This window comes from Haliotis rubra, unplaced genomic scaffold, assembly GCF_003918875.1.
Source record: "Haliotis rubra isolate DU_JTF1 unplaced genomic scaffold, ASM391887v1 Scf191, whole genome shotgun sequence".
In the NCBI taxonomy this organism is placed as follows: domain Eukaryota; kingdom Metazoa; phylum Mollusca; class Gastropoda; order Lepetellida; family Haliotidae; genus Haliotis; species Haliotis rubra.
The window spans coordinates 370,907-659,264 of record NW_025765903.1 but is presented as its reverse complement, the minus strand read 5'-3'; the positions used below and the strand labels follow the sequence as shown (position 1 = coordinate 659,264).

Below are 288,358 nucleotides of genomic sequence, written 5' to 3'. Positions count from 1 at the left end.
TACATATTATCCATCTCGACCTTAACTAGGTTTTTAAAAAAAATAATTTTTTTTTTTTTTTTTTGGGGGGGGTATATTTTTTATATCTGGTTGTATTGTTTTGTTGCTTTTTGGTTTTGTTTTGTTTTGTTTTTAATTTGTTTGAGGAGAAGGGAAGCTGTCCTGTTCTGTTGTATAGTGTTGTCTCGTAATATATATACTGACGTGTAGTATTTCATGCACTGCTGTGTTTTATAGTGCATGCATTCGTTTTCTATTGTATTCACAGTTATGATGTATTGTGTATACTGTCGCCTTGTAGAAATTGAGTTATGATATATATTTTCGTGTAGTACTGTAAATACTGTCTCGTAGTACTGAAACGTGAATGTATTTAGTTTCATTGGGAGTAGGGGCGGTGGGGTAGCCTAGTGGTTAAAGCGTTGGCTCGTCATGCCGAAAACCCGGGTTCGAATCCCCACATGGGTACAATGTGTGAAGCCCATTTCTGGTGTCCACCGCCGTGATGTTGTTTGAATATTGCTAAAAGCGGCGTAAAACCAAACTCAGTCAGTCAGTCAGTCAGTCATTGGGAGTACTGATTTCTGAGGCTGATCAGTGTGTATTCACTCTTACATAATGGAGTGAGTGGTCTTGTTTGTACTTGAGCCATCACTACATGCCGATGGTTTGTACACAGTGCTGTTCTCAGCGTTAAAGTGACGCCTGTACGTGACCAGCAATAGCTTACACAACTAATCTCTCAAATCGTCTACACCGACCGTCTGGTAGCATACGCCCAGCTATAAGCGCTGTATTTCATCTAAAGATAGTATTTTTGTTTGTTGTTCAACAACGACGGTAATGGACGGCGGTCTGTAAATAACCGAGTCTGGACTAGACAACCAGGTGATTAATAAAATGAACAACGATACATAGTGGTGTATTTACAGGTACTATTTCACGTCATCGAGATGGCGGTGGGGTAGCCTAGTGGTCAAAGCGTTAGGACGTTACGCCGAAGACCCGAAGACGTGCAATATGTGAAGCCCATTTCTGTTGTACCCTGCCGTGATTTTGCTGGAATATTGCTAAAAGCGGCGTAAAACTAAACTCGCTCACTCAAGTCATCGAGCCTGACCATTCGATCCATTCAATCCCCGCTTACGACTAGAGTTTGCTTGGGTCAAATACTGGAACCCAAATTCCCCAAGGGGGAGGATATACTGATGATCTAGACAAGGCGTCGCCATCAGTGTGTCTAGCGGACTGTGATCCGGAATGGTTCTATCAGGGCGCTAGAGGTCTGTCTAGTCAGATGTAGATTTGAGGTATTTCTTACACTGGTTGTATTGTACACATTCCTAAGCAGCAGTGTGTGTTGGGTCGGATTCCATTGAAATGGTATCTTTGTACGTTGTGTTATGTTGGTTTGTATTGTGTTATGTCGGTTTGTGTTGTGTTGTGTCATATGTTGGTTTGTGTTGTGTTGTGTTATCGTGTTTGATCGGAATGTAGTGATGTGATCCTGGTCTGGCATCGATGTGTGTCAGGGAGATAGCACTCTGCACAGGAAATGGTGTACATGGTTGTCAATGGGTGGAAGGTTCCGGATCCAACGCCTTCTTTGAATATGTGGCATATATAATGGTTTGGTGAATAAAACAACGCCCTCTTGTAACGAAATATTGTCGGAATCTGCCGAGAAAGCACCCCAAATACAGGCGGGGTATTTTGTAGCGAGCTGTGTGATGAAGGGGAGCTAACCGCGGGTGGCTGGGCGAATGTGGCCGACATGCGTATGGGACGAAATTGATGAGAAGGATGTCCGCCACACCTGACGAGTCCAGCAGCCACAGAAGGGTGTGGTGGGCTCCCTTCTTCATCACTGTCATCTCAACAAATACTATATACAATATACACAAATGTACGTGTAGATACGGGACGGTAAACACGCTCGCTTTCCAACACTGCCGGTCTAAGCTGGCAGTGAGACACGGTGGGATGGCTCCGTAGTGACGGGCTGGCCTCATCAAATCCCCCTACTCCCAGAGATTCCTCGCATCCCCGCGGAACCCGCATACCCTCCCAACCACCCTGAACACCCAGTCACCTACCTTTTCACCGGGTGTGGCCGTGCTGGGTTCTCCATGGCGGGTTGTCGAGTCTCGTCCATTATGACATTGCCCACTGACAAGCTGCCTCAGCCCCCGGTTACCATAGCAATGTGCAATATTTATGATAATCTATGGGCTAGGTCAATAGCGGCGCGCGTGAGTCAGGTGCCACACTCTCGATTGCTTGTCAGAATCGGCTCGGTCTACATGGACACTATCTTGGTGGATGTTCACGTTGATGACGAAATCGTGTCCAGGTGGAGATGAAGGTCCGAGGGGCAGATGATTCCCCGAGGATGCGCCCGTCTCTACTGATACATTAGGCGACGACCAGAATAGTACACGGTTTGTTTGCGCAGCACAACGAGAGGCTCGCTCCAAGCGAGGAGACTATTTGCGGATCCACTGGTATAAGTGTGCGCGCTTGGTAGGGTCCAGCTAGGCGAGGAGAGACCTGCATGTAGGTTCACCATCTCCGTGCTAATATTGATCAGCCCTGAACAGCCGCCTGTTGAGCACACAAGCATCTTCAGCAAGAGGAGCGTCATCCACAAGCCTCATAAAATCTAATGACGTGGCAGTTTGATTGAACAATACAGATTGCTGCAAGTGGGCGATCAAAATCTTTCTTTATTAGCGATACTCATTAAGCACATCCAACCCACGAACGGCCAGTGGAACCATATTTCGTGATTAACGAGAGATGCATGTTCACAAAATCTATAATCATCAAAGAAATGCGACCCAGTGTAGTAAACGTAAATTGTAACTGAGGCTTGCCTCGCATAAGCGTAGTAAACTGCACATCAATCGATGTTCTTTGTATCCCTAACCCCGTCATATAAAGATACAATCTCTCTGCACCTCTTTACTTCTGTACCTCTGTATCTCGCCACACATACATGTAGGTCAAGAATAATATACATCAACCAGAACAAATCGCCATCATTAAAACAATACCTGCACGTGTGCGCCTATGTGTGTATATATGAATATCAATTTATTCATATTGAGAGAAATAGTCCGTCTCACATGTATTTCCCTTTCACCAAGCTAATATCTCCCCAAAGCCCTAAATGAAGTAAGTCTAGATTTTCATCAGTGTAAATGGGGATATATTCTAATTAAATGGACTTTTATCCCCCACCACAATAACAAAATTTAAATGAAGATATATTAAAAAGTACATACATTCATAGACTAAGTGTAGGCCTGAGAGAGAGAGAGAGAGAGAGAGAGAGAGAGAGAGAGAGAGAGAGAGAGAGAGAGAGAGAGAGAGAGAGAGAGAGAGAGAGATATTTTGCCACATGTACGTATATATAGTTGTTTTCGTAGTACTATACTGCAGTAAAGATATTGATTTCTTTACGCCTAATCATTATGATATGTTACAATCAGGTCTTGACACAGAGTGGCAGCCAAGCTGTCGCCGGTCGTTAAATAGTAAATAAGTGTTAAAATGTGCTCCAAAAACCAGTCACTGTGCAACATATGGACACGTATGTCTAGCTCTGGAACATGTACAACTAGTTGTCAGATGACTTTTACGATATAGTCCCAGCTTTCACTCCAAGGCACGGATAGAGTCAATCTCACTATCCTTACAAGGCAAGGGTGGGGCTGCGGATCCTGAATTAAAGGTCGGTGTTGGTATTAGACATGCCGGTTCAACGAGGACAGAGAGTATACAGTGCGTGATGATCATTGACGGGAGAAGATTATATACAGTCACGTTCCTGTAGCGGAACATGTATACTGAAGGAAAAAAATAAAGGATCGCATCTATATTGTCTGACATATATATATACACACAAAAAGGACACGATTGGAAGTATGACCAGACGTTGCCAGACAGCTGCGAGAGCACGTTTGGGACACACTCGATACTGACTTTCTTCATTTAAACTGAAATTAATGACTCAAGTCTGAAATTTTATGCAATCCCTTATTTCTTTCTCTCAGTATATATATTATTATGCAATACATGTGTATGATGTCTGATGTGTATGTTTTTTACAGGCGCCTGTGCATTTATTTTAAGAAAGGATTTACACCTTTTCTATTCTCATTCCCGTCTTGCAATATATGTTCATTTTCAGCCAGGAGACTTGAGAGTGCTTGATGGGATGTCATTTAGAGCCAGAAATATAACATGGTTACATCTGAATATAATTCAAAAGTGAGTGAGATGAGTTTTGCGCCGCTTTTAGCAATTTTCAAGCAATATCATAGCGGGTACACCAGAAATGGGCTTTACACATTGTACCCATGTATGGAATCGCACCCGGGCCTTCAAAGCATTAACCACTAGGCTACCCCACCGCCCCTCTAATAATCCAAGGGGCGGTGGGATAGCCTAGTGGTTAAAGCGTTCGCTCGTCACGCCGAAGACCCGGGTTTGATTCCCCACATGGGTACAATGTGCCAAGCCCATTTCTGATGTCCCCCGCCATGATATTGCTGGTATATTGCTAGAAGCGGCGTAAAACTAAGTTCACTCGCTCACTATAATAATCCAAAAGGAGAGCAAATCTTCATTTCAGGATGAGCAGAGACAGGGTAAACTTTCTAGACCAATCTAGGCTTGAGTTGGACTGCATCTGTTATTTATTCTCAAGGATCTGGTAGACCTACGTGGTGCGTCAATACTCATCGGTGTCCTTATATAATGATTTTTGTATTAAACTTTGTACACAACTTTATTTTCAGGGAGAGGTTCAATTACTGAGAATTATAACCAGGTAAGTGCTTGTTGAGGGGAGAATATTTCATGGATATGATCAATGCACGTCCAGTGATTAGAACTTGTAACAGAGCTTATACTGATCGTTTTGCTTTTGGTCGGATTAGCGCCAGAAATAAGCTTCGTGGAACTAAGTTTAAATTCTGGTTAAATCCGTACTCTGACCATTTACTTCTGTCAGTGTACTATGCATTCTTTACACTGAATTAATTCGTAGCAGGGGGTGTGGGTAGCCTAGAGGGTAAATCGTTCGCTCGTCACGCAGCAGACCAAGGTTCGATTCCCAGAAAGGTACAATGCGTGAGGTGAGGTGAAATTGGGTTTAACGTCGTGCTGGAGAATATTTCGCTCATATGACGACGTGCATGCGTGTGTATGTGTATGTTCGGCTGCTTGTACTAGCCCAGACTGAAGCTGGTTTTATAGTGCTAGCCCACTGAGATACCATGCCGCAGTGAAGCATGAATACCCCACTCAGACACATTATATTGACTCCGAGCCGACCAGTCCTTGTTGTACCCATTAATGCCGAGCGCCAGGCAGGGACCAACAAGTACCATATTTAAACGTCTTTTGGTATGACGCGGTCGGGGATCGAACCCGCGACCTGCCGCTCTCCGGGCGGACGCTCTAACCACTACACCACGGAGGCGGTCTGCGCAATTGGGAACCGATAACATGTGTCAACCAAGCGAGCGAGCCTGACCACCCGATCCCGTTAGTCGCCTCTTGCGACAGTTTGGAACTGTCTGTAAAGGAATGGCATTGATTTGTAGACAGGACGGTTGCCAAACAGCTGGTGTCTTCTCTGAATTTCAGTATTCCATTCGTAGAATTTTCAGCTATTTTGCCCTTTACACAGAATGGAATCTGTTCTGGAAATAGTCAAGATTGGGTATTTGTTTGCACTGACTTTATTGTGTTCAATTTCTTTATTCTCTCTATACGGCGTTTGGGTGTCGGGGTAGCCTCGTGGTTAAAGCGTTCACTCGTCACGCCGAAGTCCTGAGTTCGATTCCACATGGGTACAATATGTGAAGCCCATTTCTAGTGTCCACTGCCGTGATAATTCTGGAATATTGCTAAAAGCGGCTTAAAACTAAACTCACTCACACTTACTGTGGTATTTTGGTACAGGTGTGTTGTAACTTTACCCAGCACATGCTATTTACTTGTCTATAGCTCTGTTTGCGGATGGTTACCTCACATCACCAGTAGACTCTTTAGTAAGAACCGTTATGTTGCGTGCGACTTATGAGAATCGTCATGTTACATGGAAAATCCTTTTAAACCTTCAGCAATCCGCTGCCTGTATGCCTGGAATGTACATCAGTCTTCTAATGGCGGACGCTATATGTAACGCACGGTACGTTCCTCCCGCCCACCCCCAACTTCCTCCTGTGACCATGAGGAAACGATTAGCTGGAGCCGAAGTAACGCCATCGATGGAATATTACTTAAGGGAGGAAGTGTAATCTGTCGTTGGTTTCGTTAGGCAGGTAACTCAGGTGTGGGTAATATTGCTGTAACACATGGTACAGATGGAATCAGAGGTGGCCAGGTGATCGTTGACTGGAAGATTGTAACGTATGGCAATAATGGGAGTGTGTGTTGCTTAATGCCGCAGTCCACAACCCGCCAGCTGAATGTGTTACTGCAGCCCGTAAACAACTCGGACAAACAAGTGGTTGACAGCATGAGTGACGACCTATGAGGTATCACATCTCCTGTATCTCATATCTCCCATACCTCCATGAACTCACGACTGTATGAGCTGATTCTTGTATGAAGTCACGACTGTATGAGCTGATGGTTGTATGAAGTCACGACTGTATGAGCTGATGATTGTATGAAGTCACGACTGTATGAGCTGATGATTGTATGAAGTCATGACTGTATGAGGTGATGGTTGTATGAATGACTGTATGAGCTTGCTTGTATGAAGTCATGACATGTATGAGCTGATGGGTTGTATGAAGTCACGACTGTATGAGCTGATGGTTGTATGAAGTCGTGCCTGTATGACTGACTGTATGAGCTGATGGTTGTGTCAACTGAGCGTGCCTGTATGAGCTGATGATTGTATGAAGTCACGGCTGTATGAGCTGATGGTTGTATGAAGTCACGAGTGAACTCGTGCCTGTATGAGCTGATGGTTGTATGAAGTCACGACTGTATGAGCTGATGCTTGTATGAAGTCACATCTGTATGAGCTGATGGTTGTATGAACTCGTGCTTGTATGAACTGATGGTTGTATGAAGTCACATCTGTATGAACTGATGGTTGTATGAAGTCACGACTGTATGAGCTGATGCTTGTATGAAGTCACATCTGTATGAGCTGATGGTTGTATGAACTCGTGCTTGTATGAACTGATGGTTGTATGAAGTCACGACTGTATGAACTGATTGTTGTATGAAGTCACGACTGTATGAGCTGATGCTTGTATGAAGTCACATCTGTATGAGCTGATGGTTGTATGAAGTCAGGACTGTATGAGCTGATGGTTGTATGAAGTCAAGACTGTAAGAGCCGATAGCTGTATGAATTACGACTGTATGAACTGATTGTTGTATGAAGTCACGACTGTATGAGCTGATGGTTGTATAAACTTGTGACTGTATGAGCTGATGGTTGTATAAACTTGTGACTGTGTGAGCTTATGGTTGTATAAACTCGTGCCTGTATGAACTGTTGGTTGTGTGAACTCACGACTGTATGAGCTCATGGTTCTTAATTGATTACTCTATGTGCCATTCGCTGTATGAATGAATAGTTGTATTACCTAAAGACTCTGTGAGTTGATAGTTGTACGTGTTTATGGTTGAATGACACGATATCTATTTGAGTTGATGGCTATATGAACTGACGGTCGTTGGAAGTGATGCCTCCATGAGTTCATGGCTGTACTTGTTGACCGTGAGTGAGTGAGTTTAATTTTACGCCGCACTCAGCAATATTCCAGCTATATGGCGGCGGTATGTAAATAATCGAGTCTGGACCAGACAATCCAGTGATCAACAGCATGAGCTTCGATCTACGCAATTGGGATACGATGACATGTGTCAACCAAGTCAACGAGCCTGACCGCCCGATCCATGGCTTACTGAAGATCAATTCTGTTGATCGTGTACCACTGGGTGTTTTCATCAGTTGATGGTTGTATGAACTAACTCAGTGTGTATATACTGAATCACAAAGCTCTCTGGTTCTAACGTCGCTGGATGGACTTCTGGTTCTAACTGCTGGATGGATGGTATGAAGTGATGGCTTCATGTCTCCATATAGACATCAGGTATGCATAAATAGAAAACCATAGGAATAAAATCACACGTTTCGTCAAGAAAGTATGGTATGTAATGCATATTGACGTTTTGTGTAGTGTAGTTTCATGGCATGGCGTCCTCTGTATCTGCGTGCAGAGTGTATTCAAGAGTGCCCGCTAATCCTATAGGCAGACTGTGTCTGTATGTAGCGTATGCCTAGGTAGGCATATCTCTTTGTGTAGTGTGTCTTTGTGTGTAGGAAGTATGCATGGTAGTCGTATAGATAGATATGTCTCTGTGTGTATCGTAGCTATTTGTATAAGGAATATGCCTTCTACCCGTGTAGGTAGAATAATCTTTCTGTGTGTCGTATTTGCAGCATGCCCTCTAGTTCAGGAAGGCATGTCTCTGTGCGTAGTTGTTATTTGTAGAGGGAGTATGCACGCTAGACCTTTTGTAGTTGGTGTATGAGGACGGTATACGTTTGCGGGAAGCGCCTTGGCACCAGTCATACAGCTAGGAGCGGATATACACGTAAAATCACCCAAAGCATCCCTTTTTGTGAACAGAGCGTGCCTCCAGTCCGAACCGATGGCGTTTCTCTCTTTCTCTCCCGTGTAGACGGATAAGACGAAGGATTTGAAATGTTTTGATCACATAATGTCAGATAAATGTGTGCTGGTTGTTGTTGTTGTTGTTGTTGTTTTCCTTATTAACTTTATATTTATGTTGATTGTTTGCGTTTTTATTTGTTTTTTGGTATTTTTGTTGTCTATTTCAGTTTTGTTCTAAGGGCTAAGTTTCTGTGTGTGTCAATCTCTCTCTCTCTCTCTCTCTCTCTGTCTCTCTCTCTCTCTCTCTCTCTCTCTCTCTCTCTCTCTCTCTCTCTCTCTCTCTCTCTCTCTCTCTCTCTCTCTCTCTCTCTCTCTCTCTCTCTCTCTGTAGCGGTATAGGGAGTGTGTCAGGCGTAGCTATGTGTATAGGGAGCATACCTGCTAGTCCGTTTGGTCGATGTGTGCCTATGTTAAATGTAACTGTGCGTGTAGAGGTAGTCCTGGGAGGCGCCTTACCGCGCTTAATGGTCAATGCGCACGTAAAATCACTAAAATCGTGCCTTTAGCTAGCTCATAAATTTTCTATGCGAAATGTTAATGTAACTGTGTATGCATGAACATAGCGGACTCCTGTCCTGGGAAGCGCCTTACCGCGCTTAATGGCTGATGTGCACGTAAAATCTCTAAAATCGTGCCTACAGCAAATTTTCTATACGAAATGACGAAATTCTTGCTTTACATACAGGCAAATAAATACCTTGCATGTTCTGTCGTCCTTATGTCATTCATGCAGGTTATTGACAAGTACAGCCTGTTGATGCGTCATCTAATTAAAAGTATTTAACTGTATGACAGAATGTCTAATGAATCACATTCTGAAAAATATGGCAAGCATATGCCTAGATTAAATTTTATAACACGTTTCAAAATTTGATTAAATTACCCTTACGATGTGTTTTTTTTAAAGATTTAACCTGCTCCAATATAGGTTCAGCATGTCGCTACTATTTCCTTAAATTGTTGTTTAACGCCACACATGACAATAGTCCAGCTGTATGGCGGCGGTCTGTAAATAATCGAGTCTGGCCCAGACAACCCAGTGATCAACAGCATGAGCATCGGTCTACACTACTGTGATACGATGTGTCAACCAAGTCAGCGAACCTGACCACCTGATCCCGTTAGACGCCTATTACGACAAGCATGGGTTACTGGAGACCAATTCTAACCCGGATCTTCACAGGTATCCAGCAATATGTCAATTAGGGGTGGGTATCGCAGGGAATTTTCATATTGCGATATATTGCGATGCCAAAGCATATATTGCGATATGTATTGCAATATATTGCAAGAAGTTAATGCTTGACTTATAAAGCAAAACCACAACAAAATCACTATGCTTGATTAAGCTTTAATAAAAACACTTTACCATTGCATGTTTTACATACTGTGTTACTCTTTCTAATAGTTCCATCTACCGTGAACTTGTTAAACCCCAAATGCTGCCATACTGAAGCCTTTGCCCTTGTATTTGGCACCACAATAAATATTGTTTGTTGTTGGGGGTCGAGATTTTACAACAAATGCATGACTTCCTGTGTGAAAAACGGAAATATCCGAAATTTTCCGAGTGTTACGAAGTTTTCCGAATGCATCTCAAAATACCGGTTTTCGATCAACGTATCGCAATACGTATCGTTTTCATGTCTGAACCGGTATATACCGGTAAACCGGTTATATTGTGCAGCCCTAATGTCAATATTCGATGCATTTAAATTGATTATGAACAATTCCTTCGTCGACTCAGTGAGTTAACACAGTTTGACGTGTTTGATCTTCACGTGGGATCTCCTGTTCGATTGCCCATTCTGGGAAGCCAAATATTTGTATGTTATTTAATAATTAAACATCAAGAATTGTACAGAGATTGGAGATTCGGGCTTGTATTGTGGATGGACCTGCAAGGTGTGACATCCAGGTGGAAGGTGTGCCTGCAGTTGCTGTGGATGCTTATCATCTTCATCCTTCCTGGTGGAGGCTGTGACGGGAGCTCGTTGATTGGTTTGCAGAATCTGAATACTTGTTATACAGAAGGTTATCGTTAGGTGGGTTGGGTCTATGACTTTATGTTGCACAAGAGGTTAATTTTTGTACGGATTAGGGTTGTGCGTAGGCATATTAAGTCGCTTAAAAGTGAGTGAGTGAGTTTAGTTTTACGCTGCACTCAGCAATATTCCAGCTATATGGCGGCGGTCTGTAAATAATCAAGTCTGGGCCAGACAATCCAGTGATCAACAGCATGAGCATCGATCTGCGACATTGGGACCGATGACATGTGTCAACCAAGTCAGCGAGCCTGACCACCCGATCCCGTTAGTCGAACTCTTACGACAAGCATGGGTTACTGAAGATCAGTTCTCTAACCCTGACCTTCACTGGTCTAAAAACGGGTAAGAAGGGAAGACAATCAGAAGTTTTTAATATTAAGATATAAAAGTGTTAGGCCATAAGTGTTGTGAAGAAAAGACTGCACAAAACAAGAAGTTTTGGCCTACCTTTAGAATACAGCACCACAAACGTCATAATACTCTTTTACGTAATGTAATGTGATTTTGTTCGAAAGCACGTTCTCGAAACAATGCCCAATGACGCCTGCATGGCAACACGGTTGTCTGGCTCAGCGAGTGCGTAATAAGCTCCGCTCACTGGTGTTTCATCTCTACGAGCTATGTCATTGCATAAGCCCAACGATGTTGAGAGTTTCCAGTAGTTGTATACCGGCAGATGCGCAATATTTTGCAAGCACCAGTTTGAAATATTTTTCTTTTTTCACTAATACGCTCATATTTATTTGTATTACGGAGTGCTGAGGTGTTATGTTTTGTGTATTTTGTATTTTGTATTTTTTAAATTTACATGAAGTCTTCTATGTTACGCAATATCACATATTCCGCAATGGTTGATGTTACAACACATTCCATCAATGCCATTCGTTTAGGTTTTACAGAATCACAGACTGCTCGCTGTTGTTGAGGTCATTTATTAAGCTACTTTATGTCAAACATTTTACAGTATCTTCTACAAGCTTAATCTTGCAATACAGACATTTAGACACGTAGTTTCGTTCATATCGAAGAATACTACACACACTTTATATATTTCAGAATATTCAGATTATTGAAGATTCCAGTATTGTTTATATCATAAAACAGAACATCACACCCCCGTTATTGTTGGTGACGGTATTTCAGTGGAGAGATCATCACACCCCCGTTATTGTTGGTGACGGTATTTCAATGGAGAGAACATCACACCCCCGTTATTGTTGGTGACGGTATTTCAATGGAGAGATCATCACACCCCCGTTATTGTTGGTGACGGTACTTCAATGGAGAGATCATCACACCCCCGTTATTGTTGGTGACGGTATTTCAATGGAGAGATCATCACATCCCCGTTATTGTTGGTGACGGTATTTCAGTGGAGAGATCATCACACCCCCGTTATTGTTGGTGACGGTATTTCAGTGGAGAGATCATCACATCCCCGTTATTGTTGGTGACGGTATTTCAGTGGAGAGAACATCACACCCCCGTTATTGTTGGTGACGGTACTTCAATGGAGAGATCATCACACCCCTGTTATTGTTGGTGACGGTACTTCAATGGAGAGATCATCACACCCCCGTTATTGTTGGTGACGGTATTTTGATCATCACACCCCTGTTATTGTTGGTGACGGTATTTCAGTGGAGAGATCATCACATCCCCGTTATTGTTGGTGACGGTATTTCAGTGGAGAGATCATCACACCCCATTATTGTTGGTGACGGTTATTGTTGGTGACGGTATTTCAGTGGAGAGATCATCAACCCCCTGTTATTGTTGGTGACGGTATTTCAATGGAGAGATCACCCCCGTTATTGTTGGTGACGGTACTTCAATGGAGAGATCATCACACCCCCGTTATTGTTGGTGACGGTACTTCAATGGAGAGATCATCACACCCCCGTTATTGTTGGTGACGGTACTTCAATGGAGAGATCATCACACCCCGTTATTGTTGGTGACGGTACTTCAATGGAGATCATCACACCCCGTTATTGTTGGTGACGGTATTTCAATGGAGAGATCATCACATCCCCGTTATTGTTGGTGACGGTATTTCAATGGAGAGATCATCACACCCCTCGTTATTGTTGGTGACGGTACTTCAATGGAGAGATCATCACACCCCCGTTATTGTTGGTGACGGTATTTCAATGGAGAGATCATCACATCCCCGCTATTGTTGGTGACGGTATTTCAGTGAGAGATCATCACACCCCCGTTATTGTTGGTGACGGTATTTCAGTGGAGAGATCATCACATCCCCGTTATTGTTGGTGACGGTATTTCAGTGGAGAGAACATCACACCCCTGTTATTGTTGGTGACGGTACTTCAATGAGAGATCATCACACCCCCCGTTATTGTTGGTGACGGTATTTCAATGGAGAGATCATCACACCCCCTGTTATTGTTGGTGACGGTACTTCAATGGAGAGATCATCACACCCCTGTTATTGTTGGTGACGGTATTTCAATGGAGAGATCATCACATCCCCGCTATTGTTGGTGACGGTATTTCAGTGGAGAGATCATCACACCCCGTTATTGTTGGTGACGGTATTTCAATGAGAGATCATCACACCTGCTATTGTTGGTGACTTGCATTTCAATGGAGAGATCATCACACCCCCGTTATTGTTGGTGACGGTATTTCAATGGAGAGATCATCACACCCCGTTATTGTTGGTGACGGTATTTCAATGGAGAGATCATCACACCTGCTATTATTGTTGGTGACGGTACTTCTATTGTCCCCGTTATTGTTGGTGACGGTATTTCAATGGAGAGATCATCACACCCCGTTATTGTTGGTGACGGTATTTCAATGGAGAGATCATCACACCCCCGTTATTGTTGGTGACGGTACTTCAATGGAGAGATCATCACACCCCGTTATTGTTGGTGACGGTACTTCAATGGAGAGATCATCACACCCCCGTTATTGTTGGTGACGGTACTTCAATGGAGAGATCATCACACCCCCGTTATTGTTGGTGACGGTACTTCAATGGAGAGATCATCACATCCCCGTTATTGTTGGTGACGGTATTTCAGTGGAGAGATCATCACATCCCCGTTATTGTTGGTGACGGTATTTCAGTGGAGAGATCATCACACCCCCGTTATTGTTGGTGACGGTACTTCAATGGAGAGATCATCACACCCCCGTTATTGTTGGTGACGGTATTTCAGTGGAGAGATCATCACATCCCCGTTATTGTTGGTGACGGTATTTCAGTGGAGAGATCATCACATCCCCGTTATTGTTGGTGACGGTATTTCAGTGGAGAGATCATCACATCCCCGTTATTGTTGGTGACGGTATTTCAGTGGAGAGAACATCACACCCCCGTTATTGTTGGTGACGGTACTTCAATGGAGAGATCATCACACCCCCGTTATTGTTGGTGACGGTATTTCAGTGGAGAGATCATCACATCCCCGTTATTGTTGGTGACGGTACTTCAATGGAGAGATCATCACATCCCCGTTATTGTTGGTGACGGTATTTCAGTGGAGAGATCATCACATCCCCGTTATTGTTGGTGACGGTATTTCAGTGGAGAGAACATCACACCCCCGTTATTGTTGGTGACGGTACTTCAATGGAGAGATCATCACACCCCCGTTATTGTTGGTGACGGTACTTCAATGGAGAGATCATCACACCCCCGTTATTGTTGGTGACGGTATTTCAGTGGAGAGATCATCACACCCCCGTTATTGTTGGTGACGGTATTTCAGTGGAGAGATCATCACATCCCCGTTATTGTTGGTGACGGTATTTCAGTGGAGAGAACATCACACCCCGTTATTGTTGGTGACGGTACTTCAATGGAGAGATCATCACACCCCCATTATTGTTGGTGACGGTACTTCAATGGAGAGATCATCACACCCCCGTTATTGTTGGTGACGGTACTTCAATGGAGAGATCATCACACCCCCGTTATTGTTGGTGACGGTACTTCAATGGAGAGATCATCACACCCCCGTTATTGTTGGTGACGGTACTTCAATGGAGAGATCATCACATCCCCGTTATTGTTGGTGACGGTACTTCAATGGAGAGATCATCACACCCCCGTTATTGTTGGTGACGGTACTTCAATGGAGAGATCATCACACCCCCGTTATTGTTGGTGACGGTACTTCAATGGAGAGATCATCACAAAGTTCACAATCACTGGTTTCCTACATTTGTCATTATAGCCAATGTTGCAAATGCTAATACCGTTTATTCCATATAACAGTACAAATGGCATATTTAGGGTCGTTTACTTATATTTCAGAATGGAGAAAGTTTGCTACTGCAAATTTCATTTTTTTTGTTACTGCAAAACCACAGACATTCTCCTCTTTTTGATGTCATTCGTTTTAATACAGAATATTATTATCCGCTGTGGTCTGTTTTTCACTCTACGTTTAAATATATCCAACATTCCACTATTACAAGTTTCATCTCGTTCCTGTTATATACTGTACAGAACTTTCGGCTGTTATTTTATCAGGTCAGCAGGTGGCGACACTAGCAGGCTCATAACACTTCCCCTGTTTATTAGAGTCTTCCTGAGTCTGTCAAATAGACCCTGAAACAAATATATCAAAGAAAGCCCATGCAAATATAGCATATGTGGCAAGTCTGAAAGTGAAGAAGGTCTCTGGGCTCCTTTTCATTATATTTTATGATTATTTTTTATGAACAGTTTTTTTCTGTAAAATATGATCATTTTAGAGAGGAAATGTTAGTCTTCCTTAACAAACTGCCAAGTTAAGTAGTGGGAATTGTTTATGCTAAAGATAAGAGATACAATGCAACCAGACAGTTCATTTGCATCTTGTTTTGCATATTCTGTCTTATTATATTGTGTTTCAATGCAATTGTTGTTGTTTCTATTTGAAATATAAATTTGAAGAATTCACGTTTTCAAATGACAAATTGTTTTCCTTAATGCTCTACTATATGTTGTTTGAAAGAGCTGTGCCCAATTAAAACAGAGCGTTTTGTAAATGTAAATTATGTTATGTAATTTATCTTTTAAAACACAGCACTTATCCCGTGTGGGGTTTTTTTCAGAAGAAGACAACGGTTACATCTATGAACTAAACACAGCCTGCATACTTCTCTGTATACAATCACAAATTTTCGTTTATGTCATTTATCATTTCTATTATAAACTTAATGATTGTCCTCATGTAGCATGGTATGCTCTGATAGCTGTAATATATGATATATTTAAGGGAAATTAGGCAGAGCGGAATTTCTCAGTCAGCGAATGGTTAATTTCGACCGGGGTATAACTTCTAAAGTACACACATTCCCAGAGTGTTGACGATAACTACACGTCCCAGCTGCCACCAAACGGAAGTGACGTCATGCACACTGACTTCTACCTAGCTCCTACCATCCATCACACTGAAACAACACGCGTTATGGTTAATTATATGCTTCAGGGCTCGATATCGGGACGGTAGTTTAGTCTAATGACGTCATTGTCACCTTCCTCCTTACCTTTGCTTTATAAACGCTGCTTTTAACAACACTCAGGGTGAAGATTTCAAAGAAGAAAATTGAAAATGACCGCCGTGCACGTGGAAGGCATGCATGTAGTGATATGAAATCTGCTTCACAATTGTAGTAAATCTTATTATACACTACATTCTGCTTCATATTTCACATTCTATATCCGATTAACATGCCAAATGTATCTCCGATACGCCCAGTAAACTCTCTTCAGTATATCTGTACTACACCAAAATTACTTCAAATTTTCATTGACATAGTGATACACCCAGCAATCTGTTTCATGTTACGAAAAATGATCAAGCAATCTCAATCCCCTCCCAATCTGTGATTCATCCGGCAACACAATATTTCACGTGGCCAATATAAATGTTATCCACTCAGCGATCTGTCTCACGTCTACAGCACCTTGCAACATGTAGCATGTTTCCAGTAAAACTGTTTTACCTCTGCAATCTGGGTTTCCTTTTTTACTAAAAAAAGAATGTGCGATTCATGATGCAACCTGTTTCACATTTTCAGTGCAACCTGTTTGACATCTCTAATAAAACCGTGGTACACACGGCAACCTGTGTCACATCTCTAATAAAACCGTGGTACACACGGCAACCTGTGTCACATCTCTAATAAAACCGTGGTACACACGGCAACCTGTGTCACATCTCTAATAAAACCGTAATACACACGGCAACCTGTGGCACATCTCTAATAAAACCGTGGTACACACGGCAACCTGTTTCACATCTAATAAAACCGTGGGGCACGCAGCAACATGTGTGATATCTCTAATAAAACTGTGGTACTTACAGCTAATTGTGTCACATCTCTAATAACTTGAAACTGGTACACATTCAACCTGTGTCACATCTCTAATAAAACTGTGGTACACACGGCAACCCGTGTCACATCTCTAATAAAACTGTGGTACACACGGCAACCTGTGTGATATCTCTAATAAAACTGCGGTACACATGTAACTGATAGAGTTTGATTCAAATTGCAACATGTTTGAAAATCTACATTTAAATATTCACATTCTCAGTAAAACTCCGATACCTCAACCTATTTGCTTTACATTCTCACGGATGTATTGTGAAAGGGTGATATTGTATTTACAACTTCCATTATCAATGAATGTAATTCTTATTTTGCTGAGGGGCAAAGGAAAGTGTATCTGGTTTTCTCTTTACGTGACTGAAAATTGAAGGAATTGATGTTAAAATCTATTATGTCTAGTTAACCATCACTCCTTCATGCAACGGTTCGAGTCTGTGGTTGGTTAACATTGTGTGTAAATATATTGGCTCAATGTAGACTAGTATCGTAGGCACTTTTGAACAGTGTTTATCAGGGATATTTATGATATTCCTTGAGTTATGTAAATTGAATATCTCTCTAAGTAATGACCACGCTGTCAATAGAAATGAAATCAACACAGCTTGATCATTGTCATCATGGCCACCACCATAGAGTCATTAGCTGCCTATAATCAACGTTAGACAAAGGCTGGATGGCCACTGAAGCATGACATTGTGGATGAGGTGCGGGATACTGCAGGCTGGCCACACATCTGTTGTAAATACGACACGTGACAGTCTGATCAGGATTCGACCCTTAGGGATAAATTGAGAATGCTTTGTGTTAGTCGAGACTTGACCCTGAGACAGCGACTAGGCAGGTTGGCTGACCATCGCCTCCGACATGCCGCCTAGTCATTGTTTTAACTTCATGTATGTACACATATTGAATCCAGAATAAAGTGTTGTGGACCCACTGATGGACCTCTGTATTGGCAGACACAGTTATCCCCCTCTTAAACAACCCGGGATACTAGTGTAGGATTAGGGTATAGATTTCCAACAGCAGGGCCATTTCTGCCTATAATATTGACTGTGACCTGTTGCAAGCAGAAACAGGCTTTAAACTGTATTAAAGCATTAAGCTGAAACTCCCATTTAATCTATATTGAACTACTTTGGGCAACAACTGAGCACGTCTCTTGGATTCGGATTCCCATCCTTACCAAACAACGGTATAAATCACTGACTAATGTGAGTACATGCCCTGGGACGTGATAAACTTACCAATACCACCCTCATTATCTCAAATGTGGTATCTTAATTTGTTAACATTATCTTCTCCAACTATCCGACACGCCCCCTACTTCGACTCTTGTTGTAGAATCAACTACCAACGGTGCCAATGGTTTATACTTCAACTGACGGGGTGTCCCCCGTAACAGTGCCAATGGTGTACACTTAAAAAGACGGGGTGTCCTCGGCTACGCTGTCAATGGTTCATACTTCAACTGACGGAGTGTTCCCTGCTACGCTGTCAATGGTTCATACTCCAACTGACGGGGTGTCCTCTGCTACGTTGGCAATGGTTCATACTTCAACTGACGGGGTATGTCCCCTGCTACGGTGTCAATGGTTCATACTTCAACTGACGGGGTATGTCCCCTGCTACGGTGTCAATGGTTCATACTTCAACTGACGGTATGTCCCCTGCTACGGTGTCAATGGTTCATACTTCAACTGACGGGGTGTCCCTCTGCTACGGTGTCAATGGTTCATACTTCAACTGACGGTGTGTCCCCTGCTACGGTGCCAATGGTTCATACTTCAACTCACGGAGTGTCCTCTGCTACGGTGTCAATGGTTCATACTTCAACTGGCTGGGTATGTCCCCTGCTACGGTGCCAATGGTTCATACTTCAACTGGCGGGGTGTCCCCTGCTACTTTGTCAATGGTTCATACTTCAACTGACGGGGTATGTCCCCTGCTACGGTGCCAATGGTTCATACTTCAACTCACGGGGTGTTCCCTGCTACGTTGTCAATGGTTCATACTTCAACTCACGGGTTGTGTCCCCTGCTACGGTGCCAATTGTTCATACTTCAACTCACGGGGTGTTCCCTGCTACGTTGTCAATGGTTCATACTTCAACTCACGGGGTGTTCCCTGCTACGTTGCCAATGGTTCATACTTCAACACACGGGGTGTTCCCTGCTACGTTGTCAATGGTTCATACTTCAACTCACGGGGTGTTCCCTGCTACGTTGTCAATGGTTCATACTTCAACTCACGGGGTGTTCCCTGCAACGGTGCCAATATTTCAAATTTCACCAGGCTGAACATCCGCTGCTTCGACTCACTCAGAAGCGAACGACTTTGGACGCCTTCAAGAATCATGTCTGTTAATGGACAACTCTTTCTTTACAGTTTTAATCTTATTGCCTTTTTAAATAAAACAAAGAAAACTAATCTCATCTCCAAACATCTCCAAAACACACCCGTTGTACTCTTGATTGACAACACTAAAATAGAACGACTCCTTGATTTAGTGAGGCCCCGTGCGATACTCCACGCATCAATTCTACCACTCGACATAAGCACTAGGACTGAATTAGCACATACGCCCACTAACAACCGTTCTCTCTCTCCTTCCCTCCTCCCTTCTTCCCCATCGCCGTCTCCTTAGCGCTCCCTCTCGCAGAGGTAGCACATCCCTCAGGTTCCCTACAGCGCCCTCCCGCTGTGGGTGATTTGTTGGCAGTGTTCGGAGATTACCTCTGACACATTGTCGAGATAACACCGACTTGAGCCTGGATCACACACCGCCACACGTGGACGCGCGCGCAGTGGAAAGTTGGGAGGGTTAACAAATAAAATAAATAATCATTCATCTCATCAGTCAGTGGTTTTACAATTAGCAGATTCTGTAGGTACTTGGAGTGTTGAAAACAGGTAGAAGATCGAGGGCGGATAAAGTTGGGATAAATATAGCCGATGAGCTTTGTCTTATTTTAGAAATGCCGACGGGAGCTCTTAATATGAATGTCGGGATGTGCTGTTGTTGTATCCGTGTAGATTATACAATTGGTCGGCGATAACACAGACAACACTTCGACTGATATAACCATCTCTGATAAAACACAGGTAATGCAACTGGTCTTAAATAACAGATAATACGACTGGTTTGATATAACACATGATATACACTTGGTCTGATATAACAGATAATACGACTGGTCTGATATCACAGGTAATACAACTGGTCTGATATCACAGGTAATACAACTCTTCTGATATCAAAGGTTATACGACTGGTCCGATATCACAGGTAATACGACTGGTCTGATATCACAGGTAATACGACTGGTCTGATATAACAGATGATACGACTGGTCTTATACAACAGATGATACGACTGGTCTGATATCACAGGTAATACCACTGATCCGATAAAACAGATGATACGACTGGTCTGATATCACAAGTAATACGACTGGTCTGATATCACAGGCAATACAACTGGTCCGATATAACAGATAATACGACTGCTCTTATATAACAGATGATACGACTGGTCTGATATCACAGAAAATACGACTGGTCTGATACAACACATGATAGACACCCGATTACGTGGCAAGTCCAGATTTTCACTCTGAAAATAAAGAAAGTCTCAGGGCTCCTTTCAATTATATTCTATTTTTGTTATTAAGAACTGTTTTTTCTGTAAAATATGTTCATTTAAGGGACGAGTTGTTAGTCTAACACCTTGTCTGAAATAACAGGTGTAACGCCGCCATCCCAGGTGTGGGATACTGACTTAATGACAACAGATAAAGACGTTGTATACGTACCTTGGACAACACTTTATATACAACTGATCTGATATAACAGGTTATATAATGGTCGGATATAACACAGATGTACAAATCGTCAGTTATAACACAGATTATGCAATTGGCCTGTGATAACGGCCTATAAAACTGGTCTATTGTAACAGATGGAACTTTGGTCTGTTATAGCAGAAATAATACAAATGGTCTGTTGTAACAGATGGAACATTGGTCTGTTATAGCAGAAATAATACAAATGGTCTGTTGTAACAGATGGAACATTGGTCTGTTATACCAGAAATAATAAAAATAGTCTGCTGCAACACAGATGATGCAGTTGGTCTCCTATAACATAAAAGGTAGAACTCGTTATTGAAGTAGACTGGCAATAAGGCTCTGTTACAACAGGAATAGGGCTAGTCTTTTATTACGGTAGTGATATGGCATGTACACATGAAGGAAAGTATCGCAACACCTAGAGTTTTTATATATTGCAACCTGTCATTATTGTCATGATTTAACATGAGAGATTCCGACAATATTTTGAAGGGATGGTCTGCTAGTATATTTGTCTATTAGCAAGTTATATATGAAATAGTTGGTATTTTATACCACGATGACATTGTCTGTCCTTTCTCAAATCGACGACAGAACAGCCTGTAAAAACGAGAATGAATAGTTTGATGAGAATTGGTCTGTACTTATGTGAATGCATAGACTGGTAAGCCGTATGGTTGACTCGATCTCTTCTGACGTAAATGCTAGGATTAATATAATATGGAACGTAATACAGCACCGTTATATTTTCACGCTGATGATTCAGTTGATCTGTTGTGGAATGGCTTATTTGGTTAGCCTTGATGAGACGTGTGGTAGGTTTTGCCTGTTGTCAGCAGGATGCTAGGATTTGTATGTTGTGACACGGTTGATGTACGTCATCGTATCAGAGTCGCTTTGACCGATGCCCGTGATATAAGTCACCGGATTGCCTGGTCCATACTCCATGATTTACTCGGTCACAAACCTGGAACATTGCTGAGATATATACTTTGTATGTTACACCATAACCGATGCTATTAAACGCTAACTCATGTGTTCATATATATAGTACCGGCTCCATAGTACGAATCCTGACACTGCTAAGGTACATAACTGGCTTTACTATTAAATACATCGCTTCATGATACATTGATACGTCTAGGACTATTATTTAACGCTGTCCTAATGTACGTATGCCAAACATTAGGTCTTATCCAAGACACACTCGGCTCCGCTCGTCTTGTCTCGGCTTGACTCGGCTTGGCTCGCTGTGTTGGTACCTTGGACAGACCTGCAAGGAATCCATATTGGAACCAGTTTCGTGCACGTGACTATTACATGACACAACCTGACGGCAATCGTGAACACTATATAACAAATTGTTTCCGTTTTTTATATTTTCAAGTAAAATGATATACCTACTTTCACTAAAGCACAGAATAATCGTATTTCAAACATGACCTACACTATAAGAACTATTTGCGGAGGGATATGACGTAAAGCGGATTACAGTGATTTCATGCACTATCCCTACTCCACAGCTGCCCGATGTACATGCATTACACAACAGATAGCGTGATAGGGATAGGCCGAATGTATGCTGTGGGGATAGATCCCTTTGTAGATGACGGTATAAATGTGCCTCTGAAAATGATTTAAGGAAATTCTTTGAAACAAAGTTATGAATGTTATGATATGAGACAAGATACCGTAAATTAACGCGAGGCTTGTTGACAGTTGAACACGTGCATGCTGCGGCAGGAAGCTGGTTGAGTGTTTACAGCCAGTGACAGCTCGCTACCATCAGCCTTGTGATGGGTTCCATGCTGTGGCCAGGGTTATCGGGGGCTAGACCCCAGCCCCAGGCGATGACAGCATAAACCACAACCTACTGCTGGGGTTCCCACTTTCTTCTGAATAAGAGATAAGTTGCTCTCACGATGCCGAGCAGCAGCTATCCCGTCACACCGATCTGAAGTCTGACGCTTGACAATAATTACCTCCCAGAACAGAAGTACCTTCACGACAATGGTGCCTTTGTGATCGTTTTTGTTTGTAACTCTGGGAACTGCATTCTCTCCGAAGACCCAGTTCGATTCCAAACACAGACCGATTTCAGATGTCCCCCGTGGACTTGCTGGAATAGTGATAACAGGGATGCAGAACCAGCGATACTCGTTCAGTCGGAATACATACAGTTATTGGGTGTTTACATACAGTTAGTTAGTAGGGGTGGGTATTGCAGAGAATTTTCATATTGCGATATATTGCGATGCGAAAGCTTATATTGCGATATGCATTGCAATATATTGCAAGAAGGTTTTTTTAACAATAAACTACTAATGATCAGCTTAACGTTTTATTTATAAAGCAAAAACACAACAAAATCACTATGCTTCATTAAGCTTGAATAAAAACTTTTAATCATGACAAAATAAGAATATAGATAATATTTAAATGTAATTTTCACCACGATCATTACCACCACCATTACCACAGTTACCACGATCATCAAGGTTTCCGAGTGTTACGAAGTTTTCCGAATACAAGTCAAAATACCGGTTTTCTATCAGCGTATCGCAATACGTATCGTTTTCATGTCTGAACCGGTTAATACCGGTAAACCGGTTATATTGCGCAGCCCTATTAGTTAGTGAGTTAGTTTTTAAAACATGAATATATCACAGTGGGGACACTGAAATAAGGCTTCATATGTTTTATTAATGTATGGAATGGGACCGGGTAGCTGAGACGTACGATACATACGTAACACATACCTATACGTAGGAGCATCCATGGAAGACCAAGATCAAGGCAATTCCTAGTAGCGACTACAGTCCGTTTGAGTCAGAAACGGACCGATGAATTGCAAATTTTATCATTGTACAAAATTGCCACATAAATATAAATAGTACACATGTTTATCATTTACTAATACCCAACAGCTTCCTTATATTTGAAAATTTTCCGGACTCCACCAAAAAAGTTATTTAAGAAACTATCATTAAAAGTTTGACACAGTTCACTATTTGTTACGAGGGAGGAGTGCAGAGAAAGGGACAGCCAGAACATATGCAGACTCATTTGTACATAAAGGAGACAATTACAATTTCTTACATATGCAAAACCATAGGTACATAAAGCAGACCATTTATTAAACATTCAGAGCCATGGGCACATGTAGGAGACAATTTCTTAAATATGCAGAGCCACGGGCACATGTAGGAGACAATTTCTTAAATATGCAGAGCCATAGTTACATATAGGAGACAATTTCTTAAATATGCAGAAACATGGGCATATATAGGAGACCGTTTCTTAAATATGCAGAAACATGGGTACATATAGGAGAGAATTTCTTTAAAAAGGCAAATCCATGGCTACATATAACTGACAATTTCTTAATTATGCAGGGTGAAAGGTACATATAAGAGGCCATTCATTACACATGCAGATCCATGGGCACATAGAAGATCATTTCTTACATAAGCAGAACTATGACTGCATATAGGAGACCAGTTCTTACTTATGCAGAACCAAGGGTACATGTTGGAGACCATTTCTCATTTATGCAGCGCCATGGGTTCACACAGGAGACCATTTTTCTTGCACATATATAGCAATGCAAGCATGTTGGAGACCATTTCTTAAAATATGCAGAGCCATGTAAGAGACCATTTCTTGCAAATACAGATCCATGGGTACATATAGGAGACCATTTCCTGCACATACAGATCCATGGATACATATAGGAGACCATTTCTTGCATATACAGATCCATGGGTACATATAGGAGACCATTTCTTGCATATACAGATCCATGGATACATATAGGAGACCATTTCTTGCATATACAGATCCATGGGTACATATAGGAGACCAATTCTTGCATATACAGATCCATGGGTACATAAAGGAGACCATTTCATGCATATACAGATCCATGGATACATATAAGAGACCATTTCTTGCATATACAGATCCATGGATACATATAGGAGACCATTTCTTGCATATACAGATCCATGGATACATATAGGAGACCATTTCTTGCATATACAGATCCATGGATACATATAGGAGACCATTTCTTGCATATACAGATCCATGGATACATATAGGAGACCATTTCTTGCATATACAGATCCATATACAGATATGGATACATATAGGAGACCATTTCTTGCATATACAGATCCATGGATACATATAGGAGACCATTTCTATGCATATACAGACCCATGGGTACATATATAGGAGACCATTTCTTGCATATACAGATCCATGGATACATATAGGAGACCATTTCTTGCATATACAGATCCATGGGTACATATAGGAGACCATTTCTTGCATATACAGATCCATGGGTACATATAGGAGACCATTTCTTGCATATACAGATCCATGGGTACATATAGGAGACCATTTCTTGCATATACAGATCCATGGGTACATATAGGAGACCATTTCTTGCATATACAGATCCATGGATACATATAGGAGACCATTTCTTGCATATACAGATCCATGGGTACATATAGGAGACCATTTCTTGCATATACAGATCCATGGATACATATAGGAGACCATTTCTTGCATATACAGATCCATGGGTACATATAGGGAGACCATTTCTTGCATATACAGATCCATGGGTACATATATAAGAGACCATTTCTTGCATATACAGATCCATGGATACATATAGGAGACCATTTCTTGCATATAAAGATCCATGGGTACATATAGGAGACCATTTCTTGCATATACAGATCCATGGATACATATAGGAGACCATTTCTTGCATATACAGATCCATGGGTACATATAGGAGACCATTTCTTGCATATACAGATCCATGGGTACATATAGGAGACCATTTCTTGCATATACAGATCCATGGGTACATATAGGAGACCATTTCTTGCATATACAGATCCATGGATACATATAGGAGACCATTTCTTGCATATACAGATCCATGGGTACATATAGGAGACCATTTCTTGCATATACAGATCCATGGATACATATAGGAGACCATTTTTGCATCTACAGATCCATGGGTACATATAGGAGACCATTTCTTGCATATACAGATCCATGGGTACATATAGGAGACCATTTCTTAAATGTGCAAAGCGATGGTTACACATAGGAGACCATCTTTTACACACATAGACCCAAGGATACATGTTGGAGACTATGTTTTAGATACTAGTATACAGATCTATGGGTACACATTGGAAACCATTTCTTACGTAGGTTCAAGGGAGGTTATAGATCGAGACTCAAGTTCACCTATGGTTGTCTAGATATCAATTAGACCCAACAGACAAACAAAACAAATTGAAAATCGAAAATCGATACATTCACGTCATGAAAATGGTCACTTTAAATAACAATATGGAGAGGTAATCATCATGACAATGTCAGTTCTTAAATCCTGCTTTCGTTATAACAAGTATGTAAACGTATGGTAAAACGTCCATTGCTTGTGACCAGCCTGGCATTTGAGGTCAAATATATTTCCAAAGCCATTCCGGAATATATACCTTCCTATACTAAGATCTACAATTTATGTTAGAATATACATAGAAAGTGGATTCTGTACCGAAAATGTTAACTAGATGGTTTGAACGAACTGAAAGGGACCTCTAATTTAATAATTTTAGTTCATTATACGCATTTCGACTAAAAGTACAAAATACAAAGAATATCGTTATATCCGTCATTTCATTATAAACGTCGACTCTGCTTTTAGCGGAATTAACTTGTGGATGTGGAAGAGAGAAAGAGGTTTTAGGAAATCATCAGGCCCATTTACAAAACCATACACAGAGAGCAAGTGCAAACATACCATGCATACATACAAACACACTATGGCAATGTCAGTTCATCAAAACCTGGTTTCGTTATAAAATGAATGCAAAAAGTGATAAAATATTCTCATAAACGCTCATTGCGTGTGACCAAACTGGTATTTAAGTTATAATATATTTCCAAAGCAATTCCGAAATATATACCTTCCTGGATCTACACTTTATGTAAGAATATACATAGAAAGTGGAATTCGTCTTCTGTGCCGTAATTGCAAACTAGATGCATTCCTTGTGATCCATCAATTATCACATATCTCCCTTCACACAGGTTTTCAGTATAAAAAATACCCGCTCTAAATCTTAATTAAAAGCGACAAAACCCTCTCCCCGTTCAAAAGAGAATGTTTCTAAACTTTCTGTCAGATACGACTGGGAGATATATCTCTAGTTCTAATAGACTCTTAAATTCTATTTATAAAACAGAAATCTGAACTTAAATTAACAAGCGAGTGCCAGTTTAGGAAAAACATATTGATACATGTATCCTTAAATATGTAGAGAAAGGGGAGATGTTGGCCATCTGAGTTATCCAAACAAATTCAAAACTATGTGAAAAATGTTATAATGAAACGTATATTTAGACCATTGTATGGTGACAACTGTTATCTTTGTACACTAAAATGTTATAATCCTTTAAGGTAATCGTTAAGACTGACGTGTAGAAATAAAGACTTTTGATAGAAACAAATAACCCCATTACAAATGGACCCGTGAAGATCCGGGTTAGAATGAACCTTCAGTAACCCATGTTTGTCTCCCCGTGAAGATCCGGGTTAGAATGAACCTTCAGTAACCAATGCTTGTCGTATGAGGCGACTAACGGGATCGGGTGGTCAGGCTCGCTGGTTTGGTTGACACATGTCATCGGTTCCCAGTTGCGCAGATCAATGCTCATGTTGTTGATCACTGGATTGTCTGGTCCAGACTCGATTATTTACAGACCGCCGCCATATAGCTGGAATATTGCTGAGTGCTGTGTGAAACTAAACTCACTCACTCATCCTTAAAAATGGGAAGGAGCCCCGTCTCTAGACTTACTTCATTTCGAGTTCCTGCATTAGAAAAATGGCTGTTTGGAAAGGGGAAATAATATACTGTAGGGGTCGTGACACAGACTTCCAAACAGTTTTCATGCATATGAACTACTGAAGTCATTATTGTTCTCAGGAGAGAGTTTATATATAATGGACAAAAATAGTTAGGGATATATGTAAATTTTCAAATCATGAATAATTATCTATTTATTCATTGACACACTGATAAAATATCAATCATAAAAATACCAATATCCCTAACTTATTTTGTCCAGTATATATCCGAAAGCTACATGTTATTCCATATACTATAGCAATTTGGGTTTGTAATCCATCATTAAGAACCATTCTAAGACAACCAGATTGAGTTTTTCAAGTTTGTCATGTTGCTGGAATCCCAACAACTGGAACCATGTAATAGAGTTGGCCACAGTTGCGCTTCAAATATCTTTAAAAATAACGTATTCTAACCGTTTTCACTTGAAGTTATTATCATTTGTTCAAAGAGAGATCTTTTACACTTATGATTTTTTATTTGTATCCCGATGTCTTTGATTGAGTGACCTGTTGTGCAATCGTGTTATGAACATGTCCCAAGTGACTGTTTCAGCCATAAAAACAACAACAAATAATCCACACTAATCATTTGTGACTGTTTTCAGTTTTACATTAATCAAGAAAAATAGATTATGGATCACATGGAGTTTCACCGGCAGAGTTCTTGGCCTATATCAAACCCAGCGTCCTCCTGGCTGCTGTACATCAAACAATTTTACAATATATGACAAGCTTAGTGGCTTAATCTATTTGATTGGCATTTTATAAGTTGATGAATAATAAGAAAGGTATAATACTTCATGGCTAGTCTGTATCACGATCCCTGAACCACATTATTGTCCTTACTGCCTAGCACTCCCTGCAATGCTAAGGCCCTAAAGTAAGCAAGTCTAGATTCCCTCAGGTTCAGAATTTCCCATCTCACTGGGGTTCCTTTTCAATTTAAATGGGTTTAATCATTGCTATCAAAATTATATACATTCAGAGACTAAGCGTTAGTCTGCTTTGTGGATAACAACTATCTATAAAGTACCCTACCTTTCTTATTAATGTATTAATGTATGTATACTAGAAACAGTGGAGTTGTTAATATATTAAAAAATAGCAAATAGGAAAAACAAATACCATTTGTAATTTAAATGTCCTAATTCTTACCCACACGAAGCAATTTCTAAACGTCTTTACAGGCACAATTTCGAAGCAGATATGTTTTTATAGGAAAACTGCGCGTATGTTTCTAACTGTGCAAAATTTGATATAAAACATGGAAACCTTAGACATATGAACATGTTTACTTTTGTTTATTTTCATCAAGATGCATAATGCTTAACTGTGATGCTCTGTTTGTACAGTTTCTTTCTTAAATGAAGTATCAACTTTGCCGCTTCACTCGGTCTGATAAACAAGTGGTTTGACAAAAAAAAGAGAAAAAATCTTAACATCTTCTGATAGGGCATATGCCTGTGTCAAATTGTGACAAATATCCTTGAATCAGTACTGTTGGGCTTATGTTTGTATATCCACTGGCTAGGTATATGCATGTATATGTGTTTGTTAGGCATCAATTTGAAATGGACAGCCTTTTATCTCTACTGGCGAGGTTAGTCACTTGTACAGACCCTGAAATAAATATATTTATATCAGAAATCGCAAATCTGCAAAACTTTGGCAAGTTCAGATTTCATAAACATTGAGAGGGCTTCTTTTGGTTCTTTTCTATGGTATTTTAAAGACAGTTTAACAGGTACATAAATACAGTTTAGTATGTATGTATGTATGTATGTATGTATGTATGTATGTATGTATGTATGTATGTATGTATGTATGTATGTATGTATGTATGTATGTATGTATGTATGTATGTATGTATGTATGTATGTATGTATGTGTCTATGACTGTATGAGTGTATGTGTGCGTGTCTGTCTGCGTGTCTGTGTCCCGGTGTGTCTGTATGTGTGTGTTTGTGTCTGTGTGTGTGTGTGTATGTGTGTACACCCCTATTAGTCACATATAAACTTGTATATGCCAATAGACAAATGCTTACACCAACCAGCTAGATATATGGTTGTTACATACTTATCTACTTACACTACTTACATATAAGCTTGGGGGCGGTGGGGTAGCCTAGTGGTTAAAGCGTTCGCTCGTCACGCCGAAGGCCCGGGTTCGATTCCTCACATGGGTACAATTTGTGAAGCCCATTTCTGGTGTCCCCCGCCGTGATATTGCTGGAATATTGCTAAAAACGGCGTAAAACCATACTCAGTCAGTCAGTCAGTACATATAAGCTTGTATATGTCAATGAACATATGCTTTAATCAACTAGTGATATATATGCTTGTTATACACTTGTAAGGTATCTGCTTATATCTACAAGCTGGATATTTATATCTACTAATTACCCACACAGTTGTATCAACTAGTTAGGTGAACATCCACGTGCCTCTCTATTAACGGATAACTGAGTAACTGAGGAAAGTGAAACGAACGGTTTTACAGTTGGCCCTGAAGTCACACCTGCAAGTCTAGTCATCCTCCTGGATACAATGGCGGGATTACCATGCTGGAACATAATGGAAGCACGAAAGACTTCCCAGATATCGTTCTGCTTTCTCCTACAAGCACTTTGCTCCGTCTCGCCAGATAACTGTATCCGATACTCCAGTTTTACGCAATTTAAATTGGTGCTAGTGTCGTGTTATCTGAAGGCGATTCCCCCTGTATAAACATTCCCAAACCTCGCGATATGTACGTCACATGATACGGTCACGTGACTCCGCCTCTGAGAGATGTCGCTCCAACAGTACGCTGGAATGGTCAGGCTCATAAGACAGGCGTGCTACAGACAGACCGGCTGGTAACTGACGATCTTGAAAGTTGACCAACTTCCTGACACACGTCCCTTCGGACGGAGAAAGCTGCTGGAGGCGGGTTGAGTGGCCTTTCGCGGATTCAGGTATGCCTAGCTGGGTCGTCGTGCGCATCGTCGAATCCCAATAGGACGCTTGACACCTGTGGTAGGTCGAAGAAGATGAGGATGAGGACACGGCTTTGATCTTGTGGTGCAACATATATGTATTGGGCAGCCCGATGTGTTTTTTATAACACCTATATTGTTTGTGTAGGCCAGTATTACGATGATCTCTGTGATAATACATATGTGGTAATTCGGAGTCGACTTTGGTAATCTTCTCCCACGTGTGATATGTGACAGGGAAGAGGAGGTTGACAGACAATCAGTCGTCACCATGCCGAGGCGCAGGAAGGAGGATGTCACCTGTGACTCGAAGCATGCGAAAATGGGTAAACCCATCCAAAGAAACGCTGCCAATGCGCGAGAAAGAGCTCGTATGAGGGTGCTAAGTAAAGCTTTTTCCAAACTGAAAACCACCCTGCCATGGGTACCCGCGGACACTAAACTGTCAAAGTTGGACACTCTTCGTCTGGCGTCGAGCTATATCGCCCACCTACAGCAGATTCTGGACGCAGAGGATGTAGAGACTCAACAACAGCTCATCCACCCTCTTAATCTGGTAGGTCATTCATTCATCATCAACCATCTTAACCTTTGTCTCATCCACCCTCTTAATCTGGTAGGTCATTCATTCATCATCAACCATCTTAACCTTTGTCTCTTCATCCTTAGTCCACATCCTCTTAACGTAGCTGGTCATTCATTTTACCTCCATCCTTGTTCCTGACAAGACATTCATCCTTCTTCCACCCATGTAACCTGACACATCTCACTCCCACCCTCTTTACCTGACAAGACATTCATCCTTCCTCCAGCCTTGTAACCTGACATATCCTTCTTCCACCCTTGTAGCCTGACGCATCCTTCTTCCACCCTCTTAACCTGACACCTCCTTCTTCCACCCACTTAACCTGACAAGACATTCATCCTTCTTCCACCCTTGTAACCTGACACATCCTTCTTCCACCCTTGTAACCTGACGCATCCTTCTTCCACCCTCTTAACCTGACAAGACATTCATCCTTCTTCCACCCTTGTAACCTGAAACATCCTTCTTCCAACCTTGTAACCTGACGCATCCTTCTTCGATCCTTGTAACCCTACACATCCTTCTTCAATCCATGTAACCTGAGACATCCTTCTTCCATCCTTGTAACCTGACATATCCTTCTTCCATCCTTGTAACCTGATACATCCTTCTTCCACCCTTGTAACCTGACATATCCTTCTTCCACCCTTGTAACCTGATACATCCTTCTTCCACCCTTGTAACCTGACATATCCTTCTTCCTCCCTTGTAACCTGACACATCCTTCTTCCATCCTTGTAACCTGACGCATCCTTCTTCCACCCGTGTAACCTGATACATCCTTCTTTAATCCTTGTAACCTGACACATCCTTCTTCCATCCTTGTAACCTGACACATCCTTTTTCCATCCTTGTAACCTGACACATCCTTCTTCCACCCTTGTAACCTGACATATCCTTCTTCCACCCTTGTAACCTGACATATCCTTCTTCCACCCTTGTAACCTGACACATCCTTCTTCCACCCTTGTAACCTGACATATCCTTCTTCCTCCCTTGTAACCTGACACATCCTTCTTCCATCCTTGTAACCTGACGCATCCTTCTTCCACCCGTGTAACCTGACACATCCTTCTTCATCCTTGTAACCTGACACATCCTTCTTCCATCCTTGTAACCTGACACATCCTTTTTCCATCCTTGTAACCTGACACATCCTTCTTCCACCCTTGTAACCTGACACATCCTTCTTCCACCCTTGTAACCTGACATATCCTTCTTCCACCCTTGTAACCTGACACATCCTTCTTCCACCCTTTTACCTGACATATCCTTCTTCCACCCTTGTAACCTGACACATCCTTCTTCCACCCTTGTGACCTGACACACCCTTCTCCCACCATTGTTACCTGACTCATCTCACTCCCACCTTCTTAACCTGGCACGATATTCATCCTTCTTCCACCCTTGTAACCTGACTCATTCTTCTTCCATCCTTGTAACCTGACACATCCTTCTTCCACCCTTTTGACCTGACATATCCTTCTTCCATTCTTGTAACCTGACATATCCTTCTTCCACCCTTGTAACCTGACATATCCTTCTTCCACCCTTGTAACCTGACACATCCTTCTTCCACCCTTGTAACCTGACACATCCTTCTTCCACCCTTGTAACCTGACACATCCTTCTTCCATCCTTGTAATCTGACAGTTCATTCATCCTTCTTCCACCCTTGTCACCTGACACATCTTTCTTCCACTCTCTTCCACATTCCCCCTGTTTCCATCCATCGTCCATTCATCCTTCGTTCCACATCCTCTGAACCTGTTGGACATACATCCATTCTCCACCTTCTGAACCTTGTAGGCAATTCAATGATCATTCACACACCTCCAAACCATTCGCCATTCATACACCTCTAGTCACAATCGGTTGTTCATTCGCCCACCCCAAACAACTAATATGCCTCTCAGTACCCATCAGGAACTGTTTTAAGTCCCCCTATCATTTTGACAGATTATTGCTATACGTTTTCTCAAGAGTCAGTTTCCCCTGATATAGTGATAGGACATTCATTTACCTTCCCATACAATTTACCTATCATCTCCTTGTATCCCACATATAATCTCTATATATTTTTTACCGTTTCTGACAAATTGTTCTCTGACCTTCCCTTAAATTTTAATTATCATCTCCTTATATTCCATATATATCTTTTAATCAATTTTTACCCCATACCTTTCTGACAAATTGTTATCCCACTTAGGGAAGGTCCCACCATTTATTCTGCGTGTCGGTGTAGGAAGAGGGGTTTAACAATCTTTTCACAAGAGGAGGATGGGATTGGTAGATAAAACCCTCGTGGTTTACCTGGTTGTTAGTGTTAAGTTGTTTTTCACATTCTCAATCTGTACTTCATACCTTTTAAATCACCATTTCTCTTCATTTTGTGGTAGATTCTTTCTTTAAATATATTTTGTAATCTTTATGTTTTAACTACACCCTTAATGTCCAAAAGAAAATGTTAACATTTATTTATTGGCTTTTGATTTTATGATTGTTATCAGTGACTTTGATTTAACATATATCATTAATCAGTGGCGGATCCAGAGGGGGAGGTTCAGGGGGTTCGATCCCCCCCCCCCCCTTTAAAAATGACTGAAACCCGCACTACCCACCCACCACCCTTAGAAAATTTCTGGATCCGCCTATGATTAATCATTGTATGCTGAAGATTTTGCTGAGTACCTGTAACTCATCCTTTTAGAATTTACTCATATGTTTTAGTATTCCTAACTATTTTTCTGTGTAAAATTATTCCCTTTGCTGCTAGAAGTGTATTTTAATTTATTCAAATGCAAGTCTCTTTCATATGTGTTTATCTGAATCCTTTTTTTTTTTTTTGCCTATCGTCTCTTGTACTTAATGTTCCAATGTGATGTGTTGACTCTGGGCTTCAAATGGAATAGTTTTGTTGGTTCACATCCTTGTCCTTTGCTCTGTGTATCTTGTAAAGTAATATTTCTGTTTGGTTAAGCTTCTTGTCTCATGTCTATAATTCTATATATTTATGCTTTTTGTCTGCTCTTTGTTTATTAATTTTTAATAATGGATCTGGAAGTCTTTGTCTCGTTTCGAGCGTTCCTCCTTCCTTCGGTAGGCCTTGTGGTTGATATTTATATTTCTTTCCCCTGTATATTTCACTTTCTGCTTCCTATATCTATTTTGTTTAGCCATATGCCTAAGCAGATTATATTTGCAATTCCTGTTTCGATAAGCGCTATGTGTCATATAAGATTATTTTTCAAATTCCTGTTATGGTATGAGTCGTGTTTCCAACGGAAGGCCCAGTTTTACATGTGAATTATTCTGCATGGTTGTTTAGGATGAAACGTGTCATGCCTACATTTGGATTGATTCTTCCAGAGCATCGCACGTAATACACGTTGTCCGCCATTTACTTCCTTTAATATTCTCCACCACTCCTTTAATATTTAGGTAAAGTTTACACAGGCTCTACTGATGCTGTAAACATGGATATGACAGACTGAAGACTGAACTACAGCCGTCATTTAACCCGGATATACCACAATGTCACACACCATTTAACCCGGATATACCACAATGTCACACACCATTTAACCCGGATATATCACAATGTCACACACCATTTAACCCGGATATAATACAATGTCACACACCATTTAACCCGGATATACCACAATGTCACACACCATTTAACCCGGATATACCACAATGTCACACACCATTTAACCCGGATATACCACAGTGTCACACACCATTTAACCCGGATATACCACAATGTCACACGACATATAAACCAGGATATATATGTGTAACACATCATTTAACCCGGAATACGCCCCGATATCACACATCATACATCTTGGGATTCACCTCAATGTCGATCACACACCATTATATCTTGCGATATACCTCAATGCCACACACCATTTATCCTGGGATATACTTCAATGTCACACACCATTTATCCTGGGATATACCTCAATGTCACACACCATTTATCCTGGGATATACCTCAATGTCACACACCATTTATCCTGGGATATACCTCAATGTCACACACCATTTATCCTGGGATATACCTCAATGTCACACACCATTTATCCTGGGATATACCCCCAATGTCACACACCATTTAACCCGGGATGTATCTCAATGCCACACACCATTTATCCTGGGATATATTATCAATGTCACACACCATTTAACCCTGGATATATCTCAATGTCACCCACCATTTATCCTGTGATATACCCCCAATGTCACACACCATTTAACCCGGGATATACTTCATTGTCACACACCATTTATCCCTGGATACATCTCAATATCACACACCATTTATCCTGTGATATACCCCCAATGTCACACACCATTTAACCCGGGGTATATCTCAATGTCACACACCATTTATCCTGGGATATACTTCAATGCCACACACCATTTAACCCGGGATATATCTCAATGCCACACACCATTTAACTTCTAGTATATACAAGGTTCCAATACGACATTTTGCCCAGCTATACATGTACATCATACAGCAGTATATATAGTATTCAACATATCCATGTAGACAACCCGATAGTACCCGCGTGTAGCATACCCTTCAGGAGGACATCCGATTATGTATTGTTATGCAGTTCAATGATACATCATTACGTGTTTTCGTTAAATAGGTCTTGTTATAAAACATAGACACATTTGCATACCTTTCTAAAAACTATTACACCGTTCATGGATTCGAAGCATTTAAAGCTTAAATTCAATTTGATACGGTTTTGTCAGATAGACTTAAGGTTAAAGATTATATTACACAGCAGTCTACATAAAGCATACAAGCATATCACATACTGATTTAACCTACACCTTCAACCGCGTTTGTGGAATATATGAAGAGGAACACTTTTTATGGATAGACTTCTTTATTACAATAGATGCGACGTTTCGGTGTAGATCCTAACACCGTTATCAAGAAAATCTAAGGTAGAATACATGTATCATATGTAACCAAAACCATCCACTTTGGTCACTAATACGTCATATTTGAAAATGTCATTTTACATGTCTACTAAAAGCCATCTTGAAAGATCTGCTAAGACTTGAGTGCTATGGCTCTGGTGGCACAACTTCTGATCAAGGGTCATGTGAAGCTCTTTGGAATATCCGAAGGAAAAGCATGCTCGATTGTACCTGTAAATAAAAGAAATGTAGACCCAAAGCCTTGTGCTCCTGGAATATTGCTGGACATTGAAGAAACTCTGACAAGTGAAAAGTCATACCTCTTGTCTGACAATCTTCTAGACTGTAGTAAATACCAATCCCTTTGCATAGGGAATAAATATGAGACAGATGCGGACGTATCTCTGGTCTCTTCTTCTTCGACTACAGGTGGGGAAGTCAGTAGATAGCACGTGATGATTAAGACGGGGTATAACGGTATCTCACAAGACAGTCAGCCTGGGACACGCGAGCTTATTATATAGAGTAAACAAGATATAGATATGTGGGTTTTTTCTGAGAATAGCCATGGGATACACCAATGTATCCCCCCGCATCCCCAAACTGAGGTATACCCGTATATTCCGAGGACAACAAGGATCTAGAACAGTGTGTTCTATATGTGTATGTACATAAAAGCCATATGCACAGATCAATTCACAGAGACAGATGAGCATGTTAACTTTCAAGAACACTTCTTGACATAAGATCTCTTCACAAAATCAGCACAAATCCTCAAATACTCCTCTTTTACAAATTATGTACATATTAGGTAGATGTTTTTATCTTAAAGCAGTGGAATATGTGTATAGCAGTATAATAGTGGTATCATTCATTGCAATTGTGTAATTCCTTATAAAACATAAAGTAATCTATATTGACGAACTGTGCATATACGTACATTTGTAAATGGAACTAAACTGCTGTTCTTGTCACAGACATGGCTTACTTGATTCACAAACCCTTTAATGTCAGTCGTGTTGATTACAATCTCTTAATCTTTGTATACTGTTATTAATATATAGAATACATCACCGAGTTCGTGTGTGGTCCATGCAAGACTATGGCCGAAAGTAAACAATAATCTTTTTACATTGAATGCCCATGTTACACGATAACATTGAACTAAATATTTATATAAAAGGTAACATTACTTTAGATAACTGTTATTAAATAAATATATTGAACCAATATTAAATACATACCTAGGGTTAGTCAACATATATTCCGTACCTACCTGGTGCACAAAGTGCAGTAACATTTGAATCATGATTACCTTCACTTATTGCTTACTGACAACACGTACGATGAAACATTCGGCATAGTCGATTTTCGAATGTGCCCAGACTGCACGTGTTAAGCAATATTGGTTAAATGTGGTATCAAATTTCTGAAATAGAACAGATGGTGAAATATTTAACCTCGATTGTAACTGTTCTACAAGAACTAAAGCTTTATCAGCTTTGTGAACAAGAATATTAATTCCTTTAGACCAACACAGCCTGTTTGAGAATAGCAACGATTAAAAGTAAAAGTAGATGCTTGTACATGGTTATTCCATCCATCCATCCAATATCAGTGTTCCAGGTGTGTCGCCATCCTTGAAACATTGTATCATATAGCAGTTAACATGGGCGTGACAACAGGGTATACCAGGGTATTCTGTCTATTTCACAGCAGTTGACAAGGGTTAAACCTGTCATTTCACAGCAGTTGACAAGGGTTAAACCTGTCTATTTCACTGCAGTTAACAAGGGTTAAACCTGTCTATTTCACTGCAGTTAACAAGGGTTATACCTGTATATTTCACAGCAGTTAACAAGGGTTAAACCTGTCTATTTCACTGCAGTTAACATGGGTTAAACCTATTTCACAGCAGTTAGGATTATACCTGTATATTTCGCTGCAGTTGACAAGGGTTAAACCTGTCTATTTCACTGCAGTTAACAAGGGTTATACCTGTATATTTCACAGCAGTTAACAAGGGTTAAACCTGTCTATTTCACTGCAGTTAACAAGGGTTAAACCTGTCTATTTCACTGCAGTTAACAAGGGTTAATTTCACCTTATACAAGGGTTAAACCCTATTTCACTGCAGTTGACAAGGGTTATACCTGTATATTTCACAGCAGTTAACAAGGGTTAAACCTGTCTATTTCACTGCAGTTAACAAGGGTTATACCTGTATATTTCACAGCAGTTGACAAGGGTTAAACCTGTCTATTTCACTGCAGTTGACAAGGGTTAAACCTGTCTATTCCTGCAGTTAACAAGGGTTAAACCTGTCTATTTCACTGCAGTTGACAATTATACTGCAGTTAACAAGGGTTAAACCTATTTCACACAGCAGTTGACAAGGATTATACCTGTATATTTCGCTGCAGTTGACAAGGGTTAAACCTGTCTATTTCACTGCAGTTAACAAGGGTTAAACCTGTATATTTCACAGCAGTTGACAAGGGTTATACCTGTATATTTCGCTGCAGTTGACAAGGGTTAAACCTGTCTATTTCACTGCAGTTAACAAGGGTTAAACCTGTCTATTTCACTGCAGTTAACAAGGGTTATACCTGTATATTTCACTGCAGTTAACAAGGGTTATACCTGTATATTTCACAGCAGTTAACAAGGGTTAAACCTGTCTATTTCACTGCAGTTAACAAGGGTTAAACCTGTCTATTTCAGCAGCAGTTGACAAGGGTTTACCTGTCTAACCAGTTGACAAGGGTTAAACCTGTCTATTTACTCAGTTAACAGCAGTTAACAAGGGGTCACAGCAGTTAACAAGGGTTATACCTGTATATTTCACAGCAGTTAACAAGGGTTAACCTGTCTATTTCACTGCAGTTGACAAGGGTTAAACCTGTCTATTTCACTGCAGTTAACAAGGGTTAAACCTGTCTATTTCACAGCAGACAAGGGTTAACAAGGGTTAAACCTGTATATTTATATTGCAGTTAACAAGGGTTAAACCTGTCTATTTTTCACTGCAGTTAACAAGCAGGGTTAAACCTGTCTATTTCACAGCAGTTAACAAGGGTTATACCTGTATTTCCTGCAGTTAACAAGGGTTAAACCTGTCACTGCAGTTAACAAGGGTTAAACCTGTCTATTTCACTGCAGTTAACAAAGGGTTATTTCACAGCAGTTAACAAGGGTTACCTGTCTATTTCACTGCAGTTAACAAGGGTTAAACCTGTCTATTTCACTGCAGTTGACAAGGGTTAAACCTGTCTATTTCACTGCAGTTAACAAGGGTTATACCTGTATATTTCACAACAGTTAACAAGGGTTAAACCTGTCTATTTCACTGCAGTAAACATGGGTTAAACCTATTTCACAGCAGTTGACAAGGATTATACCTGTATATTTCGCTGCAGTTGACAAGGGTTAAACCTGTCTATTTCACTGCAGTTAACAAGGGTTATACCTGTATATTTCACAGCAGTTGACAAGGGTTATACCTGTATATTTCGCTGCAGTTGACAAGGGTTAAACCTGTCTATTTCACTGCAGTTAACAAGGGTTAAACCTGTCTATTTCACTGCAGTTGACAAGGGTTAAACCTGTCTATTTCACAGCAGTTAAAAAGGCCAATAGAAGTAGAAACGATGTATGCTTATTTATGAAACAGCAGTTAACAAGGACTATACCTGTTTGTATCTCGGGAGTTGATAAAGCCGGGTATGTAAGTGTATCTCACACGGAATATGTTTATTAATTTAACAAAGGTTAACACGGGGTATAGCTGTTTCACAGCAGCTCAGCAAGGGTATGTCATTATCACCCTTGTTACCAGTTAAGAAGGATTATACCTGTTAGTATCACAGGAGTTGATACGTGGTATGCCAGTTTATCACACAGCTGTTAACACAGGGCATATCTAATTATCACACAACAGTTGACTTGCGGGCATGCATGTTTATATCACAGCAGTCAACAAAGGGTATGCATTGTTATTACAATGCTGTTAACATGGGATATTCTAGTACTGAAGTAACTGGGTGTACAACATGTAATCACTGAGTTTTACCCGGGATAAACCAAGGTTGTATACGATTCAAGATATTTGTTATACAAAACATCATCAAGGGACAGGATACAAAATCTATCCTACAAACATAGCTTAACACTTAGTGTTGAATCCCGTTTCATAGAAATTGTTCTCTCGTAATGCAGCAGACAAACATGCATATGTGTATATGAATATAGTCGGAACTGCACAATCGACTCTGCATCGGAGATTTCTTTAATATGGACATCCTAAATATTCTAAATATTGAAAAGGTTTTGTAGTTTTTTTAATTTCATGCATATTGTTCTCCTTGAATGCATATGCTTGAAGCCTGCGCCAACTTCATAAGTTCTGAAACAATTAAATGTAGGGCTTGTTCTCACGGGCTAGATTCCTGGAACAAATTGTTGTGCTCAACTGCATGTATTTGTCACGGGGGTCTGTAAAGAATGATCCTATTCCAATTTCACCTGTGTTCAAATAGAGCCACTTGTCCCCGGCCCCCTTCCCCGACGGAGGCTCCGTGACATGAATGCGCTTCCCCCTGCTGCGCTGCTGTTATCAACCAAGGCAAAGAAAAATGAGTAAAAACGACGTAAATAATATGTGCACGTGCGTTATCAGTGCGGGTGTCGTTTATCTCCGCCGAGCTGCCGGGCCGATCGGGCCGTGTGTACATGGGAGTGAAAGAGAGGGATGGGGAGAGTGAGAGTGGTCTTTGAGGGGCGATGGAAGAGGCTGAGGCGGTACCTAGAGGGGTGGGAGAGGGTTGAGCGGAGGTTGGAAGGTGAGAGATGGGGTCTGGACGATTGGACCGCGGTCATGGATGTAAAAGAGATAAGGACAGGCGAGGGAGCTGACAGAGAGGAGAGGGAGCTGAAAGGGAGAGAGGAGAAGCATGGGGAAGGGGGTTTTACAGGGGTTTTAGAAAGGCTGAGGTAGTTGAAAGGGGCAGGGAAAGTGTCTTGTTGCCTAGGCCACCTACAGGGCAGCATAGAAGGATGAAGTAGAGAGAGTGGACCGGCAGGAGGTCGGAATTGGGATGAGAAAAGCTAATATGTTGTTTGGCAGGGTTGGGACAGGCAAAGGCAAAGTGGACCTTCTAAACAGAAGAAGAGAATAGAGGGCCCGAGGTCTGAAAAGGGTTTGGGATATTGGGATAGATGAGGGGAGGGTGATTGGAACTTTATGGCCAGGTGATGGGTCAGGCGATGAAGTAGGTACGACTGAAGTCCACACTTTTCCTTAACAATATACATTTTCCAAAACACAAACTATTATGAAGAAATCAACGGTTTTACAGATCAAGATTAACGATAAGCCAAATTTCTAGTATGCACGACAGAAAAATCAAACTTCATTGCAAAATGAAACATTATCATGAAATAGACTTACCTATCACTCAAACAAGCTAACCTTTAGGGTGAAACAGAGTATGCACGCATATTTGATACTAAGAAATGACTATTCAGTAATGATGTATCAGATACACAGTTATGTTTTGGACATTTAAGTTTACAGTATTTCAGTGACAGACCTGTAACGTTTTGATAACGTTTACAATTTTTTGGTCAAATCCAATTTTCAAGTGTATACTTTCTTTTCACCGACAATTCACAAGCCCACCTTTCAACGTAAACAAGTCAATCCAACGTTCAACAAATATAGAATTACGATTCAGCAGCCTTTGAGTAAACCTAAGATTCAATAATAAGCCTTCTTCGCGAGTAGTTCAAAAATTCAATGTCGGATAAAAATCTTAATAGGTTTGCAGGTTTTCCATCTTTTCCAAAATAAGCTTCTCCGAGGTTTTTCAGTTCAAGTCAATAAATAACAATCCCTAATCGTCACGTTTCTCCTCTGAAAATGAACAGCATCAGTATCGTGGGTAAAACGAGATGAAACACAAGAACGATCGTGCCTTTCAAAAACTTCCGTTGTGAGGCGGTGAAAGTGTTGCTCCACAACTGTGGCGGACTATTTTGAAATATACATTATATGCAGTGATACAATGGTTGTTTCTTTTTGAAAATATGTTTGAAGTCGTCACCATTTTCACAGTTGGGATTTCGGATATCAAAACATGGGATTAATTTTTTTCAACCACATCGGATTTTAGAATTTTTGAGACAAAAAAGTGTATGTTATGATACGCTGAGTGAAAACAATATATTCCATCTCGAACTGGGCCTGGAAAGGGGGGGGGGGGGGAAGGAGGGAAATGGGATGTCTTTGGAAGATGAAACTAGGATGGTAACAGGTATGGTGTCTGTTAAGAGTGCGCAATAAACCCTCATACGATTTCAAACATGGATTATGAAATCTGATGGTATGTAGCCTGTGGTGTAACATATGAAACGGTTATATATTCTGATCCTTCTTTTGCCTACGACATTACTTAACTATAATTGCAGCATTTTGGACAGTCTGCCATACAGACCCTGAAGCAAATAAATCTAAGAAATCCCACGCAAGTCTAGAAAATGTGGCGAGTCTAGATTTCCACAGGTTCAGGATCTGAAAATAAAGAAAGTCTCAGGGCTCCTTTTCATTATATTTCATTATTTTCACTATGAGTTTTTTTTCAGTAAAATATGTTAATTTCAGAGACTAGTTGTTAGTCTACCATTTGGACAACTCCTTGACGACGTCTTGGTTAGTGGAGCTTATTTATATGAATGTGATCTATACTTCAGTCACAATTTCGATTTATAATATAAAACATGGCCCAGATGACCGCCATTTTGAATGCACGTTGCGTACTCCTACATTACCCAGTTTTTTATGATAATGAAATATGCATGCCGTTTTATTTTAAAAGTGTTTACATATTCTTCTTTATCCATTTATAACGGCCTCAACCATCGAATGTTGTCTATTTCAAAAACCAACAAAGCTGAGCTGTGGGTCTAGTGTTCCTTACACATGTTCTGGCAAAATGTTGTTCTTTTTTTCCCTTTCGGAAAATACAGCAGTTTTAAGAGGCAGGAAAAGTTTATAAGTGATTTTCTTTTAAAGCCCAATAAATTGCTTTCCTGGTCTGTCTTGACAAGTAGTTCGTTATGTGGAAGGGTTGATTCTGTTAACATCACGTTCAGCCCTGTCCACATTTTTTCTTTCATTGCACTTATATTAATCAACATCTGCCCGTTCTTCTGTTTCAGACCTGGCCGTTCACCTTTTCCGGGAGGGTCATCGGCGGAGACAACAAGCCTCTAGACGCGCTGAAAATCTCAGCAAAGCAGGACACCTGCACTAAGTGCTGATTTCATGTTTATCAAATACAACGTTGTGATACGGGCACCCGTGTAGAACTCAGAATGGACTAATGTTTGATTACTGGCCGACTACTGGTAGACGCGCTTCCAATGGTATGTCTTAGGTATGAAGCATTAGCCTATGATATAACAATGAAAGGTAACTTGGCGTTAGAGTCAACCGTGCAACACGGGATATTGGGTGGCAAAAGATTTATCGTAGCGAAACAGGACGTCTTCTTGCATCGAGGATACAAGGAAGACCTAGCTTGGAACCACAATAAGATTTTACCTTCATCAATGTGACACAGGGAGACTTTACCTTTATCATTGTGACACAGGAAGATTTTACCTTTATCATTGTGACACAGGAAGATTTTACCTTTATCAATGTGACACAGGAAGACTTTACCTTTATCATTGTGACACAGGCAGATTTTACCTTTATCAATGTGACACAGGAAGATTTTACCTTTATCATTGTGACACAGGAAGATTTTACCTTTATCATTGTGACACAGGAAGATTTTACCTTAATCGATGTGACACAGGAAGATTTTAGCTTAATCGATGTGACACAGGAAGACTTTAGCTTAATCGATGTGACACAGGAAGACGCATTTTAGCGACACAGGAAGACGCATCCTCGCGAAGAACCACAGGCAGACTTTACTTATCACAGGTAGACTTAACTTATCACAGGCAGAGTTAACTTTTCAGAGGACGACCTATCCTAGAGACACATTGCCCGTGTCCATACTTATCCCAGCCATGTACAGACATCCTTGAGACTTATGTACACTTATCGTAGACACGTCATCATGACGCACGTGTCAGTATGGAGTGTCATAATGTGGAGTTAGTAGATGCGAGACGACGTTAGTAGATGCGAGACGACGTTAGTAGAAGAGACAGCGACGTCCCGTACAACGTGACGTTATGGGCCGTGTCGTGACACCGAGCTATGTTATAGTATCATATGTGTTTGTGAAGTGATGTTTGTCAAATTCAAGTAAAACTTGGTACATTCTTAAAACTGTTTTCTTTTTAAATGATACTGGTTACAAAGGTGGGTTTCATATATTTGAACATATGCTATATCACTGAGAGTGGTAATTTAGCTATACCTCATCTCGAATACAACTATATCACAAAACATATTACGTACATATATAACCTACATGACATATGACATGTCTATATTCCCTACATGACAAATATAAAGGAACATATCTATATCATTCAGATGACAAATATCAGGGAATATATCTATATCCCCTAGATGAAAAATATCAAAGAACATATCTATATCCCCTAGATGACAAATATCAGGGAATATATCTATATCTCCTAGATGACAAATATCAGGGAACATATCTATATTACATAGATGACTAATATTAGGGAACAAATCTATATCACCTAGATGACAAATATCGAGGAACATGTCCATAGCACCTATAGATGACAAATTTCAGGGAACATATCTATATCTCCTAGATGACAAATATCAGGGAACATATTTATATCCCTTAGATGACAAATATCAAGGAACACATCTATATCACCTCGACGACAATTTTCAGGGATCATAGCTATATCACCTAGATGACAAATTTCAGGGAACATGTCTATATCCCCCAAATGACAAATATGGAAAAACATGTCCATATCACCTAGATGACAGATTTCAGGGAACATGTCTATATCCCCTAGATGACAAATATGGAGGAACATGTCTATAGCACCTAGATGACAAATATCAGGGAACATGTTCATATCACCTAGATGACAAATTTCAGCGAACATATCTATATCCCCCAGATGACAAATATTTGAGGAACATGTCCATATCACCTCGATGACAATTTTCAGGGAACATATCTATATCACTTCGATGACAAATTTCAGGGAACATATCTATATCACCTCGATAACAAATTTCAGAGAGCATGTGTATATCCCCTAGATGACCAATATGGAGAAACATGTCCGTATCACCTACATGGCATATTTCAGGGAACATATTAATATCCCTTCGATGACAAATATTGAGGAACATATCTATATCACCTCGATGACAAATTTCAGGAAACATGTCTATATCTCCTGGATGACAATTTTCAGGGATCATAGCTATATCACTTCGATGACAAATTTCAGGGAACATGTCTATATCCCCTAGATGACAAATTTCAGGAAACATATCTATATCCCCTAGATGACAAATATCAGGGAACATGTCCATATCACCTAGATGACAAATATCAGGGAACATGTCTATATCACCTAGATGACAAATTTCAGGGAACATATCTATATCCCCCAGATGACAAATGTGGAGGAACATGTCTATAGCACCTAGATGACAAATATCGAGGAACATATCTATATCGCCCAGATGACAAATATCAGGGAACATATCTATATCGCCTAGATGACAAATATCAGGGAATATATCTATATCACCTAGATGACAAATATCAGGGAACATATCTATATCACCTAGATGACAAATATCAGGGAGCATATCTATATCGCCTAGATGACAAATATCGAGGAACATATCCATATCACCTCGATGACAAATATCAGGGAACATATCTATATCACCTAGATGACAAATTTCAGGGAACATAACTCCATATCGCCTCGATGATGACATAATATATCAGGAACAGGGAACATATCTATATCACCTAGATGACAAATATCAGGGAACATATCTATATCGCCCAGATGACAAATATCAGGGATTATATCCATATCACCTCGATGACAAATATCAGGGAACATATCTATATCACCTCGATGACAAATTTCAGGAAACATGTCTATATCTCCTAGATGACAATTTTCAGGGATCATAGCTATATCACTTCGATGACAAATTTCAGGGAACATGTCTATATCCCCAAGATGACAAATTTCAGGAAACATATCTATATCCCCTAGATGACAAATATCAGGGAACATGTCCATATCACCTAGATGACAAATATCAGGGAACATGTCTATATCACCTAGATGACAAATTTCAGGGAACATATCTATATCCCCCAGATGACAAATGTGGAGGAACATGTCTATAGCACCTAGATGACAAATATCGAGGAACATATCTATATCGCCCAGATGACAAATATCAGAGAACATATCTATATCCCTAGATGACAAATATCAGGGAATATATCTATATCACCTAGATGACAAATATCAGGAACATATCTATATCACCTAGATGACAAATATCAGGGAGCATATCTATATCGCCTAGATGACAAATATCGAGGAACATATCCATATCACCTCGATGACAAATATCAGGGAACTTATCTATATCACCTAGATGACAAATTTCAGGGAACATAACTATATCGCCTAGATGACAAATATCAGGGAACATAGCCATATCACCTAGATGACAAATATCAGGGAACATATCTATATCGCCCAGATGACAAATATCAGGGATTATATCCATATCACCTCGATGACAAATATCAGGGAACATATCTATATCACCTCGATGACAAATTTCAGGAAACATGTCTATATCTCCTAGATGACAATTTTCAGGGATCATAGCTATATCACTTCGATGACAAATTTCAGGGAACATGTCTATATCCCCAAGATGACAAATTTCAGGAAACATATCTATATCCCCTAGATGACAAATATCAGGGAACATGTCCATATCACCTAGATGACAAATATCAGGGAACATGTCTATATCACCTAGATGACAAATTTCAGGGAACATATCTATATCCCCCAGATGACAAATGTGGAGGAACATGTCTATAGCACCTAGATGCCAAATATCGAGGAACATATCTATATCGCCCAGATGACAAATATCAGAGAACATATCTATATCGCCTAGATGACAAATATCAGGGAATATATCTATATCACCTAGATGACAAATATCAGGGAACATATCTATATCACCTAGATGACAAATATCAGGGAGCATATCTATATCGCCTAGATGACAAATATCGAGGAACATATCCATATCACCTCGATGACAAATATCAGGGAACATATCTATATCACCTAGATGACAAATTTCAGGGAACATAACTATATCGCCTAGATGACAAATATCAGGGAACATAGTCATATCACCTCGATGACAAATATCAGGGAACATATCTATATCGCCTAGACGACAAATATCAGGGATTATATCCATATCACCTCGATGACAAATATCAGGGAACATATCTATATCACCTCGATGACAAATATCAGGGAACATATCTATATCGCCCAGATGACAAATATCAGGGAACATATCTATATCACCTCGATGACAAATATCAGGGAACATATCTATATCACCTAGATGACAAATATCAGGGAAACATATCTATATGACAAATATAGATGACAAATATCTAGAGGAACATATCCATATCACCTAGATGACAAATATCAGGGAACATATCTATATCACCTAGATGACAAATATCAGGGAACATATCTATATCACCTAGATGACAAATATCAGGGAACATATCTATATCACCTAGATGACAAATATCGAGGAACATATCTATATCACCTAGATGACAAATATCAGAGAACATATCTATATATCACCTAGATGACAAATATCAGGGAACATATCTATATCACTTAGATGACAAATATCGAGGAACATATCTATATCACCTAGATGACAAATATCAAGGGAACATATCTATATCGCCTAGATGACAAATATCGAGGAACATATCTATATCACCTCGATGACAAATATCAGGAACATATCTATATCACCTAGATGACAAATACTCAGGAACATAACTATATCGCCTAGATGACAAATATCAGGGAACATAGTCATATCACCTCGATGACAAATATCAGGGAACATATCTATATCGCCTAGATGACAAATATCAGGGAACATATCCATATCACCTCGATGACAAATATCAGGGAACATATCTATATCACCTCGATGACAAATATCAGGGAACATATCTATATCGCCCAGATGACAAATATACAGGGAACATATCTATATCACCTCGATGACAAATATCAGGGAACATATCTATATCACCTAGATGACAAATATCAGGGAACATAACTATATCGCCCAGATGACAAATATCGAGGAACATGTCCATGTCACCTAGATGATAAATATCAGGGAACATATCTATATCTCCCAGATGACAAATATCAGGGAACATATCTATATCGCCTAGATGACAAATATCAGGGAACATATCCATATCACCTCGATGACAAATATCAGGGAACATATCTATATCACCTAGATGACAAATATCAGGGAACATATCTATATTGCCCAGATGACAAATATCAGGGAACATATCTATATCACCTAGATGACAAATATCAGGGAACATATCTATATCGCCCAGATGACAAATATCGAGGAACATATCTATATCACCTAGATGACAAATATCAGGGAACATATCTATATCGCCTAGATGACAAATATCAGGGAACATATCTATATCACCTCGATGACAAATTTCAGGGAACATATCTATATCACCTAGATGACAAACATCAGGGAACATATCTATATCGATTAGATGACAAATATCGAGGAACATGTCCATATCACCTCGATGACCAATTTCAGGGAACATATCCATATCACCTAGATGACAAATTTCAGGGAACATATCTATATCTCCTAGATGACAAATATCAGGAACAGATCTATATCACCTAGATGACAAATATCAGGGAACATATCTATATCACCTAGATGACAAATATCAGGAACATATCTATATCGAGGCCCAGATGACAAATATCAGGGGAACATATCTATATCACCTAGATGACAAATATCGAGGAACATGTCCATATCACCTCGATGACAAATTCAGGGAACATATCTATATCTCCTAGATGACAGATATCATCAGGAACATATCTATATCACCTAGATGACAGAAATCAGGAAGATATCTATATCACCTAGATGACAAATATCGAGGAACATGTCCATATCACCTCGATGACAAATTTCAGGAACATATCTATATCTCCTAGATGACAGATATCAAGGAACATATCTATATCACCAGATGACAAATATCGAGGAACATGTCCATATCACCTCGATGACAAATTTCAGGAACATATCTATATCACCTAGATGACAAATATCAAGGAACATATCTATATCTCCTAGATGACAAATATCAAGGAACATATCCATATCACCTCGATGACAAATATCAGGAACATGTCCATATCACCTAGATGACAAATATCGAGGAACATATCTATATCACCTAGATGACAAATATCGAGGAACATATCTATATCTCCCTAGATGACAGATATTCAGGAACATATCTATATCACCTAGATGACAATTTTCAGGAACATATCTATATCCCTAGATGACAAATATCAGGGAACATATCTATATCACCTAGATGACAAATATCAGGGAACATATCTATATCACCTAGATGACAAATATCAAGGAACATATCTATATCATCTAGATGACAGATATCAAGGAACATATCTATATCTCCTAGATGACAGATATCAAGGAACATATCTATATCACCTCGATGACAAATTTCAGGGAACATATCTATATCGCCTAGATGACAAATATCAGGGAACATATCCATATCACCTCGATGACAAATATCAGGGAACATATCTATATCACCTAGATGACAAATATCAGGGAACATATCTATATTGCCCAGATGACAAATATCAGGGAACATATCTATATCACCTAGATGACAAATATCAGGGAACATATCTATATCACCCAGATGACAAATATCGAGGAACATATCTATATCACCTAGATGACAAATATCAGGGAACATATCTATATCGCCTAGATGACAAATATCAGGGAACATATCTATATCACCTCGATGACAAATTTCAGGGAACATATCTATATCACCTAGATGACAAATATCAGGGAACATATCTATATCGATTAGATGACAAATATCGAGGAACATGTCCATATCACCTCGATGACCAATTTCAGGGAACATATCCATATCACCTAGATGACAAATATCAGGGAACATATCTATATCGTCTAGATGACAAATATCAGGGAACATATCTATATCACCTAGATAACAAATATCAGGGAACATATCTATATCACCTCGATGACAAATATCAGGGAACATATCTATATCGCCCAGATGACAAATATCAGGGAACATATCCATATCACCCAGGTGACAAATATCGAGGAACATGTCCATATCACCTCGATGACAAATTTCAGGGAACATATCTATATCTCCTAGATGACAGATATCAAGGAACATATCTATATCACCCAGATGACAGAAATCAGGGAAGATATCTATATCACCCAGATGACAAATATCGAGGAACATGTCCTATATCACCTCGATGACAAATTTCAGGGAACATATCTATATCTCCTAGATGACAGATATCAAGGAACATATCTATATCACCCAGATGACAAATATCGAGGAACATGTCCATATCACCTCGATGACAAATTTCAGGGAACATATCTATATCACCTAGATGACAGATATCAAGGAACATATCTATATCTCCTAGATGACAGATATCAAGGAACATATCCATATCACCTCGATGACAAATATCAAGGAACATGTCCATATCACCTAGATGACAAATATCGAGGAACATGTCCATATCACCTAGATGACAGATATCAAGGAACATATCTATATCTCCTAGATGACAGATATCAAGGAACATATCTATATCACCTAGATGACAATTTTCAGGGAACATATCTATATCTCCTAGATGACAGATATCAAGGAACATATCTATATCACCTAGATGACAGATATCAAGGAACATATCCATATCACCTAGATGACAGATATCAAGGAACATATCTATATCATCTAGATGACAGATATCAAGGAACATATCTATATCTCCTAGATGACAGATATCAAGGAACATATATATCACCTCGATGACAAATTTCAGGAACATATCTATATCTCCTAGATGACAGATATCAAGGAACATATCTATATATCTCCTAGATGACAGATATCAAGGAACATATCCATATCACCTCGATGACAAATATCAAGGAACATGTCCATATCACCTAGATGACAAATATCGAGGAACATGTCCATATCACCTAGATGACAGATATCAAGGAACATATCTATATCTCCTAGATGACAGATATCAAGGAACATATCTATATCACCTAGATGACAATTTTCAGGGAACATATCTATATCTCCTAGATGACAGATATCAAGGAACATATCTATATCACCTAGATGACAGATATCAAGGAACATATCCATATCACCTAGATGACAGATATCAAGGAACATATCTATATCATCTAGATGACAGATATCAAGGAACATATCTATATCTCCTAGATGACAGATATCAAGGAACATATCTATATCACCTCGATGACAAATTTCAGGGAACATATCTATATCTCCTAGATGACAGATATCAAGGAACATATCTATATCTCCTAGATGACAGATATCAAGGAACATATCTATATCCTCAGATGACAGATATCAAGGAACATAACTATAGCCAAGTACTGTAACACCTTGAGGAGCTCTGTGTCCTGGCCGTGCCTTGAGAAATGTACGACATGTCCACGATTTACCAATGAGAGGTGTACGATGTGACTATGATCTTTATGTGACATTTGTGTCAATGTGATCGATAAAATTTACACTCTACATCAAGGAGTCTATATACGCAACAAACTCAAGACAGATATACCACATAAAACAATCCCTACTATCAGCAAAGACTCCATGTCACTAAAGCGTGGCAGATACTTTGCCCTTTATTGGCACAGTTTACCAGATACGCTCCTGAATCCAAGCAACCAACAAGTCTGATGTGCCCCCCGCCCTCCACTAGGGGCACTCGCACGCATCCTACATGCGCCATGTCCCTGCGCATCCTGGCCCGAGCTTGTCAAGGTGTCCGCTAGGGGGCGCTCGACACAGATACCCTGACCTTGTTATCTCAGCAAGCCCACGATTCCCAGACATTTGTCACGCCCCACGTGCACGGATGTGATATGCTCTCACTTCCTCCGCCAAGAAAGCCAATTTAGATAATATATTTGTTATTAATTTTATTTAATGAGACGTTTGCCCAGTCTGCCTGGGATACCAATCTATCCACATTAATATTAGCGATTCATAGTGCCGAGCAGAGAAGGGCACTTCTGAGGAGGAAGCGCTTGGACGAAAACCTTCTCCTGTAGAACAATGAAACAGAGAATGGTGGGGCAATGGGATACGTAGCTGAAAAACAACCACAAAAATTAAAAACAAAACAAACAAATAGGATTCCCCGTAGGATACATGGGTCATATTTTCCTTTGTAAATCAACCAGTGAGTTTCCTATTGCAGGCCCGGGCAAACGGCGCCCCGGTGTATGGAAGAGTTCAATGTGTGTATAATGTATTAGTCAGCGATGAATTGAGGAGTTGGTATATCATGGGCAGAAGGTCGTGTAGTTTAAAGTCTGGTAGAAGACCGTACAGGGTACTTGTAACAGGATTTAGGAGGTGGAGTTTAAGAAAAATAGCATGCCTGCTACCAGATCGTATATGGTACTAGATCGTTTTAGATGAGTTTTGGGTAGATGGCTGTATTGGTGACTGAAACGGTTTTACTAGAAAGCATTATATGAGGATCAGTTAACGCTACTGGTAGAAGGCTTTGGGGCAGAAAATATTTCTGGTAGACTGACTGACTGAGCTCGGTTTTACGCCGCTTTTAGCAATATTCCAGCAACATCACGGCGGGGGAACACCAGAAATGGGCTTCACACATTGTACCCATGTGGGGATTCGAACCCGGGTCTTCGGCGTGACGAGCTAACGCTTTAACCATTAGGCTACCCCACCGCGCCATTTCTGGTAGAGGACTGTGTAGGTTAGAGTTGACGCCATAGAAGGCCGTACAGAGTAAAGCTGAAATTTTGTAACAGGCGGACATACAGAGTAACGTTTAAAATGTCTGGTAGAATATCGTAGAGAATAGAGTTGATCATTTATGGTAGATCGTAGAGAGAAGAGTTGAACATTTCTGGTTGAAGATCGTAGAGCATAGAGGTGACCGTTTCTGGTTAGAAGGTCGCATAGGACATATTTCTTATAGAAGGCCGTGAGGGATAAGTTTAACATTTCTGGTAAAACGATATATGGGGTCGAGTTTAACATTGAAGCGAAATTAAAGCGAACTCAACAATGGTAGACAGAGGTATAGGGGAGAGTTGAACATGCAATGCAGAACGCCGTCTAGAGAAGAGCTGAAATATGTTTTATAAAGGCGTTGGGTGATCAAAACGGATCAAAAGTTGGTCCGAGGTAATGAAAAATGTCAGGAATTTTACAGCTAAACATTTATACAGAAGGCGGTGAACGATGCAGCTAAAATAGTTGGAGAGTCAGAAGATGTATGTGGTATTGACTGACCAACGGCAACTTGAACATATTTATAAAATAAATGCCAACCGTGGCTCATTCTTCATACTGCAATTATAGTGGTTCTATGGAATACATATCGACATTAAAGACAAATGATTCGTTACAACATACACTTAAGAGAAACACCCAGGTGAAATGGGGTTTAACGTCGTACTTAAGAATATTTCGCTCATATGACGAGTGAGTGAGTGAGCGAGTTTAGTTTTACGCCGCACACAGCAATATTCCAGCTATATGGCGGCGGTGTGTGAATAATCGAGTCTGGACCAGACAATCCAGTGATCAACAGCATGAGCATCGATCTGCGCAATTGGGAACCGATGACATGTGTCAACCAAGTCTGCGAGCCTGACCACCCGATCCCGTTAGTCGCCTCTTACGACAAGCAAGGGTTGCTGAAACTAACCCGGACCTTGACGGGTTCGCTCATATGACGACGTGCATGCGTGTGTATGTGTATGTGTGGCTGCTTGTACTAGCCCAGACTAAAGCTGGTTTAATAGTGCTAGTAAATACCCCACTCAGACACATCATACTGACTCAGAGCCGACCAGTCCTTGTACCCACTAATGCCGAGCGCTAGGCAGGTACATTTAACGTTTTCTGGTATGACGCAGCCGGGCATCGAACCCGAGACCTTCCGCTCTCCGGGCGGACTCTCTAACCACTAGACGACAGAGGCGGTCCTTTGATTAAGAAGTCTCTGAAATGAACATATGTTTCAGAAAAAAAAAAACGCTTCTTAAATTATCTCAAGAAATTATATAAAAAAGGATCGCAGAGACTTTACTTTCAGAAATCCGCGAAGGTCCGGGTTAGAATGGATCTTCAGTAACCCATGCTTGTCGTAAGAGGCGACTAATGGGATCGGGTGGTCAGGCTCGCTGACTTGGTTGACACATGTCATCGGTTCCCAGTTGCGCTGATCGATGCTCATGCAGTTGTTCACTGGATTGTCTAGTCCAGACTCGATTATTTACAGACCGCCGCCATATAGCTGGAATATTGCTGAGTGCGGCGTAAAACTAAACTCACTCACTCACTTTACTTTCAGAACATGCAGTAATATAGACTTGCTAAATATTTGAAACGTACATGGACGTATTTTTAAGGGACTGTGTGACAGACTACCGAGTCTCTGTATGAGTGAAAGGCTTAGTATTTAATTGTATAGGTATATGTATATACATATAAGAGTGCTATTTTGCCGATTCAGACCGGGTGTAGGGCGCAAGCTTTTTCTCAAGCTTCCACACATTACCATTCAGGAGTCCGTGATACAAAGAGTCCACTTGTAGCAAAACTATCACTGAGTTATTATCTGGTGATATATTTTCAAGAAAATCACATGGTTACTGAACACGAGTTCAAATCGCAAAATGCGCTCCTCCTCAGAAAGGTTGTATCAGCGCTTGAAGCGATCTCAACAATGTATTCCTGGTGACGATCGTAATCCAAAGTCTGGGAGGTAGTTTCATGTACGGCAAAGTGAAAGATGGGGTCGAGGACAGACCGGGGTAACGGTTCCTGTGTACATGGGCGTGCAAGGCGCCGACAGAAAAAGGTAAATATCCGAGTTATTTTCCGGGAAAGAAGCCGAGAGACTAATTCATGTTTTGTTGTGAGACTGAAACTTGAGCCAACTGTGTGCAACCCGACATGGGTATGGTGTAAGTATTGGTGGGGGATGGGCCCCCTCGTGCCGTGGGGGGTGAGGGACGATGGGTGGGGGAGTAGATGGAGTGTCCCGAGGGAAGGGCAGGGGAGAGATCGGAGAGAGAGATGGGCGCCTCGTTGTTGGTGCACGTGCGCTGATGAAGTCTCGACCTAGCGCGGAGTAAATATTTACTTCCGAACTCTTTGAGACTGATAAGCGCGGTGTAGCGATGCTTTTGGGAAGTACTCCGGTTTTGACAGTATTTGTTTTCCTGCACTTGCCTTTTGTACACTGTTGTCACACGTGGTCGTGTTGCTCCCTCTGGCGGCGGAGCTAGACACTACATCACGCTGAAGAAGTAAAACACCGCTTACAGAAAACAGGATAATGGTTCAGATATGGAAATGCCGAAGTTGAAGCGTACCATAATATTACATTCTTTTGATTTTCGCCGACTTTTATCTCAATATCGCCCTCGTAGAATTTGGAAATTTCAATAGATATTCATCAAAATGGCACGATGTCAGAATACAGTATAACTTTTCATAATAGCATAAGTGGACTTTTTCCGCCTCCTCTTGCACGTGTCTAACCCCACCAGTAGAACCGTGTACTGTGTGACTGACACTGTAGCCACTGGAACCCAGGACAACAGGGTCATGCAGTCATTGTTACCGTACACTTCATGATAAAGTCCATGATCACTGTTACCGTACACTTCATGATAAAGTCCATGATCACTGTTACCGTACACTTCATGATAAAGTCCACGATCAATGTTACCGTACACTTCATGATAAAGTCCATGATCAATGTTACGGTACACTTCATGATAAAGTCCATGATCACTGTTACCGTACACTGCATGATAAAGTCCATGATCAATGTTACCGTTCACTGCATGATAAAGTCCATGATCAATGTTACCGTACACTGCATGATAAAGTCCATGATCACTGTTACCGTACACTGCATGATAAAGTCCATGATCAATGTTACCGTACACTGCATGATAAAGTCCATGATCAATGTTACCGTACACTGCATGATAAAGTCCATGATCACTGTTACCGTACACTGCATGATAAAGTCCATGATCAATGTTACTGTTCACTGCATGATAAAGTCCATGACACAAAAAAGGTTCAGAGTCATTGTTAAAGAAAAATGTTTTCATAAATCATATTGCTATGTTACCGTAGACTGCATGATAAAGTCTATAGTTATAGTTTAAGTTTAGCTGTATTGTAACGCCTGCTGTCATTGTAACAGGAGATTACATCCGAAAGCCCCTGGACAATGTTTCAGACAGACAGAGACGATGGAGCACCCTTGCAGTTTGGGAATGCGTTAAGTCCATTGCTTGTGTCCCCTTCGTGTTATTGCTTGGATTAGTAAAGTGTCACTTACTCATTCATCATGGATATTGTCATGTTTACAGTAATAAAACCTGCAGTCGTTGTTTTGTTAGACAATATACTACAATCTACGATATTTATTACATTGTCCGTTCTAGTGAATTAGGGAATAATAGGTACTGCGTATCGGAATATTTCAATTGTTGGTGATACGTCAACTAAAGTCTTACGTGAACAGTGAGTTGCAATGTCTTGTTACGTACGAGTACGGTGGTGGCGTTACGTCTGCGTACAGCAGTGTTGTAACGGACGAGCAAAGCAGTGTTGTAACGGACGAGCATAGCACTGTTGTTACGGACGATGATATCAGTGTTGTTACGGACGATGATAGCAGTGTTGTTACGGACGAACACAGCAGTGTTGTTACGGACGAACACGGCAGTGTTGTTACGGACGAACATGGCAGTGTTGTTACGCACGAACATGGCAGTGTTGTTACGGACGAACACAGCAGTGTTGTTACGCACGAACATGGCAGTGTTGTTACGAACGAGCATAGCAGTGTTGTTACGGACGAACACAGCAGTGTTGTTACGGACAAACACAGCAGTGTTGTTACGGACAAGTATAGCAGTGTTGTTACGCACGAACATGGCAGTGTTGCTACGGACGAGCATAGCAGTGTTGTTACGGACGAACACAGCAGTGTTGTTACGGACAAGTATAGCAGTGTTGTTACGCACGAACATGGCAGTGTTGTTACGGACGAGCATAGCAGTGTTGTTACGGACGAACACAGCAGTGTTGTTACGGACAAGTATAGCAGTGTTGTTACGCACGAACATGGCAGTGTTGTTACGGACGAGCATAGCAGTGTTGTTACGGACGAACACAGCAGTGTTCTTACGGACGATGATAGCAGTGTTGTTACGCACGAACATGGCAGTGTTGTTACGGACGATGATAGCAGTGTTGTTACGGACGAGCATATCAGTGTTGTTACGGACGAGCATAGCAGTGTTGTAACGGACGAACACAGCAGTGTTCTTACGCACGAACATGGCAGTGTTGTTACGGACGAACATGGCAGTGTTGTTACGGACGAGCATAGCAGTGTTGTTACGGACGAACAAAGCAGTGTTGTTACGGACAAGTATAGCAGTGTTGTTACGCACGAACATGGCAGTGTTGTTACGGACGATGATAGCAGTGTTGTTACGGACGATGATAGCAGTGTTGTTACGGACGAGCATAGCAGTGTTGTAACGGACGAACACAGCAGTGTTGTTACGCACGAACATGGCAGTGTTGTTACGGACGAACATGGCAGTGTTGTTACGGACGAACACGGCAGTGTTGTTACGCACGAACATGGCAGTGTTGTTACGCACGAACATGGCAGTGTTGTTACGGACGAACACAGCAGTGTTGTTATGCACGAACATGGCAGTGTTGTTACGCACGAACATGGCAGTGTTGTTACGAACGAGCATAGCAGTGTTGTTACGGACGAACACAGCAGTGTTGTTACGGACAAGTATAGCAGTGTTGTTACGGACAAGTATAGCAGTGTTGTTACGCACGAACATGGCAGTGTTGTTACGGACAAGCATTGCAGTGTTGTTACGGACGAACACAGCAGTGTTGTTACGGACAAGTATAGCAGTGTTGTTACGCACGAACATGGCAGTGTTGTTACGGACGAGCATAGCAGTGTTAGTACGGACGAACACAGCAGTGTTGTTACGGACAAGTATAGCAGTGTTGTTACGCACGAACATGGCAGTGTTGTTACGGACGCGCATAGCAGTGTTGTTACGGACGAACACAGCAGTGTTGTTACGGACGAGCATAGCACTGTTGTTAAGAACGAGCTAGTCAGTGTTGTTACGGACGAACATGGCAGTGTTGTAACGAACGAGCATATCAGTGTTGTTACGGACGAGCATATCAGTGTTGTTACGGACAAGTATATCAGTGTTGTTACGCACGAACATGGCAGTGTTGTTACGGACAAGCATTGCAGTGTTGTTACGGACGAACACAGCAGTGTTGTTACGGACGAACACAGCAGTGTTGTTACGCACGAACATGGCAGTGTTGTTACTGACGAGCATAGCAGTGTTGTTACGGACGAACATGGCAGTGTTGTTACGGACAAGTATAGCAGTGTTGTTACGGACAAGTATAGCAGTGTTGTTACGCACGAACATGGCAGTGTTGTTACGGACGAGCATAGCAGTGTTATTACGGACGAACACAGCAGTGTTGTTACGGACAAGTATAGCAGTGTTGTTACGCACGAACATGGCAGTGTTGTTACGGACGCGCATAGCAGTGTTGTTACGGACGAACACAGCAGTGTTGTTACGGACGAGCATAGAAATGTTGTTACGAACGACCATATCAGTGTTGTTGCGGACGAACATGGCAGTGTTGTAACGAACGAGCATATCAGTGTTGTTACGGACGAGCATAGCACTGTTGTTACGGACAAGTATAGCAGTGTTGTTACGGACGAACATAGCAGTGTTGTTACGGACGAACCAGATTTATCGACGCTTTGTTCTATATATGGGTATGTTTCGGACATGCAGTTACACATGTGACGTTTCTTTGTTAAGTGTATATTAAGTAGAACAAAAACAGAAACTGAGTCTCTCCTTAACTGTGTACATTCGCAGCAATTTTCTACGAAAATGTAACAAAAAGTGTCTCTCAATTATTCCCACCGTGATCGCGTTACGTTACGTAGCTTTGGTCCTCTTCTGAAACAGTTACAATTTAAATGATTTAGCCAAACCTCGTGAAACAGTTACAACAATTTAAATGATTTAGCCAAACATCGTGAAACAGTTACAACAATTTAAATGATTAAGCCAAACATCGTGAAACAGTTACAACAATTTAAATGATTTAGCCAAACATCGTGAAACATATTCCTCAGTGTGAATTGCTGAAAATACTTTCATATAAGTGTTACTATGGCTAATGTATCAAGATCCCCAATATAATGTGTATATCAAAACAAGACATGAATATTAGTCCCCCGAGCAAGCCTCATATCCAAGTTACACAAACAAGCCATGTGTCAAAGTCCGTCAAACCAAGTCATGCATCACAATCCAGAAAACAAGTCATGCATCAAACTTTCCATACAAGCCATGTATCAAACTTTCCATACAAGAGATTTATCAAACTTTCCATACAAGAGATTTATCAAACTTTCCATATATGCCATGCATCAAACATCCATACGGGCCATCTATCAAACATTCAATACAAGCCATGTATCAAACATTCAATACAGGCCATGTATCAAACATTCCATACAGGCCATGTATCAAACATTCCATACAAGCCATGTATCAAACATTCCATACAAGCCATGTATCGAACTCTCCATACAAGCCATGTATCAAACATTCCATACAAGCCAAGTTTCAAACTTTCCATACAAGCCATGTATCAAACATTCCATACCAGCCATGTATCAAACATTCCATACAAACCATGTATCAAACATTCCATACGGGCTATGTATCAAACATTCCATACAAGCCATGTATCAAACTCTCCATACAAGAGATTTATCAAACTTCCCATATATGCCATGCATCAAACATTCCATACAAGCCATGTATCGAACTCTCCATACAAGCCATGTATCAAACATTCCATACAAGCCAAGTTTCAAACTTTCCATACAAGCCATGTATCAAACATTCCATACCAGCCATGTATCAAACATTCCATACAAGCCATGTATCAAACATTCCATACCAGCCATGTATCAAACATTCCATACAAACCATGTATCAAACATTCCATACGGGCTATGTATCAAACTCTCCATACAAGAGATTTATCAAACTTCCCATATATGCCATGTATCAAACATTCCATACAAGCCATGCATCAAACATTCCATACAAGCCATGTATCAAACATTCCATACAAGCCATGCATCAAACATTCCATACAAGCCATGTATCAAACATTCCATACAAGCCATGTATCAAACATTCCATACAAACCATGTATCAAACATTCCATACCAGCCATGTATCAAACATTCCATACAAACCATGTATCAAACATTCCATACGGGCTATGTATCAAACATTCCATACAAGCCATGTATCGAACTCTCCATACAAGAGATTTATCAAACTTCCCATATATGCCATGGATCAAACATTCCATACAAGCCATGCATCAAACATTCCATACAAGCCATGTATCAAACATTCCATACAAGCCATGTATCGAACATTCCATACCAGCCATGTATCAAACATTCCATACAAGAGATTTATCAAACTTCCCATATATGCCATGGATCAAATTTTCCATACAAGCCATGTATCGAACTCTCCATACAAGAGATTTATCAAACTTCCCATATATGCCATGGATCAAATTTTCCATACAAGCCATGTATCGAACTCTCCATACAAGCCATGTATCAAACATTCCATACAAGCCATGTATCAAACATTCCATACCAGCCATGTATCAAACATTCCATACAAACCATGTATCAAACATTCCATACAAACCATGTATCAAACATTCCATACAAACCATGTATCAAACATTCCATACGGGCTATGTATCAAACATTCCATACAAGCCATGTATCGAACTCTCCATACAAGAGATTTATCAAACTTCCCATATATGCCATGGATCAAATTTTCCATACAAGCCATGTATCGAACTCTCCATACAAGCCATGCATCAAACATTCCATACAAGCCATGTATCAAACATTCCATACCAGCCATGTATCAAACATTCCATACAAACCATGTATCAAACATTCCATACAAGCCATGTATCAAACATTCCATACAAACCATGTATCAAACATTCCATACGGGCTATGTATCAAACATTCCATACAAGCCATGTATCGAACATTCCATACGGGCTATGTATCAAACATTCCATACAAGCCATGTATCGAACTCTCCATACAAGAGATTTATCAAACTTCCCATATATGCCATGGATCAAATTTTCCATACAAGCCATGTATCGAACTCTCCATACAAGCCATGTATCAAACATTCCATACAAGCCATGTATCAAACATTCCATACAAGCCATGTATCAAACATTCCATACCAGCCATGTATCAAACATTCCATACAAACCATGTATCAAACATTCCATACCAGCCATGTATCAAACATTCCATACAAACCATGTATCAAACATTCCATACGGGCTATGTATCAAACATTCCATACAAGCCATGTATCGAACTCTCCATACAAGAGATTTATCAAACTTCCCATATATGCCATGGATCAAACATTCCATACAAGCCATGTATCAAACATTCCATACAAGCCATGTATCAAACATTCCATACAAGCCATGTATCGAACTCTCCATACAAGAGATTTATCAAACTTCCCATATATGCCATGTATCAAATTTTCCATACAAGCCATGTATCGAACTCTCCATACAAGAGATTTATCAAACTTCCCATATATGCCATGGATCAAACATTCCATACAAGCCATGCATCAAACATTCCATACAAGCCATGTATCAAACATTCCATACAAGCCATGTATCTAACTCTCCATACAAGCCATGTATCAAACATTCCATACAAGCCATGTATCAAACATTCCATACAAGCCATGTATCAAACATTCCATACCAGCCATGTATCAAACATTCCATACAAACCATGTATCAAACATTCCATACCAGCCATGTATCAAACATTCCATACAAACCATGTATCAAACATTCCATACGGGCTATGTATCAAACATTCCATACAAGCCATGTATCGAACTCTCCATACAAGAGATTTATCAAACTTCCCATATATGCCATGGATCAAACATTCCATACAAGCCATGCATCAAACATTCCATACAAGCCATGTATCAAACATTCCATACAAGCCATGTATCGAACATTCCATACCAGCCATGTATCAAACATCCCATACAAGAGATTTATCAAACTTCCCATATATGCCATGGATCAAACATTCCATACAAGCCATGCATCAAACATTCCATACAAGCCATGTATCAAACATTCCATACAAGCCATGTATCGAACTCTCCATACAAGAGATTTATCAAACTTCCCATATATGCCATGGATCAAATTTTCCATACAAGCCATGTATCGAACTGTCCATACAAGAGATTTATCAAACTTCCCATATATGCCATGGATCAAACATTCCATACAAGCCATGCATCAAACATTCCATACACGCCATGTATCAAACATTCCATACAAGCCATGTATCGAACTCTCCATACAAGCCATGTATCAAACATTCCATACAAGCCATGTATCAAACATTCCATACAAGCCATGTATCAAACATTCCATACAAACCATGTATCAAACATTCCATACCAGCCATGTATCAAACATTCCATACAAACCATGTATCAAACATTCCATACGGGCTATGTATCAAACATTCCATACAAGCCATGTATCGAACTCTCCATACAAGAGATTTATCAAACTTCCCATATATGCCATGGATCAAACATTCCATACAAGCCATGCATCAAACATTCCATACAAGCCATGTATCAAACATTCCATACAAGCCATGTATCGAACTCTCCATACAAGAGATTTATCAAACTTCCCATATATGCCATGGATCAAATTTTCCATACAAGCCATGTATCGAACTCTCCATACAAGAGATTTATCAAACTTCCCATATATGCCATGGATCAAACATTCCATACAAGCCATGCATCAAACATTCCATACAAGCCATGTATCAAACATTCCATACAAGCCATGTATCGAACTCTCCATACAAGAGATTTATCAAACTTCCCATATATGCCATGGATCAAACATTCCATACAAGCCATGCAGCAAAGTACCCGGATAGGTCAAACTCTGAGTCAAGGTTGTAGGGAATGTATCGGGCGGTCAGGCTCGGGGGGAAATTGCGTTGATCGATGCTGATGATGTTAATCGGTGGATTTTTCCGATCTAGACTAAATAAACAGCATACAGCCGTCTTGCCACTGGGATGTTGCTGAGGGCGGTGCTAAACAACAAACACCTAGAAGTCTCCCACACAAGTCACATGTCGAGGACTCGCACACGTATCATATATAACGGTATATCTCCACGGAGATCTTAGACCTACTGCTAAACAAACCCTGAAACATCCACGTGAACAACGATTGTTTTTAATCACAGTCTGTGACCCACGTGTTCAGGAAGAATCCATTTTAAGCGAAGGGGTGACTGGGCCAAAGTGTGACGCACTGCATGCACACGCGTAACTATTCACATACGTGATTCCGAATTCAATGTCGAAGTCTGTAAATGCTTAGATAAAAAAACATGGATCTGTGTGTCCCCTAGAAATCGTCTTCGGAAGTATCAGAAATGTCAAACTCTTAACTAGGAAAACCTTCCACCCCTGCCGTTGTTATGGACTACGCCGATTATGCAGATCGAGGGTTCAGTTGTGAGGTCGTGAGATTTCTGGAGTTGTTAAGCCGGAGTTCGGAACCTCTGCCGCCTCACAATTCTTCACGTCCTCGGCAAAGAAAGATGGGAGGTCTACCACCTCACAACTCTTCCCTGCTTACCAGACCAAGATACACCAGGCATGGAGCCAATGTAAAAGAAATGTACATGCATATATAAAATTGATCTTAGATAAGCGTATTTTTTAAGTCGACGACTTTTTCAACAATAAACAGTGAAATTTAAACTTGAATAAGTTAATTATCATACGAAAATGATCTCACAAAAGAGTTCAAGCGTGTCCAAGCAATTAACAGGTGTGAATTCTTTCTTTCACTCAGTATAGTATAATTCACACATAGGTAGACTATGAAATTCTTTTCAATATGGCATTTATAGAATGGACACTCTCTTAAACGGTTTGCCATAAGGGCGACCATCGTTAAAACTTATTTCTTTAAACTTAACGTTAATCCAAATATGGCACTTCAAAAATGGCATTTACAATTTCTGTAATTGACGAGTATAGACTATGAAATTCTTTTCAATATTGCACTTAAAGAATGAACACTCTCTTAAACGGTTTGCTATAAGGGCGACCATCGTTAAAACTTATTTCTTTAAACTTAACGTAAATCCAAAATGGGATTTACAATTTCTGTAATTGACGAGTATATAAGTATAATGGTTTTACAACTATACTACCAGGCAAAAGAAAGTTTACACCCATATTTGACGGTATCTGAAAACGAACGACAAATGGTTACGGTGATGTATTTGATAGGGTATTATATATTTTTAGACATAGCAACGTTTTGATCGCGTTTCCGTATTTTTTGGGTCAAATCCATTTTTCAAGTGCATACATTTCTAACATTTCTAGATTATATCTTGAACTATCGAATAAGAAACACGTTGATTTCTCTTTGCTGCAATTCTCTCAAAACATTAATTATATTGTAAACACATACATTTACTCATGTCCTGCAAGGTGGTAGGTTTACCACATCTGAACTCTCCAGCGTCGATGGGGAAATGTCTACCATCACATACCTACCTCACTCATCTACCACAGCATGCAGACAAACGGGAGCTCTACCACCTAACACATCGACCATTATAGACAGAGACGGGAGGTCTACCACCTCGCACGTCTACCAACGCATTCTGCGCTATGCAGGGAGACGGGATGTCTACCACCATTGCACATACAGAGTGACGGGAGGTCTACCATCTCATACATCTAACATCATAAGTTGTATTTCAGCACATGGGCTGAAATACACAATGCCATTTAGAAAGTGGTTAAATGTAACATATGTTATATTTGGGATTACACTTTCTTTGTAAAGTACAGATTCTAGTACTTTTGCTGGGTTGAGTCCCATCCGGGATTCGAACCAACACCCTCAGAGTCAGGCACCTTATCGTCAGCACACAAAGTCAGACGCCTAGACCGCTCAACCACCGCGGCTTTCCACAAAAATGGAAGTCTGACAACTGGTAGTCTAGACTGCGGACTTTGTATATCCCTCTGATAAGTGTTAATTGGCACGGCTCCCACGGCCGAAAGCTATGAAATACACAATGCCATTTAGAAAGTGGTCAAATGTAACATACGTTATATTTGGGTTTACACTTTCTTTGTAAAGTACAGATTCTAGTACGCTGTAGCACTTGGGCTGAAGGTCGTTGTTGTGCTGAAAGTCGTTGAAGCGTTGTAGGTCGTCGTTGTACACCGCTACAGCACCGTGTAACATCGTCCTCGTAGCACTATGGATAGAGGTCGTTGTTATATAAAAAATGGTTGTTGTTGTTTTCATCGTCGCTGTACCACTATGGTTTCAGATGGAGTGACATCACAGAGTAACATCGTCGCTGTAGCACTATGGTTTCAGATGGAGTGACATCACGGAGTAACATCGTCGCTGTAGCACTATGGTATCAGATGGAGTGACATCACGGAGTAACATCATCGCTGTAGCACTATGGTTTCAGATGGAGTGACATCACGGAGTAACATCATCGCTGTAGCACTATGGTCAGATCAGATGGAGTGACATCACGGAGTAACATCATCGCTGTAGCACTATGGTTTCAGATGGAGTGACATCACAGAGTAACATCGTCGCTGTAGCACTATGGTTTCAGATGGAGTGACATCACGGAGTAACATCGTCGCTGTAGCACTATGGTTTCAGATGGAGTGACATCACAGAGTAACATCGTCGCTGTAGCACTATGGTTTCAGATGGGAGTGACATCACAGAGTAACATCAGATGGAGTAACATCATCGCTGACATCGCTGTAGCACTATGGTTTCAGATGGAGTGACATCACGGAGTAACATCGTCGCTGTAGCACTATGGTTTCAGATGGAGTGACATCACGGAGTAACATCGTCGCTGTAGCACTATGGTTTCAGATGGAGTGACATCACGGAGTAACATCATCGCTGTAGCACTATGGTTTCAGATGGAGTGACATCACGGAGTAACATCATCGCTGTAGCACTATGGTTTCAGATGGAGTGACATCACGGAGTAACATCGTCGCTGTAGCACTATGGTTTCAGATGGAGTGTAACATCATAGCACTATGGAGTGGAACATCAGTAACGCTGCTGTACCACTATGGTTTCAGATGGAGTGACATCACGGAGTAACATCGTCGCTGTAGCACTATGGTTCAGATGGAGTGACATCACGGAGAGCACTATGGTATCAGTGACATCACTGTAGCACTATGGGAGTAACATCATCGCTGTAGCACTATGGTTTCAGATGGAGTGACATCACGGAGTAACATCATCGCTGTAGCACTATGGTTTCAGATGGAGTGACATCACAGATGGAGTAACATCGCGTCGCTGTAGCACTATGGTTTCAGATGGAGTGACATCACGGAGTAACATCATCGCTGTAGCACTATGGTTTCAGATGGAGTGACATCACGGAGTAACATCATCGCTGTAGCACTATGGTTTCAGATGGAGTGACATCACGGAGTAACATCGGAGTAACATCATCGCTGTAGCACTATGGTTTCAGATGGAGTGACATCACGGAGTAACATCGTCGCTGTAGCACTATGGTTTCAGATGGAGTGACATCACAGAGTAACATCGTCGCTGTAGCACTATGGTTTCAGATGGAGTGACATCACAGAGTAACATCGTCGCTGTAGCACTATGGTTTCAGATGGAGTGACATCACGGAGATCATAGCACTATGGTTTCAGATGGAGTGACATCACAGAGTAACATCGTCGCTGTAAGTAACATTTTAAGTTGAGATGGAGTAACAGAAGATGGAGTGACATCATCGCTGTAGCACTATGGCTGTAACATCGTCGCTGTAGCACTATGGTTTCCAGATCGAGTGACATCACTATGGTATCAGATGGAGTGACATCACGGAGTAACATCATCTGGTTTCAGATGGAGTGACATAGCACTATGGTTTCAGATGGAGTGACATCACGGAGTAACATCATCGCTGTAGCACTATGGTTTCAGATGGAGTGACATCACAGAGTAACATCGTCGCTGTAGCACTATGGTTTCAGATGGAGTGACATCACAGAGTAACATCGTCGCTGTAGCACTATGGTTTCAGATGGAGACATCATTGGACATCACGGAGTAACATCATCGCTGTAGCACTATGGTTTCAGATGGAGTGACATCACGGAGTAACATCATCGCTGTAGCACTATGGTTTCAGATGGAGTGACATCACGGAGTAACATCGTCGCTGTAGCACTATGGTTTCAGATGGAGTGACATCACGGAGTAACATCATCGCTGTAGCACTGGAGTGACATCACGGAGGTAGCACTATGGTTTCAGATGGAGTGACATCACGGAGTAACATCGTCGCTGTAGCATTATAAGTTGAGATGGAGCTCTGTAGGTCGTTGTTGTAGACAGAAGATTGGAGTAACAGCACGGAGTAACATCGTCGATGTAGCACTATAGGTTGAGATGGAGCTTTGTAGGTCGTTGTTATTGCCCTCGAGATCATCGTTACAGCTCGGGGCCTTTCATTCAATTCATACAGTGGAGCAGCCCCTGCCCGCACGTGCAGTTCCCGCCATAGTCCACTCGACAGCTAAGATCACTTTTACATGCCTGAAGGGTAGGTCACGTGACAGCCACTTGAGGGTGGGTATTGCGTTCCCGTAGCGGTTGTTGAAGTAGACGGCAGACAACACACGTGCCGTCATTCAGCATGTGTAGTCGCCGGCCACGAACCCATAACTCAGTCACCTTGCGGAGACTAAAACAGGAGAAGATAGACCAGCCATGCCAAGATACCTTCAGTGTCGGGTGTGGGTCTCTACGTCGCAACGCCAATGACGTTCTATGTCCCCATGGAAGATCCACCAGTAACGCAGCACGTGAACGTTCTCGCGTGAGGTTGTTGCGGACGGCGTTCCTCAACTTGCAGCTGTCTCTGCCCGCCGTCCCCCCTGACACCAAACTGTCCAAGCTGGATGTACTTTTACTGGCCACTGACTACATCGCGCATCTCAGGAACAGTCTACGACGTGGACAGAAGGGGGACGAGAGAGATGTCAGTGGGGGTGAGGATGGTGGGGAGGGGTTCCGCACCACTAGTTTGAGTACAAGAGGCCGTGGGACCACTCACGGGATGACAAGATTAAGGGTCCATCGTTGCACTCGGGTTACACCGTATGGGGTGGGGGTGACAGGAGCCAGGAATCGACAGAGGGAGGAGATGGCACCGACTGAAACTCATTGCAGATTCACCGAAGATCGTGTGATTAAGAATAGGTTCGAGAGACATCCAACCAAGGTAAGGAAGTCGCATTGATATGTTTCTCGTGTGTCGTGCGTGCGTGTGTGCGTGCGTGCGTGCGTGCGTGCGTGCGTGCGTGCGTGCGTGTGTGTGTGTGTGATATCAGAAACAGAAGTATCGTGGTGTTCGGTGGTCTGTGAGTTAACGACTCTGGGAGAGACAATCCACTCGATTTACAGGGTATGGGATCCGTGGCACAATCTGTCAAAAGTAGCAGGCAAGATCGCGTGACAAGTGGTGAGATCCTGTGTCGGAGTGTGTCCATGGTAGGGTAAATGTGCAAGATCGATGGTGATATCCCAGTGTTCCATAATTATTGCTGTCATGTTGGTCGAAGTGTTCCTAAATATTCAGATATATGACAGCGTTCGGTAGAATTCTAATGTCGTCTTATATCGGTTGGCAGTAATACTAACATGGATTTTCCCTTTCACAGAAATGGCCAATGCGAGCAAGACTATATGACGGGATTATCAACAGTGCAAGGGAGCCAAAACTGAGAGAGTCATATGCAGTGGACGATACATTGGAGGTGACGCACCAGTAGACGACTATTGGAGGTGACGCAGCAGTAGACGATATATTGAAGGAGACTCACCAGTAGACGACATATTGAAGGAGACTCAACAGCAGACGACATATTGGAGCAGAATCAGCAGCAGACGACATATTGGAGCAGACGCAACAGCAGACGACATATTGGAGCAAAATCAGGAGCAGATTCAACAGCAGACGACATATTGGAGCAGAATCAGCAGCAGACGACATATTGCAGGAGACACCAACAGACGACATATTGCAGGAGACTCACTAACAGACGACATATTGGAATAGAATCAGCAGCAGACGACATTTTGCAGGAGACTCACCGGCAGACGACAAATTGGAGCAGACTCACCAGTGAAACTTATGTTCCTGTCTACATCCTGACAGAACAAAGGTCGTTTCTGCAGTGTTGAGTGCCTGCCATGCCTTTGTACAATGTACTAATGCGTGACATCCTTTAGCACAGTTCTCGTGCGTGTTCTTAAATTTGGAAGAATTATAAAAACATACATCATGTCGGAAATATTACAGTGGTTTACCGTATGATATGATTTTCTACAGTGTCCTGAATAGTGTTTTAAAGCGCGAGAAGATCATACAGAAGAGTGATGTGCGATACGTTAGTTTACGACAGTCCAGTGCATTCCAAGCGATCCTACTGCGGTGTTAGGTAGTAACAATATACTGTGTGAAGCCAGTGATGCTCCGGTGTACCAATGTTAGACTATTTCCAAGGGACATCCAAAAACAATATCCACAAGGAGCCTAGAATAGTTCTTAACTCCTGAAGCTAAGTCGATCTAGACGTGTCCCATCTGAGTTGGACTCATAGTTTAATATATACTCTATGACCTTGGGGGACAGGCCATACCAATATGTACAATGCTATATGAACGGTCAAGACAGTCCACGTCAGGGTAGTCGAAAACTCAGTACAACGTTAAAATATCAATGCATACATGCAATGCAGGTAGGCGATTAATTTGTGCAATGCTAGACAGATGATCATTTAGTACCAGTAATTAATATGTATACAGTGTCAGATGAGCCATTGCTATCTTATATCATAGACAATGAGCAATGTAAGTTATGTGATTATAACAGCCAGTATTCACATGCTAAGTTGAGCGAGTTGGTGATGAACGATTACGTTGAGAAAAGCTTGATACGCTGTGCAGTGGTTGATTAACAGGGCTAAATATTGCCCTGAATTTGAACACAAAGACATTTCGAAGTTAGAAGAATATTATGCTTATGAAATAAATTCAATTAGACTCGAAATACGTTTCAATATATTTTACACGTTTAAAAAGGTATTAAATAAACGTGTTGACTTCTTTGACGGGCATTGTTTCGACATAGATTCTAATGTCGTTGTCAAGCAAGTGATGCTTGACAACATTTGTCGAAACGGCGCCTTTGACAGTATAAAGAAGTTGTATATCCATAAAATTATCATTTTTTAATGTATAATGGGATGAAAAATGGGTCTATGGTGGATACAAATACCCCTGAGACGACCTGATGTGCTGTATGCGGCGAAGGTGGCAGCCCACTTGACACCATAACCTTTACTCGTGGTACCTGGCCGCACGTGGGGTGTCGACCTTAGCTACAACAGTTTGAGAGACAGGCACTTATCTGTGTAACATCGCCCACGGCGGGCTTCTACCAGCCAAACGTCAACCGCCCCCTCTTTCCGCGGCCATTCTCTCCCTCCTGTAACCTATCTTACTATCCCTCAAGCGTAAACGCATTACCCGTGAAAATCCAGGTTAGAACTGGTTTCCAGCAACCCATGCTTGTGGTAAGTGGCGAGTAACGGGATCGGATGGTCTGGCGCGCTGGCTTGGTTGACACATGTCATCGTATCCCAGTTGTGTAGATCGATGTTCATGATGTTGATCACTGGAATATCTGAGTTCTGTGTAAACCTCCCCTCTCTTTCTCTATACCCGCCTCTGCGCCAATCTTCTCTCCCTCTTCCGTCTCTATGCCGGTCTTCTCTCTACCCTGTGTTCTCTCTCTCTGTGAAACTGGTTTGAAGCTCGGTGTGTTAATTGGGTGTGAAACTGGAGTGAAGCTCGGTGTGTGACTTGGGTGACACTGGTGGGACTAAGGTGTCAAGCTGGAGTGAAGCTCGGTTTGTGACTTGGGTGACACTGGTGGGACTAAGGTGTCAAGCTGGAGTGAAGCTCGGTGTGTGACTTGGGTGACACTGGTGGGACTAAGGTGTCAAGCTGGAGTGAAGCTCGGTGTGTGACTTGGGTGACACTGGTGGGACTAAGGCGTCAAGCTGGAGTGAAGCTCGGTGTGTGACTTGGGTGACACTGGTGGGACTAAGGTGTCAAGCTGGAGTGAAGCTCGGTGTGTGACTTGGGTGACACTGGTGGGACTAAGGTGTCAAGCTGGAGTGAAGCTCGGTGTGTGACTTGGGTGACACTGGTGGGACTAAGGTGTCAAGCTGGAGTGAAGCTCGGTGTGTGACTTGGGTGACACTGGTGGGACTAAGGTGTCAAGCTGGAGTGAAGCTCGGTGTGTGACTTGGGTGACACTGGTGGGACTAAGGTGTCAAGCTGGAGTGAAGCTCGGTGTGTGACTTGGGTGACACTGGTGGGACTAAGGTGTCAAGCTGGAGTGAAGCTCGGTGTGTGACTTGGGTGACACTGGTGGGACTAAGGTGTCAAGCTGGAGTGAAGCTCGGTGTGTGACTTGGGTGACACTGGTGGGACTAAGGTGTCAAGCTGGAGTGAAGCTCGGTGTGTGACTTGGGTGACACTGGTGGGACTAAGGTGTCAAGCTGGAGTGAAGCCTCGGTGTGTGACTTGGGTGACACTGGTGGGACTAAGGTGTCAAGCTGGAGTGAAGCTCGGTGTGTGACTTGGGTGACACTGGTGGGACTAAGGTGTCAAGCTGGAGTGAAGCTCGGTGTGTGACTTGGGTGACACTGGTGGGACTAAGGTGTCAAGCTGGAGTGAAGCTTGGTTTGTGACTTGTGTGTGAAACTGGAGTGAAGCTCGGTATGTGACGTGGGTGTGAAACTGGAGTGAAGCTCAGTGTGACATCGGTGTGAAGCTCAGTGTGTGACTTGTGTGTGAAACGGGAGTGAAGGTCTGTGTGTGAATTTGGTATGAAACTGGAGTGAAGTTTGGTATGCGACTTGGGTGTGAAACTGGTATGTCTTTGGTGTGAAACTTGGTGTGTGACTTTGGTGTGAAACTGGAGCTAAAGCTCAGTGTGTGAAACTGGAGTGAAGCTCGGTGCATGAATTGGGTGTGAAACTGGAGTGAATTTTGATATGCGACTTGGGTGTGAAACTGAAGTGAAGCTTGGTATGTGACTTGGGTGTGAAACTGGACTGAAGTTCGGTATGCGACTTGGGTGTGAAACTGAAGTGAAGTTTGGTATGCGACTTGGGTGTGAAACTGGTGTGTGACTTGGGTGTGAAACTGGTATGTCTTTGGTGTGAAACTTGGTGTGTGACTTTGGTGTGAAACTGGAGCTAAAGCTCAGTGTGTGAAACTGGAGTGAAGCTCGGTGCATGAATTGGGTGTGAAACTGGAGTGAATTTTGATATGCGACTTGGGTGTGAAACTGAAGTGAAGTTTGGTATGCGACTTGGGTGTGAAACTGGTGTGTGACTTGGGTGTGAAACTGGTATGTCTTTGGTGTGAAACTTGGTGTGTGACTTTGGTGTGAAACTGGAGCTAAAGCTCAGTGTGTGAAACTGGAGTGAAGCTCGGTGCATGAATTGGGTGTGAAACTGGAGTGAATTTTGATATGTGACTTGGGTGTGAAACTGAAGTGAAGTTTGGTATGCGACTTGGGTGTGAAACTGGTGTGTGACTTGGGTGTGAAGCTTGGTGTGTGACTTTGGTGTGAAACTGGAGTGAATCTCAGTGTGTGACGGGTGTGAAACTGGTGTGTGACTTGGGTGTGAAGCTGGAGTGAAGCTTGGTGTGTGACTTGGGTGTGACACAGGTGTGCAACTTTGGTATGCAACTATCATGTGACTGGAGTGAAGCTCGGTGTGTGTATTTGGTGTGAAACTGGAGCGAAGTTTGGTATGCAACTCGTGTGTGAAACTGGTGTGTGACATGGGGGTTAAGCTGGAGTGAAGCTCGGTGAGTGACTTGGGTGTGAAACTGGAGTGATGCTCAGTGTGTGACTTGGGTGTAAAACTGGTGTGTGACTTGGGTGTGAAGCTCAGTGTGCAACATGGGTGTGGAACTGGTGTGTGGCTGGAGTGAAGCTCTGTGTGTGACTTTGGTGTGAAACTGGAGTGAAGTTCGGTGTGTGATGTGGGTGTGAAACGTGTGTGGCTTGGGTGTGAAACTGGAGTGAAGTTCAGTGTGTGACTTGGATGTGAAAATGGTGTGTGACTCGAGTAAAGCTGGTGTGTGACTTGGGTGTTAAACTGGAGTGAATCTCAGTGTGTGACTTGGATGTGAAAATGGTGTGTGACTCGAGTCAAGCTGGTGTGTGACTTGGGTGTTAAACTGGTGTGAAGCTTGGTGTGTGACATGGCCATGAAACATGGAAGTGTGAAACTGGTTCGTGGCAACATTCCAAACAACAGCAGTGTTCAAAATACATTAAGAAATAATGATCAACAAAAACACAAATTTCCACCTGGTTTATAAAACACAAGTAACATGAAGACATGTATTTCAAAGCAATTTGAAAATATTCATTTCATCAGTGTCATCATGTTCATAACAGTTTGAAAACACATTTGTCATACCAGACAATTTGATTTAAACACTTTCACCAATACTTGATGAAGTACCATTATTGTTGACATGAGAGATGTCCCAGTCTACAATATAACCCACATGATTACATGACGACATGTCGTCGGTCACATCATATAAACACTTCATCCACTTATGGTGCTGTCCTCGGTCACATCATATAATCTCTTCATCAATCAATGATGCTGTCCTCGGTTACATCATATAACCTCTTCATCCATAAATGATGATGTTGGCAGCAACCTCTTCATCCTCAATGCATTGTCTTGAGCAACATTACATAATCTCTTCATCCATGAACAGTTGCTGTTCTGAACTCAAGGATCACATCTAGGAGCTTCATGCTCCATATTAACTATTGACCTAAACAGCCTGGCACCTGAACACACAGTCTCATATGGTGAACTAACTCGAACAAAGCCAAGCTTTTCAAAGAAGTAAGCTGCACCTAGTGCACTCTCCACTCTCACTGGTCGACTTGGCTCATGGGCAGCCATTTGTTTAAGGGCCGCCTGGATCAACTGTCGACCCACTCCTTTCCTCTGATGATCCGGTTTTACAAACAGGAATGTGATCATGTTGTAAAAGCTGCTGTCAAACATGGAACCTGCTTCAGCCATGGATGGATCAGCCAGGCTGAAAGACAAGGCACCACATGCTACTTGCAGTGTTCGACCACCTCCTGACCTTGACTTGTGCTGCGTGTGCTGCGTCTGCTCCATTATCTGTGAAGGGCCTCTGGTCTGGCGCTCAGGTTGGTAGGCAATGAGGACCTGATTGTCTTCTGGGACATCATACATCTCATGGGTGACCTCACGGGCCACCCTTCGGAATTCATATCGCACCTTATTGCTTCGATCTCGAAGCCGTATCTCCATCACCTGAAATACCAGTTAACAGTTTATTATTGTAAATTAATGCACATAAAATATGAAATTCTACAAGGAAGAAATAGAAAATTCCAGTTCTCTATTAATGCTGGTCCCACATCAGTTACATTATTAGGTCTACTTGTGATATCTTTTTATAGATCTGATTCAAACGACAACAATAAAATGATAAATATGACTATTTAATGTCATTTGATATCTATGGATTTTAGTTAAATCAAAACCAAAAGTATGCACGCCTCATATCTGGTCTACACTAAAACATATTGTTATCATCATGTTTCTATTCATTTGTTAACACACATTCAGGTGAGAAATCATGAAGCATGTTTACACTCCTTCGTTAAGTTTATTAGTGTTGTTAATAATAAATTGATGAAATATCACGAAATATTCATAAATATAAAAGCTGATCAACGGGAAGAGTCAAACTGAGGACTGATAACAAACAGGGAAAGCAGCACGATTTAGGACAAGTGCTGATTCCGCCTAGCACACTTACGTCTTTTAGCTCCAAAACAAAACACGAGGGTTTTCACACCGTCTCTTTTGTTTCAGTATGCCTTTGTGCGAACGGAATTACGAAACAATAAATGACCCCCAATTTCATTGAAGCAAAGTCTCACGTTGCGCAAGTTTGAAATGTACACCTGTCAAAATTGTTGACTGCGTCAACTCTCGCAAAGCATACATCCACAGGGAACAAAGCACAAAAGCACCGGTCGATACCGGTGACGCTACAAAACTGCACCGGTGAACAATATAAAAGGTCCCTATGGTAATAAATATTGGAAATGGTCGGAAAAGAGAGCACATCATACAAAGTCTGCCGACACAAGCCATGCATACTGATGATATGTCTCTGTGTTATAATAAGAAGGACATACCTTTTCATAACACGACGTTTTCTTTGTGGTCATATCTTTGTATTGTTCGTATCATAAGCTGATAGAACACGTATGGCCACATGTGTTTGTGTTCGTAAATACTACCATAAAGGTATATACCATAAAGGTATATGTCACTGCATTGTTTTTTGGTATTTTTGTTGTCTATTTCAGTTTTTGTTCTAAGGGTAAGATATAGCCAGAGGTCTGTGTCTGTGTGTGTACTGTGTGTGTGTGTGTCTCTCTCTCTGTGTTTGTGTGTGTGTGCGTGTGCGTGCGTGCGTGCGTGCGAGCGTGTGTGTGTGTTTCATTCTACATTAGACCGCCTCCGTGGTGTAGTGGTTAGAGCGTCCGCCCGGAGAGCGGAAGGTCCCGGGTTCGATCCCCGGCCGCGTCATACAAAAGACGTTAAAATATGGTACTTGTTGGTCCCTGTCTGGCGCTCGACATTAATGGGTACAACAAGGACTGGTCGGCTCGGAGTCAGTATAATGTGTCTGAGTGGGGTATTCATGCTTCACTGCGGCGTGGTATCTTAGTGGGCTAGCACTATAAAACCAGCTTAAGTCTGGGCTAGTACAAGCAGCCGCACATACACATACGCATGCACGTCGTCATATGAGCGAAATATTCTCAAGCACGACGTTAAACCCAATTTCACTTCACCTCACCTTTATCTACATTACTGCATTTTGTTTCGAAGCAAAGCCACTGGATCTAAATAATAAATAAATTTCAAGACCAATTGATCTTGATTTATTTGTTTGTATACAAAACGTTACACAATTAGCGAACAACATTATTTTTATTCATTTCTATTAATTATGTTCTGCGTCCACTCTGGCTGAGGTTGGAGAAGAGAAACACATACATGTAAAAACATAAAAACGGATGGCTTTAACTTTCATTCGTTTAGAGAGATATAAGGTTAGGTATTATAAGTTAATATTGATATGATGCACATGAAATCCAGCCAAGTCTGACTCTAACTACGTAAAATCAATAGAACACCGCTTCGTGTACAGTAATCTTTGGGATTCCGGGATACACAAACGCCACCACACACTCCACGAGATATGACTGTATCGAGGAGTTGGGCTTGGCCGCTGTGTCTCATCGTGCCGTGCGCCCCGTCTACATTATTTACGACTTGGCGTGGTCTATTTATAGCTGGGTGCGGCCTTAAAGAACATTTTGATTTTGTTTGAGGCCATACTGACTGACTGAGTATGGTTTTACGCCGCTTTTAGCAATATTCCAGCAACATCACGGCGGGGGACACCAGAAATGGGCTTCACACATTGTACCCATGTGGGGATTCGAACCCGGGTCTTCGGCGTGACGAGCCAACGCTTTAACCACTTGGCTACCCCACCGACCCTGTTTGAGGCCATACAATTTTCCAGTTATGTCACGGCGGTCTGTAAAGTATCGGGTCTGGAGCAAACAATCCAGTGATTCACATTGTGAGCATCGATCGACGCGACTGAACACGATGGCAAGCTTCAACCAAGGCCGCGGCCTGACCACCCAACCCCGTAAGTCGCCTTTTACGACAAGCATAGGTTACTGAAGAGCAATTCTAATCGTGTATGTAACACGTCTTGTTTACAGTTTCACGTTTGTAATGTCCGTATCAGTATTCGTGAATATCAAGTCATAACGGTAAATGTCCTTTGTTGGAAAGTCATACATGGGTCAGGAAGAAACAGCGATGTTTTTGTTGTAGCAATGAACACTCTTCCGGTGGAGACTTGTATATTCCCGCCCGGACCACGCAGCTTAGTGATTGATATCATGAGCAACTTCTCACGCCGCCGGGGTACGAGGACACACCATCCACCGAGTCTGACCACCACGTCGATTTAGTCTTTTAGTACGGGGGCTGTGGTCGTCACGCTTAAGACCCGGGTTCGATTCCCCACATGGGTACAATGTGTGAAGCCCATTTCTGGTGTCCCCCGCTATGATATTGATGGAATTCTGCTAAGAGCGGCGTAAAACAGCACTCACTCCTCGTACGACAAGCCTAGAGGTTGTGTCCTGGTGAGCTATATCCCAGGCCGGGATGCCCGCTGCACTGTCACATGGAGCATCATGGACCTATTCCATTCCATTTTTCCACACAAGAATTAAGACACTATGTTACCTTTTCTGAGGAAGCATTAATGCTGGGTAATGATGTGTTGTGTTCAGCTAAAGTGTATCCGAGTGCAGCCGCACCTGAATATAGTACTGGATCCGGTCTATATAGAGAGTTCCGTATATATACTACCCATCAAAAGTTTAGACTCACTTAAAGCACTCACTATATGTGTTATATATGGTTACATAGACGATGAATTTCTCCACTAACTTGGGGGAACCAACCGCAAACCTTATGCAGATGAATTGCATGTGGATCATGCATCAAATTGTTGCAGAGCGTGTGAAAATATCGTATATGTGAACAGCTGCGTTTTGGTGTAAGGTTTGTTAAGAATTCGCCAATTTTCATGGAGTTTCATCATTTATTGAACTCATGACAATAATCTTTTCAACGTTACGAATTTGTTTTACAATACATCAGTTCATGTGTAAACAGTACCTTTAAACAGTATGGAATATTTTTGCGAAATCTAGTTCAGAACAGTTGACTGAAGTAAGTGGCTACATTTACATTAGTGAGTCTAAACTTTTGATGGGTAGTATATATAAATCAACACGTTACCCACACATACTCGTCCTCTAAGGTGGGCGAGGAGCTATGGGGTTTCACAGCAACATACATGCACATGCACATGTGTGTGTGTGTGCGTGTGTTAATCTTTTACATATATATATATATATACTACTCAAAACAACTTAAAAAAGCGCGTGTTGCAATATCCACCCGCCATGCATGACATATTAAATAGAGTCATATATAAACGCGCGTGTTCTTTCATTACTTTTGTGTAGTATACAATGTATATCGAAAGCGGGGGCACTCTTGGCCTCGTCGTCTACGCCTCGGCAAGCCGGAAACTATGGGTTCGAATCCCAATTATGTTTCTAGGTTTGTTAACACTATACCTGAGCTCGCGAGTCTCAACAAAAGCGGTAAACGACATCACAGCCCCACATCATCTAATGTTTTCCTCAAACAATAACCTGCCACGCTGTGATAAACTAAATACTGTTAAAAGCGCCGTAAAACCAGACTCACTCACTCGTATCGAAAGCATGTACAATGTATACCCAAAGCCAAAATTTTACTATGGTTGGCCCACGCGGTGTGAGGCTCCGCGATTAGCTTTACGGAGTAGTCTCCCTTAGGTGTGCAAGAAACCTATGATCGTGGGTTTGCGGGCCAGATTCTCTAGGTTTGTATAGCGCCATTCCCGAGCTTGCTGGTCGCAAACCATGGACCTAAACATTATTCATCTTCGTGGTTTCACCAAAGTGATAAATACGAATAGTATATCCCCCAGGATCCAAAAATGGCAGCGTAAAGAAATTTCGAAAGGGGCATGAAATGACTTATGCAAGTGATATGTTTAGTTAATCATGCATATGATTCTTAAAGGCTCAAAGAGCACAGTTATTTCACTTAACGTGTGTATTTTCTTGTTTAACCAACCACTCACCTAGCTGTGATTTCGAGGATGGTGCAAGAGTAATCTTACCAAAAGTATGTGAAATATTAAAGAAAGGGACACGAACCATTGTCAGTGAAATTGACAGTTTATTACCACAAAATCGGAAATTAAGATAAACGCCATAACTCGCTTTAGAAAAATCAGCGTTGACATTTCAGTTATTTATATTTTCTCAACGCTTGGAATTTGTGTGTAAAATATATAACATGATCATGTTTAAATGTATAATCATTAATATTTATATGCACTTACAGAACTAAGAACTATTTGCATAGACTAGTCTAATTTCCATCTCGATCAACATTTGTATGTAGATATGTTACAGTAAATATGTAAAATCAGTCCGTGTCACTTTCCTCCCGTTCCCCCATCCCAAATAATATTTATAAATTAATATATACTAAAATTATTAACAAAACCTAACACAATAATTACTGGAGAACTCACAAAAATAACTAAAAGCCCCCAAATTAATTACAATATATAAGATCGAACCACCTAGCGTTACCTCTAGTGTTAATCTGCGAAAGAAAGAATATGGGGGAACGGAAGGAACTCTTTCCCAGTTATGATCAAAGAAAGAATATGGGGGAAACGGAAGGATCTCTTTCCCAATTTACAAAACGCAAAAATATTTCAGTCGTTTTACGTACATTTAGTTTATTATGATAACGAATTGTAAACATGTTTCATGAAAATGTTAGAAATACGGAAAACAATTAGTTACGTTTTTCTATTTTATATGTCAGAATGAAGTCTGTTAGGATGAAGTTCATGGAACATTTTAGTAAAAATGTAAAGGTTTAAGTCTTAATGTTATTTTTTTTTTAAATTTTAATTTTGTATGTGAATTGCATCTCACGCACCAGAGACCATATAATAGACTATTGTATGGTCTCTGCACGCACTGGTTTTACACATTGACTGCAACAACTATTTTTAGATGTCATAACATGAGATGGTTGTTCAGCCTACGTCAAATTAACTTACAAAGGATCATATCAATCAAGATACAAATTGAAGTACCGATCAAATATTTACAATCTTATCTGCCCCAGATGTTCTCCATCAATATTAATCAAGCGTGCGTGTGCCACTCCAAGATCCATGCCTCTCCCCAACTGTTTTGAGGTCGATCGAAAGGTCATTGCTATGGTAATGCACATAAATGCACATATTTTGATGACGAAACAAATTGTGTGCTGGACCTACTTACTTCACGTAGTATTACGTCGCCTGGAAAATTGCACATCTAAAGTAAGACAAACGTGCCTTCTTTAACATTACATCCAAGTTGATAGTATATACAGTGAATCATTTCTGAAGAGAAAACATTGTTTTATGCTTGTTTTGGTGCAGTAACTCAATGTTCTGAAGGGACTATTTGTTGTACCTTCACCCCTACTGTAATTTGTATCATGGCGACTTCCGGCATCCATGACTGTTGACGCTTCGACTTGGAATATTCGGAAATATGAATTCTGAAATAGAGCCTCACATCACAAAGAAGTATGAAATAAAGAAGAGGCTTGGAAAAGGGGTATGTAACGGAATAATGCCTTTAATTCTTATTATTGATAAATGATGCCTTATGTCTGATTTTCTGTGTGTTTTATTTGAAAAGAAGCGATGTGTTCGTACTTGTTGGTCTTTCGACGGATACCTCAACTTGAAACCCCTGACATTGATCAGATACAAAGTCTTGACATCATGTCAGATGCAACGTTTTTAAAGTCATTATGTCGTTTCGGTTTGTTATTCGTGTCAAAATAAACATGAAACATGTCTGCCGGAATTGGGCTTGCCCCAAGTTGAGGCATCCAACCGTGAGACAGCCCAGAAATCGATGGTCACTCAAATGACAATGTAGACTCACGGTATCCTTCATTTAGTTGTCATATCATGAGTTTTTGAGACATAAATGGGTGACGACAACCTTCAAATGCACTGTCAATATGTCTATCAGTGGTCATATGCGTTTTGTGATCTTGCCATTTGCCTTCTATGCTCGTTAATATTCTTCAAGGGCTTATGTAATTAATTGTAGGATTGGTGTGAACAATGTGCACTTGAGTAGTGGCCAAGAATACACATGGTGCTATCTGCTTATACTTGTAGTTAGGTAGTAAAATAAGTCTTTTTACATCCTAGATGCACAATAAATTACATAGCATTATAAAATAAGTAAATGAATGTGTGAAAGTGATGCCTGCTTTGTATAGTGGGACTCTCTATTATCGCGGCACGCGAAAACATCGGGAAAGCAGACACACCACGCCCCACATCGGCTGTTTACATATGCAAATTACGTAAATATATTCATCGCTCTTGAAAAAAGTCATTTATTTAATTGGAATGTCATGTCTAATCGTAGAAATATTAAAGCATTCATCTTTTCAGTAAGTTCTAGAACATTTTGAAACTAGTATGACCCCTACTGCCATTACATCTAGCATGAATCAAAACTTACCTTGTCAAGAGTAATCCTGTGACAACTATAAGGTCATTTGCATATTTTCCGTGCTAAAAATATAAGAGGAAGTGACGTATTATGCAACTTCACTCTACACACGGCAGCAACTTGTATGGTATGTTTTAAGGCGGAAAAACAATATTTTGCAACGTTATTGGTACCTTGTATCCAAATGGATAGAAGTTTCAGATGTTTGGGTTAAAAACATGATGTTATTGCTAATGTGAATGAAATACCAAAATATTTTTTAATGATCAAACTATTTAGATTCATTACTTGTCTTAGTAAACGTTTCATAGTGTCATCTGCTTGTACGGCGTGCCATAGTGAGAAAATAGCAATACCGCGATAATAGAGAGTTGCTTCAATTTCCGGGTTAAACGAGACAATCGGAATTGCCGCAATGGTATTAAACGAGTTGCGACTATGTGTCATATTATTTGTGAAAGAAATGAAGATTAAACATCAGTCAACTGAAAATATCTATAAAATGCTCAATGTCAGTAGCCGTTTATAATCCCGATGGCGACAACATTAACTACCGCGATAATAGAGGGGCTCATGATACATTTTTGTATTGCACTAGTAAAACAAATGTTCCTGAAGGACATCAAACCTTTTACAAAGTGAATGAGTTAAGATTTTACATCACATCAGCAATATTGCAGCCATATCGCTGTACAAACGGAATTTTATATTTAATGAGATGGTTATTGTTTTTATTATTAGGTCTCTATCAAATGGTGCCCATTCGCCTATTATACATATCGTTGTGTTATCACTAGGGGTGTCGCGATACGTGAATGTATCGATACATCGATACATTTTTACTGACGATACGATACGCGATACATGCTTGCGTGTATCGATTCCTATTTTAAAACTTTATCGATTCAAATTTTTATGCTATATCCATCTCCGTCAAAGTCTTGATAGTAAAATTATACCAGACCGCTCCGATAAATAGATGTAGCTAGCTTTACTTAAAAAATAGGTTGGAAACTAACAGCTTTTGTGATTGGCTAGACTATTTTGATGGACCAGTCAGCGAACGCGTACGTTGCCGGTAAGGTAATGCTATGAAAAGGCGCGATAATTATGTATCGCGATACGTATCGTATCGTGACCTTAAAATCGTGATACGTATCGTATCGTGAGATTGGTGTATCGTGACACCCCTAGTTATCACAGTCTTTTCACACTTTTCAAAAGTGAACTTGATGTTGACCCTTCTTGTTTATTGTGTTTATATCGTGTGTGTCAAAACACAATGGGGCAAAATATACTGACATTAGAATAAACGCTTCAAGATTATGGAGCGTATTAGAAGCATCTCACTGTACTAGCTATACTTCTTATCTATAACGATGTTAAACCAGTTGATGGTATCATTAGTCAATGACCAAGTATCAATATTGAACTTCCGGTCAAATACAGTCCTACTCAGACATATTCAAATAAGGCCACAATAAATTTTTATTAGGTTTCCATTCTTATATCAGGGCTCCAGATAAGGGCCGAATCGGCATATGTACGGATATAAAATATGCACGATACGGTAGGAAATAATTTAGAAAACGTAGCAGATACGCACCACAGCAATGCTGCATGGTCATAGAATCATTTACAGACATATTTATCTGAACAAATATTGTTTTATTGTTTATTGACCTTTTTACACAAGAGTAGCTATGTTGTGGTGCATATATGAAACGAAACACAAGATTACTGATCCGCCATTAAATTCCATTCAGTACTCAAAATGTACTCTTAAGGTTTTCCAGTACTCCTATATTGAAAAAATAAGCAGTACATACTCCTGATGTTGAAAAATTATCTGGAGCCCTGTTATATTTTACAAATCTAAGGCAGAGGGCATTTTAAAAATATCTGTATTATTACGTCTCTAAAAAAGAAACTATTCAAGGCATCCTCATAGGTTTACTGTTGATGGATACAAATTACCTAAAGAGTAAATATTGGGCAGCAAGACCTATATTGACATTGATGAAACAACAGAGGAGTGGAATGCACATCATGACTTTCTTGTCTTGAGGATGGTAATCTAATAAAATATTAATAATATATTAATAATTTCATACTGGGTCAATACTTCAGATTGTCAGGGGACCCAGGTTATCACAAGCCACTGGTATGGTGCCCATACTGGATTAATATTAATAATAATCAATTTCAATACAGAACATTGTCTGCAGTGTAAAGTAACATTCACTCTATCACTTGACCAATGTGTATTCAGATTAGACTTATAGTCTGTTTGCAGTGAAAACGTACCGATGAATTTCACTTTAAACAAAAAGGAAATCAAATAAAGTGAAATTAAGAGTGCGAATCCTCATAACTTTACCTTGCCAATTGAACATAAAAATCTCAGAATTTTATTCAACTGAGGATAAAAGTTGTTTAACAAACGATCATAGTTTCAAATCGCTATTATTGGAATGTAAACGATTGCTCCGTACATCGAAAACCGTCGCACACTGTCTTGTCGGTGTTTGCTGAACTGGCCTCAATTACAAGTTGCATTATAGGATATTCGTAAAGAGCTTTCCAAGGGACATAACACTATGGGGTTCGCTTGAAATAAAGTTCGGTCAGTAGAGGGCCCGAGAGTCGAGTTTATGCAATGTTGCATTAATTCATTTGAACTTTTAATTTCATACTGTAATCTTGATGCATATTTTTTTTCCGAATAAATTATATGGTAGCTTCGCTGGGGGCTGATAATTAGTATTAATGAGAGAAATGCAATATTCAAATATTGATTTTTAGAGAATGTGGCGTGGTACTGTCACACTGTGCCTTTAAAAGTGAATATGTCGTGCCATGAGGGATGAATAATAGTTGTATGATAAAAATTGTGTGTTCTTTAACATCTTTTGAGTAATATACCAGTGTAAATATAGGTACTTTGACACCCATAGTTCTACTGCTGTACATTTCACCAGTGTTATTTCCAATTCGGCAATACTTTTAAAAACAATTGTTTAATCATTTGAATGGTTTGCTGCCCTAAAAAGAAGAAATATGATTCAATTTAAAATGGTCATTCCTCAAGTACAGACTTGCCATGATAACATGCAGAAAAAGCACATAAAAAGTGCAAACTGTAACACTGCACTCCCAGTGCAAGATAACAAGGTAACAGTAGGTTGACGGCGTGATAAGCTTATCTAACTATGCATACCAAGTAACAAATTCAGATAACTTTTCAAAAGAAAATGAATGTGTTTTATATTGTACTTTGATGCTCATCAATCAACCGGGATATTTCAATTATAAAATCGGTAAACCCAAAAAAGAATCCAACTGGCTTGAAATCATGGACATGTGATGTGAATTTGTTTAGCAAATATACCTGGTCACAAAGTGATAGCAGTCAATATGTATACTGGCATATTTGATTAAATGAAATTGAGAATGATTTGTCACATCTGCCAAATGTTGGTCAGTATGATAATTTTGACTAGTCTGTAGTCAATGTATTATGACTATGAGGTGAGGTGAAATTGGGTTTAACGTCGTGCTTGAGAATATTTCGCTCATATGACGATGTTCATGCGTGTGTATTAGTGTTGGAAATTAGATAAAATCTCATAATTGATGATTGGTTCATTACAACCGATCAATCATCGAAAATAATTGGTCAGCATCATTTATCAAATTTTTCTGGTTATGTTTCTTACTGCACAAAAAAAACAAAAAAAAAAACCGTAGTTCTTATGAGTCTTTTTGCAAATTCCACAAAATGCATGTGCAAATTTAACATCTTTAAAGGATGACTAGTATGTTAGGAACATAAATTTCCTGGAGTCTTTAAGATAAATTCAATCCTGACTTGGGACGAGCTTGTAATGTTTATGAAATGTAACAGACAAAACCAACCTTGTGAAAAATATTGTTAATGCAAACAAGTGTTCCAGAATTGTTTGTGTTCGATTATGAGAATTATGATCGATTGCTTGGTCGTTTAGTCATTGCGACCAATCTTCGATTATTTCAATTAATCGGACCACCACTAGTGTGTATGTGTATGTGCGGCTGTTTGTACTAGCCCAGACTTAAACTTGTTTTATAGTGCTAACCCACTGAGATACCATGCCGCAGTGAAGCATGAATACCCCACTCAGACACATTATATTGACTCCTAGCCGACCAGTCCTTGTTGTACCCATTAATGCCGAGCGCCAGGCAGAGACCAACAAGTACCATATTTTAAAGTCGTTTATATGACGCGGTCGGGGATCGAACCTGTGACCTTCCGCTCTCTGGGCGGATGCTCTAACCACTACACCACCGAGGCGGTCCAGTCAATGTATTATGACTATATACACTAAAAAGAATTCCAAATTTGGAGTGATGTCTTTGATTCTCTAGTATTCATGGTATTTAAGAATCAAGTTTCATTTTTAAAATATTATATTCATGTATATTCTTCATCATTCCAGGCATATGGCATCGTATGGAAGGCAATTGACCGTCGCACCGGGGAGGTGGTGGCGGTCAAGAAGATTTTCGATGCTTTCAGGAACCAGACAGATGCCCAGGTACGCAGTGTATTAGTCTGTACAGGGATTTACATGGACTCCTGTATTTGAGGGTCACTGGGAGTGGGACTCATACTCTTAATATTCATGGGTCTTGGACAACAAAATAGGGGTCCCAGACACTTAAATATTATTATTAATATTGTTATTGTATTGTGTATCATGATCATCACATTGTTGCAGTAATTAAATTGCAAATAATACCATAACCCAGCTAGTAGCAAACTCAGTGATAACTTATTGTCACTTGGTTGGATTCTTTACGAAAAGGTATTTGGACTTTTCTGAATGACTTATAAATCTTGTTGCGTCCATTGTCAATTTTTATGAGTATAGGACGCAGGAATTTGCATCCTGTAAATCCCTTTCTGTGTCATTTCTTGATATACATACCAGGTGTATATAACACTGATGTAAATAATCTAAATATCAGTATGATGATACATGTGTGTATCACTATTGTAGATATCACTGTGTTGATACATGTATGTATCACTGATGTAAAACTTAATATCTGTCTGATGGTACATGTACATAGCACTGATGTCCACACACTGATACAGTGTTCCTATTAGTGTTGGGAATTGGTTAAATCTCATAATTGATGATTGGTTCATTATCACCGATCAATCATTGAAAATAATTGGTTAGCGTTATTTATGAAATTTGTTAATGCACAAAAAAATAAGGAAAAAAAACATGTAGTTATTTGGGGGGGTGTTGGCCAAATTTCACATCTTTAAAGGGCAAGTGTACACGAAAATTTACCTTTTTGTCTTGCACTTTTTCAGCATAAAAAGTGTTTATCAAGTCGTTTTATATCCAAACCCGTACATACATCAGAAGTAACTAATTTATTATTTGCGTTATATCAATTCATATTTTCAACATTTACCAAGAGTTCTATGTCCACAATAAACACACCATGGCTTATGTCCCTTGGAAATGACGTCATTGGTGCCCAAACGATAAACGAATGACGTCGTCAGACCTTATTAGACCCATTTCACGTGGTGCAGGTATACGTGTGGTTCTTGTGTCTCGATCGCGCAGGCTACTGTTTTAATCCCGTGTGTCTTGGCCGTCAGCTGACTATGTGGTAAGTTCTACACTGTGATGGCGTTGCAGTTTGCAAAAACGTATACATTGTACTCAAAGTGTTACCCGCGTAACCAAATTGTATAACATATTCAACCTGAGTCGATTCGCCTTTCCAACAGTATCTTTTTTCATGAAACCTAAAGCGTATATGCACTACATCTTGCTTGCCATCGGTGAATGTGCGGCATTCTACGTTTGTTACTAAAGTTCTTACATAAATAGTACGATATGTCAGCCTCTTCCACCTAATTCACTTTGATATTGATGGTACATACATCATGCAGATAAATGCAATTTGCAGTTTTGAACACTGTTTGAAATTCGTTTTTCTATGATATCATCCGCTCATAGTAGATACAATTTACTGAAAATTACATGCATCGTAAATCTAAGCCAGTTTTGACACATTACTAAATCACCATTCATTGCGTTTTCGCGTAATTTATGGTATGTCTTAATTCAAATGTCAAATTTTACTGGGAGAATATTAAATTTAAAAGAAAGGGCGTGATCATTGTGATCAGCGGTAGTTTTGTTGTTGTATGATCAAACCAATGCTCGTTCTGAAACATTATCAATGAACCGAGAATCGCTGAGAATGTTTTGGAAAATACATAAGCGATCAAAGTGAATTTTCAGCCATATTACATAGTGTTTATAAAATCACGTCACATGTATGTCGGTTATGTTTAGATCCATAAAATTCAACACCATCTTCCTTACATGAATCCCTGAATTCCTCATACAGTTCAAAATAAGCTGACAAATGGACTTTGTCACCAATACTGAGAAGTCTTTCAGTGAAATCTAACGAATATATCGATGATATGAGATGCCTGGCTGTGAAAGAATACTTGTTTGAAATGTATGCAAAGCCAATCTCAGATTTTACACTCTGTATCCGTTCGCCTACTTGTTGCATACAATTGCTCATTAGTTTTAGAACATGCATGGGGATGGTATCGTAGCAAGCGATAGTTAAATAAAACAGGTGTATTCCAATGATTTTCTAGATTCATCACAACATATTATAGTTTTTGAAAGCATGACGCCATAACTGACGCAAACTCACGCACAACGATGACGGTACTTTTCTTAATTTCCCTTGGTCACAATGAAAACAAAAAGAAAATAACAACCAGCAGACTGACAGAAGTTTGGGACTACATGCATGGCACAATTTATACGTTGCATATACGTTGCTTGAAACAACGAAAACTTCCTTCGAAAACTCCGTACTTTCGTGTCAGTGAACACGCGATTTTGAAAAAGTAAGCTTCCAGATAGTGATGTCATCTGAGCGTCAACATTGTTATACATATTTGGTATTTTCATTGGCGAGGTTATGAATGAAAATACACACGATCCTGCTGCTTACATTTTCTGTTCTTATGCTTCTTCGTATTTTCACAAACTTTTTTTTCACGTGATTAATATCAGTAGTATTATCTTTTGCTTTGGGACTAGACAGGAGACCAGTTTAAAATCAAGTGGCACCAATTACGTCATAATCAAAGGGCGGTAACTCTGGCCAATTTAGCTCGGCAAAGAAATACCTCATATTGGCATAACATTTCAGCACTTATTTTGAGGGTTATACTTACATTGTGAGAAAAATGAGTGTATATTTTCAAACATAGGTATTAACTAATTAAAACAGTTCACTTTGATTCGCATAAGAATAAATGTGATTTATTCGTGTACACTTCCCCTTTAAAGGATGATTATTATGTTAGGAACATAAATTTCTTGGTGTCTTTAAGATAAATTCAATCATGACTTGGAACGAGCTTGTAGTGCTTATGAAATGTAACAGACAAAACCGACCTTGCGAAAAATATTGTTGATGAAAACAAGTGTTCCAGAATTGTTTGTGTTCGATTATGAGAAAACATGATATCATTGCACTGATGTATTTACATAAAACTGACATAAATATCATTTTGTTGGTACATGTGTATGTTGTACATAACACTGGCATAAATATTGTGTTCATACATTTACATAAAATATTGTGTGGATGTTTGTACTTACCTCTGATTAACAGCAAGGGGTCAGAGAAAAGCCCAGTTTGTTGTATCTGTTTGTTTGTTATACCATATATTATACCCTGCATACTGCATACCACCAGCCACCCATCACAGGGGGTTGGCTTATGTAGGAAACATACCATTTTGGTACTGATTTTAAGGGTCAAGTTAGGGGGTCGGCTTATCTATGGGGTCGGCTTATCTACGGTAATATATGGTAAGCATGTTCATTATAAACATAGTAGTTACTCTGCAAACGTAACAACTGATCTGTATGATTGTGTTTGTCGTGAAATTGTCTGATATGCGTTACAGAGGACGTTCCGAGAGATCATGTTCCTCCAGGAGTTCGGGGACCATCCCAACATCATCAAGTTGCATAACGTCATCAAGGCAGAAAATGACAAAGACATCTATCTCGTCTTTGAGTTCATGGGTGAGTACATTTGATTGAAGTTACTTTCATGTGGTTGTCCGACATGTTTACAGCCTCCTGCGCTAATCAGTACATCTCAAACAGTTTGGATGTCTCTGGTCACTTTGCACCAAACAGAACATCTTAATCATGTTAAAGTATAGGGCCTGTAAGTCTAGTGAGGTGCTACTTCTAGTACTAAGCTGGTTCCCGGCTCCCTTTGTGTGTGCCAACTTGTGATATGCAAGATGGGGCCCAGCTTACTTCAGGTACCAGATTTCCGGTGACAAGCGTATATTCAAGAACCAGTCCTGGTTCCAAATTGCGTGACCACCAAATATGACCAGACCAAGTGTACTACCATACTTGGATGTCACAGCTGTTGACAGTCGTAATAGTTGGCTAATTTGGGGATGGTTAGATCGGAAATTTCTTATTCCTGCAAGGATTTTCGGTTCCTTACTGTCAACTGACAACCATGAGACCATTCAAAAGGTATGAAACATTGTTTGTCACTGGAAGTACTTGGTTAGAGTATTTGGTTGTAACTTGAATCCTACAACTTTGCATCAAGTTGAACATTTTCAAGTATTTGGTTGTTACTTGAATCCTACAACTTTGTATGAAGTAGAACATTTTCAAGTATTTGGTTGTAACTTGAATCCTACAACTTTGCATCAAGTTGAACATTTTCAAGTATTTGGTTGTAACTTGAATCCTACAACTTTGCATCAAGTTGAACATTTTCAAGTATTTGGTTGTAACTTGAATCCTACAACTTTGTATGAAGTAGAACATTTTCAAGTATTTGGTTGTAACTTGAATCCTACAACTTTGCATCAAGTTGAACATTTTCAAGTGTTTGGTTGTAACTTGAATCCTACAACTTTGCATCAAGTTGAACATTTTCAAGTATTTGGTTGTTACTTGAATCCTACAACTTTGTATGAAGTAGAACATTTTCAAGTATTTGGTTGTAACTTGAATCCTACAACTTTGCATCAAGTTGAACATTTTCAAGTATTTGGTTGTTACTTGAATCCTACAACTTTGTATGAAGTAGAACATTTTCAAGTATTTGGTTGTAACTTGAATCCTACAACTTTGTATCAAGTTGAACATTTTCAAGTATTTGGTTGTAACTTGAATCCTACAACTTTGCATCAAGTTGAACATTTTCAAGTATTTGGTTGTAACTTGAATCCTACAACTTTGTATGAAGTAGGACATTTTCAAGTATTTGGTTGTAACTTGAATCCTACAACTTTGCATCAAGTAGAACATTTTCAAGTATTTGGTTGTATATGTTTCCAGAAACTGACCTTCACAATGTGATCAAGAGAGGCAACATTCTGAAGGATGTACACAAACGATACATCATGTACCAGCTGTTCAAATCCACCAAGTATCTTCACTCTGGCAATGTGATCCATCGAGATCAGAAGGTAACTATAGTTCACATGTCTGTAACATGGTCATTGCCACAGAAGCTTCACATGTTCCAGAAAGTCTCCAGAACCAATGTTTGGACCCCAGCGGAATAGTCATTGTTCAGCTGTTAGTCAATCTCGTTTGCCTAATTATGCTTGATTATCTATGTGCCCAAGATGTGTTCGAGATATTTTTTACTGTGACATTAAAATGCTAGTTATGGTCTTACATTGGGTCATGACCTCTTAAATAACTTAGCAAATTTTCATATCTGTGCAAAAGGATCCCTGAAACATATTAAAAGTCCATCAGTTTCATTTAAAAAATTATTAATAATTGGGAGAGATTTTCTCAAAAACCCTTGTCATGCATTTCTTGACTTAATTCGCAGTATCTTTAATGGGGACAGATTTCTCAAAAAACGTTGTAGATGAATCAAATTTGATGGAATTGGGGACATGAATGCCGTGGTTAGCCGTGTTACAATTTGTTACAGAGTTATGGCACTTGTCGTGCGTTTAATGACTTCATTTGTGCTCGGTATCCCCAATGGGGACAGATTTTCTCAAAAAACGTTATATATAGGGAAATCAAATGTGGTATGTCTTTTCAGGACACATATGCCTTGATGGAATTCGAAAATGGAAACCATGTTACGATTCTTTACAGAGTTATGGCCCTTGTCATGCATTTCTTGACTTAGTGCGCATTATCCCCATTAGGGACAGATTTTTACAGAATCCTTTTCCCATTTAACAGCTTATGTATCACAATTTGTAGGAAGAAGGAATAGTTGTCAAAATAGGAACAGAACACTGTGGCGGGGGATATTGATGTCCATATTGATGTTATGATTATCATGATTATGTGTACGACATATAGGAGCGTGATGAGACTATTCTGTTCTCTTCCTCCAGCCATCCAACATCCTGCTGGACAGTGAATGTGTGGTCAAACTGTGTGACTTCGGTCTTGCACGGTCACTCACACAGATCGGCATGGACGAAACAGGTGACCCCAATCTGACAGAGTACGTGGCCACACGCTGGTACAGAGCCCCTGAAATCCTGCTTGCATCACACAGGTAAACCAACTGTTTTATCGCCATAGTAACAAAATGTACCTTTTGCGACATGCAAGGAGATTGTCCCATGTTTGTTGCTGGTATACGTGTCATCTCCAAAATGTCTCCTGTAATACCCCAATATTATGTGTAGAACCATGAAGGTCCGGGTTAGAAGATATCTTCAGCAACCCATGCTTGCCGTAAGAGGGGACTAATGGGATAGGGTTGTCAGGCTCGCTGACTTTGTTGACACAAGTCATCGGTTCTCCATTGCGCAGATCGATGCTCATGCTGTTGATTGTCTGGTCCAGACTCAATTATTTACTGACCGTTGTCATATAGCTGGAATATTCCTGAGTGCAGCATAAAATTAAACTCACTCAATATCATGTGTATACCTTCTGTAAAACCTGGGTATTTCAACTGTATTATCAATGTATGTATCCTGGTCTTTATACGTCTTCTGTATGACCCATATGTCTCCGTATGACCACTGTATGTCAATTGTATGTGCCCTTGAAGACGTCTGTATTTACCTGCCTGACCTCAGTATGTCTTTTTTAATACAAAATATGTCCTTGATGTTACCTGTATGCTTTTTTCATGTACTGTAAATGACGAAATTTTTGTGAGCATGATATTTTTGCAAAAAATTGCGAATGACTTGAGCTCGCAAAAATATCATGACGTAATTTGCTGGTCATACACAATAAACAATTGGTTTCTATTTATTATTCACCAGTTTATATAATCAACAACAGATCTAGACAATACATTAATTGAGCAATGACGACAACTTGGGGAAGAAGACTAATTACTAGCGTTACTAACTACTAGTACTCACATGTCACATGTCAAACAAGGGATACTGGAACAACAGTTACTCCATCAGTACGCCTGATAGTCCAGACTTTAGATACTGTTTGATAGGCCAACACCATTCCTCAAGCGTGGATAAGTTTCATCACACTTATCCGGTGATGAACAGCTTTGGTGATGTCATTGTCTATGCAGCGTGTGTTGTTATTACTATTAGGAAAACATCACTGATTGCATAAACACGGAAGTACTCTACTGAGCTCAGTTCTAGATTAGTGGCAACCTTTATTTATGTGATTGGATTTACTTTGGTACACCTTTCAGTTGCAATTTATTTTTGAAAATTAGGCAAGTCGCAGAAATATCATGCCGCAAAAATGTCTGTTGGTCGCCACTTGCAAAAATACTGTGACGCATAAAAATATGCGATTTACAGTATTTTGTTTCTTGTATGTATCCTGTGCATGTTTTGTGTATGTCACCTGTATGTCGCCTGTATGTCTCCTGTATGTTACAGATACACCAAGGGTGTGGACATGTGGAGTCTAGGCTGTATCCTGGGGGAGATGTTGATAAACAAGCCTCTGTTTCCAGGGTCATCCACCATCAACCAGATTGAGAGGATCATGGCCTCCATCCCAGCACCCTCCAGGGGAGGTAAGTCATCACTAAGTTGTGTTGTCAGTCATCCACAAATATTTAATTCCTACTTATTTCTGTACAGACATCAATTCTGAAGTCCAAAGTGAAAACTCGCTTCCTAATGGCTTGTGTCAGTAAGTGCTAAAATTAGTGAGGGAGACTATTTTAGTTCCACTTTCTTTGGTGCAAACAGGTATATTTCAATTGTCAAACCTCACCAATTCCTGTAACCACAGAGACTCCAGTGTGAATGAAGGAAATATGTCTCCTTGTGGCCATTTAGACAACTAGCTTCTGAAATAACATGCTCATGGTTGCACATTATTGACACATTAATGGTCCATCTGTGTTAGTCTCCTATATACCGAACATAGTTTCACATATAGAAGTTTACCGTATATGACCGACTATAAGTCGGATCTGACTATAAGTCGGGCCCCTTTCTCAACCCTCTAAATTCTTGCCAAAACCATCTAACTCAAATATAAGTCGACCCCTTTCCCCGTATGTATCGGTATTGGGTAGATCAACGTCGTGACTGTTCAACACTGTAACATGACAAACGTAAACACATGTTTGTTATCTTTTGTAAAAGCATGTTCAAGCATGTTCAATACCTGAAACTTGTTTATTCTGAGAGCAGATTTCTGATTGGTTAATGATAAAATGAAAGGCCAATCAACAGAAGCCTTACATAACCAAGAAGGGTTGTGTTTGTGTGAAATGTTTTTCGACTTTGTTTAAAAAGTGAGCGTATGTGTAAAGACCAACTATCATTGAAAACACATCATATAAATGTTACTAGATTCAAATATGTTTGATGCGGAAATTATGATGTGTAAATATTTCTGTAAACGTGCTTCAAAATGATATTTTTGTATCAAAAACTGTTCACTTGGGAACACGCATTGTGTGGGATGCATTTAGCGAACGCTACTGTACAACCGCGACTGATCGAGTGACACAGATATTTGACTTCGATGTAATTTCTTGATTAATATCATTTGTAGTATTTATTAAATTATTAAGAGGTATTTTTCAAAACCATCACACAAAACTGCCACAGAATACTAAGAAGTTTACTTTACGTGAAACTTTCTTTCAAGTCGTGTCACGTGGCCCAAATTTATCGATCGTTAACTAAGTAAGTAAATAGTTGTGATCAAAATATCTGATTAAATTTAATTTAACGTTTATATTATGAAACATATTTTACAAAAGACAAGCAACAAAATTTATAATTTTTCCTTATCCTGACTCATGCTCTTTTTGCTTGTCTTCTTCTTCTTGCGAACATAGTGGAACACTTGTATCTCCCTAATTGAAGCTCCCTTCAATTTAAAATCACTAATTAGTATTCACCACGAGTTACCTCCTTTCCACAAGCGCGGGAACGAGGGCGCCACCTCTACCCATGTGCCTCACTCTCTCCTTCTTCGCCCAGTGAGCTGGACGTGAGAGCGCCTGTGTCTCCCGACACACTATATCCTTTGAATTATATTTAGTTAGTTACCTCGTATAGACATCTATAGAGGTTTAGCTAGTATCCTTCAGCGATTATATATTGATATTTAGTCGTTTTCTACAGTTTAGTCACGGGGCGCCGTGTTTGTTTCAGTGGATTACGTTGATGAAAATTCTGTACTATTGCAGATTACGTTTTTATGCTGCTGCTGATCCGCCTTTAATATGATGTACGGCGCCATGTTTATTATATTCACATTGCAGTTGCGGTACTAATTTATCCAATTCTACCTTTTATTAATATTTACTTTGCGTTTGTACGCATTGCAGCAGATAGGTGGCTGTATGCAGAGTCTAGTATGACTGATACACGGAACCCCTCGCCAGTCTACTGCTGTTGGCCGACTCCCCTCCCGTGTGGTGTTCCGCTAGAGTGGTGGAGAGGTGTGGGGACGAGTCCGCCATCTCTAAGAAGCATCCTGCTTCCCCAGACATCCCATCGTCGCAGGCAGAAGACTAGAGGGTTTATCTACTACATCTCAACAACGAGACCGCTCCCATCGAAGTTTGGGCCTGTATGATGATCAGCCGGTCATCACACGGATGTACATCAAAGATTGACCGATGTCGGCACAGATCAGCATGCAGCCTGATGTACCAACGCAGATATGCTGATGATCGTTCTGAGGGTCCCATCATTACCAACACTCAACGCAGGCGCCGCACACCCAGGGCAGCGCCGACCTCTGAGGGAAAATCAACGAAGTCTACTAGGACTTTCTCAGCGAGATTGTTCCAGCCGATGACCTGGACCTCTACGATGATCAGCTGATCATCATCCCGGCGTACACCACAAGAAAGCGACCCGGTGACAGCTACAACGACATCAGCAGAGATCACCATGCAGCCTGATGCCTCTACACTGATGTCGATGACGATTTTCGGTGGACCCCTCCATTAACACCGCAGATAAAGCACCGGAATGACCTCGTCGCGAGACCATCCCAGAAGACATGATGCGACAAATTATGAACATCATGGAGGACCAATATCTGCGGTAGCAGGGTCCGAGTTTCGCGAAGGCTCCAGCGTAGACAGCACCCCAGAGGCACCCCGTCAACGTAGCAGCCAGGACGATGTCACCTTCGCGAAGGAAGTCACGGACCACCTTTGACGAAGGACCTAGATGTACAGCCTTCGAAGGCCTAAGCCTCAAGCGCGAAACTATTAACGTTCCCTCTCACAAGTCTCCGCTGGCAAGGCAGGAAGATCAACCCATAGACAAGTTGATCATCGATATCAAGTATAAGAACTACAATCGTGATATTGGTTCTGTTGAATCCATGACGAGACGTATGTTCGCTGGCCTAAATAGATCTAGAACGATCAATTAGACACTTATCACCAGACTTCGTCAACACGACAAGTTGATCTGAATATGATAAGATGATCCATGCGGCCCTGGCCTTAGGCTAGAAGATCGCACTTATCCCACATCCTGTTAAACACAGAGGCTGTTCACACGAAGCAAGCTCATATATATATTTATATATATATATATATACTAATCGGGCTTTGATTCGACACCTTCGCGATGGTCGCTAAGGCTAAGTGACTCCAAGTCTACTTCACCCAGAAGATCTAGAAGGGATACTTCGAGAACTTCGCTAAGTCTCCGGCGCTCACCGAGGAAGTCTCCTCCAAGGTTTCCATATACTCAGCCACTCGCCATATATAGCTACTCGTCCAGTCCGTTCAAGACGCCGTGCATAAGTTGATTATCAACTGTATGCCAGATGCCGCCTATAAGCCTATGCTAAGATAATTGCTCAGGCTATTTACAACACAGAACGCCGCTGTATTATTAGTCAACGACATTTCATAGATCTTCACAGAAATCAACTATTCCGTATAAATTGCTAATATACAATCCCGGACGACGATACGATTATCTACATGCGTGACCATTACGCATATCTGCAGACAATTCAATATCGAAATTGAACAGCAGCCTTGTTACAGCGTAGTATAACTCTTAATCGTCAAAGTTTCTGAGAAGAAATATGTACAAGTTCAACGTTAATTCTACAATTATGACGATACATTCATGTATACAGTCTACAAGCTCACAACTTGCAAGTTGTTTATACCCTTATATATAAGGAAGTCGGAATTATATTCAAAACTGAAATTATTTTCACGACAACCAGGAAAATAACCTACCCAGCATAAAATTACAGAGCCGAGATATTTTACCGGAGGTTTCAGCACGTTACCATTAACCTCGAAACACGTGGTCACTCGGATAACTTCGAAGCTACGGTGAAGACCGACGCTTATGCTAATATCAATCAGCTTTACAAGAATTTATTCAAGGTGGGTTTTTTCCGCTACACCGGTGACATCACAGCTGGTATTATACAGAATCAAAATGCCTTGTTCTGATTGGATCATGAGGGACAACGACCCACACAGAGGTCGCGATCTCTATTCACAGTTCAAGACTTACGTCACAAGTGACAACTATATATCAGTGAACGAGAGCAAGCCTCATTACAGTCCAGTTAACCTGAACATTCATGATTAGACTGCCTTTCTTCAGTTAGAGACCTCCCCTGTCAAGTTAAGACGAGGGATCGGCAGTCAGGCGATTTTACATAAAGTTCAACGAGGACAGACACACCTGGTTGTGCACCTACATCGTCAAGGACTTCGCGGTTTAATTACCTAGACGAAGATACAAGTGGATCTAAATCCACAGCGTTTCAGACTACAGCTGAATTTCATCAAGCGACTAACACAACTAGATGGTTAGTAAACCTACTAAACTTCTGTTTGGAGAATAAAACGGAAATTTCACGCCCAACCTGGGGATATGAATATAGTGCTCCAACACCTCACAAGTGAGGTTTATGAACACGCCTGGATGACATACTTGGACCCCATGATACGATGATTCTATCAAGATGGCCAGCAAGAGCACTGTAAATTTATCTCCACCAAACCAAACAGGAGGAAAAATGCAACAGATTATTTCCTCTATCATCAACTTACACGCAGAGTGAAGTCTCATGTACTATATCTCCATTTGGATCAGAACTGTCATACTACGTGCATATGCGGATGGACCTATTCCGACCCTCCATGAGCTTAATACTCATGATATTATAGCTTAACTTCTACAATTGTTCTACACAAATGTGATTGAAATAATGGAGGGTTTATTTCTGGAAACCGATATGGTGGTTGCAAACCATTATCTGAGAGATATCACCACCGAGGACGTCTCAGGTATACACCAACTGATCCCATGGTCCTCGCACAACAGCTGACAGTTCCTCGGAGAAGATAAGTCAATCTAACAGATTTTTACTTATCTTATAACAATACTAAATAGCTTCATGCTATATATAATTTACTTAAGTTCCTTTTATCATCACAGTACTATGATTATTACATCATACAATATATAAGTTAACAACTCTACAGAGTTTGTTATTATATATATTTACCTTAAGTTATTCATATCTTAAGAGTAATACTATGGTTACATGATAAATGCATTAGCTAACAAACTCTACAGAGTTTTTGGCTATTTTATACATAGCTTAAGTTAATTAAGCTAACAAACTCTGGAGTTTTACTATTATATAGGTAACTTAAGCTAATTATACCTTAAGCATAGTACTATACTCATATTATTAAAATATATTGGCTAACAAACTCTAAGGAGTTTTGCTATTATATAGGTAGCTTAAGCTTATTCATATCTTAAGCTTAGTACTATGTTTATATCATATAAGTAGATTAGCTAACAAACTCTAAAGAGTTTTTGCTATTTGGCTTAAGTATCATCATATTTCTAAGCAATATGGTTATATTATAACATGTATTAGCTAACAAACTCTACAGAGTTTTAGCTATTATATATGTAACTTAAGCTTATTCATATCTTAAAAGCAGTACTATGTTTATATCATATAGGTATATTAGCTATCAAAACTCTAAAAGAGGGTTTTGCTATTATATATTTAAGCTTAAGTTTCATCATATTTTAAGCTTTATGGTTACATTATAACATGTATTAGCTAACAAACTCTACGGAGTTCTTGCTATTATATATGTAGCTTAAGTTTTCCTTCATAAGCTCAATACTAGGTTTATATCATAGCTAACAAACTCTAAAGGGTTGTTTTGGCTATTATACAATTAGCTTAAGTTTTCATCATATCTTAAGCAGTATGTTTACATTATAAAGGTATTAGCTAACAAACCCCAATGGAGTTTTGTTATTATACATATATAGCTTAAGTTTCATCATAACTTAAGCTCAGTACTATGTTTTTAACATAAAAGTATATTAGTTAATAAACTCTAAGGAGTTTATTTTGCTATATACATTTAGCTTAAGTCTAATCTTATCTTAAGCTTAGTACTATGGTTACACTATAAACATATTAGCTAATAAACTCTACAGAGTTTTTTGGCTATTATATATGTAGCTTAAGTTAATAATATCTTAAGCACAATACTATACTCATATTGTAAAATATATTAGCTAACAAACTCACAGAGTTTTGCTATTATATATGTAGCTTAAGTTAATTATATCTTAAGCTCAGTACTATACTAATATTATAAATATATATTAGCTAACAAACTCTACAGAGTTTGGCTATTATATATGTAGCTTAAGTTAATTATAGCTTAAGCACAGTACTATACTCATATTATAAAAATATATTAGCTAACAAACTCTACAGAGTTTGGCTATTATATATGTAGCTTAAGTTAATTATAGCTTAAGCACAGTACTATACTCATATTATAAAAATATATTAGCTAACAAACTCTACAGAGTTTTTTTGCTATTATATATGTAGCTAAAGCTTATTCATATCTTAAGCTCAGCATTATATCTATATCATATAAGTATATTAACTAACAAACTCTAAAGAGTTTGCTATTATATAATTAGCTTAAGTTTAATCATATCTTAAGCTTAGTACTATGTTATATCTTAAAGTATTTTAGCTAACAAACTCTAAGGAGTTTATACTAGCATATTAACAAGCTTAAGTCTATTAGTCTTAAGCATTGTATTAATGTTATATATACTTTATCATAATAAGTACATGGTAATAACCTTTTATATGGCAGCTGATAAGTTAGCAGCAGGAATTCATCAGTTCAGTGCCTTTATGAAGTTCCCATAGGGTTATTACAATCATCACAGTTCAAATCACTAATTATTAAAAATCCAAAGTATTAGATATTCCCACCTCCGTTCCGTGGGATGCTACAAGCAAAAGAGCATGAGTCAGGATAAGGAAAAATATGTAATTTTGGAGTAAAATTGATATTTTATACTTATCCTGACTCATGAGGTCAGCCCTCCCATCCTCCCAAATAACACTTTGGATTTCCCTGTAAATTCAAATGTTGGGCTCAGTATATGAGGAGAGAGTGAGGCACATGGGTAGAGGTGAAGCCCTTGTTCAGCTTGTGGAAAGGAGGTAACTTCGTGGTGAATACTAATTAGTGATTTTAAATTGAAGGAGCTTCAATTAGGGAGATACAAGTGTTCCACTATGTTCAAGAAGAAGAAGAAGAAGAAGACAAGCAAATTTGCCCTCGAGAGCATGAGTCAGGATAAGTATAAAATATCAATTTTACTCTGAGTTTTTAAAAATTACATTATATAAGGTATATCTTAAATATATTCAAAAGACACTTGTATACAAAATTTTGAAAATATTGTTGCAAAATGGTGACTGTTAACAAAACACAAGGGTACCTCTCTCGAGTGATCATGGCTAGCATTGGCTATGAACTGCAGAGAATCTGTTAATCTCATTAAATCTCATCTTATGACACATGACAAGTTTTCATCGCCCTTGACTGCTGAATGTTTACATAAAAAGTTTGTCTCTGCCTACACTAGCTGCAAGAGGTCTATTTTCCAGAGAAGTGGCCAGTTGTTTTCTTGATGCATGTATGTGCGTGACACTGGTGGCCATGAGGCAGAAGTCCGTCCAGCAGGTGAGGTACACCTTCTGGTGTAGTAATGCTTCTCATGTTTTACTTGCAGACATTGAGAGCATCAAGTCAGCATACGGGTCATCTGTGTTGGAGAAAGCCGCTATGAGGTGAGACTACACCTAGTTCTGGTTGTAAAACAGTGTCTCAGATCATAAGCAACTTTCTGCTTTAACCCTCCTGTTTAGATTTTCTAACCTAGGTTATCTTCATTTGGATCAGATATGTAGATTCAGACAAATTATATTAAAGCATTGAGTAAATCCTTACTGGAGTCAGTCATCAGCTGTAATTTGTTCTGCAGAGTTATGTCCCTTTGGGACCGTCTCAAAAGTTCACTGTTGATCATAAGATTAAACTCTGCAGCTCATTGTCAGATTATGCTTTCTTGTATCCTAGACATGTAAATCTACAGTTCTGTATTCTGCAATTATATATTTCTGTGTTGCCATGGTTGCAGACCAAAACGAAGACTGGAAGACATGTTGCCAGAAAGTCCCCAGAGGCCATTGACCTTGTTCGCCTCTTGCACTTTAACCCCGACAAACGCATCACAGCCGATGAGGCAGTGCGGCACCCATATGTAGAAAGGTATTTGTACAGTTTGATAAATCTTGCCAAGTGGAACAACATAAACAATAATATTACAGAAACTAATCACCATGTCTTATAGTCAACATTTCCTAGGAATCTTGTCGAGGAGTATTCAACTCCAAAACATGTTTTTTCCAATGATTTCATAAACTATTCCAACTGCACATTATTTTTCCTTATCCTGACTCATGCTCTTTTGCTTGTCTTCTTCTTCTTGTAACATAGTGGAACACTTGTATCTCCCTAATTGAAGCTCCCTTCAATTTAAAATCACTAATTAGTATTCACCACGAAGTTACCTCCTTTCCACAAGCTGGAACGAGGGCTTCACCTCTACCCATGTGCCTCACTCTCCTCCTTCTTCTTCCAGTGAGCTGGACGTGAGAGCTCTGTGTCTCCCCGACACACTATATCCTTTGAATTATATTTAGTTAGTTACCTCGTGATAGACATCTATAGAGGTTTAGCTAGTATCCTTCAACGATTATATATTGATATTTAGTCGCTTTTCTACAGTTTATTCAATGGACGCCGTGGTTTGTTTCAGTGGATTACGCTGATGAAAATTCTGTACTATTGCAGATTACGCTTTTTATGCTGCTGCTGATCCGCCTTTAATATGATGTAACGGCCATGTTTATTATATTCACATTGCAGTTGCGTACTAATTTATCCAATTCTACCTTTTATTAATATTTACTTTGGCGCTTGGCACGCCACAGCAGATAGGTCGCGATGCAGAGTCTAGTATGACTGATACACCGAACCCTCGCCAGTCTACTGCTGTTGGTCAATTCTCCCGCGGTGGTGTTCCGCTAGAGTGGTGGAGAGGTGTGGACGAGTCCGCCATCTCCAAGAAGCATCCTGCTTCCCCAGACATCCCATCGCCGCAGCAGAAGACTAGAGGGTTTTTCTACTACATCTCAACAGCCGAGACCGCTCCCATCGCGAAGTTTGGGCCTGTATGATGATCAGCCGGTCATCATACCAGATGTACATCAAAGATTGACCGATGTCGGCACAGATCAGCATGCAGCCTGATGTACCAACGCGAGATATGCTATGATCGCCCTGAGGGTCCCATCATTACCAACACTCAACGCAGACGCCGCGACACCCAGGGCAGCGCCGACCTCTGAGGGAAAATCAACGAAGTCTACTAGGACTTTCTCAACCGAGATTGTTCCAGCCGATGACCTGGACCTCTACGATGATCAGCTGATCATCATCCCCGACGCACGCCACAAGAAACGACCGGTGATTAGCTACAACGACATCAGCAGAGATCACCATGCAGCCTGATGCCTCTACACTGATGTCGGACGATTTTCCGTGGACCCCTCCATTAACACCGCAGATAAAGCAATCGACGCACTTCGCCGCAGACCATCCCAGAAGACATGATGCGACAAATTATGAACATCATGGAGGACCACTATATCTGCGGTAGCAGGGTCCGAAGTTTTTCGAAGGCTCCAACGTAGACAGCACCCCAGAGGCACCCCCGCCAACGTAGCAGCCAGGACGATGTCACCTTCGCAAGGAAGTCACGGACCACCTTGACGAAGGACCTAGATGTACAGCCTTCGCGGAAGGCCTTCGCTCGGCGGAAAGGACCTAGATGTACAGCCTTCGCGGGCGGAAAGAACCTAGATGTACAGCCTTCGCGAAGGACTTCGCGAAGGCAGGATAGATCATCACCTTTGCGGTTTCATCCCTAGATGTGGACTCGACCATCAGACATCACGGAAGCCTTCGCGAAGGTCATATCGTCGTCTCCGGACCGACGCAGAGGAAGCTTCGCGAAGGCGCCAAGGACACCTGAATCCAGATCATCATCATCTAGAAGGACATCGAGGGACTATACAAGAGCTTCGCTAAACTATCAACGCTCCCCTCACAAGTCTCTCGAAGATCAACCCATAGACAAGTTGATCATCGATATCAAGTATAAGAACTACAATCGATATTGGTTCTGTTGAATCCATGACGAGACGATGTTCGCTGGCCTAAATAGATCTAGAACGATCAATTAGACACTTATCACCAGACTTCGTGAATACCACTTCTGAATATGATAAGATGATCCATGCGCTCCCTATTTTAGCAAGCGCCGCCGATCCCACATCCTGTTAAACACAGAGGCTGTTCACGAAGCAAAGCCATATATATATTTATATATATATATATATACTAATCGGCTTTGACTCGACACCTTCGCGATGGTCGCTAAGGCTAAGTGGCTCCAAGTCTACTTCACCCAGAAGATCTAGAAGGGATACTTCGAGAACTTCGCCAAGTCTCCGGCGCTCACCGAGGAAGTCTCCTCCAAGGTTTCCATATACTAGCCACTCGCCATATATAGCTACTCGTCAGTCCGTTTCAAGACGCCGTGATAAGTTGATTATCAACTGTATGCCAGATGCCGCCTATAAGCCTACGCTAAGATAATTGCTCAGGCTATTTACAACACAGAACGCCGCTGTATTATTAGTCAACGACATTTCATAGATCTTCACAGAAATCAACTATTCGTCAGATAAATTGCTAATATACAATCCCGACGACGATACGATTATCTACATGCGTGACCATTACGCGATATCTGCAGACAATTCAATATCGAAATTGAACAGCAGCCTTGTTACAGCGTAGTATAACTCTTAATCGCCAAAGTTTCTGAGAAGAAATATGTACAACAAGTTCAACGTTAATTCTACAATTATGACGATACATTCATGTATACAGTCTACAAGCTCACAACTTGCAAGTTGTTTATACCCTATATATAAGGAAGTCGGAATTATATTCAAAACTGAAATTACTTTCACGACAACCAGGAAAATAACCTACCCAGCATAAAATTACAGAGCGAGATATTTCATACCGGAGGTTTTCGCTACGATTACCATTAACCCTCAAACACGGTCACTCGGATAACTTCGAAGCTACGGTGAAGACCGACGCTTATGCTAATATCAACTAATTTTACAAGAATTTATTCAAGGTGGGTTTTTCCCGCTACACCGTGACATCACAGCTGGTATTATACAGAATCAAAATGCCTTGTTCTGATTGGACCGCTGAGGGACAACGACCTACACAGAGGTCGATCTCAATTCACAGTTCAAGACTTACGCCACAAGTGACAACTATATATCAGTGAACGAAAGCAAGCCTCATTACAGTCCAGTTAACCTGAACATTCATGATTAGACTGCCTTTCTTTCAGTTAGAGACCTCCCCTGTCAAGTTAAGACGAGGGATCGGCAGTCAGGCGATTTTACATAAAGTTCAACGAGGACAGACACACCTGGTTGTGCACCTACATCGCCAAGGACTTCAAGAGCTTAATTACCTAGACGAAAGATACAAGTGGATCTAAATCCACAGCGCTTCAGACTACAGCTGAATTTCATCTGTTTAACTAACACAACTAGATGGTTAGTAAACCTACTAAACTTCTGTTTGGAGAATAAACGGAAATTTCACACCAACCTGGGATATGAATATAGTGCTTCCAACACCTCACAAGTGAGGTTTATGAACACGCCTTGATGACATACTTGGACCCCATGATACGATGATTCTATCAAGATGGCCAGCAAGAGCACTGTAAATTTATCTCCACCAAACCAAACAGGAGGAAAAATGCAACAGATTATTTCCTCTATCATCAACTTATAGAGTGAAGTCTCATGTACTATATCTCCATTTGGATCAGAACTGTCATACTACGTGCATATGCGGATGGACCTATTCCGACCCTCCATGAGCTTAATACTCATGATATTATAGCTTAACTTCTACAATTGTTCTACACAAATGTGATTGAAATAATGGAGGGTTTATTTCTGAACCGATATGGTGGTTGCAAACCATTATCTGAGAGATATCACCACCGAGGACGCCTCAGGTATACACCAATTCGATCCCATGGTCCTCGTGACAACAGCTGACAGTTCTCGAGAAGATAAGTCAATCTAACAGATTTTTACTTATCTTATAACAATACTAAATAGCTTCATGCTATATATAATTTACTTAAGTTCCTTTTATCATCACAGTACTATGATTATTACATCATACAATATATAAGTTAACAACTCTACAGAGTTTGTTATTATATATATTTACCTTAAGTTATTCATATCTTAAGAGTAATACTATGGTTACATGATAAATGCATTAGCTAACAAACTCTACAGAGTTTTTTGGCTATTTTATACATAGCTTAAGTTAATTAAGCTAACAAACTCTAACGGAGTTTTACTATTATATAGGTAACTTAAGCTAATTATACCTTAAGCATAGTACTATACTCATATTATTAAAATATATTGGCTAACAAACTCTAAGGAGTTTTGCTATTATATAGGTAGCTTAAGCTTATTCATATCTTAAGCTTAGTACTATGTTTATATCATATAAGTAGATTAGCTAACAAACTCTAAAGAGTTTTTGCTATTTGGCTTAAGTATCATCATATTTCTAAGCAATATGGTTATATTATAACATGTATTAGCTAACAAACTCTACAGAGTTTTAGCTATTATATATGTAACTTAAGCTTATTCATATCTTAAGCGCAGTACTATGTTTATATCATATAGGTATATTAGCTATCAAAACTCTAAAAGAGGGTTTTGCTATTATATATTTCGCTTAAGTTTCATCATATTTTAAGCTTTATGGTTACATTATAACATGTATTAGCTAACAAACTCTACGGAGTTCTTGCTATTATATATGTAGCTTAAGTTTTCCTTCATAAGCTCAATACTAGGTTTATATCATAGCTAACAAACTCTAAAGGGTTGTTTTCGCCATTATACAATTAGCTTAAGTTTTCATCATATCTTAAGCAGTATGTTTACATTATAAAGGTATTAGCTAACAAAACCTAATGGAGTTTTGTTATTATATATATATAGCTTAAGTTTCATCATAACTTAAGCTCAGTACTATGTTTTTAACATAAAAGTATATTAGTTAATAAACTCTAAGGAGTTTATTTTGCTATATACATTTAGCTTAAGTCTAATCTTATCTTAAGCTTAGTACTATGGTTACACTATAAACATATTAGCTAATAAACTCTACAGAGTTTTTGGCTATTATATATGTAGCTTAAGTTAATAATATCTTAAGCACAATACTATACTCATATTGTAAAATATATTAGCTAACAAACTCTCACGGAGTTTTGCTATTATATATGTAGCTTAAGTTCATTATATCTTAAGCACACTACTATACTCATATTGTAAAATATATTAGCTAACAAACTCTACGGAGTTTTGCTATTATATATGTAGCTTAAGTTAATTATATCTTAAGCACACTACTATACTCATATTGTAAAATATATTAGCTAACAAAACCCTACAGAGTTTTGCTATATATATGTAGCTTAAGTTAATTATATCTTAAGCTCAGTACTATACTAATATTATAAATATATATTAGCTAACAAACTCTACAGAGTTTGGCTATTATATATGTAGCTTAAGTTAATTATAGCTTAAGCACAGTACTATACTCATATTATAAAAATATATTAGCTAACAAACTCTACAGAGTTTGGCTATTATATATGTAGCTTAAGTTAATTATAGCTTAAGCACAGTACTATACTCATATTATAAAATATATTAGCTAACAAACTCTACAGAGTTTTTGCTATTATATATGTAGCTAAAGCTTATTCATATCTTAAGCTCAGCATTATATCTATATCATATAAGTATATTAACTAACAAACTCTAAAGAGTTTGCTATTATATAATTAGCTTAAGTTTAATCATATCTTAAGCTTAGTACTATGTTATATCTTAAAGTATTTTAGCTAACAAACTCTAAGGAGTTTATACTAGCATATTAACAAGCTTAAGTCTATTAGTCTTAAGCATTGTATTAATGTTATATATACTTTATCATAATAAGTACATGGTAATAACCTTTATATGGCAGCTGATAAGTTAGCAGCAGGAATTCATCAGTTCAGTGCCTTTATGAAGTTCCCATAGGGTTATTACAATCATCACAGTTCAAATCACTAATTATTAAAAATCCAAAGTATTAGATATTCCCACCTCCGTTCCGTAGGATGCTACAAGCAAAAAGAGCATGAGTCAGGATAAGGAAAAATATGTAATTTTTGGAGTAAAATTGATATTTTATACTTATCCTGACTCATGAGGTCAGCCCTCCCATCCTCCCCAAATAACACTTTGGATTTCCCTGTAAATTCAAATGTTGGGCTCAGTATATGAGGAGAGAGTGAGGCACATGGGTAGAGGTGGCGCCCTCGTTCCCGCGCTTGTGGAAAGGAGGTAACTCGTGGTGAATACTAATTAGTGATTTTAAATTGAAGGGAGCTTCAATTAGGGAGATACAAGTGTTCCACTATGTTCGCAAGAAGAAGAAGACAAGCAAAAAGAGCATGAGTCAGGATAAGTATAAAATATCAATTTTACTCCAAAAATTACATTTTTTTTACATCTTTTTTTTTAGAAGTAAAGTACGAACTAATAACACATTTATTAATGTGTACTTGTTTCTTCAATCAAGCTTGCGGCCATCGACTTTCTCTATCAGAATGACCAATGTTCGTTGGTGCCGGGAAAAAACAATGGTATCTGAAAACTTATTTTATTCATACCTTTTAAAAAAAAAAGGGTCAGCACAGAATTCAAGGGTCGGTTGGGTAATCGGAACCACAACAAAAAATTTTTAGGCCTAAGGAGTAACATTGGACTCTTGAACCGACCAGTCTGTTGCTGGTGTTTTTAGCCTCTCCATAACCGATCAGTGTGGAAAATCTTAATATCAACCACTAAGACAATACTGGATTATTAGCAAGATTCCATTATATAGCTGCTGTATTACTGACTGTGGCTGAAGTCTTAGAATGACTGAACAATAAACAGTGTTTGGAGTCTGACATGGTCTAAGGAAGATGTTCACCTCATAGTTGAGACAAAATTAAGCCTAGTAGGTTGAAACAGAGATAAATGTCGAATTTAATTACAGAAATTTACTGTCTTCAACTAACTTACTTCAGAAATTAGATGAACATTTTTACTGTCACCAATTTGTCCTTACACCATGTCAACATACAAAATGGCACCATGTGCAGGAATTTTACAAGACCAACCTTCATATAGGAAAATATTGTGACGTAAGTTTGTTTTTGTTACAAATTTAGGGATCATGTATGCTCTGATGATGTACTTCATTCAGGATCGTGTTATAGATGGGGTATATAAATTAGCATTGATATTGAAGGCTAGTAGAGTGGTCAAGCGACAGGGGTCACACTATACGTAACTGTAATAATGTTAATGGCAGTGGTAAACCCAGTTCAGTTTCCAACAGAAGAAAGAGTGTAATGTGTTTTTTTTCCTGTATTGTTGTACGATTATGAGGCATCACCTCCTTGATCATTGTAGATGATCATGCAGAAGAAGGCAGAGCGGCGCCGGCGCCGAAGGGAAGAATCACGGAGTGCACAGCAAAGACAGCTGCAGCAGCAGCAACAGACATTGATGGCTGCCGGGGACTCCAGCAGCAACCTTTCCCCTCCACAACCAGACCCTGCCATGAAGGAGAACGTGTCCGGACCCTCCCCAAAGTCTGCATCCAGGGGAGGCCTTGTTGACAACCGACATCACTCCTCCTTCACAAGTAAATATATATCTCAGTCTTCACTGACCCTCTGATGGTGCCGATAGGAATTTTATGGATATCTTTCATCTGTACTACAATTATTATGCAGCATTTAAATAGTTGTATTGTTAATCTCTGTTTGTAAATGTCATTTATCTAAATTACCTTACAGATGTTGCATTTGGTCGAACAACCTCCCATGAAGCTCAGCAGAAGGCCCTGATGAGACAGCGTAGTCTGGACTATCTAAATGGGCAGCAACACTCTGTCGCCGCCAATGTAAGTCCTCCTTGTCTCAGCAGTAATTTAAGCACACCCAATTTTCTCTCTCAGTAGAATGTAGGTCACTGTCTTTTTACACATCCATGTAAGCCCTATCTCTTTCAAGATTCTTTATTCAGTATCAAAGGCCTCCAGCCCTGGGGTGGGGTGGGGTAGGGGTAGGGGTGTGTGTGTTTGTTTAAGTATAGTCAAGTCATTATAATAGAATAGAATGTAATACAGTGCTAAAGATTCTAACATTGTATGGTCCGTCGTAACTTTCTTGAATTTGTATACATTACATAAATAAGTTGCTTGTACAAACACTTGGTAAAAATTGTTTCTCGACTTGTCATAGAAATGACATGACGTGATAAAGCACACTTGTCTTAGACTGCAAGTACATTCAAATTCGAGTCACAATGCATATCATTAACAATTACAATGGTTAAGTTTCCCCATCTCTTTCAACATCCATGTAAGTCCTTAAGTCCGAGCCAGTGTAGGTCATTCCACCAATAGTTTAGGTCCTCTGTCCCAACCAGTGTAGGTCCTTTCACTCAGCAATAGTTCCTGGCGTATGAGTGTAGGTCCCCTGTCTCACTCACCAATAGTTTACATGCTTTCTTGTGACAAATTCCCAGGCGTTTTAAGCAATGTTCAAAACCATTGCCATCAGAGGGTAGGTAAGTCTTCACTAGCCATCTAGCAGGCCTCTTCTCTCCCAACTACCACCACTTCTTCTTAGACCCTTTAGACCCTGTACCATTAACTTTGTCCTCTGTTTAACAGATGTTGCTACTGGTAGTTGTTTGTAAACAATTCAGAAATAAACCATACTTGTTTAGAAACATGTGATGTGAGATGCGTGTTTTCCATCCAAGAAAGTTTTCCCTGTAGTTTGCACTTCAGGGCCTAGATTTTCAAAGAACTCTTAGCGCTAAGATAGTCGTAAGTCCCACACATTAACATTAACTTACAACTGTCTTCGCGTTAAGAGAGCTTAGAAAATCTAGGCCCTGGACAATAAATGACAGGTTAATCATACTTCAACTATGGAAGTGAATGGAATTACTATCGTTTGTGAAAGATTGCACCAGTTTAAGAATCACCCTTATTTTCTGTATTGGTGTAACATCAGAATTTGATGCAATAGCATATCTATTGGAAAAGAGTCAACATTTTCACAGTTACATGATCAAATATGTGTTATAAAAATGTTGAAGCCTCAGGAAAAGATTACTGTTAATTATAAACTTTTGTACAGGATGCATATCCTCCAATCCAGCAAAACCAGAAGAACCGTCAAGCATCAGCCCCAGCAGTGACTCGGGGTCAAGGTCGTCCAATATCTGGTGCCTTCAGAAACCCTGTGATAACCCGGGGTTGGGAGGAGCGACAGGGGGGTTGGGGGCTGACAGTCACAAGCTCACGAATGGTAAGCCTCTTTGAATGAATTCTGCCAAATGTAGGAAAGCAAATCATCAACTTGATAATTGAGATTATGTACGATGAACTGTGTAATCTGCAAGCTGTATAGTTTATGTTTTGTCTCTAACATATTTATGAACATTTTCACACACAGGAACCAACAATGAGTTGATTTTCATGTTAAGTTTCCTTGCTGATATGGCTTAAAGTGCACTAGATAAAGCGGTTTTAAAACCACCCTTTTCCGAGATAAAGCCTCAAAACTGAGAATCATCAAGAAGATATAGGTCATCTGGGCCCGCTGTGACAGTCAGCAAAACCATGTTGTGGTGTTCAAACATGTTCATATGATTCTTCAAGACAACAAATTCTTTTCCAAGTTCAATTTGGCTATCATCAGAATGTGTTGAAAGATCTCAATACTGACTGAACCACCCCTAAAATATTAGAAGGTCTGTGGTAAATGTTGCATACAGCTCCATATTTGTTATTGATTCTTATGATGATGGATTGAGGATGGCATAAATTTATCGAATTATTGCTCTGAAATTTTTCTCCCGCACTCTACTGAACTTATAGAATCAATTGACGTTCTTTGATTTGAAATAGAAAATAAGTGTATATTGATTTTTAGGAAAAATAATTATAAGGCATTATTGTTTGAATATTTTTGATTTATGAGGAAAAACCTTATTTATTAAAAACTGAAATGATTTTATGAAAAGGGAATCAGATAGTTATAAATCAATATTGTATTGAAATATATTTTAATAAATTAATGCCATTGCTAAGGAAACCTTTTAGAACCTAAATTATGATAAATTTCTCAAGGAATTAGAAGATAAAGGTACTCTGTTTTCAATTTTGCGGTCCTTTATCATTGATTTATGACCGCTAATTGTATTTAAAAACTGAACGCGACAGCGAGAGGTTTTAAATGAAACATTTAGCGGTCTTAAATCAACAATAAAGGACCGCAAAATTGAAAACAGAGTAGCTTTATCTTCATTCTAGCACGACTGATAAGCGTTTTAAAACCAAACTATTTGGTGTGCAAGAACACAAGGCGTGAAGGGGCCTTTTTCCTGAAAATCGCTTGGAATCGTCCCGTTGAGGGACTGGTTGTGTAATGAACAAAATAGGGTCAACGAGTTCAATGTATTCATATGTGGTGAATCGGTCAATTTAATTAGCAGTCTTAAACTGCCAATTTAAATACGGTTTTGATGAGCTCTCAGCCAATCAGAATCGAGTATCACACAATGTCGTGCTAGAATAAATATTCATGACATTCAACATGTTGGATAGCTTAGCCATGTTAGAGATAAGCATGATGGAGATTAAGCTGTGGTAGTAGAGATGGATTCAAGGTGTTGGATTGGAGACGTAATATACTGGAGTGTCAATGATGATTGCATGTTAGCTCCATGATGATACGTCATCAACCACACTAATCACTTGGATATTTCCCACTGTAATTATCCTTTTGTCATCATCACTTGATGCATATCTCCTCCCACTGTTATCAACCTTAATTGTTGTCAACTTAAGTGAGAGAGTTTATTTTTACACTACTTTTAGCAATATTAAAGTAATATCATTAGGGACACTAGAAATGGGTTTCACGCATTGTACCCCTATGGGGAATCAAACCCATGACAAATGAACACTTAACCACTAGGCTACCCCACCACCCCTCATCAGCTTAAGGTTTGTTTGACCAGATCACTTGGTTGACTAGATCACTTGGTTGACTGCATACCCTGTCCACTAACAGCTTTGTTGCTTAATAGTGTCTCTGGTTTGTATGGGGGCGGTGGGGTAGCCTAGTAGTTAAAGCGTTGGCTCGTCAAGCTGAAGACCCGGGTTTGAATCTCCACATGGGTACAATGTGTTAAGCCCATTTCTGGTGTCCCCCGCCGTGATGTTGCTTGAATATTGCTAAAAGCGGAGTAAAACCAAAACTCAGTCAGTCAGTCTGGTTTGTATGGCCAATTTAAATATTTTCGGTCACCGTCATATAGCTATGATCAAGATGATATTACACAGCAACATAAAAACCAAAAACAAACTTACCTCTCTGACTTGTACGCAGGTTCCAGGACAGCGGCCCTCCTCAGCATCCAACCCCCGTCCCAAGCCTGTGTATGGCCGCAAGCAGTTCAGCAATGCAGTCAACAACCCATCTACAGGAGCACACAAAGCTAGCTTCGGCAGCTACACACAGTCATTCGGAACCATCAGCGCGCCAGTGGGCTGGCGGCCATTCAGAGTAAAAAGACTTGAGTGTCTGAGATCTGTGTGTACATAGACGGAACTGGCAGGGAGAGGGAGCCACAAGGCAAAGGAGTCGAGTCAGACTGCAACCTTTGTACATATGAAGAGCATCATGTTGCACTGTGTGTTATTCAACAGAGCACCATCTGATCCTTAGTGATGCCACGGTGCCACTTGTATTTGTACATAACGTGGTGAAGCAAAGGGATATGTCATGTATGACTATTTTCACTGAAGGCTGAACCTCAATATCACATTCAACCTGGTTGAGATCTAAACTGGTTAGATTGCCAGGGAACCTTTTAAACGCATCATTCCATAAAATACATGTTTTTATTTCTTCACTGATTCATCTAGGGTTGAGTTGTGTATAGTTCATTAAGTTTTAATTAGTTTCATTGTTTTACAATAGCGACTTCCTGATTGGTGGATATGCATGAAGGTCGCCTGTCGCCAGTTTTTATCTACATGTGTTACCAACGGGGGTGGCACCAATTTCTGTCAGCAGATACAGTAACAACAGTTACACCATTGCCAGTCACTGTACATGTATGTTGCCAACAAGGCACCATGTCACCATCAGGCACCATGTCGCCATCAACTCCATGTGTTCTTCTGACTAATATGTGGCGCCATGTCTCTGGTAGACGGTTGAATTTGAGGTGTTAACTGACTCCAACTATATATTCCTGTGTGGCATTTACATCTGATTATGTTATATACATTCCTTGTGTCCAGAATCCGTGCCCTGGACGTGTCTGTGTGTTGAATGTGTTGGACCCACAAGCCAATAAGTTGTCATTGCTGGTGTAAGCAACAGTTTTGGAACAGTATTATTATATTGTCTTGAGTTTTATTTACATCTCTCCATGCCCAGTGGCTGAGGGAAGATTATATAGTGGCACATGCTCACAAAGATCTGTATATATAATGTATTTTGTAACAGGTGCCCAGTGTATGAATGTAAGGCATGTGCCCATAAAGCTGTATGTTTGTTTTGTACATGTCTGTATATATCTGTTAATTTAATGTCTGCCCCTAAAAGTACACAGCTAAAAGCCAAATGTTAAACAAGTGAGTAAACAGATGAGTATACGTGCATTGTGTATCCAGCTGGTTGTGCCTGCAAAACCTCTGCAACAATATAAGGGGCAGTGGGTTAGCCTAGTGGTTAATGCATTTGCTCATTATGCTGAAAACCCGGGTTCGATTCCCCACGTGGGTACAACCTGTGAAGACCATTTCTGGTGTCCCCCAATGCGATATTGCTTGACTATTGCTAAAAGCGGCGTAAAACTAAACTCACTCACTCACTCTGCGACCATATAAGGGCCAGGGCCCTTATTCTCGAAATGTTCGTAACCCTAAGAATTCTTAACTTTGATCGTAGCCAGTGTGTTAAGAATGGGCTTAAGAAGTTCTTAGATCTACGAATGTTTCGAGAATAGCTAGCCAGTTTCTAAGGCACTAGAATTACCTCTGCAGAGTTGTGTCCCTTTGTTGAAACAGCAACCTGTGATCTGAGTAGTTCTAGGTTTGTCAGCACCATGCTTGTTTGGTAATTGTCTGAGACTTGCATCACTTCTGGCCTCCTCCCACGTTAAGCTGACATGCTGTAATATAACTGGAATACTGTTAAAACAGTGTTAAACCCAACACACTCACTCACACTACAGGCGGTTGGGTAACCTGGTGGTTAAAGCGTTCGCTCGTCACGCTGAAGACCCGGGTTCGATTCCCCACATGGGTACAATGTGTTAAGCCCATTTCTGGTGTCCCCCGCCGTGATATTACTGGAATATTGCTAAAAGCGGCGTAAAACCAAACTCACTCACTCACTCACTTACTCACTCACTCTACAACCATGGCTGAATAGGCTGTTGGATATTTATATAGTCTCCAAATGATCTTGCAGGATAATTGGTCTGAAGCACAGAACATCAAAATCCGTCCAATGCAAAGAAGCAACCCTACTGATATATTATTTATTACCTAGCATATTTATTTTCGTGAGAACTGAAATGTACCACTTTTGATATATACTGTACGAACGTATCTGGCTATGATTGTATTGCTATATAGTATATGTGATGATATTCATTGTAGTGTCAGTCACAAGTTTCCAGTAGAACTTGGTTAGCTGCTAGGTCAGTTATCGAAATCCACACAGCATCAATGAAATAGAAATTCAATAGTTAATAGAAGTTATGAGCCTGAACATATTGATAAAGTTTGTTAGAAGCTGGTTAATGTGCCATGTGTCATGTGAAAAAAGCAAACGTTTTACTGGAAAAAAGTAAACGTATTGATGTATGGGATATTTATCTTCCATTAAATTGATGTAGCATAACGCTTGTCAATAGATAAGATAAAGAATATACTGAATGCATGCTACTAGACGTTGTTTGGCTGTGGAGACATTCACAAGATGTGACAGAAGAACAATTAGGGGAAACATTCCAAAGAGCAGTTGGAGCTGCAGATCATTTGCACAATTTGTTTGCATCAATGTGTGTTTTGTGTTCTGTGTGTGCGTCACCGTTACTTACATGTTTTGGCACTGGTGTGGGTGACCGGTGACTTTCTATCTTACTATGACCATTGATGTGGAAGTTGCTTTTGACTATTTGTATTGTTGCAGCAGTGACCAACAGCAACAATGTTGGTTGTGGCTGTTACCAATGAGGTCACTTGTCAAATGCATCAGTGACAGCATCACTGATGGCACTGTTATTGTTGATGTTTTAGCTGTTGTTACTGTTGATATCACTGCTATGTTGATACTTGTGTAGCAGAGGCCACCAACATTGATGATGTAGTTGCTGTTACCGTTGACACCAATGGTCTGTTTTGACCACAAACATCTACATCACCGTGGCCATCAATGTAGTATTTACTGTTGACATAGACTTCTCTGATGTGGCAATGACAGCCTATGTTGATGTAACTGTGACCGTCGTTGTGGTAGTTGCTGTTACCATTGACATCACTGGTCAACTGACACTGATGTTACAGTGACCGTCTTTGTGGTAGTTGCTGTTACCATTGACATCACCGGCCAACTGACACTGATGTTACAGTGACCACCGTTGTGGTAGTTGCTGTTACCATTGACATCACCGGTCAACTGACACTGGTGTTACAGTGACCATTGTTGTGGTAGTTGCTGTTACCATTAACATCACAGGTCAACTGACACTGATGTTACAGTAACCATCGTTGTGGTAGTTGCTGTTACCATTGACATCACCGGTCAACTGACACTGATGTTACAGTGACCATCGTTGTGGTAGTTGCTGTTACCATTGACATCACAGGTCAACTGACACTGATGTTACAGTGACCATCGTTGTGGTAGTTGCTGTTACCATTGACATCACCGGTCAACTGACACTAATGTTACAGTGACCATCGTTGTGGTAGTTGCTGTTACCATTGACATCACCGGTCAACTGACACTGGTGTTACAGTGACCGTCGTTGTGGTAGTTGCTGTTACCATTGACATCACTGGTCAACTGACACTGATGTTACAGTGACCGTCGTTGTGGTAGTTGCTGTTACCATTGACATCACTGGTCAACTGACACTGATGTTACAGTGACCGTCGTTGTGGTAGTTGCTGTTACCATTGACATCACTGGTCAACTGACACTGATGTTACAGTGACCGCCGTTGTGGTAGTTGCTGTTACCATTGACATCACTGGTCAACTGACACTGATGTTACAGTGACCGCCGTTGTGGTAGTTGCTGTTACCATTGACATCACTGGTCAACTGACACTGATGTTACAGTGACCGTCGCTGTGGTAGTTGCTGTTACCATTGACATCACTGGTCAACTGACACTGATGTTACAGTGACCGCCTCTTTGTGGTAGTTGCCATTACCATTGACATCACTGGTCAACTGACACTGATGTTACAGTGACCATCGTTGTGGTAGTTGCTGTTACCATTGACATCACCGGTCAACTGACACCCTGGTTACAGTGACCATCGTTGTGGTAGTTGCTGTTACCATTGACATCACCGGTCAACTGACACTGGTGTTACAGTGACCGTCGTTGTGGTAGTTGCTGTTACCATTGACATCACTGGTCAACTGACACTGATGTTACAGTGACCGTCGTTGTGGTAGTTGCTGTTACCATTGACATCACAGGTCAACTGACACTGATGTTACAGTGACCATCGTTGTGGTAGTTGCTGTTACCATTGACATCACCGGTCAACTGACACTAATGTTACAGTGACCATCGTTGTGGTAGTTGCTGTTACCATTGACATCACCGGTCAACTGACACTGGTGTTACAGTGACCGTCGTTGTGGTAGTTGCTGTTACCATTGACATCACTGGTCAACTGACACTGATGTTACAGTGACCGTCGTTGTGGTAGTTGCTGTTACCATTGACATCACTGGTCAACTGACACTGATGTTACAGTGACCGTCGTTGTGGTAGTTGCTGTTACCATTGACATCACTGGTCAACTGACACTGATGTTACAGTGACCGTCGTTGTGGTAGTTGCTGTTACCATTGACATCACTGGTCAACTGACACTGATGTTACAGTGACCGTCGTTGTGGTAGTTGCTGTTACCATTGACATCACTGGTCAACTGACACTGATGTTACAGTGACCGTCGTTGTGGTAGTTGCTGTTACCATTGACATCACTGGTCAACTGACACTGATGTTACAGTGACCGTCTTTGTGGTAGTTGCCATTACCATTGACATCACAGGTCAACTGACACTGATGTTACAGTGACCATCGTTGTGGTAGTTGCTGTTACCATTGACATCACCGGTCAACTGACACCCTGGTTACAGTGACCATCGTTGTGGTAGTTGCTGTTACCATTGACATCACCGGTCAACTGACACTGGTGTTACAGTGACCGTCGTTGTGGTAGTTGCTGTTACCATTGACATCACTGGTCAACTGACACTGATGTTACAGTGACCGTCGTTGTGGTAGTTGCTGTTACCATTGACATCACTGGTCAACTGACACTGATGTTACAGTGACCGTCGTTGTGGTAGTTGCTGTTACCATTGACATCACTGGTCAACTGACACTGATGTTACAGTGACCGTCGTTGTGGTAGTTGCTGTTACCATTGACATCACTGGTCAACTGACACTGATGTTACAGTGACCGTCTTTGTGGTAGTTGCCATTACCATTGACATCACTGGTCAACTGACACTGATGTTACAGTGACCGTCATTGTGGTAGTTGCTGTTACCATTGACATCACTGGTCAACTGACACTGGTGTTACAGTCACCGCCAACATTGATGCAGTTGCCATTGACATCACTTGTCAGTTGACAAATGGTCCCAATGAACACTGACAGTTTTTCACTGTGACCATTTACCTGGTGTTGTGGTGACCATTGACATTGATGTCTCTGTGACTAATGACAATGTTATAAATAGCACTAATAACCATGTATTCTCCGACTTGGTGTCAATATTTCTACTGGTGTCCTTCACTGTGTTTTCTGTGGATGCAGGTTGTCTGAACCATGTGTTTCTTTGTATGACTGTGATAGATACCGTCCACTTTACATCATATATAATATATACATTTTTTGTTCAACATTTTAGTTGCATAACATTGTAAGATTACAATTCACATTGACCATCGGTACATGTTATTTATGATCTGGTCTCATAAAGAAATAAAATAATCAAAGCTGAATGGTGTTTCCTTGTTTGCTTTTAAATAACGGAATGCATGCATTCATGTTCTCAATTTATTTCTCCATGGCAACAGACGTCAAAGCTGCTGCTCCAAGTCATGCCAATTGATAATAAAACTTTCAATTCCATCCTCTGCCTTTCCAACAGCCTTTGTGGGTGATCTGGCCAAACAGTGGGAGGTCAATGATCCAGTAGTACCCCCATCACACCAAACTCGTTCTCAGTACGTTCTTGAAAATGTTCACATCGGGCTCGAACTGTGTGCGAACGGACTGGACGTAGTGGCACCTGTTTACAGTCTGTTTAAGAACTGTATCAACTCGGTCGGACGAGGGACGGAAGGGTGCTCCAGAACGTTGAACATGTCCAACGTTCTACCCGTTCTAAAATGGGAGGAGTGACAACGTACTTAAAACGAGATTGCCGTACTACGAACGGAATTGCCGTAGTTCAATACTACTGGGGACGTGTGCGGACGTAGTGCAGTCGGGCATTAGTGAGGTGAGGTGAGGTGAGGTAAAATTGGGTTTAACGTCGTGCTTGAGAATATTTCGCTCATATGACGACGTACATGCGTGTGTATGTGTATGTGTATGTGCGGCTGCTTGTACTAGCCCAGACAGCTGGTTTTATAGTGCTAGCCCACTGAGATACCATGCCGCAGTGAAGCATGAATACCCCACTCAGACACATTATACTGACTCCCAGCCGACCAGTCCTTGTTGTACCCATTAATGTCGAGCGCCAGGCAGAGACCAACAAGTACCATATTTTAACGTCTTTTGGTATGACCCGCTACCTTCCGCTCTCCGGGCGGACGCTCTAACCACTACACCACGGAGGCGGTCCGGGCATAAGTACGTTTATGTAGTTCTTACGCAGTTCCTACGCCGTCAACACCGTGTGCCATACAATATGACAAGGTAGGGTATAAATACATGCGTTTTTACCACGTTCGTCATTTGGGATAGAGATTTCTCCCTGTGAAACATGAACAAGTTTGCAGCTGTCAACATGCTCACGCAGTTCTTACGACGTCAACACCGTGTGCCGTACGATATGACAAGTTAGGGTATAAATACATGCGTTTTTAACACGTTCGTCATTTGGGATAGAGATTTCTCCCTGTGAAACATGAACAAGTTTGCAGCTGTCAACATGCTCACGCAGTTCTTACGACGTCAACACCGTGTGCCGTACGATATGACAAGGTAGGGTATAAATACATGCGTTTTTACCACGTTCGTCATTTGGGATAGAGATTTCTCCCTGTGAAACATGAACAAGTTTGCAGCTGTCAACATGCTCACGCAGTTCTTACGACGTCAACACCGTGTGCCATACAATATGACAAGGTAGGGTATAAATACATGCGTTTTACCACGTTCGTCATTTGGGATAGAGATTTCTCCCTGTGAAACATGAACAAGTTTACAGCTGTCAACATGCTCACGCAGTTCTTACGACGTCAACACCGTGTGCCGTACGATATGACAAGGTAGGGTATAAATACATGCGTTTTTAACACGTTCGTCATTTGGGATAGAGATTTCTCCCTGTGAAACATGACCAAGTTTGCAGCTGTCAACATGCTGAATGCTGGTTTCCTGCAATTTTTGTGATGTCTCAGAGGACCGCACTATTACTATAGTTCTGACAGTACAACATATCAATAAATGCATTTCAATAATTAAGTGAAATAATACTGAGCGAGAGGGGTTAACTGCAGACCAAACAGATCGTTTTGGGATTACGAAAGAAATAAAAAAGTGAACACAACGGGTGTTCACAAAAAGGCAAGCATACCCCGCCCCACTGGTCACAAACTAATGTCTGTACAGTTTGGAGGAAAAGGAATATCGGGGAGCAGGACTGACTGATAATACGGTTGGAGGAGGGAATATAGATTGGCAAGATTGGCAGAAGTTAAGCAGTTTGGAAGAGGAATATAGGGGTAGCAGGACTGACTTAATACAGTTTGGAAAGAAGGAATATATAGCAGGACTGGTAGTTAGCACAGACTGGAGGAGAAGTTAATACAGGCAGGAGGAGAATAAATATAGGGAGCAGGACAGACTGATAATCTGACAGTTTGGAGGAGAAGGAAAATAGAGTAGCAGGACTGAGCCAATACAATCACAGAGAGAAGGAATATAGGGAAGTAAGACTGGCAGTTAATACAGTTTGGAGAAGAGAATATAAGGGTACTCAAGACTGGCAGTTAATACAGTTTGAGAGTTAGGGAATATAGGGTAGCAGGACTGGCAGTTAATACAGTTTGAGGAGAAATATAGGGGTAGCAGGACTGGTAGTTACACAGTTTGAGAAGAAGGGAATATAGGGCAGCAGGACTGGCTACCCCTATATTCCTCTTTCTCCAAACTGTATAAACAGTCAGTCCTGCTACCCCTATATTCCCTTCTCCTCCAAACTGTATTAACTGTCAGTCCTGCTACCCCTATATTCCCTCTTCTCCAAACTGTGTTAACTGTCAGACTTGCTACCCCTATATTCCCTCTTCTCCAAACTGTGTTAACTGTCAGTCTTGCTACCCCTATATTCCCTCTTCTCCAAACTGTGTTAACTGTCAGTCTTGCTACCCCTATATTCCCTCTTCTCCAAACTGTGTTAACTGTCAGACTTGCTACCCCTATATTCCCTCTTCTCCAAACTGTATTAACTGTCAGTCCTGCTACCCCTATATTCCCTCTTCTCCAAACTGTGTTAACTGTCAGTCTTGCTACCCCTATATTCCTTCTTCTCCAAACTGTATTAACTGCCAGTCCTGCTACCCCTATATTCCCTCTCCTCCAAACTGTATTAACTGCCAGTCTTGCTACCCCTATATTCCCTCTCCTCCAAACTGTATTAACTGCCAGTCTTGCTACCCCTATATTCCCTCTTCTCCAAACTGTATTAACTGCCAGTCTTGCTACCCCTATATTCCCTCTTCTCCAAACTGTATTAACTGTCAGTCCTGCTACCCCTATATTCCCTCTTCTCCAAACTGTGTTAACTGTCAGTCCTGCTACCCCTATATTCCCTCTTCTCCAAACTGTGTTAACTGTCAGTCTTGCTACCCCTATATTCCCTCTTCTCCAAACTGTGTTAACTGTCAGTCTTGCTACCCCTATATTCCCTCTTCTCCAAACTGTGTTAACTGTCAGTCTTGCTACCCCTATATTCCCTCTTCTCCAAACTGTATTAACTGTCAGTCTTGCTACCCCTATATTCCCTCTTCTCCAAACTGTGTTAACTGTCAGTCTTGCTACCCCTATATTCCCTCTATATTCCTCTCTATATTTCTCCAAACTGTGTTAACTGTCAGTCCTTGCTACCCCTATATTCCCTCTTTCTCCAAACTGTATTAACTGTCAGTCCTTACACCCCTATATTCCTCTTCTCCAAACTGTGTTAACCAGTCTATACCCCTATATTCCAAACCCTCTTCTACCCCTATATTCCTCTCCAAACTGTATTAACTGTCAGTCTTGCTACCCTATATTCCCTTTTCTCCAAACTGTATTAACTGTCAGACTTATACCCCTATATTCCCTATATTCCCTCTTCTCCAAACTGTGTTAATTCCCTCTCCTCCAAACAGTCCTTGCTACCCCTATATTCCTCTTCTCCAAACTGTGTTAACTGTCAGTCTTGCTACCCCTATATTCCCTCTTTCTCCAAACTGTGTTAACTGTCAGTCTTGCTACCCTATATTCCCTCTTTCTCCAAAGTTAACTAACTGTCAGTCCTGCTACCCCTATATTCCCTCTTCTCCAAACTGTATTAACTGTCAGTCCTGCTACCCCTATATTCCCTCTTCTCCAAACTGTATTAACTGTCAGTCTTGCTACCCCTATATTCCCTCTTCTCCAAACTGTATTAACTGCCAGTCCTGCTACCCCTATATTCCCTCTCTCTCCAAACTGTATTAACTGTCAGTCCTGCTACCCCTATATTCCCTCTTCTCCAAACTGTGTTAACTGTCAGTCTTGCTACCCCTATAGTCCCTCTTCTCCAAACTGTATTAACTGCCAGTCCTGCTACCCCTATATTCCCTCTCCTCCAAACTGTGTTAACTGTCAGACTTGCTACCCCTATATTCCCTCTTCTCCAAACTGTATTAACTGGCAGACTTGCTACCCCTATAGTCCCTCTTCTCCAAACTGTATCAACTGGCAGTCTTGCTACCCCTATAGTCCCTCTTCTCCAAACTGTATTAACTGACAGTCCTGCTACCCCTATATTCCCTCTTCTCCAAACCGTGTTAACTGTCAGTCCTGCTACCCCTTTATTCCCTCTTTTCCAAACTGTGTTAACTGTCAGTCCTGCTACCCCTATATTCCCTCTTCTCCAAACTGTGTTAACTGTCAGACTTGCTACCCCTATATTCCCTCTTTTCCAAACTGTGTTAACTGTCAGACTTGCTACCCCTATAGTCCCTCTTCTCCAAACTGTATTAACTGTCAGACTTGCTACCCCTATATTCCCTCTTCTCCAAACTGTGTTAACTGTCAGACTTGCTACCCCTATATTCCCTCTTCTCCAAACTGTGTTAACTGTCAGACTTGCTACCCCTATATTCCCTCTTCTCCAAACTGTGTTAACCGTCAGACTTGCTACCCCTATATTCTTCTCTTCTCCAAACTGTGTTAACTGTCAGTCTTGCTACCCCTATATTCCCTCTTCTCCAAACTGTGTTAACTGTCAGACTTGCTACCCCTATATTCCCTCTTCTCCAAACTGTATTAACTGTCAGTCCTGCTACCCCTATATTCCCTCTTCTCCAAACTGTGTTAACTGGCAGTCTTGCTACCCCTATATTCCCTCTTCTCCAAACTGTATTAACTGTCAGTCCTGCTACCCCATATTCCCTCTTCTCCAAACTGTGTTAACTGTCAGTCCCGCTACCCCTATATTCCCTCTTCTCCAAACTGTGTTAACCGTCAGTCTTGCTACCCCTATATTCCCTCTTCTCCAAACTGTGTTAACTGTCAGTCTTGCTACCCCTATATTCCCTCTTCTCCAAACTGTATTAACTGTCAGTCTTGCTACCCCTATATTCCCTTTTCTCCAAACTGTGTTAACTGTCAGACTTGCTACCCCTATATTCCCTCTTCTCCAAACTGTGTTAACCGTCAGACTTGCTACCCCTATATTCCCTCTTCTCCAAACTGTGTTAACTGTCAGACTTGCTACCCCTATATTCCCTCTTCTCCAAACTGTGTTAACTGTCAGACTTGCTACCCCTATATTCCCTCTTCTCCAAACTGTGTTAACTGTCAGTCTTGCTACCCCTATATTCCCTCTTCTCCTAACTGTGTTAACTGTCAGTCCTGCTACCCCTATATTCCCTCTTCTCCAAACTGTATTAACTGTCAGTCCTGCTACCCCTATATTCCCTCTTCTCCAAGCTGTATTAACTGTCAGTCTTGCTACCCCTATATTCCCTCTTCTCCAAACTGTATTAACTGCCAGTCCTGCTACCCCTATATTCCCTCTCCTCCAAACTGTGTTAACTGTCAGACTTGCTACCCACATATTCCTTTTGATTAGAACGTTTAACTAGCATACGATAAGCATTAACACTGATACCACATTTTATCTCCTAGTTGAACCGGGTACATGGACGTCATTTTCCTTTAATCTGTGAAATCATTTACTTAACAATTCATGGCGTTTAATAAAGCATTAAACATTTGCTTACGTTCATGAAAATCTATGGCATAATAACAATAATAATGGTGATGATGATGATTATGATGGAACCATCTTCAACTCAATTGAGCATTTTAGACATTATAAAAGGAGATTCGCTATAAATTATTTGCTTCAAAAGATCACTTTGGAAAACAGGATGATGATCACAATTACTGTTTCCTTTGAGTATGATCTGTCGTTTTTGTTAGCTCCCGTGTGCGTCCCCCGGAGTTGAGAGATGCTTTGTGAGGAACCCCCAAGTAGGTTACATAAACACGCACCTGTCTTCCCTCCACCATGACACCGCGATGATACTGTAATTACAGCCAACAACAATAACTAACAAGGTTCAATCTAAACACAAACGGACACCGGGGTTCAGGAGCAATTGTTGCTGAGGAAATGGGTAGAAATAAAAGCGAACATGACAGATTAATATCACGCCATTATCACGTAGAGTGTGGATGGTTTCCCAGTTGAGAACACGGTAAAAGACCATTGTGTAATATGATGTGTGGTTCACAGAGACTAGGATGAAATGCGATATGTCGTACATGGTCCTAGATGCCAGTGTAATATGCTGTATAATGCGTATTTATGAGAGACCAGTGTGTATGATGGTGTATGTAACATTGCCACAGTCACCAGGGGCAATGTAATGTATGTACTTAGTCATTAAGGCCTGAAAGTGTTACAATGTTACGTTTTCATACACTTGTAATATCATGCATGCTACAGCCATACAGACCAGGGTGTCATGGAATGCATGATACATAGTCATACAGACAGTGAGTAATATAAAGCATGCTACAGTCATACAGACCAGTGAGTAATATATAGCATGCTACAGTCATACAGACAGTGAGTAATATATAGCATGCTACAGTCATACAGACAGTGTGTAATATATAGCATGCTACAGTCATACAGACAGTGAGTAATATAAAGCATGCTACAGTCATACAGACAGTGAGTAATATATAGCATGCTACAGTCATACAGACAGTGAGTAATATATAGCATGCTACAGTCATACAGACAGTGTGTAATATATAGCATGCTACAGTCATACAGACAGTGAGTAATATAAAGCATGCTACAGTCATACAGACAGTGAGTAATATATAGCATGCTACAGTCATACAGACAGTGAGTAATATATAGCATGCTACAGTCATACAGACAGTGAGTAATATATAGCATGCTACAGTCATTCAGACAGTGAGTAATATATAGCATGCTACAGTCATACAGACAGTGTGTAATATAAAGCATGCTACAGTCATTCAGACCAGGATGTAATATATAGCATGCTACAGTCATACAGACAGTGTGTAATATATAGCATGCTACAGTCATTCAGACAGTGAGTAATATATAGCATGCTACAGTCATACAGACAGTGAGTAATATAAAGCATGCTACAGTCATTCAGACCAGGATGTAATATATAGCATGCTACAGTCATTCAGACAGTGAGTAATATATAGCATGCTACAGTCATACAGACAGTGAGTAATATATAGCATGCTACAGTCATACAGACAGTGAGTAATATATAGCATGCTACAGTCATACAGACAGTGAGTAATACTTAGCATGCTTCAGTCATTCAGACCAGGATGTAATATATAGCATGCTACAGTCATACAGACAGTGAGTAATATATAGCATGCTACAGTCATTCAGACCAGGATGTAATATATAGCATGCTACAGTCATACAGACAGTGAGTAATATTTAGCATGCTTCAGTCATACAGACAGTGTGTAATATATAGCATGCTACAGTCATTCAGACCAGGCCCCGATTTCTCGAAACAAACTTAAGTTTTTACTCAAATTTCAAACTGAGTTTGACAATTTGAAACAGCTGAATTTTTAACTCAACTGCATTTTTTAAATAAAAAAAGCCCAAACAACTTAAGTAATCTATCCACCAAACTCAAATTGTCTACTAAGTTTGAGTTTAACATTGATTTCAGTTTATTCTGGGAAATGCATTTTCCTGCGTTTTCTCAAATTTGACTAAAAACTCAGACTTAAGTCAAAACTCAGACTTAAGTTTGTTTCGAGAAATCGGGGCCAGGATGTAATATATAGCATGCTACAGTCATACAGACAGTGTGTAATATTTAACATGCTACAGTCATACAGACAGTGTGTAATATTTAGCATGCTACAGTCATACAGACAGTGTGTAATATATAGCATGCTACAGTCATACAGACAGTGTGAAATATTTAGCATGCTACAGTTAACAGACAGTGAGTAATATATAGCATGCTACAGTCACACAGACAGTGAGTAATATATAGCATGCTACAGTCATACAGACAGTGAGTAATATATAGTATGCTACAGTTATACAGACAGCGTGTAATATACTGCATGCTACAGTCATACAGACAGTGAGTAATATTTAGCATGCTACAGTCACACAGACAGTAAGAATATATAGCATGCTACAGTCATACAGACAGTGTGTAATATATAGTATGCTACAGTTATACAGACAGCGTGTAATATACTGCATGCTACAGTCATAAAGACAGTGAGTAATATATAGTATGCTACAGTTATACAGACAGTGAGTAATATATAGCATGCTACAGTCATAAAGACAGTGAGTAACATAATGCATGCTACAGTCATACAGACAGCGTGTAATATACTGCATGCTACAGTCATACAGACAGTGAGTAATATTTAGCATGCTACAGTCACACAGACAGTAAGAATATATAGCATGCTACAGTCATACAGACAGTGTGTAATATATAGTATGCTACAGTTATACAGACAGTGTGTAATATACTGCATGCTACAGTCATAAAGACAGTGAGTAATATATAGTATGCTACAGTTATACAGACAGTGAGTAATATATAGCATGCTACAGTCATAAAGACAGTGAGTAACATAATGCATGCTACAGTCATAAAGACAATGTGTAATATAATGCATGCTACAGTCATACAGACAGTGAGTAATATTTAGCATGCTACAGTCATACAGACAGCGTGTAATATACTGCATGCTACAGTCATACAGACAGTGAGTAATATATAGCATGCTACAGTCATACAGACAGTGAGTAATATATAGTATGCTACAGTTATACAGACAGCGTGTAATATACTGCATGCTACAGTCATACAGACAGTGAGTAATATTTAGCATGCTACAGTCACACAGACAGTAAGAATATATAGCATGCTACATAGTCATACAGACAGTGAGTAATATAAAGCATGCTACAGTCATACAGACAGTGAGTAATATATAGCATGCTACAGTCATACAAACAGTGAGTAATATACAGCATGCTACAGTCATACAGACAGTGAGTAATATAAAGCATGCTACAGTCATAAAGACAGTGAGTAATATATAGTATGCTACAGTTATACAGACAGCGTGTAATATACTGCATGCTACAGTCATACAGACAGTGAGTAATATTTAGCATGCTACAGTCATACAGACAGTGAGTAATATAAAGCATGCTACAGTCATACAGAAAGTGAGTAATATATAGCATGCTACAGTCATAAAGACAGTGAGTAATATATAGTATGCTACAGTTATACAGACAGCGTGTAATATACTGCATGCTACAGTCATACAGACAGTGAGTAATATTTAGCATGCTACAGTCACACAGACAGTAAGAATATATAGCATGCTACATAGTCATACAGACAGTGAGTAATATAAAGCATGCTACAGTCATACAGACAGTGAGTAATATACTGCATGCTACAGTCATACAAACAGTGAGTAATATACTGCATCCTACAGTCATACAGACAGTGAGTAATATAAAGCATTCTACAGTCATACAGAAAGTGAGTAATATATAGCATGCTACAGTCATAAAGACAGTGAGTAATATATAGTATGCTACAGTTATACAGACAGCGTGTAATATACTGCATGCTACAGTCATACAGACAGTGAGTAATATTTAGCATGCTACAGTCACACAGACAGTAAGAATATATAGCATGCTACATAGTCATACAGACAGTGAGTAATATAAAGCATGCTACAGTCATACAGACAGTGAGTAATATATAGCATGCTACAGTCATAAAGACAGTGAGTAACATAATGCATGCTACAGTCATACAGACAGTGTGAAATAAAATGCATGCTACATAGTCATAAAGACAATGTGTAATATAATGCATGCTACAGTCATACAGACAGTGAGTAATATTTAGCATGCTACAGTCATACAGACAGTGAGTAATATATAGCATGCTACAGTCATGCCGACAGTGAGTAATATATAGCATGCTACAGTTACACAGACAGTGAGTAATATATAGCATGCTACAGTCATACAGACAGTGTGTAATATATAGCATGCTACAGTCATACAGACAGTGAGTAATATAATGCATGCTACAGTCATACAGAAAGTGAGTAATATATAGCATGCTACAGTCATGCAGACACTGAGTAATATACAGCATGCTACAGTCACACAGACAGTGTGTAATATATAGCATGCTACAGTCACACAGAGAGTGAGTAATATAATGCATGCTACATAGTCATACAGACAGTGAGTAATATAATGCATGCTACAGTCATACATACAGTGTGAAATAAAATGCACGCTACATAGTCATAAAGACAGTGTGTAATATAATGCATGCTACAGTCATACAGACAGTGTGTAATATAATGCATGCTACAGTCATAAAGACAGTGAGTAATATTTAGCATGCTACAGTCATACAGACAGTGTGTAATATATAGCATGCTACAGTCATGCCGACAGTGAGTAATATATAGCATGCTACAGTTACACAGACAGTGAGTAATATATAGCATGCTACAGTCATACAGACAGTGTGTAATATATAGCATGCTACAGTCATACAGACAGTGTGTAATATATAGCATGCTACAGTCATACAGACAGTGAGTAATATAATGCATGCTAGAGTCATACAGAGAGTGAGTAATATAATGCATGCTACAGTCATACAGACAGTGAATAGTATAATGCATGCTACATAGTCATACAAACAGTGAGTAATATATAGCATGCTACATAGTCATACAGACAGTGAGTAATATATAGCATGCTACAGTCATACAGACAGTGAGTAAAATAATGCATGCTAGAGTCATACAGAGAGTGAGTAATATAATGCATGCTACAGTCTTACAGACAGTGAATAGTATAATGCATGCTACATAGTCATACAAACAGTGAGTAATATTATGCATGATACATAGTCATACAGACAGTGTGTAATATAATGCATGCTACATAGTCATACAAACAGTGAGTAATATACTGCATGCTACATAGTCATAAAGACAGTGAGTAATATACTGCATGATACATAGTCATACAGACAGTGAGTAATATAATGCATGCTACATAGTCATTCGGACGAAGTGTAATATAAAGCATGCTACAGTCATGCAGACCAGGGTGTAATATAATGCATGCTACACAGGCATACAGACGAGGGTGACATTTAGTGCATGCTACAGTCGTACAGGTCAGGGAGTCATATAATGCATGCTTCACTCCTAGCCACCACGATGTTACATCATGCGTGCTGAATACCCAGAGAAACCAGAGTGCAATATGATATATTCTATATAGCCACAAAGACCATGTTATTACATAATGTGTGCCACCCAGTCATAGAGATCGGGCTGTAATACTGCCGTGGTCACAGAGACTGGGATATAATATGTTGTATACCACATCCAACAAGACATTATAAGAAGATCCACGACTGACAGATTTAGCGCCATACTGCTAGGTGACAATGCGTTTGTCGGGACAAAGTACATTCCTATATCACAGAAACATTGACAATGAGGAACGTTTCGCCTCTTGGGTTCCAAAGTTTCTGATATCTATTAAAGAGCGCACTTTAAGAACAACATGTCTCGTGATAACCTTGTTCTGTTTGTAGCTGAGCCAGAAAGTTTTTTCAAAGGCCCATTCTATTGAACTGACTCGTCACAACGAAACAATTTGTGCAATCGACTCAAGATTTTGTGGATACGCATTTGTGGTATCAGCTTAGCAAAGATTATACTATTACGCAAGGTGTTGTTTGTACGGAACCGGACCAGAACCAATCAGTCAACCTTCATATCTTGTACTGCTTAGCAACAACACATTATACACAATGTATTGTGGTACATAACAGTTGAGACAAAGGTGTTATACTTTGTGCCATACAGTCACTGAGACAAATATGCTACCGTGTACTAGATGTACCACACAACCACTGAGACAAAGGTTTCGTTCCTTGTGATATTCTGTACACATCCACGGGGACGTAAGATGGTATACGTTGTATTCATATTAACAACTGATACTTAAGGTGTTATACTATGTTCATACCACTGAGACCTAAGGTGTTATACTATATCCATACCAGTGAGACTTAAGGTGTTATTCTATGTACATACCAGTGAGACTTAAGGTGTTATACTATGTACATGCCACTGATACTTAAGGTGTTACACTATGTACATACCAGTGAGACTTAAGGTGTTATACTATGTCCATACCAGTGAGACTTAAGGTGTTATACTATGTACATACCAGTGAGACTTAAGGTGTTATACTATGTACATACCACTGATACTTAAGGTGTTATACTATGCACATACCACTGATACTTAAAGTGTTATACTATGCACATACCACTATCAGTTAAAGTGTTATACTATGTACATACCACTGATACTTAAGGTGTTATACTATGCACATACCACTGATACTTAAGGTGTTATACTATGTTCATACCACTGATACTTAAAGTGTTATATTATGTACATACCACTGAGTCTTAAGGTGTTATATTATGTACATACCACTGATACTTAAGCTGTTATACTATGTTCATACCACTGATACTTAAGGTGTTTCACTATGTCCATACCACTGATACTTAAAGTGTTATACTATGTTCATACCACTGGTACTTAAGGTGTTATACTATGTTCATACCACTGATACTTAAGGTGTCATACTATGCACATACCACTGATACTTAAAGTGTTATACTATGTTCATACCACTGATACTTAAAGTGTTATAATATGTACATGCCAGTGAGACTTAAGGCGTTATACTATGTTTATGCCACTGATACTTAAAGTGTTATACTATGTACATACCACTGATACTTAAGGTGTTATACTATGCACATACCACTGATACTTAAGGTGTTTCACTATGTCCATACCACTGATACTTAAAGTGTTATACTATGTTCATACCACTGATACTTAAAGTCTTAAAGTGTTATACTATGTTCATACCACTGATACTTAAGGTGTTATACTATGTTCATACCACTGATACTTAAGGTGTCATACTATGCACATACCACTGATACTTAAAGTGTTATACTATGTTCATACCACTGATACTTAAAGTGTTATACTATGTACATGCCAGTGAGACTTAAGGCGTTATACTATGTTTATGCCACTGATACTTAAAGTGTTATACTATGTACATACCACTGATACTTAAAGTGTTATACTATGTTCATACCACTGATACTTAAAGTCTTAAAATGTTATACTATGTACATGCCAGTGAGACTTAAGGTGTTATACTATGTACACACCACTGATACTTAAGGTGTTATACTATGTTCATACCACTGATACTTAAGGTGTTATACTATGTTCATACCACTGATACCTAATGTGTTATACTATGTACATACCACTGATACTTAAGGTGTTTCACTATGTCCATACCACTGATACTTAAGGTGTTATACTATGTTCACACCACTGATACCTAATGTGTTATACTGTGTACATACCACTGATACTTAAGGTGTTACACTATGTACATACCACTGATACTGAAGGTGTTATACTATGTCCATACCAGTGAGACTTAAGGTGTTATACTATGTACATACCACGGACACATAAGGTGTTATACTATGTCCATACCACTGATACTTAAGGTGTTATACTATGTACACACCACTGATACCTAATGTGTTATACTATGTACATACCACTGATAGTTAAAGTGTTATACTATGTTCATACCACTGATACTTAAGGTGTTATACTTACCACTGATACTTAAGGTGTTATACTATGTCCATACCACTGATACTTAAGGTGTTATACTATGTCCATACCACTGATACTTAAGGTGTTATACTATGTCCATACCACTGATACTTAAGGTGTTATACTATGTACATACCACTGATACTTTATGTCCATACCACTGATGTTATGTTATACTATGTCCATACCACTGATACTTAAAGTGTTATACTATGTCCATACCACTGATACTTAAGGTGTTATACTATGTCCATACCACTGATACTTAAGGTGGTGTTATACTTATGTACATACCACTGATACTTTAAGTGTTATACTATGCACATACCACTGATACTTAAAGTGTTATACTATGTTCATACCACTGATACTTAAGGTGTTATACTATGCACATACCACTGATACTTAAGGTGTTATACTATGTTCATACCACTGATACTTAAGGTGTTATACTATGTCCATACCACTGATACTTAAAGTGTTATACTATGTACATACCACTGATACTGAAAGTGTTATACTATGCACATACCACTGATACTTAAGGTGTTATACTATGTACATACCACTGGTACTTAAGGTGTTATACTATGCACATACCACTGATACTTAAAGTGTTATACTATGCACATACCACTGATTCTTAAAGTAATTAGCGTACCTATTACGTGTACCTGAGACCCTAGAGTCTATACCTTGTACACAAGCACCGATATATAAGTTGTTCCATCTTCTGCACGCTATTCAGAGTTAAGATTGTAAGCCTTGTAGATATCAACTGAGACTAAAATCCAGTGTTGAATCAGTTTGTAATTGTCTCAAACGTATCTCCCAGATTGGTCGTGTTAGTCTCCCCGCCTGCTGCAGTGATCACTGTTTTCCCACTGGTTTATTTAATGACAGCGTGTATACCTGCCTGAGGGGTCGAGTGGGGGCTGGTAGAGAGGCGAGTCCTGAGACCACATCAGATAAGCGTGTTATTACCGCCCATCTACAACCTTCTGCCCGCGGCTAGTGAAGATATATACCAGCAACTCCGTGTGTAGATGCCGAATATAGAAAACAAAACATACCGTATAAGTACCCGTATCTGGATACCCTATAACGCAGCATACCCCGTATCTGGATACACTATAACGCAGCATACCCCTTATCTGGATACACTATAACGCAGCATACCCAGTATCTGGATACCCTATAACACATTATACCCAGTATCTGTAACTGATAAGACAGCATACCCGTGTAACTCATAACAACATACCCATATCTGTAACTTAAAACACAGCATGCCCCGTATCTGGATACCCTATAACACAACATACCCCTTATCTGGATACCCTATAACGCAGCATACCCCGTATCTGGATACCCTATAACACAGAATACCCAATATTTGGATACCGTATAACGCAGCATACCCCGTATCTGGATACCCTATAACACAACATACCCGTGTCTGTAACTTATAAGACAGCATACCCGTGTAACTCATAACAACATATCCATATCTGTAACTTAGAACACAGCATACGCTTATCTGGATACCCTGTAACACAGCATACCCAATATTTGGATACCGTATAACACAGCATACCCCTTATCTGGAAACCCTATAACGCAGCATACCCCATATTTGGATACCCTATAACACAGCATAACCCGTATCTGGATACCCTATAACACAACATACCCGTATCTCGATACCCAATGACACAACATACCCAATGTCCAGATATCCTGTAACACAATATACTCCGTATCTGAATCCCACATAACATAATCTGCCTAAATATTCTACAATACCCACCGCCCCTGGATACCCCATAACACAATTTACCCTGTATCTGGAAACATTATGTTCAACACAATAATTACCCTTGAATACAAGGAATATAAAAGCCCATATTTAGATACCCAGTAACACTATATTGTAAGCTACAGACCTTGGATCTGGATGCCCCAACCATTAGTCATAAACTGTATAAATTTATAAGCTCGTACCTGGAAACAAAAACACACACACACACACACACACACACACACACACACACACACAGACTTTTGATTTGACACACACCCATTAGTCATACACACACACAAATTTACACACACACACACACACACACACACACACACACACACACACGTTCAAAAAGGAGGAAGCATGTTTCTGACAGCGGAATTGTAACACAAGATATACACAACTAAACAGAACTTGAAGAACCCAAACTTCTTCCATATTACAGTTGTTAAATCTTTCAAATATATACTTCTCAAGAGAGGTTTAAGAATGCTCGATGACACGTTAGCTATAGAAATATGAACGAATCAGTGTTGTTTAAGTTCTCTCTGGCTGCCAAGAGGCCCACCACGATATACTTTGTACAAGTCGGCAGTGGAAGAGTGTGCAGCTAGAAGAGACCCTTGAGGATGATGAAGTTGTTGGCGTGTGCTCAGAGAACTGAATTAAGGCAATGGGGCCATTGTATCCTCTCAACTTTCAGAATCCAAACTTTTAAAACTGTTCAAATTTTCCCAACGCCTTCATAACCGAACCCCCCAAATATGCCTAAAGGGGAATTCCTATTCACGAACAACTTATGAACAATCCCAAATCCCGTTTACGTTTTATAAAGTTGGATCTACCTAACACCTCGCCTCACTTCAACACATCACTTCATCCCTAACATACCTTCATTCAGACTGCCTGTAACCAATTGTCTTACCTTTAGACACGGAACGGGGTTCGACTTATCCCATCTGCGATCGTGCATGAAAGATGTGTCGATTATAAATATGTCTTATGCGAAAAATGCTAAAAGCAAGAGTGACGACGTTAGTCGGGTATGCGGGCTGTCACAGTCAATCTGGTGTCCCGGCCTCACTCCTGGCACACTCAGAGCCGTGAAGCTGAGGGTGATTATGTGTACGACTGGAGTATCACTTCACACGCTACAGCTGATGTCATTACCGTCATGTGCCTAGCTTACCTGTTTGGAGTTTGAAGGAAGGTAAATGACCTGAGTGTTCGGTTCTACCCAAGGGGCTCGCGAGTGACCCTGGGGTCTCGTTATGCACTTACTGCTAGCTGTTGTGTGTGTACATCTGACCGTTCTGGGACAGACAGACACCTTGGGACGTCTGGTGGAGGAGGAACAGACAGACGCCTTGGGACGTCTGGTGGAGGTGGTGCAGGCAGACACCTTGGGACGTCTGGTGGAGGTGCTGCAGGCAGACACCTTGGGACGTCTGGTGGAGGTGCTGCAGGCAGACACCTTGGGACGTCTGGTGGAGGAGGTGCGGAGAGGCCCTATGGGACATCTGGCGGAGGAGGGACATACAGAACCACTGGGACAATTGGTGGAGGAGGGACAGACAGACCCACTGGGACAATTGGTTGAAATGGGACAGAGAGACCCACTGGGACAATTGGTGGAGGAGGGACAGACAGATCCACTGGGACAATTGGTGGAGGAGGGACAGACAGACCCACTGGGACAATTAGTTGAAGTGGGACAGAGAGACCCATTGGGACATCTGGTAGAGAAGGGACAGAAAGACCCACTGGGACATGTGGTGGAAGAGGGACAGAGAGACCCACTGGGACATCTGGTGGAGGGGGGTCAGACAGACGTACTTGGACATCGGGTGCAGGAGAGACAGACATTGGGACATCTAATGATCCATGACAAGGGTAAATCAAGTCAGTTGACCCGGGGGAAGAGGGATACATACATCGTCGACGACCACGACATTGTCACAAACATGATGGCAGACCCAGCTTGGATATCAACCTCTGGGTCCCAGACATGGAGACTTGGAGATCCGGGCCAGAGTACGAACATACTGAAGGTGGACACTCCTCAAGTAAGAACAAGGCGAAGTAAGTAAATATAGATCTCTTTCTCTCTCTATATATATATGTACATATATCGTTTGTCAGGTCAGTATATCTCTGTATATAATTATTGTTTGGTCCGATGACATCTATGCATATCTGTAGTGTTAATTCAAATGAAGGCAAGGCATATCTGTTGTGGCACATCTGATGAGGTCAGTTCATCTGAAGTCAGCGCATATCTGTTGTGTCACATCTGATGAAGTCAGTTCATCTCCGTAATGTCAGGTCATTCAAAAGAGTCCGTTTGTTTGTTGTTTTACGCCGCACCCAGCAATATTTCAGCTATGTGACGTCGATCTCTACCATGGGAACCAATGGTTAGTATTATGACAACGGTGATATACCATCAGCCAAGCTACAGGGGATGACCACTCGATACATTATATAACCTCTTACGAAAAGCATATGTTACCGGGTACCAGGTCTGACACTGAACCCCGAAAACAACTTCTTAATGTTGTTTCAGGTCCCATTGACCCCATACAACCTCTAAGTGTTGTAACAGGGGTGTTGTTGTGCTGAGGTTGTTGGTGTTAAATGTTGTTTCAGGTCCCATTGTGTCCATACAACTTCTAGTTGTTGTAACAGTGTCGTTGTTGTTGTTGTTGTTGTTGTTGTTGTTGTTGTTGTTGTTGTTGTTGTTTAAGAAGATACCAGAAAGAGATAGTTTTCCTTCAAGTGCTATAAAGGGTCTTAACAGTTCAACATCTCCAGTCTAAGGTTCAAGTTTTATAACCACTTAAGTGTGAACGCCAGCCGAGTGTTTCAATGATTACTTCAGACATGAGTCACGCCTGTAGTTTAGCCATGCCTCCAAGGCCCCTCGACTGTATGCGCACAAAAACAGTCTTCTTACTTGAAACAGGACCTGTTGGCTTCTCGGAATATTTGTGTCTTGTGATTGTAAATGGTTGCCGTGAAAGATCAAGGCCACTACTTTAGAAGCTTAAAGGTCACATGCAACGTAAAACACAACTTTGCAGATTCTGATACCTTTCGGTATGGACTTACCGAAACAAATCATCAAAAATGCAAATTCAACTTATAAAGTTGAAAAATAACGCGATGAAAAAAAACGCGCGAAATCGGAGTTCAAACGTTTCACTAATTTTCCCCCGACTTTTCTGGGGAAAACGGGTTTCAACAGCTGGGCTGCGCTTATAGCACGTGCGCAGTGAAGTAGGTTCGCGCAGCTTGGAAGCTGTTGTCCGGTGAATACTCGGTGAAGGCTTTGGTGTGAGCTATTTTTCTAATGTTTTGTTGATATCTCACAGGCGCGAGCTTTTTATATGTTATGACAGTAAATTAACTGTTTATATAATTTCATTTGTCTATTTCACCACACGTTCTTCTTATCGAGTCACTTTCTCAGTTCGATACTTAAAAGCAATGTCATTATTTAGCGTGGACAGAATTTCTAACTGTGATATAGATATGTCGTTGTCACAGACTAAACTCAAAGTCTTGTTTTATTGACACCTGTGTGTCTGCCTGCCTGTCTGCTAATGACAATATTCAATACACAGCTGCTATCACTGACCACATGCAATTTGAACTTAACACCAATCAGGCTATACACCATAAACAAAATGCATTGATTTATGGCCCGAGTTCGGTCTCTGTCACATTATGTAATTACACAGACAGGCAGGTGTGATACTTGAACACATGACATGTTATGATGTCTGCTGATTGCAAAATGTTATACACAAAAAATGAGCATGTATTTACAAAACCCAACATCTCTATATATACACACACAATGACCCGTGAGGGCATCTGCAAATGAACCAGCCGTTACACTTGAGTGCACACCCACCCGCTCTGACTGGGTTCGGTATCCCGGCTGCTTCGTTTCTTGGGAAGTAAACCGAAGTACACAATATTGCACTTAAGAACACATACCAATCGCAATATTTTCAACCAGTAAAACAAGACATTCACTTGGAATATAAAACAATATAAGACAGCTAAGCACATGGTCTTCAGTTAGAATGGCTGAATTGGAATTTTTATCCAGCTAGAGTGTGAGTCCCAAACTTTGTAAGATTTTGATATTTCCAAGTAGTATGGACAGTTAAATTCCCAATTTAACATTTGTAATAATTACCCATCACTCCTTTCCCCCATATCCCTGGGACTTCCGTCTGTCTACAGGTAACACAGGGGGTAAGCCCTGTCCATGCTCAACCGGAACTTGGTCGTCATCAACTACCATTTCCTCGATAGACAGTCGATCCCGATAGAGAGTGAGTCCCAAACTTTGTAAGATTTTGATATTTCCAAGTAGTAAATGTTTATGAAATCGACTTGTCTTATAACTGAATGGTCACGGATTATAACCTCTATATCATTTCGTCATGACACATTATATTGTGCTTACATTTTAAGCATGTCTTGACACGTCTTTCGGTGCGAATCGGAAAAGCCGAGAAATTGACCACTTTCGACGTCTTTACAACAAAATCAATTGAATTCATTTCACGTATTGAGCATTTTTAGGCTAAATGAGGTTATGTAGCCGCTGTGTCAAAATTTTAACTTCTGTCAAAACATACAAACTGAGGCATTAACGAAAACAATAACTGTACGCGCCGATGGTAGTTGCTCATGTAAACAAATCAACTGTACGGGTTGTTGAAAAGGTACTGTACGGGTAGTTGGTTTCGTGTTATTTATCAACTGAGGTAGGACCTTGGTTTGAAGCATGCAGCTTGTGTATTGAATGACATATTTGTCTTACGTTCTTTTTAACGTTAATAGTTGAAAAGTTTCTCCAGTGATGAAATTCACTTCAATGTTTATTCGTCAATTTGCATGTTGTTTTGGTCGCAGGTTTTCTGAAGTTGTAGCTGAACAGTAAAGAAAGAATCTGAAAGGTTTTGCAGAAAACTCTGTGACACCAAGTTATAAGAAACGTTGTTATTACGTTGTGAGGAGCCCTAAGCATAACGTTTCCTGAACGTAAATTTGCAACGTTATAAAAAGGCCAAATATGTACAAACGTTGTGACAACGTTGTGTCATGACGTTACCAATCTACAACCTGGGAAGGCGCCCCGATTCTTTCAATACTGAAATGACACCTGGAAGAGGTTCAGTGACCTCGGCGGGGCATCCTCCTCTGTATCAACAACTGTTTCGCAGCGACTGCTGGTGTTGCTGCGCGCAACGTCGTGGTCAGTGTTATTCTCATCAACCTTCTGTTTCTTTTTTGACGGGGGCCCTATATCTTCAACCCTCAAGGTCACTGTAAATGGGTGCCACAGTTTTGGATTTCTAAAGGAATTATTATATTTTAAAATGTTTTGGTTTAAAGATTTATTTTTTTACAGTCAATGTCAGACATCCTTTGGCAAAACTTGATGACATAATGTGGATGGTGGTTACACAAATGTTACAAAATTCTGATTTCTTCGCGCAATAATAACAATGGAAACTTCCCCCCATGATTGAAAGCAAACGAACAGATCATCTCAGTATAGCCTTTCGTTGTAATAGTGACCTACATTAGAGGGAAAGGGAACGAATCAGAATTCGATAGCTGTACCTACCAAGTCAGTTTTGAGGGTGAAGAAACCAACAACCCGTACAGTGATGAAGCAACTACCATCAGCGCGTACAGTTATTGTTTTCGTTAATATCTAAGATTGCATGTTTTAACAGAAGTTAAAATTTTGACACAGCGGCTACATAACGTCTTTTAGCCTAAAAATGCTCAATACGTGAAATGAATTCAATTGATAATGTTGTAAAGACATCGAAAGTGGTCGATTTCTCGGCTTTTCCGATTCGCGCCGAAAGAGCTGTCAAGAAATGCTTCAAATGTAAATAAAATATAATGTGTCATGACGAAATGATATAGAGGTTATAATCCATGACCATTCAGCTTATAAGACAAGTCGATTTCATAAACATTTACTACTTGGAAATATCAAAATCTTACAAAGTTTGGGACTCACTCTCTATCGGGATCGACTGTCTATCAAGGAAATGGTAGTTGATGACGACCAACTTCTGGTTGAGCATGGACATAACTCATAATTCCCGGTGTCATCAATATTTTCAATGATCCATTCATGTAATTCTAACTGCTAATTTGACCCTAACCCACAATAGAATCTGTTTAGGCGTATTATCGAGACTGGTTATTCTCTGGCATTGACGTTCTATATTTCTTTACAAAATTAATTAGCACTAAGGTATATTATGGCATGACAAATATGTTTAATATTAGAATATATGTGTTACAGTCCTTGTAGCTGTCCGCAATTCCAAACAAGCAAACGAGAATCAAAGGAATTCCACCATTTGAATAAAGGGGAATCGAAATAAAAACGTTTTGGTCCAAAAATAATCAATAAAAGAATCAATCACAAATGTTGTTTTTACATAGATCAAAGCCATTAATCACAGAAAAAGAAGCCTGATCCCGTCTTAAAGACATAATGCTAACTTCATTGAATATGCAATTGATTTCCCAGACCTTTTACTCATGGCTGAAATTGGGACCTGTTTGACTGTATTCAAAGTAAAGTGCGGAGGTATCATAAATAGTTGAAAAGAAGATGTATAGTGACGATGAAGGAGAAAGAATGTGGACTTGGGCGTACTTTAAAAAAAGTTGTCCGAATTCCATCGCGACGTGATCAAAAGGTTTGAAGCAGAATGGTTTTAAATGAAACATCGATTGAGAAGAGTTTAAGAGAAGTAACAGTCGGAACTGCTTCAAGGATTAACGATTGGGCGACAGACGAGAACCAAATATCCAAGGTCATATAGGTGTGCTGTGGAACAAACAATCAGGCTCGGTAACAACAAACAGCCGATCACAATCACATTTAGATCGTGTATTTTAAGTCAGGACGATCCTTTGAAGTTAGGGGCCATTTGCAATAAGTTCCCATGTTGCAAACCAGTAGTGTCCTGTTAATCATTCCTTCTATAGATGTTTTGACTATTTAAACGAGATTTTATTGCCGAAAACAGTTGCCATCGTGGAAATGGCTGGCCATCTTGAATATTTTAAATGGGTTTCTATTAAACCGTTGATAAGTAATGTGGGTGGCATGACCACATGTATTTCGAGCTTTTACCCACAAAACACAATTTGTCCATCAAACTGTTTGATTTAATCTGGGTTTGGAGTCCACGAACTCTGGTTTCATATCCAGTGTGTGGATTCGGGATTTAGGCCCTGAGCTACTTAGGTCCAACGTTCCCGACGGGGTAGAACGTTGGATGTTGGATTTGTATTTAAAAACTCACGTATCAGGGATATTGCAATAAAGTGAGTAAGAGAGTTGGGTTGATGCTGGTCTAAGACGTTTACCACTGTGACGAAGTCCACGAGTTATGTTGCTGACAAACCTAGAAACGTAATCAAGGCGAACTGCGGTCCGAACCATGATCATAGTTTCCTGCCGTGCCAAGGGACGCAACTCTGTGGGGGCACGTTATTGGGATCTCAGTGAGTAAAGGTTGAAACCTTGTGACATAACCTGATTACTGGTGTGTTTCAGCTGTGATCGGACGCTACCCTATGTGTCCTCGAGGCTGTACGTCATGTTCTGCTGTCAACGGCTGTTTGACGTGCGAGAGACGTTACTTCCTGTTCCTGTACCGCCGGAACATGCGCCAGACTGGCATGTGCACACCTAGCTGTCCCCCGGGCTACTTTGGCGTCCGTCAACACTTCCACAACAGATGCGTCAGTAAGTTGCTCGTGGAAGAATCGCCAGACACCTGCCTGGAAATAATATCTCAAAGTAACCTGTATCTACTTATACATGTACCTGTAAATCCACCTCTGACTTGTAGACCAACCTACATGTACCTGTAAATCCACCTCTGACTTGTAAACCAACCTACATGTACCTGTAAATCCACTTCTGTGACCTTGTGACCTGTAAACCTGTCAGGGGGTCCACCTGTATATATGTGAGACCCGTGAAGATCCGGGTTAGAATTGACCTTGAGTAGGTGAGGCGAGGTGAAATTGGGTTTAACGTCGCGCTGGAGAATATTTCGCTCATATGACGACGTGCATGCGTGTGTATGTGTATGTGCGGCTGCTTGTACTAGCCCAGACTGAAGCTGGTTTTATAGTGCTAGCCCACTGAGATACCATGCCGCAGTAAAGCATGAATACCCCACTCAGACACATTATACTGACTCCGAGCCGACCAGTCCTTGATGTAGCCATTAATGCCGAGCGCCAGGCAGGGACCAACAAGTACCAAATTTTAACGTCTTTTGGTATGACGCGACCGGGGATCGAACCCACGACCTTCCGCTCTCCGGGCGGACGCTCTAACCACTACACCACGGAGGCGGTCACCTTGAGTAGGCCAACACATAGTAGGCTAACCCATGCTTGTCGTATGTGGCGACTAACGGGATCAGGTGGTTGATTGATTGGCACATGTGATCGTATCCAATTTGCGTAGATCGATGCTCATGCCGTTGATCACTGGATTGTCTGATCCAAACTCGGTTATTTACAGACCGCCGCCATATAGCTGGAATATTGCTAAACTCACTCACTCACTCACACCAGCATGTATATTAAGACCCACCTGTATATATTATGTCTATCTGTATGTACGTCGAGGTTTACCTGCATGAGTTGTACAGGAATATAACTGGAGGTCTGCCTGTATGTAGCTGATTGTGAAGTCTACCATCTGAAGGTCCGCCTGTATGTATGTAATACTTATATACACCTGGAGGTCCACCTTGGTGTATGTTAAGGTGTATGTGCCTGTATGTGCCTCGACGTGAGGTCTACTTGTATGCACTTTGAGGCCTGTATCTATGTGAAGGTCTAACTGTATGTACCTGGTCGTTAGGTGTACCTGTATGTGCGATCTACCTGTATGTACCTGGATGCCTACCTTCATGTGTGCACCTGGGATCATAGTCTCAAGCTAGTGTGCCTCTATCTGTATGTTTATCGGTGTTAAGGCCGGTAGTACGTGTAAACGGCTGCCTTTCAGAATATTGACTTGATCTGGACATATTTAAATATGAAATTATTTTCCCAGAGTGTCAAGTAAATCACTGCCGATCCTGCTTTACGCGCCAGTACTGCACGCGATGTTACCGACCACGCATAGCACACAGGGGCGACTGCATCGACTCCTGCCCCACCGGCCTGCACCTCGCCAACTACTCGTCAGAGTGTAGAAGTAGAGGTTAGTATTTTCGTTTTTTCGTTTCTTCAAAGTTTGAGTGAGAATATCGGAGTGAAGTGTCGTGAGATATTTGTTGTTTCCCTGTCTCCGCATACCGTATTGATCCTTAGAAAGTCTGAATATCGGTAGTTCGTAAATGCGACTAAGAAGTCCTCGTGAAGATGTTCCCAATTGCGCACTTGTTGTTTCACTGGAATGCCTGGAGACTCGGCATTGACAGACGCCATATAGGATAAAAACTATAAGGTCTGAGTCAGGGTATACACAGTGTTTGAAACTCCTTAAAAATCCAGGCAGCCCACTGGGCTGATAACTAAAAAATGTTGCTGGTCGTGTTGACATGTAACAGGCCCTGTATTAAAAATAGGAAACTGAGATAAGGTGTTACAATTATATAATTAATGAACTACTTGTAGTGAGGTAAACTTAAACATGTGCAAAAGCAAATAGAGTTATTAAATGCAGAAGCATTTAAAGTTTGCAACGGCTTTTCCGCTACACTGCCCCCAGCCTTGGTAGATTTATCTTTGTTTCATTCAATGTCATTTTTGTGTCCTGAGCGTTGGTGATTACCAGGGCATCATGTCTCAGATTTGTGCTTCGAGATACATAACTACCGTTTGTGTTCTTACGAAATTTAAATGGTATTTGTTGTGTTGCTAATGGACCATACGCAGACCTGCAAACTTGACAATACATTTTGCCCTTGTTATCGTCAACTGTAAGCCAGTCAAACTCTACTTTCCACGATGGGACAATTATCCGTTCCCTCTTTGTCGCATCATACTCCTTGTTTTTTTGTTGTTTGTTGTCGACTTCTTGTGGGGGTTTTAGAGGTTCTGGGAGTAGGAGGAATTTACGTAGCATTATGACCTAAACACTCACAGACCTGACTATGGGCGCCGCCACATTTGATCATTCGCAACCTCTTCGGGTGATCTTGTTGTCCGTTGTTAACGGCGGACAATGTTGCTCACGGAAATATTCGAAGATGTGTGATTGTTACATACTATTAGAAAAGAACAACATAGTTCATTGGCTGATAGCATTCTCTAGACCAACCACATTTAGTGTTAGATAAATGGGTAGGATGAGTGATCTGTGGAAGTTATGGTTTGTTTGATCATGAACTATACATACGTCGTCTAGCTACCACAGTTGTAAATTATTTTCGAAATATTTCCCGTAGTCAATGACATGATCAAATATATACCCTTGGAAAATGTACTGCCCACAGGGCTGGCAATAAAATAAAGTTGTAAGCCCGCCAAACACTAACAGGCAGCGGACCGCCTGGCAAGCGCTATTTCCTGCACTGGTATAGATCTACAGAGTCTATGTTTGACTGCAGGATGGCGTCTCAGTGATCCTGGGTCCCGATCTACAAAACAGTCGTAGCGCTACGACATTTGTAAGCCTATGAAAAACTATAGAGTTACGACAGGTCGTAACATTACGAACGCTTTGTGAAAGGTAACCCTGCACTATAAAGAATGAGACAGATACACACACACACACTCTCTCTCTCTCTCTCTCTCTCTCTCTCTCTCTCTCTCTCTCTCTCTCTCTCTCTCTCTCTCTCTCTCTCTCTCTCTCTCTCTCTCTCTCTCTCTCTCTCTCTCTCACACACACACACACACACACACACAAACACACACGCACAGAGTAAGACACACTCAGTAACACTCACGCACTCTCATACTAACACACAGTCCATTATACTCCATGTTACTTCACCAAGTGGTTCTCACGTATGTACCCACATTTCCTGGCATATTCAGCCTTTGGCACGGCCCGGAGACTCGTGAACATGTTTGTATTGGTACCCTATATCACATTGTGTCCCGTCTTCCCACAGTGGACTGTCTCGTGGGGCCGTGGACAACGTGGAGCGCATGCCGACAACGGGGAAGAGGATGTGGCCAACGGCGGCGGTTTCGTGTACGGTCCAGGAGCATCCTGGAGTCTCCGTCACCCAATGGGGGAACTGCGTGTCCCCCTCTTCGAGAGCGACGCGGGTGTCAAGGTGCTCGCGGAGCTTGTAGAGGTAAGCCTCTTGTACGGTCAACACCGAGTCGAAGTTGAAAGGTCCCACGTACGTAAATACTTCGAGTTAGCTTAGGTACGACACAACCGGAAAAGGCTGAATAAAGAAGCATACAATCTTTTATTGCGAGACAACCGGAAGTTCGACCCATCTGAGTTCGACACAAAGATATTTGATTGTATTTCTATATACCACCGCGATGGGGATGTGAGTGAGTCGGTGTTGTTTTACGCCGCACTCAGCAATAGTCCAGCTATATGGCGGCGGTCTGTAAATAATCAAGTCTGGACCAGACAATCCGGTGATCAACAGCATGAACATCGATCTACGCTACTGGGATACGATAACGTGTCAACCAAGTCAGCGAGTCAGATCACCCGATCCCGTTAGTCGCCTCTTACGACAAGCATGGGTTGCTGAAGATCAGTTCTAACCCGGATCTTCACGGGTTTCGATGATGATGTAGTTATGCCGTCTGTACATAAAGAATAACTGAAGTAAATTTTTTAGAGAACGAATGTAAATAAAAGCCACAAAAACTTTTATATACTCAGGAAATCCAATATATGATTCCGACTAAAATATAAAGTGGATGTCCCGCTGGCTGTAGAAACGTGTTGATACGTTGATGTAGGTCAAGCCGATTGTGGACTGGAATCTAGTTCCGATACAGTGATGTAGGTCCCGCTAACCTAAAGTCCCACTGTTGCAGATTCCTGTCGGCGCCGGAAGAGGCATAAGCGGAAGTGGCGTGGAAAACGGCGGAAGGAGCGAGGAAGAAGGAGAGGCCACAGTCGGGGCTCTGATACCAGGAAGCGGCGCCGCTGTAGAAGCGGTCGTAAATCGTTACAACGATGTAGGCGCCGCAGACACTGCCGTGGCGGAGAAGGCTGACATCTTCAATGGACGTGTGTCCTGAAGCGTCATCAGACTCAACAGCTCTACCATCTGTTCCGACTGCCTGGAGGCGTAGTGCAGTGTTTGGACTACTTTCTTGTGTAATCGTCGGATGCCTCGCATCTCCAAGTGTCCAGAAATGTACGGTTATGTCTCCAATAAATCTGTAATTTTATATTGCTTTATACCACGAATCATGGTCGTGTGATGTTTAGGTTACCTCATATCTCAGATTTATACTAAAACTATCATCCGTTTCCTCAGCCTATGTGTATTCCACACAACCAGTCCCCCGTCTTCTAAACCAACCACCCGTCCTTACAACAAGCCTATGTCTCCACAACCAATCCTCAGCCTTCGCAACTCATCCTGGTGCGGTGGGGTAGCCTAATGGTTAAAGTATCCGCTCGTCAAGCCGAAGACCCAGGTTCGATTCCCCACATGGGTACAATGTGTGAAGCCCATTTCTGGTGTCCCCAGCCGTGATATTGCTGGAATATTTATAAAAACGGCGTAAAATTTAACTCTTACACTGATTCACAGCCCATCCCCGGTCTTTGCAACCCATCCTATATCTCCATAGCCAATCCTCAGCCTTCACAACCCATCCTACATTTCCATAACCAATCCTCAGCCTTCACAACCCATCCTACGTCTTTACAACCCATCATACGTCTATACAACCCATCATCCATCTTCACAACCCATCCCACTTCTTTACAACCCATCCTACATCTTTACAACTCATCCTTCGTTTTTACAATCCATCCTTCGTCTCCACAACCAATCCTTAGCCTTCACAGCCCATGCTACGTCTTTACAACCAATCCTCTGTCTCCACAACCCATCCTACGTCTATACAACCCATCCTACGTCTTTACAACCCATCCCACTTCTTTACAACCCCTCCTACATCTTTACAACCCATCCTACGTCTTTACAACCAATCCTTCGTCTGCACAACCAATCTTCAGCCTTCACAACCCATCCTACGTCTTTACAATCAATCCTCTGTCTCCACAACCCATCCTACATCTTTACAACCCATCCTACGTCTCTACAACCCATCCTACGTCTTTACAACCCATCCTCCGTCTTCTATCCCAAAAGCTTTCACTCATTCTCTCCACCCATCACCATCTCTCATGAGAACACATGTTCCAACGTCCCTAAAAGCCCTTCATCAGTTCTCAAGATCACCAAACATTACGTCTCCATTAAACCCAACGCCACTCATTAACCATCCCAACCAACCAACTTCCAGCAACCAAACAGAATTGACCATCCCCAGAACCCACATCCTAACCACCCTAAGAACCATCCTAAGTACCTCCCCATCCCCAACGCCTTCCCCTCCCCCCAGGTTAGGATACAAACACCTATTCCGCGCCACCCACGCAGCTTCTGTCCACGTTGCCACCGTGGTTGTGACACATGATGTCATTATACGGCCAGCTCGCAACCAAGACGCCACTGTGTGCATACCTCACCAAAATCTGACAGCTCCAGCATCCAAAGCTATCATTATTAACAACTATTTAATCGAACCACGTCAATTCTTCTCGCCTAATTGACATTGCAACCCATTCTTTAAACCCCTAGTCGTCAATTTTTGGACGACAACTTTGTCGTGAGTTTATTGGAATCGTACGGTCGATACGGTTGAGCCGGCGTCAGAGCAGGAGCAATATCGGGAGCTCCAATACGGAGCCGTGCAGCTGGCGACATCTCTTCGCCAAGACTGGCGGTAATTACTAGCACTGAGAGGAGCGCGGGGAGCCAGGGAGAGGGTGGTTCTACATCGATCTCGACTCCCTCCATCGCTGTCCGACAGTTTCTCAATCACATCTAGAGGTCACCACTCTTCATTGGCACTTGCTGGGGCATACGACACCACAGACTCTCAGGCGGACGGTCGGTCATCGCAAACTCCGGCTCAATCACGACGATGGCAGAGGCAGCTCTGTGATTCCCTTCACGGTAAGTCCAGATTTCCATAGCTAATGCTCGCATCCATTACACCTAGATCAGATTGACGTCAATTATCTCCCGATTCTAGATAGAGGTTCACCTTGCACCATAATCAGTCACGAACAGCTTCATCAGGATTTTCTTTACTCTCCGTCATGTACCTACTTCTTAATAATTCTTAAACAATCACTTTCTTTTATCGCCTTTCCCTAAATTTACCATTCTCTCATAACTTCTGGATGTAAGTTAAATCATTGTAAATATAATTGGTTGATGGCATTCTATAAGCTGGTGAGTCAATAATCAAGCATACGAATTTATGGATAACAGCTTCTTGTTTATTGCACAGAGCGACCTTTCGGTCAAGATTCTTACAATGTTATCAAAATGAATGTACACCGAAACGTCGCTCTGTGCAATAAACAAGTTGTTATCCATAAAGTAAATACTGTAAATTTACATAGCACTTGAAATAGATTTAGCAAGTTTTTAGCGAATTACTAACTGAATGCCTAACCTCTCACAAGAGTAAATAGGAAATGTGTTTTAGTTCGAAGCCAAAGATTCGTTCAACTGGTATATGTCCAATGGCCTCTTGGGTCAGGGGACATTCTATCAACCATCACACCATTAGGCAGAGTAAATATGTACGGTAAACTCTTGTCGTCCCCAAAGTACTGACCTGGTCTTTCCTTGACAGCCAACCAGAGAGCTTTCCAAGAATAGATTGTAATTAATAGTGTCCATCGTGAGAACCCATGGGGGACATAAAAAGATGGGATCTAGGTTCCAGACATTAACCATTTTGGTGGCACCCACAAGCAGGAGGTTTGGTGCTCATTCACAATCGTGAATCAAACTGGGATTCGAAGTTCACCAGAGCATATATGAAGTTGGGTTTTTATTGGATTGTTGTTTTTTTTCTTTAGTTTTTTATTAATCAGTTCATTCCACTCAATTTATCGGTGACCAAGTCGACTGTCATGTCATCCGTTGAGATGAATATAATTCCAATGCAGCTGTGACGCAAAGTTGTTGTTTTTGACAATAACTTGTTGAAGGCAGCAGTACGTATTTTGTGTTGAGCAAACAGACTTTGCCTCCGTTGTATAAAATGATCTCTATCGGACAGTTTCAATTTCGATCGTTTTCAGTTCATCTTGGAATGTCTGGATATCACAGTGGTTTTCTTCTATCATTTAGCTTGCTGCGAACACTAAATAAACGTTCCAGCCCAAAACAAGCTGCCATTTCATATCATATTACACCATATATTATATCACGCTATTATCTCAAATGACAGGTGTCTCTTTCATATTATTTTATTATGCATGAATTTTTATTCTAATGTATCATGTATCATGTGTCAGTCACACCATTTCATCACGTCTGTGTCTCTCATAATAATTTATCACGTGCCATTCACACTATTTATCACATCAGGTGTCTCTCATACTATTCATTCACATAATCCTTCTTGACATCACACTCCATAAATGACACATATCAGCTACACAATAGCTTCTCAAACACACCTACACAATAGCATCTCACACACACCTACACAATAGCATCTCAAACACACCTACACAATAGCTTCTCAAACACACCTACACAATAGCATCTCACACACACCTACACAATAGCTTCTCACACACCTACACAATAGCTTCTCTCACACATCTACACAATAGCTTCACACACACACACACCTACACAATAGCATCTCACACACACCTACACAATAGCTTCTCACACACCCACCTACACAATAGCTTCACACACACACCCTACACAATAGCTTCTCACACACACCTACACAATAGCTTCACACACCCACCTACACAATAGCTTCTCACACACACCTACACGACAGCTTCTCTCTCTCACACACCTACACAATAGCTTCACACACACACCTACACAATAGCTTCTCACACACACACCTACACAATAGCTTCTTACGCACACACCTAAACAATAGCTTCACACAGTCCTACACAATAGGTCCACACTCACATACACAATGGCTTCACACAAACACCTACACAATAGCTTCTCACACACTTACACAAAAGGTTCTTACGCACACACCTACACAATAGTTTCACACACACCTACACAATAGATTCTCACAAACACCTAACCGCCCCTGTCGAAGGTCGCGTGTTCGATCACCGGCCCCGTCATACCAAAAGGCGTTAAAATATGGTACTTGTTGGTCCCTAGCTGGCGCTCGGCATTAATGGGTAAAACAAGGACTGGTTGGATCGGAGTCAGTGTAATGTGTCCGAGTGGGGTATTCATGCTTAACTGCGGCGTGGTATCTCAGTGAGCTAGCACTATAAAACCAGCTTCAGTCTGGGCTAGTACAAGCAGCCACACATACACACGAATGCACATCGTCATATGAGCGAAATATTTTAAAGTACGACGTTAAACCCCATTTCACCTCGGCTCACAAACACCTACACAATTTGCTCCTGACACACAACACGACTTCGCACGCAACAGCCACAAACACAGCTTGAAACACATACCAGCTACACAATATCTTCTCACACAAACTGAAACACATACCAGCAACATAATAGCTTCTAACACAAAATGAAACACATACCAGCAACATAATAGCTTGTCACACAAAATGAAAGACATACCAGCAACATAATAGCTTCTCACACAAAATGAAACACATACAAGCAACATAATAGCTTCTAGCTTCCTCACCAGCAACATACATAATAGCTTCTCACACAAAATGAAACGCATACCAGCAACATAATAGCTTCTCACGCAAATTGAAGCACATACCAGCAACATATTACCTTCTCACACAAAATGAAACAAATACCAGCAACATAATAGCTTCTCACGCAAAATGAAACACATGCCAGTTACACAATAGCTTTTCACACAAAATGAAACATATCAGCTGCACAACAGCTTCTCACACAAAATAACACATACCAGTTACACAATAGCTTCTCACACAAAATAAAACACATACCAGTTACACAATAGATTCTTACACAAAATGAAATACATACCAGCAACACAATAGCTTCTCCTACAAAATGAAACACATGCCAGCTACACAATAGCTACTTACACAAAATAAAACACATGCCAGCTACACAATAGCTACACAATAGCTTCTCACACAAAATGAAACATATCAGCTGCACAACAGCTTCTCACACAAAATAAAACACATACCAGTTACACAATAGCTTCTCACACAAAATAAAACACATACCAGTTCCACAATAGCTTCTTACACAAAATAAAATACATACCAGCAACACAATAGCTTCTCATACAAAATGAAATACATACCAGTTACACAATAGCTTCTTACACAAAATAAAACACATGCCAGCTACACAATAGCTTCTCACAAAATGAAACACTTGCCAGCTACACAATAGCTTCTTACACAAAATGAAACACATATCAGCTACACAATAGCTTCTCACACAAAATGAAATACATACCAGTTACACAATAGCTTCTTACACAAAATAAAACACATGCCAGCTACACAATAGCGTCTTACACAAAATGAAACACATGCCAGCTACACAATAGCGTCTTACACAAAATGAAATACATGCCAGCTACACAATAGCTCCTCACACAAAATGAAATACATACCAGTTACACAATAGCTTCTTACACAAAATAAAACACATGCCAGCTACACAATAGCTTCTTACACAAAATAAAACACATGCCAGCTGCACAATAGTTTCCCATACAAAATGAAACACATACCAGATACACAATAGCTTCTTACACAAAACGAAACACATGCCAGCTACACAATAGCTTCTTACACAAAATAAAACACATACCAGCTACACAATACCTTCTCACACAAAATGGACCATATAAGCTACACAATAACTTCTCACACAAAATGAAACACATATCAGCTACACAATAGCTTCTTACACAAAATGAAATACATACCAGTTACACAATAGCTTCTCACACAAAATGAAACACATATTAGCTACACAATAGCTTCTCACAAAATGAAACACATACAAGCTACACAATAGCTTCTCACACATAATAAAACACATGCCAGCTACACAATAGCTTCTCATACAAAATGAAACACATACCAGATACACAATAGCTTCCTACACAAAACGAAACACATGCCAGTTACATAATAGCTTCTTACACAAAATAAAACACATACCAGCTACACAATAGCTTCTCACACAAAATGGACCATATAAGCTACACAATAGCTCTCACACAAAATGAAACGCAAAGCTACATATCAGCTACATAATACCAGTTACACAATAGCTTCTTACACAAAATGAAACACATGCCAGCTACACAATGGCGTCTTACACAAAATGAAACAATGCCAGCAATTCTTACACAAAATGAAATACATGCCAGCTACACAATAGCTTCTCACAACACAATAGCTTCTTAACAAAATAAAACACATGCCAGCTACACAACAGCTTCTGAAATACAAAATAAAACACATACCAGCTAGCTACATAATAGTCTCACAAAATGAAACACACCCCATAGCTTCTCACTCAAAAATAAAACGCATCAGCTATAAAAAAACTTCTCATATAAAATAAAATACACAGCTACACACTAGCATGAGAGACAATAGCTTCACGCCAAAATTTACACCATAGCTTCACCAACTATACGTAGACAGACACAATGAACACATTAAAGGGTGCACAAATTGCGCACATAGTTATACATACTCGTTGAGCATGAAGCCACCACACTTCATACCTTAATGCATACACAGAACCCAGATTGCGCAATAACTCCGCCTCTATAAAGAACATCCTTAATAAGCTTCCGCCGCACACTCACACTGCTTCCAGCTGAGCTGTAAAACAAATATTGATCAGTTGTAATCGTCTCAGGTATTCCACAAGAACCAGAAGGAACCTCCGTCGAAGTGTGTAGAGGTATTCAACCAGGGCACCTGGTGTGGACACAGTAGGCGGTGCCACTATATACCGTTATAGAGGGGTTCTACAGATGACGTGTTTGTTTCTCTGTGACACGGTGCTCAGTTCAAGCAGATATATGCATACGCAAGCACGCACGCACGCACACACGCACACAGGCGCATGCACGTCGCTCGGTAAGTTTAAAATTCCGGACGCGACGTTGAATACCATTCAGTATCAAGACTACATTTATAATTTGCAATATTTTTCACAAAATATATAAGGGTAACAGAAAATACAAGTCACACAGAATTCCCACAGTGTGTTCGATATAAGTAACACTGAAGATAAAATACAGGTCACACAGAATTCTCACAGTGTGTTCGATATAAGTAACACGGAAGATAATACAGGTCACACAGAATTCCCACAGTGTGTTCGATATAAGTAACACGGAAGATAATACAGGTCACACAGAATTCCCACAGTGTGTTCGATATAAGTAACACGGAAGATAATACAGGTCACACAGAATTCCCACAGTGTGTTCGATATAAGTAACACGGAAGATAAAACAGGTCACACAGAATTCTCACAGTGTGTTCGATATAAGTAACACAGAAGATAAAATAGGTCACACAGAATTCTCACAGTGTGTTCGATATAAGTAACACAGAAGATAAAATAGGTCACACAGAATTCTCACAGTGTGTTCGATATAAGTAACACGGAAGATAAAACAGGTCACACAGAATTCCCACGGTGTGTTCGATATAAGTAACACGGAAGATAAAACAGGTCACACAGAATTCCGACAGTGTGTTCGATATAAGTAACACGGAAGATAAAATAGGTCACACAGAATTCTCACAGTGTGTTCGATATAAGTAACACAGAAGATAAAATAGGTCACACAGAATTCTCACAGTGTGTTCGATATAAGTAACACAGAAGATAAAATAGGTCACACAGAATTCTCACCGTGTGTTCGATATAAGTAACACGGAAGATAAAACAGGTCACACAGAATTCCCACGGTGTGTTCGATATAAGTAACACGGAAGATAATACAAGTCACACAGAATTCCCATAGTGTGTTCGATATAAGTAACACGGAAGATAAAACAGGTCACACAGAATTCTCACAGTGTGTTCGATATAAGTAACACGGAAGATAAAATAGGTCACACAGAATTCCCACAGTGTGTTCGATATAAGTAACACGGAAGATAAAACAGGTCACACAGAATTCCCATAGTGTGTTCGATATAAGTAACACGGAAGATAATACAGGTCACACAGAATTCCCACAGTGTGTTCGATATAAGTAACACGGAAGATAATACAAGTCACACAGAATTCTCACAGTGTGTTCGATATAAGTAACACGGAAGATAATACAGGTCACACAGAATTCTCACAGTGTGTTCGATATAAGTAACACGGAAGATAAAACAGGTCACACAGAATTCCCACAGTGTGTTCGATATAAGTAACACGGAAGATAAAACAGGTCACACAGAATTCTCACAGTGTGTTCGATATAAGTAACACGGAAGATAAAACAGGTCACACAGAATTTCACAGTGTGTTCGATATAAGTAACACGGAAGATAATACAGGTCACACAGAATTCCCTCACAGTGTGTTCGATATAAGTAACACGGAAGATAATACAGGTCACACAGAATTCTCACAGTGTGTTCGATATAAGTAACACGGAAGATAAAACAGGTCACACAGAATTCCCACAGTGTGTTCGATATAAGTAACACGGAAGATAAAACAGGTCACACAGAATTCCATAGTGTGTTCGATATAAGTAACACGGAAGATAATAAGTAGGTCACACAGAATTCTTACAGTGTGTTCGATATAAGTAACACGGAAGATAATACAGGTCACACAGAATTCCCACAGTGTGTTCGATATAAGTAACACGGAAGATAATACAGGTCACACAGAATTCCCACAGTGTGTTCGATATAAGTAACACGGAAGATAATACAGGTCACACAGAATTCCCACAGTGTGTTCGATATAAGTAACACGGAAGATAATACAGGTCACACAGAATTCCCACGAAGTGTGTTCGATATAAGTAACACGGAAGATAATACAGGTCACACAGAATTCCCACAGTGTGTTCGATATAAGTAACACGGAAGATAATACAGGTCACACAGAATTCCCATAAGTGTGTTCGATATAAGTAACACAGGTCACACAGAATTCCCACAGTGTGTTCGATATAAGCAACACGGAAGATAATACAGGTCACACAGAATTCCCACAGTGTGTTCGATATAAGTAACACGGAAGATAATACAGGTCACACAGAATTCCCATAGTGTGTTCTCGATATAAGTAACACGGAAGATAATACAGGTCACACAGAATTCCCACAGTGTGTTCGATATAAGTAACACGGAAGATAATACAGGTCACACAGAATTCCCATAGTGTGTTCGATATAAGTAACACGGAAGATAATACAGGTCACACAGAATTCCCACAGTGTGTTCGATATAAGTAACACGGAAGATAATACAGGTCACACAGAATTCCCACAGTGTGTTCGATATAAGTAACACGGAAGATAATACAGGTCACACAGAATTCCCACAGTGTGTTCGATATAAGTAACACGGAAGATAATACAGGTCACACAGAATTCCCACAGTGTGTTCGATATAAGTAACACGGAAGATAATACAGGTCACACAGAATTCCCACAGTGTGTTCGATATAAGTAACACGGAAGATAATACAGGTCACACAGAATTCCCACAGTGTGTTCGATATAAGTAACACGGAAGATAATACAGGTCACACAGAATTCCCATAGTGTGTTCGATATAAGTAACACGGAAGATAATACAGGTCACACAGAATTCCCATAGTGTGTTCGATATAAGTAACACGGAAGATAATACAGGTCACACAGAATTCCCACAGTGTGTTCGATATAAGTAACACGGAAGATAATACAGGTCACACAGAATTCCCATAGTGTGTTCGATATAAGTAACACGGAAGATAATACAGGTCACACAGAATTCTCACAGTGTGTTCGATATAAGTAACACGGAAGATAATACAGGTCACACAGAATTCCCACAGTGTGTTCGATATAAGTAACACGGAAGATAATACAGGTCACACAGAATTCTCACAGTGTGTTCGATATAAGTAACACGGAAGATAATACAGGTCACACAGAATTCTCACAGTGTGTGTGTTCGATATAAGTAACACGGAAGATAAAACAGGTCACACAGAATTCTCACAGTGTGTTCGATATAAGTAACACAGAAGATAAAATAGGTCACACAGAATTCTTACAGTGTGTTCGATATAAGTAACACGGAAGATAAAACAGGTCACACAGAATTCCCACAGTGTGTTCGATATAAGTAACACGGAAGATAATACAAGTCACACAGAATTCTCACGGTGTGTTCGATATAAGTAACACGGAAGATAAAACAGGTCACACAGAATTCCCACAATGTGTTCGATATAAGTAACACGGAAGATAATAAAGGTCACACAGAATTCCCACAGTGTGTTCCAAATAAGTAACACTGAAGATAGTTTGGGCCGAGAGTATTCACACGATTTTAATCATTCGACGAAACGCGGCATATATCTCCCCTTTACAGATCTAACAGTGTCTCTATGAATCATCATTATTTGTGGTGGTGCGTGGTCCTGGACATAGAGCTCGTGTCAAATCAGTTGAAGCTGGTCAGGGAGAGTGCTTACAAGGGTACCGTGTTTGGCAGTTTGACCCCAGCTTGTGCCCTGCCTCACAAAGATGGGGCAAAATTGCCTATTTTTCCCCATCAGTGAATGGGTACCCGGTGAGATAAGATGGTCATATGTCTGTTCTTGTTCTAGCCTTTGGGTTAACTGGGATCAAATGTGTGCAGTTTGCGCATAATTTGTCCTTAACGCCAGAGATCAAGCTTGAGATGGATATTAGCCTCTCTTCAAAAGTATCATATCCTTATTCTGCACATCTGGTAGTATCGATAAAACAGGAGATTTTTTGTCACAGATTGACATAAAAGATTTCGGATTTGACAGTATTCTATTTCAAACACGTAAGGGACACTCGGAAATAGAGATATCGAGCAATGGGTATCTAGTAATACTGTATGATATAGATAACAACCGAATTTGGAACACAGTACAACCAGTAGAGTTGGATGACAGTAGGCGCAATGACCGCCAGCGACCTTGAAAGGGCTAGGTGTAAAAAGCTGCACTACTGAGGGTGTGCAATCATGATTCCTGCAAGGTGAACTCGACCGTTGGCGTCCTGAAAGACAAAAGGTCAACCAGCACGCCTTGCACATAGAACAAGAAGGGTGTCACCCGTGATGATCAGGGTTAGACCTGGTCTTCAGCAACCCATGCTTGTGAAAGACGACTAACGGGATCGGGTGGTCAGGCTCGCTGACTTGGTTGACACACGTCATCGTTTCCCAGCTGCGTAGGGGCGGTGGGGTAGCCTAGTGGTTAAAGCGTTGCCTCGTCACGCCGAAGACCCGGGTTCAATTTCCCCACACGGGTACAATGTGTGAAGCGGATTTCTGGTGTCCCCCACCGTGATATTTCTGGAATATAGCTAAAATCGGCGTAAAACTAAACTCAGTCAGACCGTCCCAGCTGCGTAGATCGATGCTGTTGATCACAGGATTGTCTGGTCCAGACTCGATTATTTACAGCCAACATGTACCTGGAATATTGCTGCGAGCGACGTTAAAGGAACAAACAAAAGATGTCATTATGTTGCGTGCACCAATGACGTCTGCTGCCAATGTGATGATTTGACGGAAAGGTGCAACGTCTAGCATAGAAGCGAGCTGTATGTAGACGATTTCTAATCGTTGATCCCGTAACTCGTTCTACGGCAGCCTGGTGAAAATTTGCAGCAATTTCATTCACCGTTTGAGCTCGATTTCGTAGAGTCGGTTTCGGATCGACCCTATACTCTTGACCTGGGACGCCCTGAACGGGGTCGATCGTCAACATTTTCAAGTTAGTTGGTACCCTTCCCAATGTCTGTTAATCATAGACTGCGAAATATTGAGCGTATGTCAGTGCACGCTGACGTCTGCTTGTCTCCATCATGCCCACAGCCTGTTCACGCTCTGCCTGCAGACGTCAAGCGCTAGTTCACACACAAAAAATAAATGAAGTCAAGTGTTGCGTGTTTGGCTATTGTATATGTACATATACCTCCCAAAAGAAGTACAAATTCATGGAATGAAATATTATCGGCTTTGAAAAATGACCGGCTGCGAGAACGGTTTCGGGGTCCAAAACCTAAAAGATCACTCATTGACAGGTTGTTAACGCGCTCACTTAATGATCGACAGTTGCCGTAAACTCTCTGTTCTTGCTTTAATGTAATACCTGGATCAGATTGGCATGGAGTCGTCTTCCCCTTATGAACGCCTACGCGATATGAGCTTGCTTCAAACCGGTAGAACTCAGTGAGAGGGACCTATATATTCAATATGTCTCAGTCTGTGAGGCGCAGACTTTGTAACAAACTTCTGCAGTCAGAAAGCGTTAGCTATGGGCCCTGCATAGGACGTCAAAGCCCAAGGTCGATTGATCAGAAACCAGGCGTTCAGAAATCCAGTCCAAACAGCTGTCTACTTGCGCCAAGCCACTGGAACTAAAGTTAATTAACAGACGAATAAAACTTGGCGACCACGCTACAGTCTCTGCTCGACGACCACGTTACAGTCTATGCTCGGTGACCATGTTACAGTCTATGCTCGGCGACCACGTTACAGCCTATGCTCGACGACCACGTTACAGTCTATGCACGGCGACTACGTTACAGTCCATGCTCGACGACCACATCACAGTCTATGCTCGGCAACCACGTTACAGTCTATGCTCGGCGATCACGTGTACAACGGTACCACCGTCAACAAATATATCCAGACGCCAATAGTGTGTAGAGACTGTATTGCCGATGATCTGGTGCCAGCTATGTCCAGATTTTCTCTAGACTATCTGAATTTGCGAGGACGTGTCTGGTAGCATTCATACAAACGTCTTGTGAACTTCAACTTCAGGCAGCATGACGTATTTGAGGGTTGATCTGTAATGATATGGGGAGGGGTCACGATGAATGGTCGCTTACTGGTACTACCCGTGAAGATCCGGGTTAAAATTGGTCTTCAGCAACCCATGCTTATCGTAAGAGAAGACTGACGGGATCGGGTGGTCAGACTCGCTGATTAGGTTGACAGACGTAATCGTATCCCAGTTGCGTAGATTGATGTTCATGCACTTGATCACTGGATTGTCTGGTCCAGACACGATTATTTACAGACCGCCGCCATATAGCTGGAATATTACTGAGTGCGGCGTTAAGCAACAAACAATGGGTGTCATTATGTTGCAACAAACAAACAAAGCTAAATAGTACTGTTCATAGAAGGTCACTGGACGGTACTACCGACATAACATACTAGTCTGTCTCACAGTCCCTCAAGCACATTATTTTCTCTTCCACCCAGTCATTTATGCAATGTTAAAGTCTTAAATGATGCAAGTCTTGATTTCATCAGGTTCAGAATCTGAATCTAAATTTTGAATCTACCATCTGAGATAGATCTAATACCATACTTGCGCCAGTAGTTGTGCTCTCTTGGCGCCATGATGGGAACTGTTTTGTCAACAACTAGTTTTGTCAAAAGGCACCAAAATCTAGCCCACCGTCCAGGTATACTAACTGCCTGTTTCCAGCAGCAAAACATCACCCGAGTACAATGGCCATCTATGAGTCATGCTGACCTTTCCGGCAGGGGCCACGTCTGGGATGTCATCGGGATAAGTGCAAGACACAGGCCACCCGCTACGGTAGCCGAACAGGGCTTGGCGATGCAAAAGAAGTGGTCAAAACTCTCTAAAACTATGGAAGATTGATTCGGACAACGCCATTCTGTATTAACAGATGTTTGACCAGTCCTAGAGGCAGGACATGTTATTGATCAAGTCATATCATACGTTCATTCTTTTACTACACAGACATGTCGTCTTTCTTGGTTGTCAGTACCTTTACAATACTCTGCCAATGTCATGTTACACCTGCTCCTTTCTTTTTCTTATCAATTTCTGTATCAGCTATTATCTTTTGTAGTACCCGTTTTTGGGGAGAGTTACAAAATTTGTCACAAGACATTGATAAGCATATGAAAAACGGGGTGGGGGGTTAGGGTGGCGAATGGTGAAAGCCACCGCTCGTCACGCTGAAGACCCGGGTTCGATTCGAGTACAATGTGTGAAGCCCATTTCTGGTGTTCCCCGCCGTGATATCGATGGAATATTGTTAAAGGGGCATAAAACCATAAAGCATGAAAAAACAAACACCTTGCTAAGGAACATACAGTAAAATGTTAAACAATTTCTTTCTTATTCTTTTATGTTTAAATTTATCTTTAAACTTCTTGCAGTAGAGTGAAAAGGTCAATAGACTGTTCATCTTCCCCTTTGTTTCTTTGCTGTTTAAACTGTTATCTGAGAGTTTGTCAAGTGTGCTGTGATATTCGAGTCCCTTTCGTCGTATATAAATCTATTGCAACACATATTCTTGCATTGAATCTATTGTTAACAGAAAACAGATATATAGCTGTCTCACAGACTACAGGCACGTTTAATTATGTAAAACGACACTTACATTAAATAAACCAACGACGAATTTTGTAATACGTGAAATGATGCTCTCGATAGAAATAACATCATTAACGAATGAAAATAACATGCAGATAACACCATCGTGAATTCTGTTATTCCATTTATGCCGCACACATCCTACTTATAAAGCAAGTATGTCGTAAATGTTGGCTTGTCAGTCAGCCTGACAGCCTCCTGGCCGGATGCCCGTGATCTCTCAACAAATATCCAGCTTGAGTAGTCAGTTGGCATCATGATGTATGGTGTTCTCGAGGCGTGTGATCACATGACAGAACCGGATACCAGTCTGACGTGATACTCAGTTGCAACGTCCTTGCAGTCATTCTCAACTACACAGACAATACGTCAAATGCTTACATGCATTAAACTGACAAACGTCCGTTTCGTTTTCTCAAATCCATGTCCATTTCAAATATAAGGGTGACAGTTATTTTGATTCAGAGCTTTATTGATAGATTGGTTCTCATTTGTGTTCATTTCCAGTTCTGGATTAGAATTGGATGAACGATTTTACAGCCGGTGTGTGTTTAGTAGATGCTTGGTTTTTGCAATATGTAAAGAAACGTACAACAAGGTTGGTTTTCAGTGACTTGAATCAATCTTGCGTTATGTGCTAATTGTATTGACCCAGTTCCCCTTGAACCCGTCTGCTGGTTGTACGATCTACCTTAATCTAACAACTGATTACTCACTTCCACTAGTTCACGCTTGGCGATGATTACATAGGCCACCTACCAAGATTTCATACACTGAGGTCAAGGTTGAGTAACCGGAAGTCCCTGAAGCTAAACCGGAAGTTCTTCACTCGTCTTCAACGTTTATACGAAATAACAGTTCGTGACTACGTTGTTGATATAAACGCTTTCAGGTTACAAAACACCAAATGTTTTCCCATAGACTTCTATTGTAACCTTATATGTTAAATTATCCAGGCTATCAACAGTCATTCCATGTACACATGGGTCCACTCTGGCCTTTAAACTACAATAAAACGCAATATCTGGCCAACTTGTCCGGCTTGTTTTGCGAGCACAGGAAGCGAAACACATCAACCCCAGTTCACCTACCTGAAAATATCTGTACACACAATAAGTACAAGTCATGGTGATTAAAATGACAGCACTAAATACTTAAAATTGTGGTTAGTTTTAATTACTGGTTGGATGTGCTTTTAAAAAACATAAACATCTTACACTATTTCATCAATCACACCTGTCACATGTCTCTGTCTCTCTTAACTTGTTATATACGGTCCGGCTCAGCGAGCAAGCGAATCTCATTTAGTGTAGTAGAACCTGTCAGAGTAGAGTTGTTTATATGGTGTGATGTCCCTTGGGTGTGTCTCTAGTATGATCTTCTCAGGGATCCGAACTATGTTTTTAAACGTGCACAACATGTAGAAAGATCAAGGGCATCTAATACATTTAAAAATCTTTGGGTATACAAGTGTGTAATATCAATATACCAAACTCATTCGATATGTTCACAACAAAAGTAACTTGACTTCCAAGCGCAAAATGCTTCGCTGTTTGTTTGTATTTTATCCACCCAGCACTTGATCACGCGACCATTGACCACGTGATCACAAAACGCAACTTCCTGTTCCCTAAACTTCTATTGCTTCTTGTCTGGTGTCCCCCGCCGTGAGTTTGGAATCATCTAATGCGGCGTCGCATTCATCAGTCAGTCTATTGCACTGGAGGTATCATCCAGCTGTCTAGGGGCAAGGCTATGCAGTGTTGTGTCTCTTGTGCCCGCCACGATCTTGGGTTCGAATCCCGGTTAAACCCGATTGTGTTTCCATGTTTCTCAGCACCATGCTCGTGTGTTTCACCAAAGTGACAAAAGACCTGCATCACTCCAGGTTTTACTCCCAAATCAGACTCATGCATTCATTAAACTCTAATACTGTTCACTGCGTCGTCAAAACCCACTTTTTCAAAGTCAAAAGATGTTTATTGTATTTCAGCACACGTGAAGGTCCGGGTTAGAATGAACCTCCGTAACCCATACGTGTCGTAAGAGGCGACTATCGGGATCGGGTGGTCAGGCTCGCTGATTCGTTCCCAATTGCGCATATCGATGCTCATGTTGTTGATCACTGGATTGTCTGGTCCAGACTCGATTATTTACAGACCGCCGCCATATAGCTGGAATATTGCTGAGTGCGGCGTAAAACTAAACTCACTCACACTCACTATTGTATTTCAGGCCACTTCAGTCAATGACACACCCATTTATTCTGATAGATGTATAATATAGATGTATTTGTTTCTTGCAGCAGTACAGCATGAAGTTGGTGTCGTTGAACACGTTGACGGGTACGGAGAGGGGCCGGGGAAGCATGGAGTCCGGGGGGTGGCGGAACCGGACACTGGGTCTCGTGCAATCTGCTCGTTCGCTTCTTCCACGACGTACGAGGACGACCGAGGAGACGGTGAACTTCGCCAAGTGTTCCGAGGCTGAGCGAGAGATGTCGGTGCTGGAAAACGGGACCGGTCACAACCTGGCGTCCCTGGGGAGGGGGTACAGCAGGGAGGGGGGAGAGGACGAAATGGAGCAGGCGGACGAGGTGGAGATGTCCTCACACCCCCGCAACAAGATCTCAGAGTGGCAGGCGGGTTGGAACGTCACCAATGCCATTCAGGTGGGTCACTACGAGATGTTACATACCATCTACAGTATCAAGAGCATCTGAGTGAGTGAGTGTGTTTATTTTTACGCCGCACTCAGCAATATTCCAGCTATATGGCGGCGGTCTGTAAATAATCGAGTCTGGACAATCATGTGATCAACAGCATGAGCATCGATCTAAGCACTTGGGATACGATGACATGTGTCAACCATGTCAGCGAGTCTGACCACCCGATCCCGTTAGTCGCCTCTTACGACAAGCATGGGTCGATGGAGACCAATTCTAACCCGGAGGGTGCAAGAACATCAGAAGCATCAGCATCACCAACAGCATCAATACCACATACCTTAGCATACTGCCGCTCACACATAGGTGAAACAAAAATAAATAACGATAAAAAGGTTTTTAAAAAATAGTTTCTTTATTTATTTTTTTGAAACCGCTCGCCTTTAAAATGGCCCATCCATTGTAGACATTTTTAACATAATGTTCCAACTCTGATTTTTTACACACAATTTGTAATGTCAAGGGATTTATTCATCCAGCTCAAAACTGAAATTCAGGAAAAGGAGCTCAGGGATTATGGTCTGTTCTTGAACTGTGTTTGCCTTTACCTTGCCTATGGAGGTACTCGAATGACAACCGAGCCACCATGACCTTCGGGTAATGGTGGACCCTCAGGGGACTTGACCAGAAGAGCTCACATAAGAATGATTTTTTTCAAAATGTGATACCTACTAGAAATATACATAAAACATAAAATCCTCTCACCTTTGCCTGTAAATTTTAAAAGAAAATCGCAAGAGTGAGTGTGAGTTTAGTTTTACGCCGCACTCAGCAATATTCCAGCTATATGGCGGCGGTCTGTAAATAATCAAGTCTGGGCCAGACAATCCAGTGATCAACAGCATGAGCATCGTTCTGCGCAATTGGGAACCGATGACATGTGTCAAGCAAGCCAGCGAGCCTGACCATCCGATCCCGTTAGTTGCCCCTTACGAAAAGCATGGGTTACTGAAGGCTCATTCTAACCCGGACCTTCACGGGTCGAAAATCTCAAGAAACAGAATAATGTATAACTGGCTTTAAATTTCTGTGAAAGACTACAGTCGTACTTCTTTACTCACATGTGTGTGCAGTTGGCACGGTTGCGGGGTATTGCCAACGTGTCACTTCACATATCATACCTCATTCATGTTGACGCGCGCAACAGTCATTTCATTTTTCTCTGCATATGATATTACCCTAAGCCTCCTCAGCGCCCCGTCGTTTCCACCGACAGTGTAACGTATGTTGCATTATCGTCCTTAATGTTTCGGCTGCTTCCACACTTCCGATGATCTCATCATCACAGTGTATAGAAATGGGCTATTTTCGTAAAATAGTGCCATCGATCTGTTTTCGATTGCCTTTCTTAAAACCCGATATATTCGAGTCGGAGTTGTCATGTTAGCAGTTTCATAAAATCAGAAAATATTGCAAGAAATTTGTAATTCGTTCCAACCAATGCAGTCAATATGACAACTCGGAAAAAAAGATATAAAAGCTGTCGAGTAAGTGAGGATGGTTTGACGAGTCTTTTTCCAGCAATATAACAGCGGAAATACGCTTGACATATTGTACACATGTGTAGAATCGAACCCGGGCATTCGGCGTGACGAGCAATCGCTCGAACCACCAGGCTACCCTGTCTTTTCGAAGTAATTCAATGCTTTCGTTAAACTCTGACAAGCATTTTATCGGAAACGTTACACTCTAAACTTTAAACAGCCTAGAATTGATACGCGTGACATCCAGATACACCGAATCACATATTCTGTGAACCCGTGAAGATCCGGGAAGGCATTGGTCTTCAGCAGCCCATGCTTGTCGCAAGAGGTGACTAAAAGCATTGGTTGGTTTGCCGACTTGGTTGAAGCATGTCACTGTATCCCAAACGCAATGCTCATGATGTCAATCACTGGATTGTGTGGTCCAGGCTCGATCATTAACAGACTGATGGAATATTGCGTGCTGCGTTATAAAACATATAGACGTATTTTCTGTCAATGTGTCTCAAAGCTATTAAATTGCAATAGCAGAGCATCGCATGCATTCTTTGTAAAGCAACCTCGTCGAATTGCCTGTATACTGAATTAAATATAATTTGTTTTACTGTTTTAGGGCATGTTCATCGTGAGTTTCCCCTACGCTGTGCTGCAGGGTGGATACTGGGCACTGGTTGCCATGGTTGTGATTGCATATATCTGCTGCCATACGGGAAAGATCCTCGTCAACTGTTTGTATGAAGAGGACGAACAGGGACGACGTGTGCGGGTACGAAACAGCTACGTGGACATCGCCAAGCACGTGTGGGGTGCCCGTTATGGCGCCCGTCTGGTCAACTGCGCCCAGATTATTGAACTGTTGATGACCTGTATCTTGTACGTCCTGTTATGTGGAGATCTGATTGTCGGAAGCTTCCCGGATAGTCCACTGGACCTCAGCTCGTGGATCATGGTCAGCACAGTGCCGCTACTCGCGTGTGCGTTCCTCCAGAGTCTCCGACGGGTGTCCTGGCTTAGCTTCTGGTGTTCCGTGGCTCATATGCTCATCAACGCCATGATTCTGGTGTACTGTTTGACGCGGGTCCGCGAGTGGCGCTGGAGCGATGTCCAGGTCAGGATCGATATCTGGACCTTCCCCATTTCTCTTGGCGTTGTGGTCTTTAGTTACACCTCTCAAATATTCCTCCCAACGCTTGAAGGCAACCTGACGGACAGATCCAAGTTTAGCTGCATGATGCACTGGACCCACGTCGCAGCGGCCATCTTTAAAGTAGTATTTTCCTACGTCGGGTTTTTGACGTGGGGCTTTGCTACCAAGGAGGTCATCACCAACAACTTGCCCACCCAGTCCTTCAAGATCGTGGTTAATCTCATCCTCGTAGCGAAGGCGATGTTGTCGTATCCACTGCCGTACTTTGCAGCCGTCGATCTTATCCAGACATCCATGTTTCAAGGCAAGGCGACCACGCCCTTCTCACCGTGCATCGACGACAACTTTCAGCTGAAGGTGTGGGCCCTTGGTCTCCGACTCGGCTTGGTCCTGGTGACGACAGTGCTCGCCATCTTCATCCCACATTTCGCCCTCCTGATGGGTCTGATCGGGAGCTTCACTGGAACCATGCTGTCCTTCGTATGGCCCTGCTACTTTCATCTGAAAATAAAATGGACGACTTTGTCGCGGGTTGACCGCGCGTTGGATGTGACTATTATTATTCTAGGTGTTCTTTGTGGAACTGTTGGCATGTACTACTCTGCGCATGCTCTGACACGCGCCTTTCAAGGACTTCCTCCAGATCCTTTTGGAAAGAAACATCTTTAACGCTAAAATAGCTAGCATGATATAGCCGTCATTCGCAATGGATCTACTTTCATCTGAATCTATTCTGAGGTGGAAACTACATGATTTTGCTTCTTGTGTAGGCTGAACGCTGTCACTAAGTGTAGACGTGGCCACATAGACGTGTGGCCAGACAGTACCCACCTTTATATTCGTGCAAAGAAGGACTGTTCCAACCTTTGCGTTTGTTAGTATTGAAAACCTAGTGCTGTGAATATTCTGTGGATACAGACCCAGAGTTAGCTGCCCCTGTCAGTAGTGTTTAATGAAACAGATATCCGCAAGAGGGCGACACCGACTGGTCTTGTCACGTTTACTGGCACCATACTTTCGCATTATCTCACTTGCTGATGAACTGCTTGGGCTGCTGCGTTTATCACGGTTTATTACCCTCGCGGGGACACACCGACGCTGACGTCCACGACGGCCCTGTTTTGTGATTATTCATTGGAGTTGATTAGTACAGTTATTCCCGCAGATCCGACCCTGTGGGACAGAAGCACCTTAGATATAGCCAATAGACAATCTCTACACCTCGTGCAATGGGACAACACACACACGCATTAACCCCTCACTATCACCTCGTCACCTCCCTAGTACCATCTGCAATCCATAGACAGGGGCGTAGCTACTATTGGGGAAAAAAGCCCAGGTTTACACATGATTATTGCTAAAAGGGTTGGGCAAGCCCTCAATACTATCTAAACATAAAGCTTTGCAACCGATCGGGCTTACACGGAAAAAATGGCTTGCTACTCGATTCCGTTTTGAATGTCTCACTCCCCTGTCTTCCCCATGTCTTCCCCAGCCCACTATCCTGAACAACACCTCTCACCCGCCCACTATCCTGAACAACACCTCTCACCCGCCCACTATTCTGATCAACACCTCTCACCCGCCCACTATCCTGAACAACACCTCTCACCCGCCCAGTATCCTGATCAACATCTCTCACCCGCTCACTATCCTGAACAACACCTCTCACCCGCCCACTATCCTCGACAACACCTCTCACCCGCTCACTATCCTGAACAACACCTCTCACCCGCCCACTATCCTCAACAACATCTCTCACCCGCTCACTATCCTGATCAGCATCTCTCACCCGAGGACTATCCTGAACAACACCTCTCACCCGCCCACTATCCTCAACAACATCTCTCACACGCTCACTATCCCGATCAACATCTCTCACCCGCTCACTATCCTCGAACAACATCTCTCACCCGCCCACATCCTCTCTCACCCGCTCACTATCCTGAACAACATCTCTCACCCGCTCACTATCCTCAACAACATCTCTCACCCGCTCACTATCCTCAACAACACCTCTCACCCGCTCACTATCCTCAACAACACCTCTCACCCGCCCACTATCCTCAACAACATCTCTCACCCGCCCACTATCCTCAACAACACCTCTCACCCGCCCACTATCCTCAACAACATCTCTCACCCGCTCACTATCCTCAACAACACATCTCACCCGCCCACTATCCTCGACAAGCATCTCTCACCCGCTCACTATCCCAGCTATCCTGATCAGCATCTCACCCGCTCACTATCCTGAACAACACCTCTCACCCGCCCACTATCCTCGGCAACACCTCTCACCCGCTCACTATCCTGAACAACACCTCTCACCCGCCCACTATCCTCGACAACACCTCTCACCCGCCCACTATCCTGAACAACACCTCACACCCGCCCACTATCCTCGACAACATCTCTGACGCGCCCACTATCCTCAACAACATCTCTGACGCGCCCGAACATCTTTAAACCCTGCCCACAACCTTGAACCCTGTATGGACCACATACACTATCCCAACACAATCTTACCCGACCCATTATCCTGAACAACATATCTCACCCCGCTGACAATCATGAACACCATATCTCACCCTGATGACGTGCTTGAAACCCATGCTATATTCTCCAAACACCATCCTGAACCCACGCCAGCCCGTCCACTACCCTGAACCCAATCTCTCCGCCCACTACCCTAAAACCAACCTCCGCCCCGACCACTACGCTGCTCGCTACCTAGAAAATCACACCAATGGCCCCTTTCCCCATCCTATGCCGCGCCCCACCCACCGCCCTGGATTTCGTCCTCGGCTCACGGAGTTAAACACTTGCACATACCCTACATTTAGCAATAAATTGTCACGTGAACAACTATGTTCTTGTTATTTGTTTCACCCCGTCCGACAGTAGGGCAGTGGGAGTACCCCGTGGGGTCAGCATGCTGGTCATTTAATCAAAATGCACTGGCTAATATATTGTCACATTGACACAAGACGGTGATGGGCTGAGGGACAGGTGAACAGACTAGAAGTGGTCACAATGATCACCGCCATAATGCGGGGGTACAGCCATGTCGAAATACCGTACAACCGGATCTTAATACGGTAAAGAGGCGTTCACAATGAACTTAGATACATACATACATTCTCGTCCCACAGAGGTTACTCCTGTCATATCTTCCTACGTAACGTCTGTTCTAATACGGCCCTTTCATGGTGTGAGCGTTCAAGACTCGTGATTGGAGGCAATCAGATTTAGTTGTGCAATCAGCGACGTTGTTTCAAAAGTGATCATTCGCAAGGCCTCGGTAATTTCCGTATGCTTCGAGAAAACTAAACTTCTTCCCCTGCGCGATGCGCAAACGTTTCTTTTTGACAGAACTCAGTCATGTTATGGCGGATCAGTGGCGTCTCCATCGCCCTCGTTGACAACGGACAAGCTAGCCTTTAAACGTCTTGTGTGTAACATCAACACAAGTCCCCTGCAGATGGGGGATATTTGTGGCCCCACATTTGCTTGTGTTAGTCAAGTTGAATCTAAGTCGATGTAACACGTGTTCTGATTGGATAGAAAGAAGGGAGATAATTCGTGTTGCGATCTTTTGCCGCTAGGGGATTTTACGAGAACCGGGAAATATGGCCGTATTAGAACAGAGGTTCGTAGGAAGATATGACAAGTAACCTCTAGCTGTGGGAAGAGAATGACATACATACGGTAGGAAACAATTAAGCAGGCGACAGAGATATGTCGTTACAGTAGAAACATTTAACCACTTACGTACGGGACAGGTCACAATACGCCAGAAAGAGGTCACAGTACGGCAGAGGGATCACAATACGTTAGACAGAGATCACAATACGCCAGACAGAGGTGAAAGTACGGTAGGAAACAGCTTACCATACGACGGAGACGTGCAAGTATGATACACTGAAAAATGTCACAACATGCACAGTCAAAATAAGGCAATAGTCACATTGCGATGAAGACAAGTCTCCAAAACGGCCTCCGAGTCCAAAGTGCGGTAGAGATCGAGATATCACAATACGTGGTCGTAATACGGTAGGATACATGTCTCAATGCGAGAGGGACAATACGTCAAGGCACATTATGTTAATAGGTACAGAGGCAAGTCCCAGTACGGTAGTGAGTTGTCGCCATTGAGTGGGAGGTATCCCTATCGAAAGAGATCAACAACCGTATGGTAGAGATAGGCATACGGCTAAAACATAGGTCACCATACCGTTCCGGAAAAGTGAAATCCCTCGACAAAAATGGTAACAGAATGTTAATTAAGAGTGAGTGAGTTTAGTTTTACACTAGGTCACCATACCGTTCCGGAAAAGTGAAATCCCTCGACAAAAATGGTAACAGAATGTTAATTAAGAGTGTGTAAGTGAGTGAGTTTAGTTTTACACTAGGTCACCATACGGTTCCGGAAAAGTGAAATCCCTCGACAAAAATGATAACAGAATGTTAATTAAGAGTGAGTAAGTGAGTGAGTTTAGTTTTACACTAGGTCACCATACCGTTCCGGAAAACTGAAATCCCTCGACAAAAATGGTAACAGAATGTTAATTAAGAGTGTGTAAGTGAGTGAGTTTAGTTTTACACTAGGTCACCATACGGTTCCGGAAAATTGAAATCCCTCGACAAAAATGATAACAGAATGTTAATTAAGAGTTAGTAAGTGAGTGAGTTTAGTTTTTCACCGCTTTTAGCAATATTCCAGCAATATCACGGCTTTGAACACCAGAAATGGGCTTCACACATTGTACCCATGTAGGGAATGGAACTCGCTTCTTCGGCGTGACGAGCGAACGCTTTAACCACTAGGCTACCCCACCTACCGTTATTTAAGAACTCTGCGGTAATGGAATGAGATACGGAAAAGTATGACTTATCCTTGTGGTGATGGAGATCTAAGCTAACCGCAGAATCGACAGGTCACAATACCTCGCGGGGCGGGTCACCAAGCATACGGTAATGGACAGGTAGAATCTCCACAAGAGACAGCTTACAGTGCGGTGTTAATAAAAACTGAGGTGCGGAAACTCGGGGGTTATCTCTTCGGTAATGGAGATCTAAGCTATCTGCAGTATCGACAGGTGTCAACGAGCCGAGTCTCCCTGTCACTTCACATCGACCACTCATTGCCTCTAATTGATTTCAGCGCTCGCAGCCTCCGGAGTTCGATAATTCTCTTTCTGCTTTGACTGTGGTGATTTAAACTCTACTGAACACTCGGACCCAAACCTATTACTGCTTCAGCTGAATTGATATCACCTTCTAGTTAACGCTCGTTACAAGAGCCGGGCCGTTTTCTTGGGCTGATTGCATCGGAAAAAGTGCAGATCAAGAGCACCTGGCTCGCGAGTTATTATTACATGTGGCCCCAGACAGATGGTTATCAACTTAACACCACGAAAGTGAATTATGATATGTGGTAGAGAGTTATTAAATGTGCCCGAGACAGAGGCTTTAAATGTGTGCCCACGACAAGCGCTTTTCATATGTGCCCCATACTAAGGGCGTTCATAGATCCCTCGACTAAGGCTTAGTCTCTGAATATATATAATTTTGATAGTAACAAACAAGCCCATTTATATTGAAAAGGAGCCCTAGGGAGACCAGAGATTCAGAGACTAAGAACATCTGCATTGGGGCTACATGTGCTGGGGTCATTACCAATTAGAAGTCACATCATACAACCATCAGATAACGCTATAAGTGAAAGGCATATTTATTGCCCCTCGTGTTCAAGCCCTGTCCTATCTCCATGCTGTCATCACCTCATGTGGGCCAGTCAAGTGCCCCTACTGCCTAACATTTTACTGTTGGGAAACTTGCAGCCCACAATGTCACTTGGACACTAGATGACCAAGGTGCAAGATCTGTCTGGAACACCAACAAAATTATTTATGAATTTGAACTTATCTCCAAATTCAAAAGTTTCCATTTGTATAATATGCGAAGAGGATATAGATAACCACCTTTTTTTAAACAAACTGAACCTGAGGAAATCTAGACTTGCTTCATTTAGGGCTTTAGCACTGCAGAGAGGGCTTGGCAGTAGGGAAAATAATGTGGTTCAGGGACTGTGAGACAAACTAACAGATCCCAAAAACATCGGGTTTCGCATGTGACCCGGACCAAGGGTGAGCACATACAATATACACAATGACCTGAGTGTTAATCATGCACCACCCACTATTTATATGAGCAGTTGGAAAAGCCTACATGCTATTGTATATGCTTCATATCAAAACGGTAACTGTGACATATTTTAGTCAACAAAACTGAAATGTGGTAACAATCTGTTTACAATCTGAGAGGAATACACAAAAACGTGAATATCAACAACCCGTGGGGATCTGGGTTAGATTTGTTCTTCAGTAAATCATGCTTGTCGTAAGAGTGAGTGAGTTTAGTTTTACGCCGCACTCAGCAATATCCCCTCTATATGGCGGTGGTCTGTAAATAATCGAGTCAGGACCAGACAATTCAGTGATCAACAGCATGAGCATCGATCTGCGCAATTGGGAACCGATGACATGTGTCAACCAAGTCAGCGAGCCTGACCACCCGATGCCGACGCCTCTTACGACAAGCATGGGTTACTGAAGATCAATATTCTAACCCGGACCTTCACGGGTCGCTTGTCGTAAGAGATGGTCATCAGGTGGTCAGGCTCATTGACGTGGTTGACACAAGTCATCGTATCCCAATTGCGTACATCGATGCTCATGCTGTTGATCACTGGACTGTCTGGTCCAGACTCGATTATTTACAGCTGGAAATAAAGCTGGAATATTGCAGAGTGTGGCGTTAAACCAACCTCACTCACCTTTGTTTAAAAGGTATAATTCAACAGGTAACAAATGTATTGAACAGGAGTGCTGCGTAAAACTAAACTCACTCACCTTTGTTTTTAATTTTCAACAGTAACAAATGTATGCTGCGTAATTAAAACCTTTGTTTTTGGCAACCAAGGACAGGTTAACAAATGTATTGAACAGGAGTGCTGCGTAAAACTAAACTCACTCACCTTTGTTTAAAAGGTATAATTCAACAGGTAACAAATGTATTGAACAGGAGTGCTGCGTAAAACTAAACTCACTCACCTTTGTTTAAAAGGTATAATTCAACAGGTAACAAATGTACAAATGAAAATATTCAATCATATATTACATGAAGTATAGCTGGAATATGGCGGAGTGCGGCGTTAAACAACAAACCAACCAACCAACCATTCTGGCAATCGAATTCTCAGAATCGGAATTCCTAGTCTGTTATGCAGACCCTAAAACAAATATATCTAATACAGCTTTTGCAAATCCAGAGTGTGGCAAGTCTAGATTACCACAGTTTCAGGCTGAAAATGAAGGTCTATCAGGTCCTTTTCATTACATTTTTCGAAGATATTTTAAGACCAGATTTTCTGTAAAATATGTTGATTTCAAAGACGATATGTTACTCTACGGAATCCCCTGCCATTCCTCATGGAGTGTCTGCGTCAAGTCCTGCAGATTTTGGACCGAAAAGGATCTCTAGCTCGAACTTGGCATCCGAGGCAGGCCCAAGGATGTTCGATTAGGTTCATATCGGGGCTCCTTGCGGGCCATGGTAATGCTTCGATGGCCTTGTTCTGCAAATGGGCGATGATGGTTCGAAAGTTGTGATGTCTCGCGTTGTCATCCATGAATATCGGAGTGGAATGGGGATAGTTATCAAAATGTGGCATGACGGTGGTATCCAGTACTTCCTGTAGATAACGTCGACCACTGAGTGTGCCAGATACTGTAAGATCCTAACACCATCACTGATTCACCACCAAAGGGGTCAGCTGCAAGGATCATCTCCTTGTGATACGCCTTGTTACGACTTCTACATACGCGACAACGGCCGTGGGTAACGTATTGAAGACAGCGACTTTCATCAGACCAAAGAACGCTAAGTATTCAAGTTGCTGTTTTTAGGAGCCTGCACCACACCAGACGTTTCTGTCTTGTGCCTGTCTGTGAGGAAGGGACGTCTGGTCGGACCATCCGTCTGCTGCCTCCTTCAGATGGAACTGATGAAGAGTCGGTTCCCATTCTCCATTGCCGGAGCACTTCCTCGGTATTGGTCATTGGATTGATCTTGCCAGACGAATTATATCTGTAATATGTTGCCATGTTACGAAAAGTTCATTTTAGTACTGTCATCTTTTGGAAAAAACTGTTGTGTACATACTGTAATTATGAAAGTCATACCCTAATGTACTTGGCGATTCCATAGCACGCGACAGGCGATAAATCTCTTTTGAGCTATTGTGTGAATCACGTGCATTGTATGTAGATTCCATCATGACAGGCTTTAGTCACCTGTTTCAACCAAAAATGTCAAACACTTGACCTTGGAGCAGGTGGAGCTTAACTTATGCTCATGTGTATAACTGTAATGGCCGTCTCTGTATAGCTTTGTGTACCTGGAAACAATATAAACTGTTTCTAGTTCTGTATGTGTAGCATTAGGGACCGTTCATAATTTATGGCGGGGGGTGGGGTAGGGGAGAGCGAGAGCGAGAGAAATGATTTTTATGGAGGGGCATGTACAATGTGAATTTTTCCCCCCTAAAATGTATGTACAAAGTAAGTGACCCCCCGCATGTCATGTACAAAGTCAATGACCCCCCTCTCCCTTTCCATATTTTTAAAGCATAATTTTGAAATATTTTTATGTACAAAATTGCTGAAACACACCACCCCCAAAAGCCTGTGTACAAAATTGATGACCCCCTACCTCTCCAGAACAAAATGGGTGAACACACACATCTCCCTTACATCATCACCTCCCCTAGCCATAAATTATGAACGGTCCCTTAGTGAAGGCAAACAATAGGTAAATAGTTTGTACTTGGGATCCAAGCCTCTTTGTCTTGATACATCAGTTCAGCTGTGAGTGTCTTCAATGTGAAGCATAGGAACATGGCAAGCACTGATGATAGGTTGTATTGCATGTCAGTCAAAGATGCATTGGAAGTATTTAACGAAGCATACAACTTTATGGATGACAACTTGTTTATAGCATAGAGCCAAGTTGCAAAGTACATGTAGATTCTTACACCATTACCAAGCTTAAGTCTACCTCAGCTTGATAATGGTGTAAAAATCTCCATCAAAACATTGCTCTAGGCAATAACAATGAATTCATCCATAAAGTTGCATGCTTTGTTATCTAATCACCAACCTCTAGAATAGGATCAATATTTCCAGTTGTTTGATCTGCAAACTCAATGAAGTACAAAAAACAGCAAAATGGTTTTCGATCTGACAAGATAGTTTATTATTATTTTTTGTTTATTATCTCCTATTATTTTGTACAAATGAAATCTGTTGTGTTGAGTCTGTCTCTCCATCTTCTACTCCTGGACTCCCCATTGATTCTGAAATGATGAAGACACAAGATTACACATGTACATAGACTTATCACATCATGAGAGACATGTTGCTATGGTTTCAATATCAGAGTCATGTCCTTTGTACTGAAAACACTTGACTACCTCATTAACCCAAGGTGAGGTGGGGTAGCCTAGTGGTTAAAGCATTTGCTCGTCATGCCGAAGAACCAGGTTCGATTCCCCCTCACTCATAAACTCAAGTCAAACCATTGAGTTGGATGGACACTGACTGACTGACTGAGTTTGTTTACACCTGCTTTTAGAAATATTCCAGCAACATCACGGCAGGGGACACCAGGAATGGGCTTCACACATTGTACCCATGTTGGGATTCGAACCCAGGTCTTCGGCGAGATGAACCAACACTTTAACCACTAGGCTACCCCATCGCCCCTGGATGAACAAGAAGACATGTAATGTCTAATAGTAAAACTCTCTTCATTGTTTGTCCCGACTTTCTGGGCTTTTTCTTGCCCCTACTTAACCCAACAAACATACAACACACATTACATGGAAACCTGTGAAGATCCGAGTTAGAATTGGTCTTCAGCATCACATGCTTGTCATAAGTGGCGACTAGCGTGATCAATGGTCAGACTCAATAACTCGGTTGACACATGTCATCGTATCCTACTTGCGTAGATCGATGCTCATGATGTTGACCACTGGATTGTCTGGTCCAGATTCAATTATTTAAAACTGCTGCCATGTAGCTGGAATATGGCTGAGCATGGCGTTAAACAACAAACATTTACATAGATACAAATAACATCTGAGCAATAGTCAAAGTTTTTCAGTGTTGCTTGACGACCTTGTTTGAATTCCTTGTTGAAATCTTCTTACAGAATTTTAAGCTACACAAATGTCCAGGAGAGTTAAACCTTGTAATGATCAGGTGACAGTCATATATTCAGTGACAAACATAACTGGTCTCCACTCACCTCCTGCTTGTGTAAGCCAAGCTTCTTTTCCATGTTGATAGCCAGCATCTGAGAGCGGAAGGACAGGTTCTTCGTCTTCTCGATGACCTGCTGGTAGGGAGATACAGCCTGTGTTCCCATCACCACGTGACTCTGCAACAAACAACCCGTGAAGATCCCGGTTAGAACTGATCTTCAGCAACCCATGCTTGTCGTAAAAGGCCACTAAATGGATCGGGAGGTCAGGCCGCTGACTTGGTTCAATGTCATCGCATCCCAATTGCGTAGACCGATGCTCATGCTGTTGATCACTGGTCCAGACTCGATTATTTACAGACCGCCGCCATAAAACTGGAATATTGCTGTGTTATGGCCTAAAACTAAACTCACACACTCACTGAGCAAACATCATAACTGGTCAGCACAGAAGTCAAAAGATGCCAATTTTGCCTGGATTTAACCATTATGATGATGCCAGCTGATTCTGAGGGGAAACTTGCAAGCCATTTTGATCACATATTGTTAAAACACACAGAACTGACGCAACCATAGGTCATCATACAAATTTATATAGAAGCAATACATCAACCATTAAATTGTTGGTGAAATCACTCAATCATATCAAGATCAATCACTGACTTGACTTAGCAATCAATGATTGCTTAATGAGACTAACAAGATAAAGGATAAGGCAAAATTAGAGATTCTTTCCCTGTATGTTTCATGGATATTACAAAACATAAAATACCACAGCCATAATAATGGTTTAATACTCTACACTGCAGCCATATCAACAAAGAAACACTGCCCCACATGCTACACCCACCTTTATTACCCCATTACGACAAATTAACATACATAATTGGAAACTAATCCATCAAAGCTTTCCTTATTGATTCTTGTATGGCTGATTAGCTCTGTTGTAATACACTACCCAGGAGAGGGAATGTTACACAGGTTCCCCAGGTTGGTATGTCTGATGTGACAAGCTACTGCTCATTAATATCTTACCAATTTCGAGTCAATCTTGGCATCTAGTCGTGCATTTCGGATCAGGTTGACGATCCATCGCTCAGCTTCCTCGGGGGACATGTTCAGCTTCTCTGCCAGCATGCTGAAATACAATTATGAATACACAGCAAATGTCATCCTTCAGTTAGTTGGCAATATATGGTTCCTGATAAAACTAAAAGATAAAATCTGGGCTCTTTTCAAGAATAAAATCCAAGGTATTATTTATACATCTCTACATAAGAAAATTTAAGACGAAGATACAACCTCCCTGTGTATACGGCAAACACATTGATGGATGTTCGCTTTGAACGCATCTACAACTACACACAATCCCCACCCCCACCCTCAAATACTGAACATTACAATACAACCATTCTTTTGAACAACCACCACAATAAAGCCTTCCCGGTTACTTCAAGTACAAAGATACAATCTCCCTGTGAGCACAATGAAATTTAAAGATACAACCTTCTCTGTGAACACTTAAGCTACTATGGTACAACACCCTGTAAAACCTTCCACTACATTCAACCCTCCCACTGCTAAGATACAACCTCCCTGGGAACACTTAAACCACTACATTCAACCCTCCCACTGATCTCTTCAACCAATAACATACAACCTCCCTGGGAATAAAACCACTACATTCAACCCTCCCTCTTATCTCTTCAACCAATAACATACAACCTCCCTGGGAACACTTAAACCACTACATTCAACCCTCCCACTGATCTCTTCAACCAATAACATACAACCTATCTGGGAACACTTAAACCACTACATTCAACCCTGGGAACACCTAAACCACCCACTGATCTCTTCAACCAATAACATACAACCTATCTGGGAACACTTTAAACCACTACATTCAACCCTCCCACTGATCTCTTCAACCAATAACATACAACCTCCCTGGGAACACCTAAACCACTACATTCCTGGGAACACCTAAACCACTACATTCAACCCTCCCACTGATCTCTTCAACCAATAACATACAACCTATCTGGGAACACCTAAACCACTACATTCAACCCTCCCACTGATCTCTTCAACCAATAACATACAACCTCCTGGGAACCAACCCTCCCTGATCTCTTCAACCAATAACATAAACCTATCTGGGAACACTTAAACCACTACATTCAACCCTCCCACTGATCTCTTCAACCAATAACATACAACCTATCTGGGAACACCTAAACCACTACATTCAACCCTCCCACTGATCTCTTCAACCAATAACATACAACCTATCTGGGAACACTTAAACCACTACATTCAACCCTCCCACTGATCTCTTCAACCAATAACATACAACCTATCTGGGAACACCTAAACCACTACATTCAACCCTCCCATTGATCTCTTCAACCAATAACATACAACCTATCTGGGAACACTTAAACCACTACATTCAACCCTCCCATTGATCTCTTCAACCAACTAACACCCTCCCACTGATCTCTTCAACCAATAACATACAACCTATCTTACTTAAACCACTACTGGGAACACTGATCTCTTCAACCAATAACATACAACCTCCTGGGAACACTTAAACCACTACTCAACCCTCCCACTGATCTCTTCAACCAATAACATACAACCTATCTGGGAACACTTAAACCACTACATTCAACCCTCCCACTGATCTCTCTTCAACCAATAACATACAACCTATCTGGGAACACTTAAACCACTACATTCAACCAACCCTCCCAACTGATCTCTTCAACCAATAACATACAACCCCTCTGGGAACTGACTCTAAACCACCACTACATTCAACCTCCCACTGATCTCTTCATCTCTTCAACATACAACCTATCTATCTGGGAACACCTAAACCACTACATTCAACCCTCCCACTTGATCTACAACCTTCAACCAATAACATACAACCTCCCCTGGGAACACTTAAACCACTACATTCAACCCTCCCACTGATCTCTTCAACCAAACCTATCTGGGAACACTTAAACCACTACAACCTCCACTGATCTCTTGAATAACTTACAACCACTACACTTAAACCACTACATTCAACCCTCCCACTGATCTCTTCAACCAATAACATACAACCTATCTGGGAACACCTAAACCACTACATTCAACCCTCCCACTGATCTCTTCAACCAATAACATACAACCTATCTGGGAACACCTAAACCACTACATTCAACCCTCCCGCTGATCTCTTCAACCAATAACATACAACCTCCCTATGAACACTTAAACCACTACATTTAACCCCAACACTGAACATGGCACCCACTAGGTTACAATCTCTCTCTGAACTTTACTACTAAGGGACCACACCCTCCTTCACCCAGTAATAATCCACCCTCTCAGAACCCACTTCAGCCATGCAGGACACACTGAAGACAACTCACTCTATGCTGATACACTGGTGGATGCGGCAGAAGGTCTCGAAGATCAGCAACCGCGCGTTCTCGATGAAGTCCTCCAGACAAGCAGTCAGGAAGAAGTCATTGACAAGCACCTGCAGAGAGGGAGATAACTCTTATTGTCTTGGCATGACATGCTCACAAACTAGCACAATATACAGTATCTATATTTCATGTATTTGATATTTTAAGCAATATTACACACACTCTATGTAGCCTGTAGATATTTGAGTCCTGAATCAACAAACCAGTGACATATTTTCAGCAACTGCCTGTGCCAATGTGGGCATAAAACCACAAACAAGTCAACTAAACCGGACAACCTGGGTACCACTTTACTAGTGACTACCGGGCATCAGGTGGTCTGGCTCTCTGACTCACCGTATCTCAAGTGTGTAGATCGATGCTCATGATGTTGATCACTCGATTGTCTAGTCCACACTCGATAATTTATATACAGACTGCCACCATATAGCTGGAGGTGAGGTGAGGTGAAATTGGGTTTAACGTCGTGCTTAAGAATATTTCGCTCATATGACGACGTGCATGCGTGGTGTGTATGTGTATGTGCGGCTGCTTGTACTAGCCCTGACTTAAGCTGGTTTTACAGTGCTAGCCCACTGAAATACCATGCTGCAGTGAAGCATGAATACCTCACTCAGACACATTATACTGACTCCGAGCCGACCAGTCCTTGTTGTACCCATTAATGACAAGCGCCAGGCAGGGACCAACAAGTACCATATTTCAACGTCTTTTGGTATGACACGGTCGGGGATCGAACCCGCGACCTTCCACTCTCCGGGCGGACGCTCTAACCACTACACCACGGAGGCGGTTCCATATAGCTGGAATATTGTGGAGGGTGGCATAAAACAACCAATCAACCAATAAAGCACTGTTAGTGCCACGACTGTCATAAATCTGTGTAAAGCTGTAGGAGTTACGATCACTATAGTGCTAAGATTACATTGTACGACAGCACCCAGGTACACTCTGGCCTATTATGACTTGTATAGATTGCCAAGGACTAATTGTGACAGGATTCCCAACATAAGGGATGCTTCAGGACAGACCAAACTTATCTATCCTGTAAATCAAAACATAAAATGTATGTAGTCAACAAGTTCCCTTACCGTCTCACATTCCCTTAGCTTCTGCTGAGCTCCATCGAAGTCAAAATTGACATACAAACATTCCACAAACTCTGTGATAGGATCTCTGTACGTGTAGCTCTCCTGAAAGTACCATGACAGTGTGAAAAACAACACATGCATACTTCAATACTTTAGAGTCCATTCCACAAAGTTCTACAGCTAACACAGCAATGATTCATGAATGTACGACAGTTGTTGCACTATGATCGATTTGTAAAAAGGGGTCCCAATACCATAAAGGTGTTCCTTTCAAGGTGACAAGACATGAAATAAATTGTCAAGCTGATCACTTTTTAAGCTATTCAATCAGTTTGTCACAAACTGAACATGCCGAAAAATAGAGCTGGTAACTACTACAGCATGTATAGCCATACCAATGTACAATGGGTGTCAATCCTTTAAATCAAAAGATGAACCACTTATCCCAAAACATTGTAAAACATACAGACAGGTTAGATAATTGACTAGAACAATCTTGATACCGAAATTAGCAGTTCTGTGACGTGGTTTGTGGGAGTGAGTGAGTTTGGTTTTACGCTGCTTTCAGCAATATTCCAGCAATATCACACCAGGGAATACCAGAAATGGGCTTCACACATTGTACCCATGTGGAGAATCGAACACATGTCTTCGTCATGACGAGCGAACACTTCAACCACTAGACTATCCCCCCCCTTTGTGGTAAGATTTCACACTATGGTGTCATATTCAGAAGGACAACTATGAAAGAGATTCAGTTTCTTTTGTCACAATGAGTCTAAAATGCATTGTCAAAGGGCACCGTAATGTAAGAAACACAACAAAGTTATGCAGATTTGTATCAGTTACAGAAGCATAGTTTTGACCTCACCTGCTGAATGACCTTGACCAGGTCTTTGAGCACTTGTCTCCGCCGGCCCTTGTTTGTGATGACGGCCGTGGTGAGGTAGCGCAGTATGTGGGGGCACATTGTCTGCATAGCATTCAGATACCTGTACATAAAGGGTTTCGCTATTGATAGTTTGCAGATACCAGTACATACACAAGGCAATTCACAAATGACAGTTTGACTGTTTGCCCACACTTGCTCCCTGCTCCCCTGCTCCTCCTCCCCCTGCCCAATCATCCAGAATCCTCCGTGACCCCCAAAACTTACCTTTTTTTTTGCCCCACTCCTCCTCCCCTGCCCACTCATCCCCCAATCCTCCATGTCCCCAACACTTACTCCATCTCCCCTGCATCTCCCTCCCCCTGCCCAATGATCCCCAATTCTCCATGTCCCCCAACACTTACTCCCCCTGCTCCTCCTCCCACTGCCCAATCATCCCTTATCCTCCATGTCCCCAACACTTACTCCACGGCATCTCCTCCCCCCTGCCCAATCATCCCCAATTCTCCATGTCCCCAACACTTACTCCCCTGCTCCTCCTCCCCCTGCCCAATCTTCCCCAATCCTCCATTTCCCCCAACACTTACTCCACGGCATCTCCTCCCCTGCCCAATCATCCCCAATGCTTCCGTGGACTCTCTAACACTTATTCCACGGCTCCTCCTGCAACCCCTGCCCAATCATCCCCAATCCTCCGTGTCTTCCAAAACTTACCCCTGCTCCTCCTCCCCCAAAACTCCGTACTCCCCCCTGCTCCTCCTCCCCCAATCATCCTCCATGTCCCCATCAACACTCCCTGCTCCTCCCTCTCCCCCCCAAATCATCCCCATCCTCCATCACTAACTACCTGCTCCTCCCTCACCAAATCATCCCCTATCCTCCATGTCCCCCAACACCCCCTCCCTCACCAAATCATCCCCCCTATCCTCCATGTCCCCAAACACTTACTCCCTGCTCCTCCCTCACCAAATCATCCCCCTATCCTCCATGTCCCCAAACACTTACTCCCTGCTCCTCCCTCACCAAATCATCCCCTATCCTCCAAACCCCCCCCAATCCTCCTACTCCTCCTGCTTTTCCCCAGCCAAATCACCCCCAAATCCTCCGTGCCCCCCACACTTACAGAGGCTGGTACAGGAACATGTCTATGATGAGGTCCCGGCCTTTCTGGTGGTTGAAGAAGACAAACAGGCTCCAGTGTAGCAGCCAGGTCCTCTGCTGGAGAGACTGCAGCGCCGATGCAAACGTCTAGACAACACAAAACATGCACACATGTACAGATACCAAACATACCCATTACCATATTCACTTCTTTATAACACACCCCTTCCTGTGAAACCCCTTCTACACAACTGTCTATTCTCGAAGGAAAGGTGAATAATACATAAAGGTGTGTGAGTGGATGTTCAGTTCAACACTGCTTTCAACAGAAACCTGTGTAGATTGGGTTAGAATTGGTTTTCAGCAACTCATGCTTGTCGTAAAAGGCAACTAACAGGATCAGTTGGTCAGACTCGCTGAATTGGTTGACACATGTTAACGTATCCCAATTGCGCACATCAAATGCTCATGTTGTTGATTACTGGATTGTCTGGTCCAGACTCCATTATTTACAGACTACCGCCATATACATGTAGCTGGAATATTGTTCAGTGCGGTGTTAAACAACAAACCAACCAACCGAGCTTTCAACAGAATTACAGTGCTATCACAGCACGAAGGGGGAACCCCTAAATGATGTAAGTGGTGCTGGCCACTTAGAAACATAACAGATGCAAACCAGCATTGAATCCCACCATCATAGGATTCTGCCATGACCAAGGGACACAACTCAACACAAATGCACTTCAGACAACCAGGACCCTCATTCCCTCACGTAATACCAAGCACATAGAGTGCATATTAGGAAGTGAGATGGAGAAAATTCATATAATTCCCCAGTTAATTCTGTCAAGTAGAGCCAAACTGATCTTTGTTACTTGTGAGTTAATGTTAAATTAATTTCATTCAGAAGATCTTTAGAACAATACAAACATGTGTAACTCTATCAGACACTAACAGAGTCTAAATGTTTGTGTCTCCCAATCAGTTTCCGCCAGCTACTCACATTGGAGTCGATGACATCCTTGAGTCTCTGCAGGTCCTCCAGGGCGACGTCCCAGTTCTGCATCAGGATCTCCGATGCCAGCTTTCCCCACAGAGCATTCACAAAGTTCCGGTCACCTGGGGGTAGCTTAAAACAGAACATCATAATAAGTATCAACATCATCTCATATACTAGGATGAAAAGTTATACTGACATTAGGTATACTATATCATATCAAGCAGCATTTATACAGGGCAACACCTGCTAATCTGTTGTGTAACTATATAGTCACATGAACTAGTGAAACCAAAGAATCATATTCCAAGAAGGACAAGTGGATATCTCTGAAATTTAGCTAAACCTGTAGAGGTTTCCAATTCTTTGAAGAGAATCGTCCTTGGGGTACATATATGCATATTCTGTGGCTGAAAATGTCATGTGACAGTTGTATCAATGTTTTAATAAAAATATTGTACAATAAATAAAAATCTTTTTTATCTATTATACGGCCCCCACCACGTGGAGTTACCTCCCTGCTACGCATGCGCAGGCAACCAGGTAAGCACCTAGGCCCGTATCATCATTCTTTCTGCTGAATAAATCAGTGAACAGAATTGCGGGGAGGTGGGTGGCCCTACCCCTAGGACGATTCTCTGCAAAGAATTGGAAACCTCTACAGGTTTAGCTAATTCTTTTTCATAGAGATCGTCCTTGGGGTACATATATACACTAACTCAGACTCCCAAAGACCGGAGGCTAGGGAGGAGGGAATTCTGTCAAAGTACACAGAAATAGCGATCGTTAGGAAGAATGTAACAGACGCCACAACACTCACCTGTCACGTGTCCCGAAGCTTCCGCGAGAGACATGATGGGAGGGTAACTGACAGGGAGGAAAGAACTGAGACCCGACCTAACAGGTTAAGCAAAGCAATACGCATTCAGTGCGAAAGTAAAGAACCCCGCCCACATCGTGAAACTATTAAAGAGCACCGTAAGGGGGAAAACCAACTCACAACCGACTATAATCTCAGGAGAGAAATCGAAAGTAGTTAGATGTGATAACAGACGATATATCAATTATACACAATTGAAAGCAGCGTCAACTGTCCAGATAACCAAGACTCACTCGGTCAGGGTGGCAGGACACGCGCACGATCACGAGAATGTGTATCGAGCTGATAGTGCCTGATAAAAGCGCTAGGCCTCCTCCAAATAGTGGCAGAGCATATCTCTTCAATGGGCAGTGCCGATGCAAAAGCCTTTGAAGTGGCCACTGCCCTGACTGAGTGAGCCTTCAAACCCTCAGGGGGAGGCTTGCCCTTAGCCTGATAAGCAGCACAAATGACCGATACAAGCCAGCGTGATAGGGTCTGTTTGCTAGCCAGCATGCCAGCCTTCCCACCACCGTAACAGAACAGATCGGTACCCGTACGGATCCCTTGTGTTCGTTTGATATAGACCTTGAGGGTCTTACGGACATCCAACGGGTGAGTGCTCGTTGCAGAGGTCCCCGATGTGAAAGGCTGGGTAAAAGTAGGAAGTTCGATAGGAGCTGTCACATGGAAAGCGTGATCGATCTTCGGACGGTAAGTATCCGGGAGGCGAATACTGACACAATCTGGATGGAACACAGTCAGCGCTAGTCTGCCGACATCATGTAAGTCGCCAACCCTTCGCCCAGATGTTACCGCCACCAGAAATACGGCCTTCCATGTTAACAGCTGAATGGAAATAGCCGATAGACATGAGAACGTAGGACCGGACAGCCCATCTAACACGATTGACAAATCCCAAGGTTCTCCAGCCCCGGGAGATAAACAGGAATCACCTGACAGTCGCACTGGTCGCACCAGAGGAGAAATTCCCATGTCTCCCGAAGGAGCGCTAGGGACACCGTGCCGCCTTGCTTTAGGATGTACGTCATGGCCGTACAGTTGTCCAACTGAAGACGAACCACCTGGCCCTGAACATGCTCCCGGAAGCGTTCGAAAACCAACCACACAGCTCTCAGTTCTAAGATGTTGATGTGAAGGAGGGCTTTGGCCCAGAGTCCGGACACCGACAGACTGCCCAGAACACCCCCCCAGCCCTTGAGGGATGCATCGGTTTGAACTGTAAAAGCTGGCATTGGGATTTACAAAGGGAACCCCTTGGAGAGATTCCCGACATTGGTCCAGCACTGAAGGTGAGGAGACAACCACCCAGGGACTGTGAGACACTGCTCCAGATCCTCTGAGTGAGCCCACAGACTCGCCAAAGCTTGCTGCCACATGATATAGGGCGCATCCTCAACGCCTGCCACACGACAGAGATAGTTGCCGCCGTATGACCCAGTAGACGGAGCCAAGTCCGCGCTGGTGCCTGGCGCTGGGAGAGGAACGAAGACACCATCTGCCGTACTCTGGTGACCCGGTCGGGCGACAAAGAGACAAGACCCTTGTGAGTTGTGAACCTCGCCCCTAGAAAAAACAAGTCCTGGGTGGGTACCAAGTCGGATTTCTTGAGGTTTATGATCTACCCCAGTCGAACTAGAATGTCTATCACCGTGTGGGTAGAATCTAGGCTCGCTGGCTGAGTTAGAGCACTGAGCAACCAGTTGTCTAGGTAAGGGTAACAACGCCTTCCTTGCGACCTTGCGAGGGTAGCCGGCACTAACATGAGCTTGGTGAACACCCTGGGGGCAGTGGATATGCCGAAAGGGAGCACTGTGAATTGGTAATACATCCCGTCTTAAGAGAACCGGAGGTACTGCTTAAACGGTGGATGAATTGGCACATGTAGATCACGCATCCTTTAGGTCGATCGACATAAGCCAATCGCCGGGCTGAACAGAGGAGATCACCAAGCGAAGTGTCTCCATCTTGAAGGATGGAACCTCTAGCATGCGATTCAACCCTTGAGGTTGAGAATGGGACGGAAGGAGGAAGTACGTGGAATAAAACCCGCCTGTTCCTCGCCCGGCAAAGTCTGAACTCCGTCTCGCGAGTATACCCGCCTTTGACCGATATGACGGCACTGGAGTGCGATGTATGCTGGTGAACTCTGGTGGGCCTCGCTTCCACAGTGGTAGATGGCCGACACTGACGGTGGATAGCACCCAAGTGTTGCTGGTAGCCTTCTCCCACTCCGGTAGGATAGAGAGACGTGTGGTAAAAGTGAGTGAGTGGTCCCCTGCAGATGAACTGGCTGGAACGGACCCAGGGCGACACGGGAGGTTGGGGCAGACCCCCCGCGACTGCGAAAACGCTGCTGGGAGCCAGACGAAGAGGCCTGCTCCTTGCCCTTACCTTTGGTGAGATGGCTCCTCCTACCTCTACCCAGCGGCCGAAGCCAGCCGGCAGACTCGGGCATAGGCTGCGCCCCAGAGGAAGAACCCGCTACGGGAGCGAGAAGCCTGCGGTTGCTCCAACAAGGCCTTGAGTCCTTGAAGGAGGTAGCTGCTGCAGCAGCCTCCCGAATGACCTGCTGCGCCCCCGGAAACAACGTCGCTCCCGGCCTAAACGGAGGGCCAGCAAGGTCTGCTGTGTTGCTGCCGAATAACAGGATGTAGACAGCAACAGCTTGCGCATCCCCATGACTGCGCACATTACCGTAGACGCGGCAGACCATAAAGAGTCTCGCGTCAGGTGGGCCTGTACTTCGGATAATTGGCGGAGCAGAACAACATTCGGGGAAATGTCCCCAGTGCTCCCTTCCGCCTCCAGAACCGACATTTGTATCGAGGAAAGGTACGACTCGTGGACCACTACCTGCACCTGCTGCATGGCACTCCGGTAGACTTCCTCGTAAGTGGAAGTGAACAGTGGAACTAACCGCCCTTGCTTAGCAGCTGGGGGAAGCCGAGCCTCCCCCGAGGACGACCGGAGTAAACACGCACTCGTCAACCACTGGCACAAAGAACAGAGAATCATCCCCCCAGCTGATATCTCTGAACAAGTTTGGGTAGATTGAACCGTAGGTGAGAACCAACCAGGAGGGGACCCATCACGTCCTGCACCAGGGAAGGCAAGATACGGAGCTGTGTCTGAGAGGGTTGCCTAGGGGCAAACCCCTCACCCGGCAGGCGGAACTCAGTCGAGTCCGAGCGACATGTCGGCACCGCGGCTTGGGGAATATACTCGGCAATATGTTGCCTAACCTCCCGGAGAGCCGACGAAAAACGGAAAGTACCCTCCGACTCCTCGACCTCCATAGACTCGGCACCCTAGCCCGTTCCTTAGCCTTTTTGGCCTTGGACAGGGGAACCACCTGGGTCAGGTCCCCTCCCGCCTCCCGCAATTCTTAACAAAAAAGGAAGTCAGCCGCCCGTCTGTTCTGGGCCCATGGAGAGAAGCCCATGCACAACTCACAGATGTCAGGGTTATGCCCTGCTTTCTCCAGGCAGCATAAGCATTTGTCATGCTTATCAGAACAGGGAATATTTTGCCCGCACGCAGCACATCCCGAAAACGCCTGAAAGCAAACACGCAAGCATGTAGCTGACGGTGTACACACAACATAACATACATGTACAAAACACTGAAAATTACGTGAATGCGACGTGACAAGAAATACTTGGTTAATAATGCAATATTTCAACCACGCGGCACGCTAAAACTTCCTGCCATGGAATAGGAACACTCGCATAAACCACGGGAAAGCTAGCGTAAAAGTGTAATACAAAGTCACATAAATGAGAAATAACAGACTGCAAAGTCGCTAAAACATTTCTCAAGACGAATAAAGACCATACATACAGTTGTTGAAGTCTCAGACATTCTTCTACAAGAAGTAAATCAGCTAGTAAGTCAGGTTGGAAATATGTGTGAATGCTTGGGTGACAGCAGAAGGAATGATGATACGGGCCTAGGTGCTTACCTGGTTGGCTGTGCATGCATAGCAAGGTGGTAACTCCGCGTGGTGGGGGACGTACATTAGATAAAAATAGATTTTTATTTATTGTACAATATTTTTATTAAAACATTGATACAACTGTCACATGACATTTTCAGCCGCATAAAATGCATATATGTACCCCAAGGACGATTCTCTTCAAAGAATTGGAAACCTCTACAGGTTTAGCTAAATTTCAGAGATACGCACTTGTCCTTTTTGGACACTCTACACTTGTTTGAGTGTATCACTCTATACTTGTTTGAGTGTATCACTCTACACTTCAAAATGTCACATGCTTTTGTGAATTATATATGATACAAATCCCAACATCATTGGATGTATGACCACCTGAGACGCCAGGCCAAGAAAGGGGACACTGATAAGTGTGTGAGAGTGTTGAGAAAGCGTATGACTCCTGCAATGGTTCTTCGGACTCACCAGAACACGGACGAAGTACAGGTACTCTGCTGCTCCGGAGTAGTTGCCGCACTCGTACTGGAACTTGGCGTAGTTGTAGAGCGTGTCAACCATGTCTTGGCGGAACTGAAACAAACAGAACACTGCAGTGAGAAGAAGGTGACAGATTGATCAACAATATGTGCAGATAAACATCAGAACTGCCTTTCATGAATTCAAGCCTTGTGGGACAATAGCCAAAACAGTGGTCGATAGTGTGAACATCCACAATGTCTATGAGTTGGAATTAGATGCAGATGAGTTCTCTCTGTTCTACTCACCCCATGTTCCTTGTGTAGAAAGTCAAACAGCTGACGTCCATCTCTGCAACAAGCAATACAAGGGTATCGGTGAATGAATTTGTTTCTATGCTGGAGTCAGCATACTGTCAAACTGGAATGTTTTGTGAGCAGGAAAGCTATGAAAAAAGTCACAGATATCTTCTGGCAAAACTTTCAAGAGACAGTTAAGGCTATTCTTAGCCACTCACAACAATTTCAATGCACAATCTTTCCAGATTTGCAGTAATTACCATGGACCAGATATACAAATGACTAAAACCTCCAGTAAACAAATGATACAATTAGTGTTTGATGTAACATCAAGTCCTAAGCCTGACAATCTAAACTTCTGCCGTCAGCTCTACTAGCAAGCCTGAACCCACAGCACCTCTCAGTACACTCAAAGACAATGCTTCCTGTTTGACATAATGTACTTACCGTGAGCTCTGGATCTGCCGCGTGACTTCAGTGTCCTCAAAGATCTTGGTAATGACCTCTGTCGCTGCCTGCAGTTTCTTCAGGCGGTGCACGACCTCCATACGTTTGTCCTTCAGTGCTATAAACAATGATAAATCCATTCCAGTATTTTTCAGTTATAAAAACATGCAACAGACAAGTCTGTTTGTGCATTTTAACAAAAGAGGTCCACACCAACATCCTTGACCAAACTGATGTCTGGAGGTTGCCCACAGCATCAATTATTTCATGTTTGCAAAATCACTGCAATGACTTTATAAGATTCTTTGTAATCATTTGAGCCTCATCATGATCATAAAGCATTGGACAGAGATTTGGGGGGCACCTTGTGGAATAAAGTACATCTCTACCGTGACTGTACCTGAAATTTTGACCAGTTTCACGTTTCAAACTGTAAGTGAATTTCACAATCTCTGTTGTTCCTGTAAGTTTTGTATTTGCTGCACTAAAGCACAAATCATAACATTCTGTCACGCCGAAAACTCAGATTCCTCACATAGGTACAATGTGTGAAGCCCAATTTTGGTGTCCCCCGCCATGATATTGCTGGAATATTGCTAAAAGTGGCGTAAAACCATGCTCACTCACTCATAGCATTCATGCTTTTCTTTAATCAATGTTCATGGAATATACCTTATCGACCTTTAAGCTGACTTTATATTATATTTGTTGTGTGAACACATTAGCAGTGATTTTGAAGCCTATAAAAATCAGTAGGACAAATGTCCTGAGTGGGTGTCTGTCGATATAGGCTATTGACCTAAAGCTCGGTTCCGCAGGGCGAGCCTGTTCGGCATTTTTGACATTTTTTAATCCCAATGCCATCATATAACTAAATTGTTCATGACATTTAATGTTGCAACTTGGATTATAGATATACAGCAAAATTAAAAGATCTAATCCCACTGTTGATAAATATGAAATTTATTTTTCTAACATTTTTTTTTCAAATAATACAACTACAACTTAAATAAATTGAGTTTTTAATGAAAATGCAAGCATTTATAGTCCAGAAATATCACTTAAATAAATTGAGTTTTAATGAAAATGCAAAAAGTCCAGAAATATAGCAAAAACTATGGCGATTTTTTTCCATTTGTGACATGTCATAACATCCCGTGCCTTTTTCTTTTATATTTTCATTTTTACGTAATCAGAAAATTATTAAAAGCCACTGATATCGGGGAAATAGGCTGACCATACATATTATTTAAGAAATCTTTTAGAGGCGACCATACATATTATTTAAGAAATCTTTAATAAGATTATAAAGATTTCTTAAATAATATGTATGGTCGCCTATTTCCCCGATATCAGTGGCTTTCCCGCCGGTACCATGACACAACAACGGAAAATACCTCCGTTTTGAAAGCTTCAGATGAATAACATAACAGGCGAATCGCTTGATGGCGGTATCGTTAAAGCTCTGAACATCAACAATATCACTCTACCCTTGCCGACAGTATTTTCACAGTTGTAAGAAGCGATTTTATTGGATAAAGATTGGTTTCAATGGCGCTTTTCGCCACAGTCTGCTATAAGAGTCGTGATTGGTCAAAATCAGACCGTGACATGAGGCAGCTAATCATATTACGGCAATGGATACTGTCCTCGTGGCGAAAAACTTTTATATTTAGAAGAAAGTTTTGGGTAAAATAATGCTTTTCGAACATATTAAGCAACATAAATCGCTATGTATAACGTAAATTATGGAACTTATTGGACATATCGTGCTAGGTTATGACCTGTGACAAAAATGCTTCATGCATATATTTTGCATTAAACATTGTGTCCAAGCTGAAGATTAAGGCGGGAAAGCCGAGATGTCACTTGTCAGTGACTTGACTTGCATTGCATGATCGCACAAAAGATGGAAATAGTAGTTTTATATGTCACGATTGACAACTTTTATGAATGCTATTGTTGATTTTATTCATTAGTTTATTCAATTTATTTTATGATTTCCTTGAAACATTGTTACATGCGGGTGGGGTCGGGAAAGCCCGTTTCTGATTGTCCAATGCTTAAAATAGCAGCCAATTGCTCAATCCATTACATGTACATTTGGTAGCTTAGTGTGATAAAAATTTATGCGTAAATACATACACGCCGCGGAAACATGATCAAGATTTCGTGGTTAGTTTTTGATGAATTCGTAAATGATAATGTTCGTAATTTATTAGGTCCAATATGTGAAAATAACATCGAAATTATCGATCGGCCCGAGTGTCCTAATTAGTAAGAAAGTAGTCGGTCATTTGAAAATGTTATCGGACTATGACCGAAGGCCGATGACAATCTGAAACCCTGCATTAGGGCTGCTGAAGCTTCAGTAGTAACATGTTTTGCCACTGACCATGATGATGCTTGGACTGGACACAGCAGATTTGTGAGTCAAAATATAGTTAATAAATTCTACACACGTGTGTTTCTAAAGAGGCTCATAAGAACACTCTTCCCTTCGTGGATGACTTACTGGTGCTCGTTGAAATACAAAATACTGCCTGATTTAGCCAACCAGCATGCTTTATACAGAATGCAAAACCTGTTTTAGGTCACGTTCACGAACTACGTTAATATCACTCAGAGATCATTGAGAATGGTTCTGGTTGATATTGCATGCATAACAAATCATGTTTTGTTTCTTCTCAATAACTTTTGAGAAATAGTTAAGATTCGTTTGAGATTAAATTACATGAAAGAATTAGATGGAATTATGGGTCCTCCATTCAACATGATTCAGTACTAACATACGGAGCAAAGTGCAACTAAGTATGGACATGATGGATACTGACTATTAAACATATTAAAATTTCAAGTTCAAATGCAACCAATTCGGACACAAATAAGAGTAAGAGGCACATTATATTCCCAGTCACTAACACAGGGCTCCCGATAACTTTTGGGGGTGTGAGTGTACTTGCACATCATATTGCAAGTGGAGGTGTACTGAGAATTTTGAAGGAGTACTGACATGTTTTTGTGTGAGCGAGTTGATGTGGTTTGTCTGAACGATTCATTGATCACCATGTATTTGTATTTGAAGACGCGTGAGAAATAACTCAGCGACTGTGTGATGCGTGAAATGTCAGGTCCGACTGGATATAAATAGGAACAGTGTAGTTTTTAGCCAATCGAAAAATAGGGATGCATATCGTTGCATGGCAACGCAAGGGATTCCTACTGTCGGGGTTTCCTTATGTGTCAAATCGTGGTTCGCAAAAGAAACTTAACAACAAGTATTTATCCGAAATAGATTTCCATTTGCACGATACGCACGGAAATTAAATGCTAGACGTACGAAGGTATTTATGTGCGTACACGATACGCTTGAAATCTTATATTATGTAGTACTTAATTGATTTTGAGGCATACATTACGCCTGTACGCCCCTTATCTGTAGCCCTGCTAACAGATATGTTTCCAGTGATTCACGCCATATTCCCAGTCATTGACAGATGTGATATTTCCAGTCATTGACAGATATCTCTTTTCCATTTATATTCACGCACACCGTACTCACACTCATTGACAGACATCATTTTCCTGGGTATCCTCACACTAACACATTTCCAAGAATTGATACGTACAATAATTCAGGCTATTTTCACACATCATATTCCAAGTGAGTGTCACACATTTTCCCAGACCTATTTCAGTCCCCTTTCAACAGGGTAGACTTGGTAATCAACTCACTGTCAGGAACGTTCTGATCCGGGTAGAGGTTTTTGTGGACATCCATGGCGAAGTCCACCATGTTAGTGTTGCTGAGCAGGTCAAGCTTGCCTCGAGCCATCTCCTTCTCATCATACAGCTACAACAAAAGGTCAAGGTCACCATATTTTCATTCCTTGGCCACAATATAAATTTATTCAGTCTCAATTTTTACCTGTACATGTTTGTATACTAAGTATTGTGCACTTTTAAGAAGTAAGAAATCGGACACTTAATCTTTCCCCATTTATCAGGAATCAACCAGCTGAGAGAAGACTGAGAGGAGCTTAGGAACACTTGACAACCCAGCAACTGTCTGACGTCACTGGGCATTGTTTCACCAGTGTTTTTGGTACCAAAGTTTCCCGAATAACATCATAAGGTATTGTGATATATTTGTAAAGTGTGAAGTCCTGAACTCTAAAGTTAGGCTGTGACATCCTATTTTCCCTATTTTCAGTCAACATACATGTATTATTTCGCAATCAGTACAATCTGTGAATTAGGATATTGTCTCTGTTTCTTTAGGGTAATTACTCAGTTTTAGATATAGGCTGATATACATAAGATAAACATGCATTTGTTTTAATACTATATCAATACTAACAAAGGCAACATACTTTACGGAAGACAACTTCTTTATTACATTATAAGACAATGTTTCAGTATAGATTCTTTATTATTTCTCATCAACTTCTGAAATGCCAATCAAACAAATTCCATCAATACTACCAATAATGTTAGTGTAGTCCTTCTTGAACTTAGTTTAGGTAAATATTGAGTTCATGAGTTCATATGATGCTGACACACGAAATAATTAATAAATTATGTTGTTTAGTGTTGTTCACTTGTCTAGTGTCAATAATATTCTGAATTTGGCAAAAATCTACCTAATGTGCTTAACATAATAAGTCACACATCTGGGATTGGCACTATACTGCATAATATTAATAATGATAATACATCTAAGTGGTGAATACTGAATGGCACTTGGTCAATCTGAACACCCACTAATAACTTACAACTATACCTCCGAACTTCACTCAACTTCCGCAACAAATGAAAAGTGAGATAAATGACTAAATAATTATCCCTTCACAAACGTAACAGATAGTAATGACGTATTTTATCTTTGCTCATTATATCAACAACAATACACTGGTATAACAATAAATTCGTGTTAATTATGGCATTAGGTAATTTATCGAAATAACCAGGTCCTACGGAGATACAGCCTTTACATGAACAGATACATATGTGAATATATACGTTTTAGTACCGACAGCTTCCATCATGCATCTTTTACACAGCTGTTGGTTTCACAGAAAAATAGGTGATCCTGAATACAAGGATGTCTACCATAATGACAAAAACAACATATGTAATAAAATTGAATCCACTACCTCTTTTACGGATAAAAACTCGAGAAGTGGGAAGACTAGATGCCGGTCCAAATATTGGCCCATACGCGTGGTTAAGTCAAACTCCGCCATGTTTGTTGAAAAGGAAGTGGTGGGGTCGATGTGAATTTAGAACTGAGGTCGGAAAATGGAATACTTGTGAAACAGATACGAAAACAAATGTCATTCTAATGTCCTTTTATACACGAACAGAATGTTTTAATTATACATTAAAATACGCTGCAAATCGGCTTATATGGATTTATTTATTCATATCTGTGCACAAATCAGTTTATTTCGCAAGCTTCAGTCCCTTAGCTAATTTCTGACTGGGTCTCTGTCTACCCATACCTTTGGCGGCAGTTTATTTCAAGGTCCTAACTTTTGATCTAGCGGCGGCGCATTTATCATGCGGTAACAGTTTTTTTAAAGTAACTACCACCATTACAAATCTGCCCAAATATTTAAATTCACAATATCATGTACCGAGCTAATATATTTTCCAGACTTAAAATAACTTTTCAGAGACTAACCTTTGCGAAATAGTTTCGATTATCAAACTGGTAAATGTAATAGTTCAAACTGTCGTTTTGCAATAAACTGACGTTTGCGCTTCCAAACAAACAACCAGTCAGAGAAATAGCTGACCGTGAAAACTCCGAACATAGTTTTAACTGTGTGTGAGGAGTTGTGTCGCCAAAACGAGCGATGTGAGATGTCATTCCAGAAAATATTGTTGTAAATATACAGCCTGAAGGACTTGTTTGGAGGGGGATTAATACACAAATCCCATTTTATAACAGAAAAATGTCCTCAGAAAGCAATGGTGACAGGGCAACAGACATCCACGTCTCTTTGAAACCTGCTAATGATGGAGAAAAGAGCCGAGGACAAGAAGATGACGCAGGTTTGATCCAGTATCCTCGTATCTCAGTGCTCATGACTTTTAGTCATGTTGTTGTTATTTTATTAAAATGCATGTTGGCGTGTTAACATGGTGTCATATGATTCAGAAGTGTGCTATCATTTCAATGAGTCGATATGCGATGGTTGTTCTTGTTTAACAGAAGATCAGATAACGAAACAACAGGATATTTAGCATTTTATATATATTTTCAGTTGACGGATGTTTAATCTTTATTTCTGTCACAAATAATGTGACCATTGGAATACCATTGTGGCAATTCCGATTGTCTCGTTTGACCCGGAAATTGAAGCAACTCTCTATTATCGCGGTATTGGTATTATCTTACTATGGCACACGGTACAAGCAGATGACGCTGTGAAACGTTTACTAAGATAAGTAACGAATCTAAATAGTTTGATCATTAAAAATATGTAGGAATTTCATTCACATTAGTAATATCATCATGTTTTTAACCCAAACATCTGAAACTTCTATTCATTTGGATACAAGGTAACAATAACGTTACAAAATATTGTTTTTCCGTCTTAAAACGTACCATACAAGTTGCTGCCGTGTGTAGAGTGAAGTTGCATAATACGTCACTTCATGTTAAATTTTTAGCAAGGAAAATATGCAAATGACCTTATAGTTGTTGCAGGATTACTCTTGACGAAGTAAGTTTTGATTCATGCTAGATTTAATGGCAGTAGGGGTCATGCTAGTTTCAAAATGTTCTAGAACTTACTGAAAAGATGAATGCTTTATATTTCTACAATTAGACATGACATTCCAATGAAATAAATGGCTTTTTCAAGAGCGATGAATATATTTTATGTAATTTGCATATGAAAACAGCCGATGCAGGGCGTGGTGTTTCTGCTTTCCCAATGTTTTCGCGTGCCGCGAAAATAGAGAGTCCCAGTATACTATGGTAGTGAGCTTCTCCAAAGCCCAAGTCTAGTAAAATTCTGTTCAGTCTTGTTAGCTGAGATTGAAAAGACTAAGCGATAACACTAAAATATATGAGAAATGATACTACGAGCCAAGCTTTGGCAAACAGACTCAAAATTATTTGGCACATACTGAGTGAGTACCAGTACAGACCTAAATAACCATTTTTGCACCAGGTAGAGTTTGGCAGCAACTCATTCCATGGGTTCAATTGTAGGCTTTGGATGATGTTTTTTGTTTCTTCATAAAGTTTTACAGTTTGATTTTTTGTGTATGGTATGAACCCCTGGTTTCTTGTATTACAGATCAGTGTTATAAAAAGAAAGTTTGCTCAGATGTGGTTTTAGGCAACCCGTTGCTTCACACTGTAGTGATATGCAACTGAGGCAACAGCTACCAAACTCTCCTTTGTAAAGAACCGCCTCCGTGGTGTAGTGGTTAGAGCGTCCGCCCGGAGAGCGAAAGGTCGTGGGTTCGATCCCTGACCGCCTCATACCAAAGACGTTAAAATATGGTACTTGTTGGTCCCTGCCTGGTGCTCGGCATTAATGGGTACAACAAGGACTGGTCGGCTCGGAGTCAGTTTAATGTGTCTGAGTGGGGTATTCATGCTTCACTGCGGTATGGTATTTCAGTGGGCTAGCACCATAAAACCATGCAGCTTAAGTCTGGGCTAGTACAAGCAGCCGCACATACACATACACACGCATGCACGTCGTCATATGAGCAAAATATTCTCAAGCACGACGTAAAACCCAATTTCACCTCACCTCCTTTGTAAAGAAAATGTAACCAATGTATTCCATGAATCTAAACCTTTGAAGATCTGGATTAGAATTGGTCTTCTGTAACCCATGCTTGTCGAAAGAGGACTAACAGGATGGGGTGGTAAGGCTCGCTGACTTTGTTGACGCATGTTATTGCATCTCAATTGCATAGATTGATGATCATGATGTTCATCACTGGATTGTCTTGTCCAGACTCAATTATTTACAAACCTCAGCCATATAGGTGGAATATTGCTGAGAGCAGTGTTAAACAACAAACCAACCAACAATGAATCTGAAGTAAGGATTTTTATTTTTTCAGAGAATGGTGATGACCCAGATTGCCCGGTGTGCCTACAGACCTGTATCCACCCAGTCCAGCTGCCATGTTCCCACATTTTCTGTTTCCTGTGTGTCAAGGGTGTTGCCAGCCGCAGCAAGCGATGTGCTCTGTGTCGCCAAGACATCCCATCTGACTTTTTCTGTCGCCCCAACCTGGTGAGAAAAGGGGACCTGCAGCAAACTAAAGTGTTTGATGACGAATACCAGTGGTTCTATGAGGGCCAGAATGGATGGTGGCAGTATGATGATCGCACAAGCTGTGACATGGAGAGCCATTACAAGAAGGGAGTGAAGACATTTGAACTGCTGATAGCAGGCTATGTATATGTTATTGACTTGGACAAGATGATCCAGTGCCAGAGAAATGATCGAACAAAGAAGCGACGTGTCAAGAGAGATAAAGTCAACCTGCCTGGAAAGAAGGGTGTGGCAGGGCTCAAGTTCGGCAGCAATGGTAGCTCTGCTGGCGGGGGTCAGGAGTGTGATTCTGATCGCCCTGGTGCCGATGGAGACGAGACGACAACACCCACAACACATCAGATCATGGTCCCCATTCCCATTCATCCAATGGACCGCACTGTTGGGTATACCAACTCCCTGTCGCCACCCACCCCGTACAACACACCCCAGACCCCTCAGACCCCTGCTGAAAGTCCACCCACTACGTCTGTCCCTTCAGAACAAGATCTCACTATGCAGCTGGAGCGTCTGAGGCTTGGAGATCCCAGCATTCTCTCAACAAGTCCTCAGGACTGGCCCCCAGGTGCAAGGCCAGCAGACGTCACCCTCGGAGCAGGACTGGGAGGGGCTGATGGGTCGGAGGTGTTCACACGCGTGCGACCTCGGGGACTGAGTGAGACGTGCACAGAGCGGGAGGAGGACGCAGCGGAGGATGTGAGAGCTGGTCTGCAGGAGACTGAGACTGAGATTTACAATCAGATGCAGGATGATATGGAACAGACTGAAGCACCAGCAGAGCAACTCCGTAAACATGACGTGTGACAGGATTAGAGATCCTTGGTGAATATGTCAAACATGTTGCAACGAATCTTTCATGAACATAATGTACAACATGTTGAAATTCAGCTTACAGAACATAATGTGTGATGAATGCCCTGTTATCATGTGTTACACAGAACATCTGATCATCGTGACATAATGACTCCATAATGTCCATGCAAGAGATGGGGGACGCGATGCGATGAATGCTTCATTAATGATGTGGCATATTAATATTAACTGATGAAAATGAATGTTTATGGATATAAAGAATATGTGTGACATTATATGCTTCATTAATAATGTGGCATATTAATATTAACTGATGAAGATGAATGTTTACGGAGCCAAATAATATGTGCTACATTAGGATTCATACGTTGAAACTGATTCCATATTTACATCATCAGAGAATGATGAACATCAGAACATTGTTAATGGTTTTAATGGTGATTACACACACTGCACTTTGACTTGTTTGCTTGTTATGCCTGAACATCATTCTTATATTCAAGGGAGTGTCATGATACATATACGTAGGTATAAATACTTATCACTATACTTTTGTCCCAATATGATACATATTGTTATACCAAATCTGGCCAATTTTCACATGAAATTCAACATGTCTGCAGCCTAACGAGAGGTTTCTTTGAGCTTGTTTATGTTTAACTCTTATGCTTGTTAGTGAAAGGTCATTTTAATAGTTACTAACAGTATTATTCCATCAAATTAGCCTTGCTTTTTATAATAGAATGTAGGCAATATTTTGCCGAATGCATTGTTAGTCTGGGTTGTAGGAAATAAGTCTGTAAGTATTACTTTTGGATACAGAACAAAAATGTGAATTGATGCTTAGGTAGATGTATCAGGTGCTGTATCATCAGAAGTATGTGTATCACAGTGCATTGATACATCAGTGGATAATGGCCGCTCTTTTATGTTTCCTTACCTGTACTTAGATGTGCAACCTGTGGTTCGAGTTCAGCAGTTGTGTCAAGTGTCCAGCACGTCAATGTGGATGTATTTGCCGTATGTGACCTGTCATTTTCTCAACTATCTTTTCTTTTCAAAAATGTACATGAATCATAAGGATGAACTTTTATGATAGACTTTCATTTACAAGTTTCTGTCCAAATTGACTCCAATCAGACTTAAAAGATTATCAAGATATCATTGCAGTTATGCAACTGTTGGTACAAATGCTGGGTGTATTTGTAACTCGTTGTCTTTGTTTTGTTAGCTATGTCCTCAGTACAGAGAGGTTTTGGCATATGATTGAATGAACATGAAGCTCAGGGTCAGATCACTTCCTGTTGCTTCATGTACCAAACTTCAGGTTTTGATGCTGTATCTTGGAAACAGAGCCTATTGTGACATGCCCAACTGAAGAGCTTTTTGTCTCAAACGATGGGCCCAGAGCAACCTGTGCCCATTTGAAGTTCCTGTTGCACCATTTGCCTGATGACTGGGCCTATTGCAACATGTGCCCAACTAAAACAGGTGCCTGAATGAAGGGTGTCTTGAAACATGTGAAAAACTAAGGGCCTGTTGCAACATGTGCCCAATTGAAAGAATATTGCAACATGTGCCCAACTGAAGGCCTATTGCAACATGTGCCTGACTGAATAGACATGTGCCCAACTGAAGGCCTATTGCAACATGTGCCCAACTGAAGGCCAATTGCAACATGTGCCTGACTGAAGAGCCCTGTGCACCAGGTTCCAAACTAAAGCCATGACATTTGTGACATAGCCATCTGATCTGATGGGCTTATGCTATGTGTCATCCCAACAGCTGGGCTTCATGTTACATCCTCCCAGCTGAAAGGCTTAATTAATGCTAGACATACCCAACACCCAAACATAATGCTACATGTACCCAACAACAAATCTAAGTGCTACATGTACCTTACAGCAGGGCTTAATGCTCCATGTACCCAGCAACAGGGCTTAATGCTACATGTACCTTACAGCAGGGCTTAATGCTTCATGTACCTTACAGCAGGGCTTAATGCTCCATGTACCCAACAGCAGGGCTTAATGCTCCATGTACCTACAGCAGGGCTTAATGCTACATGTACCTAACAGCAGGGCTTAATGCTCCATGTACCCAACAGCAGGGCTTAATGCTACATGTACCCAACAGCAGGGCTTAATGCTCCATGTACCCAAGGGCAAGCAGGGCTAAGTGCTACATGTACCCAACAGCAGCAATGCTTAATGCTACATGTACCCAACAGTGGAGCTTAATGCTGTTACATGTACCTAACAGCAGGGCTTAATGCTACATGTACCCAACAGCAGGGCTTAATGCAACAGGGCATGTACCCAACAACAGAGCTTAATGCTACATGTACCCAACAGCAGGGTGCTACATGTACCCAACTTAAGCAGGTACCCTTAATGGGCTAAGCAGGGCTACATTTACCCAACAACAGGGCTAATGCTACATGTACCCTTACAGCAGGTACAGTGGTGCTAACGGGCATGCTAGAATGCTACATGTACCCAACAGCAGGGCTTAATGCTACATGTACCCAACAGCAGAGCTTAATGCTACATGTACCCAACAGCAGGGCTTAATGCTACATGTACCCAACAGCAGGGCTTAATGCTACATGTACCCAACAGCAGGGCTTAATGCTACATGTACCCAACAGCAGAGCTTAATGCTACATGTACCCAACAGCAGGGCTAAGTGCTACATGTACCCAACAGCGGGGCTAAGTGTTACATGTACCCAACAGCAGGACTTAATGCTACATGTACCCAACAGCAGGGCTAATGCTACATGTACCCAACAGCAGGGCTAAATGCTACATGTACCCAACAGCAGGGCTTAATGCTACATGTACCCAACAGCAGGACTTAATGCTACATGTACCCAACAGCAGGGCTTAATGCTACATGTACCCAACAGCAGGACTTAATGCTACATGTACCCAACAGTGGAGCTAAGTGCTACATGTACCTTACAGCAGGGCTAAATGCTACAGGTACCCAACAGCAGGGCTTTATGCTCCATGTACCCAACAGCAGGACTTACTGCTACATGTACCCAACAGCAGGGCTAAATGCTAGATAAACCCAACAGCAGGCGGAAGGGCTTGGTACCCAACACTGGGCCACAAACAAGCATGATGCTTTGTAAAACATTTGTAGGTAGTAGAAAATGATGATCAATAAGTGTTTAGATGTGGCCAGGTGATCTAGATTTTCATGTAAACTGTTGTGAAAAAGTAATGTTTATTTTGTTTATGTGTTATGGAAAATATACCTATAAATGTTATGGTGCTTGGAATATTTTCAAGCCACTTTTTCTGTTTTAGCTCACCTGGTCCAGCCAAGAAATGTCAAGAAATAAGCTTGACATATATTGATTAGTTTGGACAAGGCTATTTATAGAATACTCCATTTTAGGATTGGTCTACTTCTCGATGACTTCAAGTAAAAACTGATGTGAGCCAACTTTTAGTTCATATAAAGGTTTGGTGTAGATGACATTCCCCATTCTTGCATAGGCGAGGGACATATGGGATTCAGTGTTTAAAGCACAGTATAAGCTTTATGTCCCTTAGCTGTATCAGGATCCGCTGAGTGTGGGTTAAAATTGATCCTCAACCAGTAAGCACTTACATAAGTGGTAAATGCAAATGATCTTTGCCACAGTGGGGTTTTCTCCCACATATAATTGAAACATTGAGCAGTGTTAAGTTCATACCCACATTTTGGCGGGAATTTGGGAGACATTCAATCTCATTAAAATCAATGTTTTCTCAGACACAATAGCCCTCTGTGTGGAATGAGTATCGTTTTACGCCGCTTTTAGCAATACTTCATCAATATCACAGCAGGAGACACCAGAAATGGGCTTCACACATTGTACCCATGTGGGGAATCAAACCCAGGTCTTCAGCTTGACAAGTGAACGCTTTAACCATTAACCATTCAATATTATCAAAACAAGGTGTCGAGGAAATGAAGCTGAGTCAATCTTGAAGGTGAAGCAATGACACATCCTTCATTTAGATTAGGTGGTCAATGGTCACTCAGTGATTGTCTGGTACAGCCTTCTTTGAAAGTGTCTCAGTAAAATAGTGGGTTGCCTAATGGTTAAAGCATTAAAATGAATCCCCACATGGGTACAATTGTGAAGCCCATTTCTGGTGTCCCCACGTGATGTTGCTGGAATATTGCTAAAATGTAAAACCAAAACTCAGTCAGTCAGTCAGTCAGTCTTAGTAAAATATCTGGTTTCACTGTGATTTGGGGATGTCTGACTGGCAGTAAGGTTACATCCAACTATGCACTTCAGTCTACTTGTTGAAATAAATTTATCACAATTTTGGAGAGAAACTCCTATTTACAAATTGTAATTGTTGAACAGCCATGCTGATATCTTACACAAGGACATAGAGATGACCTGTGAACATTAAGTGGATGATATTGTTCACATGTTCAAGATCACTGCAGATCATCTGTTTGAATTATAGTCTGTGATGTTATCCACTTTCAGTAATATATATGCTAAACAGTACAAGAGTGTTATGTCATGATACTTTAACTAACTAATCAGCTCACAGAATTACTGGCAGCACAAACAGATATTGAAGCATTTTGACACTCATTCTTTCCAATTCTTTTTTAAAATCCTTACTTTTTGTGTTGGAAGCAGAAAAGCAATTATGTGTAGCCAGGAATAACTCCAATTCAGCAGAGTTCTTGCTGCTTTGAATGGTATAGGTATGGTGCTGACAAACTTAGAATCATTATCAGGCAAATCCTACAATTATATGTTCCTGGTATGCCTAAGGGAGGTTACTCTGTACAGGGAATTGCAGTGCTTTAGCTCAGTGAACGACCTGTGTTTCTGATGATCAGGCCTTGAGTTAATATGTCTACAGATGGTTGACCCTATGTCTGGTTGACAGATTGAATGTAGCTGCAAGGTTTTGTAACTGTACTGTGAATGCAATTTGTCCGAAGCAGCCAGGCCAAGAGGATTGTTTCATTTTGTGAAGTGTGTATGATCTTGTATTTTGTTATGCCACGTGTAATGTGAGCAGCTAGTTGTATATTGTGACATGGCTGGTGTAATATAATCTTACCTATTTATTCTATTACGTTATGAATGTATGTGTGCATGCATCAAGCAACATGGTTGAAGGCGACCATATTTCCATGTAAGCTTTCTTCCTGAAGGTCAAGGTCACCTGAGCCCACTTTCACAAAGTAGTCTTTGCTCTACAATCATTGTTAGTGTGTGTTAAAGTATAGGTTTTATGTTAGTTTCAGTGCGAAGATTGTTTTGTGCAGCTGGGCAAGGCTGGGTCTGTATTGTAGATTTCAGTGTTTAACGATGGCCATCACGAGATTTGTGTTTAAGTTTGCTGTATGAGTGTGGATCAATGCCTGAGGATTAGGGCTGGGACGGGTTAGAAAAATGGAATTGAGTACCCGCATGCACTTACCCGAATCGGAATCGAGTACCCGTACATATAAGGAATAAAGCGCTTCTGTCAACTTTCTGAATATTTAATAGCAAGTTGACAGAGATTATTATAGAAACCTTGAAAGGATGGCAATAAGACACTGAAACTGAACTTAGGTTATTTAATTTACGTCCATTTAACAAATATAGAGAGTAACACCATTACATGCATTCCTCGTTAAAACACAGGACTTTTCGTTACTGCTGTTACTGTAACTTGACTCCTCACTGCTCATGCTCGGATATATTACAGTCTTTAATAATATCGTCACGATGTGGCTGAAATATTGCCGATGTGACGTTAAATATTAACTCACTCACTCTTTAATAATAACCTCCATTAATCGGACAATACCAATGATGCAAATGTGTGTTACGTCAATAATGAAAAAGACAAGTTATTATGTGCCCTTGCCATTAGAGAGTTCTCTCCTTTTCCAGGTACTCGATTCCTAGAAATAGTACTCGATTCCAGCTGTACTCGACCCGGAATCGAGTACCCGTCCCAGCCCTACTGAGGATATGTATCACTGAACATGGTACATGACAAGAGGTAACTAACCTCGCGTATCACAAGGCGAGGATACATATCTTGACATGTACATGTATTGTGGCAGAAGGTACACTTCTTGGGGTTACTATTCTGATCATATATCCATGATCATCAATATGGGCTATATACTGCATGACTCTTGCTGATCATGGCTACCCAAGGACCTGTTGAGATTTACTTCCCTCACAACTGCTGTCTAATGTACACGTATCGTCTTGTCACTCTGTTGTTGAGTGACTGTGTGTCAGTGGTTTGTGTTGTCATCTGCTTCCTGAAATAAACTCTGTCCACTGTAACTGGATTTTTTTTTATTTTTTTATTTATTATTGGATATTTATATAGCGCACATATCCACGCACTAGTGCATGCTCAAGGCGCTGGTATTTTTTCCCTCGATCATTGGATGTCAATCTCAACGGCACATCTTATTATCAATCTCAGCTCCCTGGAGAACATACAACTCTTGCTACCACAAGGCGTACCGAGTTATTGCGGCTTTCCCATCCTTACGAGGTACCCATATACAGCTGGGTGGACTAGGGACACATAGTCACAGTACTTTGTCAAAGTTCACTGCACATTGCTGTACCCGCAACTAGGTGTTTGCACGTATTCATGTGGCCACGATCTGGTCATATACCAACGGATTCGTGGGTTCTTTTAAGTGCACAGGGTTGTGTACTGTACACTAGGGGTTGTGACAACACTGAAAGAGTCTGCACACAAAGTTGACTCCAAGGTTTTTACACCCAATCCCTTCACCTCATGCTCGCTGGATCACTAGCCTGGCGCCTTAGCCAGCTCGCCCACCATGCCCCTTATATTTTCAGATTATAAGCTGTTTGATTTTAGTTGGATCTCTTCAAGTAATCAGAAAATGTTCAAGAACATTCCATTTTAAAGGACAATCCAGCTAAATCATTGCTTGGTGTTTTGTATGTGGCAGTGGTTTGTAAATACATATGAATCAATGGATTGTTTGGTCCCAACTTCGATTACATCATGAGAATTGATTTACATAACTGCAATCTAAAAAAAGGATGGCAAGCAATGGGATAACAGATGAAGATGCAGGAGTGATCTCACGATTCAGCAATGATGCCAGATGTCTCTCCAGAATCCATTGTGAGAGTACTGATGTGTACAGTTATTGTCAGCTTCCTGTGGGCGAGTGGTATGCTTTTACCACGTTTGTAGCAATATTCCAGCAAAATCACGGCGGGGGACACCAGAAGTGAGCTTTACGGCTTGACAAGCAAACACTTTACCAACTAGGCAACACACCACCCCTCTTCCTGTGGGAGGAAATCCTGTCGTGATGCGGATGACTACTCCGTGAAATCCACAAGCGCAGGTGATGACAAACCGCCATCATCAGGACAAGACCCGTGAGATCCGCGTTAGAATTGATCTTCAGTAACCCATATTTGTAAGAGGTGCCTAATGGGATCGGGTGGTCAGGCTCGCTGACTTTGTTGACACGTCATCGTATTTCAATTGCATAGATCAATGCTCATGCTGTTGATCACTGGATTGTCTGGTCCAGATTCAGTTATTCAAAGACCGCCTCCATATAGCTGGAATATTGTTGAGTGCGACGTAAAACTAAACTCACTCACTCATCAGGACAAAGAAATATGTCCAGCTTGCACAAGGGACATAACTCTGCAAAGCAAAGATCCCTGAGATGATGCCAGAAAGTGCTATCTTGTTACCTCCCCTGGATAGCCTTTCCGTCATAACTTCTGGCTTCCAAACATTGTGTCATGTGAGCATTGACACAAGATCATTCATTTGACAACACTGAAAACTGACATTGCTTAAAACATTATTCACTCACAGTCAATCGTTGTTTGTAATTAGTTGTATATGTGTTGACAGGTTATTTTCAAACATAACCGGTCACAAGCATCAATATTCAGATGTTTATTTCATTCACTATCTTAAACCAACAATACTACATTCACACAATCTTGATTACACAAAAGGTTTTGATTACAATCTTGGCACAATACAACAACATATCACTAATGATATTGGCTAAAATCTGTAAAAGCACTGTAACATGATAAAGAAAATCTGTGTGCCATCATCCTGGACGTTTCAGGATCCATATAGGAGGCCAGCGATTTCTACAATGATAACAAACACATTTGATTCGCAGCTAAAGGAAGAACATCACGCAACCTTGTATACACAGGAAGATACAATATCTTAATACATGATAGATCTCTACCCTCAGGGCTTGATTTTATGGAAATGAAACCTGCTTGCATCTTCGAGGATTGGTAGTGATGACATAGAGCATCTTTGTAACAAGCTTATTCTGGGTCTCATAAGATCATTTTTGCCTACTTCATAATATTTGATGACATTAACACTAACAGTCATTCAATCACTGTCCATGTCATCATCAGAGTCACTGCTCCAAGCCAGTTCCTCATCATTCTGTTTTCAAGTTAGTCTATGTTCTTTGAACAGCGAAGTATTGACATGCTCTGGTCGTAAGCCATTATAAATATCATGTTGCATTTGGCAGTTTTAGGTTGTGTCACTGCAAAATCTAAATGCTCTAGTCCATCCCTGACCCTGGAGGTTGATATTTCAGGCTGAGTGTACAAGATAAGGCAGCTCTTGTTTACCCTGGAGAACGTCACATCTCATTTTACCTGTTTAACACAGGAAAGATCTTTATCATGGAGTCAAATCTCAGGTGCCTGTGTTACACAGGGAGGGAGTGAGTTTAGTTTTACGCCACTTTTAGCAATATTCCAGTAATATCATGGCGGGGAACACCAGAAATTGGCTTCACACATTGTACTGTTACACTGGGTAGATCTCTACCCTGATCAATGTCGCATCTCTTTCACCTGCACAACACAGGGTAGATCTCTACCCCTGGACAGTCACATCTCAGGTTGCCTGTGTTTTAAGCAGGGTAGATCTCTACCATGGAGAGACACATCTTAGGTTTCCAGCATAACACAGAATAGATCTCTACCCTGAAGAGTCACAAGACTCAAGATAATATCAATTACACAAATAGAATATAACACAGATTAGATGAGGAAGCACAGTTGCTGGATGCTGTAGGTAACACAGTATGGCACATCTGAGCAGAGTGCACACTAGGTACAGTCCGTTTGAGTCAGAAACGGACCGATGAATTGCAAATTTGATCATTGTACAAAATTGCCACAGAAATATAAATAGTACACATGTTTATCATTTACTAATACCCAACAGCTTTCTTATATTTGAAATTGTCCGGACTCCACCAAAAAAGTTGTTTAACAAACTATCATTAAAATTTTGACACAGTTCACTATGTGTTACGAGGGAGGAGTGCAGAGGAAGGGTGTTTGAGGAGCACGTGCACAAGTGCCGACAAAGTTATTGATTCATTAACCTGTGCTGTGCCGTCTCCATCCTTTCTCGCACACCTGGCTGTCCTTTTCTTTGCACTCCTCCCTCGTAACAAATAGTGAACTGTGTCAAAATTTTAATGATAGTTTGTTAAACAACTTTTTTATTTTTAGGACATAAATTCTGCAAATAAATCACAGAGTTGGTCTGATGTTCTGATTATGATCAGCATTTCATTAAGTATTATATGTTTATTATTTTTCGAGTTAGATTGCAATTCATCGGTCCGTTTTTAAGCCAAACGGACTGTAGATATACATGATACATAGGTGTGGCACATCCGAGTGATATTATGGGCTTGCACATTTGATTCATGCACTATAAGTTCAATACGGTTGTGCTTTGCAACACATCACTCACACAAACAGTTATAACAGCAATAACACATAGACATAGTCCGTAAAAGGCAATGTTTGATTTAACATGACTAAATATTACTGTCATGATAAAGCCGATATTGTTACCACAGTAACATTGTGGTAAGATTTTTCTTTGATTGATTGTTGTCCTGCACCCTCAACAAACATTTACATGCAACCAACAAAACGTTTACAAATCGGTAAAAAAACATGCAATACATTCTCACATTCTTCTACACTAAATTATGACTGAGCAATTCATCACTATAAAACAATAACATCATTTTGTTCATGTTGCAACCAGTAACCAGTCGGCCAGTTCTCCATTACAGGCTCCAATTTTTCAACAATCTTAACACTGGCAACAAAAGCAGTGGGTGATAAGGCAGCAATCCTAGTTTTAACAAAAACATTCCCGATATAATTCCACTCATCAATCCTAACTTTAACACCAGCCATATTCAGATCCCTGTCCACTCATCAATCCTAATTTTAACACCAGCCATGTTCAGAGAGCTGTTCACACAATCCTAATTTTAACAACAGCCATGTTCAGATACTTGTCCACTCATCAATCCTAATTTTAATTTAAACCATATTCCTGAATTAAGTCCACACATGAGTCCTACTTTTATCATCAACCATGTCTGACATTATTCTGCAAAACATCACTAATCTATGTAACTTCAACATCAACCGTGCTCAAAATGACAGTTCATTAATCTTAACTGCGGCATCAACCAATTTCCATATTAGTCTGAAATCCTCACTTTGACATCAACTGTGTTCCTACCGAAGGTCAGCTCACTGAACACATGTTGCCTACAGCATGTATAGAAACTGATTTTGGAATTTCGACAACACACTCCAGGCACACAATATTGTCTCACCTACTTCAAGCACATATTGTGTGGTCACGCATTACGAACACATTAAGCATCTCATACACTTCTCATAATAAGTCAACATGCAATGTGTCAATACACAATCCAGACACTCGATATGTCAAGGGACAATCTAGACATATAATTTATCTCCCCATTCCAGACCTTTATCAACATCCAATTTAGACAAACAACATGAAGAGACAATCCAGACATACAATATGTCTGTCAACACACATTCAACACATACAATGTCAACAGACAATCCATGCCCATAATGAGTCAACACACATTCTAGACACACATGTCAACACACAATCCCAACACAGAATGTATCAATAGACAATCCATGCCCATAATGAGTCAACACACAATCTAGACACACATGTCAACACACAATCCCAACACAGAATGTATCAATAGACAATCCATGTCCATAATGAGTCAACACACAATCTAGACACACATGTCAACACACAATCCCGACACAGAATGTATCAATAGACAATCCATGCCCATAATGAGTCAACACACAATCCAGACACTATGTATGAACATGCAACCCAGACAACACAATGTGACTAGACATAATCCAGACACACAATATAGCAATAGGCACTGCAGACACGCAATGTGTCAATAAACAATCCAGACACAATGTGTCAACATACAATCTAGGCAAACAAGTGTCCAGACACAATCCAAAAGTACAATCCAGACACACAATCTATTGACAGGCAATCCAGACATACAATGAGTTAACACACAAGACAGTCTCACACAGCTTGTAGTCACAATCACTCAGTGAGCTGACCCGATACAATACCATCCCTTCACACATAATAACACCTGGTTATCACACACAGGAGCCTGTGCATCAACACACAGAAACTGGTTCACAGATCACAGATGAGCTGGCCTTGGTGTGACCAGACAAGACCCCAGGACCCCAGTCAACGGTAGTTACTTCACTGTCTTGCTCTGATCAACTTAGTCAGTGTCAACACGACAAAGTGACAAATTTTGGCAAGGAAAAGAAGACTGAGAAGCACTGCAAATACTCTGGCAGTCATGATATTATGCCTGACATCTAGCGCAGATAACGTCCCTATGTGACCTCCTCGCTAAGAGCGTGCTGCCATCCACAGACAGCCAGCTGCTGTGGACCCAAGGGCCACCTTCCAGTACAGGGCTCGGCCCTCTGACGTGGCCAGCACCGCAGTGAAGAGTCCGCCCCAGAAGATAAAGGCGGGTGCTGTGGAGGAGAGGGGAAGACTTGACACAACTCGCTTGCCTGGGAAACACTGGCGAGGCTCACTGCAACTGTTGTTGGTGGAGTAGAAGTGGGACAGAAGTCTGGAAGAGATTGGATAGAACATGTCACACAATAATCATTATAAAAGATTGCATTGGGGACTGAATGTAACCTACCTTCTCATTATCTTTAACAAAGGATTCAGCTTGACCGAAGACATTTCCCCTAATTTTTGATACTTCACTACAACCTACCAACCAACCATCACATCCAACCACCCATCGGCTACCTCTAACCAACCATCAATCACATACAACCAAGCATCCATCACCAACCATCCATCAGCTACAACCACCCACTCACTAACTCTAACCAACCATCCACCACCTCTAACCAACCATCCATTACCTCTAACCAACCATCCATTACTTGAACCAACCTTCTGCCACCTCTAACCAACCTTCCACCACCTCTAACCAACCATCAACCACCTCTAACCAACCATCCACCACCTCTAACCAACCATCCATTACTTGTAACCAACCTTCCACCACCTGTAACCAACCATCCACCACCTCTAACCAACCTTCCACCACCTCTAACCAACCATCCACCACCTGTAACCAACTTTCCACCACCTGTAACCAACCATCCACCACCTCTAACCAACCATCCATTACTTGTAACCAACCTTCCACCACCTCTAACCAACCATCCATTACTTGTAACCAACCTTCCACCACCTTTAACCAACCATCCATTACTTGTAACCAACCATCCATTACTTGTAACCAACCTTCCACCACCTCTAACCAACCTTCCACCACCTCTAACCAACCATCCATTACTTGTAACCAACCTTCCACCACCTCTAACCAACCTTCCACCACCTTTAACCAACCATCCACCACCTCTAACCAACCATCCATTACCTCTAACCAACCATCCATTACCTCTAACCAACCATCCATTACTTGTAACCAACCTTCCACCACTTCTAACCAACCTTCCACCACCTCTAACCAGCCATCCACCACCTCTAACCAACCATCCACCACCTCTAACCAACCATCCATTACTTGTAGCCAACCTTCCACCACCTCTAACCAACCATCCACCACCTCTAACCAACCATCCACCACTTCTAACCAACCTTCCACCACCTCTAACCAACCATTCATTACTTGTAACCAACCTTCCACCACCTGTAACCAACCATCCACCACCTCTAACCAACCTTCCACCACCTCTAACCAACCATCCACCACCTGTAACCAACCTTCCACCACCTCTAACCAACCATCCACCACCTCTAACCAACCATCCATTACTTGTAACCAACCTTCCACCACCTCTAACCAACCATCCATTACTTGTAACCAACCTTCCACCACCTCTAACCAACCTTCCACCACCTCTAACCAACCATCCATTACTTGTAACCAACCTTCCACCACCTTTAACCAACCTTCCACCACCTTTAACCAACCATCCACCACCTCTAACCAACCATCCACCACCTCTAACCAACCATCCATTACCTCTAACCAACCATCCACTACCTCTAACCAACCATCCATTACTTGTAACCAACCTTCCACCACTTCTAACCAACCTTCCACCACCTCTAACCAGCCATCCACCACCTCTAACCAACCATCCACCACCTCTAACCAACCATCCATTACTTGTAGCCAACCTTCCACCACCTCTAACCAACCATCCACCACCTCTAACCAACCATCCACCACCTCTAACCAACCATCCACCACTTCTAACCAACCATCAATCATGCTCTAACCACCAATGCATCACCTCTTCTTAACCATACATCACCTCTCCCTTCCCATTCATCTATCATCTTTAATCATCCATCACAACCCTGATCTACTCACTTTTCTTTTTCTTGGAAGCGTTGCTGCACCCACTGTGAGAGCTTTTCCTCCTTGTCCGGGACTTCAGACAAGGGTATACGTGATATATGTAGGTGAAGCTGTTTGCTGCCTCCCTGCAGGAACTCTGTCAAGCACCACCATCATCATCTCACACAACCAGTTATCTCCGTAAAACACACACATACAAATGTTCTATGGTATAGTCACTAGCTTAAACCAAGGAATGAAGATATTGCCATCTCCAAGCCAGGGGAAAACCTGTGAGTACATGTAAGACTGAACACTTTATTGACACAGCTCAAGTGGTAAAGTTTCTCGCCTGACATTGTGGGTGAACAGCAAGATGAGTAAGTGAGTGAGTATGGTTTGACATAGCTTTCAGCAATGTTCAAGCAATGTCACAGCAGGGGGCCACCAGAAATGGGCTTCACACATTGTAGTTGTACCCACATAGAGAATTAAACCCAGGTAATCGGTTTCCCGAGCAAACACCTTAACCACTGGCCTACCCCACCATCCCCACAGTAAGGTGATGAGACATGATGTGCTCAAACTTATGTGCACGTTGGTCACCAATGTAGCAGCCATTAAAGTCCCTTGCAGGGATTCAAACCACAACCATTCTGATGCTAAGTCGGAAGCCTTGTCCACATGATCAGATACGTTAACCCTGTCAGCATGCCGAAGTCACATTGTTACCTTTACAGTTATCACTGTCAGTTCTTCACTGTATGTATACACCTATCCATCACATGTGCTTGTGAATACATTAGGCCAATGGGGGCCAAGGGGTAGGCTAATGGTTAAAGCGTTAGCTTGTCATGCCAAAGACCTGCGTTCAATCCCCCACATGGGTACAGTGAGTGAAGCCCATTTCTGGTGTTCTGCCATGATAATGCCTTAATATTGCTAAAAGTGGTGTAAAACTAAACTCACTCACTCACATTGGGCCAATATGTGCTGGTAGCTTGTCTTATTTCCCCCGCTCAAAAAATAAATTCTCATGTTTTTATTGGCCAAAAATGTAAACTTACAACAAAAAATTTGGATTGTTTTTTTGACACATATACACTTCATAAATTGCCCAAAATATAATAATTTTAGTATTTAAAAGGAATATTACTTTGCCAGGTGATTTTTATTTTTTATTTTTCCCTCCTGCCTTTAGGTTTTCTGAGGACAAAAATTCGTAAAACAAGAAATAAAATTGGTCTGGCCTCAGCTAATAAACTGAGGGTGTGTACAACTCATAAGAGTTAAATGAGCCATGAATACCATTGCCTTGTGACACCGACTCTACTCAATGTGATGTTTGTTGCACTTGTAACAGGGTGTGGAGTCATTTCATATATGAAATCCTTATTTCATTCAAAAGTGTGGCTAAGCAGCGTGGCTGGTGAAACAAGCTGTAAAACATACCTGGCATCCCTGGAGAAGACAGTCTCTCCCCAGTCTCCTTGGCTACTGTGTTGCCATAGGCGATGGTGATATCATAAACAGCATCCAGACAGGTCCTCATCTGCAGCAGTCCTACCTGCAGGGCTCGGTAACGAGGGGTGAGGACGTGGTGGAGGACGGGGTAACCTGCAGAAACAGAACTCGTCAGTGTAACAATCTGGGGAGAGTATCATGGGAGGACGGGGTAACCTGCAGAAACAGAACTCGTCAGTGTAACAATCAGGGAAGTGTATCAGGTGGAGGACGGGGTAACCTGCAGAAACAGAACTCGTCAGTGTAACAATCAGGGAAGTGTATCAGGTGGAGGACGGGGTAACCTGCAGAAACAGAACTCGTCAGTGTAACAATCAGGGGAGTGTATCAGGTGGAGGACGGGGTAACCTGCAGAAACAGAACTCGTCAGTATAACAATCAGGGGAGTGTATCAGGCGGAGGACGGGGTAACCTGCAGAAACAGAACTCGCGTCAGTGTAACAATCCAGGGGAGTGTATCAGGTGGAGGACGGGGTAACCTGCAGAAACAGAACTCGTCAGTGTAACAATCAGGGGAGTGTATCAGGTGGAGGACGGGGTAACCTGCAGAAACAGAACTCATCAGTGTAACAATCTGGGGAGCGTATCAGGTGGAGGACGGGTAACCTGCAGAAACAGAACTTCGTCAGTGTAACAATCTGGGGAGTGTATCAGGTGGAGGACGGGGGAAACAGAACAGTGTAACAATCAGGAGTGTAAGGTGGAGGAGAACCTGCAGAGAACAGTCGCAGTGTAACAATCAGGGGAGTGTATCAGGTGGAGGACGGGTAACCTGCAGAAACAGAACTCGCCAGTGTAACAATCAGGGAGTGTATCAGGTGGAGGACGGGTAACCTGCAGAAACAGAACTCGTCAGTGTAACAATCAGGTGGGAGAGGGTATCAGGTGGAGGATCAGGGTATCCTGGACGGGTAACCTGCAGAAACAGAACTCGTCAGTGTAACAATCTGGGGAGTGTATCAGGTGGAGGACGGGGTAACCTGCAGAAACAGAACTCGTCAGTGTAACAATCAGGGGAGTGTATCAGGTGGAGGACGGGGTAACCTGCAGAAACAGAACTCGTCAGTGTAACAATCAGGGGAGTGTATCAGGTGGAGGACGGGGTAACCTGCAGAAACAGAACTCGTCAGTGTAACAATCAGGGGAGTGTATCAGGTGGAGGACGGGGTAACCTGCAGAAACAGAACTCGTCAGTGTAACAATCTGGGGAGTGTATCAGGTGGAGGACGGGGTAACCTGCAGAAACAGAACTCGTCAGTGTAACAATCTGGGGAGTGTATCAGGTGGAGGACGGGGTAACCTGCAGAAACAGAACTCGTCATTGTAACAATCTGGGGAGTGTATCAGGTGGAGGACGGGGTAACCTGCAGAAACAGAACTCGTCAGTGTAACAATCAGGGGAGTGTATCAGGTGGAGGACGGGGTAACCTGCAGAAACAGAACTCGTCAGTGTAACAATCAGGGGAGTGTATCAGGTGGAGGACGGGGTAACCTGCAGAAACAGAACTCGTCAGTGTAACAATCAGGGGAGTGTATCAGGTGGAGGACGGGGTAACCTGCAGAAACAGAACTCGTCAGTGTAACAATCAGGGGAGTGTATCAGGTGGAGGACGGGGTAACCTGCAGAAACAGAACTCGTCAGTGTAACAATCTGGGGAGTGTATCAGGTGGAGGACGGGGTAACCTGCAGAAACAGTGTATGTCACTGTAACAGCTGAGGGGAGCGTTACAGTTTGGGGAGCGTATCAGCAATTCAGAAATGGAAGTTTACTGCTTACGTCTTACTTTTGGCTCATTACCATTGAACACCTTCAGTTCAGTGAAGAAAAAATTAATGCTGCACCATATTTCTTAAAAATCAAAAATTATCAAAAGGCACCAGTTAAGCACTAGACTGACACGTTTCAACAACATACATTTAACAGTTTTGAATGTGCTGATCACCACATCACAATCATAACCTGACTCATGAGCTGAGCATCATGAAAATGGAAGTTTAAGCTCACAGACGGAAATCACAGCATCCTACCCTGAGCCTTGGCAAATTCCTGACTCTTCTTGATGACATCAGGCAGCTCTGGGTTGAAGCGAGTGCCTTCAGGGAATACCACAAACCATGTCTGCAAAATACAGCATAGCTGGCTGTCAAACAAAACAGACATTCCTTGAACAGCTCACACCCAAAACAACTCTGCTATCATGACAGTGTATGAACACTGAAGACTACTTACATCAGAATGTAATTAAACATACTTGTGTAAACAAAACTGGTTAACATATGAAACAGTCTGATCCATCACAGTGGAGACTTTGACTGACTGACTGACTGAGTTTGGTTTTACGCCGCTTTTAGCAATATTCCAGCAACATCACGGCGGGGGACACCAGAAATGGGCTTCACACATTGTACCCATGTGGGGATTCAACCCGGGTCTTCTGCGTGACGAGCCAACGCTTTAACCACTAGGCTACCCCACCGCCCTGTGGAGACTTTGAACTAATGTTGACATACAAAAGTCAAACTAATATCAATATGACTTTAAATGAGGCAAAGCATGGCACAGAGCAGCATGTATCCATTCCCTGTGAAGGTTCATTTCAAGACATAAACAGCAACAATGCAATCACAGTTGCAGTAAATCTCGTGACGGCGCAATCTGCCTATCATGTATACCCTGGCTACACTACAGCACTTACAGGGGTCTTGTCTCTCTGAAGTCGCTCCAGTTGCCGACTGGCCCGATCTTTATCAAATTTTCCACTTCTCTTGACATACAAACAGTCATGCTGGAAAAGTAAATCTGAATCTATACATTCATGATCAACAGAGGCGGAAACAGCTTTTTGAGAAAGGGGAGGTGCACACTTCTGAGAAAGGGGGTGCACACTTCATTTTCACCTGTTTTCGCGAGAGTTTCAATGGTCATTTAACAAACTTTCAGGGCAAAAGGGGGAGGGCACCACCTATGATCAATATGGTTGAACATCATTGTACATAGTGTTCAGTATGACTTATGCCACGACATACTTAACAAGATACCAGCAGTATGCCTTTTGGCACCAGTGGCTATCTATAGATTAACATAAACACTGCTACAAGCCTTTGTTATATGAGCGAGTTGGTGTTCAAACAAACTCTCATGGCAAACATGACATCACAACAGAACTGGAAGATCCTGACACATTATGAAAACTAATTACATTTACTTTTATTACCATATGGTCATATTCAGTGTTCAACTATGGTTTGAGACTTGATGGACATGTTATGAGAAATGAAAAGTTCAAAGACATGAATGAACATGTCAGTACTGACCTGCGCCAGATAGAATCCATATAAGGGAAAGAACCTAAGACCGTCTTTCAGGACATAGCGGAGAGTTCCCAGCATTCCCTGCCTGATAGCCAGCATGTCACACACAACCCAGTCCACTGTGTACAAAGAACACATTGTGTTGTCATTACACTAATCATTGCTGGAGACAATCATACCGGTGAACATTCTTTCCAATCACTAATGATATGCTATTAATTCTACTCCCCAATCACTCCTTTTCCACCTCCCAATCATTCCTCTTCACACCTGCCAATCATTCCTCTTCACAATCACTCCTGTTCACACCTGACAATCACTCCTTGTAATAGTTCCCATACATGACAGATAGAACTTATTCAGTCCAAATTTTTAATTCTGGCTTGATCACACCAAATAAGATGGCGATAGAAACATCGTGAGAGCAAGTAACATTCATAATTTTAAATAAAACGAAACATAACCCTAAAATGAAATGGGATCATATCACACTCCTGTTCGTTCTTCACAATCATTCCTGCTCACACATCCCAATGACTCCTGTCCACACTACACAATGGCTCCTATTCACACTACACAATGACTCCTGTCCACATTACACAATCGCTCCTGTTCACACTTCACAAACGCTCCTGTCCACATTACACAATGACGCTGTTCCTGCTTCACAATGACTCCTGTCCACACACAACGCTCCTGTCCACACTAACACAATGACTCCTGTCCACACTACACAATGACTCCTGTCCACACTACACAATGACTCCTGTCCACACTACACAATGACTCCTGTTCACACTTCACAATGGCTCCTGTTCACACTTCACAATGACTCCTGTTCACACTCTCACAATCATTCCTCTGTTCACACTCTCACAATGGCTCCTGTTCACACTTCACAAACGCCTCCTGTTCACACCTCACAATGGCTCCTGTTCACACTACTCCTCTGTCCAATCACTCCTGTTCACACTGTACCAATCATTTCTGTTCACACTTCACAATGACTCCTGTCCACACTACACAATGACTCCTGTCCACACTCCTATACAATGACTCTTGTCCACACACACACTACACAATGGCTCCTGTCCACACTACACAATGGCTCCTGTCCACACTACACAATGACTCCTGTCCACACTACACATTCCTGTCCACACTTCACAATGGCTCCTGTTCACACTTCACAATGACTCCTGTCCACACTACACAATGACTCCTGTTCACACTTCACAATGACTCCTGTCCACACTACACAATGGCTCCTGTCCACACTACACAATGACTCCTGTCCACACTACACAATGACACAATGACTGACCCTGTCCACACTACACAATGGCTCCTGTTCCACACTATACACAATGGCTCCTGTCCACACTTACACACAATGACTCCTGTCCACACTACACAATGACTCCTGTCCACACTACACAATGACTCCTGTCCACATTACTCTCCCACACTTCACAATGGCTCCTGTCCACACATCACAATGACTCCTGTCCACATTCACGCACCGCTCCTGTCCACACTACACAATGGCTCCTGTTCACACTTCACAATCGCCTCCTGTCCACACTACACAATGGCTCCTGTTCACACTTCACAATGACTCCTGTTCACACCTCACAATGACTCCTGTTCACACCTCCCAATCACTCCTGTTCACACTTCACAATGACTCCTGTTCACACTTCACAATGACTCCTGTTCACACTTCACAATGACTCCTGTTCACACTTCACAATGACTCCTGTCCACACTTACACAATGGCTCCTGTTCACACTTCACAATGACTCCTGTCCACACTACACAATGACTCCTGTCCACACTTCACAATGACTCCTGTCCACACTACACAATGACTCCTGTCCACACTTCACAATGACTCCTGTCCACATTACACAATGGCTCCTGTCCACACTACACAATGGCTCCTGTTCACACTTCACAATCGCTCCTGTCCACACTACACAATGGCTCCTGTTCACACTTCACAATGGCTCCTGTTCACACCTCCCAATCATTCCTGTTTACACCTCCCAATCACTCCTGTTCACACCTCCCAATCATTCCTGTTCACACCTCACAATCGCTCCTGTTCACACCTCACAATAGCTCCTGTTCACACTTCACAATCGCTCCTGTTCACACCTCACAATCATTCCTGTTCACACCTCACAATGGCTCCTGTTCACTCTTCACAAACGTCCTGTTCACACTACACAATCACTCTTGTTCATACTACACAATCATTTCTGTTCACACTACACAATCACACTTCTCAAGCAAATATAAGAGCAGATGAAACACACAATATCATTAAAGTTCTCAGTACAGTTCTAGCGGGCATTCTTGACCTACCTGTACACTGGTGGTTGGACATGTACAGAACATTCTCCTGCTTGGATGTCAGGACATCTGTGTCCCCATACAGGTAAATCTGGCACAAAGGAAAAACAGACTGACTGACTGACTGAGTTTGGTTTTACGCCGCTTTTAGCAATATTCCAGCAACATCACGGCGGGGGACACCAGAAATGGGCTTTACACATAAGGAAAAACAGAAATCTTCACATTTATCTATAATACATCAATAATGGCATAACATTATTGTGACCATAAATACTGCACAGATTTAAATGCATGAGTAAATTTAGTTCTTGACTACTTTTAGCAATATTCCCACACTGTTAATATGCAAGGCCAGCTGAAATGGATTTCACATATTGTACCCCTGTTGGCCGCTGAAAATGAAGCAGTGAGTGAGTGAGTTCAGTTTTACACCGCACTCAGCAATATTCCAGCTATATGACAGCAGTCTGTAAATAATCGAGTCTGGACCAGACAATCCAGTGATCAACAGCATGAGCATCGATCTGTGCAATTGGGAACTGATGACATGTGTCAACCAAGTCAGCGAGCCTGACCACCCGATCCCGTTAGTCGCCTTTTGTAGCAAGCATGGGTTGCTGAAGACCAATTCTACCCCCGGATCTTCACGGGTCGAAAATGAAGCAGAAAATGGGTACTAAATATTTCAAACAAAAACAGTTAAAAATCGTCATGGTGAGCAGCAACAAAATGTCAGTTGCTTCTGATGACAGTTTACTTCTCAATACCCCAATAAGAAAGTGAGACACTTTATGGACAACAACTTCTTTGTTATGTATGATGCGATCAGGGATTTACAGCACGCGAATTCCTGCGTCCTATACTCATAAAAATTGACAATGGACACAATGAAATTTATTAGCGCATCTTCAGGGACGCAGAAAAAGTCTAAATGCTTTTTGTAAAAATTCCAATCAAGTAACAATAAGTTATTACTGAGTTTGCTACTAGCTGGGTTATGGTATCATTTGCAATTTAATTACTGCAACAATGTGATGATCATGATACATGCTACAAAAACAGTATTAATAATAATATTGAAGTGTCTGGGAACCCCATTTTGTAGTCCGGGACCCCCTGAAAATTAAGAGTATGAGTCCCAGGGACCCTCAAATACTGGACCCCAGGTAAATCCCTGATGCGATGTTTCGATATAGATTCTTATACCATTGTTACTCTTGCTTGACAATGGCACAAGAATCTACACCGAAATGTCGCATCATATACAATAAAGAAGCTGTTATCCATAAAGTATCTTACTTTCTTATTACTCAACAACTTCTAAATTGCCAATCAAACAGATCAATGTCATGGTCATGTTCGGTCTGGTATTCCATACAACCAGTAATTGCCAGGATCAGGCCACTGCAGAATGCCGAGTATGGAAGGGATAGACATTAGTCTGTTCGTTTGAGACTCGTAAAAACCTAGGGGAACTACACATTACTATACTGAAAGCCATTAAAAACGCAATTTGACATTCATACTTTCTTTACTCACACAAATGTCAACATATATAAATGTAACTGACAGATATGTTTTAAGCGAACATCTGTCGATAATTTCATCTGAAAATGTCCAATCAACAATAACATCAGTGACGCAACAACAACATTTAACAATGGAGGGGTCACTTTCAGTCAATATCGTGTGTGTCCACCGTGCACTACAAGAAATGCTCGCAGTCTCCACGGCATTGAAAGACACAAACAGCTGTGGGATGGTCTGCCAGTGATATTGAAGGGCCTGGGTCAATTCAGCAACTGTCCTTGGTAGCAAGTCTTTCTCCTCGACGTCGATAAATCTGTTGACGTCCATCTGCAAAGGATACGTTAAACCTGGATTCATCTGTAAAAAAGACATCTCGCCATGGCCTGTTGCCAAGATTGCACCCATTAATAGCTGCCCATTGCTGTCTGGCAAGTCTGTGGCAATGCAATAAGGTTGGAACATGGTATGAGCGACAACACCGGATGTTGAAGGCAGCAAGGCGTCTTCGCACCGTTTGGGTGCTGACATGACGTCTTGTCCCAATTGTCCTCCTTGCTGTACCAGCAGCTGTTTGGAACCGATTTTGCAAGTGTGAAACTCGGATATTCCAGTCCTGTCACGTTGTCGTCACAGGTGGTGCACCAGCACCACTTCTGGTGGCCTGAGTCAACCAACACTGGATTGATGCACATTTAAGTGCCTGGCAATCATCACATTTGAAGCACCTTGGCTGACCATACCGATAGCCTGATTCCTTCCGTCTTGTTTCAAACATGGCATTTTCTCAAAGTGATTGAGTTTCACAATTCCTTGTGCTTTTAAAGGGCCTGGGTGCAGGAAATGCATGTGCGTGTTTCATGAATGTGGTTGTGTTTACGAGAAATGTCAAAGGTTCAGTTTTAAGCATCGAAGTTCATGCGAGAGGAATGCTCGGGGACTCAAACTCAAAATGGGCCAGAATAACAGCCTTTTATCCCTACATCCTCTGTATTGCAGGAAAAAATCTTCAATAGAACTTTTGTAAGTTGCAGGACAACAAATACCAAATTGCGTTTTTAATGACTTTCAGTATATTTATTTTCAAAAATCAGTATATTTTTCCTGAACCACAACAATAACATGTGCTCCAGTTAGGGTGCATACTGGAATCGAAACATATTGTTGCCATTTCCTGACATCACCTGGAAAACCAGGGGCATACTCTGTAGGGGTAGGGGTAGGGACATACTCTGTAGGGGGGTAGGGGAATACTCAGTGGGTCAGTGGGGGTATTAGCATACTGTGAGGATAGGGCATACTTTGTTCATGTTGTTGGGGGCAGGGGCACACATTGTGCGGGTAGGGGCATACTCAACAAATGTCTTTATTAATATACTTCCTTGGAGTCCAAGGAAGTATATTAATAAAGACATTTGTTTACATGCAAGTCAAGTATGTCACAAGTGCCCACAACCTGTAACCCGTTTCACAAAGCAACATTGACTATCAGGCACCACCCCACTACCCCGAATAAAATTTTCCCTGAGGAACATTACCCCCTAACCTTTGGACTTCATGATTTATGTGCACCTCCCTTCTCCAAATTCCTGGATCCGCCCCTGAAGTTCATTATGGATGTGATCTTAGCTATGAGAAGACTAACTCCACAACTTGAGCACAGACTTCCGAACATCGTAAAGCTAATGAAACATTACATTGCGGAATCGGGGATAGATGCTAATGTCAGTTGAGATTCTGTAGCCGAATTACGCAATTTAGCCTTGTGCCAACAAGGACAATGCATATATTACACATGCTTTTTGTATGTTGAGCATAACTAACAAAGCGAACCTTCAGTTAAAAATGAAATCGCATCTGCCTTACCTCTACTCCTGTGTAGTTCTCAAAAAAAAATAGTACAAGTCGTTGGTAGGCCGAATATAAAAGGTCGTCCCCGCGTCGGTAGTAACGCCTCGGTAGAATTGCGGTTGCCATTCGCACCGCCATCCATGCGGTGATGTAGGCTGGGGCTGACCCCAGCATAACTGCAGTCGGGACCACCCATCTCAGTGACTGCAGATACACCAACAAGGACAACAACATCGTCGACCTGTCAAAATGTGCTCTGCAACCATGTGAGAAAAACGGAAGTGGGAGATACCAGCGATACGCATGCGTCTCTTGCGGCTGGTTTCGCCTTTGACCTCTGTGTGACGTCACAGATGTAAACTTACACACGTGCAAAGGCGATGATTGACCGGACAGGTCGCTGTCAAGTGGAATGTGATGACTTGATGAGAACTTCACACTTCCACATGTCGACAGTTAGCCCGGTGTAGATTTTACAAGATGAAGAAAAAAGACGACAAAGATAGGCCGTCATCTTCTACAGCGAAAGAGGCTGTTGATGCCACATCTATTCTGAAGAAGTTAACTCCCAAACTGAAAAGGTACTGTACTGTACATTTCTATCAGAAACTGGGGTGTTTTTTCAGACCAAACACACACAAAATGTCCCGAAAAAAATATGTTTTTTGTATTATAAAAATAAACTGCCAGATGAAAGCATGTTTTGTTCTTGTGTTGTGGATGCAACATAAATACAAGTACAACATAGATCAATGCATTATTCTAAATCATTAAGTGATAGTCTTTTTGTAGTCTATGTGATTCGTTCAAACATAGTGAGTGACTAGCTATTGATTTGGATTTTGACGATTTATTTTTTAAATTACCTTTTATTTAAATTTGTTACTTCATAAGTCCTGTTATGTCAAGTCAATTAAATTCTTTTCTAATTAATACCAACATCACTGATGCGGAAAGCAAAGTATTTAGGTGTCTTCAATAATTTGAGAGGGTTTTTTATTCAAATAACATTTAGAGTTTTTATACAAATAAAATTAACACAAAAAACTTGTTGATGCTTGGTTGACTTAAATGTAATGATCCACTTGTAATGTCATTTTCCCAAGGATCAGGAATATTGCTTAACAACTTTTGATAGTAAAAACCTGGACCTTTCATTTTATATCTGTTCTTACAATATTCTAAACTTATATTACAATTGTGTAGTCTTTGTGCAATTTTTTTTTATTAATGCAAATTTTCAGTTTCCACAACACTGCGATGGAATTCATTTTGGACCATTTCATCTCTTTTTGTTACCAAAAATCACACAAAAGACATGAATTGTAACATACATTCATCATGTTTGTATTAATGTACCTTTCAATAATAAATAAAAGTAATCTTAACCAGTTAAAAAAACATCATACATATAGTTAGGGTAATTCATCTGGATACTTCAATCTTTATTTGCTGAATTGTGTTTTAAAACTTTTTCATTGGAATCACAAATAATCACAAAGAACACTCGCCTAATGATATTTTTACTATTTTTGCCATTGTCCAAAGAGGTAAAAAACCATAAAATACAGGAGTGATGTGTTGGAATTGAAGGTATGTGCACTAAATGCATACAGTTTTGTTGTGCATATTTTAATTGTTTTTAATTATGACATCCTCAAATATACTTTTTTTTTAAAACACAGAAATATGCACATGAGTATTGCATGAGGTTCAACTCTAGTACACAAAAATGAATTTTTTAACTGGCAAGATAATTCTTGAAGTTCGTGTGCTTTAACTACTGATGCTGTTCATTTTCAGATGAAAATTACAATTTGAGCTGTTGACTTTGTTGACTTGGACAGATTTCAGTTCAATATGAAACTTTTGAATTATTTTTATGTATATGTGTTTCCATTGAAGTGGTCATAGAATACATATCTACAGGAAATCTATCTGTTTTAGCATGAATACTCAGTTCAGGAATGTATGTATAATTAAAAAGCTACTCAAGGAACTGAAGAATTTTATTTCAGCTAGGAGACCTCAAAACATGTACAGTGAAACCTGTCAAAACCAGCACCCCAGGGGACCAAAATAACATGCCAGTTTAGACAGGGTGCCGGATTAGACAGTGACGATCATTTTCCAACATGGCTGCCATTTACACTTGTCAATCTCTCAATCTAGAGTACCGAGAGGAGTGTATTGGATTAAGGGACCCTGATTGGACTGCTCATACCCATGCCGGCTTAGAGCGTTTGATTCATCGCGCAATCACTACGTCCTGATTGTCTAGTGTGCCAAGAGGATTAATTAGTGCGTGTATTGGATGATGGGTCCTTGATTGGACTGCTCATACCCATGCCAGTTTAGAACAGTGTTAATTGCAGTTAAAATTGCTTGTTGGGACCGGAAAGTCGTGAAGGAAACACAAATAGACAGGTGCCGGATTAGACAATGTTTTAATGATCATAATATCGTTGTAAAATGGACCAAAATTATATTTCTGAATAAAATTACTCATGGCGTTTTTCCTAACAATTGATGTTGGTGTTACAGTCGTTCACACATCACCAGAGCAATGAAGACAAAGCTGGTATTTCCCAGGGGAATTCTAGACAGGTGTCCACCTCAAGCCTTGAGAAGACAGGTGAGAGCAGGGATAAGCATCTTCTGACTCGGGTGGTTGTTGTCATGGAGGATGATTGACATGGAAGGGACAAGGTGGTTGTCATGGAGGGTGATTGTCATGGAGAAGGTGCTTGTCATGTAGGTGATTGTCAGGGAGAAGGTGGTTGTCAGGGACAAGATGGTTGTCATGGAGGGTGGTTGTCAGGGAGAAGGTGCTTGTCATGGACAAGGTGGTTGTCATGGAGGGTGGTTGTCAAGGCGAAGGTGCTTGTCATGTAGGTGATTGTCAGGGATAAGGTGGTTGTCATGGAGGGTGGTTGTCAGAGCGAAGGTTGTTGTAATGGAGGATGGTTGTCAGGGCGAAGGTGGTTGTCATGGAGGGTGGTTGTCAAGGAGATGGAGATGTTTGTCAGGGTGAGAGTAGTGAGAGTGGTTGTCTAGGAGATACAAATGCCTGTCAGAGAAGGGATGGTTGTCAGCAAGATGGTCGTTGTTAGGGAAAAGAAGGACTGTCTGTCAGGTGGTAGTAAGTAAAGGGGTGGCTGTCAGAAAGGGGGCAGCTTTCAAGATGGGGTGATGGGGAGGGTTTGCCAGAGAGAGGGTTTTCAACAAGAAGATAGTTGCCACGTGGAAAGGTGGATTGGTGTTTTGGATAAAAGGGAGGTGGTGCAAATGGTTGTGAGAAAATAGGCACAATCATGGACACTCATCTTTAGCTATTGGGGATGTCGCTAAAATGAAATATCTCCAAAAGCTGCTTTACAAATTTCAGCAAGTCGAAAGTCAGTTGGTGATGAGCAAAGACCAGACTGGTACGAGGATCTCAGTGACGACCATGTCAGTGCCTTCAAGGAGGTGAGTTGTCTCCCATATCAGTGCCTTCAAGGTGAGTTGTCTCCCATGTCAGTGCATTAATGAAGGTGAGTTGTCTCCCATGTCAGTGCCTTCAAGGTGAGTGAGTTGTCTCCGAAGTCAGTGCATTCATGGAAATGAGTTTTCACCCATGTCAGTGCCTTCAAGGTGAGTTGTCTCCAATGATAATGCATTCATGAAAGTGAGTTGTCTCCCATGCCAGTGCCTTCAAAGAGATGTGTTGTCTCCCATGTCAGTGCATTCATGGAAGGTGAGTGGTCTCCCCATGGTGTGTCTCCCCATGTCAGTGCCTTCAAGGTGAGTTGTCTCCCATGATAATGCATTCATGAAAGTGAGTTGTCTCCCATGCCAGTGCCTTCAAAGAGATGAGTTGTCTCCCATGTCAGTGCATTAATGGAGGTGAGTTGTCTCCCATGGCAATGCATTCATGGAAGTGAGTGGTCTCCCATGTCAGTGTCTTCAAGGAGATGAGTTGTCTCCCATGTCAGTGCATTCAATGGAGGTGAGTTGTCTCCCATGGCAATGCATTCATGGAAATGAGTTGTCTCCCATGCCAGTGCCTTCAAGGTGAGTTGTCTCCCATGGCAATGCATTCATGGAAGTGAGTTGTCTCCCATGCCAGTGCCTTCAAGGAGATGAGTTGTCTCCCATGTCAGTGCATTAAAGGTGAGTTGTCTCCCATGGCAATGCATTCATGGAGGTGAGTTGTCAGTGCCTTCAAAGAGATGAGTTGTCTCCCATGCCAGTGCTTTCAAGGAGATGAGTTGTCTCCAATGTCAGTGCCTTCAAGGTGAGTTGTCTCCCATGCCAGTGCATTCATGGAGGTGAGTTGTCTCCCATGTCAGTGCATTCAAGGAGATGAGTTGTCTCCCATGCCAGTGCTTTCAAGGAGATGAGTTGTCTCCAATGTCAGTGCCTTCAAGGTGAGTTGTCTCCCATGCCAGTGCATTCACGGAGGTGAGGTGAATTGAAACAGTTGGTTTGTTCCCGATATCGTTACATTCAAGGTGTTGACTTTTCTGTACATTAGAAACATTGAATCATCTCCCACTGATGTGTGGAATACACAGAGACAGGGTGACATCTTCTGTTGTATGACCCAGGTATTCGATATGCTGGATTCGAGCCACACCGGGACGTTGAATGCTGACAGTCTGTACGAAGGGCTGCGACGCGTGGACAGTGAGATCACACGGCATGAGGTGGAGGATGTGCTGCGAAACCTCGACAAGGATGGCAACGGAGAAATTGATTTTGAGGAATTCCTTTTTCACATCAGTCACCAAGGTGACCAAGAAACTGGTGAGTTATCATGGTGATGGGGACATGGCAAGTTGTCACAGTAAGGGACCGTTCATAATATATGGCTAGGGGAGGTGATGATGATTTTTATGGAGAAGCATGTACAATGTGAATGACCCCCCCTAAAATTTATGTACAAAATAAGTGAACCCCATGCATGTCATGTACAAAATCAATGACCCCCCTTCCCTTACCATAATTTCTAAGCATAATTTATGACAACCCACACACCCCCAATGCGTGTGTACAAAATTGATGACCCCTAGCTCGCCAGAACAAAATGGGTGACCCCAGAACGCGTGTGTACAAAATTGATGACCGACCTAGCTCGCCAGGAACAAAATGGGTGACAAACCCAAACACACACACACACACACACACCCTTAAAATCATCATTTACCCCACCCACCCTCCCCACCCCATCTAGCCATAAATTATGAATGGTCCCCAATGATGGAACATGAATAGGATGTAGTCAGTTATCCTAGTTACAGGGGAACAGGTCAAGGGAAATAGTCAGTTGCCCTAGTTACAGGGTTACTTGGCCATGGAGATTATGAGTTGCCATGAAATTGTGGGGAACAGGTCAAGGGACATAGTCAGTTGCCCTAGTAACAGGGTTACTTGGCCATGGAGATTGTGAGTTGCCATGAAAACAGGGGGAACAGATATAGTCAGTCTAGTAACAGGGTTACTTGAATGGACATAGTCAGTTGCAGGGGAACAAGTCAAGGGATATAGTCAGTTGTCCTAGTAACAGGGTTAAGGGACCATGGAGATTGTGAGTTGTCATGAAAACAGGGGAACAGGTCAAGGGACATAGTCAGTTGTCCTAGTAACAGAGTTAAGGGACCATGGACATAGTGAAATATCCTAGTTACTGGGGAACAGGGCCAGATAGAAATTCGGCTGTCATCAAAACAGGTAAACTGGACAAGACCATGAGTTTTCATAATGAGAAAACCGAGTTATTGTCATAGGACAGAGCATCATTGTCGTAGTTGTAGTGCAAATTTGTAGACAAGTATTTAGGGCAATGGTAAGTTTCATTGTACTAAGAGATAAATATTTGATACATTCTTTATACATATGAATATGTATGTGGATGTTACCTACAGATGGTGAGGAGGGTTCCGGACGTAGGAAGGCCCTCACCAAGCGCCAGCGGCTGTTCTACACTGCCATCACAGAATTTCATCTGAAGCGCACCTTGGAGACCATCCAGAAGGCACATCTGGCTCGGGTCAACCAGCCCCATGTGTTGAGTCACTACACAGCAGGTGCACGGCTTATCGGGCTAACTGACCGCCAACTGGCCATGGAGATGAAGAGGATGCAGAAGAGCATGAAACAGCAGGACTCTCCGTACGCTAAGCCACTACAACTGGTGGTCAAGGAGGGAGGGAGGAGGGCGGTCAGGAAGGCAATCAGGCCACGGAGGAAGCCAGGGCTTCCTGCAGCAACAGCAACAACAGCACCAGCAGCATGCAGTGACACAACCCCAGTCACAACCCAGATGAGTCTTATGAAGCAAATGGCAATGCAGCCCACTATCTGCATCCCCAGTGCTGGGCCTTTGCCAGCTCATGGCAGCCAGGATGTGAAGGGCAGTATGACCTCAGATCAAAAGAAGGTTGGATGGTCCGGACTACGCACCAAACTCCAGGACACCCCCCAGCCTAACGTCACCTTTGATAATGACCTGAGGGTGGGTTACACTTACATCTCCACAGCATTTCACCATGTCATGGCTTACTTGTACACCACCATCATCCATCTTTGTTGTGAGGGTAGTGTACCTTACCCTTTCATGTATTATTTCTTGAAGGCCAAATCAGGTTTCATGTGGTCAACAAAATGGCAATGGTGTCGCTTCCAAATTTGTTATTTTATACATATTCTCTGCGACGGTCGTATTGCCCATTTCTTACCTGTCTGCATGTATAATTCTCACATACTGTATTGGATCTTGCATGAATAGTAACAATGATAACAAGTAATAAACTGCCATGTTCTTGAAGGATGTCAATGTGTTATATTTCTTCCACAGGAATCTTTTCGAATGCTGTCAGAGAGAGGGAGCATCATGTCCAAGTTGCCAGACCTCAACAAGATATTAGCGATGCGAGACAAAATTGGTAAGAGTGTGGGTGGGGGAGAAGAGGTGACTCAGAGTAGGAATGGATAGTGGATGGTTGGGATGGGTTTTTATTTAATTTGAGGAATTGACATCGGGTGGATATACCCTCCAATGCATTGATCATGCTATGTGGAAAACCCCACTGAAATGGGTGAATGAGTGAGTGAGTTTAGTTTTACGCCACTTTTAGCAATATTCCAGCAATATCACGGTGGGGGGACACCAGAAATGGGCTTCACACATTGTACCCATGTGGGGAATCAAACCCGGGCCTTTGGTGTGACGAGCCAATGCTTTAACCATTAGGCTACCTCACTGCCCCTCATGTAATATGACCTACCTCTGGAGTGTGTCATGTATGTGACCTACATGTGACATGTGTCATGACCAAACTCTGATGTGTGTGACTTCTTCATCGTCCTGACGAGCGAACACCTTAACTACTGGGCCACCCCAGTGCCCCCACTGAAATGAGTACATGTACCATTACAATGCATGACCAGGCTGTCTCAGTGTTTCATTGCTACCCTTGGGATTGGATTTGTCCCTTGCTTTGAAACCTGGTTGATCCTGGCACAGTTCATGAACACACCAACCCGAGTAGTATAGGGAATGGGGGTTTTGGACCAGGTCCAACAAAAGCCTCTGCAAAGCCTTATTTGTGAAATAAAGGCTTTGGCGGACCCTTGATCCAGCTATCATTACCCCTACTATAAAAAAGTTTGAGACGCCAGCCGGATACGAACTCCACATGTCCGCACCACTTAACCGACTGAGCTACGGGGACTTGGCTGAAGTATGTCAGTTTAACGGGTCTATCCTGGGATTGCATCATCGCTCCACGTGCCGCTATGCCGCGGTTGACTGGAGGTAACATTGTGCCGCATGCGGTACGATCAATAATTCCTGTCTAACGAGTCCTCTGCCTGGCCCATCCCTCAAGTAGTACAAGTTAGGCTCGTCTGCTTTGATGTCCACTTTATCTATGTTGTAAGTTTTGACTGACCATATTGGGTCAGTGGCTCGCTTCACGACTATCACCCTCGTGTTCCCCGGCTGATATAGATACCTCACTAGGGCCCTATCTGGTATCTGTTTCTCTTTCCACCGCAATGGAGCAGCCGACTCTGCCACTATTGATTTTAGTTTGATAAGCGTCTGCCGGTTTCTTGCGGTGAGACGGGTGACTTCATGGTTGATTGCCGACACCACCTTAGGCAACCTCGCGACCCATTCAGTCGATCGCTTCCCGGTTGGCCATCTCCCTAGCATGTTAAATCTCTCAACTATGGCTTGGCTGCGATGGGCTCCGGCCGTGTTTGGCTAGCAGTTGTGACACGACACCCATGAACTCCCGCCCCGGGTCAACTTGCAGCTCTGTTGGCCACGCCAGCGGACCTGCGTTTGTATATACGCTCGAATCCTCCTGGCTACCTGGGCAGAATCTTTTCATGGGTCAAGGGTTCGGCTTCCTTTGTAGCGACTGGCTACGCACGTGCACTACGGTTAAGGCATACTTGTACCTCTTGTCGCGGGTAGGGTAGGAATAGGAGGTCGGCCTGGTGAATGCTATTAGGTATGTTAATACCAAACTTCCTTCTAGGCACGTGAGCGTGGTGCGGTAAATAGATCTGCCATAGGGCTTGTTTTTCAAGCCACGCTTTGGCCTCCCTCGGGTACTTTCGCCATTTTAGCCAGCTTATGTACAGCTAGCTCCTTTCCAGTACCCACGGGCTATAGTAAATAGCCTCAAACTTTCTCTGGTTCCGTGACATATATATACCTATGTCCTTGGTTCATTTTCTCATGCCCGTGACGCTGCGATGCGTGTTTATCCCATCAATAGCTATCCAACGCTTAGTGTCCATCGGCGACAGGGACGCGTCTTGTTTATAGTCAGTCCAGATATCTTATGCCCATCACTTCTAAGTGTGTTCATTTTATGTCTAAAGGTACGGGTCTTGAACAGGGCTTCCTTTGAATCTGGCGTGTTTGATGTGTTGTTTAACCACGTACTTCTTAACACCCTTAGCCTTCGGATCTCACCATTGTCGGCCTTCAGTATGGAGTACATCTTAGGCCTCAAACCTATGTACTCGGCTATGGGCGTGCCAGCACACTCGTCCTTCATCTTACCTAGGACCTTTTTATTTACCGTGCTGTGTATGGCATGGTCCTTGGGGTAGTCGCTGGTGTCATACAAATCGAGGCGTTTTTCATGTCCTCATTACACGCCCTCCGCTTGAATCTCCATCAGCAGGGAATCCGGTGTCAGTGTACAGCACTTCACACCTGTCGTCGTACTGTTTCTTAAGCTCGTTGTAGTAATATGTTGAATATCTTGCTACGGTTGAATGCCGGACTGGCTATCAGTCTCCTGAGCTTGTCTTCCTCATTCGACCGAACCAGCTTCACGGTCACGCGTTTCCTCAGGTTCTCCATAGTCTTACCAAACACCGAGTTGTTCATGAGCTTATAGAGATTTTTCTCAAAGTCACTGGTGGCAAGCTTTCGGAGGTCTGTGAACGATGTACTTAGTCTTATTCATTAAGTTGGGCACGAAGTTTTCAACGCCTGCCACCCGCCCACCTAATAAGTTATGTTGGTACTCAGACATCCAGTCTGGGTTAACCCTCATACTTCGGGGCCAGGGGTAGCTGTTGTGTGATGTGTGTAATGCCTTGGGGTATTCCAAGTCAACCTCGAGGATATAACCTTTGTTCGAATCTGGTGCGATGCTCATAACATCGACCTCCTGTGACGCCCATTCGAATCCCCCTGTGGGTAGATACTGGCTCATGGCCCACCCGTACAGGTTGTTGGCATCGAGGTAGAGGATGTGAGTGGTTGGCTTGCTCGGGTCGTGAGCCCTTCACGTATTGATTATTTGCTTTTCGGCGTATCGCTTTGGTTGCCATGGAGATCCCGCCGCAAGCCTTTCTCAATGAATAGGTGCATGTCGTAATCGGTGAGCAATTCCAACTTAACTCCGGTCTTTTTTCAACAAGGCATCCCACGACAGATGGTGTAATACCACGCGGGTCGAAGTTTATACTGCTTGAAACATGTCTGCCTAAACGTCTCAAACACGCCGGCTAACAGCAGTACATCTGTCCTCAAGTACAGGTCGTGATAGTCACCTAGATTCTTACAACCTAGTTTATTCCATACATTAATAGCGTGTGAGTAATCATCTTGGGATATTTCCGAGTCGGTCAGATTGCTGTAAAATTCTCTGATGGGGGTAGTCTGGTGTCGGCGAACTTGGCCCAACCATCCATGTACTCATAGGGTACACACCCTTCCTCATCAGCAGGGGTCTAGTCTCGGCGCCTGTGTATCGATCGGTAATAGGGAAGGTATTGTTGGCTCTTGACCGGACCAGACTGTCGAAAGTGACGACAGTAGGAACTGAACCGAGTCAATGAACCTAAGGCCGTTCAAGCTGAAGGAGATGTATCTCTCCATGTTGTTGGGGATGCACGTTATATTACCTATCGATTTTCGCGATGGCCTGCATGATTAAGTGAGAGTCGTACCCTCTCAAGTTGTGAAAGACCACAGGGATGTTTATTGTCTTAGGGATGATTCTAAGCTTGAGGTTACACACGCTGTGTGAGCTGCTCTATACTTACCGGTTACGTGGCAGTGATCTCTCACGGAATCACCATTCAGTGGTGAGTCACACGTGGCAGTTAGTGCTACAGCCATAAGCTAGCCTGTCGGCTTTGGTCATACGCATGGGAGCCGACTCTATACAGCGCATTCCTAATAATTTTTTTCTTCCTCCCGCAAAACACTTTAGAAACCTTTCAGCCGTGCCAGGACCCCTGTACACTGCGCGGGAGCTTTGTTTTCCCATCACAACGGACGACCACGTGATCCAAACCCACAGGCTTCATGCTCTTGTGTTTTCTGTGTGAAGCTCTCACCTGTCGGGAGAGTATTGGGAGTATCCCCAACAACCCGGGCGTAGCCTCAACAGGTTTGACCAAGGCTTCAAAGTCGGTATATGATATAAGGCACAGACATTTGGTTCTTGTGGTTACCGAATTTTAGGATATTGTCACCTTCCTTAGGCATGTCAGCTTCGTGATGGCCGTCTGCCCCACACCTTGGCAATCCTCCCGTGGGATTCTAATAAATCAGCTCGTGTGAAGCCATGTAGGCAACGCCGCGAAGTGGGTCTTTTCTCTGTGTGCCGATTGGTCATACAACAGCCTGCTAAAGTGTTTTATCCATGTGTAGTGGTACTTGTCACCCTCGCTGAATCATGAATATATTGATAGCGAGGGGTTCCCCTGTCCCCAGTTGGGGTTCCCCAACGGACTGACCCTGTGTACTATTGTTGTGTTACCTTCATGCCCAAAGACATTTATAGCTAGATTATTCTGTTTTTCTATTTTAGTTATCTGGGATATGGGGGTGGGTTCATCTATACCATCCCAGTTGAGCCCATCGTCTTGGGGATAGCTAGAAAGCCTGTCTGAATGAGTGTCAGCTGGAAACAAGGCTGACCTGATAGCTACCCTCAGGCAATCGTCTCCTCTATTCTTGACGTTGACCATGGCATGTTTTTTCCTATAGTAGGGTAAGTCTAGGTATGACCTCCCCGCCTCTGGCGACGCGTAGTTAGCTATGTCTAGATAGACATTATCGATTTTATCTACAGCCCACCCGGACCCCAGGTGTGTGTAGCGTTCTAGGTATTCTCATTATCTGCTGCTTATCGAGTGACATTTTAACTGTGATCTGAAACTTGATACTTCCCAGACTGTTTAGTTCCTGGTTTATTTTATCAGCTATCAGAGGCTTGATATCTGTGATGTCTATGTTCCTATCAACATGCATGCGCCAGCCTCTCAAATAATTACCAACAAGCTCAGTCGCATGAACTGTAGGTCAATAGCTCTATTCTGCTGTAATAGTTCTACAAGCTGTGGTTTCATGCGGGAATACCGCCCTAAACCCAAATCACGTACCTCGGCTTTTAATTGTAAGTGGGAGGTTTTGCCTACGGGGCATGTGATAACAATGCGATTAACCCAGCTCTCCCCAGGTTTGAATAACCCTTGAGCCCAAGCTGTTTGTGCTTGAGGTTTTAATTGTTTTACCGTGGGAGGGGCTTGTATGTTAAGTAATCTCAACAAGGCTGGCTTCCTCATTCGAGAATAACCAATTACACCTCTCTGTCTCGCGACCTGCTTAAGCTCATGGATAGTAAGTAGCCCATAGTTGCACACACCTAAGAATATCAATCTCTAATTGGGCTGCCATAAAGGTAAAAATCATAAAATCACTAGATGGGCCGTTTCAATCCAGTACTTACACTGTTGGATATAGTATTCCTTGAAGTTGTACATGTATTCCTGTATACTTGTAAAACAATGTATCTGAGTATTGAGTCGTGATGTCCCGCCCACATGTGAAAGGCGAGTATACCTTACCACCCTCCTTAATCCATACCACTTCAATATGACCTGAAATCTGAAGCGTCCCCATAAGTTCAGTTCATCTTTGAGTATGTTTTTGACCAGAGATTCGATGCGGGTATACTTTCCTGGGGGTCAATTTCCACAAACATAGCTATACGTAGGTGTGCACAATCTCTAATTGGGTCACTACACTGCTATCTTGAGAAGTCGCTACGTTCTTTTATGTAGGCCTTTTTATTCTGTAGATGAGGTGATGTCTGACTCACGTTAAGCCCGTGAGCTTTACATAGGCAGTAGTGCCATTTAACCCCTATACCACACACAGAACGCGGCGTAGTTAAGGCTTCCCATGTGGAAACAACAGTACCCCTCAGTCCTACATTTCCTACCACAGGGTTCTTTCTTCCCCATAAGTATGTATTCACATCGGTATGGAGCAGGTCTCATGTTTAGCATACTTATATGAGTATTTAGTCTAATTGTTTACCAAATAGCGCAGTCGGTCGCTGCTATACCCAGCGATAAAGACCAGTTCACGGTCCATTTGCCCTTGGATGTGTGTGTAGTACTGAGGCGAGTGTGGGTTTATTGAGTGGTTGCAACTGTTTACCAGTTAATAAGTAGTATTCTTTAAGCTGCGTCCTTCGACATCGTGGAATGTTTGAGCGGCATGGCTCTCACGCCTGAGTTGTTCGTTAATGTAATCGATCCTCTGGAGGCGTTTTTGGCGTACTCAGCCTGTGCTGTCTGTAATTTCTCAATAAGCGAGATCGTGCGGCTTCCTTTCTTCCTGTATTTCAGCGGCGTGTGACTCTATTAGTTTTGAGAAAGGAAATTACTCGCGGAAAATGCTAGGGCATTTACTAAGCCCACCAACCATCATGGCAATCGTAGCCATCCTATATTTACTTCATAATATTTTCAGGTAGTATCCTTGTTTTACTAGGATGTCCTTTGTAGCCATCGCCATACCAAGGTTCATTATGAGCATACCCATATCCTGCAGGTTGAAATCTAGCTTGATAGTTGGTTGTTTAAGCACCATTTTGGTCAACCCGGTATCCTCTGGCTAGACTGGCGACCGCGGTGGCGTGGTATCGCGTGGATTGACGAGCGTTTTCCCCTCAGACATTATGTATGTGATATAAAATATTAAATTATAACATGATATGTGGGTTGACCTCTAATTGCGGGGAGGGTTTCTCTCCCCAGGATCCCTGTGAGGGTTTCCCTCACTGTGTATGCGTGTATATAACCATGAGATAGCCACGGCAGCAGTTGCTTATACAACCAACAAGAGTCGAGGGCGGGTGAGTCACGTGATAATTTTATGTTGGTTACACCACCGTTTTTTACCAGCAGCTACTCTCTTAGGATTCTTCTGCCTGGTGACTGTCACCTCGGGAGGGGTTCACCTCCTGGGGGTTTCCCAGTTGTTGGGGTTCCCCAACTTTGGGTTCACCTCCTGGGGGTTTCCCCAAGTGTGGGGTTTCCACCGTCACCTCTGAAGGGGTCTCCTGTGCATCCATCTATACTATTATTATTATTTTTTCCTCTCAAATTGGCAATGCTTTGCCGTGATAATCGCCGCCGTCACGGGGCTAACAACATACCATATTTGTGGTACAGCTTCGCAGCTAATAGAGCTCAAGGTGTGTTCGATAAAGGGTCTTTCTCAAGGTCTTCCCACAGGTAAAGTCGGCTCTGGGATGGGAAGGAAGTATGGCCTTAATACCAGTGTATATCTGGGTCATAGCCGATCCTATTGTCTTTGTCATCTCTGCGCCGAGCGGGACTTCATTATCTAAGCGTACAGCTTATCGATTTCTTCCGAATGACATTTTGTGAATTTTATCTGGAGTGTACTCCCCAAAGTAATGTTTGGCTTTGCCGCCAACAATAGCGCCACCAGTTTCTCTAAGCTTGTCATCGTCCACTGGCACCAACGGTTGCTCTAGCAATTCCTCACACTCCATCTTATAATGTGATAAGTAAGTTTTAGTTTTAACTATATAATATATCGATATAAATGAAACACAGAGAAATGCAGGTTAAGTTGCACCACGACAAACACTTCAAATACCATAGCTACTAATGTTAAAAAGCTAAGTTTTACTTAGCATTGCTAAGCTTTGCTTAGCTTTTACTTAGCTTTGCTTAGCTAAAACACCCTATAGGCTACTGGTTGATCGGTCTTGAGCACGAAGCTTAAGCGTGTTTAGTTTCAGCGAGCTGTTTCTTCACATCGTTCCCTATCATGTTTGCTCATCACATCGTTCTCTCTCAAACACTCTTGAGCGAATCGCTGTCCTTGCAGTGAAATAAGGCCACCATCGCGTCTGCTCCTGAGGTCTTTCAACACCGAGTTGAACTTCTGCGTTAAGCTTCAGGCGCTGTGATTTTGCGTGCCGGCCAGAGAAGGCCAGATGCGATAGCATGTCTCTCTTTTTGTTATCTCGATTGATTAATCTGCGGTCGTCCAGTATGAACAGTGTCGACTCCCTTTAAATTTCGTGAAGAGCTTTCAACCAGTCCTGCAGGCGTATCCCTGGGTCAACTTTGTATGCGTCGGGTCCGTCATCACCCAAGGTCTTTCGTTAATGCGTTTTATTCATGCCCAGAGTAGGGCACATGATAACGATGTTGTCGAACACATCCCTGTAGTACCCTCCAACATATCCAACATGAAAGCGGTCTTCCCACAGCCAGTCTGCCCACACACTATGGCAGTGTGGGTGTGAAGTAAATCAATAGATGGCTTGCGCGAATCTCCCATTGTCTATATTAAGTTGCGCGTCCATAATAGCGTACAGATATAATTTCAACTTGCCAGCGGGTTGAGCCTTCTTGGTAATCTGGATTATTTATCCCTCGCTGCCGTTGTCGACCGCTACCGTGCAGTTTATCGTCATCCGTGGATCGCATGTCCAACCATAGGGCGTACTTGGTTGTCAGGTATTCACCGATCTGCGCGGAGGATAGGTCCAGGTCTTTGGTTATGTATGGGTGTTGTTTGATGGCCGGTAGCTTTTTATCTCATCCCACTGCTGGTATGGTCTCATACCATGACTGAACAACTGGTTGGGCACGCCCTCTATGGTCACTTCCACCTTTTCAATCTTTCGGGTTGAAAAACTTCTGCAGCTGTCCCCCTCGGGCGGCTCGTAATCCTCCACTGGGACGACCAGGATACCTTTCATCGATCGGCGCCGGCATGTTTAGGTTGATATTCCACACAGTGTCGCTCTTATCACACAATACGACTGATCTATGCCTCAGTATGCGGTCGTTACAGGATGGCCTCTTCCCAGAGTACTGGCTTCGAACCTGCCTGTCCAGCTCCCGGGCTGGTGACCATGTCGAACTCCAGAGAGATGTTGTCTATGCGGCGTAACTGGCCTCATCACCGCTTGGCGTGCGCATCTACTTTACTGTAGTCGATTAAGCGTTAGCTCGTGATTCAAGCCTATCACCCAGCGGCCTGGTAAAAGCGGTAGCGTGTCCGTGAAGCAACTTCGAAGTCGGCGGCGCACGCAGAACCGGTTCCCGTGCGGCTTGGCGATGGCCTTTTCACAGTCCTTGATCTTGTCTAACTGGTCTTGCGTGAAGCCATACCCTATCGCGCTGACCGGGTTGATTTGCTGATACCTTGGTACACGTCATTGATGCGTTCTCCCTCCCTCGCTTTTCCAGAGGTCCTCGTAGCAGTGAAAGGCGCCGCTGTCGTCGATGCTCAGCACCTCGTTACCACTGATCTTGATGGTGGTTTTCTTGATGATGGCTCGACCTACGTTCGCACTAGTTGGCGTTTGTCGTTGGTGGAGGTCAGCGTGAGGTTGAACGCCAGTCGAACCGTGCCTGGTACAATGAGGTCATTCTCGCCAAGGTTTGGGAATCTAACCAGCAGAGTTTGATTCTGGTCTATCTTGCTGGGATTGTTGGTGATGGTCACCGACTGGCGACGGCTCTGGCCCCTAGAGGCTCTCTTGATCTTCTGAAAGGATCTAGTTTTCTACCGTACATTGTTATATAAATGAAATATATAAGTTTTAATTCTAAATAATGGCTGAGTACATACCTATGGACGACATGTGGGATGATAGTGCCCAGGCATTCGAGGATGACACCATATTAGAATGAACCTTCATTCTCGCAGAAGACAACGAACTTCGTGAAGCAGGGCGTCACCGGGTTTCTGATGGTTTAAAAGGGATAAAATTACGTAGAGCCGTGGGGGCGAGATTATTCAAGTTTTTTGTTGATAACAATGGCACGCGCTCGCGACTGAAGGGTAAGCCGGAGATCGATCTCATGAATAAGCGCACTAGAGAACCGCTTGCCTTATCAACACTCAGCAGTCGCCATGGGAGTGACTTTATCCGCGATGAACTAGGCTTCATAGATTATGGGAGTATACGGCCTAAGCTTCCCATTCAAGATCTGCAAGGCGTCCAGAAGCGCCACATCGGATCAAGACATGACTGATAACATTGAAAAGCTGTTGGCCACCTACCATGACAAACCCTTACCGGGTTGAATTTACCGTTCGGGAACTGCGGGGGCTGGACATGGCCATGCAAACCATTAGCGGACATCTCGTGGAACAACACGGCCAAACTGGATGCGATAGAGCGATCACATCGCCCATGAAAGACCAAACTTCGGTGAAGCTGAGGGGGCGAGTCTCTGAAAGCCACCATCGAGGAGCGAATCGTAATTTGGAAGGAAAGGAAGACCGGCTGGAAGCGGCATCCTCCTTCGAGACCAGCTTCGATCCCAGGTCAGCCGTGCGTGGAAACTGTTGATCAAGTCCTCTACCAGGACACCACGCTAGCTGACAGGATTGAGGATACTGTTCGGGAGCAAGGGATCACCATCGCCAGCATTCTGACTGCATTGGGGTTCATCATATCAACCCTGGTCGTGTCATTAACACCTGCGGGCGGTACCCCGCGCCTGCACCAAGTGGTGGAAGCGTCAAATCCTGGATAAAAAAACTTCGGGGAGGCCCTGGCTAAACTGGTTGGTAAAGGCTGCTGAAGCCCTGCCCGGCATCCTGGGTAGCATCGTCTCGTAGCTGCTGAGCTCTGGCTAAAACTGCCACGTGGCTCAGTCAAAACCTGTGGGCAGCCACCGCCGCAGTGGCGGGTCTGGTGTGCGTGGCGGCTAAGGAATTTTTAACCAAATGAGCCCCAAAGCTACCCCCACCTACCACCAGGGCTGTTTTCACGGTCGATGTGCTGCTGCAGGTGTGGGGTCACCCCACAAGGGGTGTTGGTTGAACCCTAGGCTCGGGGGGTGGTGCCACTATACCCGTTTCACCGATTCGTGGGTGGTGGGACGTGGGGGACGCTGACATCGAGGTTGGCGCTTAACTTTTGGTCCGCCATGGCTATGACTATTTCGTTGTTGTAGCCCACTACTTTCTTTATTCTCAGTTGCATATCACTCAGAGCCATGTACAGCCCCACGTCGAAGGCGTAGTCGACTTTCGACCTGGCGTATTCCAAACACGTCTTGGTAGCGTTTGATGGCACTCGGGAGATCAACTGGAGCATTGATAGCATCCTCAGCGTTGACAACGAACTGTTTCTGGCGCCGTAAGCAGTCCCTTACCGAGGATGTTGGAAGCGTGTTAATGCGTCTGCGCACTCCAACAGCCGCCACACGCGACGCGTTGAATAGAGTCGTTCAATCTGGTGACACCGACGCGAGTAAACCCAGCATGAACATTTTTCTAACCGTCCTGCGGTTGACTGCTCCACTTTCTGGACGGTGAAAGCAACACCACCTTTAAAGTTCATACGGGCATCCCTCCATTCATTACTTCGACAAAGCAAAGTCCTGACATAGTACATCTCGTTTCAGTAAATCATCACTGACTTCTTTCGAATTCGCCCCATCATATGGAATACCCAACCCATGGTTCGCCCCGGCATACGTAATCCGTCTTGGGTTTAGTTGAATTCGTTTACCAAATACGTTCAGAGGTAGGCCGTCTATTGTACTGGTTGTTTACTTGCGTCCCATGCTTTGTCCTGTGGGGCGGTAGCTGATCTCTTTGAGGATACGTCTGACCTGGTAGTACACGTGAAACATGAACACAGACTGACTCAAGCCCACGCCGAAAGTGTCGGTCAATGCCACACCACACCCGCTGTAGCGCACCACACGGCGAAGTTGAGTTGATTCTGCCAGAACTGCATAGGGTTGTTGAACCAAGCGTGGACTGCCTTGACGTTAGTCACCGAAAGCTTATACAGGCCGAACATATCTAAAAGCTGGGAGTCGAAATACATCCCATCAGCGACCGCGATCTTCATGGGTGAGAAATCTACGTCCAGTTTAGGGTAAAACACTCCAGGGGAGTAAGACACTCCTTGCGAGGATGCTCCTCCTAGGGAGTACATTTTAAAACTATTATATAATGAGCATATATACTCTAACATGTACATAACACTTCCAGGAATAACGAGCGGTGAGGCCGTTCAGCTGGCTATACGACGCGATCGATAATAATACCGGTCAACTCGAGTCGCGCACTCTGCGATATCACCTACCTACCGCAATGGACTTACATCAACGCCAGCAACAATAAGCTGTTCGTCAGTGGAGCTCGCAGCCAGATAACTGGCGGCTACTACACCGTGTGTTCTCTAAGCGATGAGGTCTTCAAACCCTGGGAGCCGAACTCAAGATGAGCGACTCAAAGCGGCACAGTGGTGTTAATCAACAACGGAAGAAACTCCTTGAGGCTCGGCCGCCATTGGCGAGGACACTCGGTATGTCACCTGACGAGATAAAACCAACAACTACCGCCACAGGCATGAAGTTACCCGACCTAGTACCGTACCGAGAGCTGTACATTCATCTCAACCAGGTGAGCACAACGGACAACATTCAAGGTGGGCACCCTTCCACTATACTGAGGGCAGTGCGGTTAAAGCGCGGAGAAATACAACGACGGTAGAACCGAAGTCGTTTTCACCGCTGGCAGTATAAGAGGTTGGCTCGGGGCAACATACCTGAGCTGATAATATCGGTGTTAGATATAAATCATAATCCCGTCAATATAGGATACCTCAGCTTAACGCTTCACATAAAATGACCAGCGCACAAGGGCCGGGGTGAAAAATGTGTCAATGTGGGGATCTCCGACCTCGAGGGACACACGCTGGTTTCGACGCTCCCGGAGTAGATGGTACATTGTCGCCTTGCAACTGAAAACAATATTTACAAACGCATTGAAGTCCCCTCCGTGGAGCCCTAGGTGATATAGTAGATACCTCAAGAGCGATTCGTCAACACTAAGTACACCCTAGTCAACACGGTGATGATAAATGGATAATATACCCATCGTTGAGGGGGTAAACTGTTCAACTTAGACGATGTTGAGAGCACTACCATATATGCTTCGTCTTCACTGAAGATGACAAGTGGGTGTTGTTACCCGATAAAGACGACTGGTTTCTTAATATTAGGCTCGGCTCCCCTCGTGTTCACGGATAACAAAGACAACCACCTAAACAAAGTCGTGAACAACGAAACCCTGCTAGTGGCTTACGCCCGACTCAGAGGCGTAAGCGTAGTCATCAGCCCAGTCGCCAGTATGGCAGCCCACATGCTATCGAGTAAACTGGGAATGCAAAACGTGACATTGCAGTTGGTGTCTGAATTCGAAGGCGTGGTCACCATCCTGGAGAGTCTAACGGCGAACTCAACACTGATCATCAAAGTCTACCTAGGGGAACAATCACGGGTGATGTCGAGATCGTGAAGGGGTCAAACTTCGGATGGCTTAAACGACACCAGTATCACGTTTGCACAGTTTACGTGCGGGTGGGTGTCGGCTCCAACACCAGTCTGCAGGGTGTCACCGTGATCGTGGAAGACACGATATCACTAACCAAGATCTTCCTACCTGGCAACATACACTTCATGGGGGTGAAGTTCACCCCTGAACTATTATCAGAAAACCAGTTGGAAACTATATCGTAGTAGTATTATAGCAATGACCAGTCATCACCCCAACACTATGCTTAACGACCCTAGGGGACACGGAGGGATTCGATCAGCCTGGTGAGGAAGGCTCATCGTCCTACACTTGAAAGACAAGCGTGTATAGGCGGATGACCCTAGCAGACTACAAAGAACCCAAATGGTTAATCAACATGATCCTCGCCGCACCTTATATCTCACTAGACAAAGATGGCTATGTCTCTGAAATTAGGAACAACGGTATCTTACTTGCGAGTTTCATTCCGAGTAGTGGGCCAAAGAAAGTCCAGCTATTAACGGATCACACGGGTAACATGTTATATTCACTACATGGTGGGTGTGATTCCCTAACTGGATCTTGGTACTATGAAACCAGGTTCCACACTCTTCATAGAAGCATATCTCAAGCTAGTAGATCCTAAAGCGAGAAGTATATCCTTTGTAATTGGGGTGGGAATAAAGTGGGACCCCATACACAATAACCAACGTTGTCATATCACATACAACTGGACCCGTATCGGGTTCTATAAGCACCTTAGTAAGCCCAATGGGGTTCTGGTGGAAATAAGGTCACGCCTATTAGACTCTCGTATATTTACCTGTACTCTTTTCTATCACTTATAAGCCTCAAGTACACTGCAAGCTAAGAATTAAATAGCAGACAATTAAAAGATATGTTATAAAGTATATTATAGGCAAACAGATTGGGTCTATACCCAGTCGTGGAGGAAGTGCTTAAGACCCTGGAAACCGTAGATTGGTTCCGCTTTGAGACAGTTATGTGATGTGAAAGCGCCAACTAGAACAAGACCGCTACACGGAAAGCACTATGTAAAAAGTACCATAGAGCTTTTCAATATCGCGGACGGGCTGACACTGCCCTTATGGCAGCCAGCATGGGACTAGGGGCGGCAGGTGTTGGGTTGTTAGCTACCATCGTAGCTACCCCGTGAGTGCTAGGTATTGAAATAACAGCTGGGGTGGCAGGGGTGTTAGGGTTGGTGCTTAAGTTTGCATCCACGCAGACTACATCGTAAAGGCGTTGAAACACGCAGCCGAGATCAGGGTTCTGGCTGAAGCAAAGCTGAACACAGTAAGTGGCGTATTTCTCAGCGGCACTCACTGACAACAAGATCTCAGAGGAGGAGTTTCGGTTCAATTCTCTCTGAACTCACAAAATATAATAAAATGAAACGAGATTCGATCCAAGTCTCGTAAGTCTGCTATCAGTGAGGACGAAAAAAAGTACATAGAACAAGCGGTGAAAAAGCCCAGCAAGCCTTTATTACAAACACCAAAGAGATTATAGGCGATTCACGTTAAACTGTTTGATTGAGGTCAATGTGGCATAGTGCCCCAGGGTAGACCCGTTAAACCAACATGCTTCACCCATATCCCCGGTAGCTCAGTTGGCTAAGAGGCGGTTGTGAGGAGGTATAACATTGAGCGTTCAGTATCCGCTGGCGTTCCAAACTTTTTATAGTAGGGGTAATGGTAGCAAGAGCTAAGGGTCCGACCAAAGCCTTATTTCACAAATAAGGCTTTGTAGAGGCTTTGTTGGACCTGGTCCAGAACCCCATTGTATATACTACTACCCGATTTTGCTGCCTGAATACTGCTCCAGAGTTTGCTTGTCTGGAGTCCGAGTAATGAAAGAACATTCATGTGTAGAATGTTCAAGCCGTACCATGTGAATATTCTCAAGTGAGTATTCTTGTTGTGTTTAGTTCAGGACATGGCAGGCAAGGAGGAAGCAGATCCCCGGGTAGCAGACGACACAACTCCACCCCCAGCCCGCCCCACCCGGCCAGCCACAGCAAAACCGAAATCTGCTGTCCGAGGCGGAACCACCAGCAGAGAAGTCAAAGAAACCAAAGCGCCAAAGGTGAAGTAAAACAGAAGACGGATACAATTGATGTTCTTGCTAGTTGGGACAAAGTTTTTAAGCTCCCGCCCCCAAATAATTGTTTTTTACAATGACAAACTCTTGGCAGAAGTTAGGGATTTCATACCTGATTTACCTCCTATACTCATCCTCTGGCAACTAAGGTTCATTTAAGGGGTGAGTTGTTGTCACAGTATGTGGAAGAATGGGCCATGATGGAATGGGATAAAGACATGTTGTAAGTGTGTTGGAGGGAATGAGTGACTTTAGTTTTACGCCACACTCAGCAATATTCCAGCTTTATTTCGGCGGTCTGTAAATAAACGAGTCTGGACCATACAATCCAGTGATCAACAGCATGAACATCGATCTGCGCAATTGGGAACCAATGACATGTGTCAACCAAGTCGGCGAGCCTGACAACCCGATCCCGTTAGTCTGGAGGGAATGAAGTGAACATACCATAGCATTTTATACCAAATTTTGCCAAAATTAATTTACATACTGGTAATGAATATTGAAAAAACTTAATCAAATAGCTTACAAAATACAAGTGAAATTCCAGGTATGTACAACCTGTTTTATTACCATCCTTACAACAGCACAGTTCTGTAAGGATCATTTCTATTCTGTGGCTAGTGATGTGTGATTGTGGCAGAATCAGTTTAACTTACAGGAGCCATTGATTGATTACATGTCAGTTTAACCAAATCAGAAGTATTTCAAGGAATGGTTGTCTGTGTACAGGTCGTGTGATGTCAAAAGGGTGGACAATATTCCGGGTAGATAGGGACAAAGTGCCTCTCCCTGCCCTGAAGATCAAGTATAAGCATCACAAACCTACCATAGAGGACTTGCCCAACATCAGGGAAAAGGTGAGACAGTGAGGGGTGTGATATCATAGAGGACCTGCCCAACATCAGGGAAAAGGTGAGACACTGAGGGGTGTGATATCATAGAGGACCTGCCCAACATCAGGGAAAAGGTGAGACACTGAGGGGTGTGATATCATAGAGGACCTGCCCAACATCAGGGAAAAGGTGAGACACTGAGGGGTGTGATATCATAGAGGACTTGCCGAACATCAGGGAAAAGGTGAGACAGTGAGGGGTGTGATATCATAGAGGACCTGCCCAACATCAGGGGAAAGGTGAGACAGAGAGAGGGTGTTATATCATAGAGGACCTGCTGAACATCAGGGAAAAGGTGAGACACTGAGGGGTGTGATATCATAGAGGACTTGCCCAACATCAGGGAAAGGTGAGACAGAGAGGGGTGTGATATCATAGAGGACCTGCCCGAACATCAGGGAAAAGGTGAGACACTGAGGGGTGTGATATCATAGAGGACTTGCCCAACATCAGGGAAAAGGTGAGACAGAGAGGGGTGTGATATCATAGAGGACCTGCCGAACATCAGGGAAAAGGTGAGACACTGGGGGTGTGATACCATAGAGGACCTGCCCAACATCAGGGAAAAGGTGAGACACTGAGGGGTGTGATATCATAGAGGACTTGCCCAACATCAGGGAAAAGGTGAGACACTGAGGGGTGTGATATCATAGAGGACTTGCCCAACATCAGGGAAAAGGTGAGACAGAGAGGGGTGAGATACCATAGAGGACCTGCCCAACATCAGGGAAAAGGTGAGACAGAGAGGGGTGAGATACCATAGAGGACTTGCCCAACATCAGGGGAAAAGGTGAGACAGAGAGGGGTGAGATATCATAGAGGACTTGCCCAACATCAGGGAAAAGGTGAGACAGAGAGGGGTGAGATACCATAGAGGACTTGCCCAACATCAGGGAAAACGTGAGACAGAGAGGGGTGAGATATCATAGAGGACTTGCCCAACATCAGGGGAAAAGGTGAGACACTGGGGGTGGATATCATAGAGGACTTGCCTAACATTGGGGAAAAGGTGAGACACTGGGGGTGATATCATAGAGGACTTGCCCAACATCAGGGAAAAGGTGAGACAGAGAGGGGTGTGATATCATAGAGGACTTGCCCAACATCAGGGAAAAGGTGAGACAGAGAGGGGTGTGGATATCATAGAGGACTTGCCCAACATCAGGAAAAAGGTGAGACACTGGGGGGTGATATCATAGAGGACTTGCCCAACATCAGGGAAAAGGTGAGACACTGAGGGGTGTGATATCATAGAGGACTTGCCCAACATCAGGGAAAAGGTGAGACACTGGGGGTGTGATATCATAGAGGACCTGCCCAACATCAGGGAAAGGTGAGACACTGGGGGTGTGATATCATAGAGGACCTGCCCAACATCAGGGGAAAAGGTGAGACAGAGAGGGGTGAGATACCATAGAGGACTTGCCCAACATCAGGGGAAAAGGTGAGACAGAGGGGGTGAGATACCATAGAGGACTTGCCCAACATCAGGGAAAAGGTGAGACACTGGGGGTGATATCATAGAGGACTCTGCCCAACATTGGGGAAAAGGTGAGACACTGAGGGGTGTGATATCATAGAGGACCTGCCCAATATCAGGGAAATGGTGAGACACTGAGGGGTGTGATATCATAGAGGACTTGCCCAACATCTAAGAAAAGGTGAGACAGTGAGGGGTGGGATATCATAGAGGACCTGCCCAATGTAATGGAAATGTGAGAATTTGAAATTGTGTCAGTAAAGGTCTGCCCAATATCAAAGAAAAGGAGAGACGATCAGGGTGCGTCATTACAGAAGTCCTGACCCAAATCACAGAAAAGTTGAGACATTGAGGGCAATGATGTCAGTCTGCAGTGGTTGACACACTGCACATGTTGTGCCCCAGCATGTGTCACCATGTCCTGAGGTCACCACACTGCAGGTTTTGTTATGCTGCATCTGTTGGTGTTTCCCTGCTGCAGGTGTTGGTGTTTCCCTGCTGCAGGTGTTGGTGTTTCCCTGCTGCAGGTGTTGGTGTTTCCCTGCTGCAGGTGTCGGTGTTTCCCTGCTGCAGGTGTCGGTGTTTCCCTGCTGCAGGTGTCGGTGTTTCCCTGCTGCAGGTGTTGGTGTTTCCCTGCTGCAGGTGTTGGTGTTTCCCTGCTGCAGGTGTTGGTGTTTCCCTGCTTTCCCTCTGCTGCAGGTGTCGGTGTTTTTCCCAGGTGCTGCAGGTGTTGGTGTTTCTCTGCAGGTGTTGTCTTGCACATATCACATATCATGATCGGTGGTGTCATGTCATGTTGCAGGTTTCCAAGGCCATTGATGACTACTACGAGAGTCTACGGCAAGCCCATGTCCAGACTGGGTTGGACCACTGGGACAGAATCTATTCTCACCGCATCCGCTCACACAAACTGATGGAGAACTTCCGTGAAGTGTACCGAGCTTATTCCCCACACAAGCAAGAGGAAGCCTTTGTTGTATGTCCGTGGGTTACTGGACCATTCCGACACATTCCCTCCCCCAAAAATGGCCCTCGCTCTCCTTCTGCCACCCCGTTTCACAGGCAACAGATTGGGGGACGGAAAAGTCCTGACCACGCTGCCCACAGTAGCCGGTCATCTTGCACTGGTCGCAGCTCTCAGGAGGGCCGAACATCGAGGGGAGAGAACAGGCCAGTCAGTGCATTCTGAACACTGGAGCTTTTCAGCCCATTATATACTGATTACTTTAATCATGTGCTTCATGTAATAGTAGGGATAGTAGAACACAAATCATATATATATTGAACATTGGCCTTTCATATTCTTGTTAATATATTCATGGAAAGAAGCTATATGAAGATTATTTAGTTATATTATTAAAGTTGAACCTTTTTAAAATCACTTTTGTTGTAGATGTACTTTTTTTAAACAGACTGATGCACATGTACATGTAGAAGGTACAAAGTAGTTTAGTTTACACATGGTGTATGCTCTTTGATATGTTGTTGTTTCTTTTTTCAACAGAAAACAAAAAGAAAAACTATAAAAAAATCATATGGTGGAATAAACCCCAAATATATAGAGTAATAATAGGGAGGTCAGATGTACTGTCAACATTATTGCCCATTGAGTGTTGTCCATGTACACATTTAACATTGACAATACTCTGAACATTAATCAGTGCATTCACATTAATAATAGAGCCGTCTACTGTTCATTGAGTAAATGATGACGGACCTAATGACGGACCTCCAGTGCCACGCTCTGGTGCAGTGATGACTTGGCATAATGTGACTTGTCCTAGGCTAAATTGTGTATCATTCCAGACATTTCTCTGTTAAATCAGAAGAGACTGGCCTAATGCAAGCTTTCCATTGTTCTCTTCATATTGTTTTGCATAGTTATATATACACATGGAAAAAAGTATCGCCACACTTGCGACTTTTACCCCTCATGTTGCCATTGTGTGACATGTGGATGAAGTTGAATACAAGAACTACTGTATGGCATGTCAAAACACTTTGCATAAATAGTAGTAAGACTGTAATTATAACCAAAGGCTCTAATCATCTACACACATGAGAAAAAGTATCACAACACTCGGATTTTAAATCCCTATATAGCCATTTATATTCATATCATAATTATCTTTGTTTGTATGATTATTTTGACCCCTCAAGTGCACCGTACATTGATTTTAGACTGACTGACTGAATTTGGTTTTACGCCGCTTTTAGCAATATTCCAGCAACATCACGGCAGGGGACACCAGAAATGGGCTTCACACATTGTGCCCATGTGGGGATTCGAACTCGGGTCTTTCGGAGTGACAAGCCAACGCTTTAACCATTAGGCAATCCCACCAACCCTTGATTTTAGAAATGCACATGCTACAATAAAAGGCAAACATCACATGCAATACATGTAAAATATCAACAAACTAATGATATTAAGGACCGACAGCGTTCAGGTCGACCACGAGTGACCACTGCAGGGAGGATGCAGGATACAGATCACGAAGCTTGCAAAGAGAGAATACTATTTTATTGCTCTAACAGTATAAATAATATTCCTATAAAAAATAATACTAAAAAATGTACACAAGAATGAGAAAATTGCAAAAGGTCATCTTACAATGAGAAACTGACCATCACACCACAAACGCATGCATGACCCTAAACACCTGTGCATGATTAACTTCATGATAAGTAACACGTGTGGAATGCTGATAGAAGTAGGACATCAACTAGTGTGATATTGTAGTCACTGCACAGCTGTACTGAAGTGTTCTAATGATTAGGAGCAAACCAGTCTTAAGTCGATAAAACTCACAAAGCCAGTAATCACACATACACTACCAGTAAGCATCAACTTCTCAAAGACAGGCATTTTATGTCAAATCAAAACAGCTAAATTCTCATTTAATGAAAATATTCCAGTTATGCCATAGTCAAACACAACTGAAACATTCTATTTACCATGGCGTCAAAGTTCGGCACTTAAGAAACTGTCAATGATTACTGAAGGACCGTTCATAATTTATGGCTCGGGGTGGAGGGTGTGATGATGATTTTTATGGATAAGCATGTACAATGTGAATTACCCCACCTACAATTTATGTACAAACTCAATGGCCCCCCCTTCCCTTCCCATAATTCTAAGCATAATTTTAAACACATTTTTATGTACAAAATTGCTGACAACCCCACACACACCCAGTATGTGTACAAAATTGATACCCCCTAGCTACCCAAAACAAAATGGGTGACACCCCCCACCCCACCCCACTCCCTTTAAAATCATCATCACTCACCTAGCCATAAATTATGAACGGTCCCTGACCCAGACAGACATTGCACCACTGCACAGGCACGCAGTAATATAACTTGTAACATTTGTACATTCCAGCAAACAAAATATTACAACCTTCTACCAAAATTCACACAGATTAAAATCTATACAAAGAATGGCTGAGATGGATTCGTCAAGTTTTATGCGAAATGACCAGTGAAGTTCCAAGTGGAACACCATGCATGCATTAACATGGGATAAATATCTCATTTATAACATTCTGAGTATTAATATCATTCTGATATACAAAGTTTCTGTGATGTTCCGATATTTTAGTTTCAAGGTCGCCTGATATGAAGGACATTTCATAATACAGTTTCTAGGAATTCTGATATACAGTGATAAAAACAACAAAAAGCAGTAACATTACATGCTCACATGATGCATATCAGTGGAATATCAGTATGGTATGCTGATATGTTTTCCTTTACCAAACATGGAACACAACTTGCTGTGCCGAGGCATCAATTTTCATGTTGATTTCTGGCAAGGTAACAGCAAATCTGATTATTGATCAGGATACTTGGACATCATTTATCAAATATACTCAAGTTTTTAAGCACTTGAGTTGGCAAGGTTTTATGTATCTTGTGAAATATGGTGGCATATATCAAAACATAACTTCATAACATGTAACCAGTGATGGTATAACATATATCATAACACATGACTTCATAACCTGTAACAGATGATGGTATGACATATATCATAACACATAACTTCGTAACCTGTAACAGATGATGGTACAACATATATCATAACACATAATTTTGCAGCAGACATGTATCAACATAAATTGTTAAGATGTAACAGATAATGGTATGACATGTCTCTTAACACATAAATTGTTAAGATGTAACAGATAATGGTATGACATGTATCAAAACACATAATTTTCTGACACGTAATGGATGATTATAGCATGATATGTGTAGAAACACATAATATCTCATGGTACGACATCTATCATAACACATAGAGTTTTAACAGACGATGGTATAACATGTATTATGTATCATAAATCACATTTTGTGGAGAATTCAGGCACACACTATCCTGGTCATGTAAAGAACACAGGGTGTTTGAGCAGCAGATGTGAGCAGATGCACTTCATTGATGACAACCGTCAATATGTTCAAGCTTACGAGTTGACCGACCAGTCGTAATGCAAGTATGAGACCTTGAACTTCTTTGCTGCTAGCACCTCCTTCAGCTGGTCCTTCTTCTCACCTTCCCCCATGTTCTTGTAGACCCACTGTGCCACCTACAACATGACCACACTGCATGACATCATGACAACACTGCATAACTATACGACACCAATGCATAACAACAAGTCCACTCCTTGACCTCGAATAAGAGAACACTATATTACAATGTTGTAACACTATGTAACAACTTGACAACCCTTCTGCAACATGGCAAGCCTAAATATTACCCTGTGTTCATAATAACACCACAACACAACCGTCAACTTGACTACCACACTTCACAACTGCCTCCATTAATCATAGTGGAGTCAACATTGGAAAAAACAATTACAAAAAAAGTTACAAGAATGGTATAACTGCCACAGTTTCGGGTGACCCACCTCCTCACTGTTTTGTCCAAAGTCCACCCCATACCACTTGAATATTTGTGAAAGAAAAAGCGTCTTCTTGGCCACGTCAACCTGACAGCCATCAGGACCATCTAGGAACGCCTCCGCAGCCGTCTGTAGCTGCTCTATCACACCCTGGGGAGACATGATCGACATGTGAGTGTCACATCATCTACCTTGTTGTACATAGGTAACTTTACCGATTGTAGAAACTGTTGTAAATACATGGCAGTCATCGTTACTGGCTGGAGATGATTGAACTTCTTGCTGACAATCATGTCAGTCTTCATGATTAACATGGCAGGCTTCCTGAAGATTCAGGATGGGACAGTTTCTAGAGTGCAGTGTTTCGGTTTGGAAATGACTTCATAACAGACTCATACAAAAGCACTCATGACAGACTTCTTCACCATGTGTCACATTAAGTTCCTCTAGTATCTGTCACACACTGGAGGACAAGCTGCCTGTACTGTGTCACATGCCTTACCTGCCACGTGACCTATATATGACATGTACTACATGACCTTCAGGTGTGTCATTTGACGTATATGTGACATGTCATATCAGTGAATGAGTTAGGTTTTATGTCGCTTTTAGCAATATTCCAGCAATATTACGACGTGGACACCAGAAATGGACTTCACACATTATACCCATGTGGGGAATCAAACCCGGGACTTTGGTGTGACAAGCCAACGCTTCAACCACTAGGCTACCCCACCACCCCTCATGTGACCTACATGTGACATGTGTCATCACCAAACTCTGATGTGTGTGACTTCCTCTGGTGCGTGTCAAGTCAAGTCAAGTCAAGTCAAGTCAAGTCTTTTATTTCGTATGAAGGCCTTCGGCCCATATACCAATATACAAATAGTTATTACAATGATGAATGTTGCATAGGTACACTTTAAACACGCTTAATGTAACATAAGAGGCATGATGAAATACAAATATATTATCCATTAACCAGCCGCTGTCGTAGCTCAAAGCTCAAACATAAATATTTACAAAGATTATTTAATAACTCAGTTGATGCAGAAGATAATAATTGATTGAATTTATAGGTAGACGGATTGTCGTTGTACATTTGTGGCAAATAACAGTTTCTTAAATTATTGTAGCATTCACATATAAGTATAAAGTGAAATTCATCTTCTATTCCTTTATTACATATGGGGCAAATACGTTGATTAAAATCAACTCATGTAACCTATTACCCACCTCTGGTGTGTAGGTCTTGATTGGTGGGCAGCTCTCTGCACCAACACCCCAATCATGTACTTCACTGTGTTGAAGAACTGAAACAACACCCCCAATCATGTACTTCACTGTGTTGAAGAACTGAAACAACACCCCAATCATGTACTTTCACTGTGTTGAAGAACTGAAACAACACCCCCAGTAATGTACTTCACTGTGTTGAAGAACTGAAACAACACCCCCAATCATGTACTTTACTGTGTTGAAGAACTGAAACAACACCCCCAGTAATGTACTTCACTGTGTTGAAGAACTGAAACAACACCCCAATCATGTACTTCACTGTGTTGAAGAACTGAAACAACACCCCCAGTAATGTACTTCACTGTGATGAAGAACTGAAATGGTCCCGCAGGAAGAACTTCCCATTGTTGACGGCTTAAATGACATGTTTTCTGGTTTCTTATATATGGAGCCTGCCACTATGTTTGCGATCTACTCAGCTATTATTAGTGAATGTTAGTGAAAACTCAAAAGGGAGTTCCCAATAGGAAACTTCCCCATAACAAATTCCTAAAGGAGTTCCTCATGGGAAGATTTCCAGAGGCATTTACAGGCAATTATGAGTCCACAGAAACCTGCGCTTGTGATAACAGGGGACATAATCCATGTTTTATGCAGAAATGTGCGTCCTCAACACACAAATGTATAAAATGGACACATAAAAAATATATATTGAATCCCCAAGGCCATACCCAAATACTCACTGTACAAAATTATTGACAAGGACTATAGTTGCTGCTATCAAAGAAAGCATATAGAGAGTTGACACACTGAGGCCTCAAACAACAAAGAAACACACACAAACTGAAGTATCCCTCTAACAATTTAGGTTGAACACAATGTTCCAGCACCACATGACTACTTTAGACCTCATCATGTACAACGTACCTTATAGCGTTGCCACAGGTTGGTGGCGGGCCCCTTGACAATGTTGGCATGGATTACAAGGGCGTTATACACGTTGACGAAGAAGGCAAGTTTCTCCTCACGAGTCGCGTCAACAATCTGGACCCGTAGAAGTTCCTTTGTGAGCTTTGTGTAGCGCTCAAACTCACTGCTACCTCCGATCCCAGCATAATTCACTTTCTGTAATTGTTCATAGAAAACACAAGGTACTTCAAAATGTGTCATTAGAGGCACATTCAGTGACTACACAATATACAGATTGGTAATAAAATCGTATTGAGTGGCATGCAATCTTGACAGATGCATTCATTACACTTTAAAACAAAATTGTAAGCAGCTTTTTAGATTTCACAATCTAACAGTATACATGCAACCTGACACCTGGGACCAGTTTCATAAAGCGATCGTTGCTCTATGACAGTCACAAGTTCACGTTAAAGTATGGGAGTTACGATCATCTTAGAGCTACAACTGCCTTGTGGAATGGGGCCCTGGATCCTAGAGGTAAACTGCCAGGCTGCCATCAACATGTAGCTCGATCTCGGGTTCCAGCAGGTGAGTTGGTGTGACAGCATATATAGTATAGATGCTCATGCTGTCAATCACTGGTTCAGACTAGTCACATGATACCACTGTATACAGTGTTGGGAATCGGAAACCAAAACCACTATCGATTATCGGAGGACTTGTGGTGAACAATTATCGACTATAATCAAAATATATACATTTTTAATGTAATCACCAATTTTAAGGGGTTTTCCCCAGGTTTTTTATAATTAATGTTTTTTTATAACTAATACTGTCATGCAATGAAATGCATGCATGCAAGTAAGACACTGGAATTGTAATTAAACAATACAGGTGGTTAAAATTTTACAATGCGCATAGCTTTACGCTGTTGAGCGCATGTTTGTTCGTGAATATTCATCAAATTAAATGATTAGTATACTTAATTCAAGGGTGTTATACAAAAACAACAAAATTCCGATTAATCACAAATATTTTTGTTTTACAATCGATAATCATTTGTAATCCTTCTTTCGATCGATTTTTTATTTTTTCGATCATCGGAACACCACTAATTATATAGCAGCATGATGCAAACCATGGTATAAAACACTCACTCACTCATTCACTCGAGGAAGTATATGCGACATACCCGACCGTCCTTGGACAGGAAGGCATTGTACAGCTTCAGAATGAGTTTCCTCAGTTCGCCTCCAAGGTCACTGGCTGGAGGACAAAACAAAGCAAGTCAGTTGACCGTGGTCAGAATGTTCCCTTACATTAATGTGTGTTGGACAGAACTGAAGCTGTCAATAGTAAGTTTTCTACAAGAGAACTGAATTCTCAATGCACCATTATCAGACTCAACATGACAGTCAGGTAAGACCATGGAACTGACTTCGCTGTTTCCTGTCCCACACTTACCTTGGCGTGGTTCACACTCCGACATCTGTCCAATATCATTCAGGGCGACAGAGTCGTCATCATCGAGCAGGCGATAGTACACCTTGTCGTCCCGGAATGTCTCCTGGCCAGTCTTGACCTGGTGGCTGAAGTGTTTGTCCACCAGCTGCTGGCCCATCTCCACTGCACGATCCCGCTCTGCATCATCATCATCATCATCATCATCATACACAACATAACCTACAACAACTTCACCTTAGTATAAGCAAAGCTACCCCATCCTCCATACCAATAACATTCTTTCTGTCAGCGGGGCGGTGGGGTAGCCCAGTGACTAAAGCGTTGGCTCGTCACGCCGAAAAACCCGGGTTCGATTCCCCACATGGGTACAATGTGTGAAGCCCATTTCTGGTGTTCCCCGCCGTGATGTTGCTGGAATATTGCTAAAAGCGGCGTCAGTCAGTCAGTCAGTCAGTCAGTCTTTCTGTCAGCCTTGGCTACAGGTCTGGTTGTCTGGAGTTTGCCATTAAACACAATCTGTGCCTTGAGTGAGTGAGGTGAGTGAGTGAGTGAGGTGAGTGAGGTGAGTGAGGTGAGTGAGGTGAGTGAGGTGAGTGAGGTGAGTGAGGTGAGTGAGTGAGGTGAGTGAGTGAGTGAGTGAGTGAGGTGAGTGAGGTGAGTGAGTGAGTGAGTATGGTTTTACACCGCTTTCAGCAATATTCCAGCAATATCACGGCGGGGGACACCACTAATGGGCTTCACACATTGTGCCCATAGGGTGTGCCTTGAGATATCTTTAAAGGTCACATGCAACCAAAAAATCAAACATAATTAAAACACAATTATCACTTATTCATGACATATAATATACATTGCTGGTTACGAAAAAAATATATAAACAAAATTATAAGCGTACAATCGCAAATCGAAAGAGCAAAATTGTGTAATCCGGTTTACTTCCCAAGAAACGAAGCAGCCGGGATACCGAACCCAGTCAGAGAGGGTGGGTGTGCACTCAAGTGTAACGGCTGGTTCATTTGCAGATGCCTTCACGGCTAATTGTGTGAATATATAGAGAGAAATGTTGGGTTTTGTAAATACATGCTCATTTTTTGTGTATAACATTTTGCAATCAACAGACATCATAACATGTCATGTGTTCAAGTATCACACCTGCCTGTCTGTGTAATTACATAATGTGACAGAGACCGAACTCGGGCCATAAATCAATGCATTTTGTTTATGGTGTATAGCCTGATTGGTGTTAAGTTCAAATTGCATGTGGTCAGTGATAGCAGCTGTGTATTGAATATTGTCATTAGCAGACAGGCAGGCAGACACACAGGTGTCAATAAAACAAGACATTGAGTTTTGTCTGTTCCAGCAATATCTATATATCTATATCACAGTTAGAAATTCTGCCCACGCTTAAATAATGACATTGCTTTTAAGCATCGAACTGAGAAAGGCTACTCCGGTAAGAAGAACGGTGGTGAAATAGACAAATGAAATTATATAAACAGTTAATTTACTGTCATAACATACAAAAACGCTACTGTGAGATATATCACAAAACATTAGAAAAAATAGCTCACACCAAAATAATCACATTGTATTCACCCGAACTCCAAGAAAGTGAACTCTATTTACTTGCGACGTGCTACGTGAGCGCGAGCCCAGCTGTTGAAAAATGAAATTTTATAAAAAGTCTGGGGAAAATTAGTGTCATAACGTTTGAACTCGATTTTCGACGTTTTTTTTCATCGCGTTATTTTTCGACTTTATAAGTTGAATTTGCATTTTTGACGATTTGTTTCGGTATGTCCATACCGAAAGGTATCAGAATCTGCAAAGTTGTGTTTTACGTTGCATGTGACCTTTAAGTAATTAGGGTCATATATACTGTTATTATTACTAAGGTTTAGTTAGGGGTTAAATATTATTTGAAAGACTTGATATACGGCTCAAAATTCACTGACATAGTATCTCTTTCCCTCAAACCCTCATGAACAACACAATATTTACAGAACAATTGTGAAAATGCTGATGAACCATACAGTTCCATTCATATTATTGTGATGAAGTGATGTTCAGAACGTGTCAGTGCTGTAGCAATCAATACTGTAACATCAAGAGCACGCTCTTACCCAAACCCTTATTCTTGACAACCCAGTCCACAAACTCTTTCCCCATGAAGGACTTCTTGTGGACGGTGAGACCCTGACGATGGTCAGCAATCAGGCCACTCTGTCTCAGTTCCTGAACAAGTCTTGCATACTCATCTGGCTCACATGTAAAATCACCAGTATCTGAAGAAATATACATAAATCACCATGATAAATAATGAAACTATACCTGCATTCATTCTTAAATCTTTCTGACCAACTTCAAGTTTAACAAACTCTTCTGGTGAACTTCTTGAAACACTTACACTTCTGCTTAACTTCTGCAGCACTTACACTTGTGACTACCTCATGCAGCAGACGTAGACTTATGACATATTCAATACAGAGCATTACACTTCTGGCTACCTCCATGCTGCACACACACTTCTGGCTACCTCCATGCAGCACTCACACTTCTGGCTACCTCCATGCAGCACTCACACTTCTGGCTACACCTATGCAGCACTTACACTTCTGGCTACCTCCATGCAGCACTTACACTTCTGGCTACCTCCATGCAACACTCACACGTCTGGCTAACACCATGCAGCACCCACACTTCTGGCTACCTCCATGCAGCACTTACATTTCTGGCTACACTACCTCTATGCAGCACTTACACTTCTGGCTACCTCTATGCAGCACCCACACTTCTGGCTACCTCCATGCAGCACTCACACTTCTGGCTACTTCCATGCAGCACTTACACTTCTGGCTACCTTCATGCAGCACTTACACTTCTGGCTACCTCTATGCAGCACTTACACTTCTGGCTACCTCCATGCAGCACTTACACTTCTGGCTACCTCCATGCAGCACTTACACTTCTACCTTCACACACACACTTCTGGCTACCAGCATGCTCACACACTTCTGGCTACCTCCATGCAGCTGGCTTATGCATCTCTTACACTTCTGGCTACCTCCATGCAGCACTTACACTTCTGGCTACCTCCATGCATGCTTCTGGCTACCTCCTATGCATCTCTTACACTTCTGGCTACCTCCATGCAGCACTTACACTTCTGGCTACCTCCATGCAGCACTTACACTTCTGACTACCTTCATGCAGCACACACACTTCTGGCTACCTCCATGCAGCACCCACACTCTTCTGGCTACCTCCATGCAGCACTCACACTTCTGGCTACCTCTATGCAACACTCACACTTCTGGCTACCTCATGCAGCAGACATAGACTAATGACACACTCAATACAGAAAGTACATTTCTGACAATCTTCATGCAGCACTTAACACTTCTGTACACTTTTGGCAACCTCCATGCAGCATCTACATCTCTGATGACCTTCAAGAAGTACCAACACTTTCAGCAAACTACCTGCTGCACTAACCAAAGATAAACCACAGAAAGTACATGCTGAAATCTTTAAATGCAGCACTTAACACCAAACACACTTGGGTGAAACACACAGCATCTCAAACATCTCTTATGAGCCCTTCAAAAGTACACACACTTCCAACACACTACCTGCTACACAAAACCAAACACCAAAACACACACACAACAAAACACACAACAAAACACACAAAAAACAAAACACACAACAACACACACTACAAAACACACAACACAAACAAAACACTACAAAACACACAACAAAACACACCTGCATCCTCCACAGCAGTGCTTGGGTCCGGCAGTTGAGGGGCATCTTTAGGTGGCTGATTGTTCTTTACATCTTCGATCAGCTCATTAAGACGTGTCTTGTCTTCAGCAATCTGAAACATCACTTTATACTTTACAATCAATGCTTTTTAACTACAAGAGGTATATCTTTTCCAAGCAAACTTAACATTCTTGCCATGGGATCGTCCTATGTTATTGGTAAAACTAAGAAGACACAACCTCAAGTTAACCCTAACATTTTTATTCATTTCTATTTTGCATCCTGCTCCTTAGAAGGGGACAAAAATTATCTGGAACTTTATAAAGCCTAACCACTAGGTAAATAATACAGAGTTAAATAACATTGTAACTTCATAAACTAACAATATCTACATTGGTATGTAATATTGTATCTAGCTTTTTCGTTGTACACACTAAAATAGATAATAACATGGTTTAAGACAAAGATATACTAAGGGAAAAAAATAAGGGATCACATGAAAGCACAAGTGTTCCTTTACGTGTTTCCAGGTTTCTTCACAAGCTATGTGATACAACGCTTGTGAAGAAACCGAGAAAAAAATAAAGGAACACTTGTGCTTTCATGTGATCCCTTATTTTTTCTCTCAGTATATATACATTCTGGGATAGACACCACCACTGATCTGTTAGTCCATGACAATTGAAAGTCAAAAGGCAGGACTTGATTAAAAGAACTTGACATGCACCAGGCACATCTTGACATGAAAACAAAGTTGCACCAAACAAAACCAAATTATACCTTGCTCAAAAATGAAATTACAAAATCTGAAAATAGGTGGCTCTGCTGCCTGTGTCACATATTGATTACTCACACCTGTAAAATGTTATTGGAATGTGCACAAAATCTTGAAGTAGCCACAGTTTGATTATGTCAAGCCTAAGATAGCATGACAAAGTACAAGTTATACAGGATGAGTGACAGTATGGTACACACACTTGTGAGTGTGATGAAAGATAAACTTTGTAAGGACAAGTAGGGTTAGTCAAACACAAATTTGAACATTTTGAAGACACGAAGATTAGGTTGCATTTTTCCAAAAATAGATTGCACTTCATGTGTTACATATCACAGTAGACTGACTGACTGAGTTTGGTTTTACGCCGCTTTTAGCAATATTCCAGCAATATCACGGCGGGGGACACCAGAAATGGGCTGCACTCATTGTACCCATGTGGGGATTCGAACCCGGGTCTTCGGCGTGACAAGCCAACGCTTTAACCACTAGGCTACCCTACCGCCCCCACATATCACAGTAGAACCCACAAAGGATATTTTTCCTACTAAATCTAGTTATTGCCATAAATGCTCATGCTGTTGATCACTGGGTTGTCTGGTCTAGACTCGATTATTTAGAGACCGCCGCCATATAGCTGGAATATTGCTGAGTGCGGCGTTAAACTAAACTCACTCACTCACTCACTCACTCACTATTGGCATAACTCACTGGCCCCAAATGATCTGTCAACTTGTTGAATATGAATAATGGTCTTCCATGCATGCACTAACAGGTTTGTTAGTTCTAAACAATGTGTCTTGTGAACGGTATTGATCATCAGCCCCAGCTGCATCCAATAACCAAGTCTATATATTATTTAGAAACAGAATCATGTACAGTGATATCACATTATCATGGACTACCTTCCATTGATTTATTGCATTGGACCATGTAACATTATACAAGCAGATGCTTAATGACACCATGGTGTAGTATCAACTTTCAGCTTGTTACAGAATATCAATAATCAATATCAGTATTCTTTGTATGGTTCAAATGGTGTCCAGGAGACTGTATTGATTTTAACTGTATATAGCATGTGACTTAATGTATTTACAAAGACTGTTGTGTCCAAATTTGATGTGTTAAACTTATTGTTTGATCGCTACATCTCTATATTCACCAGTTTTGGTTCTTCAGCTTCAATATAACATTTTCTTACCATATTTGTTCACACATTTCCACATAAAAGTATAACAATTTTGAATTTATCTCCAATATATTTGTGTGGTACACATCTGTACATAGTGATCCCATTTTATCATTTAGCTGTTTAACATGTTTAAATAATGTCATTTGTATATTTCAGGAAAAACAGTAACTAATATATATTTATTTGATTTATTTCAGATGTATGATTTATGAACAATCAAATCTCTTTTCAGGCTGCATAAGATATTTAAGCAGTTGTAAGTCAAGTAATATCATTAAAGCTCTTTTCTTTTGTTAAGTGCACTGCACTGGGTAAGTCCACTTCAGTGTAAGGTAGATCAGCTATCAATCAAAGTATAAGCCTAGATGTTTTAATGATTGGCTAGTTTTGAATTTGGTGTCCTACTTTTAAACCCTTTGTTTTAACATCTGCATTTTACACACAACAATCTGGACTTGAGTACTGACAAGATCAGACACTGAAGGGGTTAGTAGTTACTACATGTATTATTATGTTCTTGTTATGCCATTCTAATGTATAGATCACTCTATATCAGATAATGTTATGTTTAAACATGTCACACAAACTTTGTGTGTATGTGTGTGTGTGTTGAGTGATGTGTACAAGAAATATATTTGATTGTATGTGTGGTTTTGTTGATCAGGTACTAACCTGTATTGTTTATTACTGAATGGATAATAGTATAGATGTAATGTTTAGATGTGTAAATAAATTAGTACTCATGGTATATTTTATATCATGAACAGGTTGATGCATCATTGTCACATTGTCAGTTGCGTAGACCGCAACACCCCCGTGGGAGTCACAGGGTACATATATTTACATCTGTTTATATAGTATACATATTAAGGCTGTAACGATTCACTCGCATATTCGTTGAATCGAACCGTAGCCATTCATGAATTCAATTCGTTATTCGTGGTAACCAGAACCGAATACTAACGAATATCTACAAAAAAAATTAAGGGAGCACGTGTTACTTGAACCCTTGTTTACTTTTGGAAAGTGAGATGTGCAAGAAGGGATTATGTACTAGCCTTGCAGTAGCGTAAGTCATCTGAGTTTGCCAAGGCCTCACATGGTACTGTTGATTAACTATTACATACCAAATTTTTAGTGTCAGGAGATCACTGGTTATTGCTGTGACAAATTAACACTGTCAACATGGGCGTCCATATTGTGCATAAATAACTTAACTACAATATTGTATTCGTGAATAATTATTCGTATTCATTACCCAATATTCATGATATGTATCATATTCGCCACATAGTGTATTCGTTGCAGGCCTAATACATATATATGTATATCCTTTATATCATAAACACATTGTTCTGATTAATTGAACATAACAACATGCCATATCTGTATTGCACATGTAACTGCAACGCTTAAGATATGTCCAGCTTATACAAACTATTAATATCTGTATCGCTTATGATTATGTGATTTGCTGCTTTCAAATTAAATTTGAATTAAGAAAGATTTACCCGTAAGCCCCGTATTTATCATTAGTATTAGTGAGTTCACATCCGTTCTGATACATGCTAACACCACCCTAACCCTACCCTTTCATTTTCATTTTCACTACAACACCAATTTACACGTTGACATTTCAAGCGGGGATTACAGGCAGAACTCTTACCTCGAATTATGAGATAGGAGAAACTACATTCTTATAATCTCATTTATTGTTACAGGGTGTCAGTTTATCACTCACAAGTTTGTATCAGAAATAAATAAACAGACCTCACACCCTGGCATGTGCATCATGATTACTTCACAACTACACATTAATGGCTATTACATTTGAACAAGAATCAAAGGCATGGTTATGGGTGAACCATTCATACAACTTTTGGGTTGTCCATTTCCTGCTGTTTCCTGTCTGTGTACTACATTAGACCTTCTCTAAGGTAGTCAGTGTGTTCATTCATTTTCACCAGGCAATTTAGGTGCCATTTTGACAAGTCTCTGTATTACCTGATTTGTTTCTGCACAGAACAGAAATAAGCAGGGAGGTAGTAGATTCCCCTGTACATGTCCTAGCACAACACCAATACATTAGGCACAATCCGAAGGTTAATAGATCTTACTATTAATCCTAGCTAACCACCAAACACTTCCCGTGACCATTCACTACCCATAGACACCCATCCACCCGACCATACCCACAAAACACAATAACAACTATTGTGCTCCACACACAACACCAATGACTTAGCACAACGTGCATATATACTCTATATATAATCTGGAAACACATAAATCAATCTGTGACTCAACACTCAAACCACCCAACCAAATCCTTCACAAGCATATTCAGGGTCCACTTCAGGCCTGCTGCCTAGAGTGTCTAGGTCTGGGGGCGGTGGGGTAGCCCAGTGATTAAAGCGTTGGCTCGTCAAGCCGAAAAAACCGGGTTCGAATCCCCACATGCATACATTATGTGTGAAGCCCATTTCTGGTGTCCCCCGCTGTGATGTTGCTGGAATATTGTTAAAAGCGGCGTAAAACCAAACTCAGTCAGTCAGTCTAGGTCTGGTGTCTACTGTATCCAGGACAGCTGATGCCTTTACTATACCTCAGTTAAACCCTAAAACCACAGTAACAACTGACTGCTTAGCTCTACCCTCACCCACCCATGTCTTCATACCCCTGACACACACCACTGATAATCCCAGACCCTCTCCATAACTCACTCTCTTTGCAACATACACCCCACAAACAGGTTAATTAATTATCTTACTGTAACTCTCACCTCACCCCAGCCTACCATGTATATATAGCTACCCCTCGACCCACCCCACCCTACTGACAGTCACGCCCTCACCAGTTTTTGTAGGTCGTCGTTCCCACCGACGTGAACTGCATTGAAGAATATCTGCGGCACCGTCTTCTTCCCCGTACGTGTCTGCAACTCCTGACGACACTGTGGGAACTTGTCGAGACCGACATCAGAGTATGGTAACCGGAGTTCCTGCAGACTGTTCTTGGCCCGCATACAGTGAGGGCATCCGAGGATGGAGTACACGATAACACGTCCTTTCAACTCCATTGCAGGTAAGTGTTTGAATGCGGATGTAAAGCTCTGCGCAGACGACACGCGCGACAGTGCCCGTATTGACTGCCTCGCTAAGTAAAACTGCCGATTCACGATTGGAAATACGAATTGCCATGTCATTGTTGATGCGAGCTGTAACCATCGCAACAACATAAAAGTGCATTTGCATATAAATGCACACAATGCCGGACGCATGTAACGTTTCTGTACTCACGAGCCAAGGGACATAATCCAGGCACCAAAGACTGGCACGCGATTCGTATCTTGAACCAATACGGCTATGTCAAATGCAGGTACAGATCGTTGATCTGGGCTCGTGATCACTCACCCACCTGTCTGATGATAATAATTCAATCTCGTCAACACAAATTGGCAAAATATTTGACGTGATTTCAATGAGATTGAAGGGCAATCGTGCTGCGAGTAGAGCACGTTTTTCATAAGAGGCTAGGAGAGATAACTGTCCCAATTAGATAACAGCTGTTAGTGCGGCAGCAAACGGCACACACCTTTTCTAAACAATCTATTTGGTTGGTCAAAATATCAAAATACTTCTTTTACCTTAAATATATATTATTTATATCATTTGATTCAGTCTGTCGGTTCAGTGGGAAAAAGTAAATTCTGGTTCTAAATTACCATAGATTTTGTACAATGCCCTGACAATGCTATGACGTCATGAACTTGATGACGTCACAATGCTATGACATCGCTGCACTGCAAGTCTAATGGCAGTACCGTGTTCACAGATGTACATGTTTCATTGAAAACTAAAGAAGAGTGATTTTCGATGATAAATATAATCTCACCCTCGTGTCTTCTGATATCAAATATTCTCTATGTATTCCATCATTAAATACATGTGATAAAGTTTTTGCCAAGTGTGCAATGACGCAACAAACCTAATCACGTCATATCCTGTCATTGTTGACGTCACGATTTCCAACGTAGAAACAGACGTTTCACCGACAGGGGCTTGTAACCCTAAAAACTGCCATCAAGGTATGTACTGTCACTAACGGGGTCTTATCACTATATAAAAGGAAAGGGATGTAACGAGGTCAAGACACCAAGTTCGTTTCAGGGCGAATTCAACAATGATCACTGTATCTGTCCCATTTAAAGTATGCACACATTTCAAGCCAATAGATTTACCTACAAAATAAGAGATAGAGCACAAAAATCGAAGCAGTACTTTGGGAGCTAGGGTCATAGGAAGCTCGTTACACCCCTTTCCTTTTATATAGTGATAAGACCCCGTTAGTGACAGTACATACCTTGATGGCAGTTTTTAGCGTTACAAGCCCCGTGGTTACACTACACCTTATTACAAAAACGTTAGTTTTACATTTGTCTGTACACATCAAGTCACCTAAGTGGGTGATATTCAGGCTATATCACGGCATGGTGTATTTACTGGCATCGTGAGCGAGGTCCCGCGTGAAAAAGTTAATTTACAGATAAACTTTACTAAGAACAGCCTAGTTGTTGAGATGACGTGATGTGATCAATCTTTGACGTCATAACCAATGGAGGATTTCATATCAACAATGAAGCACACTGACGTCATGCTTGACCATTCAGCATTACTGACTGAGTTTAGTTTTACGCCGCTTTTAGAAATATTCCAGCAATATCACGGCGGGAACACCAGAAATGGGCTTCACACATTGTACTCAAGTGGGGAATCGAACCCGGGTCGTCGGCGTGACGAGCGAACGATTTAACCACTAGGCATTAAGACATTAAGTAATTGACTGACTGACTGACTGAGTTTGGTTTTACGCCGCTTTTAGCAATATTCCAGCAACATCACGGCGGGGGACACCAGAAATGGGCTTCACACATTGTACCCATGTGGGGATTCGAACCCGGGTCTTCGGCTTGACGAGCCAACGCTTAACCACTAGGCTACCCCACCGCCCCTAGTCAGTAATGGAAAAATTGCGAGTCACACTAGCTTAGTGAAGGTGCACTGAATGACTCGGCGAATAGCTGATCGATGCAACAGTAATTTCTTCTTTTGATGTTGGTCATCCGATGCCCAGGCTTGCTGACCAAACCAAACTCAGTCAGTCAGTAATAGAACAGATTTCATGTGGAACACTCATTAGAAATCCCACTGTCTTTCATCTCCGTTATACGGACGTCATGTAGGTGAAATATTGCTCAGTGCGGTGTACGTAACACTCCAAGTCTATTTAGATGTTTTTGGTGACGTGATTCAGTTGAAGCTGTTCAAAGTTAACGTGCACGTAACAGACATTGCAACTGACGTATAAATGTAGTAAAACGTTGTAACACTAAAGTCTATTTAGATGTTTGTGGTGACGTGATTCAGTTGAAGCTGTTGAAGTGAACGTGCACGTAACAGACATTGCAACTGACGTATAAATGTAGTAAAACTTTGTAACACTAAAGTCTATTTAGATGTTTGTGGTGACGTGATTCAGTTGAAGCTGTTCAAAGTTAAAGCACGTAACAGACATTTGACGTATAAATGTAGTAAAACGTTGTAACACTAAAGTCTATTTAGACGTGACGTGACAGTTGAAGCTGTTCAAAGTTAATTGCAACTGACGTATAAATGTAGTAAAACGTTGTAACACTAAAGTCTATTTAGATGTTTGTGGTGACGTGATTCAGTTGAAGCTGTTCAAAGTTAACGTGCACGTAACAGACATTGCAACTGACGTATAAATGTAGTAAAACGTTGTAACACTAAAGTCTATTTAGATGTTTGTGGTGACGTGATTCAGTTGAAGCACTAAAGTCTGTTTAGATGTTGTGGTGACGTGAAGTGAACGTGCACGTAACAGACATTGCAACTGACGTATAAATGTAGTAAAACGTTGTAACACTAAAGTCTATTTAGATGTTTGTGGTGACGTGATTCAGTTGAAGCTGTTGAAGTGAACGTGCACGTAACAGACATTGCAACTGACGTATAAATGTAGTAAAACGTATAAGGATGCCTGTAATTATGTTTTGTGGAAGGAGTGTTTTGAAATCTATCTAATTTTGCTAAACATAGCGACATGCTTTAATACGATGCGTACTAATGTGGTATGTAGGGATGACTGAAAAGTGTCAAGTCTAACCCGAAAAATGTTTATGATGTACTAAACAGTATCCAATAATTATTAAGTACTAGTGTTGGGAATTGGTTAAAATCTCATAATTGATGAAAAAAATTGTTAATGCAAAAGGTGTTCCAGAATTGTTTGTATTCGATTATGAGAAAACATTATTGATTGCTTGGTCGTTTAGTCACTGCGACCAATCTTCGATTATTTCAATTAATGGGACCAACACTATTAAATACAATACTTCCATGTTGCAGGAAGCATTGAACCGAAGACACAGACAACACATGTCTGCAGGCATCAACGTGACAAGGAAAGTGGAAAGTGTTCTCCAAACGGAACAGCTAACTCGGGACTGACAAATAAAGTGATTGTATTTAACAATGTGTCTAAAAAATACCATAGATAAAATCTGAAAGGAACCCAGCACAACTCTTCATTTCAGGGACTAACCTAGTCATTCTTGACGAGTTAGATTCCTTCTGTACACATTATCCAGGGTCTGAGTGAACGGCTAACTGCAACATCCATCCAGGTGGACATGTTCAGTTAGGGGGTGATGTTCCTCCCTTTACCATTGTTAGGGGGTGGGCTGAGTTCAAAGATTTTTTTTATAATTAAAATGTATTTTAAGACATCTTAACATGCAGTTATATCACAAAATCGAATTTGCGATATTTAAAAGTCTTAAGTATATGTTATCATTTGAATTTGCGATATTAATAATTCACCTGATCAATGAATTGCTGATATAATAATACAGGTGAAAATAGTAAAATGGCGCCTAATAATACAGTAGTTATCTCTGATGAGAATGACAAATGCTTCAGCGTAGTACTTTGCAAGGTTTCTGACCCCTAATCAGGTTCAACACCTCTCCTTAGCAAACCCTACTGATTTTGTTGAACATTCTTTAACCATGGATGAGTCTTGGTTCACCATTTCTCTTCCAGCCACGTAACAGCAATAAATAAGTTGACACAAAAGTCAAGAGTGAATATGGATTTCCATCGCTTTTGATGATCATCCAGCAACTATATTTGAGGTGTTGGCACACGAGATAGGAGCTTCAGACATTGTTCCTTTGTGTTGGATCAAACCACGGCCTTCAGCTTCATTGCAAACGCTTCAACCCCAAGTTTAGCGAATCACCAAGTCATGAGGTTAACCACTTTTGTAGACCAACAAGCATGTGTTCCAGACAAACCAAGGTCACTTTTGAAGTTCAATTCCAGAATCGACAAATCCATGCATGAGTAAAGAGCATTAAACCATTCCCACAAAGTAATGAGGCTTCGATACTTTAACGAACAAAGAACAAAACATTCTGTGAAATGCGTTTATTCTGGAAGAGGCATGTGGCGGACATGGTGCTGCCACCAAGTATCACGTTGCCGGTATACAGGGGCAGACAACCTCACATAACACAGTTTGTTCCTATACACTTCCTAACAGCTCTTCAATCAAAAAATATTATGTTGATTTATTTTTTTACAAATAAAAGTGCAATATATTGAGTAAGTGTGGTTTTCTGTGAAGTATCCTGTCAGAATGTCCGGCTATTGAAGAAACATATCTGAGAAAGAGAGCAAGTGAGACAAAACCCATCGGTGCAACATTGTGTATTTATGCCAGGATTCCATATTGAAAATAAATAAGTCCTATCTTAACATAAGACATACCGTTAAAAAACAGCATACCAGTCCTTTACATCATGCCATACTATTGTATACCTTTCCAATAAGTATGTTATAACACATGCCGTAATTCATGTTATACAGCAACCTCTATGTTATAACATCTCACACACCCGAATGTTATAACACCACAAGATTTGTAACCTTGGCCCACACCTGGTTGGGACAGTCTGAAGGCAGGAGTGCTTGTTAATATTTTCATCAATTTTACAGGTTAGGCCTTTGCCACAGGAAAACCAGAGGCATTTTGTTTTATCAGTAAACATATACTGTTGTTGACAAATACTGCTGCAGCTGTCAATGGGGATGTAACCAATCATCCCTTCTTCCCTGTAGTCTGTGCCACAATGAAAATCACCTTACAGACAAAACAGATCACTCTTATGCAAATACTGAGGACATTTCATGTGGTATTGCCCCCCAAAGAGCATAACTGACACATGATATACAAATGGTCTAAAGCCATCTCCAGTCAAAATGTCCAAATTTTTCAAAATTGGATTTAAGTCTCCAGTAAGGATCATCGAAAAACCTCTGAAGTACCAAGACGCTTTAAATCAAAACATACTGTTTTGTCACCATCACATGTCAAATTGTTTTGTCCCCTTCTTAAAAGGCGAAAATGTTGAAGCCGGGATTAAGTCACTTGTGATTAATAATTATTCCCTAATTCTGAAATTCCAGTCTTTGTCCTTGGAATATCCTCTTTCACAAAGAAAGAGAATAAATCCAAAACCCCTTTTTTCTGTATGCCACAACCAATGCCAAGTCAATCTTTGATTACATAAACTCAAGAGTCATTTATAGAACACTAACTTCCCACTGGACCTTTCTTATAACCAATAAAATATCTATACATGCTTGAAGAGACACTCCATGGAAAGGCAATCTTCCATGTCACTACCACTGTCAAATCCATAACTTAAAACTGTCCCAATTGTCAAGTTATAAATTCATCACCATCATGAGATTTTGTGACTAGCATGTTTTTGTATCTGCAGAGAGTCACCAGGCAATGGCCAGTCCTTAGACATCTACAGCATATCCACGAGGCAGCCATTGACCCAGGAAAGATCAGATTACCCTGTGAATGTTTCATCAATGTCTAACCATGCTATTGAGACCCCACCCAATAACATTTGACACATCCTGTGCAGTAAAAACACAAGTTGGTTCTACTGGAACAACCACTCAGCCAGTGTTAATATCTGATGTAACTTGTTGGGATACCTTGTCATGGTACGGCACTTGTCCTAGTTTAATTTCATTAAAGACATCCTGTGGACCTAACTTTACAGTGGATGCGACAAGTACTAACACACTGTGTTACTCAGAGGTGGCCTGTCACATCAAGCATGGCAACCATGACGGTCATATCCAACTCATGTGGCAGTCATATCCGATTTCTTTTTTGAATATCATCATGTCATATCACAAACGCTGCAAATATGACCACAGTGAATTCAAAATTATTGTGTCACCTAACAAAGGTCCTATCAGTGTAAAGAGGCTTGACCAAACTGAACTGAAGATTTACCACTTTGTTTAATTGTTAAGTTGGTGGAACTGGTCCGCCTAGTCACCCAGCTGACTTTCACATAGGGCACTTGTAACAAGTGTCAGCCTGCATAGGAAACAGACAGCACATCTTGCACCATTGCCTCTTTCAGTGATGCTTCAATGAGAAGACAGCCACCCTTCAGAAAATCTCACTAAAGTTGAGTCGTTCCAAACTGCATTATACATGTTACCATGGTTACTTACTTAAGCTGTACATGTCTGACTTACAACTACAACAGGTTACCACGGTTACAACTGGCCAGAACCATACAACACTCATCCTTCAAGCACACTGCAGGCAGACAGGCAGATAGGCAGGCGTGATATGGGAGAGCAGTCACTACTGATAATACAAGATACATGAGCTCTGAACTAAAAGCAGGATCATTTGGAGAAGTTGACTGAACACATGAGCTTCTTGGGAAGAGATGACCTTGAGTGGCCCTGGCGTTCACATCTCAGGGGTCACCATATATACATTAAAATGTCAACCATCTAGTTGCTTGGCAACACTAATGAGCAGAAGCCACCAGGAGGACAGCCGCGTATGTATGTACAGCCAGTTCGTGGACCAGATACATGGCCCCACCGAAGCACAGGGTTGTCTGGGTTACATTAAATCCAATGCCAACCTCCCCTCCTCTTCCTCCTCCAGTTGAGGCAGAGTCTGGCAGATCAGTTGTCCTATCTTCACTCCGACACAAGCAGTCACAGTAATATGTACACATTACACAAGCAGGTCGGCCAACTGGCTCTCCACACAACATGGCGTCACCAACACCTCACAGCCATGTCCTGCACAGATCCCAGGGAGGAGGAGCCAACCCAATCCATTATCAGTGAATGGCGCCCAGACATGATGGACATTCAGACAGGCAGGCAGACAGACAGATAGACAGACGACAGACTGGTGATGTTGAGCTGCAGCAGGCTGTTGGTACCGGGCGCCACCACCACAAGTCACACACTGTTTGTGTTTAGATAAAAGTACCCCCTAACAGCATCGTTTACTGCCTGAGTCCATATGTTTTATATCAACACCTTTAGGCTCAGAGTCCCGTCCTGGGGTCTGAAATGACAAACAGGAATCTCAGCAACAATGACATTCATAGGCATAATACTTGCATCAGAACCATTTGGTTTTAAGCATCTTTGAACAAAATTTCAGTTATATCAACACCTGTCTGTTTGTATGAGAAGGAAAACCTAAAGAGATGCATGTCTCAAGATGTTGACCACTTTAGTGCTCCAAAACAACTAATCAGGCTTGTGTCAGGCTGGAACACTGATAAACGCTTTCTGACAAACCCAAGGGATGTAACTCTGCACAGACTATTGCAAAATCACCCTGATGATCCAGTCATTACATATCAAAAACATTGAATATTCAAAATTTTGATATGTAATGAAATATGTAAGTGTTCCTATCAGCTAACATCTGGAAGGCAGGGTTTCTTGATGAAGAGGGTAAAGACGAAGTTACGAGTCTGCCGTGTGTCACACTGTTCATTGCTAAAGGCCACACTCAGCAATATTCCAGCTATGACTGACTGAGTTTGGTTTTACACCGTTTTTAGCAATATTCCAGCAATATCACTGCAGGGGACACCAGAAATGGGCTTCACATTGTACCCATGTGGGGAATCGAACCCGGGCCTTCAGCGTGAGGAGCGATCGCTTTACCCACTAGGCTACCCCACTGCCTCTATTCCCGCTATGTCTATTGTCAATAAACAATGAGCCAGACAGTGACTGATATCATGAGCATCACTGACTGACTGAGTATGGTTTTACGCCGCTTTTAGCAATATTCCAGCAACATCACGGAGGGGGACACCAAAAATGGGCTTCACACATTGTACCCATCATGAGCATCAATCTAGGTTATTAGGATACAATGCCATACACCAAGCAAGTCAATAAGTCTTGCCACCTGATAGTTGCCTCCTATGACAAGCAGGAGTTTCTGAAGGCCAAGTCTAAACATAGATAACCTGGATTTTCAGACATATAACATATTGATCACAGAACTGAAGGTTCATACTGTTGATCTGTTTCAACACTTTAAAGACTACAATTAAGAAATTCTGTTCTTACCTTGTTTAAAATTGCTTGTGCTAAATCCATGAAAGCTTTTTCAACATTAATATTAGCTTTAGCACTTGTCTCTAAGAATGGAATATTGTGTTCCCTGGCAATCTGTAAAACAAAAGTTACCGTGGTTATAGGCAAGACTATGTTCAAAACATGTATGGGGTGTTCACCGTGTAATTTTACAGATGGACATCCATGCGGATCCCTCACGATCCCTCAGTCCACCCATTACAACCCACCCCACAACTCCAGAACATTTACATTTCCATCCGTTGGTGCAAACATTCACTATAACCCCATCACACATGCTCTGAGGTATCAAACATTCACTATTATCCCAACAGACATGATCCAAGCAACAACACATTAACAAGTACTTCTTCCTCCCCATAAACCGCCAGACAAATAAACAAGCCAAAGCCTACTGACCACATCACCACGATCCTTCGACACCTGACGTTTGTCCTCCATGTCACACTTGTTACCCAAGATCATCTTCTCCACATCCTCATTTGCGTGCTGCAACAACAACAGGGTGTATCAGCAATACAATCATGAGGTATGTCAGCAATACGATCATCAGGAATGTCAGCAATACGATCATCAGGGGTTGTCAGTAATAAGATCATCAGGAATGTCACCAATAAGATCATCAGGGATGTCAGCAATAAGATCATCAGGGATGTCAGCAATAAGATCATCAGGGGTTGTCAACAACAATTCTACATCTACCTACGGCCTCAAATGACTTTGCTGAATTGCAACGTAATTATATTAAATGATTTATATATGAACAAATATCTGGTTGAATGAAAACTAAATCTACCTCGTCGATGTTGTGGAGCCACTTTGAGATATTTTCAAAGGTCTTTGCGTTGGTGATGTCATACACCAGCATGATGCCCATGGCCCCACGGTAGTAGGAGGTGGTGATGGTGTGGAAGCGCTCCTGTCCGGCAGTGTCCCTGAAGAGCAACATATCCCATAGCAACATCTAACTCAACTGCTACAGTCTTCAAAATGACCATGGGCACTGATGTTCTTCAGGATTTGAACTTGACAGAACCCCTAAATCTTAAACTTTGACATATTCTTGTGCCATGACAAGCATCCCTTGTATAATTGTTTGATCGACATTCAAGAAGTTGGTGTGTCAATAATAATGCATACGAATAATGCATACGACATTATGGATAACAACTTTTTGTTATTGCATAGAAGCATTTTCAGCTTGAAAATGGTGTCCGAATCTACACCAAAACATTGCTCTCTACAATAAACAAAAAGTTGTTACCCTGTATACTTATAAGTGAATACAGTTTTATGCCACTTTCAGCAATATTGAAGCAATATCATGGCAGAGAACACCAATAATTTACATGGTTGGTATGTAGAACAGTCAGTCAGCAATATTTTGGCAAGGCCAGACAAACCAGTGGTTGATAGTATGAACAATGACCTGTTCGGATACAGTGACATGTATGCAACCAGGTCACAGAGCCTTACCGCCTAATCCAATTTACTTTTTTCTTAGTCACCTCTGTAACGCAATACAGTACTGAGGTGCTGGACTCAAAACCAGGAACCCACTGGCTCACCTCTGGCCAGCTGGTATGCAGCAACACTGCATTAAGCAATTAGTCAGCTAATTATGCTGAACATTTAATCTAACCATAGATTCCTTACCATATCTGAAGCTTAATCTTCTTCCCACCAAGTTCCACAGTTTTGATTTTGAAATCAATTCCTGTATGAAAAACAGCACAATATCAATAGAGACACAGACTTTTCAATTCGACATTGCCACATCACATAACACAGGAGGTAGCTGAGTGAGACCTACTGAATTTATTTAAAGGACTCATAAAACTATGGTTTCCAAGGCTGCCAGTAACTAGTAGAATGTGTTAAGTCAGGTAACTTCAATACTTTCCTCATATGCAAATGTGCATAAAATAAATAGTCACCTTCAAGTGATACATCATGCATCCAATTTTTATCACTTCCATTAACCTAAAAAATATTAGTTACAAAAAGCATTTGGCCATATTTGCATAAGCTTTAAAAAGGGAAAGACGTGTCATCACAAAAAATACTGCTTAAAAAAATGATTCAACTTCATATTAAAGCGTAGTAAAGGAATGTATCTGTGGTACGCCACCACTGAAACTAAAATCATCTGGCAATGTCACCATGTATTTACAATTGTCATGATTATGTACAAAGGTCAAGAAGGCAAATATGCTATCCAAGCTTGCCCTCTGGCTCTTTTTATTATTCAACTTCACTGGTATGAACCTAACCGTACAAGGACAGACATCAGTGGTTATTTAAGAAATACACTTCGCTCTACCACCATGTATAGTGTAATAAAACACACTTTTGCCCTGAACTATTATAGTTAAAGCACAAGGACGCTTGCGTCCGAGTGCTTTAACGTTGTAATAGTTCAGGGCGAAAGTGTGTTTAATTACACTATACATGGTGGTAGGGCGAAGTGTATTCTTTCTAAGATGCCAAATTTAATACTTTCTAAAGATAATTACAATTAATTTAAGGCAGAAAACAAACGACTGTGTCGGTGACCTAAATTAAGAATCCTCGCACAGGGCTAACTGGCGCACTGTTTTATTGATGTGTCTGCCCCCTACGTTAAGACGAACGTTACCAGAAAAAAACAAATGATAACAGTTTGATGACGGTTTACGTTCGGATTAAATATCTTCTCTGAATTATTTTAATTACATCTGTCATTAACGTAAACCATATGGGGCAATATGAACGTTGTATTTCTACTACCAGCGTAAGTTTAGATCAGTACATCCAGAGGAAGTTGAGTAGTCAAGCGACATTCCACAATTGCATTATGGGAATGTAAACATTACTTAACGCTACCGTGTCGCTGAAAACTTGTGAGTCGAAATGACACATTTTAACCGTCGGAAAACATAAACATAATGTTTCCACCAGTGATGTTAGCTGCGTGAAGCAACAGCAAACCAAGAAACTGGATGCAACGGTGTAGTTTACTGTAGGAGGCCGTACGAGGCGATGACAACTGACATGCATCGTGACGTCGCTTACATTGTGACGTAATGTAAAATGGTTCGATCACGAGGGGGCACACTAGAATGGCGCAGTGACGGGATAACGTCATTCAATTGTTACGTCATCAAAAAACTATACCTTTATTGTCTGATAATGTATTTTTTTTATTGTTCTAACCGCTAGGCATCTTAGAAAGCAAAATAGTCTAAAGCTTATTTCGGACATGTGGTTTTCAACAATAACAACAGAAATAATATGGTTTTAAAAAGACTTTCACAAATTTCAACCCGACAGACTTGTGGTTGTGTCATCTGTGCAAAGTCACTTAACTCCAAAACAAGGATCTTAACCCTGCGGTTTCATTACTCCTGCATTGTCAAAGCCCTAAACAATACGCTCAAATAAATACATTAAGCAATCTCTCAGTGTGTGATTGGATTAACCCATATACACCGGAAATAATCCCCTTTCAATACATGTTTCACAAGCTTTTCATCATGTTTCCAGAGTGATCATGGTGACTCATGTAGGTCTCCTTCAATGTCTTCAACTTGCATGGAATAGTTTGTAATAGTTCTAAAACTGGTTACTTAGAACTCTTTAATGGTTAGTTGATACTAACTGCTGGGTCCTTTGTTAAAAGACATATCTACCAATGTTCCACCTAAATGACAGCCGTCCATAAATAAGAGTATGAACAAGGAAATCTAGTTACTCACATCAAGAGCACCAATCTGGACAACTGGGATATGACAAGCAATCAACAAAAACAGAGTGTACACATTCCATTTAATCCATTATAAAGCAGGACATTTTTAAAACACTGTGTAAAACAGGAAAAGGTATTAGTGGACAGCAGGGCAGTTACCTTTCATATTCCCAACGAGTTCAATTCATTATTAGCAATCACTGAAATCCAATATTCATGATTATATTTTTTAAGTGAAAGTTTTTACTTGAATTTGGGCGTGATTTATCAAAGCAAAATATGCAAAATGGAATACAGGCCTACCAAAGAATACTTTGCCACTGTGTAGAAAAACGCAGAAAAGCCCACATTAATCGTGGAAATAGCAACATAAACATAATACCTCGCTCCTGAAACAGTAAAAATGGCAACTTTAAATCGCTAAAACTGCATAAAAAACCGAAGAACCTGCAAATTCGATTTTGCGCATGCGCACATGGAAGAGGAAGTCTCGACTGCATGTTGACATTTTCCAGCTTGGACAAAAGTTACATTCCTTTTTAAGTATTTCTGTTATGTTATTTGGCATTTATCATCATGATACTTGTGTGCACACTTGTTTAGTTTACTTTCCATTCCTATGAAATGATTGACAGCAATTATTTCGACATATTTAATACTTTTTCTATGCGAGGCGATTCACAGTTGTTCGGAAATTGGAATGAAGCGCGAATCGTGATGTGCATGCGCAGTAGAGGTCAAAGTTTGCTGATTTAAAAATGTTGCATTTTCATAGTTTTTCATTGCCGTTTTTACTGTTTCAGTAGCGAGGTATTATGTTTATGTTGCTATTTCCACGATTAATGTGGGCTTTTCTGCGTTTTTTCTGCACAGTGGGAAAGTTTTCTTCGGTAGGCCTGGAATATATCTTTGCCAGGCAGGATAATAGTTGACACTTGTATATTTAATTTAACAAATATGTCCTCTGGTTAATGTTGTGATAAATTTTCACTGTCAACACGATCAAAACATGCAAAAGAATTTACCTCGTTATTGTTTCACTGAACATGAACATCTACTGTTGACTTGTTATTGAATTTGTGATCCAATATCTGTCTTAGTTACCCAAGATTTATTACATGTATCATTTGACTCATAGTGAATTCATTGTAGCCCTAGTGTATAGCACGATTGTGCACCTAGGACATGTAAATAACAAAACATGTTCTTTAGGCTTACATGGTGTACATCACTGTAATGCTCTTACTTTGTAGGGAGTGTTCAAGCAGACATTTGGTTCAGCAACACTGTTTCAAGGTGTCATGTACCGACTCAAAATGACACAAGTAAGGTACTTGGTGACCATGGTGTCATGTAAAATATATGAAATGAATGAAAATGAACTCTCCAAAAATATGTATTACAGGTATGAACTCAAGCTCAAGCCTATTAAAATGGATTAACTAAAATCTACTTATGGTTTGATTTCTAATTATTACCCCATGGTAAATGTTAAGTTTTCGGACAAGTGCATGACTTGTCATCCAGGTATGTGTCATATCACACCAAGTTAACTATTACAACCACAAGACTTTATCATCTCTCTTATGAACCAGCAAGTAGGCAAACAAGCAATTGTAGAGAGGATTTGGCTAAAATATTGATACTTATTCATGTTGTATTTATGATTATTGTACTTATTAATGTTTGGGTATTTGTAGTAAACAATCACTGTTTAACAGAGTTATTACATTCCTGCTGATTTCAAGCTAACATATTCTTAAATAAACTTACTTGAGATAAGTGATTCCCATTAGCCTAAATGACGGTATTCCAGACTGAAGTGCTATGTGATAATCATTGACGATAATAATCAGTATATATGTATTGACTGTATTACATGTCGAATGTTAACTTTAAGTCACAAACACAACACTATGACAAGTAAGACTTGACAAAATGTCACTTTTAGTAGACTGTTTGTATACTCAATGGAAATGCTTTTTCATGGCTGTCATCACTTCCTGGAGCGAGCGAGGATCACGAGATCGAGAAAACAGAATGTTTACAGGCAGTTAGTATTCATAGTTTGTACTCACCTATGGTGGATATAAATGTCGTGTTGAAAGCATCGTCTGAAAATCTAAAAAGCAAACACGTCTTTCCAACTCCAGAGTCACCGATCAAGAGCAATTTGAATAAAAGGTCGTATGTCTTTTTCGCCATTTTCTACCTAGCATTCAAAATGGCGACTACAACCTTATCACATTAAATAAATGTTCTTAGTTTGAAACAGCGTCGACTATTCAGTTCGTATAACGGTATCTGATTTCTTTGTTCAGATGGCAACAAACTCCAATAAGTTGGTTTCGCAAAGGAGCTTTATTGTTGCTCTTGCCGATTCATTTCCATCCACAGCGGCACTTGGCGATATTTCCTTACGTCATTTCCTAATCCGGGTACTCACATGATTAATGCAAAGGGAGGTAACTCTCACCACACCCTGTGGCGAAGTATATACAAACGTGGAGGTCTGACTATATGTCAATATACTAAATATAGGCTTCACTGCTTTATGCATAGGAATGCAGTAGGTGATAAACAACGAGAAGTGACAGGTCATGGTACACCGATGTTCGAAAACATAAGTAAGACCCCCAAAATATAACATCTGCCGCACCAACACTCGGGACTGGGGCAGATTTTGTCATAGCTGAACTTGACGCCCGTAACATTACGGTTCGCGAATGTATTGAACAAGAGGCTAAAAATAAATCAAGAAATGGCATTGAAATTTAGTAAACATCACTGAAAATATGCTTCCATGGATAATTTATTATATATATTCGCGGTGTTATCTGGCTAAATAAGACACACTCAACATACCGGACGCATAGATATCCTGTGCAACTGGTACAACTATTTCCTTGTTTACATACTATCTATGACATATATTGCAGGATATCCAACAGAGTCAACAGGAATTGCCATATGTTACATAACGAACGCTAATATATACCCTCTGTGACCAAATATATGGTCATAACTTACGTTAAAAACTGAATATGTAAAAACATTTAATGCTCCACCAAAACAACATGCAAAGATAGTGTTTCGGGCTGCTATCGACGAAATATATGTTGGGCGTACGAGGTCAAAGTCCGTATGTGGGCTTGACGTATATTCCTGCTTTCAAAATTTACTTTTCATGGAGACAAACCGACGCGCACATTATAAACTGAAGGCAAGAAGCGGTCTGAAACGAATGGTTGAGAATTTATTACGATTAAACTTATGAATTTAATAGTAACACCATTTTGAAAGGTTTGATTATAGGTAGTTGTTTCAAGTTCCGTCACAGACAGCAAACCCTCGGTAATCCGGACGATCCAATGATTTCTAGGTATCTGGATTAAAGAGGTTTCTCAATAACAAGATACAAGCAATGCATGTACGAGTGCAGCTGTGGAAATAGCTCATTATTTTTTTTTTCATAATTGATCATTTTTATTTCCTGCTTCCCCTATTACAGAAAAGGCCGAAGAATAGCTCATTATTTTGAGCTATAACTAGTCAGTGTGCTTTGACTGGAATTCAATGCAATGCGGTTTATTGCTGATAATAATCAAACCGATTTTTTCTTTGTTGTCGTCATGACTCATGCTCACGTGGGAGGAAACAGATTCAGAAACGAAGACAGAAACTGAGTTACTACAATAATAGACTGACGCAGATGTCATTACCACACCGGTTGTATTTCTGTTGCTTATTCAGTCATGTGTTTGCACGTTGTTTACGCAAGAGAGTAGGAAAACGCATTATGGACAACGCAGGTCAAATATTGACGTGAATGAGTATGGTTTTACGCCGTTTCTAACACCAGGGGACACTTGAAATTGGTGTCACACATTGTTATCATGTGGGTAATTGAAAACGGCGTTAGAGTGAGTGAGTTTAGTTTTATGCCTCTTTCGGCAATATTCAAGCAGGGGACACAAGACGTGTGCTTCGCACATTGTACCCATGTGAGAATTCGAACCCGGATCTTCGGCATGACGAGTGAACGCTTTAACCACTAGGCTACACCACCGATCCCGGCGTTAGACAACAAACATTCAATTGTTTCCTTGTTCTTCGAATGTATGCAGTCAATAAATTCAGTTTTTTTCCGAGACGTTTATTAATAAGGGACAGGCGATATTATGTCACATTCGTCCCCTTGTGTCTCAATATACTACAACGTCAGAGCGAGCACCGAGTAGGAGTGACAGACAAAGACGGGAAGACAGAACTTAGCGATGTCTAGCGATGTCATATGCTCATGGGACAGCCCAATCAATAAACGTATCTTCAGGCGATGGGTTGGCCTACTAATGGATGTAACGACTGTTCTCATCATTCAACACAAGCAAGTACTGGCACTGGGCTAAACCTTCGACTGACTGACTGAGTTTGGCTTTACGCCGCTTTTAGCAATATTCCAGCAACATCACGGCGGGGGACACCAGAAATGAGCTTCGCACGTTGTACCCATGTGGGGATTCGAACCCGGGTCTTCGGCGTGACGAGCCAGCGCTTTAACCACTAGACTACCCCACCGCCCCGCTAAACCTTCGACTAATGGGACTACTACTACTACTACTACTACTACTACTACTACTACTACTACTAATTTTGTTTGTTGTTTAACGTCGCCGTCCAGCTATATGGCGGCCGTCTGTGAATAATCGTGTGTGGACCAGACAATCCAGTGGTCAACATCATGAGCATTGATCTACGCAAGTAGGATACGATGACATGTACTACTTTTCTTTGTTGTTTAACGTAGCAGTCAGCAATAGTCCAGCTGAAACAGACAATCTAGAGATCAACATCATGAGCATCGATCTATACGCTAGCCTCACCGCCCAATTCCGTTAGAGGCCTCTTACGACAAGCATGGGTTGCTGAAGGCGAATTCTAACCCGGATCTTCACAGTTCCACTACTACTACTACTGGCGCACACGCATGCACGTCGTCATATGAGCGAAATATTCTCAAGCACGACGTTAAACCCAATTTCACCTCACCTCACCTCACTACTACTACTACTACTACTACAATATACATGTATATAAAATACACCGTCCGGTCTACGTTTTGTTTAATGAGGACAAGTATAGCTGGGATAGATAAAATAAGCCTGAATACAAATCGTTGTGAAACGTGACAAATATCACCTCTTATTATTTAACAAACAATTTGTCTTGACTTTCCTGTTATTTAAATACCATGTTATCGCAAGTTATTTGTTGCCAGTAGTTTTATACGAACAAATACTTGATTCCTATGAATTGTTCACATATATAATTCATTCTAGACAGCTGTGATAAATAGATCATTGTTGCAACAAACACAACGCAAAATGTGGTGCAAATAGGCACTGTCAAGCCCAAGCCGACCAAACACTTCATCAATACTACGACTAATGACAAAAAACTATGAATAAATGCAACACATCGGCGTTAATAACGTCGATTTCATTGGAAACACGACGTGAATCTACTAACCCTCTGTCGTCCACGATATACAGTGGAAGCCCTCTAAACCGGCATTCGTTGGGGCCGGCATACACACATGACTGACTGAGGTTGGTTTTTACGCCGCTTTTAGCAATATTCCAGCAACATCACGGCGGGGGACACCGGAAATGGGCTTCACACATTGTGCCCATGTGGGGATTCGAACCCGGGTCTTCGGCGTGACGAGCCAGCGCTTTAACCATTTGGCTACCCCACCGCCCCCATACACACAGGAGCATTAATCGATCATATTCTAGCATACTGGAAAGGACATGTAACGTATGTTTTTCACACTGAATCTCAAAACCTACAGGTCGCATGTTCATGTGCTGCGAAGGTTCCCCATTTGGGTATACATTTCATAACTGCAGTATGATCATAACAATATTCTGAATTGATTACATGACGACAGTTCTAAATATGAACTTTTCTTGACATGGCAAAACGTAGACTGTAAGAAAATACACGATGGCATCTTAGAGACACACATGACGCAGGGATACTTATAACCACACTACAAGTTGGGTCTTGTTCCAGCACTTGGGACACTCTGTGATCGACTTTATCAACAGGAGTCACAGGATACCGCCGTTCGTGGCACATTTTGACAACCATCCTCTTGATACTCGTCCATGGATGATGTTGATTCATGGATGATAACACTAGTCATCATTGTTCTGGCGCCTTCATCGCCTATTTGCAGAATAAGGCAAACATTATGGCCTGCAAGCAGACCGGTATGAACCCCACGGAATATCTTTGGGATATTTTATCAAATTTTGAGATGTTCCTTCTGTCCAAAATATGCAGGCAATGATGCTGGCACTTGGACACAACGTTTGAGATGTTCCTTCTGTCCAAAATATGCAGGCAATGATGCTGGCACTTGAACACAACGTTTGAGATGTTCCTTCTGTCCAAAATATGCAGGCAATGATGCTGGCACTTGGACACAACGTTTGAGATGTTCCTCCTGTCCAAAATATGCAGGCAATGATGCTGGCACTTGGACACAACGTTTGAGATGTTCCTTCTGTCCAAAATATGCAGGCAATGATGCTGGCACTTGGACACAACGTTTGAGATGTTCCTTCTGTCCAAAATATGCAGGCAATGATGCTGGCACTTGGACACAACGTTTGAGATGTTCCTTCTGTCCAAAATATGCAGGCAATGATGCTGGCACTTGGACACAACGTTTGAGATGTTCCTTCTGTCCAAAATATGCAGGCAATGATGCTGGCACTTGGACACAACGTTTGAGATGTTCCTTCTGTCCAAAATATGCAGGCAATGATGCTGGCACTTGGACACAACGTTTGAGATGTTCCTTCTGTCCAAAATATGCAGGCAATGATGCAGGCACTCCATGAAGAATGGCAGAGGACCCGATAGTCATATGCAAACTTAAACGTGGTGAGGTCATTTATACTCTAAGGTATATGTAACTTTCTGTGTGCTTAATGGGCTCTTTAAACGACATGCTAGAAATTGCAGTGAAGCAACTGATTCAATATTCGTTGAGTTTGAGTGGAATGAAACATTGTGAAAAACAGCGAAAATCAAGGGTGCTGAAACACACCAGCACCATGTTTGATTCAAATGCCCAAACCCCACAGCCTAGTGCATGTGGAAGACAGACTTCCTATGCAGCTTGTGACATTGTTTCCTTTTAAAGAAGCTACAGACAGTATTGAAGCCTCACAACTTCTTCACCATGCCACAGCGCAGACCATTAAGCGCCCATGACAGAAGCAGGGCCATTGCATGGTTACAGGATGGTGTTGCTCGCCATCTTCAGCTGTGTCCCTCTGACATTCGCAGGCTGAGGGACAGGTTCCAGGACAGACCTCACTCTGGAAGACCCAGAAAAATCAAGGGCAGATGACAGATCTGTTGTGCTCCAAGCCATTCGGAACCGATTCACAACTGCCAGTGCCCATTTGCCACAAGCTGCATAAGAAGTCTGTCTTCCACATGCACTAGGCTGTTGTGTTTGAGCGTTTGAATCAAACATGGTGCTGGTGTGTTTCACCACCCTTGTTTTTCGCTGTTTTTGACAATGTTTCATTTCACTCAAACTCAATGAATATTGAATCAGTTGCTTCACTGCAAGTTTATAGGACTATCAAAGTTTATGGTGTTCCCATACTTTTTGTTTGTAGTATATAAATCTGAACTAACGATTCCTGTGGTGTTATAGCATGCTTATATATACAGCTTTGTGCAGATATAACAATCAATTATTTAACACAGAACTGAGGATTTGTGTAAAGGTGCACAGCATAGAGAGTATATATAGTTGTCAGTTAAATGATCAACCATGTACATGTAGTAGTATTCCTGACATTTGTGTCAATGAACTCATATTTAGAGTTATGCATGCAAGAAACGCAGAACCTGAACAAACTGACAACACCAAGGTAGTATTGAGGACATATTTATTATTGTGTGCATTTGGAAGTGTGGATGAACCAGTAACAGTCAGACTGCCAGAACAAGTTGCTTCAATGACTAAACACCTGGGTAACATGTTACAGACTGTAGGACTGTCCCTGGTGAAATCACACATAAACATATATATAATATATATAGAACATGATTATTCAGAAGACAGCACTGTAACAACTGACCGCGGATACAGAGAGTATTGTGATGCGGCAAAAGAAATATTTACACTCATTCAAGGAAACAACTGTGAGCCTTACTCTGTGTCAAGAGGATGTGAAGAAGGTGTCACACTGAGACTTCAGTCACTACATCATACAATGAGACATCAGCTACTCAATAGCCTCTGTTACAATGAAACATCAGCTACTCAATAGCCTCTGTTACAATGAAACATCAGCTACTCAATAGCCTCTGTTGCAATGAAACATCAGCTACTCAGTAGCCTCTGTTACAATGAAACATCAGCTACTCAGTAGCCTCTGTTACAATGAAACATCAGCTACTCAATAGCCTCTGTTACAATGAAACATCAGCTACTCAGT

General features: G+C 41.6%; 12 protein-coding genes and 1 long non-coding RNA gene across 14 annotated transcripts in view; 7 read left to right on the top strand and 6 right to left on the bottom strand.

Annotated features, from left to right (window-relative positions):
- LOC124274506 overlaps nt 1-2,552 on the bottom strand; it is a 5,523-nt gene extending 2,971 nt beyond the window's left edge. Inside the window, exon 1 of the mRNA XM_046709871.1 lies at nt 2,097-2,552. Coding sequence (XP_046565827.1) covers nt 2,097-2,155 — 59 coding nt within the window. The 5' untranslated portion in view covers nt 2,156-2,552. The remainder of the gene's footprint in view (nt 1-2,096) is intronic.
- Nucleotides 2,553-30,783: 28,231 nt separating this feature from the next.
- On the top strand, nt 30,784-44,795 carry LOC124274456 (transcription factor 21-like). The gene is made up of 2 exons (XM_046709819.1): nt 30,784-31,474; nt 43,673-44,795. Exons 1-2 carry the CDS (start codon nt 31,190-31,192, stop codon nt 43,772-43,774), a joined length of 387 nt encoding a protein of 128 aa, XP_046565775.1. The 5' UTR covers nt 30,784-31,189; the 3' UTR covers nt 43,775-44,795.
- Nucleotides 44,796-74,800: 30,005 nt separating this feature from the next.
- On the bottom strand, nt 74,801-76,549 carry LOC124274505. Of its 2 annotated transcripts, none has more exons than XM_046709868.1 (2): nt 76,326-76,549; nt 74,801-75,814 (listed from the first exon to the last, which is right to left on the bottom strand). In XM_046709868.1, exon 2 carries the CDS (start codon nt 75,809-75,811, stop codon nt 75,251-75,253), a length of 561 nt encoding a protein of 186 aa, XP_046565824.1. In that variant the 5' UTR covers nt 75,812-75,814; nt 76,326-76,549; the 3' UTR covers nt 74,801-75,250. The 2 variants fall into 2 exon arrangements, with proteins under 2 accessions (XP_046565824.1, XP_046565826.1); XM_046709870.1 differs by having other exon boundaries at nt 76,450-76,535.
- A 5,208-nt stretch (nt 76,550-81,757) lies between these two features.
- LOC124274468 (extracellular signal-regulated kinase 2-like) lies at nt 81,758-115,863 on the top strand. Its single transcript, XM_046709829.1, is given in 15 exon segments — nt 81,758-81,870; nt 87,273-87,371; nt 90,818-90,938; nt 92,232-92,362; nt 93,266-93,432; nt 94,751-94,890; nt 102,431-102,488; nt 102,839-102,876; nt 102,879-102,969; nt 103,343-103,352; nt 110,427-110,661; nt 110,816-110,922; nt 112,172-112,342; nt 114,431-114,580; nt 114,583-115,863. Coding segments are annotated over 15 exon segments (1,623 nt in total). The 5' UTR covers nt 81,758-81,804; the 3' UTR covers nt 114,622-115,863.
- Nucleotides 115,864-137,100: 21,237 nt separating this feature from the next.
- Nucleotides 137,101-148,355, top strand: LOC124274455. The gene is made up of 5 exons (XM_046709818.1): nt 137,101-138,015; nt 143,555-143,746; nt 145,079-145,228; nt 147,087-147,275; nt 147,988-148,355. The coding sequence occupies exons 1-5, from the start codon at nt 137,205-137,207 to the stop codon at nt 148,167-148,169; spliced, it is 1,524 nt and encodes a 507-aa protein (XP_046565774.1). The 5' UTR covers nt 137,101-137,204; the 3' UTR covers nt 148,170-148,355.
- Nucleotides 148,356-149,926: 1,571 nt separating this feature from the next.
- Nucleotides 149,927-169,484, top strand: LOC124274454 (vesicular inhibitory amino acid transporter-like). Its single transcript, XM_046709817.1, has 3 exons — nt 149,927-150,152; nt 165,108-165,473; nt 167,625-169,484. Exons 2-3 carry the CDS (start codon nt 165,117-165,119, stop codon nt 168,825-168,827), a joined length of 1,560 nt encoding a protein of 519 aa, XP_046565773.1. The 5' UTR covers nt 149,927-150,152; nt 165,108-165,116; the 3' UTR covers nt 168,828-169,484.
- Nucleotides 169,485-170,399: 915 nt separating this feature from the next.
- Nucleotides 170,400-193,531, top strand: LOC124274504. The gene is made up of 3 exons (XR_006897960.1): nt 170,400-170,758; nt 186,440-186,443; nt 193,520-193,531. It is a non-coding gene; the product is annotated as an uncharacterized LOC124274504 (long non-coding RNA).
- Nucleotides 177,453-197,391, bottom strand: LOC124274503 (eukaryotic translation initiation factor 3 subunit E-like). The gene is made up of 13 exons (XM_046709867.1): nt 197,259-197,391; nt 195,838-195,955; nt 192,103-192,220; nt 191,665-191,707; nt 191,366-191,470; nt 186,072-186,197; nt 185,088-185,212; nt 183,947-184,067; nt 183,076-183,177; nt 181,925-182,034; nt 179,526-179,628; nt 178,536-178,667; nt 177,453-177,579 (listed from the first exon to the last, which is right to left on the bottom strand). The coding sequence occupies exons 1-13, from the start codon at nt 197,346-197,348 to the stop codon at nt 177,556-177,558; spliced, it is 1,317 nt and encodes a 438-aa protein (XP_046565823.1). The 5' UTR covers nt 197,349-197,391; the 3' UTR covers nt 177,453-177,555.
- A 532-nt stretch (nt 197,392-197,923) lies between these two features.
- On the top strand, nt 197,924-202,394 carry LOC124274502 (E3 ubiquitin-protein ligase rnf146-like). The gene is made up of 2 exons (XM_046709866.1): nt 197,924-198,162; nt 200,203-202,394. Exons 1-2 carry the CDS (start codon nt 198,063-198,065, stop codon nt 201,222-201,224), a joined length of 1,122 nt encoding a protein of 373 aa, XP_046565822.1. The 5' UTR covers nt 197,924-198,062; the 3' UTR covers nt 201,225-202,394.
- Nucleotides 202,395-212,173: 9,779 nt separating this feature from the next.
- On the bottom strand, nt 212,174-225,900 carry LOC124274500 (1-acyl-sn-glycerol-3-phosphate acyltransferase epsilon-like). The gene is made up of 8 exons (XM_046709865.1): nt 225,646-225,900; nt 222,262-222,340; nt 219,894-220,009; nt 219,275-219,364; nt 218,607-218,697; nt 216,506-216,670; nt 215,087-215,210; nt 212,174-213,292 (listed from the first exon to the last, which is right to left on the bottom strand). The coding sequence occupies exons 1-8, from the start codon at nt 225,862-225,864 to the stop codon at nt 213,061-213,063; spliced, it is 1,116 nt and encodes a 371-aa protein (XP_046565821.1). The 5' UTR covers nt 225,865-225,900; the 3' UTR covers nt 212,174-213,060.
- Nucleotides 225,901-225,984: 84 nt separating this feature from the next.
- Nucleotides 225,985-251,648, top strand: LOC124274467. Its single transcript, XM_046709828.1, has 10 exons — nt 225,985-226,210; nt 228,173-228,265; nt 229,019-229,101; nt 230,223-230,421; nt 231,540-232,129; nt 232,472-232,559; nt 247,722-247,879; nt 248,044-248,056; nt 248,627-248,754; nt 251,073-251,648. The coding sequence occupies exons 1-10, from the start codon at nt 226,111-226,113 to the stop codon at nt 251,457-251,459; spliced, it is 1,839 nt and encodes a 612-aa protein (XP_046565784.1). The 5' UTR covers nt 225,985-226,110; the 3' UTR covers nt 251,460-251,648.
- On the bottom strand, nt 237,918-268,082 carry LOC124274466. Its single transcript, XM_046709827.1, has 11 exons — nt 267,400-268,082; nt 262,576-262,687; nt 260,928-261,089; nt 258,802-258,978; nt 258,530-258,603; nt 257,353-257,550; nt 256,574-256,671; nt 256,423-256,486; nt 255,193-255,336; nt 254,413-254,865; nt 237,918-237,930 (listed from the first exon to the last, which is right to left on the bottom strand). Exons 1-10 carry the CDS (start codon nt 267,823-267,825, stop codon nt 254,743-254,745), a joined length of 1,578 nt encoding a protein of 525 aa, XP_046565783.1. The 5' UTR covers nt 267,826-268,082; the 3' UTR covers nt 237,918-237,930; nt 254,413-254,742.
- A 3,959-nt stretch (nt 268,083-272,041) lies between these two features.
- LOC124274499 (ras-related protein Rab-10-like) lies at nt 272,042-282,275 on the bottom strand. The gene is made up of 6 exons (XM_046709864.1): nt 281,903-282,275; nt 277,754-277,814; nt 276,894-277,032; nt 276,497-276,586; nt 276,071-276,172; nt 272,042-275,042 (listed from the first exon to the last, which is right to left on the bottom strand). Exons 1-6 carry the CDS (start codon nt 282,027-282,029, stop codon nt 274,968-274,970), a joined length of 594 nt encoding a protein of 197 aa, XP_046565820.1. The 5' UTR covers nt 282,030-282,275; the 3' UTR covers nt 272,042-274,967.
- Nucleotides 282,276-288,358: the final 6,083 nt, after the last annotated feature.

Coding starts and splice junctions, on each gene's coding strand:
- LOC124274456 (XM_046709819.1), top strand. CDS start 31,190: ATGCCGAGGCGCAGGAAGGAGGATGTCACCTGTGACTCGAAGCATGCG. Junction 31,475..43,672: donor TCATCCACCCTCTTAATCTG/GTAGGTCATTCA, acceptor CTTCTGTTTCAG/ACCTGGCCGTTCACCTTTTC.
- LOC124274505 (XM_046709868.1), bottom strand. CDS start 75,811: ATGGAGATACGGCTTCGAGATCGAAGCAATAAGGTGCGATATGAATTC.
- LOC124274455 (XM_046709818.1), top strand. CDS start 137,205: ATGCACTTACTGCTAGCTGTTGTGTGTGTACATCTGACCGTTCTGGGA. Junction 138,016..143,554: donor TCAAGTAAGAACAAGGCGAA/GTAAGTAAATAT, acceptor GGTGTGTTTCAG/CTGTGATCGGACGCTACCCT. Junction 147,276..147,987: donor TGCTCGCGGAGCTTGTAGAG/GTAAGCCTCTTG, acceptor CCACTGTTGCAG/ATTCCTGTCGGCGCCGGAAG.
- LOC124274454 (XM_046709817.1), top strand. CDS start 165,117: ATGAAGTTGGTGTCGTTGAACACGTTGACGGGTACGGAGAGGGGCCGG. Junction 165,474..167,624: donor ACGTCACCAATGCCATTCAG/GTGGGTCACTAC, acceptor TTACTGTTTTAG/GGCATGTTCATCGTGAGTTT.
- LOC124274503 (XM_046709867.1), bottom strand. CDS start 197,348: ATGGCGGAGTTTGACTTAACCACGCGTATGGGCCAATATTTGGACCGG. Junction 195,956..197,258: donor AGTTTTTATCCGTAAAAGAG/GTAGTGGATTCA, acceptor CTTTTGTTGTAG/CTGTATGATGAGAAGGAGAT. Junction 191,708..192,102: donor CGGCAGATCCAGAGCTCACG/GTAAGTACATTA, acceptor TGCTTGTTGCAG/AGATGGACGTCAGCTGTTTG.
- LOC124274502 (XM_046709866.1), top strand. CDS start 198,063: ATGTCCTCAGAAAGCAATGGTGACAGGGCAACAGACATCCACGTCTCT. Junction 198,163..200,202: donor AGGACAAGAAGATGACGCAG/GTTTGATCCAGT, acceptor TTATTTTTTCAG/AGAATGGTGATGACCCAGAT.
- LOC124274500 (XM_046709865.1), bottom strand. CDS start 225,864: ATGTTGTTGTCCTTGTTGGTGTATCTGCAGTCACTGAGATGGGTGGTC. Junction 218,698..219,274: donor TTCAGAGAGACAAGACCCCT/GTAAGTGCTGTA, acceptor TGTATTTTGCAG/ACATGGTTTGTGGTATTCCC. Junction 215,211..216,505: donor GTCTTCTCCAGGGATGCCAG/GTATGTTTTACA, acceptor GGTGCTTGACAG/AGTTCCTGCAGGGAGGCAGC.
- LOC124274467 (XM_046709828.1), top strand. CDS start 226,111: ATGAAGAAAAAAGACGACAAAGATAGGCCGTCATCTTCTACAGCGAAA. Junction 228,266..229,018: donor CTCAAGCCTTGAGAAGACAG/GTGAGAGCAGGG, acceptor TACAAATTTCAG/CAAGTCGAAAGTCAGTTGGT. Junction 232,130..232,471: donor CCTTTGATAATGACCTGAGG/GTGGGTTACACT, acceptor TTTCTTCCACAG/GAATCTTTTCGAATGCTGTC.
- LOC124274466 (XM_046709827.1), bottom strand. CDS start 267,825: ATGCGTCCGGCATTGTGTGCATTTATATGCAAATGCACTTTTATGTTG. Junction 256,487..256,573: donor TGTTTCAGTTCTTCAACACA/GTGAAAGTACAT, acceptor TCTTCAACACAG/TGAAGTACATGATTGGGGTG. Junction 255,337..256,422: donor TCAAGACCTACACACCAGAG/GTGGGTAATAGG, acceptor ATGTCTCCCCAG/GGTGTGATAGAGCAGCTACA.
- LOC124274499 (XM_046709864.1), bottom strand. CDS start 282,029: ATGGCGAAAAAGACATACGACCTTTTATTCAAATTGCTCTTGATCGGT. Junction 277,033..277,753: donor AAGATTAAGCTTCAGATATG/GTAAGGAATCTA, acceptor GTTGCTCTTCAG/GGACACTGCCGGACAGGAGC. Junction 275,043..276,070: donor CACAAGCAATTTTAAACAAG/GTAAGAACAGAA, acceptor TTGTCATTTCAG/ACCCCAGGACGGGACTCTGA.